We start from the raw sequence: 216,875 nt of genomic DNA, 5'->3' as shown, positions 1-216,875 counted from the left end.
CAACATAATTTAGTTCAAAGGGCGACTGTGGCTCAGGAGGCAGAGCAGTGTGGGCAGAGATCTGGTAAGATCTCATATTTCTAACTCCACATCTCCAGATTTTTTTTTTCCCATTTTCAAAAATGTTCCCTTCACCCCCCCACAGATGCTGACTCACTGTCGAACGTGACATCACTTGTTCGTCAAATTCCAGACAGCTGCCTCTGGAGGCACAAAAGGCTTCATACAACTTTTTGAGACCCCCCAGGTCATCTTTGAGTGATAAAAAAGCAAAATACTCACAGACACATATTTCATAGAGCTTGTAAAGACAAAACTGTGTCTGACACCACTTTAAGCTTGGTTCATCCATCCTAACAGACAGTGGTTTCAACCTTCTTTACCTGTCTCTAAATCGCTTTAATACAGCTCATCTTCTGTAACCGGATCATTTCCTTCCAGGCCATGCTTTCTAACTTTGGAAGATACCCGGTCTAGTTTATCTGCTCAGACTGCTGAAGATATTCACTGTGAAAAGCTCAGAATAAGGACAGTGAATTTTGGCTTCCCATCTCTGACACTGAAGTTGCCCGAAGAAGAGATTATTTTAGACAGGAGTAATGATTACAGCTACCAGTAATTCTATCAGCATACACATAGAATTTGAATTTGAATATTGTTCGGAGACAGACTTGAAAAATGTGAACCTATCCTTTAAGTGGGACCCTGCTTACTGTAGAAAATATATGGATGGATGGGTTGACTGAAAATGAACGTGTGATTTTGTTGTTTTTTTATTTTCAGCCTGAAGCCAATGAGAAGCAGAAATGTTCAAAGTGTAGGCCTTTTAATATCCACTATACAGCACATTTACCAGTCACACAGTTAGTCACACAGTCTGCTAACTGATTCCTGTTAGTAAAAGGTCAGACACTGTTGATGTGTAACAGAGATATTAGTGTGTGGGTGACTGACTCATCATCTACTGTACCTCATCAGCCAGCAGGGAAAGTTCACTGGCATCATGGGCATCATAGTCATACAGGACCTTGGCCTTCCTGGTACCTGTGACAGGGGGCTGTGTCTGGGCTGTGACTGTGGCCCCGGGAGATGAAGGTCCAGACAGGAAAGCGGAGGAGACAGGGTTGGGGCAAACAGCAGCAGAGGGGACGGTGGGGGCGACGGCATTAGCACATCTGTGTGAAGATCAGGAGACAAATGAAAGACGTGAGTTGTTAAAGTGGATTTCCTGCGTGCTTGTTTGAGGCTGTTACAGTTATCCTGCACAGAGACAACCGCTGCAGGCGCTCCATGCAAAAGAGTGAAAAAAGTCTGAAAGCTTCTGTGTCCTGATGCGTCCGTGGTCCTGCTGACAGAACAGCCTCCTCCAGCTCAAGTGAGAACAGATTTGGAAGCTTGACTCTGCAGCCTTTCAACAGATCTATCATTTGCACATGTTTGGATCGTTGTCTTTGTATTCGATTTTACTTTTTGCATTCAGTGTGATTTTATTGTCTACTGTAATGTGAAACATTTAGTATCTTTACTTAAGCACAGCTGTGCTTTGAGCTGATGTTTAGCAGACAATATTTACCATTATTGCTATCTTAATTTAGCTTGTTACCATGCCGACATTTGCTAACAATTGCTCATTAGCGCTGAACAGCAGCACTATGGTCTTAAAAACTGCAGCTATCTCTGCCGACAAACGATGCTACCAGTCACAATGTTTCTGTCGCAGCAGTAGTAGAACTTTACAGGGATCACTAAAGTAACTGGAACTCATTATCTGGGGATCAATGTCTGTAATTGTAAATCTGATGACAATCAGTTGTTGATAAATTTCTCTCTGAAGTTGTGGACCAACCAACTAGCCGACATTTCCATCTGGAGTCCAACAGCCAAAAGCAAACTGCATTGGTATAATTAGGAAAATAACCTTGTAGACAGGACTGCAACACAGTGTGGAAGAAAACATTTCCTATAACCCTGCATTAATCTTCCTTCTCCAAAACATTTTGTTAGCATTGCACCCTATTCATACTCTTGTACGCCGTCTTTCATTTCAGGAATGTTCAAGGATGAATTATCAATTCTAAATAAAGTTATGTTTTATTAGTTAAGCACAAAGTGTTGCACAGAATACCTGGGTCCACTGGTATTCTCCACTGAAACTCCACTGTAAACCCACCCATGGCAAAATTAGATGGAATCTAATGGGGGATCCAAATAAAGACTAGTTTCATGGAGGTTTATCAGAGCACACTGGGACACACAACACTAATAGCTTACACAATTACATAGCTTAGTCAAGCTCAAATGCTTTGTTTTATTAAATTTCCATATAAAGAACAAATATGTAGGCAGAATGACAGGTCCATTCCACTCCTTTGATCCAAAATAATGCTGTTTATTGTTCATTTTCTTCAATTTCAGTTTCCATAGCCAATAATCGTTTGCTTACCAATGCAGATGACCAAATCAGAATGAACTAAATACCAAAACGATGCGACATGCCACGGTCTAAAACTCATCAGCCACACCTGAGTGCCTCACCTGGCTGATTATATGACCTCTCACACTTCACAGCAGGGAGGCCCCCAGTGGTGGGAAGCTCACAGCAAAAATAACAGAACAGAAACAGAAATGAAACACATGCACAGAAATGGCTCTTACAGGACTTGTGTAACTACACCGATGAGTGAGAATATCTGTAGATACTGCCGTTGTGTTGTGATTACATTGCATTTAAGATTTGCATATCGGGGGGTTCATCAGACACAACAAGGCGGCATATGGTCAATCTCAGAATACAGTCACATTTGTGTGAGCATTAAATGACGTGAGCATACTACGCACTTCCAGCCTGAGCTGGAGTCTGTATCAAGCCTGTGTAACAGCTGCCAAACACTGACTGAGTCTGCAGTCAGCATTCCTTTAATGCCGGTTTGTGCATACCCAACATACACCTAGGAACCTTTGCAAGCACTGGTTTGATGAAATAAATGAATTTTAAATACACAAAAAGATGCTTTTACTGCATTTAAGCATTGAAAAAAGTGGACATATACTGTTTGTTTGAACCCTATTCTAGTTGGTGAACCTACCTACATTTATATCTATTGCATGTGATACAGAAAAATTAACAAACTCCTCTTAATTTAGGATCAATTTGAAAATAATTAATTCTTTGTGAAAAACACAAAGAATTAATTTTTTAATATAATTCTAAATAAATTCAGGCGTCAAGGAGTTAAATGCTGTGATTATCTCCAGCTGCGTCCGGAGGTGATCATGCATTTGGTCCTGTGTGTACGTGTCCATGTGTATCCACAGCTAAATTTGCATGCTACTGGACATTCTTTTTGCAATATCCAGATCCAATCTACCCCGTCATACAAATGTCACAGATGAAGCTACCCACAGCAGTGAATCCTCACCTGTTGAGCTCCCTCTGAAGGTCCTGCACGTAGTGATGACACTGAGCGTAGTAAGTGGCCTGGGCCTCTGCAAAATCATGCAGACAACGTAGGTGGTTGAGCTTGAGAAGGGGAGAAAGGACAAGATAAATTCAGTATATTTGCATTATTATCATCACATTATCACCAGAATACACTGATTTCCTCATTTCAGTTAAAAAACTCACTGTAAATTATACAACCCTGATTCCAAAAAGTTAAACCACTTTGTGAAATGTAAATAAAAACAGAATGTAATCAGTTGCAAACTGTCTGCCAACAATAGTTTTATAAAGTGTTCCCATGCCTGTGTGGTAATATTGTTTGACAAAGTGGTGAACCTCGCTCCATCCTCGCTGTGAACCACTGAGCCTTTCCAGGATGCTCCTTTCAGACCCAGTCATGATGCTATCACCTGTTACCAGTCAACCTGTTTACCTGTGGAATGATCCAAACAGGTGTTTTTGGAGCGTTCCACAACTTTCCCAGTCTGTTGTTTTGAGGTCATTGAGGTCAAACGTTAAATATATTGGTGTTGTACTGTTTCCAGTTGAATATGTCAAAAAGGACCCGCATATGATCACATGCTGCTTCTTTTATGTTTTCCACAGCATCTTATGGAATCAGAGCTGTACTAACACTGCTCTAATTGGAATTCATCATGTGTGTAATGGTGGTGTGTGCCTGATGCTGTATGTAAATGCGTAAAACATATTAATAAAATGGAAATATTCCTTCAAAAGTTATTTTCTTTTTCACATACGTATGTCACCTTTCATGTGTTTACTCTTAGAGGAATAGTTGAACATTTGGGGAAATACGTGAGAAGACCAAAGCCACTCTCACATCTGTTGAAAGACAACTGCAGCTGGTTAGCAAGTGGCTGGCCTGGCGCTGTCCAAAGAAACAAACTCTTGGCTCAGACCAAGGACATAGTCTGGCAGGATGTTATGTTGAAGTCCAAAGTACAATTTTTCCTCACCCCTGGGGAAATTTTGACCAGAAATTTTTCCATTGGTTTTGTTTCAAAGCGTTTTTTACAGTTCCAAGAATTCTGGTGGGGAAAAACTGAATCCTTCATCGATATATATTAGCTGGCCCCAAGTTCTCAAAATGACAAATATGTGGTCTAAAAATACTGGAACTTGGAAATTGGAAGTTTAATGTAATATGTTTTATTTCTTTAATTTTTATTTCTTACTTCTTTGTTAACTGTAGCATGTAACTCTCCTAGGTTGCTATAGCTCCTCTAAAAGTTCGTACACATCTGCAAAATGCATGGTGCTTGAGCTTTGATGACCAACAGGGTTTGATCGTGATCTACTGCAGCTGACGAGCTAACAGCTAACACTTTAGCGAGACAGGAGGATTGCTGGTTTGAGTAACATTAGCATTCACAACGCCAAGAAGTATTGATGCGCAACAGCTCTCCAGCTGTGCTGTATGCTCCAGATGGCATTTTGTTCTTTGGATTGTACACTACTTCATTCCATACAGAGTTACTGAGGATGGAGGGAAAAGCCTCAGTTAATGCTCATTAACTGGCGCTCTGCAATTCTCTGCAAACTATTCCTCTTCCGAAGTGCAGTTTGTACTCAACAAAGGAGAGTTAATTAAAGCAGACGGTGCAAGACCCTTACCCCGGCTATCTGAACAGGATGTTATGGGAATATGTGCGTCATGGGTTCTTTGAACCCTCATGCACATCCAGTGATTGCGCCAATCCACTGAAATGCATTATTTTCGCTGTAGTTTATTTATTTAGTCTGAGCTGGATACACACGTGCCAATGCAACTTGCAGCCACAGCTCCCTCCACCACCCTCACCTCCTTCTACACTAAGCTAGTTGCTGATTGAATTTAAATTTTCCGTTCATTTATATTTGTTATGTGTCTGTTGGTAAATGTTAGTTCTCATAGCAAAATTCTTGAGGTGAAAGTGTCTCTAAAGCTACAAGAAAGTTCACGAGTTCCCCCTTTTGTCAGCATTAATGTGCTCAGTAGTTCTCTATAATCCGGCAACTCTGTGCAATCAATGGGTTTTGCAAGAACGTAATACAATGATTCATGTTGAGCACTTCCTCTACATCACTCCTCTGGACAGGATGGTCTATGACTCTGAGTCACTGCTGGCTCACAGGAGGAGACACATGACAGGCGGGGTACACACATGTGTGCTGCTGATGCCCTCCAGCAGCAGCCTGGTGACCTCAGCTTGTCGGTCGAACTCTGTCTGAGCAACACGAAGCTCGAGCTCTGCCTGCAGGAGGTCATGAAAAGACAGAAGTGACGTGTTGAAAAGGCCGCACAAACACAGGTAATGCTTTTCATGAAGCACAGACACTAACACAGACGGACACACCCTCTCCTGTGGGGTTACTTACTTTGTCCACTTCTTCACTCAGCAGCTGAGCGATGCAGCATGAGAACAGAAAAAAAGCAGTCATGAACCATTACCAGACTCAAATATCACATTATGTGGACAACACAATTGGATAATCATAGAATTAGAAATGATGTCTGTTATGTTATTATACTCTGAAACTAATCAGCCTAATGGCAGGTCAACTTGATCTTAACCCTCTGATCAAGTTTATTTAACTGATTTGCTTTTAATGCTACAAAGATGTAGAGAGATGTACAGTTAGTAACTTAAATAAAAGCAACGTGCTTTTAATACTAGAATGTAGAGATTGCAACTGCAAGTCCAAGCCCCTTTTCTTCTAACAGAAGGAAGCAGCTCACATATTTACAGAATTTGGTTAATACGTGCCAGAGCGTCTACACTTAAACTGCTGACATTCTGTCAGAAATTCTCACAGCACTTTGAGTTGTTGCAGCAAGAAGACAAAACACTATTAATAATGATAGTAAGCCGGCACAAACATGCAGCAAGGGGAGCGGTTCAACCACTCGAGGCCCACAACAACAAGCCCTTCAGCTGCTGCTGAATGATGAAGCATGTAATAAACAAAAGTCAGTGAGCCATTCAGGTGTTACAGCTTAGGGTTTAGTCTGTGGCTGCTCCACTTTCACTCTTTCTAACTGCATCATCACTGTGTGCTGCTGTGACTGTGAGAGTCACAGCTGTAAATCTGGCTTCTTCATGTTGAACTGATGTGATCTGTGCTTGACACCTGCGGTAAGGGATGTTTCAACCAGACTCACAGGGGTTCATATTTTTACTCTGTAAAAACAGTGAACTAAGTAAATGGTGTTTTGTGGAAATGATATTGTGACCCTTACAAAGAGCATTTCAACCACAGAATGTGTGTGACTAGAGATGCCAAACAGAGACAGAACCTGATTTGACTTTGAGTGTACAGTAAGTATTTCAGTGACCTGTTTGTAAGTGACAGCTGCAGCCGTTGGCCAGCAGCCTAAACTGAACCTTGACTCTACGCCTTGTGAATGGTTGTGGTATTACGCCCCCCTGTGTTTAATGGGTGTTATTATGAGAAAGCATCTTCCCCACTGTATAGGTTTTACATGCTTTACCAGAACGTGAGTGTATGGTTTTTTTGAAATTGCATTTAGAAAATAATTATCTTTTTTTATGATTTACAAGGATGGTTAGAAAGTTAGAGTAATAATGAACTAATGACCTTTATGTAAGTCTATTTAGTCAAACTGTCTGGATAATAAAGAGTTACAAACAGCTAATCATACTGTCTGTCCTCATCACACAATTTCCTTTTGTGCATCACTTGAAAACTCATGATTGTTTTGGCCACATTAATATTGAACCTGTCCCTGTACCCAAAAAACACCAAAATAGCAAGGTGTCCATCAGACATTATCAGATAGCATAGAGGTGTATAAAAAAGTCTACCACAAAACATATACTAAATCACTGGAGACTGACTAAATCAATTCTTTCATTTCTCCTTTCACAGGGACAATGAGTACTAACTTACTCAATGAGAAACTTTCAGGACATTAACAGAAAAACACTTATGAAGTACTCATATATTTGAGTCAAGTTCATTATAGCCCAATATCACAAAGGGCTGTACATAAAATAAAACAATAATGAACAACATTAGAAAAACATATAAAAATGTGAAAAGTGAGATAAATCACATAAAAAACCTGCCAAACTGATTATTTGAAATATTTGAAAACGTCTAAAAAATTAGGTAAGCTACAGCAATATAAAACTCCTGTGCATTCACACCTGGATACAGATTAAAAATGCACACACGTGTAACATATAGCACAAAGTACGGCTCCATGCCTAAACACTGCAGTGACTAGAGAAGATGAGCAGGATGGTGTCGGCTGTGTAGAATCTTTATGACAGATCTAGCATGTACAGGGGGCCAATGTATTGAAATTAGAACAAAGGTGACATGGTCAAATTTTCTGGTTTTGGTTCATATTCTAGCAGCAGTGTTTTAGTGTGAGTGGTAATTTGCTTAAGGTTTGTCCATTCAAAATAAAGGCTATATATTACCATTTGTTAGTCAAATAAAATAGTAAGCATGACAATTCAGGAGATTCAAAACAATGACTAAAATGAAATGTGTGCAAACATGCTCATGTCATAAGTATCATATTTACGTTGCAAACAGCATGCAGCAGTGCTGTTATCACAGTCAGCCCTCTCACATCATTTACTTTCAACTATCAGTCATTCACAAACTTACAACATGTGCTTCTTACAGTGTTATTTACTAGCTGTCATCCCATGCCGCTTAAATATACAGGCACCACAGGTAGGCAACATTACAGTGCCACTGATGTGTTGTTGGAAACTGGTTCCAGGTGTTTCCTCTGTGTGTTTGATGCAGGGTTACATATGAAGGCAGGTCTAGATTCTCTGACTGACAGGAATCACTGTCCACTGTCCTCGACTTGGTCTCCCTCTATTCATTTCAATGGTTTGAGAAAGAGTGCTTAAGCGATATATTTAAAACTAACCTCCACAAAATGTCTAACTAAGAGGCTGGAGATTTGTCTCAGGCACATCTGGAATTTATCTTTATCAAATAAAGCCTATCTAACATTTACTGAACAGCAGCCACTGCAGCCACAACAGGCAATTATGGGACAATGCTAAATGTGCCATGTCCATGTGCCATTTGGTCTACTCGGGACTCTTACCGCTGATGCACTGGCAGAAAGAACATAATTTCGAGGCCTCGTCTCCTGAAAATCAGGTGCAGCCTACAAACAAGAGCAGGGAGGAGGAATCACATGTCGGCACAGTCATGCAGTCACACTCATGAAGCAGAAAAACAAAAAAAGTTAGCCGAAAGCATGCCAGCATAAAGAAAACAGATCAGCAGCAGCACAGTGCAGATCAGTGAGGACGAGTTCAATTGTGCAATTCAACATGATCTCTAACTTTTCCTGACCTCTTTAACAAAGAGCTCTGTCACCTTTTTAACAGGAATCCAAACTGATGATGAACTCAGTGTAAATGCAACATCACAGTGAGATAAACCTGAAGGGGCTTTCACCTCTTTTCTTCAGGACTGTTTGTTAACTGTTTGTATTTCAACTCTCTGCTTCGGCAGCAGAAAAACACTGACTTCTCTTCCTCAGTGGATGATCCCAACTGATTTTAGGATACTGAAAGCTTCTTACTCTGTTCTGGTTGTGTGATTACACTGTACAAACTTTGTGTTGCTGAATATAATTGTGTGCTGTTGCAGTAATGTCATTTCCCAACAGATATCACTGTTTCGTCTCACATCATATAAGGTACTCCGCTCATGGTTCTGATTAAGTTGCTTGTAATTAAGAAATCCTACTCTTTCCCCCAAAGGTAGCTGGAAAACCCACAGCCAGATGATAACAAGCTTCATGATAGATAAGCCAAAGAGAGCCAGCCTGAGCTGCACTTGCTTTGTGATAAAGGCCCTCCTGGTCTTGTCTGTATTAATCATGTTTGACATTCTGACCAATGAAATTTCAGCATGTGCCTCTTCTGTACCTGAGTGTTATTAGGACTTTTATCTGCTGTTAGTTATTATGGAGAGAGACAGGACAAAATTAACATCCACATTCACTTTCTGGCATGTTCTTAACAAGCATGTGTACCAACAAAACACTGCATCTAGTAGTCCTGTGAGCCCGCTGTCCTGGCATCAAGGTGTGATGGGACAAACCGTCTCACAGTCAGTGCAAGGCTTTAAGAGGCTTATCCTATTGAGGTTAAGATACTTGCAACAGGCACTGGCGGCAGCCAGCAGAGCATCTGAAAAGCTTTTTGAAAATGTGAAGTTATAGCTTGGACAGTGCAGCCATGCCATCTGAAGAAGCAATCAAGCAATGATTGATTGAGGAACAAAAGGACTGCAAATGTTAGTCTGCAGAAAGCAAAAATGTATATGTTAGTTGCTTCGTCAAAGCTGTGTGCCTCTTGTTATTCCAGCCAACATGTGATGCTGCTGTATTTCTTTGAGCATTTCCAGTTTTATAATGTACAGATGTGGAAGAGAACAGCTAGCACCAGATGCAACACGCCAACTGCATTGATTACTTAACACGAAACTACGAGCTGTGTCTTTAAACCTGTAATTATCCATTTTTGGTCACCTGGAGATGGAAAACACCAGTTACAGCCACTGTCATATACCTGGTATATAAAGTTGGGATGAGTACCTGTTAGCAAACAACTGCCTATTTCTACATCCAGCAGATCCAGAGTAACATCAGTGTTGTGTTTCTGGAGTCGCAATGAATTGGTTCTGACCTCTGCATGTGAGATGAACATTCACTCTCATTTCAGCTCTTCAGCTCTTTCAGTTCAGTTTTAAAGGTTGGCACATATGTGTTTTGGTCTGAGAGAGGTCAGTGAGACTGCTGAAGGGCTCTCTTGGCTGCTTTGAGGCAGGAAATTCAAAAACTTTGAGTCCTCCTGCTTAAATCAGGACTTTATCCAAAATAACTCCCACTGATAAGAGATTTCACACCGAATCTGAACATGACTAGATCAACTAGCCTTACTTCGGGACCTCATGTGATTTAGATTTTGTGTGCCACATTCACAGGAGATAAGGGAAGTCTGTAATTTACTCTTTATTTACAGACATCCTTGTCTGGATATGATGTTTGGCTTTGCATAAAACAGATTCAGAAGCACAACCTCTGCGCTTGGTGAAATATGGCAGGTCATTTACTTTACAAATCAATTACAGCATCAAGTGCTGAATGTGCTGTCTGGGTGGATACATGTAATATGAAAGGCGAGGAGAAATATCACAAACTCAGCAGTTCTCCTCGCCTCGATAAGAGTGTTTCAGCGTCTTCCAGCTCGCTGCTTTAGTTTATGGCCAGATGTAAACCACCTGAACTCTATCTGCTCTGCATCACGTACCAGACAGACACAGTTAGCAACTAGCTGAGCATAGTGGAGCATTTAGCAGCTAAAGAGTCAGATAATTCCCTTGAGAGTTGGTAGAGACCCAAACAGAGCTAAAAGAGAGTGAATAGTGGACACAAACACCACTCCAAATAAATGATAAAGTTGCTCTTTGTCTGCTGGATGCTCAAACATGCAGCTGTTTACAACACATTCCTGGAAAAAACAACAGTGACAACGTGACACGTCATCTCACCGCTGCTTTGGCTTCGGCCTGCTTGGCTTTTTTCAGCCGCGCTTTGCAGATGTCAAGATCCAGCCGTCGATTCTCCAGCAGTCGCTTCTCTTTCTGAGGAGGACAGGACGGATCTGTCAGAAACTGAAAATCTGCTTCAGGGAGCAAACCCTGTAACACGTTCATCAAACACAGTGAGGTAACAGCTCTGTGTAAGAAGATACCTGACAGAAAACACCTCACATGGGTGCTGTTAATGTGAACACAATGTCTCGAAGCACCAAAGACTTACTTATGGTTGTGATTAAGTAATGAAATGAGTCAGTGGGTCAGTCTTACTGCTATAGTCCTCCAGTCTCCTTCCAAGAAGTTGCGTAGAGGAGTGAGGAAAGTGGCGGCTGATGTATGGAGGAACTCGCGCTCAGCTCCTCCCAGTCTCTTCTGGTATTCTCCCACTGTGATCAGGGTACTGCCTACAATTGGCACAATACATGCACACTTGTATTAATGTCAAATCTAACTGAAACTGTCATTTGATCCTTCGTTAACCAAATTTCAGGTGTTGATGTTTTCCAGCAATGTCAGCTATTCGGCCATGGCAACGCCAACACAGAAGCATGCATTAGAGGCCTTTAGACATCGTGCCACCAAGAAATATCACTTTGATGCGATTCTGAAAGCTGAGCTGAGCTGAGGGCGAATCTGATGGCATATCACTGAAATTAGACTGAAGGCGAGTAAAAGAAAAAAGGCAAAGGCTGAGGACTGTAACTGAAAACATAATATTTGCTGGCCAAGGAAGTTGGAGTTATTTTCAGCATTGGGAAAAGGTGGAGACTAGTCGTAGTTAGAGGGTTTGTAGCAGTGTGTGTGTGGGAGTGTACAGCCCACCTATGTTTGAGTGCGGTGATATTAGCACATAAGAGTATGTGAGTTTCAACTATTTTAATTACCACTGCTAACAGGAAGGCAGCTGCCTCACGAAGCTATCTGCAGCCCTCTCTTACTTGATGAGTTCAAACCAGACAACAAGTCTCATCAGCTGCAGCAATATCAGTTTCAGCAACAGCTCCACTGACCGTATGGTGTCTCTGGACCAAATTCATTGGCAGCTTCCAGCATGTACTGGCCCAGCAGCTCTGCGTTGGTCACCTTGGAGGGAAGCTTCTTATCCAGCTTGTCGTAGATGAACTCCTCTATTCGAGCACCTGGATGAGTGATAAAGAGATGAAACTGAACAAAACATGGCTGTGCCTGTCTGATTCAGAGTTTTAGGCGTCTCAATCAAATAATAACATTTTAAAATGGCAGCTGTGAGAACTTTTGTATGAACACAAGAAGAAACAGGACTGACTCAGTGATTAATTATGAAAAAATAAAGCTCATGTGAAGCTGTCGCTGACCAATCCTGATATTTGAGAGTAGCTCCAATGTTACAAAGTTACAAATAATTTCTTTCCTGAGACATTTTTGGCAACAACAAAACTAGCTACATTTTATTTGCAATAATCTCACATGTATGTATTTCTTTATTTTCTTTACTACATACAGTACATGTTTACCCACATTAGCAGTCTCAAGTAATGAGCCTAACTGGATGAGTCACAAATATACAATTTAAACATTTAAAATAATCAAATGTATACCTTCCCTGTATTTCTGTAAGCTGCCTTATGTTACTGTGAACAACCTGACACTTCCTGCGTTTCTCATTAAAAACCTTCCAGTTGCTCAATGGAAGGCTTTTAATGTGCAGTGGAACCAATAGCCAACATGATTAATGAGTAAAAACAGAAAGATGACTGTGTTGTTGTGGTACTGATGGGATTATTGCAGTGGAAGACATTATGCTGAATGTATCATGTGAGTCATTACAGTGCAGGCTATTACCTCTCAATGTTTTTATCCTGCTTTTATAAGTAACCTGCTTTTAATGTTTGTGCTGCTGGCAATGACTCTGTCATTCTAGCCATTATTATTCCATCAGAAAAACAGCTTTTATTTGAGAATTTACCCATGAAGGCAGCATTTGGCTTTATCCAATCAAACAAGTGCTTACAGGTGTCTTCCTGAATGGAAGGTCATTAGTAATTCAACACCTGTTTGTGTCTACACATAGTCCATTCACTGTGCAGCAGGCTGTCTCTGTCTCAGTATGTCTTTATTCTTGTTTCAGGTTCAGCATGTGATATAATACATTTGTCTGTCTTGTTCAAACTGTAAATGAAGAAGTGGAGCCATACAGCAGGTCTGTAAACACAACACTCTGTATCATCTGTGCTCATCAGTGTAGAGGAGGCTCAAGTACAGCGAGTCCACTCAGACTTTCCCTGCTAGGACTCTGGGAAATGACTTACCAGTGTGGTCAACTGGAGCATGAGGGGTTAAAAAATAGACAGATCAAGGGTTAGGCATTGCTCCCACAATACATCTTCTATTCTATCCATTCTAAGTCTATTACAGATGAATGTGATCAGTGTTATATTAAAAGTTACTTGGTAACAAAATTGATTTGCTCTGAGGAAGCACAATTAAAATGTGACATGTTCAAAAGATAAAAAGTACTTTTAAGCTGCTGCAAGGAAGGCAGCCTTGAAATAACTCTTTCTTTGCCTCCCACTTGTTTGAAACACATCTTTTAAACAATATCTATGGATTCCCAGAGGGAACAAAAGCCATCTTTTGTTTCCTGGTTACCATATGGGTAAATCATTATAGAAATGGAAAATGCATTTCAGTTCTTTTATATCTAAATAGAATTATTTCAATTCAACTATTATGACTATTAATCATTTCTCACTTATTGAATTATGCTTTTGACTCTTCAGAGATCTATAAATGTAATTTGTTTCCTCAGGGACTCCATATGGCGTGATGGCGGGTTGTGAGGAGGTGTTTTTTTCTTCTCTTACTCGGGTTGGGCTGCAGAAGCACCTCTGTTTGTCTTAAGATCTTTTCGGTCCAGTTCCTGGTGCCATCAGCGCGAGTGATCAGGTTCTCTAAGTGAGGATCCAGCTCTGTCTTTTCAGCCTGGCCCAGCTTCTCCTCTGTGAACTGGGAGACAAAGTCAGGATCCTGAGTGTACAACACAGGCACTTCAATCACAGCTAATAAGATGCATACACAGTTTCTGATATACAGCATCTATCTATGTAAGTGAATAAAAGAGTAACACTTGAGCTTGAAGCGTTGGTGTGTGTGTATTGGTAGACATGTGTACACTTGTGCTGACATGTTATGAACGTATAAGATTTGCAATGTAGATGTAATTTATTTTTTATGGGTGCTGCATGAATGTGTTGGAATATAGATGCAGATCCTGGCCTGACAGACAGACACTTTTTATTAGAATATCTTCTGTTGTTTTGTTTTTAGCCATGCTAGCGGCTCCCAACATGCATTTATTAAAGTGAAATGTTTGAATTTGAGCAACATATCAGCCTCAGCTGTACTTTATGTTCAGTGCTATGCAACAAATATTGACATGCTAACACAATAAGTTAGGATGGTGAATCTTATGCCTGATCAGCATGATGGCATTGCCATTGTGAGCATGTTAGCACGATGACACTTTAGCTTAAAGCCCCACTGTGCCAAAATACAGCCCCACACAGCCGTGAGCCTGGCTACAGACTCTCTGCCCTGTTGAAAAATTGTTACTACAACAAGCACATCAGTGGAGCAGACAGTTTGTCCTTGGTCTCTGTTTGATTCAGATGATGCTGTTACATGTGCAGTATCAGCTGATGCAGTGCACCAGGCTGGGACCAGGACGGCGGCATGGAGCAGGATGGTCTGGGGCTGTAAAATGTCTGGATTTGTATTTACAGTATGCTGTATAAAGGTCTTTAATCTGTATCAAGTGAACAATGCCAACAACAACAACATCAAGCGTTGTATCACAGCCTGAGCTAGCAGTGATTATTCTTCGCTTTTATTCCATCCCAACCACACTACAGGAATCCTCTTTTCATGTGTCTTGGCAAGTCATCTCTGGACTGTCTACAAATGCTCCAGAATGCTGCTGCAAGGCTGTTGACCAGGTCTAAGTAGGACAACTCACATCACACTGATCATATGTTCCCTCCATTGGTAAGAAAAATAAGACTGAGGGGACTACAGGAGTCAGACTTAGTCTCAGTCAAAACAGAAGTCAATCCAAGGCTGGATTACCAGGTTCCAACCCAGACCCTCAGGGAACCCAAAGGCCCCAGGTTCACTGTGGGGTTTAGTTTGTGGGAATTTAATGAACCTTGTTGCTGAATTCTGGAGAACGTCACTGACTGTCAGTACCATGAGGTGTTTCATCAATATGAACAAGCAATGTGTCTTTAAATAGATTATATGCTTATAATCTTATGCTTTTTTATGTCACTGTGGTCATTTTTAAAATAGAAAATTTCTTCTGAGAGAATATTCCAAGTATAATGCATGGCAGAGTATACAACTGCATCATCAGTGATGGGTGTGGCTGCACATTTCAGGTGTAACGGACCACACCCTGCAGTGATGTCACGGTGTACTGACACACTCTGGAGTACACTTTACATCGCAGCAGCAAGGTGAGAAATGAAACCACTGGAGGTCAGCAAAAACAAGTCTGCTGCCTCTTTAAAGGCAACAGGATGTGTAAAACAAAAATGCAAAAAGGTTTCTGCTACTCTGTGTAATATACAGTATGGAGGAATATAAAATGGTAAATATACTAAATATCACTGGCTGCCTATGGATCGTTGAGTGCATTCAGGACATGTTTTGTGCAGCGCAGTCATCTGTTGCTATTGTCTCAGTATGTCGTGCCTACCTCCTCTGCAGTCAGTGGCTTCCTGTGTTTTCCACAGTGCCATTGGACAACCTCCAGAGAAGTGATGTGAACATTTGCATTCATGGATCAGTTCAATCAAACGCTGCAGAATGTGGTCAGACATGACGCCCCAGCAGCTAACACAGCTGTTAGTGAACACTGGGGCTGAAAGTCACTGTGTCTTATGGTTGTGTTGCACAGGATCTAATAATTAAAATGGATTGGCCCAGCACACTTTAACAGATGCATTTGAGTGCTACCATTTTCTTGATTAAACACACTCCTCTTGCATAACTGTCATTATTAATGATTCTATTTCATACCTATGCAGGTCTGGTTCAGATCAATACAGTTGCATCTCTCAAAATATTAGCCTACCACATTTATTTAATAGAGGCTGTCAGATACGCTATGCGCAGTCTGCCCGTGATAATGGAAATGTGTCGCATAGCCCTTGCAAGATTCCCTCGTAAAATCGTTTACTTTAACGCTTTCTTGATAATCTGCACATTTACATTAACGATGTAACATGACCTAAGACCGTTTACTTAACTATAGCACGTTTTGATTCGTTCGGCATACAAGCGGTCCACCGAGAACTTAATGTGAGGAGAAATGCTGATTTCTCTGTGATCCCCTGTTAACTTAGCGCTTCTTCGCTGTATTTAGAAAGGGAATACCAGGTATAGAACCAAGGGAGAACCAGTTTTCAATATGGTCAATTAATTCAAATAAATGCTACAAGTGTTTAACTTGGATGCTGAATTTGTCAATGAATCCTATTGATTCGTAGGTCGAAGGAAGTCTGCTTCTTGTAGTGATGTACAGTTGGTAATACAAAATGAATAACTAAATTGTCACTTTTTTGAAGGGGATTTGGTGTCAAGTTTTTTTCAATACAAATAATTGGCAGCTGTTGGGGCAGGTCGGCATGAGTACTTGAAGATATATTGTACAATAAAGAGCATACTGCTTCTGCCTCTGCTCCATTAACAAGCCCTTTCCTGTTGATGGCTTGCAGGGAGCAGGGATCCTGCTGCTGTCACAGGGGAGATCACTGACATCAATAATGGATCGAGGCTGGCCAAACCTTTATCGGCTTACAGCACTGACCGCGCGCATCCAAATACACGACAAAATATACCCGATTTCATCGTTGCAGCTGTAATTTACACCACCACGATCTGCTTTATGAGTACTGTGTAGATGGAGCAGCCCGGCCCACGGCGGGTTTTCATCCCCGCAGTGTGACAGTAAATTATCCTCGTCACAGAGGCTGCTCGGTCTGCTGCAAACGGCTTACCTGCACCGCCCGGGTGAAGAAGACCCCTGCATCGCAGGCCAGCTTTTTGACGTTGAAATCCATGGTGCCGTGCGGTGCCGTGCCGTGCCGAGCCGAGCCGAACCGAGCATACAGGCAGGGGCTTGTTTGTTTCCCTGCAGCGGGGATCTTCCGGATCAGCTGAGATGATGTAGCAACAGACGCAGGACTGTGGCGGTAATCCGCTTCACGGACGATCGGAAATCTGCTGTGCGCCCTGCGTTTAAAGAGACCACAGCAGCGGGCTCCCGGTGTCAGCCCGCGGCGGTGCGGTGCCTCCACGGCGGGTCCGGTGACACACCCACAGATAGCCTACATGCCCACGGAGTTAGTTCAGGAGGATCTCATGCAAAGTGTCGCCTGTGGATCACCCAGTGCAGGGTTTCCATTCAGAGATCTCCATGATATGCATTTTAACTGACCCCATCACTTACAGGGAGCACTACAAATGCAAAGTGTTGACATTAATGCAGTCACACATGAGTATGTGAAACAAGTGACGTTCATGAAAGTTGGACTGGATTCTATAGATTTGAGGGATTTTTTGACACTCGATCACAGAAGTTCAGTCTTGGCCTGTGTGGGAACACCAACACATTCATGAGTGGAGTTTTTAGTCAGATCTCATTCAGCCAGACGGGAAAAAACGTTCACAAAAGCTGGACTACTCACAGTATGGTTGATATTTATTCATGCTGGGTGGTATTTGTGGATAGAAGAAAAAAAGCTGTAAACTTGAGACTTGGCCTTAAATCAGATATTGAAGTCTAAAGTTTTGACCTAGTGATCTACTGGAACAATAAAAAGCCACATGTTAACCCGATTCTTTAGTTGGAAGCCCAAGAACAAGCCGAAGACATCTTCAGATCACAGATGTAGGATTTATTTAGGTCATGGGTGAAGTAAGGCAGCGCTGGACTCAGAGTGACAGAGCTCTGGCAGGATCTCTGTGGGGTTCAGTTATCTTCCTGGGCTGGTACTGCCATGTACAGAGGCTGGACCCGCACGGACAGAGTCTCATTGGCCAGTTATCTCTGACATGAACAGGCCAGCCACTGTTCATATGGACTTACTGAAGAGTGATATAAAAGATGGGTGAATGTTGTCATTGAGGCATGTATCTATTACAACAAACATAACATGACAGATTAGAGAGGCCTGCTTATCAAACTAAACTGTGACATTGTTGATTAAATGAGAACAACCAGTAAATATCATGAGTTCAGTGAAAAAGTGTAAACCTAAAGTGAACAAAATAAAGGTCAAGTGAATGCCACATTGTTGATTAAATGAGAACATCCAGGAAGTTTCATGAGCTCAGTGAAAAAGTGCAAATCCAGAGTGAACAGAGGTCAATTATAGCACAAATGGCAGCACACATGGCAGCACTGGGCAGCCGCACAGCTTGAATACTGTGTGATGGCCCTTAGCCATCTTGTGTGTTCTTGTTGGCCTGCTTGTGCTCCTTCCCCCCCAGGTTCTTCTTGTCTGGCTCCACCCACCTCATTGGGAGATTCACCTCACCTGCAGCCTCCTCTATATAGGCTTGGCCCTGCCAAAGATGGCTCTCTCTCATCAGGATGACGTGTGCTTTCCAGGCACCCCAGCGTAATGTTGTTTGGTTTTTGGTTGTGTTCTTGTGGCTCTTTTGCTTCTTTGTGATTTAGTTTCTTCTTTGTGTTGCTTGTGTAATAAATATTTGGTTAATTCAACTGGTTGCTGTGTAGTTCTCCCTCTTTTGTTATGCTCCTGAATGAGCTGGGCATAACAACTGAATTATTGGGTCTATGTGCTAACAAACACCAGACACAGTTCTGAAAGGAGAACACTGGAATGTCTTCTTATGGCAGCATTTACATACTTGCACACTCGCAATTTGCTCATGGAAACGCAGAACATAACTTGAAACTCTGACTTTAAATGAAGGAAACCTTCAAAAGAGCCCACTTTTAAAGCTTGAGTTTAAATTTAGGGCATTGCATAGGGGGGAGTGTGTCCAAATTAAGAAAATGGGAGGAAACTTCAGCACATGGACAGAGAGGATTGCAGTTCTGCTGTGTGGGTCAGTCTACATACCACAATACCTTTAGTTTTCACGTGTTATCAGTCTCATGAGAACAACTGAACCGTCTCCATATCAGCTGAGCACACTCCATTAGCTGAGGCTAAGAACTGTTTGCTAAACTACTATTTTCAAGGTCAATATTTAGCCTTTAAGCTCAACAGGACAGTGCGGTTTGTGAGAATCTGTCCTGAAGCCAGTCAGCAGGGGAGCAACTGGAAGCTGGGATGTCATTAATATGATGAATGTGCAGCTTTTTCATAGACGATGAATGCTTCTCACACTGACTACAGTGCAAAGCTTAGACCGCATTGAGGTCACAAGGAGCCTGACATGAGCACCCAGCCATCAATCATTTCTTTACTCAGAAAGCACCTCAGGATGAATTTATTACCACATGATGAGGAAACTGAATTTCAAAGAATTAATAGAAATGATATCATCATTGTTATTGTAACTGATGTTCACTGAAATAACGTGATGGATGACATTTCTATGCTTTTCTAGTTTTACCAACCATGATAAGTGTTTTTCAGCTCTCACACTCACACACACTTTCAATTGAGTCTCAATTTACAAAGTAACTAGAAGATATAGCTGGAGAAAAAAGTACACTACCAGAGTAAATGTACTAAGTTACCTTTCACCAAATTTAACTTTAGGTTTGAGATTTCTATCAAGTTCTGGGGATCTAGAAGTACATACTGAATTTTACTTCAACTGCATGAGGTGTCCAGTGTTACCCTGCTATCACCAATCAAGAATGTTATCAAGAATAATGGTTTTGCTCCTCACTAAGGCTACTTGTATCTCAGACAGAGATGGTCTCCTACGGTGGTGTCCTCTCGAATACAGGTGATGATCCTGTGCGATTGCTGAAGAAGCTGTTGATTAATCACAATTAAGGGCTCCCTGTGCGCGGCCTGCGAGGCAAAACCCGGGGGAAAGAGTCTTTCCAGTTTAATCACTCAAAGTGCATGTAAACGTGGGAGGGATGTCCCGCCCTGCAGTGGAACGACCCCTCGTGCTTGGAGCTATGCCTTCATCACAGTGCAGAGCTCCAGGCTCACCGCTGGTTCGTTAATTAGCTCTGACAGTTTAGTACCCTGCAGTGAAGAGAGAAAAACAACAAGCCGTTCTCATTTTTTTACCACTCCATCTTTATTGCTTATTAATATCTTTACACCAATTTTCTGGTACTATTTAGATCAGGAAAAACTGGAACTCCATAATGTTTGGATCAAATATTCTTCACTCCATTTTGGATTACACTTATCAGCAGTTACAAAAGACAGAGTGTCGACCGACTCCAGAAACATTCTGAAATTAGTAAATGAAATGAAACAGTATGTGACAGCAGTTCTCCTGAAGCAGTATTTCATGTTACTTTTTTTTAAGTTTCAGCACATCCATCTTTATAAATAAAAATCAAACCCCAACAGTTGCTACCTGCCGTCACTGACACCCTGCCCTCAGCTCAACACATTATTTTTTCTGGGAAGCATAAACTGAACAGTCAATGACTTCTTCACATTAGAGAAAGTAGTTGATGGAGACTTCAGATGTCCAACTGATCATCTGCTTTCTCTAGAAAGAAGTTCACACCTCTGCTATGACCTTTAATCAAACACTGTGATTCTTAATGGCTCGATATGACTTTTTCAGCCACTAGGTGGCGCACTACAGCACCAGCATCTCAGACCAAAAAAAATGTGTTTGGGACACACTTCCCTTTCCCCTTCACGTTCTATATTAATGTTCAAAATCAAGATTAGAACCTTTAAGAACAAAAAAAAGTCACAGGAGATTTTGTTTTGATCCTATATGAAAGCATGGTAAATCCTCTTCATCTCACTGGAATTCTAGAGAGAAACATTACGTGAGCCTCTAATAAAGCTTTTCATCTCACACCACTGCCTACCTGAACAGTGAAATAGCAATAGAAACAGAGCTGTACCAATCAGATTCTCATTAAATCACACTAAGAAAAACTGTACATGAGAACCAGGAAATCAAGTCAGTGGGTAAACCCTGCACAGCTGATATGGAATAGCTTAAAAACATCAGTTAGGCATCACCCATGAACATGATCTTAAACTGTGTAGGAGACTGAATGACACAGAAGCTTTAGCTCGAACTGCACACACTGAGGAGCCACAGTGCTATACGCCTGACCTGGCTCAGGGCTCGACATGAAGCCTCGCCTGCTTGTCCGGGACAAGTGGGATTTTTTTACAGGGCAAATAGGGGAGAAGTGTAACTGCCCTACTGGATCAGTTTAAAGAAAACCAAACCTCAGCCATTTAGTGAAATGAATACATTCACAATACCCATTTGAAACAAATGTACTTTTCTCCCACAAAACGTCCAACTGAGTGCCTTGATTGACCAATCACTGGTCCATCCAAGTATTCTGCAGCGCTGTTCCTTCAGGCTCCACCAGGGAACTAAAACTGCACGTATGAGTCAAAAAGAGAACAAAAATCCATAAACAGCTGGAGAAATTCATCGATGCAGTGAATTATGGCGATCTCCTGGCTGCAACACAACTTGTCTGACAACTAAGTGATGTTAGCTTGCTAGCGTTAGCAGCTGTGCAATTCACCAGAAAATAATGGCATTAGTTTAGCACCAGCACAGAGAACTGTCACCCGCTCTCACTGGATCATTTCTAAACGAAGATGGCCTCTTTATGGGGGTCCGACAGCAGAAAGCTTTTCAGGCCAGATGTTCCTGAACACCAACAGCAGAGTAAGAGAGAAACTTCGTCCCACTAATTCAGCCTGGTACTCCTGCTGATACTGCTGCAGAACAAACAGGAGGGGATCTGTCCTGCCTCTCACTGCAGAGGAAAGAGTCCACTGCGTTGGCTCCAGACGTAGTGGTGTGCTGTTTTTTACTTCCATGTGTTTGTTGGCTGTCGCTGCAGTGGAGGTTATGTTGTCCATACATGTGTGTGTGTCTGCTTCATTGTGTTGTGACAGTGGCAGGTGGTTTCATATCTACCCTGATAATGTTTACTGCACCGGCTGCTGTGCCCACAGACGCTCCATTTGCTGCTGCGTTGGGTTTCGTCCTGTTTTCTGGTTAACTGTAGTAAGGCTTTACTGAGAAAGGCAGTGGTGTATTTATAGATGATAATCAGTTATACGCACTGCTCCAAGTGTTCGTCTACAAATAAGGAATTTATTGTTGTTGGTTTGGACATCATGGCTCTGAGGTGTGATGTTGTTTCCCCAGTGTATACACTGACATGTTACTGGATTTTACTCATAGTGTAAGTGTGTTCCCAATTTAATAATTAATCTATTGGCTCTTTGAAAAAACACACAAACGTATAGCTTTAACATTTACTAACTGACCCAGTTCTTGCCTTTATTTAAGTTAAATTTTACACTGGTAATTTTACTCTTGAGTAAAATAGTGTATATATGTAACATATCATACAGAGTATACAACCTAAATGAACAGGAATGTGATTTCTTGAGGGGAAAATGTTAAGTACAGCCATTTTGATCAATTCTGAAATTGTATCATTTATATGTTGACAGTGATTGGATTTTTTCCACTATTTGTCTGAATTCTGTAAACAATATAACAAAAGTGAATTATTGTCATTGTTGTCTGGACAAGTTATGTTTTTGCCAGAAAAAGTCAAAAGTAAACTTACTACAACTTACTACCCTGAAGGACAAGTGCCTCAAAAAGTTAATGTCGAGCCCTGTGGTTGATCTAAGCCAACACAGTCTACAGGTGACGGAGAAAACGTTCTGGATGCTCACTGGCCATATATGTTCCTTCACTGGCATGGGTTTGAAGGTCCTGGCAGTCCCTGGTTTAGGAGTGCAATGAATGAAATCTTCTCGCTCCAACCCACCATCCAAATCTTATTATCGGCATCAGCACAAACAAAAATTTAAATCCTCAACAATTTGGGTAATAAAGGGTGGCTCAGCAGTCGGCACAGCAGAAAGGTCCTGGCTGCATGTGGGGGTCTTTCTGTGTACAGTTTGCATGTTGTCCCTGTGTTTGTGTGGGTGCCCTCTGCATGCTCCAGTTTCCCACCAACATCAAAACATGTATGTTAGATAAACTGTCATGTCTTAGAAAAGGTGTTGGTCCACAGGCGCTGCCCCGCAGCTGCCCACTGCTCCTGAGTGAGTTAACATGCAGAAAACAGATTTCACTATGTCGTACTGTGTTTAACTCTGTGTATGTGATGATAAGCTTGATTTGGTAAATCAATAGTTTATTAATGGTGGAGTTAGTTGAGGTTTTAGCCACACATTCAAAGATGAAATTACAAGTTAGTAGAATTAAACAGACTCAAATTTTTTAATATGGATGCAATTTAAAACTTCAATTTCAGCTTTTTCCCCCTAAATCAGTATTTCACTCACTAATACCACAAGGCAAGGAGACTTCAACAAGAAAGCTCTCCTATTTCTATCACATTACTGTGAGTCTACTTATGGGTACATAACTGTGATCTGTGTGTCAAATCTCCCGTTAAGGATAGAAAGGCAACTCCAATCAGAACGTTCAGTAACTGTCCAAATCTGCCCTGATGATGGTAAACAAAGGAAACATGTCACGCGTGCCTGTCTCACATCTGAACAAAATAAAATGCACGGTTTGTAATTACAGTATTGAAACACGGTCTTAAAAACAGGAAGAGTCTGTGTGTTCCTCATGCCTCACTGGTATGAAAATGAATATATGCCACAGGTAACCTACTCTCTAAACTAAAAGCAACTGCTCATCATTTCAGCTACTGTTGGGATTAGGTTTTTTTACCAATGAATTTAATACACTGCCTTTGACAGCCACGCACACACTTTCTCAAGAGGGTAACTCATTGTGAATGCTTTTTGCAGAACGTCCTGATTCAGCATTTAAATGATCTCAATGCCACGTTGTGAGAAATGTCAGTGAAGAAACCAGCGAGCTAGGGTCATTATAAAGGTACCCTCTGGAGTTTTTAACCACTAGTAGCAACAGCGCAATGTTCTGATGAGCGGGTCCTTGTTGTGTCTGGACCTTGAGCCCAAATAAAAGGAGCCACAGAGATAAAAATTTGGGCAGAGCTATACGTATTTGGGGTGACAGTTTTATGCTATTCTACTTATTGGCGGTTGGTGGTTGGTGTGCCATAAAAGGCAAATGAGAAGACTGTGAGCTAGCAAACATTTGCAGTTTGCAAATTATATAATAAATAAATAAATAAATAAAATTAGCTTTTAAAATATAAAATTAAAGAAAACTCCACAGGGCACCTTTAAGGTCATAAGAGCAAATGGAGTGAATAAAATCAGACTTTGATCCGGAGTGAGAAAAAGGAGCTTCTTTGCTTTCACAACATTGCAGTTTCAACTTTAAACAGACATGTCAATGCACTTGTTCTCCCATCACTTATTGCTTCATCTGCTGTTTAATGTTAGTATAGTACCATGGGACAACGCATACTAGAAGTGTTTGATTGAAGTGAAGCAGTCACTTAGCAGCATGTTGACCAACCAGTAAAAATGATGGGCCATCAGGTGTTGTTAAAGGATAACTGTTCCCTTCAGCCTCGTCCATTTCATTATCTGGCATCATACAAGACCACTGGAAGCACTGTTGAGCTTGAGGGCAAAACACTGGAGACAGCTTTAAGTTTCCAGACGGTGCCTGAACTGTCACCTGTCTATAATATTTATATATGTTCAACTACTTTGTCACAACAACAGTGTGAAATCCTGCCCTCGAGTGATGTCACTTGAGTCAGCGTCAGTCGGGGCTGAAGGCTGGTTGGGGGAACAAAAACTGTGGGGTGTGGAGTTACAAAGAAATGAACTCACCAGACCTCTGTAGCCAATTCCCCATTCCTGATAGAGGCCTGAGGCTCAAGATTACATTAGCCGCTACTAGCATAACATGCCAGAATCTCAAAATGAAGGCTTTCAACACATCATCACTACGTTAACCACGTGTTAGGAGGGCAAACTTCTCCCACAAGCCAGAATCTCCGACCTAACTGGCTGCGGCCCAGTTGCATTGTGGTTAATGTAGGCACCAGGTTTTGACATGGAAGAAGATTGCATGGTGCATTGGTTTTGATCCTTTAAAAACAAAACAAAAAAAAAAAAAAACTGTTCATGAGTCCAACAATGTTACTATATAGGATTGCAGTGCTGAATCAGACCTGGCTTTGTGTACTAGCTCCTGTAGTGTCCACATGTAATTGGCCATATAGTGTATTTTGAGTGTTTTGAGCTCCCTCATTCTTGAAGCTAACTACTGCTTCCAATAAGGAGAATCAACAGAGTCAAGTTAACATGCCAGATAATTAAAAACAGAGGCAAGGTTGAACTAAATCTAAATTATCCCTCAAAGACCAGCGTATCCAGGATTGCCAGACTACATTTGAATGATTGGGTATTCTGTGTATAGTTTCTTAACGCTGACCAAATGTCAGTCGAACCTAAACAAATTTAAATACAGAATAAAGTCATGAGTGTTGACAGTTATATTATAAAACATACACACAGTAAAAGGATGAGACGTACAGAATATTTACATATATAACAAAGAAGTCCATCATTGTACCACATGGTCTGGGAAGACTTCCCTCCCGTCAACATCAGCCTACACACATAATGGCTAATATTCACTGTACATGTGTCAACAGTTCAGTGGCCTCCACAAGCATGAGTGACTGTGAGAGAGCAGTGTGAGAGCTGAGACCTCTGAGGGCGGTGCAGGACACCACCTTCAGCCTTTTGTTCAATGTTACACTGTTAACGGTAGTGAGCTGGAGAGGGCTTGGTTTCCTTCCACTGGGAACCAAGCATCACTGCAGCCGTTTGTTATGCCGTTAAGTCTTTGAGACAGAGACTCACACACTCACATGCACGCGCGCACACATACACGCACACACACACAATCTGAGTGATAACAGTCACCCACCCCCATTAACCTGTCCCAACAGAAGAGATGCTTATGTGCAGCAAAGGTAAGCACCCTCACAACGAAAACCATGCACCACATCTTAAGTCCTATGTGTCATATATTAAGCTTTTGTCCAAATTGCTGTGAAGACGGTCAGAGACACACTTCTGCTCTACAAAATAATAAGGATGATAAGAATAAGAATAATGCACACAATTGACCCTTGTGGTGATGACAGTAGGAGGGGCCTTAGGTTGGTTTGCTTGATGTTTGCTGGGAATCATGGCTCCTGTGGTGTCAACCTCTTTGTCCATAGTTTACCTCCTGTCCATGATTTGTTTCCATGGGGTCTTCTTTGAAGTTTTCACACTGCTCCATTACTTTGCTGAAAAATGAAAACATTTTAGATGTTAGCCAAAGGTTAGATACTTCTTATAAGGTAAATTCTATACCCGTACTGAAATTATTTCACTCTTGATGCGACCCACTTAGGGATTTTTAGGTACAAATGCCATTCAGGGTGTTTTCATTCCTAACCTGTTTGATACTGTTCAGTCAAACTCTGCTTTAGTTCCCTTAGGTTCATGTGAAAGCTGATTGTTGAACTATGATGTGGACCAAAATCCAGACTGGGACCTTGTGGTAAGTAACAAAGCAAACCAGCCAAAGGATTTTGTGATGTAATATTAGCATGAATTCAAATGCTGAACCACTATTATAGCCATATCAAGGTTTCCCACAGCATTCAATAGCAAAGGCGCCCTGCCCCACCTGAAATGAGGTGTTCCTTCACTGACAAAGAAATCATTACATTGTATGAAATTTAGGCTTAGCAAGCAATGGTGCCACATCACACAGCAAAGGTAATGTGTGTGAGGAGTGAGGATTGTTCAAACTGTCATCTAGCACCGATAACTAGAACGCTCCCTCACTGCGTTCTCCAGTAACATACCTGCTTGATGCGATCACAAAATTCCCACACTGACAGAAATGTCAGGACCTCCACGTTTAACATTGCTTGAATGAATCAATACTTTGCACTTTGTCCCCAAAACCTGCAGCTGTATCCTAAAATCTGCCACTTTCTCAAACTCCCCGTTTTTTCTTTTGTCTTGTTGCTGGGAAGCCTGTCCCCTAGTTGTAATTAACAACCACACACTGAGAAGAAAGAACATGAAATGTGTGTGAGTGAGAGAGAGCGTGAGTATCAGAAATGTGACAGTGAATGTGAGTGAAGCAGAGGAAAATATCAGTATCAATCAGGCAGTAAATGTATATTATAGGTTACAGTGTGTCAGTAAATAAATACATGCTGCAGCTTCTCAAGATGAAGAAAAGTCTGTTGTTTCCAAACTGCTGGAGACTTAAAGAGGTTAGCCCTGAAGCCATGGTAACAACCCACCTACATTTAAGAGTGCTGTCTGCCCTGTAAATGCAAAACAGATCTAAAATTTAAATACATTTTTATATGTCTTAGGTAGAGGTTCCCACTATGCTGCTTAACTGCACCTTAACTCCTCCTGGTTACTGAAGCCATGTGCTGTGAGACATGTGCCAACACCAAATTCAGCTGGATGATACTGACCCATGATTTCAGACAAACAAACATCAGTTCATTTGGGACTGGCCAAATTATTATCCAGTGTAACACTGCCTGTGCTTGCTACTGTTTGTGTGGGACATAATTCAGTGTTTGCTGATTATGAACTATCATGGAAGTAATGTCATTAACTTATATAAGCTAAGGACCATATATATATTTAGACATGACCATTTTGTGGCCATGGTAACACATGTGTGCATCAACAAATGAGAACAGGGAGTTTCTGTGATGGAAAACAAAAATTAGTTGCACGATGTCAGTGTTGTGCTTGTGTCCTGCCCTGCATATTTAAAACATGAGTGAATGATGCTCCCATTCCAAGTATCCCCTCTGTAAAATGACAGCAAAAGACAGCTCTTTTTCATAGATTCAAGCATGCATGGTTAGTTGATGACCTGCGTTGTCCTGTTAATAATGGATTACTTCTTGGTGAGCTCTTTGTAACACCAGGGAAAATAAGTCAATGTAATCTGATTTTCCTCCTTTAATCCATGTAGTGTTGATTATGTTTCATGACCAAATCACCAAAATTGTCCATCAGTTCATGTGATTTCATGATTTGTATTGTCTATTGTTTTGTTTGTAAAAAGTCAGTTTGAACATAAAACAGACCATAACTGTAAGACAAGAATATCTCTTTCAATTATATGAACTTAAATACATGTGTGTAAAGTGGCTTTATGTGTTTCCATGTATTTAGGTTACTGCAGGGAATGACTGATGACTGTTAGCAACAGCATTAGTAAGTTTAAACAGGAAAACTAGTTCCTCTCTCTGCTGCTCAGCCTGCGACTGAATCTTTAGCTGTAGAATATATTTTGCTAGACAGAACCCTCCCACAAGCTATAGAGAGTTCTAACAAGTCTGCAGTGCACATTAGGTGCAACCACAGAGCTGTCAGTCTTACCTGGCCATGTCTTTGGTCTCTGGCTGTGAGCTCTCCAGTTCCAGAACTTTCTCTAGAAGACTTATCCCTCCTTCCTTAATCAACAGGGGACAATACTTGCTTGCTGCAGAGCAAAAATGAATGGAAAGATATTGATGAATGAATTATTCCTGCACATTGCTGTACTGTATCAGCACAATTTAGGCAAAAAAGAAAGGCGATGTGTCCTTGAATTCAAGAACAAGCAGTCAGGTGAGAAGTGAAAGAGAAAAGGTAATGTTGAAACACAGTTAAAAAGGAAGTTATATTTTAAATATGCCAAATTATCTCCTTTAAAATGACCATTTAGTCAGTACAGGAATATGTACCAGGATATCATTCTGTCCATTAGCTGGAACATGTAATATAAGATGGCTGTAAGTGAAGTTTCCAGTACCAGTGCACTGTTCAGAACACCTCTGACGACATTAACATGAAATGTTGAATGTGGTGTGAAACCCTGCAGAACAGCAGATACTCACGGTAAACTGACACCAGGTTATAGAGAGCCCATGTGGCCCAGTGCTGACTGACAGGGGAGATGCTCTGGGGCAGCAGTCGCAGGATGGGCTCGAATGACCTGGGACCAAACTCAATTTAAAAATTCAAACAGGAGAAAACCCACTGAGAGCTGGGCTGTACAGCTACACCACAGCTTCAACTCAGCAACCCATGCAACAAGCTGCAACTGTTTTTCTATCCAGGAAAATGACATATGTCCGTGCTGGTTTGGTAGTACACCAACACCAGCATAGATAAATATAACTGACAATCAGACTTTTCGCTTTTGTTTCACATCAAATTGTGCATGGACATGTGACATGTCATCCTTGTTATGATTAGGGAAAAGAGCTATGATATGTAATAAAAATATTTTTTCATCCAGATAGTTAGAAGGGTCTTAGAGGATTTTGGAAGTAGTTTCAGAACAGCACTAAGTGTTCTTGAACAACCTTTTTTCTCAAAGATAATGGCTTTATTTTTCAGGAAAAGAAATGCTTCGCTCTGTTATTATTCAGAAGCATCCATTTTTGACACTGGCATTTTTAGAGAAACATTTCATAATAAATTATTAGATTACATATGTCCATTTAAAAAAACGAAAAGATGGCATTAGTAAGGAAATAGTTCATCACCTGTAGTTGATGTTGCGGCGTGAGCTGACGTCCCAACTCTGGATAGCATCCCACATCTTGTCCATAACCGTGTCTCTTCGAGGCTCTTCCATCGACCAAACCTCCGGCCCATCAAACATGATGTGTGAAAGTACGCCACACGCGTTGTATGACACCTCAATGCCATCTGCCTTACTGTCCAGCAGGTTACTGTCAACACATCAAACAGTGAGGGGACAACACGTGAAATCAGCAAATATCCGATAAGAGGATTATATGAAATAATAACTCTTCCCCAAGGCTGACAAAAATTGTAAATAATCAAATTTAAGGCAGAAAGTTTATAAAATAACTATACATGGCCTCTAAGTCAAACAGCAGGGGATGTGAATATCTACTTGTAAGATATTTGAATGACCAAGCTTCTAATAAGTCATTCATGTTTAATTAATAATAGCTACTAAAATCATTTGAGAGTAAATTTAGTCTCCACTGATTTCAGCAGTCCTCTTACCTGAATACAGTGATGAACTGTGGGGTAAGCAGCTGTGGTCTCAGTGCTTTGACCTCAGCAACATTTCCCAAAAGCCCCAACATGTTGCGGTGAAGCTCCTGCTTGTCTGGAAACTCCTGGAGTAAGGTCATACAATGAGAGGAAAGGATGTCTTTGACAGTGGAAATATCAGGAGTCTATTGTTTGAATAGTCCAAAAGCATGACATGTAATCTATCAACATAATTCTAACATTTATGGAACAAATCCTGCAGACAGCTATGGGCTTCCTTAGGGTTACAGAAAAGACACAGGTGGAGGTGCAGTGTGAATGAGTGCAGACTTGCCTGCAGACACTCCAGAAAAAGATTCATGCCCTGACAGTTGAGAAACATCTGACAGTTGTCGGGTGTTTCATCAGTGATGTTCCACAGAGCGCTCCAAGAAAACTCCATCACCTGGTCACACTGAGAGAAAAAACAACCTTTTTAGTAGGAATCATTTACATTTGATTTTTTTGTCCTTATTTGACAATCAGCATGGAGAGACAGAGAGACAACACAGAGAGAGAGTATCGTATGACATGACACTGATCAGCAGTGAAATACAGTGTTCCCCAGTTACCAACTAATTCAATCTAAAGAGCAATATCATTTCAAGTTCAAAAGATGTGGGAGGAGTAAAACTGAGACTCACCATTCTGTCCTGTAACTTCTTCTGAATTAAATTCAACATTGTCTGTGAAAAATAAAAAAATAAACATAATCAGGTGACTGAATTACAAGTCATGAGTACAGTTTGAAGGCTTGTCAGGTAAGACACTACACATCAGTTTATTCTCTTGAGAAAGCGCTGTACAACTCTGGAAGGACACTATGGCAGCATTAAAAGTCTCCTCCATCCCAATGCTTGACAGTTGAACAGTAAGTACATGGTATAATAACTGGTATGTGTGCTTGCAAAGATCTGACTTAAACAGTGCATTGTAAGATTATGTTGTATCGCAAAAGCAGAGCCAGGAAAAACACAGACACACCACCACAGTGGTCACTGTTAAACAATGTTATACTACTTAATTAAATCAATGAAAACTGTAAACAAGATCAATCAACTGAAACCTAAGCAGTGAGATAGAGCAGGATACTATGCAGACATTCTTACAGTCTAATATCATATGAGGTATTTATGTGAGATCTTTCTGTATGACCAACGCATTCACCTATTTCTACCCATTTCCCGTTCCAACACACAACAAGCAACCCATATGTGTGGCCACGTCAAGCCACTGAGTATCTGTTCTTTGCTTGGGTGAGAGTGGGAGTTAAAGGTGTCTTTAAAATACGTTCGGTCAGGACTAGAGAGTGGTGTCACCTACAGTATCAGAGGGCTCAGCAGATTTGAGACAACATAGTCTGATACCCACTGCAGGCGGTCAAATGCCATTTAACATGAACACTGGGCTTCCACAGAAATGCTCACCCAACTTTTGCCATATTTTCATTCCCCTTTGCTTTTATGAATTCTATGTGTTGCTCAATTGTTGGTTGTCTGCTTTTATACTCTGTCGTTCTTGTATGTGTTTGACTATGAATGTTTCTTGTTCTCTGGTCTTTCTTGAAAGATAGATCTTGATATTAATGAGATTACTTGATTAAAATAAGTTCAATAAAAGCCTTCATTCAACATACTGACCCAAGACTCATCCTGTCCCACCTAACAACAATGACCAATCCCCTGAGGGACACCATGCAGATCGAGCTAACGGGTCTATGGTTGATGTGGTCAACGTAGGCCTGCACTTCATCGTCCAGCATCTGGACAGACAGGGAACCAACACCAGGATCCTGTTTGACAGTGCGTGGCATGGCTTACATCCTGGTGCAGCTGTGGTGTCATTTAAGTGACTTGGCACCGCCATCTCCAAGGATCATTAATGGGACATCAACGGAAGGCCCAACAGAGGATGTTGTTCATGAGGCTGCTGAGGATGCTCAACCTGGCACATGTAGCACTGATACATTCTACACTGGTGTCACTGAGTGTATCCCTTCATCATCCATCACTGTCTAATACAGTGCAGCAAACAAACAGGACATCCAGAAGCTGCAGCACATCATTTGCTCGGCCAAAAAGATCATCGACTGTTCTATGCCCCCCTTGATCAGTCCATCAGGGCCAAGCAGCATGCAGGCAAGATCATCTCCAACCCAACCCACCCTGGACATGAAGTCTTTGAACTTCTGGCCTCAGGCAAAAGACTGACATCCATAAAAATGTCCAGGAGCAGAAACAGGATCAGCTTCTTTCCAGACAAAGTTGCCTTGCTTAATAGCTGAACTGTCATCAACAAACTGGACCGCACTGCACATTACATTCCACCTCCACTGTTCATATTTCTGTCCCATTGGTTGCACATCCCTAATCTAATCCTTGTACTTGCCACTTTCATAATTCAAATTTAAACACTTTCTAATCGTATTTCACATTATACATTAGATTCTACCTCCACTGTTATCCAGTGCAATTATTGGTTGCACATGCCATACCATTTTTACACTCGTCACTTTCATGTATGTCATACATCCCACTTCTTTCTCCAAGGCATAGTCCATATACTCTAGGGGAATATTATTGCTATTATTACTATTGTGTACCATAATTGTCTGTAAACAGATTTTAGATTAGATTTTTTAATTCTACGCTTGTCAAATTTCATCACTGTATTTATTATATTATTACATACTTTTCTTCTTCTACTATTCTTCTTTGTTGTATTTGTGCAAATAGCAAATGCCAAGACATATTCTTGGTATGCTTGCATACTTAGTTAATAAAACAGATTGTGATACTGATTTTTCTAGTTTGTCACTGTTCCGCCTACATCCATGATTCCAAAAAAGTTGGAACACCGTGTAAAACACAAAACAGAATGTAATGACTTGCTCATCATTTGACATACTCAATTGAAAACAGTGCAATGATGATATATATACAAAGTTTTACCTCATCAATTTCATTGATTTTTGTGAACATCTGCTTATTCTGAAATTAATGTCCACAACACACTTCAAACAAGTTGGGCCAGAGCAACAAAAGACTGGGAAAGTTGTGGAATGTGGTAACAGGTGAGTATCATGATTCTGTGTGAATGGGGCACCCTCGAAAGGCTCAGCCGTTCACAAGCAAGGATGGAGCGAGGCTCACCACCTACAGGATGTTACTATATGGGCTCAGGAACACTGTAAAATTGTAAAGACAGTTTGTCTGCAAATGACTGCATTCTGTTGTTATTTATGATTCTTACAGCGTCTCAGTGTTTTTGGAATTGGGACTCTATGATTTTTCTTTCACATTTGCCTTTATTGAGAGGAAAAAGTGAGAGAGAGGGAACAACATTAAGAGAAGAGCCACGTGACAGGCCAATTTCAGCTCTGCAGAAGATATGGAAAAGAGACTTGAACCTGACCTTTAGTGATGAAGAGTGGAACAGAATTTGTAAAAATGTTAAAGTAGATTCAAGGGATGCAAGTACGTCTTATTCAATTCAAAATTATACATCGTTTTTTATTGGACTCCTTTTAGATTATTTAGATTAGGATTATTATCCACATCACACTGTTGGCGATGCAAATCTGAGGAAGGTAATTTAGTTCATGTACTGTGGTAGTGTGATAAAGTCCAACAATATTGGTCCAATATTTATGATAATTTGTGTGAGATTACAGAGATGCAAATACCATTTAACCCTAGATTTTTTATTTTGGGTGATCATTCAGTCCTTACAGGACAGGATAAACACATCAAAAGTTACATCCAAACCAGTATTATGATTGGAAGACAAATGCTCATCAGGGGATGGAAGAAGGAGGGGGTGCCCTCTCTTCAAGAGTGGGCTGTGGAGAAAGCTCAAGTTGCAGCATTTGAAAAAATGTCATATAAACAACTGGGTCAATTGGATCTGTATGAAGCAAAATGGGGCAAATATTTAAAAATTTTAAGGGGCTCCTGTTTGGAGTAATTTACTGTGTTTATTTTATTAGTTATTCTATGGTTGGTCTACATTGAGGCAGTTAGTAAAACTGGGATAGCTGTATATGAAAGAACACAGCGATTGATGTTGATAACCAGGAGGAGATCAGCAGCATGGAGGTTGGTGGCTTGGGGAGGGTTTGTATGTTGGCGTGGGGGTTTCTGTTATTATTGTATTGTTGAAATAATAAAAATAAAAATAAAAAATGTTAATCACAAAAAAAGAAAAGACCCACAGACTTGGCCTTGATCAAGCTGGAGTTGATCCCTGGACTCTGCACAGTGGCTAAATAGCTAGTATGGCTTGGCATGCGTTTTCAAAAGTGCCAGTCAAAATCAATACCACAAATTATGCCTTATCTCTTTTGGCCAAAAATCTAATTTCACAACAATGGAGGAAAGAGAACGTGTTTCATAACTGCTGTAACTGTCATAAAACTTTTATGGACATCTGTCAGATATACAAGAAAGTTCCAAAATGAAAAGCTGATCTTGATGTTACCTTGACAAATCCCATCTTTCCCACTGCTTCCTTGTGATAGTTGTCCACCTGACAGACCAAAGCATTGCAGAGATGCACAGCAATTCTCTGGATGGACTCATCCTGCCTGGCTGGCTCCAGGATTTTCAGCAGCAGCTGGTTGACCCGACTGTACTGGAACTCCAGCTCCTCTGGAATACTGAAGTTACACAGAGTCAAGCAGCAGTTCCTCTGGACCTGGTGTGGGATAAAGAGGGAGACACAGGAAGGTTCACAGAATCAAAACTGAAAACTCTACCACAAGTCTGAAAAGCAACATAATACAGATCAAAACACTGAACTGAATATCTACTTTATGAAAGACTTACAGTGACCTCCTGGTACTGTTCCATTCCATTTAGTACCACTTGAATGACCTCTCTACGCAACCTCACACTCTGGTCACTGCGGTACTCTGTGTTGGTCAGGTAGAACAGTGCAGCGCTGCCTGTTACCTGGATGCTCTTATCATATTTATGGCACTTCAATGCTGCTATGACGAGCTGAAAAGAAAGATGTTTATAGGAGAGGTATGAATGAGTGACAGGGCATAACATGCAGAATCATCTGGTAAGATAATAATATAACAATAACAATAATAATAATAAGTCACTGGTGTCAAAGCACAACCCAACTTAAACTCATCATACTTGCAAAGCTCGAAGGAGTTGGCTGCAGTGTTGTATCCTGGCGATGTCAAACAGCTGATTGATAGCTCTGTGGGCCAGCTCAGGGCGAAACTCTGTGTAAGCCTCAATGGCATTAAGAACCTGGTCTTCATTCTTGGATCCAGTCACCTGAAAAAGGCCAGCAACACAGATTCAACCCAATAAATAAACCATGCTAATAATCATTACTAATATATGCGAATGACCTATTAGAATGATTTTTTCCATACGACCAGTTAACATTGCACCTTGACGATACCAGTTGTGACCCCCTTAACATGAAACACTTTGACCATGGGTGCCTGGTTGTTTTAAAATGGGGAAGATTCAAAATTGTAATTTGGGGTAAGTTGAGAAACAGCCACCTACCCTACATTAGTTAGACTGAGGGTGCTATGAAAACCAGGAATGCCTCAAAGAAAGTATACAAATGGCTGGACCAGGACAGGAAATGGCTATTAGAAGAATGGCTATTTCGTCGTCGATTATATTTCTAAAACCTTATGTAGCCTAAAATGGCAGTAGGTTGCATGCTAGTAGGTTTCAAAGTCAAACAAGGACAAACAATCGATATAAATGAAACAGCCTTACGACACATCACAAAAGGATTTGGACAATTAAATTCTGAGGGTTGCTATTCTGAATACGCACAAGGCCATCTTCAGATTCAAACAATTACAACCAAGTAGAATCAATTTGAATGAATGAAACTACAACTATGTAATTCCAAACCCGTCTCTTTGTTTTACACACAGGTTCTAGTGGTAGCTGCTCTCAATAGCGACACTAGCTGTTGTAGTTGTGATGTTATACAGAAAAGAATAATTATCGATTTCTTCTCCTGCAGACATCAAGGGCCATTTTTGTTAATGACTAGACCTTACTACAAGAGCACCTCTAAGAGTAAACTTGCACCTCTCATTGACCCTGTATGAGAAAATGAGAGGGAGTCTGCTGTTGTGTGGTACAAGGAAGGGAGGGCAGGGTCACAGATAAGACTGAGATATTAACAGTAATTGGGCAAAATCTCATAGGGGATGTAGCAGTAAAAGAAAAGGTGGGTAAACTAAAAATGTCCGCTTGTTAAATTGTCCAATGTTAGGTAAGTAAAGTAAGTAAAACCTTATTTATATAGCACCTTCTTGAATACAGGATACAAAGGGCTTTACATCAACAAAAGTACAGAATAATAATAATAATAATAATAATAAAAAAACCCACAAAAAATCCCAGTGTCACCTTTCTCATGAACACAGTGTCACAGCAATGCCTTGAGGGGATTTCTTCTTGGTCAATGTGACCACACACAACACATTCTTGGCCATAACTCAAGAATGAATTTGCTAATTAGGACATAATTTCACACAAATGTCTCATGGGGTAAAATGAAGACATTTTATATCCAAAATGTCAAAAGGTCATCTCCACTGTAACATCACAGTGTTTTTCACCTTTCTGGCCATTATTCAATGCCATAACTCAGGAACAGAGGGGGAGATTGTGAGCATATTTCACGTTTGAAGAAATTTAAACAAACATTACTTAAAATACATCGGAATCATTTTCTGGTGTGAACTCACACAGTATGGCTGAATTAGTCCTTCCTACACTACCACTTGCCATCGCGTAGCATACAGTAGCTAGCAAAGACAAATCTAGCAGAAGATTGTGTGTTTGATGAGCAAGTCCACTTGAGCTGCAGGCAAGAGGAGGGGTGGGTGGAGACAGAGGCAGAGAATAGTGTGTGTGTGTGTGTGTGTGATCCATGTTACGTCTAAGCCATTTTAAGGCATGAATGGATCGTTTTCATGGAAAAAAACAAATATGCCATTCTGATGAATAGAGATGAGTTTTGAGGACAAGAACTTCAATAATGACTGATAACATCACACACCATACGATTTTATCCTCGGTCAGCAACCTGCCCAGATGAGAATGTACCCAAAATAACTATTATCAGCCCAAAACTGTAATGTGTGTCCAGCTCTTTAGATAACCAGTACCTTATAAGCAGGGATGTGTGTCACATTACAGAGGGTGGTGTCGTATAAGCCCAGAAACTGCAGGGGCCTCTTCAGCTCCTGGAAAGGATAGATGCTGCTCTTGCACGGCTCAATGCTGAAAGAGAGAGAGAGCTTGTTCAGACGTTCACTGTTCATCTGAAATTAAATGAAAATGCAAGAGCAATTTCCAAAAACTCTGGATTATACATATTTATATCCAGTGTACACTCTGGAGTTTACCCACCTTGGCCGACCCATAGCTTCTTCAAAGTGAGGAACTGTGCAGTTGTCCAGCATAATGTGACCAGAGATGTCCAGTGACACCAGATTGACCAGACACTGTACGATGGCTGTCAGGATTTTCCTGGTCATCTTAAACTTGGAGGTTCGCCTGCTCTCCCGTGAGATGTCAAGATGTCTAAAGTTTTATCAATGACAGTGACACATTATTGAAGATTAGTGGGGATATAAAAGGAACAACAGAAGGGACATTAAATGGATAGGAATTCAGTTTTGTCTGTTACAAATGTTGTAAATACTGATGGCAGGAAATATAATGTCAGGACAGACTTAAAAAAATCCAAACAAATCCTTTAATCCACTACAATTCAAAGACGCATATCAATAAAAATGAAAACGTGGTCGGTGAATAGATTTCACACTCAGAAAACTTGAGATAACACTATGCCTGCAAAACATCTCCTTCCATTAGTCAATCACTACAGGATGGCTGAATAACCTGACAAAGTTTTGTAGCACAACCTTAAGCGTGCACATGTAATGCCCGACAAAAGCTTTTTATCCTATGAACAGTTGTATTGCAAAATACTGTGTACATAAAATAATGAATCTCTTCATCGATCACTGCCACCAAACTCGAAATGTCCAATCATCAAATCCTATGGGAAATATTCGACTCTTTAGCTGATAAATGCGCCACTATTTTCACCAGCTACTCTCTGTGTCTGTCTGCTGTTTGGAGCTGAGCAGGTAGTGTACAGCTGGCTTTTAAAGGTTTTCACTGAAAAAGCTGCCTGTCGTCTGAAAACGAAGCTGTGAGAGCGGTGAGATTAAACCAAAATATTAAGTTGTCAGCCAAACAGCTAAACAAAGAGATGAAACTCTGTAAATCTCTGTACAGCTGAGAGCTGCAGATTCAGATGATCATTCTCTGAGGGTTCATCACTAACAATGTCCTGTCACATTGTTATCACATTGTTATTTGACAGATTATTCAACAGTTCAACCTTTAATATTGTGGCTTTCAATTTAAATGTAGCACAATACTTTGCAGGAGGGTAATATTGTACTTAATGCACAGCATCCAATGCTGTACCTCATGAAAAAAAGTTTGTGCAAAGTGAAAGACAGCTTAAAGGCAGTAGTAAATTCCACGAGAAGTGCTGTCTGGATTGGTAAAACAGCGTCGGAAACCCCCTCCATCTGCACCTTTCCATCATAGGAATTTTTAACGTAGCAGCGTACTTACTAAAAATACAGATGTAAATTACCACAGCTGCAGTTCATCTGATTTGCATAACGTGCTGTTAAATAACATCTGTTCCATATGTATATATATTGCATGACACAGTCTTAAGTGGTGCTGTTTTTCTTCCAATTTAAAATAGTATAAGCTTGGTCTAGCCCTTTAGAAAACAAAGACAAACTCAATTTGATTTCAGTCCAGTGGAAAATGGATTTGGATGTTGAGATGAAACTACACAGAATTTAAGTGAAATGCAGTTTTGCACCACCGGTGGCACATGTCAGTAACATTTATATTGTGTTTTATCACCTATATATATGAAGTGGGCATGATCAACTGCCAATATATACAAGAGCTGTGATATAAAGGTGTGTTAAGAGCATAATGACATAAAACCCCCCCTCCCACCTTACCTGAGATTAACAATCTCGACCACTGTGCTGACCAACTCCTCTGACAGGTCCACATTGTAGAGAACAAGAGACGCCAGTCTATCTTTCCACTGGGTGAGAAAAGCTGTTCCCAGCAACTGTACATTAGATAGATCTAGTGAGGTGAGTGACTTCAGAGGTTTGAGCAGGGTCTCAGCATCCACTTCGTCAGGCAGGCCACCTAAATTAAGCAACCTGAGGCGGTTGAACCCCTGGAAGTTAAAGTCTGTCTCTAATGCTTGCCTAGAAGCAGGGCTCTCCTCTTCCTCATCCTCTGTGTCTTCATTGCAGGCGAGCGGGGCGCCGCCCTTCCGATAGAAGATGTGGCTACAGCCGAAGAGACAAAGAGATACCAACGTCTCACGGAAGCAGGTCAGTGTTTTCAAGCTGCGGGATGACAGGCTGTTGCAGTAGGTGAGGTGGAGCCCAATCAGGTCCTAACAGAACACAAAAAGCCAGTAGTCATTTGATATTTCGATCATACTGAAGTATGCTGCAATCATGAATGAATGGGTTATCCTTTACAAATTGATGTACAAATGTGATCTTTCTTGGTATTTTTTCGAAAACAATACTCTTGACAATATGACAAAGTACTGAAAAATATTTCTAGTTTTGAACTCAAAATACCTGTATGATTTTTAAAAAATATTAGAAATTATACCGATATAATCATGAACAATACGATATAACAAACCCCTGACTAGAATACAGGCAATTCTGCAATATGTTCACCTATGCTCATCTAGACTTTATCATAATATCTGTGAAACTCGTGTAAACATAGCTTTGAAATGGGAAATGAAGTGTCATGCATGTGTGACAACACACTTGTTCTGCATGATTTTATAGAGAGCTAAGATGGTACGATTAGTACTACATTCATTTCTGGAGAAGAACAAAACCAACCTTTCAGCTTTTTGTAAGGTGACAGTGTAGGATAAAATTACCTAAAGTTTCTTGATTGTCACTTGACATAATTACTTTGAGTGGTAATTACTGGTAACAGAAAACCAAACAGCCACTTCTCCCAGTTCTTTGGTCTTGATGGTACTATTGCCACAAGAATCCACCATTACTATGAGGTGAGGTGTAGGGTATCAAACAATACTTCATAAGCATTTGTCCAAACAACTAAATGAAAATGAAATGAAGTTTTCTAATTGAGATGTTCCACTGAGGTGAACTGGAAAATGAAAACAGATTATTCTGAAAAACTGGTCTGTGACTAACTTGTGGCACCCCACCTGTTTTCTAATGGCTTCCAGATCTCTGTCACGTACAAAGTCTTCTCTCAGCTGTACCCTGGTCAGTCTGGTGCTGCGAGGGTCAGAGAATAGTTGGAAGAAGCTTTCCTCTGGTTCAAAGTTACTGTCTGTGTGGACCAACTCCATATATCTGTTAAAACAAGGAATTAAACAATAAATTAACTTAAATTAAAAGTAAACTTAATAAGTAATCAAGAGCCCCTTTCAGACATGGAATCTGTAACACTGTAAAAGCATGTGGCATTTTTCAGAAATTTGTTACATATCAAGTGATGTATCCTGTTACATACGTGTTGACCAGCTTGTCGCAGATTTCGCTGGGGAGGAAGATGTCTGAGCGCAGGCAGAGCTTGTTCCTGAATCCCTGGTAGCACATGGTTTTCCTGAGGTTTCTCAGGCAAAAGACCGTTGCCAGTGTCATGAGGCTGTCAGGGTTGTCTCCTGCTTTGGCTGCCATGTTAGCCTCTTCTTCTCCAGCTCAGATCAAAGACAGGGCAGTGCAGGGAACCTTGGAGGTGTGCATTGAACAAAGTAAAGGGCTACGGACTGTTTCTTTTCACAAAAGGCTGCTTCTGGTGGGAAACAGCAAAAAAACATTCTGAGCTGAATAATTCATACATCCAATGTGAGGACTAAATTAAGAGATAATGAAAAGTAGAGCCACTGTAATTAAAACCATAAGCTAATATCTGTTTCCTTTTCCACCATTTTTTATCATTAACTGCAACTACACATTAATGTCTTTGGTTAATATATATTGTGAAACCTGTTCTTTGTGGTACCCTAACAGAGGAACAGACTTAGCACCTACAGTAACGTCATGACATTTAATCCCAAATGAAGTCGTACATCAAATTTACGTTACCTTCTCTAAACGCTTTCTGTGTTTTCTGTGTCTGCTAACGCTAAATTAACTGGCAGGCACATTAATGTCAAAACGCGTTGCTGCCTCAAACTGACACCTTTGCATACTTAGCGAAGTCAGCCGTTGTGCCTATGGCTGGCAACTGTTAGCAACTACTGTTGGCTACTTTTCAACAACTTGTTTCAACATTACTTACAATATTATCTTACCTTATTTATATTACGATGAATGACTCCTGCCGACCAGCTGAAGCTACTAACCTCGTCTGCCCTGTCTTTTGGTTGGTACTACTAGCGTTAACTTAGTTTGTTAGTTAACCACACATAGCAATTCACAACTAAGATGGCTAGCTAGCTAGCCAGCTAGCTACAATGTAGAATAATTTACTTTAACAACACCAACGCTAGACAGCTACTAACAAGCAGACCACAAGTGGTAGGCTGCACACTCACAACAACCCAAACTACCAAAATACAACACTTGTTATTCTAAGTTAAACCTTAACTTGCCGATACGGTGTCACCAATGCATTTCAGCGTCTAAATTAGCTTGTGGCTAACGATGACTTTCCCAGCTATAATGTTAGCTAAATTAGCCTGTGGGGCTAGCGCTAGCAAAGAGTTCTGTGTAGAAATGCACGCTACAAACAGTGGTCAGCGGTGTTTGAGTGCATGGCTCATCAGGCAGTACTCTACCTTAGCTTTCGCCAAGGTTGTACGTCTCGATGAGGGCGAGAAATTGAGTTATTATCACCAGTCTTCACCCATCTGATTTTCGTTTTCGTCCGATGTCAACAAACAGACCCCTCCTCCTTTTCCCATCTCTTCCTTCTGTTCTTCCTCTTCCTCTTTTACTTCCATCATTCATCCTCTAGTTCCTTTTCTTATTCGCCTACATTACATGATTTCAATATTATTATGTTCTTTCTGTCATCAGTAAATATCTCGTTCTCTGGTTTTATTACCCTAATACAATATTATTATTTGTGGAAGTCGCCGTACTACTACTAGTCGTGGCAGTCGTAGTAGCAGCAGTAGTACTAGCAGCAATGGTTGTAGCAGCAGTAAGTACTCTATAATAAAAAAGGAAAAACAGACAGAACTAAAACTGCTTTAGTGCATTTTTACAGAATCCATCAATAGAACAAGTTGGTTACTGTGTAACCAAACTTAAACTGACTATATTTTATTTTTTTAATATAAACTATTGAAATAGTTGTACTCTCCTTGTCCTCCACACTTTATGCAAATTTACTGTGTGGGGCCAAGTAGGCAACTGTAATGGGGCCCCCAGACCTCCAGGAGCCCTACAAACCCCAGATTAACCATGTATAAATTTGGTTAATTGAAAATGTGTTACAAATATTACAAATTTGCGCCACTGAAGTATGGTATTAATTAAAGCATGGTCATGTAATATTACCTGTTCTTCTGGCTCTGTTTTAGAGGGGCCATGTGCTAAAATCTGTCAGGGACCCAGCAGCAAATTTGCCCTTTAGGGTCCCCTTAATCCAGCGATGTCTGTCTTCTGCAGAGCTTTGCATCCACAGTGAAGGGATATATGTAAATAATTGTTTCATTGAGGGTAACCTCTTTTTTGGTTATTTATTTATCTACTTCGTTTGTAAAAACCTTTAAACAAACAAATACTTATGTGTTGTCTTTTGTATAGGGGCACAGATATGCCCACCGTGCAGGCAAACATGGTACTAGACCTCTCACTAATTGCACTGCAATAAGAGAAACGTCAGACAGTCATGTCACACATAGTGTATGTATGTTCATCCACAAGGTGTTTTCAGGCAGCACGTTGTGCAGAGGCCCCGCAGCCGTTGAGGAGGGAAAGTGAGTGACTAACACTTGGTCCACTGCAAATGATCTCAACTACATCTACAGTCAGGATTTCCTTAACACTTAGCATCAAGAGTCATGCCCCCCAGAGGATGAATCTTATACCTTTTTAGTAATCTCCCGAACTTTCATCTAACACCACCATCATGCTGAAATGTCCACTTGTAAAATCTAACAGGGAGATTGAAATGAAATGTAGTTTCATTCATGCTTGCATGATGATAAACTTCCTCTTGATCCCATAACCTCACATCTAGCTCCACCCCGAGGTCAAATGTGATACTTTTGTCCCACTACTATCTTCAACAGTAGTGAGATTATCAGTTCGTTGTTTGTTTGTCTTGAAGAAAATTCCTGTGCCAACACACTACACAGACAGTGGGAGAAAATGGAAGCTTAATAGGGGCTCAGGGGCTCATTTATTCCACAGATCCCATAGCAGGTTAATTCAGCCATATTCATCTGACTTGCATGTCTTTGAAGTGTGGGGGGGCTCAAGAGAAAGAACCAATGCTGAAAATTGAGCATCTGTTAAATTTCAGGGCCAATCCTCCCTCCAGCTACTATAACATTGTTCCACACTGGTTGATATCACATACAGTACATATTCTGTCTCTTTATTCTAACACTTCATTAAAGCTGTATGAAGCTTATATAAAGTGGCATTGTCATTTAAAGCCAAGATTCAAGGATTTTATACCATAACATCAAATTATGCTCAATTTACATGAAATGCATTCATATCTTGTGTGTGTATATGATGAATAGCCTTCTCTCTGTTCACAGGCAGGGCCAGAGGCGAAGTTGCTTTAGCATGGATGGATAACTGAATGGGCCTACCGGGTACTAGCCCAGAGGCCCCTGGACCAGAACCTCTGTATGAAGTGAATGGTTCTTGTTTGAAAGTTAAACCACAACAAAGAGACACAAAATGACCAAGAAGACGGAATCAAAGTGATTATGTGTGCCGGGTAAAAGCCTTGAATCTTAATGCGCAACTAAATTACAGACAGTCGTCTAAATATGCACAACCTCAGATGCAAAGCAATGCATACATCCAGACAGTAACTCACTCATATATTATTTCCCTCCGTCCTTTCTTCATTCATTCATCATGCATGCTGTGTGTTTTTACTTGCAGAATGTCCTCATTGAAACACTCAGAGCCTTTCTACCCTCTAGTGGCTGTCAGAAGGTAGGTGGCTTTCTACAGACCACACCAAACCAAACCCTGCGGTGGAGCAACTCCGACAAACTACTGAAATTGCTGTTTTTGGTCACAATAATGTACCTCTAATTAATAAAATAATACTTATTTGCACGTTTATTAAACGTCTACCTAAAAGTTATTGCATCAATGTATGTTTAATTCTTGAAACGAGAGACATGAAATGAAACGCACGTAATTTGATGGTACAAGGGAACAAATAAGGAGCAGGGTGAGGGAGCAGTCCTAACATATGGACCCACTCCCTGACACGCAAGTTAACTGTGTATCCAACAGCAGCGTGGATGTGTCCTCGGTTCAGTGTTGTTGTGAAGACGGAAGTGACAGCAGGACCTCCCTCTGGCCAATAATTCAGTCCTTTTTGGAAACCGTTAAAGTAATACACCGCTGCCTGCTGAGACATGTCTACTGCGTACAGGAACAGGTGAGACACATTTACGTCTTTGTTGTTGCTTGGGATGCAGGTCCCACGGACAGTGAAACAGTGCTGGTACATCATCTGTTGTAGCAGCTAGCATCCACACGGCAAAACTGGTATTTATATCTGTGACGCTAGCAACAACAGCAGCTCAGCTAACCAAATAAGCTAAGTTTAGGTTTAAGGCAAGAGTTGCAAAAACATACAGTTCGTAGCCTTACAACATGCTCACATCGTTTTGCTGAGTTTAAAACATTACATTTAATTTCAGAAACGGCGAGCCTCTGGGGCGCTTTGCAAGTTAGCTAACGTTAATACAGCAACTTCATCGTTTTAAGTAGCTCCGCTAGCTCCCTGCTAGCACATCAGCTGACACATCATACTTCCTTAAGGCCAACCGACTAACAATTAGCTATCACCCATCGGGCTGTATGTGCTGACCGTGTGTTTCTGTCATTGCAGGGGTGAAAACAAATACGTCGTATTTCCAGTTTAACTGTCTCTGACGCTAAATAAGCTAATGACAAATTAGCTAGACCATGCTACCTTGGAAAAAAAAAACAATTTGGCTCAGTTTAGAAAGACTTGAATCAATTTTTTTCATGTAATTCCCATTTTCGCTGCTTTAATTTGTTACTTTAACCCACAGTCTTAATCTCAACTATTACATGTAAAAACCTCTTAACATAGGATGACTGCATATGTTTTACACATCTCATCTTATTTGTGAAGTGTTTTTCCTCAAGTATATACCATCTCATGTTATTTTCCACCTCAACTCGTGAGAAACAGGTTCGACGTTAACAGGATTTGTTCTGTCTGAAAATGAGGCAAAGGTGCTTTTTCGACCGTGATCTGTTGAGCACTAAAATACTGTTTAATTGGACCTCCATAGCACATGTGCCAAGTCCCATAGACATACATAGATAAATGTATAGTAGGGGGGAAAAAGACTGATTTGATGGTAAAGTATGTTTTAATGAAGATTAAGGTAGTTAAACAATAAGAACTTAAAAGAAAATGTTATACTGACCTCATCTTTATCAAACAAATGCCACCAAAAGGATATGTTATTACCATATGGTAGTGAAAATGTGCAGCATATTCAGTTTTTGTGTGTCAAAGAGGTGTAGATGCTCTGTAGTCATGGCTAGAGTTGACGTTATTAGATTGCATTATACTAATAGAGTTTCTCATATTCTGACCACAGAGAAAAATAGTGGCTGAACAAGTGGTCATATGCTTAGAATCCCAAAATGATCTACGTCAGTGAATAGAAGACACAGTTGTGGTTTGTGGTGCTGTTGGACATTTGGTTTGCATTATACAGTAGTAGTTACAAAGCAGCACAAAAACTGTTGTACCTAATGTGATCAATTCATCCAACTACTACAAGCAACTAAATCACTACTGCTGGACGGATGCCATGCTGTCTAACAGGGGAAAGCATGTAGTCTATGTTTAGAGCTTTATATTTCACATCCATAATTAAAAATGGTCGACACAGAGCTGGTTTTCAATTTAGAAACTAGTTGCAGCAGATGCTCATCCTTATAATAATATAATTTATATACTGTACCTAAATGCTCACATCATTTGACAGTGCTGATTGCAGTGCATGTAAAGTTAGAGGCAGCACTGATGGTAAGAACATGTTGAACTCTGGGTTTGGAAATATGATGATTTGTGTCCTGTAACATGGTAGAATTTGGTCTCTATAGGCATTTTCCCATCCATCAGTGTGATGGATTATTTTCATCACCCTGAATTAGTAAAAACTGACACACTTATCTGGTTATTTTATTACTAAACAGTGTCTCAATTGTATAACAAAATAATTGTAGTAGAAGAAGCGTTATTATGTGGTTTGAATAGTTTGTGATGCCTAAGGGAAGGGATGCCATTGACTTAGTAGTGTCCATGATGACTCCTGAGACAGCTCCATTTGTTGAAGATGACCATGACATGTAGTTAATAGCTACGAAAGATAGGAAGTGGACCTTTGAGCTTGGATTATTTTGTTACACTTACTGTTCCCAAAAGGCCAAGAATGAACTTCCATGATACAAGTTTCTAAGTCGAATTTCCCCAAAGTGACTACTTTATTCAGATCACAACCATACTTAAAGGATTAGTTTGGCATCTTGGGAAATACACTTATTCGCTTTCCCGTTGTGTGTGTGTGAGTTAAACAAACAAGAGACAGTGCGTTGCTTAGCCTTTCGCCCTGCTTCCAGTCTTCATGCCAAGATAAGCTAATCACCTCCTGGCTCTTGTTTCATACAATCCTGATTCCAAAGAAGTTGGGTTGTTATATAAATGAATAAAAGCAGAATGCAGTCATTTCCAAATGAACTGTTTGCCAACAACAGTTTGATTATGTGAACCTCACTCCATCCTTGCTTGTGAACGACTGACCCTTTTGAGGATGCCCTCACCAGTTAGGAATAGGTCATGATTTTTAATATTTGAACCATTTGAATAAAAAAAACCCCGAATATTGCTTTAATTTTATCTTAACTTAATATTTAGGACTTTATAACAGAGAAGGCATCTGTTTGTGTGGGACATGTATGTTAACAGTAATGAGTAACATTATGTTCATAATGTATAAGAGGTGTTTTGTCTTTTGTCTTCTTTCAGGATACAGGAATTCAAAGAAGCCTTAAGTGAAGAAAACATAAACTTGAAGACTTTGAGGGAGCTGTGCTTCAATGGTAATTTTCACGCTTTGTTATTGTGTTGATAACGTGAGTGTAGATATTTTATTGTTGTATATTTGACCATCCTTTTCTTTATTCAATTCAGGGATCCCATTTGAAGGAGGCATACGAGCACTTTGCTGGAAAGTAAGTTGCCCTGCCTCTGGTTACATGCAAAAACACTTTTGTATTGTCCTGTAACATTTTCTATTTTGAAATAATTTTTCTATTTGTCAATAAATTGTTAGTGACGTTGAATATTCAGCATAGCTGGAGATCATTCTCAGCCCTCCTGTCCGCAGATGAATGTGGTTTTAATGTGGCGTAAGTCCCTACGGTTGACATTGTTGTCATGGTGACGTTAACTGCTTGAGAGAGTTGTGTGTTGTTGCTGCAGAGTTCGGACATTAATATTAAGCTGGAGAATATTCTGTCATCTCCATAAAATTTTTGTCATTTTTTCTAGGACACAAATTGGTAGCTGGAAGAATCTGTCTGAGTTTTCATGCTGGTCCAGTCACAAGAGATTAGACATGAATTCATTGATTAAATATTGTTTTGTTATCACCAGTCATTCTGGATCTCTGATTTTGAATAAAAATCAGATGCAGAACTTTGAGTGACAAGTTTGATAAACCCTGAGTTGGACTGTCTATTTCTTACTGAAACCTGGTCAGGTGTGGTTGCTCTAGCAACATTTTGTGTGTTCTTCCATTCCTGTAGATATGGAAGGTGGGGAACAGCTTCAATAATGACTGAAACCCCCGAAGAGTAGAGATGACCTTGGAGTTTTTTCCTCTTTTGATGGGCATGCAGTAACCTTGAACTCTCAGCTGCCATTGTTAATCTTCCGACTGCCAAAAGTCTGTCTCTGTGCTTTTTTTTTCCACAAACATTCACATTAGATGCAGTAGTTCAATTCTGATTGGTGATTTTAATATACATGTTGATAATAAGGCAGGTAACAGAGTGAAGGACTTTCTATTTAAAAATAGATAAATAAATGAATTGTAAACAGCATGTTAAGGAGCAAATTCATAATCTCGGTCACACTTCTGACCTGGTAATTTCATATAGGCTGAAAATCTTTCTTCTGTTGTTGATTTGGCACACTCAGACTGCCACTTTGTATCTTCTTTTATTGTACACTGCCAACTTCTGTAGAAGAAGTAGTAAAAAATGCTGTCATCCTCCAGAGATGACCTCATATTCCTTTACATGTAACGGAAACCAGATTACATCTTCTCTCTTAGTGCAGCTAAAAATACATTTGCTACAGCCCTTGATGCTGATTCACCACTAAAAATGAGAAAAACAATTACAAAGAGGAGCATGCCATGGAAGAATCATGAAACCAACAAATTAAAGAGGACTGTCGGATCACAGAGTGCAGATGCCACAAAACTGTGTTTTGGGAACTGGTAGCAGCAAGTTTGAGAGTTTTTGATTACTTTTGACTGATCGACAAAAACAAAAAATGCAGCTCACTGCCTTCAAGTTCAGACAATGACAGGGCCATTGAATAACTTTGTTGGCACGTTTGACGGCAGACTGACCCTTGTGTGACGGCTGAGGAGAAAGCGAAAGTTGGCTTATTTGAAAGAGGCAGGCTGCACTACTGTAGTCCTCTCCTATCTCGTCTAACAAAAAGAGTTAGAAATCAGCTACAACTAATCCAGACCTCTGCAGCCCAAGTGGACCAGGACCAGAAGGAAAGAACACATTACATCTCTTTTTAAGGTCCTTTCTTTGTTTGCCTATCAGTTTCCGTATTGATTTTAATATTATTTTACTTGTTATTAAAGCACCTGTCTTGCACCGGCATTGAGTTTGTCTTACATGCTTAGAGCGTATGAGCCAGTCTGGCCTCTCACGTCCTCTGACACAAATCTGTTTGTAGTTCCACTGTACACGACTCCAAGCTGCGTCCCAGCTGAGGGGACAGACTGTCTGACGGCTTTTGATTAAGAAGGGTTCATAGACACTATTTTATTTGCTTATTTAATTTGTATTTATGTTGTGAAGTTTTATTCTATCCTATTTGTTATTTTATTGTTAATATTATGATGTGAAGTTTAGTGGGTTGGAACACCAGATTGCATGAGCTGGTAATGGTGGCCTTGCTGGTGGGTGCAGCAGGGTTGAAAATGTTTATAGGAAAATTTGTGCTCAAGTGTAATTTGCATCTTAACCCTTCAATAAAGGTCTCTTTGGCAAACTTTAGAAATTCCAAATTAGGTCTGTGACATTTCAAAATTTCCATACCTCTGACAAGGGACAGATCAGGTTGTTGCACAGTTGTATCTGAGCTTGGAAAATGTTGTGATCTGTGTGCCTGACTCGTGACTGTTTTTCTTTTTAGATCCTTCTCAATTACCTACCTCTCGATCAGACATTATGGGAGTCTTTCCTCAAAAAGCAGAGGTAAGGAGAACATGTTGAAGACTCCTTGTTGCTTTAAGGAGCTGTAATGGCTTTGCTAATTTGGAGATTCCTTTTTTTTGGTTATCAATCTATCTCTCAATCAATTAGCATAGCTGATTTTCACTGCAAGGATGAATGGAGTACCAGAGATTACTTGATTATTTACATATTTGGTGTGATGATGGTAAAACGTGACAACCAGTGCCAGATCATAAGCATGCATCCCCGAGGAGCCGTCGGGCCAGGAAAGAGGGGGCAGCTTTGAATGCTGAGTTTATAAACTGCCTTTAAGTTTTCACTTCTGTCTTCCATTTTGCCCCTTGTCTCTCATAGGGAGGTGTACTCCCAGTTCCTAAAAGAAATGATCATCCAGCCTGGTATTGCCAAAGCCAACTTGGGCCTTTCCAGAGAAGACGTGACAATGGAGGACCATGTGAGTCAAGTCTCCTTTTTCCTGGTGTTCTTTTTCCACAGCAGTGTTTAACTGAAAGGAGGCCATATGCAATGAAGCAGTGGCAGTCCTAACAGCTGCTATCATTCTCTACAGAAGTAAGCAGAAAGCAACAGGCCGTGTATGCAGGGGTATGCTTATTAGAGAAGTATATATATATATATATATATACACACACACACACGTATACACATGTGTGTCTATAAATATATACCTGTACACACACACACGCACATATGTATACATTGTGTGTTTGTTTGTGTGTGTACAGGTATATATTTATCGACATATGTGTGTGTGTGTGTGGTGTGTGTGCAGTATAAAAGTGAGCACCTCAAACTGGCAATAGACGAGTGTTTTTGCTTTAACATACTGTATCATTATGAAGTATATGTACTTCGATTGATTGAATGAATTAACTCGTGCTTTCCTCCTACTGATTTCTTGTACTCCCACCTCCACCCCAAAATTTGGAAACAAATGCAGTGTATTACCTGCATTGGTAGTTTCTGGGCTCTGAGGTAAACAGAGAGCGATCCGTTTGTCTTTGCAATAGAGGCACCAACTGTAGTACCACATGGAAACACTGTTTGTTTCCACTTTAAAAAAGTGTAAACGAGGACACAAACATGGAAATTAAAACTGTTACTATGGATAAATTAAAGACTAATATATGATCAACAGCTCACCTGCCTCTTTGCTCACAGGTGTAAGAAGTCACTAATAACTGGGGCAATAATGTAATGTGTCTTTGTTTGAATTTTTTTCAGCCTCTCAATCCAAACCCAGACAGCAGGTGGAACACCTACTTCAAAGATAATGAAATTCTACTACAAATTGACAAGGATGTAAGGTATGACTTTTAAATAGCTGTTCTAGATCTGTTAGTTTGCTCTTGCTGGTAAGACCACGGCCGGTCATTGTGTATACAGTATATAAGAAGTTCTCTTTTTAAAGGGATCAGAATAGCAAATGAAAAAACCAAACATATAAAGAAAGTTTTTATATGACAGGAGTGTTTGTCTTCATGGTTGCAGGCGGTTGTACCCAGACATGGCCTTCTTTCAGCGTCCTACAGAATACCCATGCCAACTTATCTTGGATCCTCAGAATGATTATGAGACGCTGCGTCGACGAGTTGAACAAACTACCCTGAAAGCACAAACTGTAAACCGCAACCGCAGTGGAGTCACAAATGTAAGTGACCAGGGATGTGTGTCTGCGTGGTCAGTACAGGTTGGGTTGTGGTTACATGGGTTTAGGGAAGAGGACTAAGGCTTAGCGTGCAGTCACATGTAGAGGGTATGTCCAGAGGATTCCAACGAGGAGCAGACAAAATGTTAACAAACTCCAAGCTCAAATGCCCACATGCTCGCAATGACAGTGTTAACATGATGTTTATAGTGTTAACGTGATGTTTACTGGTCGGCCTGTCACTCGGTCAGTCGGTTCACTTTGGTCCAGACTGAAATGTCTCAATATCTATTGACATTTGTGTCTCCCTCAATTGCAATAACTACTAATACAAATAAAATAATGTGATCCTCTGACTGGTTACATTCTCATCAGCCATAGATAAATTTTGTGCTCAGCGGTAATTAGCAAATGTTAGCAAGCTGATATTCTAAAATAAGAGTGAACATGGTAAACATTACACCTTCTACACCTCAGCATGCTAGCCTAATGTAGCATATGCCACATTACTTTCAGGTGTATCTAACATCCTTCTCTGCATTATGTAAAATAGAAGTTAGAAGCTCTTAACAGCACACACAGTCACTTACTCTCAAGCACTGCATTGGGGAACATTAAAGTGCATTATTGTTTTATATTGTTTTAAGTTTACTTTTTTCTTGAATTTGCATAAATTTTATAATAATAAATACATACAAACAAAAGCACCACTTTCTGATAAACTGAATCTGTTCTATCAGGTCAGCTCACCTGGAAAGGCGTTGAACCTGTATCCATCTAACGAATACGAGGTGTTGCCGAGTGGGAATGAAGCACACTGGGAGGTGGTGGAGCGGATCCTCTTCATCTATGCCAAACTCAACCCCGGGATCGCCTATGTACAGGGCATGAATGAGATTGTCGGGCCAATTTACTTCACCTTTGCCACAGACCCCAACAGCCAGTGGAAAGGTTGGTGACAATTTGATTGAAAATGTAAACACGTTTTACATATTGGAAATAAAAATATTCCTTTCTGCTTCATTGTTCAGAGCATGCTGAAGCAGATACATTCTTCTGTTTCACCAACCTGATGTCAGAGAACAGAGATAACTTCATCAAGAGCCTGGATGACTCTCAGTGCGGCATCACCTACAAGATGGAGAGTGTGTACTCCATGCTGAAGGACAAAGACCTGGAGCTCTATCTCAAACTGGTAAGACCAAGGGCTTATTCCCACTTCCTGTTCATTCTCTGTTCCTTTTTGGGAGCTATAGGGATGTTTAAACTGCTCTTTATGGCTGCCCTCTAAATGGCACAGATTCAGCAATGGAGGAGAAACTAGATTTTGTGTTTGTGAGACAGTTGCGAGGGAGGGAGACAATCTGAGGATCATATTTTTTCAAGTCTATTTAAAAAAACAGTGATATTGGCATTTCCTCTGTTTTTCCCTTTCTGTCCACACAGGGAGAGCAGAACATCAAACCACAGTATTTCACATTCCGGTGGCTGACCCTGTTGTTATCTCAGGAGTTCCTCCTACCAGACGTCATTCGTATCTGGGACACTCTGTTTTCCGACCAGGATCGATTCCACTTCCTCATCCTGGTCTGCTGCGCCATGCTCATGTGAGCTTTTCTCATTGTGCTCCCAGTTGTCCTAGCACTGATTCCTCTGACTCTTCATGTGAATCACGGTGTCTGTTGACTTCCTCTGTTCACAGACTCATCCGAGATAACCTGCTGGCTGGAGACTTCACAGTGAATATGAGATCACTACAGGTAAAGCTTTGTATAACACACAGAGAAAGATAAACACCCCAAGTTGATATTAGGACATGTAGCACAGCTGATGTTCTTAACAAAAGTAACTCATACAGAATGGATTTTTTTGACTTTTACTGATGGTCCTTTCAGGATTACCCCATCTCAGATGTCCACACCATCCTGACCAAGGCCAAAGAGCTGCAGGATAACTCCTAACCTGTTCACTCTTTCCTCCTGCCCTCTTTGCTCAGATGTGGTAGGTGGCAGTTTAAGCATTAAAAAACATTGTCATGTCAAACCTGTATCATGGGAGAACTTGATCAATGAGCAGCCTGGACAGATGTGTTGGGGAAAACCCAGCATACTGCTTTTTAACTCTACGTCTGATGTTCGGTCAGTGGGGACTGCCCTGAAACCGTTGGACACGCTCAAACTATTCCTTCCTGGAATGGAGGAGGAGATGCCACCTGTTTCTTGATGTATTATGGGAAAAGGCTCCTCTTGCAGCCATCTCTCCCATGGAGACCTGTTGTGCTCAGATGATGTTTGCACTGAACATCTGAGGGAGAGGGAGCCACATTAGTTCTACACTACCGATCTTAGTTTGTCATAAAAACATACCAGAGATGTTTTACAATAGAGCCAAAAAATTCACAAAAATTCCACGGTGACCACATATGTAGTCAGATTGAGCAATTGTGTAATTGGGTTGAACAATTGTGCATGTTTATTCTTTAAGGGTTTTCTATTTTTTATTTTTAGAAGTTGAACGTTTTTAATGTAAGAAACATGTACGCCTCTGTTTAATGATGTGAGACAGGAGGCAGTAGTTCTGGGTATATTTTCCATCTGAGTAAAATAAACATGAAGTGATGGGCCTTTGCCTATTGAATGTTGTATTAGAAACCTTCTGAAAAGCATTATTTCTTCGGCATTATGTCTCAACAATGTCTTTTGTCCCATTGAAAATGTGGATTAATTTCTCTGTCTAATATTACTTTGACACAACAAAATACTATTGAAAGATGGACAACAACCATCAAAGTAAATTGTGGTGCTTTTCACACTGAACATCATTTGCTGAATTTTTTCATCAACCTGGGTTTACACGTATCTCTAGCGTAGCTTCGTTACAGTACTTTATACTATGCCTATGGTGAATCAATCCTTGTGACTGGCTGGGGCGGATGCATTATTTTAAGATAATGCACAGCTCTGGCAGAGCACTATCATCTCTATTCATAAGTCATACTTGTGGTTGTTCTGCTGTTACCAGCCTGTAGTAGTTAAGCTTGCTATTGTTTGAAATGTACTGATAACAGTACAATATGATAGGGTACCAATACTTGTAACAAGTGACTTTTGGTCCAGACACCACAGTTCTACATTTTTTGAAACTTTGAAACATGTAACCATGTTTTTCTGCAGTAACAAAAGAAGCCATAATTCTAAAATGTTAAGTAATGTTCAAACAAGTAGCTGATGAATTGTGCCTAAATAAAAATTAATTAAAAGATTTAAATTGGAATTATATGAGTAGACGATAAGTAAAAAAGATCACCATCCTGACGAGACATTCCAGCTTTCTGCAGTTTTCATTTTCTGTGTTACTGATTTCGTCAGTAACAGAAAAAATGAGATTTGATAATTCTAGAGAGAATTATCTATTTCAGCTTTTATTACTTTTATCACATTCCCAGTGGGTCAGTTTACATAGTTTACATACACTTAAACCCCCTGTATACCTTGCACTAAAATGCATCTTGTAACCAGATTCTATCTATCTATCTAGATAAGTATGAAGATATGATTTTTGTGTATTATATCTTTTCTCCGCTGTCTACATAGAGATCCAATTGCTGTGTCCAGCTTCTCAACAACAAAAACAAAACATTACAAAAAAAGAAGGCAGCCGTCTGTGGAGCTGTGCTTGTATGGACTTTTGATTGCTTTTGGGAGTGGAGGAAGACACCATCTTCAGTAACTGGAATGTCAAAGACGAAGGCAGAGGAGAAAGCTGTTTTACACAGCTGCTTTTACTCCCCCTGTGGTCAATGCCACATCTGAATGTTGCACACAGTCATGACTGTTGGGAGAGGCAGTTGACTCGGTGTCAAACCTGTGTATGCACTGTCAAACTTTGGATTTTATTTGTGGACTGGGACCAGTGTTTTTCAGAAGTGACCATACAGTTGGAGAATACGGTGACAGTGACCATCTGGCACCTAGCAACAGGTTTTAATTCTGCCCATGTAGTTGTTATATGCAGATTGAAAACACAATTGCATTTACGCTTGTGTTCAATGTGTTCACAATGCGTCATTGACCACCTCCGGAGGTGGCTTGGCTCAATGTGTCTTGGGTGCATTTACACCTGGGCTTTTTACGTGGTCTAGCACTATCCAACTGCAATCCAGTCACCCAACACACCTTTTAATGCGCCAGTTAGTATCAAATCAAATCACTTAACTTGGGTCAGACATTTCAGGCAGCCTTCCACAAGCTTCTCATAATAAGCTGCTGGCATTTTGGCCCATTCCTCCAGACAGAGCTGGTGTAACTGAGTCAGCTTTCAAGACCCCTTGCTTGCACACACATATTCAGTTCTTTCCACCAATTTTCTGTTGGGTTGAGGTCAAGGTTTTGCCATGCCCACTCCAGTACCTTGACTTTGTTGTCCTTAAGCCATTTTGCCACAGCATTTCAATTATGCTTGGGGTCATTGTCCATTTGGATGACCCATTTGCAATCAAGCTTTAGCTTCCTGGCTCCTGTCTTGAGATGGTGCTTCAATATATCCACATCATTTTCCTTCCTCATGATGCTCTGATCTGTTTCCTGCAACAACAACAACAACAACATGATGCTGTGACCCCCATTTCACAATTGAGATGTTTTTTGTTTTTTTTTTTTATCAGCTTACAAGCCTTCCCCTTTTTCCTCCAAACATAACGATGGTCATTATGGCCAAACAGCTCAAATTTGTTTCATTAGACCAGAGGACATCCCTCCTAGATGTAAGATTCTTGTTCCGATGTGCAGTTGCAAACCGTAGTCTGGCTTTTTTTATGGCGGTTTTGGCGGCCTTTCAGGTTATTTCGATCGACTTCTTTTACTGCGCATATAGATGCTTTTGTACCCGTTTCCTCCAGCATCTTTATTATGTTCTTTGCTGTTGTTCTGGGATTGATCTCATCTCAAGGAGACAATTCAGGTCTCCTTCCTGAGTGGTATGATGGCTGTGTGGTGACATGGTGTTTGTACATGTGTACTGTTGTTTGTACAGATGAACAGGTTACCCTCAGGCATTTGGAAATTGCATCCAAGAATGAACCAGACCAGTGGAGAGCCGCACATTTTTTTATGAGAGCTTGGAAGATTTTCCATGATGTCAAGCAAAGAGGCACTAAGTTTGATGATAGGCCTTAAAGTACATCCACAGGTACACCTCTAATTAGCTCAAATGATGTCAGTTAGCCTGTCAGCCATAATATAATTTTCTGTTTAAAGGTCCAGTCAAGTTAGTGTATATAAACTTATGACCCACTGGAATTGTGATATAGTGATTTACAAGTGAAATAATCTGTGTAGACAATATTTGGGAAAATGACTTGTGTCATGCACAAAGAAGATATCCTAACCCACTTTCCTAAACTATACTTTTTTAACATGAAATCTGTGGAATGGTTACAAATTATTTTAATGACTTAAACCTGAGTGTACCTAAACTTATGACTACAACTTTAAGATAGAAAAATTATTGGGAATTTGGCACAAGACAGCACCCTGAAGTAGCTGATCTGTATGAGGACTAGAACAGGTTCCAGTTTGCTGTCCTCTGTAACATGCAGGTGGCTGAAAGGAAAAACAAATGTCTGTCTGAGGCTCTTGAGTTCAGCTGTTTTAATGATCAACTCAGCAGCATTTGATGGAACGTAAAGGACGTAAGCAATAACTTTAAGTTTTAAAAAGCTTCTTGACATGATGATTAGCTGTTTTCTCATTTCTCTTCTATCTGTTAGCTTACGTAGCAATCGCTTAGGATTTGAGTGAAAAGTTAGATGAAGTAGTATGACTGAACTGAACAAAACCTGAATCCTGTTCCACACTGGGAACAGGCCTGCAGTTGATTGTTTTTGAAGGAAACCCTTGCTAACTTGAGGTTAATACCTAAACTACCCCAAGTGTGATGGTGTAGATTAACCTTTGGTTAAGCCTGATAGTGTTCAGTGCGAACACCACCACAGCTCGACAGAGAGTGTTGATTACCATTTGTTATTATTTTATCCTGTGCACATACCATATGATGGCAGATGGGTCATGGCTTGATTAAATCTAGATTTAAAATTTGAATGTAAATGTGTATCTGTAAACTAAAATCTACCACTGCTGTAATATCCACTCGCAAGTGGGAACATGTTAATAGGGTTAATCAATGGGGAAAGAGAAAAGTGTCGGCATCATCTCATGTTATACAAAGTGTAGGATGTTCAAATATGGTATGAATCAAATCTTACTTGACCATCCAAGTCAAACCACACTACTGGAATGTAGTCTTTAATATTGTTGAGGGTTGTGTGTGGAAGGTCTATTTACTTTTAACAAACAGTATGTAAAGATACAGTGCTTTCAAAATGTGTTAATAATCTGATCAATAACAGGTTTATTTGTGCAGGTCTGTGTCAGAAGTGCTTTCTCGTGAGAACTGAAAAGGATAATCTTCTAAATTATGTCAAGTTAAAAATTTCTCAACATCACAGAACAGGTCTGAATTGGTGTCACTGTCTATTGGCAAAATGAGCCATCATTGGCTCTGATGTCACCTGTGGATGGAATGTGACCCATTTTTCTGACAAGTTAAAAGATAAATCAAATCACTGTTTGCTTTCGAATCTGAAACCAGTACATTCCTGTGCAGCTGGTCAGCCTTTTGGAAACAAAAACATAAAGCTCTTAAGTGCAATTTACCAATAAATTACACTTCAGGGAGCCACAGTATATGGATTATTTATCTTTTCATTGGTGTGTTCTATTGGTCCACCTTTTACCTTAAAACTTATTTGGATGTGCATGACGACAATGCATTATTCATCTTTTCGACAACATCTAACAACATCTGTTTTAATAACTTCTTTTATTATTTGAAAAAAGTTGGGACACTTTGTAAAATGGAATAAATACTAAATAATGATAATAAAAGCAGAATGCAGTCATTTGCACTCACCTCGCTCCATCCTTGCTTGTGATCGACTGAGCCTTTCCAGGATGCTCCTTTCATACCCAATCATGATACTATCAGCTGTTACCAATCAGCCTGTTTACCTGTGGAATGATCCAAACAGGTGTTTTTGGAGCGTTCCACATCTTTCCCAGTGTTTAGTTGCTCCTGTCCCAACTGGTTTGAAATGTGTTGCTGCATCAAATTCAGAATAAGCCGATATTTATAAAAATCAATGAAGCTGATGAGATCCAACATTAAATATACTGTCTTTGCTGTTTTCAGTTGAGTATATGTCAAAAAGGATTAGCAAATTGTCACATTCTGTTTATTATTTATTATTATTTGTTTTACACAGGGTCCCAACTTCTTTGGAATTGGGATTGTGTGTGTCTGTGTGTGGGCATATGTAATGACTGTACTTCATGATTCAGGACCATTACTAAAATAATAAATACTAAATATGTCTATGTAGATTCATAACATGAGAAAGCTATTACATTTACAGAAAATGAAAGGCTAAGTCTGGCTATGTTCTGTTTTCTTGTTATTAACAAATCCTATGAAAAGACCAAAACAAGGTGTTAGTTCATCTCTCAACACTTCTTGACTTTCTGTGGCTCTCAACCCGAAGCCCATTGGTTCCTACTAAAGATGAGAACCCTAAAAAACTTGTCACAAATATGTAGTTTCACTTTTTTTTTTTAAGCCTGAAAACCCTTTCCTAAAACAGCTAGGCCTGTAGTATTTGTTGGGAATTATTTTCAACGGTGGATCAATAGACATTCGGCACTCCTGTGAGCATTTACTGTAGCAGGATGGTGTTAGTAGTATCAGTTCAATATAAACCACCCTGGTGAGCAGACTTGTCATTCAAAATAAACAAAACAAGTTACTGTAGCTGCCTTTTGAACAAGTAAAGAAAAAAAAATCTGATTTTGCTTTATAAGTTAGCCATTTACACCTAATCCTGAGTTACTGAGACTTTTGGAGTACTTGCTAATTTTTTACAAACAGCATGGGAACACACTAGATAAACTGAGTCCAGGGCTTAAACAAGTCCATACAACTCTATGTAAAATTATTACATTTTCTGAACTTGATGCGCTCTTGAAGGACCCCTCGGTTTGGGCTGTCCTACACCCGTACAATGCAGTGAGATAGACCTAATGTCAGTAAGAGAGGGGGACAGATAAAACCCTTACTGTCACAAATAAGACATTTTCCTCTTGACATTGCCTGAGAAAAGGTAGTCCTAAACATCAACTATTTCAAGTGTACTTAAGATAGATATCTACATCCATCCACTTATTATCATCCAAAAAAGAGCAAGCATTCAAAGACCAAAACAAAAAGACACTTTGCATTTGAAAGTCTTTTTATTATGTGTTGCAGTGAAGGCTTTCAAGGGACTGTTACTAATTGATGGCATCCGCATATTCACATGGTCCTCTTTTTAATGTGTATTTATTTCTATCCTGATGGCTTTGTGTGTGTGTGTATGTGTGGGTGTGTGTGGGTGGGAGGTGATGTTCAGTGTATGTTTTATGTCATTTATTTGCATGGTTCCAATTTTGTAAGCACATTTTTGTAATGTCTCCAGTGTTAAGACTTGTATATGTTTTTACATGTTTTGCAGATGTGCATTAAAATGAATGATGGTATGAATCAAACATCTTTCTTTGTGAAAGTGGTGTAATGAAGCCAATTATGACTGAGAGGAAATACTCCTTTCTTAGCTGTTTTTATTGATGTTTGAAAAAAATGCCACATAAAACATACTGGGATAACTTGAATTAAATTGTGTATAAATATATCTACATAATCATTAAAATAATATCATAACTAGGGTTCAAGCACCAAAAGAACAATTGACGCTATTGTGGGTTTATTAGGATTCAAGCTCCAAATAGGCTGCTTTTATTTGTCTGCCACAATGGCTCAAATAGCCATAAACTGGAATGAGCTAGAAACATGAAGCCAGGTCCAATAACTGGAAATGATGTGGAAGTGCTTCCCAAGAAACGTGAGCCCAGTCGAACAGATGTACTGAAGGCCAGAAATGTTTAGGAACGCCACACCCGTCACACGTACAGTAAGTCTGACTGACTTGAAATAGGAGAAGGGTCTTGATGCAGTCTAGCAGACAACATGACAAACACCCCTGAGATCTTCTCCTACGGGTAGCAGCTGTGTCCTGTAGCTACTCTGCGGCTGCAGATAGACTTACTTGGTCTAGCTCAGTGTGTTCTACAAAAAAGTCTCTTTAACCATAAAAGTCCACCATGATGGATTTTCTGCTATTTTGAATTTTTTGGAGATCAGTAATATGAATAGAATTTATTGAATTTTGACTTCTTCAACAACCAAATGGGTACACAGGATTGCAGGACTGAAAGACATATTGCTATTATAAATGAGCGAGACTGGTTGAAAAACATTGCCGACATCAACCCATAAACTTCACAAGGGGCGGGGTTAGTAGAAAAATGGCCATACTCATTAACAATTTGTCCAGTCATTTTAAATCTTGGTACATCAAGTACCATCAAATACATCTTCAAGCTGAATTTGGAATAGACTCACTAAAGCATTTTGAGCCCAACCCAAAGGGAACATGCTCTGGGGTCAAGTATTAACCAAAATCTGAATCATTGATTGGCCCAATGGGCGTGGCCTATTTCATATTTCCTCATACCTCAAGATGCATTTGAATAATCCTGCTTCAACTCACTGGAGACAACCTGTACTACCTCCTGAACATTCCCACCAGGTTTTTCAAATCTGATGAAGGGGGGACAAATGGTAGAACTTTGATTGTTTGAAATGCTGCAAGCTTTGTGGTCATATCACAGCTGTGTGTGATTAGTCTCACTCCTTGTTTAAACAAAGTTTAAACTAGCTGAAGTGACTGTGCTCACCTTTGTGAAGCCACTTTCATTTCAGCCCACTGAGCTGCTTCCTTCAGTTGAACACACAGGGCGGCTTGCAGCTACATTTGATGTCCAGTGTGATGGCCTCATGGCCTCTGACCTGAACTCTGATTGGTTGTCTGGAATTTAGGAAGTGGCTCATCATGAGATGCATCAACACCTGAATTGGTGTGAATGCTCCGTTATAAATAGAGCTCATAACATTCACTCTCCCTCTCCTGATTGACAGCTGGGTTTGTTTATGCTTTGGTTATTTATATTTTTGTCTCATCTTACATTTACACATACACACAGACACACACACCCATACTTACAAACATTACTAATGAACTGACATACATGTTAAATTTAGTTTAATTAAAAAAATGTTCTTCTAGTTTAAAGAGCCAGGTTGTGATACCTGACGTCCATCCTGCTTCTCTCCCACTTCATGCCTCTCCTGTCCCCACCTGAAGCCCGCCCTGTCTTCCTTGTCCCCGAAGTCAGTGGTTGAGTTTATCCAGTAAGCTCACACTACAAACTCAGACATTCTTGCTAAGCAACAATACATCCCTCATCTATCATACCTAAAAATGATTCATTTGAGAATTTATCAACAGTCAGGTAAAAGTCTTAAAATCTGCAGGGAGGTCTGGTCCCTGGTGCAGCTGTACCAGTAGTACAAGGAGCAACAATATAAGTGTAACTTTGTGAATCAATGATAACACAAAAAAAAAACAAAAAAGAAAAAAAACAAAAGCGTGCGGTCTCCTGTAAATGCAATCCTGGTATTAGGGCAAAGGTTGGCTTAATAAACGTCTCATTTTGCGGTTTTACGAGCTTATCCAGTGACAACACTGCCTAATTAAAGCTGACGAGAGCACGCGCCAGGAACACAACACTCTTTGACGAGGACGTAAGCTACCGCCCCGGATGAAATACCAAGTTTCCAGAAAGACGCGCTGTGTGGACAGTTTGTGGGCCAGCGGGATTCACGAGATCACGCGAGAATCCATCTTGTCAGTCTTGGAGTGGCGCGTGCATGTAGGCGCGTGTGGCCGAGTATATTATTTGTTGCGATAAACGGAACTCAAGTCCCGCCCTCAACCCTTTGAACCAATGGCAGAGCAGGTCAGAGTCCCGTGCAGCTGATCATCTGAGGTAAGCTAAGCACTGTTAAAAATAAGAACAACTAAACGATCAGTGATATCGTAGCATTCTTTCTCTGACCAGAAGAGGCCGTGTAGCCGTTTGATTTTTCAGAGGGGTAATGAGTCGCAGAAGAGGCTCGAAGTTGTCCGAATCAGCCCACAAGTGATTTGCCTGAGCCCGTTAGAATTTGAGACTCCTCCGCCCATAGCCGCTTTTTTCTAGATCAGTCATTTATGTCAGTGGTTAAAGCAAAAATACGTCGTCGTGAAACGTTTCTTGTAACAGAATAATCACAACTGTCACCACAGAAGTGTTTGCAGTTTATAGCGTTATCAGGCATGACTCTTTTTGTGATTATAGGCAATCATATACCCGATGTTTGGTTTGGTGTTTGGTTTGTCTCCTGTATAATTGGAAACTACAGTGATTTTCGGATGGGTTACAGCCCAGGTTAAATAAGTAAATGGCCTCTTTTGCAATCAGCCTAATGACTGTGCATTGTTTTGCATGTACGCAATAGGCATAAAGTATAAAGTTTAAATATCTTTAAAGCGGCAATACAAACAGTAACACACAGTTTTCCACTTTCCAAAAAATGATTGGAGCATCTACCTTGTGACTGTAAGGTTATTTACGTCTTCAACTGTCTTGATTTCATTCATAATGGTTATATTTTAAAGATTATAGCTCATTTAGCCCTTTCTACCAGTTGAAATACAGTACCTTTACAGTGACAATACGTTGCGTAGCTACCACCTCTCACTGTGCGCAGGCCTGCAGGCAGGATAACTGATTTCTTTACAGTTATTTAGCGTAATCATGTCAAATGTGGAGAAGTGACGGGATATCCCAGTAGCTGGAGACAGAGTTTTGTGTTTTGTCCTCCACAAACAAGGAATAATGTACAGTGAGCAGGTTCGTATGGAGAAATAAACCCCTTCAGGATGGGGTCCCGTCTGGGTTTATTTCTCCAGAGGAACCTGCTCGGTCTACATTATGTCTTACTTTGGACGTGTGTTCCAAAGTCCTTGTGACCGTGAACAGCTTTTCAATAGATCACTGTCACGTTTCGGGGTTCAGAGGCTCAGGTGCAGACACAGACACGGCAGACGCAGGTTTGGCAAATAATGAGTTTTATTTATAACAGAAAACGCTATGCAGACAGGGCATAGGAAAACTAATGGACACAAACTACTAGCGCCCTCTAACGGGAAAAGACAATACTAAACCGAAAATTACAACAACTGAAAACCAACACAGACCTCTAACGGTCTAGTGGGGAAAACAATATGGAGGGATAACTAATGAGAAGTACTTTGTACAACAATAACCAAAACACTATAAACACTAATAGAAAATACCTAACCTAGGTTTATTGGCTGGACGAGCCAAGAACTGAACACAATACCAAGGGGTAATAGGTGGGGGCCGAAGAGTACAGGCTGGACGCAGGGCTTGAGGGTTCCTGGATGGCAGAGGGTGGAGGTGGATGATGTGGAAATGGAGCCAGGAAATGCAGCAGAACAGGTTGCAGCATGGCAGATGAGACCAGGCAGCGAGGAGGGAATCTAGAGCACAAAAACCAGAGTTAGAGCGTATTCCTTTTCAGCAAGATAATCTATGATTACTACCAACAGACAGACTAACTGATGAGCTTTTACGATCCGGCGTCGAGTCGTGGTCAGCAGGCTTCTTAAATAGAGGGGAGAATGATGAACAGGCCACTCGTCGCCGCAGCTGCAATCAGTTACTCCAGAATCAGGACCAGGTGTGTCTCCAGCCCATCAGAGTAGGCTGGAATAGAGTGATGAATGCTCCACTAGGCGGAGCCCGAGGTGGAGGGCATGACAATCACCTGTCTCAGTGTAGAAAGTGCAGCAGGGAGCAGGGAGACTGGGAACCAAGCCATCTGCAGGTGTTGAGTATTTAGTGTAAGTGAATGATGAATTTGTTTCTTTGAAAGAAATTGAAGAGGAAAGAGCAGTTTAAATCATCTTACTGCAGAGTGGTGAGTGTTGTGCATGCTGTGTGGTATAATAACAGGATTACATACAGTCTGCTGACTATGATAGCTGTCAGAAGTCATAGGCTCGACTAGAATGAAAATGTAACTGTTTATGTTTTGAGTTGTGACTGTTGACAGTGACTATCTAATGGCTGAACTATAAGTTCTGCATTTATACACTTTTGGAATTTATGAAACAGAGCAGAGCTACTCTGTGGCACAGTTCACTGTGGCTGCTCACTGTCAACAGCTCTGAGGACAAAGCAATCTGTATTAGCCTTTATCTACATTTCCTGCACTTTACCCCTTTGAATTCAGATTCTCACACCTGTTCAACACACAGACAGACAAACTAAATAGACAGCAGCATTCCGTGTTCCCCAAGTAATTAACATCCCACAAACACACTCTTACCTACACATTTTTGCTTAGAGACATTGAGCTGTAAATTACATAAAGCTGCTCTATTCAATATTTTTCGTGATCATGAATTAGCAGCAGGGGGATTTAGTGTCTTTCAGCTCATTGTTTCGGTTTAGTGGTAGTGCTCTCATCAGTGTTGTTTCCAGCAGGCAGCTGTTTTCTGTGTAAATGCTCTAATGGCCTGATTAGCCTTTTAGCCCCCTAGACAAAAAGTTATTGTTTGTAGAAGTATCACAGGCAAAGTGTACTTAGAATATCAAAAGTGAAAGTAGTGGTTGTGTAGTAAGATGTCCCTGGTGACTATATGTGACATTGTTAATACTCGTTCATCAATGTGCAAGTGCTGAAGGTGGAACACCAGTGGTTTTTAGTGCTTTGTACAGCTGGGTAGTTTTGTCTAGTGGTCGCACCTTAATGTATTTTTGGTGGAACTGCTAACAACTCATAGACTGAGATGTGACAAGAAGCAGCAGACACTGCTTTTGCATATGGTGTCACAAGCCCAAAACAAGTAAATGCTTACAGGCTCACCATAAACCACTCAAATATAACTAGTAGATAAAGCTGTAAATGAAATGTAGTGGAGTAGAAGGGAGTTGCATAAAATGAAATTATTAAAGTGAAGCACAAATACAGTACTTGAGTAAATGTACTTAGTTACATCCCCCACTGCCTACTGACCCCCCCACCTATTGCCCTCGGTGCAGTGTGTATGTCCCCAGTTACCGTCATGGTCCCACTAAGTCCAGTGCAACCAGTTATTATTTGTGTAGTCTGTGGTAATTTGATGAAATACAACTTTAATTTGAATAAGCATCAGGTTATTGAAGCTCTGCAGACTACATTTTAACAGAGGGCTCATGGTTACAAAATGACCCCCTAACCCTAACCCTGCTTTGATTTCTCTAATAAAATATCACTGATTCAAATTACAAATACCAGTTTAGTGAACCTGGGTCTTTTGTGGCAGCTATACCTTTCTGCACCATTGATTGTCTTGGCCTAACCCTTCAAAGAGCAGATTTGTGATGCAACATTTATGTGTTTTTTTCTGAGTAATTTAATGCCTTATTAGAGAGATGATAGCAGAGAGATGACAAGAAATGAGGGGAGACACCTGCTGAATGACACACAACGAAGGTCCTCGGCCAGGCTGACACCGGGGTTTGCACTATTAGAAACTATTTAAACATTTGCCTCAAAAATTCAGATACTGTACTCAGATCTCAGATTAAAGTCATCGTTAAAATGGTCTGTTTCATGCATTTACTTGTGTCGTGGGGTTTGTTAAAAATGTACTTTGGGAAATTATCGGCCAAGTATCTGTATACGTACAGTGGAATTGTTGTCATTGCTTGTTGTCATTGTGTACTCACACACAAATAGACAACTGTGAAGAACAAAGACAATAAAGCTGAGCAAATCTTAAAAGTAAAGAACTGATTGTCATGGTCCGTTTGTCACTTCCTGTTTTATGTTGAAGAGTTACCTTTTGTGTCATCTTTTCACCAGCTATTCCTCTTGTCTGCATTTGGGTTCAGTCTTTGTTCCCCTGTGACCCCAATCGCTGACACTGATATTATTATTATTATTATTATCTACACAAGTATGTTAAGAGGTGTATGTATAAAAGATGTGGATATTGGAGAGGTTACAGGCTGAGGGAGAACAGAGTATGGAGATTGTATGTGTATAAGGCTCTCGTCTCCATTCACAGGTTTCTGCGATGCAGTACTGTAGTACTCGGGGTGGAGTCCATGGATGGGATTTCCGGGATGTGCTGTTTTCAGGTTACGCTCCTGATGGGGGCATGTTCATGCCGGAGAGTGTGCCTGAGCTCAGCCCAGAGACCCTGAGGGGCTGGAGGGGGCTACCCTACACCAATCTGGTGGTGGAAGTTGCCTCACTGTTCATCCCCACTCAGCTGATCCCCAGAGAGGACCTGGAGGGTGAGCTGGCGTAATATTCACTGCTATCATTTGATGTTAAGGCATGTTAGGTTTCCACCTCAAGGAAATAAATGAAAGGAAAATATGTGAACTGCATTTCAAACTGCCCTGTACGAGTGTAAAGTACACATATTTAAAATGACTGAAGACTCACAGTAAAAGTTTAAGAAACACAAGTGTGGTCCTTTTAGATTGAAAGTTAACTTATGGCAGACACAAGATGAATAAAAGAAGACTTTTTAAACAAGAAATCAAGAAATTCTTTTAAAAACCTTGAAAACCTTTCTATTACAACAGAGCTGCAGACACCAAAACATGATTTTTCCTCTTCATCCCTTTTCTCTGTCCCAGTCCTAGTGGATGAGGCCCTGTCTGGTTTCTCAGTGCCAGAGGTGGTAAGAATCGCCAGGCTGAAGGAGGGTCTGTCAGTCCTGGAGCTCTTCCATGGAGACACACTGGCCTTTAAGGACCTGGCTATGACCTGCACTGTGCGCTTCCTCAACTACTTCCTGCGAAAAGAGGACCACAGAGCTACTGTTGTTGTAGGTAAGAGCTAAAATCTGAAATGACGTGATAAAACTAAGGAACTTTTTTTTTGCAGCTTTTTCATCTGGTCTCCAACATAAAGAGGTAAAGGGAATTATCTGACATAAATATGTGTGGTTTAATAGAGCTGAGTTGTCTTTACAAAGGTCTTCATTTGTGTGAGCCATGACCCCTCTTGCAATAACAGCTGGGAGTCTCACTGTAACTCTGGTGATACTTTCACTAAAATAACTGTGCAAGGTTTATTCAATTCAGTTCAATTTTATTTCTATAGCGCCAAATCAACACAGAAGTTGTCTCAGGACGCTTTCCATATAGAGCTGGTACAGACCAAACTCTTTATCTACAGAGACTCAACAATTCCCTCATGAGCGAGCACTTGGCGACAGTGGCGAGGAAAAACTTCCTTTTAGGAGGCAGAAACCTAATTCTATGTCAGCATAGCCAGGGGCTGGTCCAAGGCAAGCCTGAGCCAGCCCTAAATGTAAGCTGTATCAAAAAGGAAAGTTTTGAGCCAGCTCTTAAATGTAGAGAGGGTGTCTGTCTCCCAGACAGTGACTGGAAGATGGTTCCACAGGAGAGGAGCTTGATAACTAAAGGCTCTGGCTCCCATTCTGGTTTTAGAGACTTTAGGAACCACCAGTAAGCCTGCATTCTGGGATCGCAATGTTCTACTGGGGTAATAGGGTACTATGAGCCCTTTAAGATAAGATGGTGCCTTATCATTTAATGCTATCAGGAGCGCTCAGGCACAAGGTTCTGGACTCAAATGCACGACTCTTAACACCAAGGTGGGGAAAAACGCTCAAGGCTGTACTTAATAACAAAAGGCTCTCAAAAATACAATGTAGAACAAAAAGCTGCTTGGATGATCAAAAGTACTAACAAAAGACGCTAAGGATAAATTCTCTGTTCTCAAAAAACTCAGAAACAAAAACCCAGGAAAGGTCATGGGTCCCAGCCGGTTACATTGTCGACAAGACTTAAATTACAGATTTTAAGAAGCAGCACCCTGCTGCTGGACCCACTGAGACCTTTGGCACTCTGAATGTAGAATCACAACATATTTGCTAATTTAAGTTTCTCAGATATGAAGATTTAAAAAAAAAAACAGATTTTTTTGGACCATTGATCAGGCAACAGGCAAGAGTAAGGCTTTCATTTGAGCTTTATTTGGCATACGTTTTCATTATCACATTTTATCAAATAAAAATGTAAATTCCTAAATGAAAAAGAATTTAATTCATCAGAAGTCAGATTTTTGAAAAATGCAGAGAAAAATGCCCAATAATAATGCAGGAATTCATTGTACTTAAAAATCCCAAACCCAAAATCTTTTTTCCGAGCACCAAACCAAAAAAGTATGCCTGTAGATTTAAAAGGTGGCTCTGGGTCTGTAGTTGGCTCCTTTGGAGGACCTGGTAAGTCATGGGGGGGGGCACTATCATTTCTCGTTGTGTGTGTTAATGTGTTTTGTTCACTGGCATCATGTCTTGTTATGCACTTCCTGTTTTATTGTGAACCCTAGCTCTCCTCCCGTTTCAGACCCTTGACCCTCTGATTGTCTGCCCCGCCCTGATTGTTTCCACCTTTTCATTGTTACCTCATGTATATATAGTCAGCGTCTTCCTTTTGTCCTGTGCCAGATTGTCTTGTGATCCAGCCAGTTTTTGTCTTGCCCTAGAGAACGTTGTAATTTTTTGTAATTGCTCAAACTTTGTAATTGCTCAAACTTGAGTCTGAATCAGTCCACTTGTGGTTTTCCTCTCCAGGTACATCAGGAGACACAGGTGGCTCGGCCATTCAGAGTGCCAAAGGTCTCAGTGGGTTGGATGTGGTGGTGGTTTACCCCCGTGGACGCATTACTCCAGTCCAAGAGAAACACATGATCACCTGCCTGGAGGATAACATCCATGTGTTTGCAGGTGACCCTAAAGAAGCTTCAGGGACTAGTGCCCATAATTTTATTCATATAAAAATGTTCATAGTCAAATTGAGTGTTTTCACCTCTGTAGCGGACGGCAGCTCAGATGACATAGACCAGCCTCTGCGCCGCCTGTTTGCAGACCAGGAACTCGTCAGGTCTCACGGCCTCATGAGTCTCAACTCTGTCAACTGGTCTAGAGTCATGATCCAGCTTGCCCACTTTATCTATGTTTACCTGGAGCTCAGTGGTATGGAGCAGGCCAAGGCTGACGGAGACCTGCCTGAGCTGGAGGTGGTGGTTCCCACTGGAGGGGCAGGTAACATTGCAGGTGAGTTGATTACTGCTGGTGTTGGATTAATTTTAATTGTTTAACATTCCACAGGTAATTATGATTGATTGATTGGTAACAGGTGATAGTATCGTGATTGGGTATGAAAGGGGCATCCTGGAAAGACTCAGTCGTTCACAAACGAGGATGGAGCGAGGTTCACTACTTTGGGAATGCATGATATGATTACATGGTCTTGGGAACACTGTGGGAACACACATTTTCGAGGTGGTGATAGTACGACACAGAAGATGGTACGTTTTTGTGCCATGACTTACCAGGTCCTCCAAAGGAGCCAACTACAGACCCAGAGCCACCTTTTAAATCTACAGGCATACTTTTTTGGTTTGGTGCTTTTTCAAAAATCTGACTTCTGATGAATTAAATTCTTTTTCATTTAGGAATTTACATTTTTATTTGATAAGATGTGATAATGAAAACGTATGCCAAATAAAGCTCAAATGAAAGCCTTACTCTTGCCTGTTGCCTGATCAATGGTCCAAAAAAATCATTTTTTTTTTAAATCTTCATATCTGAGAAACTTAAATTAGCAAATATGTTGTGATTCTACTTGCTAAAGAATTAGATATACATATCTTATATATATACTTAGATTTGTTAAAAATTAGCCAAAACTAATATCAGTGTTTTAGAGTTGAATTGATCTGATAATGATGTATTGTTAACATAAATACATCATGAAAAACCGATTAGAGCCAGTTACATTTATTTGATAAGGAGTTGTGACTAAGGTGTTAGTACTCTGTGGTGGGCGTACTATGGAATGGAGACAGTGTTTCTGAATGACCTCAAACATTTTGAGCATTTCTTTACTGTAATTTATTTGTTACTTGCTTATTTTGTTCCTTTTGGTAACAAATGTATCATTTTTTTTTTCAAAAGTATCATAACCTTTGAAAACATGTGTTGACTTCCCTGTCTCTCACTCTGTCTGTCTGTCTCAGCTGGCTTCATTGTAAAGCAGATGGGCTTGCCCCTGAAGCTGGTTGCCATGGTGAACTCTAATGACATAGTGCACAGGGCGGTAACCACTGGTGACTTTTCCATGGCAGCTGATGTCACACAAACTCTGGCCCCTGCTATAGACATCCAGGTAGCACAGTCACACAGCAAGTAGTTACAACTGCTCATATCAATTAGACTGATAGAGATGAGAGATTTTTGATTAGATCATGGCAGTGTTCATCCACACATGGCTTAATGGCTATGTTCTGTTTTCTTGTTATTAACAAATCCTATGAAAAGACCAAAACAAGGTGTTAGTTCATCTCTCAACACTTCTTGACTTTCTGTGGCTCTCAACCCGAAGCCCATTGGTTCCTACTAAAGATGAGAACCCTAAAAAACTTGTCACAAATATGTAGTTTCACTTTTTTTTTTTAAGCCTGAAAACCCTTTCCTAAAACAGCTAGGCCTGTAGTATTTGTTGGGAATTATTTTCAACGGTGGATCAATAGACATTCGGCACTCCTGTGAGCATTTACTGTAGCAGGATGGTGTTAGTAGTATCAGTTCAATATAAACCACCCTGGTGAGCAGACTTGTCATTCAAAATAAACAAAACAAGTTACTGTAGCTGCCTTTTGAACAAGTAAAGAAAAAAAAATCTGATTTTGCTTTATAAGTTAGCCATTTACACCTAATCCTGAGTTACTGAGACTTTTGGAGTACTTGCTAATTTTTTACAAACAGCATGGGAACACACTAGATAAACTGAGTCCAGGGCTTAAACAAGTCCATACAACTCTATGTAAAATTATTACATTTTCTGAACTTGATGCGCTCTTGAAGGACCCCTCGGTTTGGGCTGTCCTACACCCGTACAATGCAGTGAGATAGACCTAATGTCAGTAAGAGAGGGGGACAGATAAAACCCTTACTGTCACAAATAAGACATTTTCCTCTTGACATTGCCTGAGAAAAGGTAGTCCTAAACATCAACTATTTCAAGTGTACTTAAGATAGATATCTACATCCATCCACTTATTATCATCCAAAAAAGAGCAAGCATTCAAAGACCAAAACAAAAAGACACTTTGCATTTGAAAGTCTTTTTATTATGTGTTGCAGTGAAGGCTTTCAAGGGACTGTTACTAATTGATGGCATCCGCATATTCACATGGTCCTCTTTTTAATGTGTATTTATTTCTATCCTGATGGCTTTGTGTGTGTGTGTATGTGTGGGTGTGTGTGGGTGGGAGGTGATGTTCAGTGTATGTTTTATGTCATTTATTTGCATGGTTCCAATTTTGTAAGCACATTTTTGTAATGTCTCCAGTGTTAAGACTTGTATATGTTTTTACATGTTTTGCAGATGTGCATTAAAATGAATGATGGTATGAATCAAACATCTTTCTTTGTGAAAGTGGTGTAATGAAGCCAATTATGACTGAGAGGAAATACTCCTTTCTTAGCTGTTTTTATTGATGTTTGAAAAAAATGCCACATAAAACATACTGGGATAACTTGAATTAAATTGTGTATAAATATATCTACATAATCATTAAAATAATATCATAACTAGGGTTCAAGCACCAAAAGAACAATTGACGCTATTGTGGGTTTATTAGGATTCAAGCTCCAAATAGGCTGCTTTTATTTGTCTGCCACAATGGCTCAAATAGCCATAAACTGGAATGAGCTAGAAACATGAAGCCAGGTCCAATAACTGGAAATGATGTGGAAGTGCTTCCCAAGAAACGTGAGCCCAGTCGAACAGATGTACTGAAGGCCAGAAATGTTTAGGAACGCCACACCCGTCACACGTACAGTAAGTCTGACTGACTTGAAATAGGAGAAGGGTCTTGATGCAGTCTAGCAGACAACATGACAAACACCCCTGAGATCTTCTCCTACGGGTAGCAGCTGTGTCCTGTAGCTACTCTGCGGCTGCAGATAGACTTACTTGGTCTAGCTCAGTGTGTTCTACAAAAAAGTCTCTTTAACCATAAAAGTCCACCATGATGGATTTTCTGCTATTTTGAATTTTTTGGAGATCAGTAATATGAATAGAATTTATTGAATTTTGACTTCTTCAACAACCAAATGGGTACACAGGATTGCAGGACTGAAAGACATATTGCTATTATAAATGAGCGAGACTGGTTGAAAAACATTGCCGACATCAACCCATAAACTTCACAAGGGGCGGGGTTAGTAGAAAAATGGCCATACTCATTAACAATTTGTCCAGTCATTTTAAATCTTGGTACATCAAGTACCATCAAATACATCTTCAAGCTGAATTTGGAATAGACTCACTAAAGCATTTTGAGCCCAACCCAAAGGGAACATGCTCTGGGGTCAAGTATTAACCAAAATCTGAATCATTGATTGGCCCAATGGGCGTGGCCTATTTCATATTTCCTCATACCTCAAGATGCATTTGAATAATCCTGCTTCAACTCACTGGAGACAACCTGTACTACCTCCTGAACATTCCCACCAGGTTTTTCAAATCTGATGAAGGGGGGACAAATGGTAGAACTTTGATTGTTTGAAATGCTGCAAGCTTTGTGGTCATATCACAGCTGTGTGTGATTAGTCTCACTCCTTGTTTAAACAAAGTTTAAACTAGCTGAAGTGACTGTGCTCACCTTTGTGAAGCCACTTTCATTTCAGCCCACTGAGCTGCTTCCTTCAGTTGAACACACAGGGCGGCTTGCAGCTACATTTGATGTCCAGTGTGATGGCCTCATGGCCTCTGACCTGAACTCTGATTGGTTGTCTGGAATTTAGGAAGTGGCTCATCATGAGATGCATCAACACCTGAATTGGTGTGAATGCTCCGTTATAAATAGAGCTCATAACATTCACTCTCCCTCTCCTGATTGACAGCTGGGTTTGTTTATGCTTTGGTTATTTATATTTTTGTCTCATCTTACATTTACACATACACACAGACACACACACCCATACTTACAAACATTACTAATGAACTGACATACATGTTAAATTTAGTTTAATTAAAAAAATGTTCTTCTAGTTTAAAGAGCCAGGTTGTGATACCTGACGTCCATCCTGCTTCTCTCCCACTTCATGCCTCTCCTGTCCCCACCTGAAGCCCGCCCTGTCTTCCTTGTCCCCGAAGTCAGTGGTTGAGTTTATCCAGTAAGCTCACACTACAAACTCAGACATTCTTGCTAAGCAACAATACATCCCTCATCTATCATACCTAAAAATGATTCATTTGAGAATTTATCAACAGTCAGGTAAAAGTCTTAAAATCTGCAGGGAGGTCTGGTCCCTGGTGCAGCTGTACCAGTAGTACAAGGAGCAACAATATAAGTGTAACTTTGTGAATCAATGATAACACAAAAAAAAACAAAAAAGAAAAAAAACAAAAGCGTGCGGTCTCCTGTAAATGCAATCCTGGTATTAGGGCAAAGGTTGGCTTAATAAACGTCTCATTTTGCGGTTTTACGAGCTTATCCAGTGACAACACTGCCTAATTAAAGCTGACGAGAGCACGCGCCAGGAACACAACACTCTTTGACGAGGACGTAAGCTACCGCCCCGGATGAAATACCAAGTTTCCAGAAAGACGCGCTGTGTGGACAGTTTGTGGGCCAGCGGGATTCACGAGATCACGCGAGAATCCATCTTGTCAGTCTTGGAGTGGCGCGTGCATGTAGGCGCGTGTGGCCGAGTATATTATTTGTTGCGATAAACGGAACTCAAGTCCCGCCCTCAACCCTTTGAACCAATGGCAGAGCAGGTCAGAGTCCCGTGCAGCTGATCATCTGAGGTAAGCTAAGCACTGTTAAAAATAAGAACAACTAAACGATCAGTGATATCGTAGCATTCTTTCTCTGACCAGAAGAGGCCGTGTAGCCGTTTGATTTTTCAGAGGGGTAATGAGTCGCAGAAGAGGCTCGAAGTTGTCCGAATCAGCCCACAAGTGATTTGCCTGAGCCCGTTAGAATTTGAGACTCCTCCGCCCATAGCCGCTTTTTTCTAGATCAGTCATTTATGTCAGTGGTTAAAGCAAAAATACGTCGTCGTGAAACGTTTCTTGTAACAGAATAATCACAACTGTCACCACAGAAGTGTTTGCAGTTTATAGCGTTATCAGGCATGACTCTTTTTGTGATTATAGGCAATCATATACCCGATGTTTGGTTTGGTGTTTGGTTTGTCTCCTGTATAATTGGAAACTACAGTGATTTTCGGATGGGTTACAGCCCAGGTTAAATAAGTAAATGGCCTCTTTTGCAATCAGCCTAATGACTGTGCATTGTTTTGCATGTACGCAATAGGCATAAAGTATAAAGTTTAAATATCTTTAAAGCGGCAATACAAACAGTAACACACAGTTTTCCACTTTCCAAAAAATGATTGGAGCATCTACCTTGTGACTGTAAGGTTATTTACGTCTTCAACTGTCTTGATTTCATTCATAATGGTTATATTTTAAAGATTATAGCTCATTTAGCCCTTTCTACCAGTTGAAATACAGTACCTTTACAGTGACAATACGTTGCGTAGCTACCACCTCTCACTGTGCGCAGGCCTGCAGGCAGGATAACTGATTTCTTTACAGTTATTTAGCGTAATCATGTCAAATGTGGAGAAGTGACGGGATATCCCAGTAGCTGGAGACAGAGTTTTGTGTTTTGTCCTCCACAAACAAGGAATAATGTACAGTGAGCAGGTTCGTATGGAGAAATAAACCCCTTCAGGATGGGGTCCCGTCTGGGTTTATTTCTCCAGAGGAACCTGCTCGGTCTACATTATGTCTTACTTTGGACGTGTGTTCCAAAGTCCTTGTGACCGTGAACAGCTTTTCAATAGATCACTGTCACGTTTCGGGGTTCAGAGGCTCAGGTGCAGACACAGACACGGCAGACGCAGGTTTGGCAAATAATGAGTTTTATTTATAACAGAAAACGCTATGCAGACAGGGCATAGGAAAACTAATGGACACAAACTACTAGCGCCCTCTAACGGGAAAAGACAATACTAAACCGAAAATTACAACAACTGAAAACCAACACAGACCTCTAACGGTCTAGTGGGGAAAACAATATGGAGGGATAACTAATGAGAAGTACTTTGTACAACAATAACCAAAACACTATAAACACTAATAGAAAATACCTAACCTAGGTTTATTGGCTGGACGAGCCAAGAACTGAACACAATACCAAGGGGTAATAGGTGGGGGCCGAAGAGTACAGGCTGGACGCAGGGCTTGAGGGTTCCTGGATGGCAGAGGGTGGAGGTGGATGATGTGGAAATGGAGCCAGGAAATGCAGCAGAACAGGTTGCAGCATGGCAGATGAGACCAGGCAGCGAGGAGGGAATCTAGAGCACAAAAACCAGAGTTAGAGCGTATTCCTTTTCAGCAAGATAATCTATGATTACTACCAACAGACAGACTAACTGATGAGCTTTTACGATCCGGCGTCGAGTCGTGGTCAGCAGGCTTCTTAAATAGAGGGGAGAATGATGAACAGGCCACTCGTCGCCGCAGCTGCAATCAGTTACTCCAGAATCAGGACCAGGTGTGTCTCCAGCCCATCAGAGTAGGCTGGAATAGAGTGATGAATGCTCCACTAGGCGGAGCCCGAGGTGGAGGGCATGACAATCACCTGTCTCAGTGTAGAAAGTGCAGCAGGGAGCAGGGAGACTGGGAACCAAGCCATCTGCAGGTGTTGAGTATTTAGTGTAAGTGAATGATGAATTTGTTTCTTTGAAAGAAATTGAAGAGGAAAGAGCAGTTTAAATCATCTTACTGCAGAGTGGTGAGTGTTGTGCATGCTGTGTGGTATAATAACAGGATTACATACAGTCTGCTGACTATGATAGCTGTCAGAAGTCATAGGCTCGACTAGAATGAAAATGTAACTGTTTATGTTTTGAGTTGTGACTGTTGACAGTGACTATCTAATGGCTGAACTATAAGTTCTGCATTTATACACTTTTGGAATTTATGAAACAGAGCAGAGCTACTCTGTGGCACAGTTCACTGTGGCTGCTCACTGTCAACAGCTCTGAGGACAAAGCAATCTGTATTAGCCTTTATCTACATTTCCTGCACTTTACCCCTTTGAATTCAGATTCTCACACCTGTTCAACACACAGACAGACAAACTAAATAGACAGCAGCATTCCGTGTTCCCCAAGTAATTAACATCCCACAAACACACTCTTACCTACACATTTTTGCTTAGAGACATTGAGCTGTAAATTACATAAAGCTGCTCTATTCAATATTTTTCGTGATCATGAATTAGCAGCAGGGGGATTTAGTGTCTTTCAGCTCATTGTTTCGGTTTAGTGGTAGTGCTCTCATCAGTGTTGTTTCCAGCAGGCAGCTGTTTTCTGTGTAAATGCTCTAATGGCCTGATTAGCCTTTTAGCCCCCTAGACAAAAAGTTATTGTTTGTAGAAGTATCACAGGCAAAGTGTACTTAGAATATCAAAAGTGAAAGTAGTGGTTGTGTAGTAAGATGTCCCTGGTGACTATATGTGACATTGTTAATACTCGTTCATCAATGTGCAAGTGCTGAAGGTGGAACACCAGTGGTTTTTAGTGCTTTGTACAGCTGGGTAGTTTTGTCTAGTGGTCGCACCTTAATGTATTTTTGGTGGAACTGCTAACAACTCATAGACTGAGATGTGACAAGAAGCAGCAGACACTGCTTTTGCATATGGTGTCACAAGCCCAAAACAAGTAAATGCTTACAGGCTCACCATAAACCACTCAAATATAACTAGTAGATAAAGCTGTAAATGAAATGTAGTGGAGTAGAAGGGAGTTGCATAAAATGAAATTATTAAAGTGAAGCACAAATACAGTACTTGAGTAAATGTACTTAGTTACATCCCCCACTGCCTACTGACCCCCCCACCTATTGCCCTCGGTGCAGTGTGTATGTCCCCAGTTACCGTCATGGTCCCACTAAGTCCAGTGCAACCAGTTATTATTTGTGTAGTCTGTGGTAATTTGATGAAATACAACTTTAATTTGAATAAGCATCAGGTTATTGAAGCTCTGCAGACTACATTTTAACAGAGGGCTCATGGTTACAAAATGACCCCCTAACCCTAACCCTGCTTTGATTTCTCTAATAAAATATCACTGATTCAAATTACAAATACCAGTTTAGTGAACCTGGGTCTTTTGTGGCAGCTATACCTTTCTGCACCATTGATTGTCTTGGCCTAACCCTTCAAAGAGCAGATTTGTGATGCAACATTTATGTGTTTTTTTCTGAGTAATTTAATGCCTTATTAGAGAGATGATAGCAGAGAGATGACAAGAAATGAGGGGAGACACCTGCTGAATGACACACAACGAAGGTCCTCGGCCAGGCTGACACCGGGGTTTGCACTATTAGAAACTATTTAAACATTTGCCTCAAAAATTCAGATACTGTACTCAGATCTCAGATTAAAGTCATCGTTAAAATGGTCTGTTTCATGCATTTACTTGTGTCGTGGGGTTTGTTAAAAATGTACTTTGGGAAATTATCGGCCAAGTATCTGTATACGTACAGTGGAATTGTTGTCATTGCTTGTTGTCATTGTGTACTCACACACAAATAGACAACTGTGAAGAACAAAGACAATAAAGCTGAGCAAATCTTAAAAGTAAAGAACTGATTGTCATGGTCCGTTTGTCACTTCCTGTTTTATGTTGAAGAGTTACCTTTTGTGTCATCTTTTCACCAGCTATTCCTCTTGTCTGCATTTGGGTTCAGTCTTTGTTCCCCTGTGACCCCAATCGCTGACACTGATATTATTATTATTATTATTATCTACACAAGTATGTTAAGAGGTGTATGTATAAAAGATGTGGATATTGGAGAGGTTACAGGCTGAGGGAGAACAGAGTATGGAGATTGTATGTGTATAAGGCTCTCGTCTCCATTCACAGGTTTCTGCGATGCAGTACTGTAGTACTCGGGGTGGAGTCCATGGATGGGATTTCCGGGATGTGCTGTTTTCAGGTTACGCTCCTGATGGGGGCATGTTCATGCCGGAGAGTGTGCCTGAGCTCAGCCCAGAGACCCTGAGGGGCTGGAGGGGGCTACCCTACACCAATCTGGTGGTGGAAGTTGCCTCACTGTTCATCCCCACTCAGCTGATCCCCAGAGAGGACCTGGAGGGTGAGCTGGCGTAATATTCACTGCTATCATTTGATGTTAAGGCATGTTAGGTTTCCACCTCAAGGAAATAAATGAAAGGAAAATATGTGAACTGCATTTCAAACTGCCCTGTACGAGTGTAAAGTACACATATTTAAAATGACTGAAGACTCACAGTAAAAGTTTAAGAAACACAAGTGTGGTCCTTTTAGATTGAAAGTTAACTTATGGCAGACACAAGATGAATAAAAGAAGACTTTTTAAACAAGAAATCAAGAAATTCTTTTAAAAACCTTGAAAACCTTTCTATTACAACAGAGCTGCAGACACCAAAACATGATTTTTCCTCTTCATCCCTTTTCTCTGTCCCAGTCCTAGTGGATGAGGCCCTGTCTGGTTTCTCAGTGCCAGAGGTGGTAAGAATCGCCAGGCTGAAGGAGGGTCTGTCAGTCCTGGAGCTCTTCCATGGAGACACACTGGCCTTTAAGGACCTGGCTATGACCTGCACTGTGCGCTTCCTCAACTACTTCCTGCGAAAAGAGGACCACAGAGCTACTGTTGTTGTAGGTAAGAGCTAAAATCTGAAATGACGTGATAAAACTAAGGAACTTTTTTTTTGCAGCTTTTTCATCTGGTCTCCAACATAAAGAGGTAAAGGGAATTATCTGACATAAATATGTGTGGTTTAATAGAGCTGAGTTGTCTTTACAAAGGTCTTCATTTGTGTGAGCCATGACCCCTCTTGCAATAACAGCTGGGAGTCTCACTGTAACTCTGGTGATACTTTCACTAAAATAACTGTGCAAGGTTTATTCAATTCAGTTCAATTTTATTTCTATAGCGCCAAATCAACACAGAAGTTGTCTCAGGACGCTTTCCATATAGAGCTGGTACAGACCAAACTCTTTATCTACAGAGACTCAACAATTCCCTCATGAGCGAGCACTTGGCGACAGTGGCGAGGAAAAACTTCCTTTTAGGAGGCAGAAACCTAATTCTATGTCAGCATAGCCAGGGGCTGGTCCAAGGCAAGCCTGAGCCAGCCCTAAATGTAAGCTGTATCAAAAAGGAAAGTTTTGAGCCAGCTCTTAAATGTAGAGAGGGTGTCTGTCTCCCAGACAGTGACTGGAAGATGGTTCCACAGGAGAGGAGCTTGATAACTAAAGGCTCTGGCTCCCATTCTGGTTTTAGAGACTTTAGGAACCACCAGTAAGCCTGCATTCTGGGATCGCAATGTTCTACTGGGGTAATAGGGTACTATGAGCCCTTTAAGATAAGATGGTGCCTTATCATTTAATGCTATCAGGAGCGCTCAGGCACAAGGTTCTGGACTCAAATGCACGACTCTTAACACCAAGGTGGGGAAAAACGCTCAAGGCTGTACTTAATAACAAAAGGCTCTCAAAAATACAATGTAGAACAAAAAGCTGCTTGGATGATCAAAAGTACTAACAAAAGACGCTAAGGATAAATTCTCTGTTCTCAAAAAACTCAGAAACAAAAACCCAGGAAAGGTCATGGGTCCCAGCCGGTTACATTGTCGACAAGACTTAAATTACAGATTTTAAGAAGCAGCACCCTGCTGCTGGACCCACTGAGACCTTTGGCACTCTGAATGTAGAATCACAACATATTTGCTAATTTAAGTTTCTCAGATATGAAGATTTAAAAAAAAAAACAGATTTTTTTGGACCATTGATCAGGCAACAGGCAAGAGTAAGGCTTTCATTTGAGCTTTATTTGGCATACGTTTTCATTATCACATTTTATCAAATAAAAATGTAAATTCCTAAATGAAAAAGAATTTAATTCATCAGAAGTCAGATTTTTGAAAAATGCAGAGAAAAATGCCCAATAATAATGCAGGAATTCATTGTACTTAAAAATCCCAAACCCAAAATCTTTTTTCCGAGCACCAAACCAAAAAAGTATGCCTGTAGATTTAAAAGGTGGCTCTGGGTCTGTAGTTGGCTCCTTTGGAGGACCTGGTAAGTCATGGGGGGGGGCACTATCATTTCTCGTTGTGTGTGTTAATGTGTTTTGTTCACTGGCATCATGTCTTGTTATGCACTTCCTGTTTTATTGTGAACCCTAGCTCTCCTCCCGTTTCAGACCCTTGACCCTCTGATTGTCTGCCCCGCCCTGATTGTTTCCACCTTTTCATTGTTACCTCATGTATATATAGTCAGCGTCTTCCTTTTGTCCTGTGCCAGATTGTCTTGTGATCCAGCCAGTTTTTGTCTTGCCCTAGAGAACGTTGTAATTTTTTGTAATTGCTCAAACTTTGTAATTGCTCAAACTTGAGTCTGAATCAGTCCACTTGTGGTTTTCCTCTCCAGGTACATCAGGAGACACAGGTGGCTCGGCCATTCAGAGTGCCAAAGGTCTCAGTGGGTTGGATGTGGTGGTGGTTTACCCCCGTGGACGCATTACTCCAGTCCAAGAGAAACACATGATCACCTGCCTGGAGGATAACATCCATGTGTTTGCAGGTGACCCTAAAGAAGCTTCAGGGACTAGTGCCCATAATTTTATTCATATAAAAATGTTCATAGTCAAATTGAGTGTTTTCACCTCTGTAGCGGACGGCAGCTCAGATGACATAGACCAGCCTCTGCGCCGCCTGTTTGCAGACCAGGAACTCGTCAGGTCTCACGGCCTCATGAGTCTCAACTCTGTCAACTGGTCTAGAGTCATGATCCAGCTTGCCCACTTTATCTATGTTTACCTGGAGCTCAGTGGTATGGAGCAGGCCAAGGCTGACGGAGACCTGCCTGAGCTGGAGGTGGTGGTTCCCACTGGAGGGGCAGGTAACATTGCAGGTGAGTTGATTACTGCTGGTGTTGGATTAATTTTAATTGTTTAACATTCCACAGGTAATTATGATTGATTGATTGGTAACAGGTGATAGTATCGTGATTGGGTATGAAAGGGGCATCCTGGAAAGACTCAGTCGTTCACAAACGAGGATGGAGCGAGGTTCACTACTTTGGGAATGCATGATATGATTACATGGTCTTGGGAACACTGTGGGAACACACATTTTCGAGGTGGTGATAGTACGACACAGAAGATGGTACGTTTTTGTGCCATGACTTACCAGGTCCTCCAAAGGAGCCAACTACAGACCCAGAGCCACCTTTTAAATCTACAGGCATACTTTTTTGGTTTGGTGCTTTTTCAAAAATCTGACTTCTGATGAATTAAATTCTTTTTCATTTAGGAATTTACATTTTTATTTGATAAGATGTGATAATGAAAACGTATGCCAAATAAAGCTCAAATGAAAGCCTTACTCTTGCCTGTTGCCTGATCAATGGTCCAAAAAAATCATTTTTTTTTTAAATCTTCATATCTGAGAAACTTAAATTAGCAAATATGTTGTGATTCTACTTGCTAAAGAATTAGATATACATATCTTATATATATACTTAGATTTGTTAAAAATTAGCCAAAACTAATATCAGTGTTTTAGAGTTGAATTGATCTGATAATGATGTATTGTTAACATAAATACATCATGAAAAACCGATTAGAGCCAGTTACATTTATTTGATAAGGAGTTGTGACTAAGGTGTTAGTACTCTGTGGTGGGCGTACTATGGAATGGAGACAGTGTTTCTGAATGACCTCAAACATTTTGAGCATTTCTTTACTGTAATTTATTTGTTACTTGCTTATTTTGTTCCTTTTGGTAACAAATGTATCATTTTTTTTTTCAAAAGTATCATAACCTTTGAAAACATGTGTTGACTTCCCTGTCTCTCACTCTGTCTGTCTGTCTCAGCTGGCTTCATTGTAAAGCAGATGGGCTTGCCCCTGAAGCTGGTTGCCATGGTGAACTCTAATGACATAGTGCACAGGGCGGTAACCACTGGTGACTTTTCCATGGCAGCTGATGTCACACAAACTCTGGCCCCTGCTATAGACATCCAGGTAGCACAGTCACACAGCAAGTAGTTACAACTGCTCATATCAATTAGACTGATAGAGATGAGAGATTTTTGATTAGATCATGGCAGTGTTCATCCACACATGGCTTAATAGTGTTTTTTTTGTACCCATTTTGAATACATTTTGTGTCTAACGTCCAGCTTACCAAACCTAAAGGTTCTCCATTCACTATACAATAATAGCACAGTCACACATTGATTTAGCTATTTTTAGCTTAATCATACAGAAAGACATGTAAGAAGACATTGGATAATGCTCTTCAGATGCAGAAGGGATTAGTTTATTTCATACTAGAGGAGTGGCCGTTGAAAACGTGTTCAGAACATGCTGATTGCTTGGCCTCCAGCATCGTAGCTTTCCTGAATCGCTCATCCAAACAAGCTGACGTGTTCATTTTCTAGCAAATACAAAAGAAAAAAGCAAATAAAAAACTTAATAGCAAACGTGAGATGTGCTAACAGTGTGGGACCAGACTATTTAGCTATTTGGGACCTGGCTATTTCTGGGAACAAAAACGTTTGTTCTGAAAGGTGCATCACTGATGCTCAAGTGAAAGTGACAAACTTACATGAGTTGTAACATCTGTGGTCTCGGTACACTACACAGTGTGTACTTCTGGCGGTGGTAACGCACTACCAGTAAGTATGTCCCATAGATCTCAAAAGGTCGGCAGTGGCACTAGATGAAAGGCCAGGGGCCACTCAAAACCATCCTCTGGGGACAATGGAATTTCCATACCAAGTTTTATGGTCTGTGGTTGTTAAGATATCTTTTTCTGGACCAAACTCTGGGACAGAATGACCGGCCCATCCATGCACATTTCCACCCATATGAAGTCACTAATTTAAATGTCCACCATGCATGTAAAGCCATAACAAATTAGCAGTTAAATTGACACGCTTGGCCGTGCGTGAAGATTTGTCACTGCTTGTTTTTTGGCCTGTAGGACCCGTACAACATGGAGCGAGTGTTCTGGCTGCTGCTGGGCAAAGACGGAGCTTCAGTGAAGACCATGATGGAGGAGTTTCAACAATCACATAGACACTCTCTGGCCGAAAACCACCGCAGACTGGTACCAATCTTTCACACATGCTTATCCTGCACATGTCTAGTAAGACCACACCCCAAATCTACTACCCAGATACTTTTTTGAGGTTTCCCTCTGTTTTACTTCTAGTTGTCACAAGGTTTATCGACTGGCACAGTGACTGATGATGGGATCCTGGAGACCATGAGGAGATGCTGGGAGGAAAACCAGTATGTGCTGTGTCCACACACAGCTGTGGCTGTATGGCATCACTACCACTGTCCCCCCCATCCCGGGATGAACAGGTCACACATATGCAGTCATGTATTTATTATCTGACCGCTTGTGCTTAGAACTAATTTTAGTAATGTCTCAGAGCTTGGTGATTGTTTTGGTGACTGCAATGTTATAACTGAAAAAAATGAAAAAACAGTGCAACTAAGACCCAAATCAACTCAAATAAACTGGAACCACCTTTTAAGTGTAAACCTGCTTTAACAATATAACCTGCCAGAGGATCTGACAGTTCCCTCAGCACTTACTGTAACTCCAAACATGTCTTTGGTTTCATATCCAATGGTCAGTTGCCATGCACATAGCAGAGTGGTGCAGCGGAAGCGTGCTGGTCCCATAACCCAGAGGTCGATGGATCGAAACCATCCTCTGCTATGAATGTGTGTCAATAAAGTAAAAATTGGGATCAATAAAGTAAAAAAATGAAAATATAGAGAACTCTAAGAACTTCCTTAATCAATTCTGGTTCTGGCACAGTTGTCAATATGAGTTAAAATGTATGAATTCTGAATCTTCATTTGTTGGGCAGAGACAAGATGCACTAACTCCTTATTATGACAAAATTGCTCTTTACTTGCCTGATTGTGGCAAGGCTTTTATCCTGTTTTCTAAGTAATAACTAAAACTGTTATTGCAGGTGTTACGTTGCAACAGCATCTCCAGCCAAGTTTCAGGCAGCAGTGCAGAGGGCTGGGCTGACCTTTGATCTACCTGAGGCGGTGCTGGCGTTGGACAAATTGGGCACCCGTTACCAGAACCTGGAGCGGAGCCTGAACTGGTGCAAAGACTGGGAAGACAAACTGAGAGAGACAATCCAGTCTGTGAGTTCAGTCAGGAAAAACAGAGCAACTTACTACATCTGATTATGAAAGATGTTAGTAAACTGTAAGATAGCATTTTACTCACATTCTGACTGGAGATGGAATCTATATAGGTAAGGTCAGGTGACTCTGGCAGTCTGCCCTTGATCTATGCACTCCCTTATCTGAAGGTAGTAAATGATGTTGATGTGAAAGGCCTCCTGTTGCCTCTTTGCTGAACTTTGGTCTGAAGTGTCATACGACTTGCCTTTGTATTTGTTCAGTGATGTCAAACACCACAAACCAACTCATCAACTATTTGCAATGTTAAACCTTTCACAACTTTTCACACAAATGTAAATGCATGTGAAAGAATACAATGAAGTAGTTTTCTATGAGTTTAACTGAGAAACAATAAAGTTTTAAATTTAAAACATGTTGGATTGTCTCAGTACAAATGTGACGCATACGTCTCAAAAACTTCTGTAACTGAGTTTTACCCTTCAGGAATACTGCAGATGTTTGTGTAGCTATGTTTGCAATGAGTGTGCCAGAACAAAAAGGTTTATATCCCTACATCTACCACCTGAAGCCATCATGGAAACACTAAATGGGTGCACAGTAAGGATATTTTTAGGCATTTCTGTTTATCCGTCTTATGTTAAAAGTCAGTAGATGGCCTTGTATGCAGTGCTAGTCTGTTTCATTTGTCATTTCAGCTATATTCATGTTAAAATACATGTTCAGCAGAATGAGCTAAGTCTCTCTCAGGAGCAGCACAGACAATACATGTCTTTGCCTGAGGAATTTAATACAAATTACTATTTGTGAACAGTCTTGTAACCTTCAGGGTTGTGTGTAAATAATTATGTAAATTATATTGTAAATTATGAAATGATAATGCATGTGAAGCAAGTCAATAAGTTTGAACAAATGCACTGTTTTAAAGGACAATTGCTGTTGGACTTTCACAGTTCTGTGTTGATGATTGGCTAGAATGATCTTCAGTTCTGTGATCACACTGCAAGCAGACCTTGAGATTTGACGGTTTAGGTGTCAGTCAAATGAGGCTCTGCTCAGAAGATAATCCTTGAACATAGCATTTAATGTTATTTATGCATTTACTTTACCTCAACATTACTTATGCTACAGACAAAGGTCCCTCATTAAACTTGTGTGGTAACAGATTTGTGCCTTGGGGTGGCACCAGAGCTCATGTAAGTCTCTGACATTATTACGTAAGACTGTAAATTGTACGGGATGTGCTGACTGGATGATCCTAATGCCAGACCAGCACCATGTCCAAGGTACCTGGAACTGATACTGATTCCACAGTAGCTACCCGAGAATCATTGAACTTTTTATTTAGATTGTAATGAGATGAATAAACGTCAACTATTGGAATGATACTTTTAGGTATTTTCTTCCTCTACAAACACGCGTCTTAGTTACACTAAAAGTAAATAATACACTTAAAAATGTAAAATGAAATGTATAATACGTTTTGAGAGATGAATAAACATATATAGAGAGCGTCTTGGCCGGCGCTTACGGGGTGAACATCAGGCTATTGACCATGGAGCCCAAATAACGTGTGTTTTCCGAGGAGAAGTGAATGCAGCACGAGAGTTGACAGCTAGACAGCCAAACATGGCGGCTGCTAGCTAAAACAACCAGTCAACACCTTCGTCTTTTATTGTCGTTGTCAGCAGTCAGAAAATAACCAGAGTCGAAAAAGATTAACGAAAAGAGACTGTGAAGAGCTGTCACCCATATCTCGCCTGTCCTGGTTTTTACCCAGCCGTAGTCCGGCATGTGTAGGCGGTTTGTGAGCCACAGACAAGAATGAACTGACACATCAGCGAGCTGAGGACGGACTGTTTGTGCTTGGGCTCTTCACCTGTCCACCGATATGCTTCACAGGTAAGAGCTGGTTTCGCTGTGTGACATGTTATTCCTGCTCTGGTCACTCCTGTGTTTCAGTGGTGTTTCATGTGTGCCTGTGTTACTTTTAGCTGACACGGTGCTCGGACCAGAATTAAAGTGGTATCCGGATAAAAGAAATGAGGAGAGTACCCAGGTGGGATAACAGATAAGAGCATAAGCGAGCAAATATCCTCTCTAGAAAGACTAGCTATCACATTTAACTCCGGTAAAGTTGGAAAGATATTTTCAGATTCAAACTGTCAGGATGCCCCAGGAGCGACACGGTGTTACAACACACACCACCCCTCTAACAACCGCAGCAGCGTGGACAACGAGCAGTAACTTACTTTAATCAGAGCGACCTGAAAAAGCATAAAAACAAAGCACTGGCTGTGAGGCAGTGAGCAGCTACAACACATAGATTGGAAAAATAAATTGCATAATATTATTTTTTTATTTTGCAAACTGGCAAAAATAAAAGCAGTAACACTGTCATACAGTAGTACCATCAGATTCAGCTGAACACACAATGCTCTCCTGCTGGCTACGTTTGGAAAAAAGGCTTTCGCATAATTTTGTGGAATTTTTATTGGAAAAAAGTGCAGTGACACCTAAATCATGTGACATATCAGTGGTGTCCTGTACTATACTACAACACTTATGTGGAAAATGTCTTTGCTTTTAATGATCTAAACATTTTCCTTTTTTTTTTTTAAAGATAAAGTGTAGAGTACGGCCAAATTAACAATTCAGTCAAACACCAGGACACCTCTGATGGTTATGTGACACCACTGAGTTTTAAAAGATTTTTTGTAATTTTGATTAATTTGAACCAGAATCTCTTAAGCATTGAAACCATACAAGAAGGTGTCCTGCTTGCTTTCCATGAACCAGAGCATTGGTTTATGCTGCGTAAATGAATTGACATGCAGACTGAAACACACCAGTGCTACCAAGTAGAAAACGTTAGTCTGGAGCCCTGTCTTGGATAGCAGGCTCTTCCATGCTGAGCAGTGCTCAGTAAGTAGATGTCTGTAGAGCATCTAGTGACACGCATCACGTTTTCAAAACCATGTGTCTGAAAAAGGCCGTGCTGAGATATCACTACTAACTGGACCCAATGTGTGTTGATAATTCTTTACAGTTAGTACTGTACATTGCTAATTTATTACTAATGTGAGGAAGTGACTGATACGCCTCCTGCACTCTGTTTTATATTTGCAGCAGTGAGCCTCTGCGTCTTTTTTTCTATGCATCTGTGTGAAAGGGGCCGTGATATACCCAGTGGAAGCATAAGCAGACTGGCTGAGAGGAAACTGCTCTTTAGACAAAAGTTTGCCCTGAAAAGGCCCATTGCATTTGCTTTGCTCAGATGGATTGAGACGTGCATTCCCTGCATCCCATTTTTGCTACTTACACCAGTGTTTGTGAGGTGGTTTGGTGGGCAGGTTGGACCAAGAGGGTGCTTGTCACTGGCTCATGTCACTGGCTCTTACTGCAACATAGCAAAACTTGTGGGGTTGCAGCCTCCATAGGATGATATCACAGCTGGGGAGGAGGAGGCACTGCAGGAGTTGCATGCATAGAGGCTGTAGCGGCCGCAGGGTGCTTCCTCTTGGAGCAAGCATCTCCCGGTTTTTCATGCTTTGCCCCATAGGGTCTCCAAAAAAGCTGTCTTTGGAAGCAACATGGTAACTAGGCTTTGTTTTTGAGGCGGGATGGCCAGAAACCCCTTTTCCTTATCACCATGGACTCTGGGAAAAGATTTGTAGCGGGATTCATGCTCTCAGTTTTCTGGGGTTGAAAAAGCTGCCTCCATGAAAGGCTGGAGCTCTGTGAAGTGAGAAGTGAGAATTTTCCGCCTACCTGGTGATGTCTGTCCTTTTGGCGGCTGGCATGTGGTTGGCAGACTGACGCAGAGAGGGAAAGAGCCACTGCAGTGGAACTCTTGGCCACAGTGGGGATGGGGAGAACTGCAGATGTTGGGTTTGATCTTCTGAAGGGACACCACCATCTCCAACCAAGCTACTGTCACCACCTCCCTCCACTTGGAGCACGTGGAGGGTGTCCACTCGTTGCTGCAGCTCCTCTGAAGGTGGGCATCCATGGAACTGACAGGTGGCCAGCTAAGTTAGCGCTAACCTGGTATGCTCAGCACCAAGGCATTCAGCAAGAGTAAAGATCGGACAGCCGGATGCAGTTGAGGTGACAGGTGGGGAACAAGCAGATGTCTTCAGAGCAAATGGTCTTCTTCATCTTCTCTTCTGTGCTTCACTTGTTGATATCTTGTTGTTGAAGAAAATGTGGGAGAAGAGCTCAGGTCATGTCAATGTTATATAATGCGAGAGCAGACCTGAGGAGGGCCCGTGCTATGCACAAGGGCATGAAAGAAAACCTTCACAACTGTGCTTACGTGTAGGGATGAATCGAATCGCAACAGCTTCTAGACGGTGAAGCCTATATGAAATAGAACAACAGCTGTCAAAAGTGATCGTATATTGTTTCACTTATTGGTCATAAAAACAAATGGAGGTTCTTTTTGATTTCCCCCAACATGAGTAAATCAGCACACCTGCCTCTCCAAACCAATCATGTCAAATGCAGCATACCAGCACACACTCAATGGCATCTGGGTGGGGACAAGCATTCCACAGTTAAATACCAAACATGCTACAGGTTCCTATGACGGGCCTGTTTGGGGGAAGGAGAACACGTTCAGTAGAGACAGGAAGCACTGTGGCCCCTGAGATCTACTTTACATTGATGTTTGTGGTCTTGTGCTTTTTGTCCTTGCACCTGTTGCTGTCTGACTTAGCACCTCCTCTGCCTGTACTATCAGCTGAGTGACTCAACTAATTGGCACTGCAGGCAGTGACAAAGTGATGTTAATGTGACCATCAATCGTTATCGTTTTGTTCTTTGCAGGTAATCTCATTGAACCAGGACCTCACTCCTTCCTCATCCCCACCCCCTGCTGATGATGTCATCACCACCACCAGCAAAGCACTCCGCCACTTCCCTCTCTCCTGGCTCCCGGCTGCCTCCCGGGACAGCCCTGGACTCCCTGTCCCTGTCCTCCGTCTTGTCTGGGGAATTAGACGATGACAGAGATGGAGAAAGAGGAGAAGGGGAGGAGGAAGGGCTGGGGGACCTAGAAGTGAACCCATATGATGGTTTGCCTTTTTCTTCGCGCTACTACTCCCTGCTGGAAGAGAGGCAGAAGTTTCCTATATGGAGGCTCAGGCAGAGTCTACTGGAGCACCTGGAGAGCCACAACATGGTGCTGCTCAGTGCACCCAGTGGAGCTGGAAAAAGCACCCAGGTAACCGGCAACCAATAAGGCCACGGGCAAATAGCATGTATTGCAATCACCCACACTTATTCAGGTCAAACCTGAATTTTTGATGTTCTTAAATGGACAGTGTCTGTTGCAACCACAAAAGCTGAAGTTAATACATGAGAAAGAAAAGATAAAAGTAATACCATTAAATATTTCTATTACACTGTTTCAGAGGGGTGGGTAATTGCTGAAAATATCATTTACCACTGCCAAGTCGCAGTTTCAATACTGATAGAAAATTGCACTTTATTCAGCACCTTAAATTACTGAGTATGACAATATCTGTTTTTACAAAACAAATCTTCATGAAAGGCAATAAGCCAAACGTCTTAAATGCAGCTACATTTAAGCAAACAGCTACAAGAACTTTACAGGGTGAAATATAATAAAAAGAGTATTTTCATTGGAGAACATCAGAGATCACTTTGGAGATCAGGTGATATTCTACTCACTTAAGTATTTACAGTAAGAAAAAATTTGACCAGGGGTGCCTAAACATCTTCCACTGTAGAAATAGCTTATATTTCAAGGTGTTATAATAAGATACCAAGCTGAAGCCTTGAGCACTGTACTGATAGCAGTTTCTAAGCCCATACACTGCCCTCTTTGTAGGAGGTGTGTCCTTTTGTGTTGAGCCTTTCCCTGCCATGGCCTGGTTATCATTACACCTGCGTCTCAGCTCCACTGCCCTGTCATAAATGAATGACAGCAGGAAAGCGTTACTCCAGTAGAGTTACACTGTTCTGCTATAACCTCGACACTCAAAAAGAAACATTCTGGGCTCCTCTTTCCACTGCTGCATCTTTATCATTCGGTGACACTTGTACTACTACTTATTACAGCTGTTATTAGGGCACTGCCACTTCGACCTTTGCACTTCTTACTTTTGGGTGCATGTAATGTCCATCATTTTTGCTACCGTCGCTCTTACTGATAGTTGAATAAGAACAACTGCTCAAAATGTAATTCAAATGTAATGTTTAAGAACAAAAATATAACATAGGACTGAATTATTTATGTTCTCTATTTTCAAATTTCTATTCTTAATTTGAATCTGCATTAGCTTCCACAAAGTGATGGCGAGCCGTCCTAGTTTTGTTTGTTGGCTATATCTTTCACTGTCCTCATCATTAGGCCTAATGCAGGCTCTGATTAAATATTTATTCAAGGCCCATTGTTGGGCTGTGTTTATTTGTTCTGTCTAGTCATCCATGGATGACAGCTCACTTGCTTGCCCATAAGTTGTCTGATATTGTTGTTTTCTTTCTGTTTTCCCTGTTTCTGTTTTTTCTTTTTGTTGGATTTAAAGGTACCCTGTGGAAGTTTTAATTACTACAGAAGTAGCACTATGGGGAAATGTTTTTGTGAGCAGGTCCCTAAATTGTTTGTTGCTTATGCACATGCACAAGGACGCACATCTATGGGCACGTGCACATGGTCAGGCAATGCACATTCCTGATGCATTTCCACGGATGTATAGAAGGTTGTGGTAATGTGCCAAGAAACTTTACAGTTTGCCAATAGATGTTTTGTCAATTTTAGCTTTCTACACCTGGCCACACTGACAGATCTAACTAACAGATCCAGCTTCCTTAAACTGTAGGAAAAGTATCGGTGAGGCAGTTTTTCCATCACTCCTTAATTCCGGTTATCTACAGACATGCTGCTGCTTCCTCTCTCAAACCCCTCAACTGAGTTTATCGTTATCCTCTCAGATTCATTACTGGAGAACGACACATACCGTTGCATTCTGTGTAACAAAGTTGGTCCTCTCTGGTGCAGAAGCATGATAAACACTCCATTATTGGACATTCACCACCCTGTATAACATCCACACTGAACTGGACCACAGGACCCAACCAAACTCACTCTACTAAGTGTCTCATGCTTCATGTCCCGCAGGTTTATCCTGAACTTGGAAATCTGCATTAAGCTTTTGTGCACCAAACACATTGAATTGCCTACAACACGTTCTCAGGATCCACTCTCTTACTTCCCCTGGACAATTTAAGACGATGATCTCAAAGTCCAGTATTGTCCTCTGTAGATTTTTTTTTTTTTTTTACAACTTATCTCTCTGTTTCATTGCCAGTCATTTTCAAGGCTTAAATAATGGTCTCATGTTCATAGTGATGTAATAATGTAATGTTCATAGTGATGGACACACAGAACACAGAACAATAAGAATAAAGGAGGGAAACCTTAATGATTTCTGATGTATTCTGTTACTACTTCCTCTTCTTGTTGACCTCAGTTTTTCCTCCCTTCTCCTTTTCTCCCTGCAGGTGCCACAGTGGTGTGTGGAGTATGCTTTGTCCTATGAATTTTCTCAGGGCTTGGTGTGCTGTTCCCAGCCCTATTCGGTGGCAGCAGTGGGTCTGGCCCTTCGCGTGGCTGACGAGATGGACCTCAGCCTGGGTCTGGAGGTGGGCTACAGGGTGTCTCATGATGACAGCTGTACACCCGACACCCTGCTCAGGTTAGGATAACGGACACTGGATGATACCATCTTATTATTTTCCCTCCTTACTTTACACTTTCTTTCAGCAAATGAAATCATTTACATTTTTTAAAAGATGAAAAACCTAAAGGTCATATGTATCACAGCAGTTTTTTGTGCAGTGGATCCTTTTCTTGTATTATTCTACAAACTGTTTCTGACTGGTATCCTAACAGAAGCAATGGAGAGTCCTTCCTCTGCACATTGATGTGGACATGTCCTTTGTTTGCACTGCCTTTCTGTAATCAGACTGAAGTCAATATTGACAACAGTTATTGAGCTTGGCTTTGCTGAATCATTACTGAAGTTTCCTCATTAGTGTCTATATTTTTAAAACTAAAAAATGTAAAAATAAATGAATAAATCATACTAATGTAGTAAAAGTTAGTATAATTTTTGTTTTGGTAATAGATTATTAGCAATAGATAGACAGCATAGATTTACCTCATTAGTGGCTCTATTTTACTGGAAAACTAAAACAATGTTCAAAAAAATAGTATGAACTAAATAATTTCTCTTTTAGTAAAAGATTAATGGAAGTTGGAAGGGAGCTGTGTCCCTGCATCCACACTTTTTGCTAAGCTAAGCTAATTAACTCCTGCCTCAAGTCCACATAATTGTATTGATCTTCTCATCTAACTCACAGCAAGAAAGCAAGTGAGTGTATTTCGCAAAATAAGATTCTTTCTGCTATAAATGCTTTTTTCAACGGCTGGTTCAGCATGGTTTTAAAAAATAAAAATAAAAATTAGACATTAGACTTTGAGGGGATATTTGTCCTTAAATAAATTACATCCAAAAAATATGATTGATCAGCCTTGAATAAACAGGCTGCATGCCCAGAGAGACTCGTCTGCCTCTAACTTCCTCCATGGAGACCATCTGAAAAGGTCTGGTTTTAAAAACTGCAGTGCCCCTGGGTATAACTTACTGCACCTGAGTGCTAGACATGGCTTAAACATGTTGACTACAAGAACAACAAATTATACATAGATAACACTACTCAAAATGTGTTCTACCAAACTGTAGGGAAATCCAACAAATGGGTCATTCATTGCTGTATTTTCTGAGCCCACTGCTGATGTGTATCATGTATAATCATCTTCTCCCCAGGGGACTTGTAGATGGCTTACACCATTGGATTACACCAGTTTTGTATGATAGTGTCATATGGTCTTTCCCTTGCTTACAGCCACACCTTGACTCTTTGCTCTCTGTTCCCTGCAGTCTGCTGTCCAAGGTGGCAGTAAAAGTGCTATAGCAGTTTATCCACTCAAATTTGATCCCTGTGTCCTTTCAAATGATAATGTAAATACATTTACAAAAGTCTCCACTTGTCTCTTAATTTTGAGTGAAAGGGTGCTTTGACAGAGCTCCTGGTCAGTGATGATGGTTTCTGTGGGGTTTAACCTAGTGGGCCATCCTAATGTCGACATCACACACATAAATATATCACATACGTATGTATAGACTATGCCTTATGTACTTCATACAGCTACAAATCTATTAGAGCTGTCAATACTGTGATTGCATTTTCTGTCCATCCCTCTCACTCTCTCTCTGTCTCTCTCTCCCTCTGTCTCTCTCTCCTCACCACTGTCGCCAAGTGTTTGCTCATGAGGGAATTGTTGGGTCTCTGTAGACAAAGAGTTTACTCTGTGCCTGCTCTATAAGTAAAGTGTCCTGAGACAACTTTGGTTGTGATTTGGCGCTATAGAAATAAAACTGATTGAACTAAAACTGATGAACTCATCTCTTCTTCCTTTTCCTGTCCCAGGTTTGTCAGTGACTCTCTTCTGCTGGAAGAAATGATGTCAGACCCTCTGCTCCATCAGTATGGCATTGTGGTGTTGGATGAGCTCCAGGAGCGTACCGTGCCCACTGATGTGTTGCTGGGCCTGCTCTGTGACGTCTGCCGGCAGAGGCCAGACAACTTCCGGGTGGTTCTCCTCACTCACCCGACGCTGGCACCTCGCCTCTCCACCTTCCTCGGACCATCAGTCCCTCACCTCTCCCTGGACAGCCTGCTCACTGACCCCCCTACCAGAGACCAGGAAGAGGGCCGTGAGGTAGAGGAGGACAGAAAGGCACTTGAAATGAACAGAGTGGAGATGCTATACCGGGAGCTTTCATCTGGGAAGGAACCAGCGGCTGCTGCCTGTCACATGGTGCTGGATCTTCACAGAAGAGGAGAAGAAGGAGATGTGATGGTGTTTTTGGCCAGTGCACAGGTACAAGTTTAATACAGTATATACCTCATGATAAGAGATTATTTCATCATGATTGAAAGTTAACTGTAACAACTGTATACACATTTAAACAGTTTTTGCTTGTAATGTAATCATTCCTCCTGTTAATGCACTTCCAGTGTAGGTCAAATGTTGTCTTCCACATTACATAAAATGTGTGCATGCACCAGCTGTATTCCTCCATGTCACATTCCGTATTTGCATGCTTCTTTTCCTGTGAGTCCCTTGTGCATGGATATGCAGTTTGAATCCAGTGAGAGACTGGGGCTAATAAGAATGTAAACTATTTCACAGAGCAACAATTACAGAATGCAAATACATTAAATGGCTATTAAAGACCATATATAGTTTCAAAGCTAGGATCGGATTAAACGTCAATATTAAGGATTATAACAAGGGAAAGAGAATGTTTTGTGACCTTGAAATGGTTGAACTTATTAATCCTGTTGGAAATTTCACCACATGGACCCTTTAATATGACCCCAGTGCCATTTTAGCCAGCTAAATGATGCAGCAGTCACCCAGGGTTTTATTTTGAGGCTGTATTATTGTTGCCCCTGTCAGTAGTGAGGAGCTCAGTATTTCTTTATGCCAAAATGCAACATAAAGCTAGTAGTGAAGACTAAAAGTAAAACAACAAGTCCAGCCATAGTAATAGATGAAGCTGTTTTGCTGTAGGAACCTTATTATTTCCTAGTGGATAGTCTGTCTTTTATTTGTAACAAAAGGAAAAACTGGTGAAACCACTGTTCACTCTGTGGTGTGATGCAGTTTCACCACCTTTGTCTTTCAGAGGAGTGAAATAAGGACACCTCAACCTGAGAGGCCTCTGGTGCAGTGCAGGTGTCTGGTGTCGTGGTTCACACACACTGTATTCAACATGCAGCAACAAGATATCAGTCATGTGTTCACTGTTCATGTGCACATGCAGCTGAACATATTGATCAACAGTATAACACACTCTCTCATGCACTTTTAACTCCCTCTGTGTCAACATCACCACACCTCTGCTCCTTGACTCACTGTCTGTCACTGATCTCCATTGAAGATAGAGTCTAGCATGTGTGCCAGTGGTAGGTGAGGTCCTCTCTGATGACACTGATCTCTTCTGGTTGTCTCTTGGTGAAGCACACTCACACACAGTGTACTAGCACAACAAACAAGAGAGAGAGAATCACTTCTCCGGTCTTGTATCAAGTGAAATAAACCCTCACCATTTATGTGGAGAGCTTGAGAGCGGATGTTTAAAGTTGATTTAAACAGGGACTGCTTTCTCTCTCTTCCCTGTTCTGTGTAGGAAACAGAGGAGTGTGTGGCCCTGCTGGAGAAGGAGTGTGTTGCTCTGAGTCCTCAGCTTGGTCCTCTTAGGATCCTCCCCCTCCATGGCGGACTGGGTGGGCTGACCCAACGGGTTTATGAATCCGATCCTGAAGCCTCAGCACTAAGTGAGAATGAGCGCTCCAAGGCCCTGGACAGCTCAGTGCTGGGACCTGGAGGTCCGGGCATCAAAAGGAAGGTTATCTTCACTGATACCCTCGCAGAGGCTTCCTTCTCACTGCCGGCTGTTCGCTATGTCATAGACACAGGCCTTCAACTTAAAACTGTGAGTGTGTGTTCACACATGACATCTTGTCATGATTCAATTGCAGATTGTTAAAACAAAATATTCCTGCTTATCTCTGCATCTTAAATTTTAAATATAGCTGCAAGAAGCGATTCCGGGTTGAAGCCCTTTTGTGCTCAACAGAAGGAAGCAAATCAATGGGCCAAACGTAAAGCAACAAGCAGCAATGAGCGAGTGTCAGCCTTCACAAAGCTGAGCAAAGTCACTTCAGCTAGTTAATTTCTGTTTGAAGAAGGAGCACAACCAGTCATATACTTGTTTCAGCATCACGAAGCCTGAAGCATTCCAATAATTTAACGCTCAAAGTTTGGCCGTGTGTCCCACCTTCATCGGAGTTGAGAATAACTCGGTGTGTATGTTCAGGAGGAACTAGAGGATGTCTCCATTGAGTTTGATCTGGATCGTTCAAAGGCATCTTGGGTAGTGATCAAATATGTCATAAGCCACCCTCATTTGCACCAATTAATATGGAATTTCAGATTTTGGTGGTGAACTTCTGTCCTCTGGGTTTCGAGGTACACATTTCTGAAGGGGGCGCCACATACTTGGTGGGAATGTTCGGGCGGAAGCGCTCATCTGGTGCTTCCTCCTGGAGTGTCCCATCTAGTTTGGTTCACATCTGATGAAGGTCGGACAAATGGCGGAACTTTGAGTGGTAATTATTGAAATGCTGCTGGCTTTGTGATGATGAACAAGTGTGTGATGGTTTCCCTACTTGTTTAAACAGAATTGACCTAGCTAATTTAATATTTTATTGACTTCATTGGTTCAAATTGCCATGAGATGGAAACATGAAACTCAGCCCAATAAGTGGAATTGATCTGCAGGTGCTTCCCAAGCAATATGAGCTCAGTTGACCACATGGTGGCGCTGTTGCTTAGGCCCAAAAATTTTTTAAAGTTTTGGAAAGGTAGTGCCTTGCACACTGTAAGTACAATTGGCTTGAAATAAGAAGACAAGTCAAGTAAGTGTGTACTACAAAAACAAACAAAAAAAACATTAGTGAGATTTCTCAAAAAACATGGCTGCCATCAACAAAAAGAATTGTAAGGGGCAGGGCTTTGTGAAAATAGCACAAGTCAGTCCAGTCATCATAAATGAGGGTAAATACGTATCGTCAGGCCAGCAACGCATTTTGAGCTTGACCTATAAGAGGCAAAAACATGTAACTCAAAACCAAGTGGACAGAATTTCACCATGTATAGTGTGCATGGTTTGGGGGCAAGTAGTTACCAAAAGTGCCACATTTGATAGGTGCAAGTGGATTGACCTATCACAGATTTGCTCAAGATGCCTTTAATCAGCAATCCTGATTAAACTCACTTGAGGCTTCTGGTGCTCCTGACAGTCCCACTGAGTTTTGCTCACCTTTGTGAAGCCTAAAACCTGAAACCATGCTGCATCGGCTCAGATTGCCGTACGATGGAATGACTCGGCCCTCAACTGGAGATGATGTGCAAGCACTTCCCAAGAAATAATCCTGCCTGAAAGACGCTTGTTGCTGCTTGCAAGTTTCATTTCCCCGACTGAGCTGCTTCTTTCTGTTGGAAGAAAAACCAAGAATTGTTACTTGTGACTATATTTCTATTTATTTTCTTGGATCATTGATTTTTTAAAAATATAAATGACGGATTGTTCTAATGTTATGCTCATTGTAAAGCGCTGTAAACAGAAGGTAAATCAACTAAATGCTAAAACTGAAAAAAATCATACTGTACTTTATTGTGGCAGACACAAAGTTGTTTATATGTGATGAAATCAAAATCAGCCTGTTTATGCTATCATGTAAAAAGCTGATATGTCCATCTCTGACATTTTTCTGACGACGATATTCTACCACAGGTTTACATCCCACAGATAAGAGCAAACTCGCAGGTCCTGAGAACGATCAGCAAGCACCAGGCCGACATGCGAACTCAGAGGGTGAACAGCCACCTTCCAGGTGGGTCAGAGGTCATTGCTGCTGTTCTCATTACCTGCTGATGCAGTTTAATGCATTGTTTCCTATCTTTTATTTTTAAAAGTGTTTGGCTTTGTCGACTTTTAGTTGTAGGATCTCAAACTACACTGTGGTAGAATTCAGATTTTGGTTTTGCACTTGTTTTCCGGATACTGAGGTTTACAAAAGCACAACTACAGTAATTTCCTGTATCATGACTGTTTATTACATGTGTTCTCCTTGTTGGTCTTCAGGGCTCTGTCTCCGTCTTTACCCCCAGTCTCTATATGAGGATGGAATGGGGGAAGCTCACTGTCCAGGAGTGATGGAGGAAAACCTCAGCCACTTGGTGCTGCTGCTCAAGAGGCTCGATATTGCTGACATGGGACAGTGCAAGTTCCTGGACAGACCGGGTAACTTTATGAATTACTTTGAATAACACTCAGGATTTTTTAAGTCTAGACAGAGTAGGCAGAGCAGAATGAATTGAGATGGACTAACACATTGTTGGTTTTGGTCTTTTTTGGGATTAGTTACAGTTAGAAAAATGTAAAACATCTGCAAAAATTAGATATATCAGGCACAGAGAAGGGTGTAGTTTTCCATCTGTGTGTGTCACATTTGTGGATGTTGTTAATGCTCAGCTTGGCTTCTCCCTCCCTCTCTCCTCTGTATTTATTTTTCATCCCCAGCCCCTGAGGCTCTGATGCAGGCCCTGGAGGACCTGGACTACCTGGCAGCACTGGATGATGATGGTAACCTGTCAGAGGTGGGCATCATAATGTCGGAACTGCCACTGGAGCCACCGCTGGCTAAAGCCCTGATCGCTGCCTGCGAGTACGACTGTGTTGACGAGCTGCTCACTATAGCTGCCATGCTCACAGGTACCTAAAAAAGTTAATCATTTTACTGGAAACAATAAAAGTTATAAGATCAACACAATCACAATCAAAGGCCTCGTCGTAGATGTGAAATAATGTGTAAGAACTTTTATAAATGGATATTGATTGTACACATACAACGTGTTTTAACATTTGATCTGATCTCTGTCTTGTGTCAGCTCCTTCCTGCTTTGTGACAACAGAAGCCAGCAGAGAGGAGGCTGCTATCACACACTGGCGACCTCTAATGCACACAGAGGGAGACCACATGACTCTCATTAATATTTATAACGCCTTCATAGAGCGTACGTACAATTCAGCCTTCTTTACGTAAATCCTTTCAAAGTGCAGGGTTCTCACTGATCGTGGAATCTCACCCTGATCTGGAACAAACTGAATGTGGACAGGTGTGTGTCGGACAGCCAAAGTTAGGGCATTTGTTCCATCCTCACTGGACAGATAATATCGGATGCTCTTACAAATGGCTTACTAACTGACAGGAATGTGGAATTTGTATCAGTAGCAGCATTAGCAAAAATGGAAGAAATACAGTGGTTTGGATTGGGCTAAGGAACATAATGGAACATTTTGCATAATGACCACAGTGAGAACCCTGCAGTGATGTCTATTCTAATGACTGTTGAGGTCTTCTTAACACACACACACACACATAAACATAGGTGCATGAATTTTGCATGAATTATTAAATGGTCTGTGTCTGTTAATTGCAGATAATCAGGATGAGGTGTGGTGCACAACAAACTTCCTTAGTCACGCCGCCTTACGATTGGCTGTGGTGATCAGGGCTGAGCTCCTGGAGGTGATGCAACGAATAGAGCTTCCTGTTTCTCCTCCTTCTTTTGGATGCCAAGACAACTGCACAAATATCAAGCGTGCTCTCATCTCAGGCTTCTTCCTCAAAGTAAACACCCTGTTCATATGAAATCGCTTCTTTTAAGAGGACAATGTGGAAACTCATATCGGAAAGCTAGTGTTCTGGTCAAACCTTACACACATCTTTCTTTCAATCCTTCACACCTCCCATATGTTCATACTTTGTTCCTCTTCCTCTTCAGGTGGCTCACGATGTGGATGGCTCAGGTAACTACCTCCTACTAACTCACCGCCACGTGGCTCACCTGCACCCCTTCTCCTCCTACCTGTGTCGCCAGCCGTGCCCCAAACCTCCTAGCTGGGTCCTCTACCACGAGTTCACCATCTCCCGTGATAACTGCATCCGCATCGCCTCCGAAGTCCACCCTCAGATGTGAGTCAAACCGTGATACTGATTGCAGGGATGGTTTTAGATGTGCAGGTTTTTGTGCATTGCATTTTACACAGCACCTTTTTAATGCATCTGTTCAGGTGATAGCTGCTGCCTGAAGCATTATGTTTTGGTTGTCTGTCCCTGCGTTTCATTCTTAAGAGCATGATATCTGAGGAACGCTTTGAGGGAATTTCATTCTAATCTTTTGTGTCCACCATGAAACTATGTAGATTGTACAGATCTTTGTATTTGAGTTTTTATTCGTTGGCAAAAATGTTAATTATTTCATCATAATTCGGGATTACTTTTTTTAGCGTTAGTCTTCATATTATCACGAAAAAAGGTTGTCAGTGGATATTTTTCACTATACTGTTTATTGACGAAATCAACACTGAGTCAGGCCAAGTGTTGGTTTTAGAGGGAGTTAGGTCGTTGAGCTTCATTGGAGCAGATAAGAGTATTTATGAACTTTGAACAGAGGCAGGCTAGTTGTTCCCCCCCTCTTCCAGTTTTTATGCTGTCCTCATGCTAAGCAAGGCTTATCACCTCCGAGCTCCAGAAAAGTTAATCAGTGTATTTTCCAAAATGTTAAATTATTCCTTTAATAAATATTGCACCCTCTGAGAATGGGACTTAAAGTTTTTTGTTTTGTTGATCTGTCTCTCTGCTGTAGGCTGGTGGAGCTGGCCCCTCAGTACTACCTGGGTAATCTGCCATCGAGTGACGGCAAAGAGCTGCTGATGGAGCTGAGGCAGAGTCTGGGGCCTCATTCATACGGACAGGACGGAGTGTCAGATGAGCACAGCAGGACTCACAGAGACACTGATGGGATGGGAGAGGCTCACAGTCAGTCCAGCACTGAGCTCTGTGTTGTCCAGTGAGACACACAAAGAGACAGAGCATCTCAGGAGAGGACACTAAACACACAGCTGTCACTTTACTGTTTGATCTGAGATTTGGTACTTGGCATGAATTAGTCTGTGTAATCTCTGTTGAGGTTTAATCCTGTGAGATTTCAAATGGACAAAATGGAAAACACTAATGTACAGTAATGTGCATGTGTGTGTGTGTATACACACACACACATGCATACGCAGACAACAAAACAAAAATTGGAAAAGACATGGATAGAATGCTTTATCGGTCACCTTTGGGGTTTCAGCTAAATGCAATACACACTACTTCAGCAAGCAGAGACTCTGTTATTGGGTGACCTCTGACCTCTATGCAGATGCCCATGAGCAGATGACTTAGGACTCACTGTGATGAGGTACTGTCGCATTGAGGCACAGAGCTTCTATTTTCAACTTTATGATGCTATTTGTACAATGTTCGGGTTTCCTGCTTAGATCTTCATTCTGCCTTTTTCTTTCCAACTTTGTATCAATTATAAAAAATATTTGTGTAGATTCTTATTGTTCTATTTAATATGGTATGTCTGTCAATACAGTACTTCAGTACTTTAAATAAAAGTGTGGTTTTTCATGTTTGAAATATCTCAGCTCAGTGATTTTTTTTACTTTATAGTTCTTTGACAGTAACTTCTCTGCAATGTCGCAGCTTCACTCTCTGCACAGATTTATTTCTCTGTATTTCTGGTTTTGTCTAAGCTGAACCAAATCACAACCAAAGTTGTCTCATGACACTTTCCATATGAGCAGGTACAGACCAAACTCTTTATCTACAGAGACCCAACAATTCCCTCATGAGCAAGCACTTGGGGACAGTGGTGAGGAAAAACTTCCTTTTAGCAGGCAGAAACCTCGAGCAGAACCAGGCTCTGGATGGGCAGCCATCTGCTTCGACTGGTTGGGTGACAGAGAGAGAGACTCATCATCAAGTAGTGTCATGTTGAGAATATCCAACTTATAAAAAGCAAAATGATGACATTTCTCTGGTGAAATTTGCCTTTAAACCAGTGCATTTCATGTGGATTGTTAAGGTGAAGGTCTGTTAAGGTTCAGTGTGCAAAAACATGTTCGTGTGCTTTAGAGCTGAACCTTCATCTTGTCAGAGGACATTGTGTTGTAAGTGGCAGAGGCTTAGATATCCTGGTTTTTAGTTTCTAATATGGATCAAGCTCCAGAAGACTGGATCCTACATTCCTATAATGGAACTCAACAGAGACTGACCGTGGTGGCATCATCAGGGTTAGTTTTTCAGACTTGACAAAGCTCCTCGAGAGCCTCAGAAGACATAATATCATTGCTTTCACAGGCTGAGTAGTGCACCACATGATGAGGAAACTGACTGTGTAATATCAGTGTTGTGGCCTTCTTGAATCCTAGACAACACCATCCCTTTTTCAGAAAGCAGTTTCATCTCTTTTCCAGACTGATTTGACCCATGGCAGAAACTAATAATTCCAATGCTGTTGTGCAGAAAACTGAAACTGAAATATTAATTAAGCTATGCAGTCTGAGCCTGTAGTATTTACATATTTCTACTTTGGAAGGACTTCAGCATAGAAAAAGTATTGCTGCACTTTCTTTCCACATGGGGGCAGCAGAACAAGCTGTAAAAGCAACACTTGCATACATCTCTTTATAAAGCTGGTATGGCAAATGTGTTAGTAAACCCCTCTGAACACAGCCAACTGGTTTGGTCTCTGGTGTCTATGAGAAACATATCTGGCTCTTTAGCTGCTGAATGCTCTTCGACCCTGCAAACACTTCATTGACCCTTGGGTTGACAGCAGGTCTATGGCACAACCCCTCGGTTGGGTTGCAATGAGTGCAGGTTGCACGTATTCAGACATGAGACCTTTTGCAGGACTGGGCTAGAAGCTTGACATCAACATTTTGAACCACTTGTAGGCAGTGATTGAACAGCTGCAATAATCAAGATGGGAGGAAATAAATCATCTCCATCTCAGCTCTGGGCACGATGGGCCAGAGTTTAGCAATGTTGGTAGAAATAGAAAAGAACCAAAGAACTTACATGTTTGTCAAAACTCAAAGCCTGGCCCATAGAGACGCCTAGATTACAGAGAGTAGGTTTAACAAAAGAGGACAAAGACAAGACTTCCCATCACCTTTAGGACAACGCCCAAACTTCTGCTTTGTCACTACTGAGCTCTCAGCTATCTGACATCCAATCCAAGCCCCAAGAGTCGAGGCAATTCAGTAGAGCAAATCTAAGGCTTAAATTCAAACAATAATTGAACATTGTCTGCATAACAATGGTAGGAAATACTTTTACAGTTGCTTATTATCAGTCCAGTGCAATGCAACCAGCATCAGGCCAAGGACAGAAATTTGGGGAACACCACAAAACAGAGACTCAGTTGATGGGGAATAACCAAGGTCCTGTCTGACAGGTATGAGGAGAACTAACCCACAGCGGGGGTTGTAGCTCTGGCATCTTTAACCATATTATTAAAATCAGTAAAAACAAGCTGTTTTACATACTGACAGTGAACTAGTAGATGAGTAGAGTTCCACAAATGCTCAATTTTATGACAGGTTGATCAGATTGAAGAAAACTTTGCTGCAGAGAAATTGTTATGTTTGTGAGAGCTAGCACAACAACAAGATAAAATATTAAAATGAAAAGAAAACAATTATCATCTGCAATAAAAACCTCTTCAGAAAACAAAAACAGAGGCCAAGAGTAAAAACAAGGTACAAAGATTGCCCTCTGATGTGTGTGATGACAAAACTAGAGGCAAATTTCATTTTAAAACTCACTAAATTCACTTCAAAAGGAGCTATGAGGAGCAGGTGGGCACTGAATTAAAACACTATAAAATTGATTAGTGTGTCCTCATTCACAATTCAAAAAGGGAAAACGACCCAGTGCTCACCAAGCGACTAAAAAAACAGGTTCTGAACACGACAGCCAGTACTCCACCCAGACCAACACCCAAACTAATAGAAGTGTAGTCCTTCAGGCACAGCACAATGGGAGTTGGGAGGCAGGATTCAAATTTCAGTCACAAACAAAAAGTCTAGCTTCTAGGACTGGATGATGTCTTTTGGCAAAAAAGTTAGTGGAATTGCATTATCTGGGCTCCTGAGATTATTCAGCTTGTGGGAGATCTGATAGATGATATCTGTCAGTGATGGTGAGTGGAATGACCATGGCTGTGGAAGGCTGAGTAATAGAGACAGATGCAGTGGTAAAAGGTGGCAGGCACTCCTACCCACAGCTAGTATCATTGGAGGGGGAGGGGAATGTTAGTTAGTGGTGATTGGATGGCCCAGGAGTGGACGATAACTTGTGATGAAGGATAGTCAGTGTGAGGGAGTGTTCCAGAATAAGTAGAATCGATTGTCAGTTGAAGTGCGTGAGCCTATTTGGGTGGATGACATAACGACAGATGAATGCTGACGTTTCCATAAAAGGCTAAAATTGTCAATTAAAGCCACATTGCAGGCTTTACAGGCGAACAGCAGCCATGTCTGGGAACTAGGAGCTAAAATGACCCACGCTGCCATTGAGTGGGTGGATGGGACTGGAAATTAAAATCAGTTTCCATTTGACCATGAGGGAGCCAAGAAGTCTACTGAGGTCATGTTTTATAATTCAGAGGACTGACTGGGAAAATCATTACAGCTGACATGGATGACAACATCATGGGCGAGTGTGTGTTCAATCAGGATGCTGGAATCTCTTCTAAGATATCGTTCATGTTAGCACCGGGAAACAAAATGTCCTGGTAGGAGGGGACACTGATTTCTGACAGCTGGACACAATGACCAGAGGGGGGCAGAATCAGCAGCAGGACAGAGACCATCAGCATTAGACCCTGTTGTCTTGGTTTGTGTTGGCTGAAGATGATGATGTTCGTGAACTTCTCTGCCTCTTCGATCTGCCTGAGCATGAAGATTCTTACAGCTCTGTAATCTCATTAGCGAGGCAGACACAGCTGACAGAGCTGGATGGGGAGGTGAATTCGGGCCATGGATTACAGATGAGGTGGCTGGAGAAACAGAAATAGAAAGGAGGCCAGGGGCCAGTGCATAAGCAGAGGTTAGCAACCAGTGATAGAGGGTAGCACTGGCTCCATCGCCGATAGGGTAAAATCAGAAGCGACCCACAGAAAGAACATCAAGCAGTCAAAAATACTGACATGGGCCCATCAAGTGGACCCGCTGCAGAAATTTTTTGGACTCTTTAGCTTGGAGGATATGACATCCATAATTTCTGAAAACAATTTGATATGTGGACTCTTCATACCACAGCACACTTCCACTGTGAATCAGTCCAGCTCAGGTACAGAGAAGTCAGCAGCATTTCTGGATGTTATCAATCGATAATGTGGTTTTCTCTTTGTATGGTCAAATCAAATAGTAATATTCTTCATACCAGGGGTGGGGAGCATCTGGCCTCCAGGCTCTATGTAGCCCCAAGGCAGTTCAGGAATACAAAAATAATTCTCCATACAGCAATTGCTATTGTCCTGCAATAAAATAACATAATAACATAAAATAGTGGACTAAAACTTCCTTCCCACTGGTCTCTGAATGCAACACACATAGCGGTTATGTCATATCAACGATAGGCGTCATGGCGACTGTCATGATTTTTTATTTGTTTGTTGAAGTGAAAGGCAAGCCAGTGTTCCTGTCAGTTGCAGTGATGAAAAAGGCGGATCTCAAGAGTCATTACAGCTCAAAACATGCTAACCTGAATGAGCTGCAAAGACAAAAGTGCTTGAATAAAGTTGATGCATGGCAGAGTTTGGGTGTCCAACGGGCTTTAACAAGACCACATTCTGACAGGGACAGTTCTATGCAGGCAGTTTTTATGGTGAGTCTTAAAAACTGAAACCTCATTCAGAAGGAAAACTTGTGAAGGAGATCCTTGTTGCCACTGTGGAGCTGCTGGCACCAGACAAAGTAAATTTGTTCAAAAGTGTCTGTTTGTCTGGAATAATTCACAAAGATGAAGGAAAAAACTGATGTGAAAACTCATTGTTCGCAGGTGTCTTTTGGCCTTCATGGTGGACATTACCAAGAACCTCTCAGAGCTGAACCTGGAGCTCCAGCAGCTTCTCAGCTCTCTGCTTTCAAATGTGAAATCATTGGAAGTGAAATGAAAGCTGTGGCAAATGTAACCGGAAAGAGGGAACACTGTGCATTTTCCTACTCTTTCTGTTTAATGTGGAACCAGCTGATGTGCCTGACCACCTTCACACAAAATCATTGAGCTATAAAGCAAAGACAAGTATAAACCTTGGTACAACCAGTTCCAGTCATATATGTGTTGGTAATATAGAATGGCCCTCGAGGAATGGAAAAATGGAAAATTTTTTCCTCAACTCTGTTTTCTACGATGACGTTGATATTCAATGCAGTGCAGCCTGAGGGCTCAACAGTCACAGGCATTCAGTGTTGGTTTTTGGCCATGCCTCTTTATGTGCAGACATTGATCATGATTCTCTGTATTGTTTGGTGATATTATGGATTGTAGATGGCGAATTCCATAAATTCCTTGCAATTGTGCATTGAAAAATGCTGTTCTTAAACTCAACAATTTGCCCACGCAGTTTTTCACAAAGTGGTGAACCTCGCTCCATTCTTGCTTGTGAGTGAGTTTTTCCAGGATGCCCCTTTCATACCCAATCATGATACTATCACCTGTTACCAACCAACCACAACTTTCCCAGTGTTTTGTTGCTCCTGTCCCAACGTGTTGCTGGCTGCTTGCAAAAATCAATGAAACTGATGGGGTAAAACATTTTTGTCTTTGTTCTGTTTCAGTTGAATATACAGTATGTCCAACGGAATGAGCAAATAATCACATTCTGTTTTATTCATGTTTTACTCAGTGACCTGAAATTGGGGTTGTATGTAGGGAAATAAAATGTACAGACAATATAATTGAGCTCTGCTTAATAGATAGCATATGAAGAATCAAAATAATATCCGGTTGGGTGGAGGAGGGCGTGGATGGACACATGTTGTATCTTCGTTTTTATTGCAGATACTGTGCATGCAGATACATGCGACATGTTGCGTTACATCTGCACATGTTGATATTAGCTGAATCATCAGACAGACTGGCAATTCAGAGACCCAACACAGGGGCTGGGGGCAGTGCTTTAGAGGACATAAGGTGTGTGCACATGGCGGTGCACAGTAAGACGTGTCAGAACATCAGCAGGTTTTTCAATCTTCGGTGATGGAGGTGATTATTGCTTGTGGAAAAGGCCTTTGATCCTTTCATTTCTTCAGAGCAGCATCTCTCATGGTTTGGTACACATGCTCATTCTGCTTAAACATCTTCAGCTCCATCTCAGTCTGCCTGCGCATGGACTAAAGGCAGACAAATTTGCCGATTAGTATAGTATAACAATATTACTAGCAGAGAAACTTGGGTGCAGTGGAGTATCCCCTCCCCACTCCATTAGCCGGCTGATGTGCCCTTGAGCAAGGCACTTAACCCCCCCATATGCTCCCCGGGCACCTGATGCGGCAGCCCACTGCTCCTGTGTGTTCACTGCATGTTGCATGTGCATGTGTGTGTTTACAGTGATGGGTGAAAAGCAGAGAACAATTTCCCAGTTTAGGATCAGTAAAGTGAATAAAAAATTAAAATTAAAATTAATAAAAAATATCTTGAACATCACTGAACATAAAAGTAAACTGCATAGCCTACCTCCAGGTCTCTGGTGATGGCATGGTTGGGTCCATGGGTGACCATGAGGATGCTGTAGGCCTGGCAGATCATACTGTGACCCGCCTCTATCTGCCCTGCTTGCCAGTGGGTGATGCCCACTCGCATGATGGCCATGCCCAACTGGGCGTTGTTGGGGTGGTACAACTTCCTGTTCAAGAGGGGGGAAAAGTTACACTGTTCAGAGGATCTAGTGAAGGATCAGCATGTATAAGCGTGTATAACACACACCTGGATAAGTTCACTATTTCAAAGTACCACATCCTACAGAACCACGGGGCTAAACAAACACCGGGGCTCGAAGAGCACGAGTGGAAGCTTAACAACATAATGAGGCGAAGGCTGCAAGAGTTGGCACAACTGTTCAGCTGCATTCATTTTTGAGGCATCTGTAATGGAACATGACAACGGCTGCACGACCGAACTGAGGATGGGCACAGTAACTGAAAACAGATTCAATTTTTCTGGAAAGTATCAAATAAAACACAAACTACAAAGAATTTTGTTCAGCTACTGCAATAAATATTTTAAACATAAGTTCATGTCACATTTTCATTATTAAGATGATGTATGAATGCATAGTATCTTAATGACTCAGAATATAAGGTGACCAAAAATGGCAACTATATTATTAGTTTTGGCAATGCAAAGCTGGTGCCTGGTTGCCAGCCTGGCAACCACTTCTAAAAGTTAGTGTTGAGCCCCGACTGATGATCTCAGGCAGGATACCTTGTGTCTTCAGTGCAACATGCATAGCTATGTGGAGTTACTGAGCCCCTCAGGAACAAAGTACTCTGTCAGCACTCACATGTATCCCTCCAGCATCCTGCGGGAGTGGTCTGCAGCCTCAGAGAACAACTGCAGGTATGAAAGCACCTCACTAGCAACGCTGAGCACACGCAGTCTATACAGGTGAGTGTCAGCCAGGACGTTTTCCTGCTTCTCCAGACACTCAAGACACAACTTCTGCACCTGAGAGAGGACAGACAAAACACAGGGGAAAGACTTGCTGGAATGAAGAAGGTGAGGCATATACAGTGAAAGACACGGGGAGAGAAGAAAATGAAGATGAAAGCACTGTTGTGTACCTCGTGGTAATCCCTCTCAGTCCGGGACCTTTCAATCTTCTCCAGACACTCTTTACTGAAGGCAGTCACCTCTTTCACCTTCTCAGCAGAGGGCTTGGAGGGAGACACAAGGACAAAACAGATAATTGGAATATACAGTATTATTACCAGGATGGAATAAAAAAATGAGATTCTGGTCTGGTGTCTTCTATCATATGTAGACCCTCGTGTCCCCTCGCTCACTTTCTTCCCCTCACTCTCTGCAGCAGCCATCATCAGGTCGTCCTTAATGTGCTGGCTACAATGTTCGCAGGTACAGTCAAAGTAGAAATGCTCCTTCAGCTTCTTCTGGCGGTCAGCAGACAGGTTGAGGAAGTCCACATAGCTGACAGTCAACTCCTCACCCTCGGGGATTCTCCCCATAGCTCGCAGCTCAATCCTGGGACAAAGAAGGACAGGACTGGGTCTGGTTTTCTGGATTTAATGATACATGTATATGTTTTACGGTACCGCTCTGCACTATCTGGATGCAACAAATCCCAATACTGTATCAGTGCATGTCGGCTTGTACTGTTAAAATCAGTTGTCGAAAGTTGAAACCAAATACAACGTCTATGTGATAATTTTGACATTTTCATACAAGGTTTAGATGGTCTGTGAGTTGAAAAAAGATCCTGTCACATAAAACCATGTCAGACCCTGCTCGGTTAGGTAAAATGCTCTGTCACCACATTTAAAACAAGCATTTTTTGCCAAGTATGCAGTCAGGACTTCACTGAATATTCACTTACTGGTGTGGATCTTTATATTTGGAAATATGCTCATTGGTTTCCTTGCAGAGAGCTAGATGAGAACAGTTATACCCCTCAGTTCATGAAATATGAAGCTACATTCAGCAGCCGGCTAACTACAGCATAGCGCAAAGACTGAAAATGGGGAAACAACTAAATCTATCAACTAGCATCACTAATTACTACATTATACGTATTTTGCTTAATTTGCACAAAAATGTGCATTCTGGAGTATTTTTCAAGTGACGACAAGATTCCAGGAAGTAACTGTAGTGTAGCTCCCCTTAAAACCACTGATTAATTTTATTAAACTATTTTTCCTTTTTGCCCTTTGGCTTTTGCCCCTGTGTTAAGATATAGCATTCTACATATTTAACTTTAGAGGTGCTGGTGGGTGAAATTTGATAACCTCCTGCTCGCCTCTAGCTTTACCTTATGACCCTCTCAGGTAGAAGGTGAATAAACGTATATCCCAAAATGTCAAACTGTTCCTTTAATTCATACACTAATTAATGTTGACTCGTGCACTTCTTAAAGGAATACTTTATTTACTTTAGCTTTTAATTTATCAGGGATAGTACACATTAAATGAAATCAATATCTGTGTTTATTACATTAATGACTTAGAGATGATAACATCAATTGCGTAGTCATGTACAATTACTGTAAATGTAGTTTGAGTGGTCATGAAACAAATGTTGCTACACAGTAGGTCAATGTAGGTACTTTGTTTTGAAATTCTGTTCAGTTTGATGGATAAAATGAATTGAAGTGGTGGGTTAGGAATGATCCTGTGTGTTTCTGTGCCAAGTGGCCACTTTACTGCCCATTATATGACAGACGTTGATGGCTAAACAGCAGAAACACATACCTCCTCTGAGAGTGGAGAGTGGAATTCACAGCTGACTGGCTGCAAAAGAAAGTGATGATCAGTGTCAATTCATTTAAAGAACTGAATTAGTCTGGCTACAGATTCCACAAACCAACCATAACCACAAAATGTCAGCTATTCTCAACTCCAGTTGACAGTGATATGCACAGTATACACTTTACATATCTAAGGATGGTTACACAGAGCTCTCTCGCTGGGATTGCTGGGATACCTACTTGCCGTGGTTGAGGATGACGGTGCAGTTGGGCCAGCAGTTGTGGTTGACCAGGCACAGGTTGGGGAAAAGACCCACACCAACAGCCTGCAGGCCTCTTTGGTCACTCAGTGTGAATCCATTACACTTGATCTACAGAGACAGACAGACAGAGGAGGGGGCATGGGAGAAACAAAGCGCCTAGCTTTATTTCTGAGGCTTCAGATTCAATGTGCAATTTGAAATATAACTCATGAAGTGCTGGTGAATGAAAATGCATAATGAGACATTCATTCTTACAATGCCAAAGATGTGTGAGATTTCATCGACGGAGTGCTGCTTCCTTCCATAAGACCAGTATTCCAGGAAGTTGTGCACGTCAGTCTTGAGCTGTTTGAGGTCTTGTTCAGACAGGTCAGCCACGTGGTCCTCCAGCTGGTCCACTGAGATCAGCTGACTGTCAGACACAATGCCTGTGTCCTTGTGTATACGCCACAGGACACGAGCAGCCAGACTGTGCAGGGGACATGTGGGTAGGAGAGAGAAATCACTGCCAATTTCCAAATCAGATAGGAGGCAGTGTGTCCACAACTGAATGCTATATTAATCACACAAGCCCATTTTCCTGTTGTCATTCAACATCTGCATAGATCCTCTGTTGATCGCTTGATAATAAACAGAATTTCATATGAAAAAGGCTAAATAAATATCTTCGAATGACAACAGACTAACATAGTTAGCCATATCAAATATTGAGAACAATATTAATAAATGTAACAGTTCAAAGAACCTGTCTGTCACCTTGCATCAAAGATCAGCCAAAGCTGAGCCCTGCCATTCCTCAAGTCCCATCAGCCTGATATTCAGAGGTAGGCTGCTCCACAGTAGGGCCTTAGTATGACAGGATCTCAAGTCCAAAGCCCCAATAATGGCCCTGAGAGGTAGCAATACACTACAAAGTACTGTGAAATGTTTGACATGGACCAAATAGCATACTGACAAATTTTCTGTTCTAGCGTAACAAACATGGTGCCATGATCGTGGATTAGTTTTCAATACATGGCATTTTGGCACTCAAAGAAGGCAATGATGTCATTAATATAATATATAATATATATAGAAATGCTTCATCCTCTGGTGACTATGAATGTGTTTAGGCAGTCTGTGGAGATTTTAGCCTGATGGTAGAATTACAGTTGGAATTCTTCCAACTGTAAGACAAGGAGTCTACAACCATTCCATCAGCTGTGCTAAATGCTGCATCAGCGTTAGCATGCTTAACATCAGCATGTTAACATGCTCTCATTAACAATGTTGACTTTACTGATGTAAAGCAGGCATAATTAACATGATTACTATCTTAGTTAGCTGTGCTAGCATTTGCTAATTTGCACTAAAAACAGAGCACACTAATGACACTTTTGCTGATGTCAAAATCTTAAGCATTGGACAAACTGAACTGGTAGCTTTTCACCAAATGTATTAATCCTGAGGGGGAGATAAAGTGTGTGTGTGTGCCAAATATCATTACAATCTGTCCATCAATTGTACATTATAGATGTTTCATTATAAACAAATTATATTGTCACAGTGGCACTAGTGGAAAAGTCAAGGGATCACCAAAGTCACTAGGAATCATCCTCCAGGCTGTCCCTGCAGTCCACAGACCATAAAAAGTCATAAAAATGGTAGAATTCATCTCCTTAAAAACAGGAGGAAAGTCCAGCCCTCTACCTCCTCCTTGTTTTGGACCGAAGTGTCGATGGGAAATCTAAGTCTGATTGGTTTAGGAGAGGAACTGTCAGGAGTTCACTATAATGACTGGAAATCATTATCTGGGCACCATGAACATCCATATCAAATGTCTTACCAATCTGGCTAGTAGTTACTGAGATATTGTGACATCATGGTCCATGAGAGCACACTGACCCCTCATGATGTGGTCTGATGTTTGTTGTTCTGGACTGTGTTGGAAACTGTCCCATCCTTAAATTCACCCCTTGAAGATAAATATTACATTTTGGATGATATCACCTTGCGTAGGCTAACCTTCTCTTTGTTCCTAACAAAAACCATGAAGCTGAACAGGCAGAAACAAAGTAACAGTGTCAGGTAGAGACGCACTTTGTTCTCCAAACCTGTTTTTTCAGTTTCTATGATTTTTCCCCTGTAGTAAAATGAGTGGCGACTGTAATGGCGAGGTACTGTCTGGATCGAGTTTCAAACAGCTTTCACTTCATTTGTGTCTTGCAGTGTCCTCTCGGGGCCATGCAGTGTGGGCTCAGTTTTCTTTACCGAACGTTCTCGCTAGGCGCCTTGCCGATCTTCTTTATGGCTCCACACTCCTGCTTGTGTTCCTTCCAGCACGCAGTCTGGCAGGTGCGGTCGCAGTAATGGGCAAACTTACACTGGGCGCAGCGGTGCAGTTTGGCCTGCTGCCGGAAACAGCTGTGGCAGACCTGAGTGGCCAAACTGAGAGTGAAACAGACAAAACAGAGAAACATTACAGCTGCTCAAAAACATTGTTTCATCCTCTCAAAAAGCTGCAAAGAGAGGTGATTTTCAACTAGAAGACTAAAGTGAGAGGCCAAAGGTTCGTCAGCTCAGCTTGAAAAATCAAAACCCAAAATATTTGCCACAGATGGAAGCTGCTCCAGTTTGGCAGGAACACCTTGTCAAAGAATGTAAAAGTAATGTGAAAGAACACAAACTGGAGCCTCAAAAATGACCAGGAAGAGAATCAACATCTCTCAGAAACTTTGTGGACAAAAGTGAACATCATCATCTTCAAAAAGGGGAAGGAGTGTTTCAGATTTGCTCTACTGCATTGCTTCAGACTGTCCAGGTGTACATACTAGCTTTGTTAAAACACATAAGAGAGTTGTTTTCTTTAGCTCCCTGTTTGAAGAATGAAAAGATACCCAGACATATCTATCAATGAAGCCAGAGGAAACCAATCAATTGACTAAACTCCAAGTGTGTGTTAGGAAATAAAACCTGGATGACCTGCAATTTTGTTTACTGTATTCAGACAAAACTGATGTTATCGTATTTGGGCCTAAACACGTTAGAAACTCACTATCCGATGAGATAGTAACTATGGATGGCCCCCAGTACAACCATAAGGAATCTGGGAGTCATCTTTGATCAGGATATGTCATTTAACTCCCAAAAACAAATTTCAAGGACTGCCTTTTTCCACTTACGTGACATTGTAAAAATCAGGCCCTTCCTGTCTCAAAATGATGCAGAAAAACTAGTCCACACATTTGTTACTTCCAGGCTGGATTATTGCAATTCCTTGCTATCAGGCTATCCCAATTGCTAAATACTCTCCAACTAATCCAGAATGCTGCGGCACATGTTCTGACAAAAAAAACAGGAAAAGAGATCATATTTCTCTGATATTAGACGTGCTGCACTGGCTTCCTGTAAAATCTCGAATAGAATTTAAAATCCTTCTCCTTACCTACAAAGCATTAAATGGTCAGGCACCATCTTGTCTTAAAGAGATCATAGTACCCTACTACCCCAGTAGAACACTGTGATCCCAGAATGCAGGCCTACTGGTGGTTCCTAAAGTCTCTAAAACCAGAATGGGAGCCAGAGCCTTTAGTTATCAATCTCCTCTCCTGTGGAACCATCTTCCAGTCATTGTCTGGGAGGCAGACACCCTCTCTACATTTAAGAGCAGGCTTTAAACTTTCCTTTTGATAAAGCTTACATTAAGGGCTGGCTCAGGCTTGCCTGGGAGCAGCCCCTAGCTATGCTGACATAGCTACTTCTCTCGAACCTCTCTCTCTGTCTCTCTCTCTCCCACCCAGATCCTGGTTCTGCTCGAGGTTTCTGCCTCCTAAAAGTAAGTTTTTCCTCGCCACTGTCACCAAGTGTTTGCTCATGAGGGAAATGTTGGGTCTCTGTAGATAAAGAGTTTGGTCTGTACCTGCTCTATATGGAAAGTGTCCTTGAATTGAAAAAGACTGTGCATATTTCATGCACATAAATCAGCACTATCAGACTTTCAGCTCCTGCTGTCATATTTGTGTCAGATAAGAAAGTTGAGCATCTCTGAGGTCATTTTGTGGCTAATGATTCTTTACTCTTCTAGCTCGTTGAACTTTCGTTTAGGTGTTAGATGTTCTAAAATGTTTCTGTCGCTCTTTTAACACTTGGAAAATAATTGACTGTTGTTCCAGTTGGATGCAGTTGTTTGGCTCAGTGATCATTTACTCTGTGAGAACGTCATGATGTTAATATATGATAAACTAAGAGACTTCATTTTCCATTAAATGAAAGCCTGAAATTTTCTGGTGTACAGATAGTCAGTATTCAACATTGATGTGTTTAATTTGCTAACTTTGCCTCAAAAGCCTGGAAAAGACTTTAATTTGTATTGATTTCTCCTCTAATACCTACCAAGTGTCTTTTTTTTATCCTGAATTTTATTATAGACAACTAAAGTATGATTTTTTTAATCGTTTGAAAGTGTACACGCTGCACTGGCCTCTATGAATCTGTAGTGTCTTGGGCAAAGTTGTATACATGACACAATAATACATTTTTAATTCACTCATCCATTCATTCATTCATTGTTCTTGTTCTTCCTATTGTTCTTATTTGCACCTCCATTTGCTGTTCGCACCCCCCCCCTTGTGTTCTGAAGAGCTTCTGTAAGAGTGAATTTCTCCATTGTGAGATTAAAAAAGTCGTACCTAATCTACTCTATATATTCTACAGCTATATAATGTTGTTAAATATGTAGCATGCATGAATACAACGTATATGCACATGCACGTAAATATTAGAAATAAAATTTCATCACAACTCCATCAGTATGTTCTTAAGACAGTTAAGGAAAGTGCATTAAGATTTGGAAACATGATTACATTTTCTATCCTAATCTTTCAGCTGCTTGATGGCCAGAAGCTGCCCTGTTGGACTGAATACACAGGTCCCAGCTGACAGCAGCATGTGTGTGTGTGTGTGTGTGTGTGTGTGTGTGTGTGTGTGTGTGTAAACAGTTTGTTCAGCAGAGTCCTCTTTGCCTGTCCAACAGGACAGTGAACAGACTTGTTAATGCTTTTGATGACTGTTGGAATGCAGCGAAGCCACACACACACACACCCACACACACACACACACACACACACACACACACACATTCAGTCACTAGCAGCTCTTTTCTCACTGTAGTTTTGGACAGCTCCTGTCTTACATTAGGCAGATCCTCTCAGTGCATGCCTGCTTTGTTGGATGCCCTCAGTGAGCCAACATCCTGCAGCTACTGGCTTTTATATGGCTCAAACACTATGCTACCAGATCTGTGCCTGGCATTCCCGCACATAGACAAACTAGGCTGCACTCAGCTTTCATACGAACACAACTATTTACAGAGCAGGCGGATACTGAGTGCACTGTATACTGTATGTTGCTGAATGCAAAATGCAGCTACAATACACTGGTTGATTACTTGCTCCAGCTTTGAGAAAGAAATACAAGTTTTCTGAAGACATGAAAGCCAATATAAGACAGGAGTCTGGGTGAGACGTTCCACATGAAAAGAACAAAATGAGCTGCTGCTAGAGTCCTCACTATGGAAGACCACATCAGTCCAGGGCTAAGATCTATATCTATATCTTTATGTATTTCTGATCAGCTGCTACATAATGAAGCAAACTGAGCTCTTAGGTCTGCCAGCTGTCCCCAGCATCAAAACTAAACATGGACAAGCAGCATTCAGTTTGTTTGCATCGCTGGAACAAACAGCTACATAACTTGCCCTTTTATTAAGAACACTTTTATTGTTGAAAGGTGATATACAAATAAACGTTTAGCAGCTGTAACAGCACTATGTTTCAAGAGTAGCATGTAGCATATAAACAATGCCTAAAAATGAGATGTAGACAGAAAATGTCATCTCTCTAATCACAGCAGTGCTGAGATTTCCACTCCTCTGGCTCAGACCTGATGGAAGGCCACTGCAATATATAATCAGTTCGAGAAATTCATTTCAATGCTTGCAAGAAGTCATAGTCCTTTTGTTGAAGCCCTCCCTGTTCCTGAAAACTGAACCCAAAAGTACGTCATGCTCAAGTTCCTTACAGCTTTCTTGTTGCTGGTGTCATGAGAATTTGGGTGTCTAGAAATGAGGTCACAGGCCTGAGAAGGCTGAGGAAGCCTGACCTAATGCCACACCTGCAGTGTGTCGGCCAGATCAGTAAAGACATGCTCAGTGAGAACAGATCAGTCCTACCTGTCCAGCTAGTCTGAAAAGTACAACCAGCAGGCTCGTACCTGTCGAAGACCACAGCAGAGAAACTGGGCTCTGCGAAGACCACTTCCCCGGTGTTGAGCTCTTTGGTAGCCCTTAGACCTCGACCTTTCTTCCCTGCATCAAACAGCTCAGCGCTCTCCATGTTCCCCACAGTCATTGTACTGGCAAACAAAACAAAGAGGAGACAGAGAAGGAGAAAGTGGCCACAGGTGGGACGGGCCAAAGGATAAGGGACTACACGAGTGGCAGGGAGTGCAGAGTTCTCAGGAAATTCTCCCTAACATTCAGGCGCACTTGTCCTCTCTCTCCTTAGCCCGACCCCTGCTCCAGCCAAAAATAAATGTGCCCCCTGTAGAGGTTGTACCACCTCCCCAGAATGGGAGCGGGGTGGGCAGTGAGAAAAGAGAGGGGCAGGGGAGACCAGAGGGAGGCAGTGGATGTAGAGGTAGTCGATGGGTGTAGCGGTGGATGTCGTCCCCTTCTTTGGGTTGGTTCCTCGTGTGGTATTTTGGTCTGGGGCAGCTGTGGCTGTCTGTCAGAGGCACATGACAGGAAATGGAGCTGCTCAGATTCAGTTGCAGCCTCTCTGCTGGATCTTTTTTGAAAAATACTTCTGCAGAGTACAGTGTAGGTGGTCACAGCCTGGCTCTGTCACCCAGCCAGTAAGCCTTCACAGCAGTCTTTTACACAGCAGACGTGGCCCGACATTAGCAGTTATTTTGTGCTGTGTTTGTGGACATCTGATGACTGGAAGTTCAATATTCACACTCCCTTTAGCTCTGTTTTGTTCTCCACCAACTGCTGAGAAAACTATCTGGCTCTTCAGCTGCTAAGTGCTTCACAATCTGTTTCCTCAAGCACTGGCAAGGCACTGAGAAGTACAGTATATATAATTTAAAGTATGTACACACAAGGGATTTTTTTTTTAATTTATACTTTATTATGGGAATAATTAGAATCAGTTTTGTGTTTCTATAATATTCAGTATAGTGTAAGTAAGGCACCTTTAAACTACGGCCTCCTGACTTCACTATAGTTTGAGTTTATAGGACATAGACTGGAGCACAACATGAACAGCATGTATCAAAATGTGAAATCAACTGATAAGGATAAAGGATAAAGGATAAAACACACAGTAAACACAGTTCTGACAATACCAGCACTTCATTAAAAAAATCCCAAAGTGAGCCACCTGTACAACACACATACAGTAAGCTGTTACACAGATCAGGCTGAAGGTCCTGTAACACCAAAGCAGAACAATGAAATTCATATTTGTGGAATAGGTGGTGCTAGAAGCCCGGTCATGAATTACAGCGCCTCGCAAACTAACATGCCAACAAATGGAGAACATGCCGGTAGACAGTCTCAGACATGGTTCTTTCTGTCTCTCTCAAATGATCAAAACATACAACCAAAGTTAAAGGTGGTACAGCTGGTAAAATAATCAAAGTGACGATGTACATCCATGGTTCAGCCATATACTACGTTTTGACCTTGTTTTATTGTCTGATGTACCGCTACAGATGGGGTTACCCCTTCACTGTCCTGTATCACTTGAATGAATGGAATGAGTCTGAAGAATATTTAGTCTATTACCAACTTATTACCAACTCAAAGGCTTGTTTGTTAGGACACATGAGCAAAGACAAAGGATAACAAAGGATACCAACTAAGACATCATAATCACTCATTTCAATAATCCAACAAAGGTCATTTAAACACAACTGCTGTGTAAATGTAGGAATGAAGAAATAAATTCACCACTACTGAAACTTGATCAGTACAGCAAATGAATGATAAATTACAAAAATCCTATAATGCGTTTAAAACCAAAGGAAACTTTCACTTCATACACACAGTTCAAACTGCTGCAGGGATGAGGCACCCACATGAGGCCAGCCAGCGTCTTTGTTCTCAAAGTCCTTCTCTTCTGCACCTGAAGTGAAAACTGGATGTGCCACTACAGCAAGAAACCTACTGAAGGTCTCAACTGAGCTGACTGTGAAGTGTAATGGATGTTTCCAGGAGACAGCTTAGGTAATCATTTTCAGATTCACTTTGGATCGAGATGAGTTTGACTAACCTGGAGGTTCTCTGGGGGTCACACTTTTAACGCTCTGTGAAACACTCTGTGGAATACTGGCCTTTACAAATACACTTGATGTGACTACATCTAACATAATTCTGGTCATGAACTTTGGTCCAGTTTTGAATGAAGTGGTCTTAATGAGTGATAGAAATGACTGATACACAGCTGAACTCCACCCAAACTGTGTGGTTCTTTGATTCATGTAAATGGAGGCAGGTTGTGGAGAAACAAAAGCCTGGTGTAGGTAAATGTTGTTTTTTTTGGTTTCTCTCATGTTTTCTGTTGCTATTTTTTTGTTTACATGTGTTTTTTGTGTCTTCATTCCTCATTTTTGTCTTACAATTCTTTACAGTTTTGTGTTTTTAATTTACATTTTGTTAACTTTTAGTTTCTGCATTACAATTCTTGTATGTCATAAAGCATGTATTCATCACAGGGGTCTAGTGGGTAGGACACATGTGACGAGGTGTTTCCTCTCCCTGCATTTCCTGTCTGTTGCTCTATCAAAATTTCATGGACAAAAATCCAAAAAGGCTTTCACCTAAGTATTTCCTCACTACGCTAATGACTGCGGCTTTACCGCCCTTCAGTTCTGGAATGTTGTGAAGGTAAAATTGCTGAAAATCAGTGAGATACTTCATATTGGTCTTTTTAACCATAGAAAGCTACATCCTACAGAGTTAAGACTGACATAGTTCATAGAGTTTCAATCCAATCAAGGCACATGTATGAATAATCTGGCCCACTGCTGACTGGCTGTGAGCACTCATACTAGAGGTCAAAGACGTCAATGTGAGCTCCCGATGTGTAGGTGTCCTCCAGCAGCAGCTTCATCAGCTTGGCACAGGACGTCTCGCAGGTGAGCAGCTGGCCCTGAGCAAACATGTCTGAAAAAGACTTCTTGATGCTCGGATCAGCTGTTCTGGATCTGGCCACTGTCTGCATGGCTGTGTCCAGAGGCCCTGGTTCAATATAAAGGACAGAAATGAATGGAGTTCAAGGGTGAAAGACATAAAATCATTTCTTACTGTTCTGCTTTAGTGTCACACTGAATTCTAATAAAAGTGTCACACTTTAGTGTCACACTGAATTCTAATAAAATTTAACATAAGATTTTAATATTGTGATGGAAATATTGAAAAATGTCCATAACAAATTCCCACATAGAGAGATCAAAATTAAATCAGTAAAAATTAAATGAAATCAAATCATAAATAAAATCATTATAAATTATCATATGTATACATTCAGAAGAAATACACAATATAAGCTTGCATAAGAAGTTTGAAACTCAGCTCTGTATTATAACACGTCATATCATTTTGTGACTGGCTGTTGGCTGACAACCAATCACATGACTGGCACTGTCCTGTTTGCCCACAAGGCAATTATTAAACCCCTTTCACTGCCCAAATAAATATCAAGTTATAAACAGGTTTTTAACTTGATTTCTTTGTAACCTCTTTGATGGCTCTTTAGGTCCTTTGTAGGACCTTTTCTCAGCCTTTGAAAGTCTCTGAATGAGATTTTGGAGTGAGGCAACTTTAAAATGTAGAAAATAACAAAAAATGGCACATGTGAAAACTGGCTTTATTTGTCTGTTCTAATCCAACATCACGACTCCTTTAGGAAGAACCCCTTCAATTCCTCCACTTCAGCTTTGCTCTCAGGCTGACTGGCTGGACTTGAATGTTCCTCACCTGGGGAGTAGTTGAGTACCCGCAGGTCCGGCTCCTCTTCCGCCAGGACCCTGAACATCATCTCTCGGGCAGCCTTGCCGGTGCAGTACAGCACCCAGGAGCGGAAAGGCTGCAGGGCGCACAGAGAGGTGATGTTGATCACAGTCCGCTTCACACCTGGACGCTGTGGGAAAGCCTGCAGGATGCCAGCGGTGAGGCACAGGGAGGAGCTCACATTGAGAGACAGGTAAGAGTCCACCTCTGCTGTGTGGGTGAAACTCTTGGCGTAGCGGGACACGTCACCCAGAGAGGCTGAGATGAGAGGGAAGCAGGTGTTACTGGTGTGTGTCTCTATCCTCCTGCTGTACATACCTAATGAGTGTGTCCATCAACCACTGTAATGCAAATATTCTGAAGAGGAAGCAACAAGATTGTGTAACTAAGATTCAGCTTGGGGCCCCAAAGAGCTGTGGTCTGTTTAAGGATAAGGGAATGATAAGACAGGCAGCTGTGCAAATAAGCAGGTCACATCTGGATATTAACAGACAGGCTTCAAAGGGTAGATTCATTTAAATTTAAGAAAAATAAACACATTTTTCTCATTTAACTCATCCAAAACTCTTTAAATCTATTTCATACACTGCTGTGTTATATCATTAGAAGCAATCATACTTTATGAGCTTGTCCGCAAAGTGCAAGTACATCAGATGAGTACAGTGTACAAAGTGCATTAACTGATTTGAATAAATATACTTTATTAATTTCACCACGTGATTTGTTTTCAGACTGACCGGATCAATGAAATGAGCTGTTAAACTGTGGACAAGCGGCCGTTCACTGATCCTGGAACAGTAATGAGCTCCACAGGTTTCCTCTTACCAGCGTTGTTGACCAGTATAACGTGATCTATATCCTCAGAAAAGGCTTCTTTAGACGCTCTGACGACGCTCTCCGGTCCCTCCGCCTGTCCCAGGTCTGCCACCACACACTCGACTATCAGGCCCGCTTTGCCCGACCAGAGCAGCTCCTCCTGCAGAGCCCGCAGCTCGTCGGCGGAGCGCGCCGTCAGGACGAGCACCGAGCCCGGCTTCACCAACCGACACATCTCCCTCGCTACGGTGCGGCCAAAGCCTCTGGAGGCCCCGGTGATGATACAGAGCGCCCGGCCCAAGTCCGCACGGCTCGGCTCGGCGGACGACATGGTGCTGAAGTGCGGCAGAGGGACCGGGACAGGGCCAGCGTTCAGAGAAAATATACCGTGAAGCGCACAGCGGAGCGATGTTCAGGCTCTGCCTACCGCTGTTCTTCTTCACAGGCTTCACCAGCGGTGGAAATCCATTTGTTGCGTTGTCGCCATCCTTTGGCTGCACGCTAAATCACACGCTTCACCTTTAGAGCCAACCTTCAAAGATTAGAGATATTCTTCTAGATCAATATGTAGATAGATATAGTGTAGTATATGTAGAATGAATTGTCAGATTTTTAATCCAGCATCTGCCTTTCACATCTTGTAATCACGAGGAATGTAATGCTGATGAAAAACATGCTGGATGGTAGTGATGATGATGATGATGCTACTCTCACCTGGGTCTGTTTTTGCAAGTAACAGTCAGGTTGTTGCTTTGCAGGTCAGTGATTTCATGTTGTCGTTGTCAGGGACATCAGCTGGTTCCACAGTAAACTGCATGTTCGATTCCTATTTGTTTACTTTTCATGTCCTGAAACCTCTCGGCAAGGGCCTGAAGGAGTTTTCACACTCAGAATATTCAGATGTCAGAGCAGCTGTAGTTCTCGCAGAACAGGAAAATGCAGTGTTTCCTCTTTCCAGTTGCACTTGCCACAGCTTTAATTTCACTTCCAATGACTTCACATTTGAAAGCAGAGAGCTGAGAAGCTGCTGGGGCTTGAGGTTCAGCTCTGAGAGGGATGTGGCTCAGGATGGAGTATACTGTATATGTGCAACCGTGTCATCAATGGACATCTCAAGCTGTCAGATAGATATTTCTCAAGATATCCACATGCCCAAACACTAGTAAAAGCATTCTTTCTCTATTGGAGTATATCTGGTCTCTGCAGCCTTGAGTCTCCTGGAGCAGCAGGCCACAGGTTTCCAGTCCTTGCCATGCTGCTGCATCACAACTTCCCTGAGCCCATAACTGCTAAGTCAGTCGACTCCACAGTGGGCCTGGTAGTGATGGATATTTGGGTCATATTCCTATACTTTGATAAGTTTGATTACACACAAATATTCTGCTAATAGATTACATGCATATGCTTACATTAATGATAGTTGGATCCTGATATGTTGATCTCATTCATATTTTCTGCTGATGGATTGCGTGACTGAATAATCAACAGAAATTCTACCTCTCCTGGTTAAGTTTTTCCTTTATTATTCATAGAAGTGATTTAGACGAGGAATGATTCTTTGTGTGCAAAATATATCTAAGGCCAGTGTGACCTAGAACAGGAGGTTTTGAGATAGAGGCCTGGCATGGGAGACATCTTGGGGCCCCGACTTAAGATAGAACAGGTTGGCGTCAGGGATAAGATTGTCTCTCTAGATTTGTCCTTGCAAACAGGTTGCTGCGGTGACGTTGGATTCTCGAAGTTGAGCAAGCAGAGGAGAGAGAGCGCCGACGGCAACGAGGAGGAGCCGACGACTGTTTCAGCATTTCCTCATGTTCTGTCTATAAAATACTGGGTCAGCGAGAGGTAGTGTGTCAGACTTCGTGCACTGACCCAACTCTGTTGTGGATCAGGGAAAGGTTAAGTCGAGACCCGGAGCTCTGTAATGTTGCACATTCTACTGATGTTAGAATAAAACTGATTTTTTGGACTCAACATCTTCTATTGCTTCATTAAAAGAACTCAGAGGACCAGAGAGATTTTTGAGACATGTCCTCGACAGTAGCCACATAGAAGGAGAACAGAGGTGCAGATGCTAGGGCAGATTTTATTAAATCAGCCTCCAGAAGGTGGTCTGCTGTGCAGGTCTCCATAGCCATTTCACTATCACCATCAGCAGTTCACAGAGGGGTTGTCCCGCTCTACAGATCTGTGGGATGAATTAGGCCCTGCAGGTAACCATTCAAAGACACCGCTTGCACTCCGATACATTTTGAGGTTGGGGAAAATGTTCTATCCCAGCCACTTTCTCTGGGTTGGACCTCACACCACTCTCATCAAGTGCCCCAGGAAGTGAATCTGCTGCAGTTTAAACTTACAGTTAGTTCTGTTCAATTTGAGGCCAGCTGTCTTACTTTCAGTACCTGTTCCAGATACTGTATCTATTGTTGCTCTCCTTGGTAGTCGTATGTCATCCATAAAGACCCCTATAAGCTTTTTCTACTTCTGTTTTCTACTGGGCTATTTCTAGTGCCCTTGTTATTCTCTATGATGCCCCACTCTTCCAGATGATGCAGTTGAAACTGTGTAAATCCCCATCTTTTGAGAAAAATATAGCCCATTGAGCAAGCAATGTCCATGTACGTCCAAAAGAAGTTGTTATCCCTTTGGTCCGTCCAGAACACAATCTGAACGTCAATATGACATTCAGATTATGTTCTGATATGGATTTGAGTTTTGTATTCATGTACATTTCCTTATGGTTATACCATTAACAGCCTCAACGACTGAATCACAAAACATATATTCAAGAACTGAACATAAAACAACATTTTCCACACCTCCACACAGTGCTCCTTTCATAAAAGCAAATGAAGGCGACCTTTAGGCCTACAAGTTTTACTGGATGGAACATGAAGAAACAGGAATTCAGACAAGGGCCATGGGTTAGTGTATGTGAACTAACCAGAAGTCAGTCATAATTTTAAAACCCATTTGAACCATATCCAGAACAAAGACAAAGGCAAGCATCCAATTGCTAATTACTAATACTAAAAGACAAAAGCAAAACAAAACAAGGGAATGCTAAACCAGACATACATGGAGGGAGTGCACCATGTTCAACTCAACTCAGTTAGTCAGTGTCCTCAGAGAAACAGTCATCCAAGACTGTGGAGTGTTTGAATGGAGAAAAATATCAATGGGATGCCGCTCTTCAAGTGTCCACTCTCTGATCACTAGTTTACTTTTGAGACTCTGGACCACCTTGAGTAGCTTTGCTCCTTCAAGCTCCAAAAAGTTTCAGATCAGTTCAAAAGTGTGCTTGAGTTTCTTGGGCTGCTCAAGATTGAGGGCATAGATCAATGCCATCAACAGCACACACGCCTTGATTTGGTTTCGATTATGTGTGTTTGTATGTGTCCTAAATATAGTGTCCCATAGTCCTAGAACATTATGAATACATTAGTTCACAATGAATGCCCCCCAGCAGACTATATATGTGGTCTTTAAAGAAAGTGTTACCAGAGTGTTACTTTCTCATATGAACTTAACCCACTGAAATGACCCCTGACCTTTCAAATTAAAGGGCAACAGACAGACAGGCTTTTTTCCGTTTAATTCACTTAAGTTATAATAAACAAAATGTAAGACAACTGTTTTCACAAAAAGTTGTTGAATTTCAGCCAAGACTTGAATATCTGTTTCACACCATCATAATGAAATCAGAGGCTTTAACATTAACTTCACTTCGCCCAAGGTATTCATCTGTCTCATATATATATAGTACATTAATGTTGGTAAAAAAAAATCAGTAAGTCAGTTAAAATGTGAATACATGCATTTGCAATTCTAGGTGTGGGAGAAAGAGTCTGTACCACTGAAACATAAAAATAATCAAATGTATGTAACAGCTTGTAATAACCACAATATTTATCGCCTAATGTTCAGACAATGTAGATAGAATTTGAATTTAAGTTGAGTTAGTCATGTCCTGCTGACACAATGGTAAAAGTCTGAATATATAGGTTCTTCACATAATATCTTTAAAAGCAATCACTCTCCTCATGCATCCATGGCTCAGTGTTTTTAAACCTTTCATTCAGCACCAATCAAAACCTGCTTTCACCCCAACTTCTACATGAGGGTAAAACAAAGGGAAAATATTCATTTAAGTAATAAACATACACAATACAAACTGCCAGTCCTATTGGAGACAAATGACAGGTGCATATATTAAAAGTTATCATGTTTGGAATTTTCAGATTGAATAGGAATGTAAGAAATTCAGTTCTGGGACACGACAATAAAGGAATGTTACCAAATCCAAAGTGTGAAAAAATGACAGTAAAACTATGGTCGACTACACCGTCTCACAATTAGGTCCCTACTCCCCAAAACAGAACCAGCTGTAAGTGTTTGTGTGTGTTAACAGATTCAACTACATGTTTGATTCACTGTGAGCGCGTTTGTCATTTTCAAAATCACTGTCCTGGGAGATGAGCTTGTATGGTTTCTTCCTCTCCTTCTCCTCCAGCACCGAGTTTCCCATCTCCACGTCTTTGCTGCGGAGCTCGTGTCGAGACAGGAACTCCACGATGCCGGCGCCAATCGAATCGCCCAGAACATTGGTCGTGGTGCGCAGACGGTCCCTACACCACAGCAAAAAGCAGAGAATAGAAGAGCGAATAAGTGGGAAAACATGCAGGGTACACAGCTAAGTCCAGCAGTATTTGAGCAGAACAGCAGAAATAAAGCAGAAAAAAATGAAAATATGTCCCTGGGGTTTACAAATATTACTTTCTGTATGAACAACCAAGTGCCACGCTCTAAATGTCTTTGAGTAGAGATTGTCTGAATATGTGAGCTGTATTCAGGCAGGATAATGTATTTATCTGTTACACTTGTTATGCTATGAAATCTTCTAAAAGACATTTTGTTTAACTTTTGGGAAAAGTGCTTTTTGGCTTTCTTGGCAAATAGATGGCGTGTGTAGTTTGTGCTTTTAACTACAGCCAGGAGCCTGTCAATGTTAGCATAAAGACTAGAAATAAAACAAAAAAAGACTGGAAACAGCTAGCTGGCTCTGTCCAAGGGTAAAAAAAAAACATCCACCGGCACCTCTGAAGCTCACTAATGGAGATCTTGGTCATTTAATTTGTGAAACGAAAAGTGTAAAAAGATGTTCTTGTTTTGTAGGAGCTTATGTGCATGTGTGTATGTTTCCTGGGTGCGCTGACGTCGTGAATTGGCAGGCAACTGGTGGTCTTTAATGCACCAACTATCTTCTTTCAATGAGAACTGTGTCCACACTTATTTAAGCCTCCGTCATAGGACTGAAGGGAAAAACACTGTTTCTGCCTGTCAGATTGATTCTAACACTGGTTAAGCCTGAAAACTAGCCTGACTGAGCCAGACTAGTCTTGGTGGAAATTTCAGGTGTAATTTAGGCCAGACTTATTCAAACTTCAATTATGAAACATAATTTTGTGAAAAATAAGCCTGAATCAGTGGCGTGAGCCTGGTTTAACAGCCCTCAGCTTTAGAGCACACAGGCTGAAGGCTGTTATTCATTAGACGCGCTCCTTATTTCTCTTCAGTGTGACAAAGGTTTTCTCCAGGAAGGTAGGCTTTAACAGACATTCACATTTGGTCCATCCTAGTTAAAGAAGAGAAGGGTTTTTTTTCTTATTACCCCAGTTAGCTGAGTAATTTCTGGGAAGGGTATTCTAATTGAAATGATTAATTTGGGAAACCTAATTATGTTTCTATGTTAAAACTCATTGCAAAAAATATTCAATACAAAAGGGAAGATGTAGAGCAAGACTCCAGGGAGGCAGGAGAAGTGTGTCACTCAGTGGTAGTAGATAGAGAGCTGCTTTTGACCTTTAGGATGACATAGATGACTGATGTAAGGAAGCGAGTTGCAGTGACAGCGTTTCACAGAGCAACATGCCAAACACACTTGTTTTTGAATGGATGCTATTCTGGATTCCTGTTCATCTTCGTGATAAAGGAAGCTACTTACAAGAACCAATCAACCGCAATGATGAGAGTGATGTCATCAGTAGGAAGTCCAACTGAGGTCAGTACAATCACCATGGTGACCAGGCCTGCCTGAGGGATGCCAGCAGCTCCAATACTGGCTGCAGTTGCTGTAATGCTTGAAAACACACAGATGAAACAGTGCCTTAGATTATTTAGATGCATTTGTCTTCCTGAACAAGCCTCAGCTTTATTATCTTCTTCTGTTTAGTTTTACCTGATGGTGATGATCTGACCAAAGTTCATCTCCATATTGTTGACCTGGGCAATGAAGATAGCTGCCAGTGCCTCATACAGTGCCGTTCCATCCATGTTGATGGTGGCACCCACAGGCAGCACGAAACGAGTGATTCGCTTGTCAATTTTGTTGTTCTCCTCCAGACATTTAAAGGTGACGGGGAGGGTGGCAGAGCTGGGGAGGAAGGAAACAGATACGCAGTTGCATCTTGTTTAAATGTACTTCAATAGGTACTGTATCAGTAAGCAGTCATATTACTGTTCATAACAGCATTGTTCTGAGTATTGTCTGTCACTACTGTCACTTCAGTAGTTCAAGTAGAAGAACATGTACAAACAAATCTTTAACAACACTTCCTTATAGTGAACTGACTTTTCTGAACCACCAGTGTCACTGATGGAGTCAGTAGCTTTTAGCAGTGGAGCTCCTCACTCGTGACTGAGAGTGCCTTTGTCAGTTCAGTTGTGTACTTGCTTGTGTGTAAGAACTGTTTATAAGGTAAATACTTGCTGTGGCTTTCACTGTCTTCTGTAAGCGTTTAACCAGGAGGTAAGTCATTGCTGACTGTACTTCACTCACCAGTGAGGAGCTCCGCTGCTAGCACATATAACATATACAGGCAACATATACAAATGTATATGCTGCCAGGTTTGCTCATAATCCAGGTGAGTCATAGGGAGGGGTGTAAAGATTAGCCAATACATATCTGAAATTCCAATGCAAGAATCACAGATTTCGTTAATTCAGTACACAACCGAAATTTTGCAAGAAACAAACGAGAAAATCAATCTGGCTCTAAAAATCTACTCTCTCACTACCTTAATCTACTTCAAGCCATTCATGACATTCACACACTGAAAGACATGTGGGGAACACCATAAACCAACACTGGATGAGTAAAGCTAACTCTAGCAGCTAACACTACCTCTGGCCCCAGCTCTTCCAGTTCCATATGCTGTTGTATTTACAGCCACATGCGCCAATACAGCGTTATTGAGAAGTGTCTTAAGTGTCGTAGTGTTAGACATGACTTACCTGGAGGAGGTGCCCAGGGCTGTTACCAGAGCTTGCAGCAGCCCAGCAATGAAGATAAAGGGGTTTTGCCGAGTGATAGCAAAGTAAAGAGTGGGCAGAATAAGAATGGCATGGATCATTAAGCCAATGATAACTGTGATTGTATACATGCCCAGCTGGCCACCCATCTGTGTCAGATCATCCATCTCCACAATCTTTCCGGCAATCAGGAACAGGATACCAATAGGAGCATACCTGACAAGAGGAGAGGAGCAGCGACTGTTTGAAGATCAGAGTGATGGCAACGTTGTTCCACAAGAAGCACCTCCCAATGAAAGAGAAGTCTTACCACATGATGATGGCAACCAGGCGCATGATAGCTTCATTGAGGCTGTCGAAGAAGTCCCTCAAGAGCTGGCCCTGCTCCTTCATGTTGCCAATTATTAGACCAAAGCACATGGAGAAGACCACCAGCCCGAGCGCGTTGACCCCGTTCACCTGACCCGGCACCGGGATCACTTCCTCGCGGGCAATCTCCATGACCTCCTGGGTGCCGTTGGTTGAGTTGAAGAGGGTGTCGTTCACTGTCAGCGTCGCGTGGACCACTCGCTTTCCATATTTGGTTTTGAACTGGAGAATGAGAGGATCAAAATCACACCAGTGGAGCTGAAGCAGACCGAATGTGACCGAGTGTGAATGTCCTATGAGTTCAATGACTGTTTCATGCCCTCCTGGCTCATCCAGGAGAATCTTCTGGTAGGTTTAATGGTCACGTGACCTTTTCACCAGTGGCACAATCATTTGCTACAATGTGTTGGTCACATTATTAGGACAACTCATGGTCTTAAATCTTATCTGCATTCTCAGAAGTTTTGCTTCAGTTATTCATGGTTCCAAGAAAATGAATTTCAGTGCTTTAATGAAGCAATGATCTCTCATGTAGGACCGCTCTCAGGTAAACTTCTCCCTTTTGTTCATTAGAGATTGAAAACTTGCTGGATTTTGACATTTGCTGTGGATCTTCATGGCCCTCCGAGGATTTATCCTCTGGGAATCATTCATTTGTGCTCAACAAAAAGGAATAAATTGAAGACCCTGACATATTCGTGTTGGGCTTGTGCTTATCTTCAAGCCATACTGAGGCTCATGCAGATTTGGTTCAGTATGAATGTTACTACACTCTTATTTGTTTAATAGAGTCTACATCTGGCCAATTAGGCAAAATAAATTCTATCTTGAAAATCTGAAGCCAGTGATGATTGGCTTGACTGGAGTGACTGACTCCCTGTATGTTTGACCAAATGGATCAAATGACTATAAAGGAGAATGCTGCTCTTTGTCTGCTGGATGTGTAAATACATTGTTTGCTAACATATTCCCTGTGTAACAACTTTATTCAACTACTGCTACAACCGCTTCAGTTGTGTTTTCAGCTAGTTATGCTGTGCAGCTTTAAGATTTAGCTTTCTTTGCTAAGCTACAAACTCATCAAAGGAAGTGCCAAGAAACACAGTATTGATGAGAGAAATGGTTTACTGTTTGGTTTAGGTTAAACCCCTATTAATAACTATTTTGTTATTATTGTGTCTCTCAGTGAGGCCAGGCTGGGAATACAGAGGCTGGAATGGGTGGGTTGGATTTTTACATCCAGTTTGTCAGGAACTCTGTGGTGAACACAGAGGGGTAGATTTGGCAAGCCCCTCCACCACAGTGTCTGAGTGCATGTAGGTCAGAGGGGATTAGCTCTTTGAAGAGTTCATGGATACAAAGCACTGCAGTTTCAGTGAGTGTTGACTGGAAAGCTTACCTGCTGTGTGCACGCTTGGACCAGGTTTGGTGGAAACATGTTTCTGCAATGAGAAATTATACAGTGATTAATAGATAATGTTGGACTGTTGCTGTCAAACTTTGGGAATATTGTTGTTCCTCTATGCAGGCTACCTGATCAGATCTAAGAAGGCATCAGCAGGACTGACTTGCTCTATTGTCTGCTGCTTTCCAAACTCATCTTTTGATCCTTTTCCTGGGTGGATGATGAGGACGATTATGATGCCGATGAAGACTGCGATAAAAGTCGTGGTCATGTAGTAAATCACGGCTCTCATGCCCATCTTTCCTGAGGCTTTGCTGTCCAAAGCTGCCATTCCTAACAGACAGGTGGAAATGCATTTGATTATGAAGACCTCCAGAAATATTCTTTAGAAACAGAAAGTCCTATCAGCATCAAGTCATGGGGTCAGGTTTTCTCTGTCCAGTGTGTTTATTCTAACCAGTGGACAGATTAAGATTTAGTGTTATCAACAGCTCCTCGTACACAAATCTATACGGAACTGAAATCTCAACATTCCTCAAAGCTTCTGTTCAGCCTCTGTAACCTAATGTTGTTTCTCCATGGTTGAAACACGTTCTGATTTTACAGTGCAGGTCTATTTAAGGGCTAATTTAGACATTAGAATAGTCCAGTTCCAGCTTTTAAGAAAGACCTCTTTTACATAAATACACAAACACAAAGTGGCCAGTGGTGAAGAATAGAACCTGGAATGGAGAACTCTCTCTACCACTCAGTCAGCCAGAGGCCACAGAGACAAAGCACCTTCTGTAAGTGATCTGAACCAAGTCTTGTCTTTAACTGAACCAGTCTCATCACCACCAAACCGGGAATCAGCGATTACTGGGTGGTAAAGACGACCTCCCTGTGAACTGCCGAGCTGTCATTCCATCCAAAGACCATTGCACCCATCTGAGACACTGACTGATCTTTTCACTATTTGAAAAAATGCTCAGGGTTTAAAAAAAAAAATCATTACCCTGTGACCTTTGGACATTGCAGAGGGTTATCACTGTTTGGAAGGTATTTTCCAAATCTTCAAAGACTCTTCTAACCATCTAGATGAAATTTGATTCTGTCTGTTGCACAATAAAAAAAGTTGCACCACCGTTTATGAAAATGATATTGCCTTGATGAATTTATGCAACATCATCCAAATTTTAAAAAGCATTATCAGTACTATTGGTGCATTTAAAGTTACTGTCTGATATTTTATATTTTCATAAAAAATAACATGTTAAAGGTTTGCAGGTATTGTCAGTTACTCTTGGATGCATGCTGACAAGAGGAGAGGAGCAGCGACCCTTTGACTGCTTTTGGCACCTGGCACCTGGTCACTACCTTTTTAGACTCCTGACCTCACCTGTGCTCAGTTATTGGCAGGGGGCTACAGCCGAGAAACATCCCAACCACAGCAAAATGAGAAAAAAAGAAAACACAGGCAGAGGACGGGGTCTCTGCAGACACTGACATACAAACTTTACTGGGTCACAAGTAACTACTGAGAGGGATTATGTTTGTATGAGTCTATACATTGTTCTTAAGGAAAATCATGAGTAGTATATCTGTAATATTTGGCTTGTGTTTTACAAAAAGTGTAAGGACATGCGTCATTTCTTGCTACCTGCATTCGCATACAGTCACAACTGTGTGGAGATTAAACCATGTAGCCTACATGTAGTGTGTTCACTTTCACACCGTCACCTGTTCATAGCGTGAACAGCCGAACAAAAAGAAACGAATCATAAATCTGAATAAATCTGTTAAAGCTTGTTGTGTGAGTTTAGCTGAAGCCAGATCACAGCAGTTGAGCTGCTTTGTCAGACTGCTTTCCTTCTGACTGCTCAGTCACCATTTAATGTCTGATTGATTTAAACAGCAGAGCTGCAGGGGGGGTGGCTGACAAAGACGTGACATGAAAGCAACAACTGACCAAAAAGTGATGAGGGATCGTATGATATCCATCATGTTCATATCACACAAACATGGGCGTAGATGTTAACAAGTCCTATGTCCATTGACATGTGTGACATAATGCGAGTGTGTGTTGTACCTGTTATGAGACTGGAGATGAGTAAGGGCAGAACAAGCATCTGAAGCATTCTCATTAAAAGCTCTCCGGGGAAAGAGAAGTACTTCACTTCTCGATAGGTCATCTTATAAGGGCGGAGCGTGAATCCCAGAACAATACCTGCAGAGAGGACGGCAGCGTGGGCCTGTGTGTTACATGCATGTGTGTCTCTACTGCGTTGACAACACTCTGACTGAATGAAGTCTGAGACATTTCCATGTAGCTTCCAAGAGCATACACACCTACAATAACTGCCCCAACTGTGAAGAGCACAAAGGCGTTCTTCTTGAGGAAAGCCTGGACGTCCTCTTTGGAGATCTCTTCCACTTTCCTCTTCGCCTTCATGGTGCGTATGTGAATGCCTTCCCTGATACGCTGCATCCTGCTGTAGTAAACCCAAATATGTCCATTAGTGCAAATAGAGTGTGTGCAGACTTGGCAACAGGCTGGTAAATTAAAGTCTGGATCTGACACAAGACAGGGGACAAAATCCACAGTCCTCATTCTGTGCAAGAAACTGTGCAATCTATAGGACAGTTTCTGATTCAGACAAATCAATGTGTGTCTCCCAATGATACAATCTCTTTAGGACAAAATGATTGAGAGAGTGTTTCTTTGTTGAGCCAGCAGGGGTAGACTTCATGGTGGTTTATTGCTTTTTTCCCAGATGACCACACATTTCTTTTGGTGGAGCACTCTGTGGGGCCTCCTTTAAATGAATGAGTGGGCTGCATTCAGCTTTTTAACACAACTCCTGCCTCTGGAGCACCGCAGCAGAGCTCTTTGCTTGACAGACCAGGACAGCATTGCCAAAGCTATATAAAGGAAAGGCTGGAAAAGTTGGTTTGCATAGCTAAGTGTCATGACATGGTCCAGTAATGGCAAATATCAAGTATTTATGTGATCATGAGCACCACAAAAGGCATGTTAGATTCTAAACATCATCAACAAAAGTAGTCAATGATTAAACTTTATGTTGTGGAAAAATTCTAATTGTTTGATTTTATCTAATGGGCACCAACATATTCAGTTTACAGCAGGACCCCCCCCCCTCATCCTGGAGGGGGGGAGGATGGGGAATACTGGCTTTCCATGGAGTTTGGAAAGCCAGTATTCATAATCTGATGACCAGTGGATCTGACCACCAGAGGGGGGCAGTGGTCCTTTGCTGTCCATCATTCACTCTCACATGAAGATGGACATAGATAGATTGTCAGTAGCAAAACACTCGCTCTGACTCTGTGTGTGGGGACTCTGATATCATTGTGTTGGTGCTGTTCCCACATCTTCATAATGACGTTGCTCCAGGAGAGTCATTGCAACTGATGTCAAAGCAACTCAGAAAAAAAAGACACACAAGACAAGAAGTTACCCTTTCTAACAGGTGTTTAACATTGAGAAAGTGTCTATTTTAACCCAAATCAAGAACTTTTCCAAAGCTACACCTAAACATCTTTGTTTTATTGCCTAAAGGTAACAAAACTGTGAAGTTCCACTTGACATCTCTGGAACCGTGTGTAACGTGTCTGTGTGGGGTTTGTCTGATAACGTTCCTACAACACTATAATTAATGTTGCTGCAGGACCGTCACTGCAACTGATCAGAGAGTGAGGAAATCCACAGAGGGAGCAGGTCATGGTGGAGGAATGGGTCCAGCACAGGACTTTCATCTGGGAGGGTGACCTTCATGTCCTGTGTGGAACGTATTGTTGATATTGATGACCTGTTATTTTTAGAATTAGTTTTAGTTTAGTTAGAATTAGTTTTTTTTTAGTTTAATTTCTTTTTATTTTCAGTTTTCTGTCACAGTTTCGTTAAGTTCAGGCAACAAAACTACTTAGTTAAAGATGTTTCTCTCCTGACCGTCTTATTTTTGCTCTGGCCAGATGAGAAAATGGTTTATGTCTTGCTTTTCCAGCAACAAGCAGATACTTTTCACTGATTTCTTTTGAGTCATCAAGAACGGACCAAGGTGAGACATGTACAGCAGCTGTCCACATGACATCAATTCAAAGCTAGAACCGCTCAGAGTTACCTGTACAGAGGTATTTCAGCAGTGGATTTTGTACTAAAATGGCCAGAACCTGGAGAGATGCCCTCTGACTCAAACTGCTGAAGCTCCATATTAACTTCAACAGAACTTTCAAATGCATTTATGCTCAGAATAAACGCTGCAGTCCCCCAATGTGTAACACTGCAGTGGCATTAGGCAGGGATCTCTTCACCACCAGTATGAACAGGAAAAGGGAACGACTGTGCTCAATAACTCTTTAAACATACAAACAGGCATGTGAAAAAAATCAGAAATTAGCTTTTAACATGCATGTGATCTGCCCAGATTTCACACTTCAATTCATGTGCCAACGGCCGAAAACTGATCGAATTAACCTAATGTGTATTTTGACAGTAAATCTCAAGTAGATCATTGTGAGACATTAAGATGATGACATTATAAACTCACTGCAGGTCTAGATTGTCTTGATCTATGTCTAGTATAACAGTGTACAGCATTCACTCTGCTATTTAAACAGTAAATTAAGCTAAACCAAAAACACATTTTCTCGCTTACCTTTCATGATTTCTAGCCATGCCAATAGATTTGGTGTTATTTGTCCACATTATGAAATATTTGAATCAGAGATTTTCACTGTTTTCAGTGTTTTGTTCCATTCATTTCCACTGTATTCGGGTGGAGGCAGAGGTTTCAGAAATGAAAGCATCTGCATTTGTTTGTGATCAGCTGAACTGATGCGTTTAATATCAGTGTTTTCACCTTCTTTTACCTTCTGATACTCATATTTTCTTTCTCCGTTCTGTTGGAAAAGTCTAAGAAGTGATCAAAATTAGATGAACAGACTTCATAGCTGCAGGTAAACTTTGTCACCTCTCACCACCCTCTCAAATAAAACCAGTACCCGCCCACACAAAAAACAGAGGTTGTGTGTCACGTACCTCCTTGGACCGGTATTTGTTCTTCAGTTCTCCGTGCAGAGTGCTTCAGCGGTGTAGTTCGTCCAGCTGTCTTACTGGAGCTTCTGGGAACCAGCAGAACAGAGCGACTGGGAGATCGAGCTCTAATGTGAAGCACTCCCAGCGTGTGGGAAAGAGTGCTCTCCTGTACCTGCTGGAAACAAGGGAGGGGGGACGTCCAGAGGAGAGACAGGCAGAGGGAGGGAGGGAGAGTAAGAGGACAAATTAGAAAATGGTCCTCCCATAATAACACTGATAGCCCTGTGACACAGTTTCAGGTAAAGCCCAGATGTATGAAAAACTTTGTTGAGCTGCTATAAAATCACTATAGAGTTATTTGCTTGGGGGGCTGATCCATCTAATTTGACAGGTTCTCCTCACCTCTTATCTCATCCTCAGTTGTTTTCTTTCCATCATCGCCTCCTCCTTCCTTTGGGCTTTGAACATTTTCCACTCATTTTAATGCAGTTCGTACACTGTAGACACACATGTGGAATTGTTTCTGGCATAAAACAATAACCAGGTTTAACTGATACTCATCATCTCACTCGGGACGTGTTATAGTTCAAGGTAATTCCGCAGAGTAAATGACACACCACAATTAGCTGAAAAAAGTAGAGCTTGTGCTGTAATGAGTGACCTCACTGTATGGAAAAATATTCCCTGGTGAAGTTGAACATAATTAGTGAAGAATACCCCTAAAATCAGGTCACAGCCTTTTACAAACACTGTTCCCTGGTCACCGTCACACAAATGAAGGAAATATTTCTGTGGATGTTTGTTAGTGATCCAAACAACCTCAGAAGTGTTCTTGTGTCAGTACTTTTAAGTTCAGTGAATCTTAGTGGAGCTTAGCTATATCTTTCAGCCTGCCTATTTATACCTAAAAAAGATGAGCTGTCTGTTAACATCATGTCATATTTTATCACATCAGATCTGAGGCAGAAATATGCTCTATTTGGGAACACACTGTACATGAACAGTGAACATGAGTGTTGAAAGGTGAAATACTTTAAGATCCAGTCAGGGATTTCTTGGCAGAAATGTAATATAATATTCATAGTTATGTTTTCATTAGTAAACTAAGAGCCACTGTGTTTTTGATACCTTACAATGAGTTCTTTTATCCACAGAGGAAGCAGGTCCTCTTCAGGCCTCTCTACAGTTGCCCAGAATGGACAAACCAAACGCTGCTTTAGAGGTTTAATACACATGTGAATGCCAAATAACATTTGTCTTAAAACAAAACATGGAAAAGGTTCTTTATAATTGGCCCAAGTGTCCATGTCCGAAACAAACACGGACAGACTAAGTTTCCTCATCGACTCCACAAATATCACACCTGTAATACACAGATATTTGAAATCTTTCACATACATTTTTCACTGGATCAATTCTACGTAGACTCTTCTCCTCGATCTTATTTGTAACATAGAGCTTATCAGGAACACTCCAAACCTCATGTCATTGTCTTCCCCTGAAGAGAAAATAGACCAAACCACTTTAATGATGATGTTTGAGTTTGTCACTCATAAATCTATGATCATATTTTTCTTTTAATAATATAATTTTGATCTGAAATATATGATCAAGAAATGTATTTAAATCAGCACAAAGTCCCATGTGTACATATGCCTTTACTGTACTGTGTAGAACTGTGTGGAAAATCCTCTCAGGATGGAAGAGGTCCATTCAGAAGGGACTTGCTTCTGAACATGAAGTGTTAGTTGTTCCTCAGAAGGTATTTGTTGGGTGAAAATTGCAATAGTTTTCAAGCAACCTCACTGATTGTGTTTGCCTTTGGAACTCTGAAAGGATTAATCATTTCATTCTGGCCAAATGAAATGATTGGATGGCCTACCTGCCAGTCTACCTGCGTACCTGCCGACCCACAAGGACTGGGTAGGCAGAAGACTGGGGCACACGAATAACAGAGAGGGTGCAGCCAACATTTCTCAATATTAACTTGACAGCTGTGAGTTCTAACAATAGCCATGTTTGCTCTTTACATTCATTATGATCATGGTTGGCGTTTTCTTACATGTGAAGGACACATGTCGTAGCACAGTACACACACACCTCTGAGCTGAAGTAAGAGTGAGCACAGTGACAGTGTCGTTCAGCAAACTGCATACTGCTCATACTGTTCCCAACCGTGGGGGGTCAGGCACTGCATGCTCATGTGTTTCGGGGTGGAGGCTTTGCAGGGAGGCCTGTAGGGAGGGGATTTTAGTTGGATGAGTTTACTTTACTGTTGCGGGTTTCTCCAACATTACCAACCCCAGCTTCAAATATAGTACAGTGTATGACGTGTATGATGTGGATGTATATTTCAGTGTGACACATGAGAACTGGACCCTGCCAGCTCAAGGTGCACATTCTGATATTTCAATAACAGACCTTCCTCAGAAAAGACAGTAAGAGTGGACAGGTTTAAGTCATCAACACCAGCCTCAAATTTGCAGCCACTTTTGTCAGCCATTATTCAGACTGTAAACTCTGAGCACAAGGCATCACAAAATAACAAAGATGAAACCAGAGCGCTGATGGGCTGGTTGCCCCTCCAGAGCCGCCGAAGAACACAGTTGCAACAATTTGTGCCGCCGTACTGTCACGTGGTCACAGTTTCAGCTTGTTTGAATGGTTTCAGGCGGGACAAACAGCAGCTGGGACTACAGATGTTACTTTACAGATTTAGATAGTTAATACAAAATATAATCACAAATACATTATGATGTAATTCACAAGCTACCCAGCAGTATATATAGTAAAAAAACGAAAAACATCAGTAATTATAATTCAGTAATATAATATAGATTATTCTGAAATGGGCCATTATGCATAATGAGTACGTCTACATTTTGTACTGTAAGTATATTTGGATGATAATACTTTTGTACTTTTACTTCAGTAAACTTTGGAATACAGGACATTTACTTGTAACAGAGTATTTCTACACTGTGGTGTTGTTACTCTGTCTTAAGTAAAACATCAGGGTACTTCTTCCACCACTGATTTACAGTATGTATGCATTAATACTTTTCTCCTGCTTCCATGGTCGTAATTACTCCCATCCTAATGTTAAGACATTCACATCAACACGCACAGCAAGTGAATATCAATGACTCTTTAATTTTAGAATATATGCAGGGAGAGGGCAGACTCCACTCCACTACTCTTAAAATACACAAGTCTATCAGCATATACACAGTTGCCAGTTTATTAGGAACACTGAGCTAACCCTAATGCAGTCTAACAGTCCTAATAAATCCTCCCTTCATGAAGCTTCTTTGTTCAGTTCTGTTGTTTAGAGGTGTTGATTGAGCGAACCTACACACAGAGAGCTGTTTCTGACTATTACACACTTTGTTGCTTTTTGGATCCTTTCTAGATGACAGGCATCAAAGTCTGCAATCAGACTCTGTTTGTTCCCCAGTGAACGTGCTTGATAAACACTGAAAATGAATGGGGTTCAGTGCTGGAACTATCGAGTGCCCCACGGCATGCATCACTTCCGCATTTTAAGTGTCGCAACTCTTTTTTTCAACGGCCCTGGTCCCTTCGACTTGACAGCCAATCAGACGAAATGCTACGTAGCGTACGTAACACAGGAGTGCACGCCAGGTTGCATGTTACGTGCAGAATCGCTAGTCTTGTGTTGTCGATTATTTTAAACCTGCCCATGTGTATTATCGTGTGTCTAAACATGTTTTGGACCTGAGGACTGCGACACATCGTTTGAACAGTTTGTGATGAACTTAGTCGCAGTCGGAATAAGCGATACCACGGAGAACTCGCTTACGCTTTGTGAGTAAAATGCTAGCTACTTTTAGCTTTTTTAAGATCAGCTGGTAACCTTACCAAATACGGTTATTAGGATAACAAACTGTTAGTTAAATGGCGATTTAACTGTTGTTCTTGCTGTTTAGTTACTTGCTCGAGGAAACACTGGACTTGGAGAGTAGTATTAAGTTAGAAGGGTCACCTAACAGCTCGGTACACCTGGTGACCTTCCTGACAGCAGGGTGTGTGTGACTGACTTCTTGACTCTCTGTCGGCATGTGGCCGGAGGACTGACGTGTGAACCAGCATGTCAGCTCCTTGCAGGGCCGTCAGTGAACGCCTCTAATCGGACATGTCATTGAGCTTCTGGTCGTGCGTTCGCCTACAAGCATGGCTCGCCGCTCGGTGGTGAACTTGGTGCGCTTTGGGAATCGAGCTGTCAGTCTGCTGTATGGGAGCTCTGTTCGCCCCCTCCACACTTCAACATGTAGCAGCTCATCTCAGCCAAAAGCTGGATTCAAACCGGGAAGGGTCGCAGTGGTGACGAAGACTACGCGCTATGAGTTTGAGCAGCAGCGGTATCGCTACGCAGGGCTGTCTGAGGAGGACTTGAAGCAGCTGGTGAGGCCTGCCTTTCACTTTCCCTTGTGATCTCCCAGGCAAAACAAACAATTTCTTTGAGCTTTGCTGTGTCCCTGTTTTGCAGCTTGCTATGAAGGGCTCCAGCTACAGCGGCCTGCTGGAAAGACACAACATCCACACCAATAATGTGGAGCACATCGTGAACAGCCTGCAGTAAGATTGGCCACATTCCTACCAGCCAAACACTGAAGGTTTGTCTTCTGTTTGTAAAAGCTCATTTCTGACTCTGTGTTTGCAGGAGAGAAGGTATTGAAGTCCAAGTGGTGAAGAGAGGAGAATACGATGAAGAAGTGGTGCGATGGGCAGATGCCATTATCTCTGCTGGGGGTAGGTGTTTTTGATCATTTGTTTTTGCAGTGTCCTGATCTCCAGCCTCCAGTGCTGTCACATTCCTTCATTACAAATACAGAATACACAGACTACACGTTCCATCAATTCCACAAGAATTTATAGTATAGTATTTATAGTAATTATCTTAACTATTTGTGTGAATAAGTGAACTCTGAATAAAAGAATCTTCCTTGAACACCGACTGTTGTGTCCAGGCATGATGGACAGAATGGGCAGGACTTTAACTTATTCAACCCAGAGGGCAAAAAGTCACGTGAACAAAGGCTTCAAACACACAATACAAGTTCTCTAACTGCAGTTTGTTTTGTCAGGTGATGGGACAATGCTACTTGTTGCCAGTAAGGTTTTAAGCAAGGACAAACCAGTTGTTGGAGTAAACACAGACCCCGAGAGGTAAAACACTTTTCAGGAAGGGCTCGGATTGTTAAATGTGTGCAACAATTAGAAGAAGAAGCACTTGAGAGAAGCTTAATATACCTTCACATTGTGCCTATTTAACAGTGCTCTTATATTCAGCTGACTTCATTACATTTCTGTCTTTCAACTAAAGGTCAGAAGGTCACCTGTGCCTGCCTGTGCGCTACACTCGTGCCTTCCCAGAGGCTCTGGAGAAACTCTGTCGTGGGGAGTTCAGGTGTGTAGCTACCCACACCTGACTTACTGACATTTTCTACATTCTTGAGCAAAAAAGAGCATAATAAGTCATTTAATGTTTTGTCTTTTATTATTTATTGATCACGATACATCATATTATGACCAACTAAGACAAACTGAAGAGGCACTCCACAGATTTTACACATTACATTCAGTTGAATGATGTTTTCTTTAGCTCTGGTGGAGCTTTGCAAAGTCTGAAAAAAAAAAAACATCCTCTGATAATGTCATCAGGATTATCTCAGCTTTGGCTCAGAGGCTACAACTTTTAATGGGAGAGACTGTTAGAAACTGGGACCAGGAGTTTGAAAGACACGAACATTTGCCAGGCAGCGAAGGACTGTGGACTAAAAGTCAGGATATCTCGGCCGTTCTTTTTTTAATCTGTCTCTCGTGAGTCCTCTGATTTCTGGAAGTGCCATACTAAATCACTGGTGTGCTCCTTCAATAACCCTGAAGTGTGCTGAACACCTCACAGCCTCTTTGGTGCTTTCAGATGTTTAGGCGTGTGTTTTAAACTTGTTTATTCCATTAAAAGGAAAAACCTGTCACGCTGTTCTCACTGCATTCACGATAGGCTTCAGAGTGTAACTGTACATACTTAAAAGATGGTCCTCAGGTTTAGATTAGCCTGACAGTCCTCTGTACAGCAGATCTTGTCCCCTCACCTCTCCTGTGCTGCGTTCAGGTGGCTGTGGCGTCAGAGGATCCGTGTACACTTAGAGGGCACAGGAATCAATCCCACCCCCGTGGACCTGCATGAACAGCAGCTGAGCCTGGAGCAGCACAGTCAAGCTCACCGCATCACCACCATGGATCTCCAGCGGAGTACGACTCCAGCACTCATCATGTGTACCTGTCCCTGTCCTCCTGTCTGCTCTCCCGTCTGACTCGCTGTTGATTTTGTACAAGATAAAAGATGTAGATCTGGGTTAGACTGTGTCTGTAACGGGCTGAGGGTGACCTAGGAACTTGATCATTATGTCTGTTGATGTCTTTGTTCTCCTGCTAATCTACTAATTCAATGACATCTGATTTCCCAGAGACAGGAACACTCCATGAGAGCTTCTTCAAGCCCAGTCTCCTCCCTATCAGGAGCCTCAACGAAATCTTCATCGGAGAATCTCTGTCCTCCAGGTACCGCTGTCATCCAAACTGATGCACAAAACTCCTTCTAAACACGGTGGACCTGTGACTGTGTGCATGTTGTAACCCTCATTAAGCTCTAGCACCTTCATCCCCATCGGGATCGGGAATCTCAGTCCACCGCAGGGTGACGTTGAAACGCCTCAAACCCCATGTTTCCACAGGGCTTCCTACTACGAGATCTCTGTGGATGACGGCCCCTGGGAAAAGCAGAAGAGTTCTGGACTCAGTATTTGCACAGGAACAGGATCCAAAGCCTGGTAAATTTTATACGACTCAACTTTCATCTTCACATTAAGTGTTTCACTTGTGCCTCATCCTCATCTACTTTGCATTTAAGAGCTAGTAAGTTTTTATTGTTTTTCCCAAAGTTTAAATTGCAAATCTAAAAATGAGACATTAAGGCATAGATAAGAAAGAGTCAGAGAGAAGCTGTGAGCAGATATTACTCCTGTATGTTTGTATTGTAGAACAAACACAATGTCGTTAATAAGAGTAGCTTCCAGTTAAAACCAGTGCTCCAAAATAATAATAATAAACTGTGAATTGGCAATCCAATGGCAAACAGCGTGTTCAACTCATGATGATGAGCACTAAAAGCTTATGGAAACAGGTAATGAGTGGATTAACTCAAATCTCTGAAAACGTGGTTGAATATAATCACTAGGAATGGCTTGTTTGAAGACATAAAGATTCTGAGATGGCGCTCTCATGATCTTCATTTTACCCCAAACAAATTGGATATGAGCTATAAGAGATGGCCTAATCAGGGCCTCTCGTCATACTGGACCTTGTTTAGTCAGGGGACACAGCAAAGACCACACAGGTTAAATAATAGTGACCTTTTTAGATTTGCTCAGGTACGCCATCACATCAACAGCTCTGTCAGAGAGTCAAAAGGCTTTCAAAAATAACCTATTCAAATCTTTATTAATGGAACAGACTCAGGCTTAAAGGAATTATAGAAGAGACTTCAAGGAGAATAAAGTGGGAAGTTCCACTTATATAAAACAGAAATGGAAAAGGGAAACAAACAAACAAAGGAAAATACTTAATTTTCAGTGGAGGACGTCAAACTCAGCCTCACAGAAAACGTTTGGCTGGAAGAGTTATCACACCTGTTCAGAAGTCTCACCTTTCAGGCTCTTCCAGTGCAGCAGCAGCTCCCAGGAGGCTAACAGCTACCATTTGTTTTGGTCTGTCCAAACCTAAACACATTTTGGACAAAAATCACTGATACTTGAGATGAACTCTGAACTTTTTGGACTTCTGCATTCAACACCTATTAATATAAAACAAATATTTATGTGGAATATTGTGTCTAGCTGGTAGAAAAGCTATTACCAAGAAATGGCTTAAGCCAGACTCCCCATCTATAGGTCTATAGGAACCACCTTCTCTGTGTGGCTTCAGAAATCTAACTTTAAGTAATTTGGGAACATGTATACAGTATTTCTCATCTTTACACATCTACTTCAAATGACAAACACGCTCATGAACACGAGCCCATGTTCTATTTTTGTGTTCTGTAACAAGTTGAAAAGATAAATCAGCCTGTAGAAGTACCTCACTGACTGTGTGAACAGCTGCTGGTATTCCAAATAAAAGAAAAAAGAGTAGAAATACCAGTGTGAGCTCACCAGTACACAGTAATCTGACATCCCATGTGTTAATCCACCTGTCTGCTGTGTGATGGTGTTTCTCTCTCGGTGACCACAGGTCATACAACATCAACAAACTTGCTGAACAAGCTGTGGAGGAGGTGCTGAGAATCGGTATGTGTGTGTGTGTGTGTGTGTGTGGGGGGGGGGTTGTGATGCTAAAATCTTTGTGAAACTGAAAGTCTAAAGTAAACCAGGCTTTTCTCTGAATGCGTCACCTGACCTGAAACAACATGTGTGTTTCAGGAAAGTCCCAAACAGGTCTTGATATCCCACTTAATCACGACTTCATTGAAAAAGGTGAGTTGATAATCGTCTATTATTGTTGTGCATTTTTGTGCATTTGGTTTTATTTGAGGATGGCGTCTGTGTGCGTTCAGTTACCGATGAATACAACGAGTCTCTGGTGTTCAGTCCGGACGACAGACGTCTGTTCTACAGCATCAGGGAGCCCATCGTCAACAGAGTGTTCTCCAGCAGTCGGCAGAGAGGCTTCGCCAGCAAGTCAGTGCACGTTGCTCAGTCTCAGATCAGCAGCTAAGAGTTCACGCTGTAAAGATGTACCCGTTGAACGCTGTGATGCCTCTGCCGCTTCAGGGTGTGCGTCCGCTCGCGCTGTTGGGACGCCTGCATGGTGGTCGACGGCGGGACTTCATTCGAGTTCAACGACGGCGCCATCGCAACGATCGGCATGAGTGAGGAGGATCAGCTCCGCACAGTCCTGCTCGAAAACTGAGCCGAGCCCAGAGACACAACACTAGACTGTTTCTGTCCAGGGCTCGAAGAGACCACCAGGCTCCACATGTTTTTATACCTGGGGGGAAAAAGGTATTACTGTTTGTTTTATTAAGTATGTGCATTGTGAATTTTTCCAAATGATTTCCAAATCACTCACGCTTTTTAATCCCCCCCCCCACACACTATCTGAAGATTATAACAGGTTAGAATCCATGTTGTAGATATTGAGTCAAACAGTATTTAAAGTATGTTTCTATTGACTGTCTCTGAGCAGAAACAGATGAGAGATCAGGTGTAATGAGGGCTCGTGTTAATGAATTGTTAAGATATATTAACATATATATCTGTTCTGATTGGGTGTTGGTCCATGTTGGTTGGAACACTGAGTTACTCTGTCAGTAAAGCTGACGCCTAGCCTTGATGATGTTGCATGTCTATGTGGGGATCAAATGCAAATGGACAGATATTGTGATGTGCTTTCACACCTTTGTAGCCATGGTTAATGACTTCTGAAGGACAAGAATGAAGGTATTCTGTTTTTTTACTGTCAGCAAACCCCAATCAGTCGACTCTCGCCGCTTTCTGACTTCTCTGAATTTCCCCAAGTCCATTGGTTCCTACTGAAGACGTAAATCTTCAGTAGAAAAAGCTCACAAATATATAGTTTCACTTAAAAATGGGGCTCAGTAATTTCTTTAAACTTTATTCATTGTAGTTTTTAACAAGCATTACTCAAATGTATGAAGTAGTGTTTTTGTTGGGGACTGTTTTCAAAGGTGGATTAATGCACATTTGGGGCAGCAAGTGGGACTGAGTCAGAATAAACTACAGTGTGTGTGTGAGTGTGTTCGTGGTCATGAACATACACACTGAAGTGCACCGCTGTGGCTCATTGGTGTGTTTTTAATAGTTTATGCTTTTGATACACACACAACACTTGTTAGCAGCATGCATTCTTTGTTATATGGGATTTGTTGACAAGAAAAAAAACTGAATATCAGCAGACTTACCCTTCGTGCTGAAAGCATATAAAAGCGTATCTATACGGTGAACTGAAAGCACAGGGCTGCTTGTTACGGCTTGTTTGTTGACTAGAGATATTTTTGGAACATAGCTTATATTTTTTTCTAGCTGTTTGAGCCACTTGGGTCCTGAAAATGAAATTGGAGAGGAAACAGTGAAGTGCACCAAAAACAGAACTCCATGCGTAAAAGGGATATTTTGCTCCATGTTTTAGGTCAAAAACCTGCCCTGTAACATCTCACAAAGCAGGAAAATTAGCTTTGGAAGTGTTACTTTAACCGTGGCATGTGCCCCTGGTGGACAGGACTAATATTTCCAACAAAAGCTTCATTATTGAAACTGATCTCATCTGATAGAAAGTGAGACTAACAAAACTGAAACCACTTGACGCTAAATGCTTGAAAGATACTGTTCTGTGATGTCGAAATATAAAGAGGACACAGTGTAGTCGTGGTCATTTTTGATATGAATTAAAACCGACAAGTCTCTTGTGCTCACTTTGAGTTCTACTCGATGTGAAAAGCATCTCTGGCGCACCTTGTCACACCTCCCTGCCCTGGACCGTGGGACCAGAGGGGGGCTTTTTGAGGATTAGTTTATGATCAGGACATTGTGATCCGTGTGCCAAAGGCAGGACTCTTTATTAAAGTGTTGTCAGTATGTTAGGATGTGTATTGTTTTTGAATCAGATAAAGTGGTATGAAAACCAACTGCTTGTGTACTTCTTTCAACTCATTATTGCCTCTGTTATCTACAGGACATTTACTACCAATGAGCTGCTAACTGTTTGTCTTTGGACAAACACGTGCAGACTGATGGCGACTCTAAATTGCCCTTACTGCCCCTACTAACTGCCTGTGAATGTGAGTGAAAATGGTTGCTTGTCTATGTGTCAGCCCTGTGATGAAGGGGTCACCTGTCCAGGATGTATCCAGGATGTATCCCGCCCCCACCCAGTGTCAGCGTGGATCATCGACAACATCCCCTCCCTGCAGCGCTCTGTAGGATGAATGCTTATGGATCACGCATGTTCACTGTGTGTGAGCGGGTTGACTGAAAGGGTCAACAAACCAGAAAACATTCCTCTTGTCTCCATGCAGAAAGTTGTGGTTCTCTTCAGGTCTTGGACACCACAACTATTTTCACTGAGACTATTGGTGGAAAGCACTTCCAGTCACAGTAGTGACAGACACACTGATTCTGTAAACATGTTAACATTAAATCTTTGATATGAAATTCCATTCACCTACATTGTGTCTTCAACACAACAGTGAGTGAACAAACCCTTTCCACTGAGACACTGAACATGACAGTAGCACACGAGCAGTTACTAAAATGAAATGAATGATGCTGCTTCAGTTTCAGGATCCTGCTTTGTTCATAGCTGCCGTGGATTGCTGAGACCAGAGACATTGTTAATGTTATTAGTAAAACCTAAGTCCAAACGTCTGCTGTGAGACAGGCTGTGATTGAGCAGATGATGTTGATGTTGGGGGGTGTGTGTGGGCACTTTCTGAACAGTTGATGCCCCTTACTTCTTCCAACTCAGTCACTTGTGATGTCAACACTATTATCTTTGATTTAATTTCCACTACACAGCCTTTGTCTCTTGCTAATAGTGTGCTCTGCATCGTGGGTATATTTTTTTCTATTTTTAGTATTATTGTAAGATGTGGTTATTCTAATGCAGCCTGCGAAAGCAACTTGATGTACTCACCTGTAATTTAGTAAAATCTTGAGCTACTCCACATTTATCTGACAGATACGGTTGCTCGTTACTTCACAGAATACACACATTTTTCATAAAAACATAAGCTTATAAAATACAACACATTGTTAAAGATGAAACCAGTGAAGCCCAGTATTTTTGTCCTGTGGCCCCTGACAAAAAAAAAAAAAAGGGTGTAGTCTTGGGTTGTTAGCAGTTCCACCACAGAAACAGTCCCAGGTGGTCTAATTAACTAACTGCTCAGGGGTTTAAGTCATCCAGTATTTTATAAAACAGGCTAGAGACATGAATATGAATTTTTGTGACAGACCCGTCTGTCCTCTTAATCACAACCCAAAATGTATCTGGGGACCCTGCGGAGGGCCTGACCCCTGCGTTCTGAACCACTAAACGAGACACACACACAGACACATTAAAACTCGTGTTCCATTAAAGTTCAGTCTGTATGACAGTTTATTGAGACAGAGCACTGAGCATACAGCACATGTACACTGACATACTGAGCACATTATAAAAAGCAGCTGGACAGAAGTCACACGTACAATATTGATAGCCTGGTCCAGTGGTTACAGCAGCACACAGCGAGATGTGTGAGCCTGCATATCAACGCATTGTCTGTTCAGCAACCAAGTGAATCGACAGCTACGTCCACAGCTGGTTTGACATTCAACATCCTGATTCATCGTTTCATTAAAACCTCTTCGACTGATCTTTCATTACAGTTGAGAACAGCCTAAGAGGTCAACGTTTCAATCAAGCCTTTTAAACCATGTTTCCCTTACAAAGTACTTTAAATTAACACATTATTAGAACCTAAAACAGATTCAAAAATCCACAAAAAGTTTCTATTAACACATTCAAACAAGAACTGGATTCAACATCCAAATGTGTCCTTCTCAAATAAAGTATTACATTTGTCTAAAAGCGTGCATGTGCAGTACTTAAAGGCTACTGTTAGTGCCAGCCAACACTAAAAGCATCTTCTGTAGGAGCAACAAACAGTAAAACATGGCTCCATCGCTGCACGATGGGCCGGACTCTCTGTGTGTGCTGGAACACTGCAGGATCAAACACTCAGAAACAGAATCCTACTCAGCTTAAAAACATGAGGGAGGTGTGGCGGCTACAGTTTGAACCTCAGCTGACACTTCCTGTTCCACATGGTGCGGTCGCCGAGGCAGCCGGCGAGCCTGCTGGCAGGCGTGGGCCGGGCGATGCTGGAGAACGGCCTGGAGTTGATGGAGACGTGAGGCATCTCCTTCTTTAGAGAGGGCAGGTGGCTGTTCTGTACGACGCCGAACACGTCCAGCAGGCACAGCATGGGGAACATCTTACCCAGGTCCCTGGAAACACGACGCAAGTTCAACTGTAAACTTCCAAACTCAGTCACTCAAAAAGCGAGAGAAGCAGGGACAGCAGCGGGGGGGGGACTCACGTGAGAGCAGCGAGGTGAATGTGATAGCAGCGACTCAGGGACAGATGCAGCAGATACTTCAGCTGTTTAAGGACAGGGAAGCAGTCGGCCACCAGCAGAGTGCTGTCACTGTAACACAGAGGAACCAGGGTGAATACTGAACGACAGACGTGCAGAAACTTTAAGCTGCATCCATCTGCTGTTGGATTCTGATTCCTGAAGACTGTGGAACAATCAGAAACCGCATCTGACATAGCATCCCCCCGTAAAGTTGGTCAGATGTGTTCGTTGACAGGCGCCTATTTACACAATCGCATCAGATCATATGAGAGAGCATTCAGGAGTAGCTGTGTTACTGCTCAGCATATACAGGACATACAGTAGTACTATCGTAGTATACAGGATGAATAGAAGAAAAAGGCTCTCACTAACATGAAAGAGCCTCTAAAAACAGACTTGACCTGTAAGCTATTAATCATTAAACATCATGAAGAACTCCATGTTCTTACCTCAAATCTAGAGTTTGAATCAGGGGGCATCTCGCCACCAGCACCTTCACATCTGTGAACACACACACACACACACACACAGAGACACAGAGAGAGAGACACTGTGATGGCAGCTAACAATTAAAAACATTTATGTATTAGATATTATTTTCAATGTGCATTTAAGAAATGTGGTAGAAAGTTAGACTGATTGTCAACATTGTTAAAATCACTGCTGTAAAAAGAGCCACAAAAAGGCTAACTAGCTGGAAATGAAACTGCTCTGCTGGTACAGAGATACATTATGTTGAGAGACAGAGAGAGCGTGGTAGCATGGACAGAAAGTAGTTTTAGATTTGCATTTGAAAAGATTGGAAGCAACTTGCTTTGAAGCCAAAATATATCAATATTTTAGATACCGAACATCTGGAAGAGCACAAAACAAAAAAAAGAGTGGCCATGTTCTCATGTTCAACCCACTGCCACACCAAAAAAACTCAACAATGCTGTGATGATGGCGATGACATGATCGGGCAGACGGGCACCCTCTCTTACCATCTAGCGTGAGGCTCTCTCTGTAACCGCTGAGGTTGAGGTGAGTGACACCGGAGCTCAGATTACTGACAACACTCTTCACGTGATTATTGTTGAAGTCACACCATGATATGTTCAGCTGCTCTATACTGCACAGGGGGAAAACAAAGCAAAACACACACAAGGCATTAGGAAATGGCAGAGACAGAGGATGAGCTGCTGTCTTCGGTTATAACAGGGTTTGATGGAACAGACGGAGCGGCTGACCTGGAGCACGATTTGAGCATGTCAGCCAGAGCGGGAGCAGAGAAGCCAGAGCAGCCGCTCAGGTTGAGCTGCAGCAGGTTTGGGTTTTTGGACAACGAGCTGAGAGAGAGAGACAGAGGACCAAATAATCAAACATCATCCAACTGGATCAGTTACTGAGGGAGGACCACAGGTGCACACAGGAAGCAACAGTCAACACACAAACGAAACGAAAATTATCCTTTAATATTCATTCATTATGTTTTAATGTAAAGAGCAGATTTCTAGAAAAGTCAGTGATGTAGAATTATTATTGAGGATTCCGAGGAGACTGAATCAGCAACATGTTTCACACCTCTGATGAAACAAAGCAGGAAAGGCTGTGGTTCAGTGGTGGCAGCGGGAAGACAGAGTGAGATGGACACTAACCTGATGATCATGTCTGAGAGCTGCAGACCCTCCAGGCTCAGATACTCCAACTCCCTACAGCGACAGATGATGCTCTCCAGAGCCGAGGTGGGGATGATGGAGCTGGACAGATCCATCTGAACCATCTGCAGTGGGCTGAACAACAGAAAAGACAAAAGAAGGGCAAGACCATCAAGTAGTTTCTTCTTTGAAAAACATCACTTCAGATGTTTATTTTGCTTTTTCAAACGAGGGCTGTGAGATGTTTCATGTGGGAAGTAAGAAAGTGACCCATGGAACCACAGCGTGCATTAGCTCTGTTTAGCACCACACACATTTGTATTTTTAGAAATACTGGCAAAAGGCAGATACGATCACATCCATCCATCCATCCTTTTAGCATAAACAGCTGCTGGACTCACCCTTCGCCTGTGAAATCCAACTCTTCTACAAAGGAGCGAGGGCAGCGCAGCCTGTGGACTCCGGTCTTCAGCACCTGCTGCAGAGCTGGACCAATGTGGGTCAGACCCTCCAAATCCACACTGCGCCACAGAGAATCATCAAACCTGGAACAGACACGCAGGCAGATCCCATCTGTAATGTCTCAGACAATCTGCAGACTGAACTGCTTCTGATCCTGTCGCACTGTTAAACACACACTGTTCCTTGCTGTCAAGAGAACGTACAGCTAAATATAAATACAAGCAACCTTGAATTCAATTATCTTGAAGACAAGGATGCATCACTACATGTAATTTTTATTTCTATGAAATAGGATAATGACAGAAAGTTGAAAGTAACACAGTGACTGAAGCACCTGGAAACACACTAGGTTTCACATTTCCCAGAATACATGTGAAAAAGCTACAGAGAAGATGCTAATGGACAAATACAAGTACATTTGGAGAGGACTTTAAATCCCTAGAAGCTGACCTTAGATCAGAAATCCTGTTTCACAGGCAAGCTTGTGATTTTGGTGAAAATAAATCTATATTTGACACATTGTTCCTGCAAGAAGAGAACTTTCTTTTTGCTTGTCCCTCGTACTGTGGGTGCTTTGTATGCAGGTGTGGCATCAACGTATTGCTTTTAAAACTTTCCCTACACAAAACAAGTGCCCGTCATTGTTTTTAGTGCTCTGATAAAACCACTAAAAATTTAAAACATTTACATTTTGACATAAATTTGGTTTGGGCTGACATTTACAATGATGTTTGGGTTTAAGCTCTGTGCTAAATCAATGACTTTGGTGACTGCAAGAGCATCAAGAACTAAAGTGACAAGAGTGATACTGGGTCAAAAGTACGGGAAACAGCTCGTCAGGACCGAGCTGGGTGGAAGAACCTTTCATTCCTGTGTCACCTTCTCAAAATCACTGGTGCAATCTACTCGAGAGAGAGAGACTCACGCTAGGCGATGCCAACGCTTGCAAACTATAGACATCCTGAGGAGGTCCTGCAGAGGGAGGTAGAAAAGGATCCTAAGCAGCAGCTCGTCAGGTAGGTGATCCCATGAAAAACCTGCTGAGGGAAATAATGTTGGAAAAAGAGCAAGTGTGACAGTTTATCATAGCTACAACCAATGCACTGCAGCTGGAGGTTTTAAAGGAGGTCAGAACATAGCTTCCTACCTGACGTGGCTTCTTCTTTCCTCCTCGATCTCCTGGCGAGGACAAAGTGGTTGCAGTCATTCTCTTTCCCCTTGCTGATGAGCCGCTGTTGCTTGTGGCTCGGGGACCACTGCTGGATGAGCTCAGTGGGGGTGCATTCAGTGTCCAGGCCTTCGCTCAGAATGCCTCTCGACTTGCGTTTGTTGATCCTCTTGGACTGAGACAACATGGAGCCCTGAAGAGTGAGGCAGGGCAGAGCCTGCAGGGGCATGCTGGGTGGAAGGACAAACTAATCAAACACGTTCATATTCAAATGGAGGGGTTACACAACACTTTGGACAGTCCTGTTGTATGAACATCTCAGCGAACGATCCGCTGATGAACTAACACTTCGCTTCCTCCAGAGACGAACCTCTGCCTGCCCGCCATATTGATGCAGCTACCCAGCGGAGTGACCGCGCAAATTGTAATTGTAAAAGAAAACACAAATGCTTTGTCACTTCCATTTCAAGCGACGTATACATGCAGAGTTACACTGGATACTGATTTTCTTATTCCGTAGGTACTCTGCAGTTTGTTAGTCCAGGAAAGACGCATGGATAAACCTGGAGGGAGGCCTGCCTGACATGAAGGCGCGGTAACGTTATCGATTATTAGCTTCGGTTTAACACTAACCTGCGACTCAAAAACACACATTATTTCATTTTTATCGTTTATCAAGTGTGATTTGCAATACCATTAACGTGAGTTGAGAGAAAAATGGTATTTCTGGAACTGGAACACAACAGAAATAAACTTGCGTTTGCTCATTTTCACAAGGATGGCTCGTTGAAAATTAACTACGGTATCACTCGTACAACTACTTCACAGAACAAAGAATAAATACATGCGTAACAATACCCTTCTCTTGGCATCTCCTCTAGGTCAGATAAGATGTTGGTTAAGAAGAAAAGTGCACATGAAGAAGCTGGCTGTCTCCACCCTCCTGACGGGACTCTTTAAACTCACCGCCAGCAGCATGGCGCCCTGTGTTTACTACGTCACTGGCGTGTTGACGTCGACCATCTACGTCGTGCGTCTCACTGAGTGGCCCATGTGGCGTTTCGTATTGCTCGTTTTTTCCGCGTTTTTTAAAGTTATGCTGAAAGAAGCGTCTGTTTTTTGCAGTTTTTGTTTTCCAAATTGAAGTTAATAGAAAACCATGACACCAAATGTCTTCTCCGCAAGCACACTATTCATCTGTTAATGAGCACAAAGGCGTGGGGTTTAATGAGGGGATAAGAATAAAGAGGACAATGTTCATAATGTTTCAGATGGACATGGAATGGCCTAAAGGTCCTCAGTACATGCTCCTTCCACCTCCCTGCTTTTTTATTTCACAATGACAGGTGTGTGTTTGTCCTCTTTTATTCACTTTTATTCATCACCTCTCATCAGAGCTCAAATTCTTGTGGCACAGACAATATTGCACAAGTTCCTGAAAATCAGTAAGTTACAGTTACTAGTTATTTCTCATAAAATTAATTGATTTACTGTCCATTATCAGTGTAATGATAGGCGTTATTAATACACCCAACCACAAAAGGACAGCAACGACAAGTGTTCCAATTTGTAAGCTTTCATATATTGTTGGTCTGGTCAATAGGATTCAACTAGAATTACTCAGAATTAAGCACAGTGAGAAGAATGCTGATTTAACCATTGGATACTGTAGTTATAGGGACCAGAATTATAAAGACAGCATTCAGATTTCTACAGATGCATCAAATGATCCTCAAACAAACACATCAGGGTCTGCAGTAGCTGTGTCGTTACCAAGCGGGCCTTAACAGGAGAACATCAGACTGTTTGAATGTATATACTCTGGAATTGTATGCTATGTTGATCGTGATAGTGATTCTGCGGCAGCCTTTACAAGCATCAAATCAGGCAAAGCCTGAAGTCATCAGGATCTGTTATATGAAATCTTGTGTGCTAACTCCAGAATAGTGAGGCCAGGGAAAAATGTAACATTCATGTTTGTCCCAGCACAAAACTAGAGAGCAGACAAACTGGCAAAGGAAGCAGTCAAAAAAGGAATGGTTTAATATCCAATGATCAAAATTTGAGAGGAAAGGCATAGGACAAAGACTTCTCAACAGTGGCAACAGCATTAGGATAATCCAATAAAGGGAGACATTTACATTCAGGGTATTAAGAAGTAGAGGAAATAAGAGGAAAGTCACATGAAGCAGGCTGAGAACTGGGCACAACAGCCTTAACAGCATGCTTTTCATCACAGGAAAACACCCAACAGGCCTTTGCAATCAGTGTCATCAGAGACTGAGACAGCTGAGCATATTCTTATATCATGCAGTAAATTTTTACATGACAGACAAGAACTGATGACACAGTTATGGAAAACAGGGCGGGTGAAGAAGTCCGCAGGATTTGGTAGAAGAAAACCAACACAGTGCTGGATGTACACAGATAAATACATACATATGAGAACCATAATAATCACTATGATGAAAAGCAAGCTCACATTGCCTTCACTGTCTTGCGCCACTGTGAAGTCCAGGAGCGTTTGATCATAAACAGGAAAATCTTGGGAATCACTGACAGGTCATCTTTGAGTCCAAGTGAACATTCATGTCAAATTTGAAGAAATTCCTGAGATATTGCGTTCAGGCAAATGTCATGGCTATCACTGGTGTGGATGATGAAGATAAAAATAATGATAATGACAAATAAAAAGCAGAAAAAGGACAAAAGGAAAAGTTTTTCAGGGCATGTTTGATTGATACTGCAAATGTTTAGAACTGATCACTGCATGTGTATGTGTTAAGTTTAAAAAGTGGAGATGTGTTGTAAGCCTGCCTCATCTGACAGGCTCGTCTCTCCTCACTCCTCCATTCCTCCTTTATCCAATTGAGCGACTGTTAACAATAGAACACTACAACAATTGAAGCTGTTGTATCTTTAGAAAACCTATGTTATTCTGCCCAGTTTCAAAAACAACATGTGTGCCAGATGTCATTTATCCCCGGAGGCCTAGATTCCATAACCTAGGTTGCACTGTCGGCCAAGTTGCTGGTTTTACATTAGATTGCTTGATTCCATCTGCAATGAGTTACATTTATTTTCCAATTGAGTTCAATTAAAGGAGTATTATTCTGTCCTCCGACAACACTTTTTGTTTGTATTATGGGATCTTAACTTTTGTTACCCTTCGATGAATGATGGTCTCTAACTGGATCTCTCTCACAGCTTACCATTTCTGTCTGACTCCTAAGTCACTATTCATGGCAAGATCATCTGCTGTAAAGTCTGACAGTGCTGCATCCCCTTTCATGGTATGCTCTAATCCACAGACACAAATACAGACACAACACTTGTCACTTATTTTTCAATCAGAGACCTCTGGCACAGCAGGAGCAGCACTGGACGACTTCAACATTACCTGATTGCAGCAGGTCCCTCAGTTCTACCACTGACTCTGTTAGAGGTTTGATCTCATCTCGTCAGCCTCTGAGTACCCTGATACTTCAACATGTAGATTACGAGGCCAGGGATCCAACCACCGTGGACCGCTCTACCTCCTGAGCCTCACATACAGCTCCCATTCATCATTGTGACATCCCATTCATTATTATCCAGCTCTCTCAACAATGCTGAGCATGCATTTAAAACCATTGCTCTGACCCAGAGCTGAATCACAAACCTTAAACCTTCACAGGCAAAACAAGAACGTCAAGTTTAGCACCTGAACCGAACATGCAAATGAGTTTAACTTGGTTCACCTGTTTAAAACAAGCTGGGAAGAAAGAAACCTAATAAAACTATCACAGTTATCAGTCAGCAGGGACTAATATATTTACCCATGAAGGATAATGTCATTTACATTATTTGGAGTTTGGAGCAGTGCTATCATGTGATGTGATTTGTTTCCACGACCCAACTGAGAGCAGCCTATTCGAAGTACTCTGGTCCATAAACTACCATTAGAACATTAACATGATCCCGAACATAACTATAACTTATCCCTTTCAAATGACAATGTAATCCATTTTGGGGAGCTCTGATATATAGCTTTGTACTTCATACTCAGATACAGGAAAATAGGAGGATGTTAAAATAGTTTTCCAGGACAACAGTTTTTTCCAGGACATTTTACTTTTTCTGTCATTTTCCATGTGTCTTCCATGACTGGAAAACTGGTCAGCTGTTTTCCAGGATTTCCAGGAGACGTGGGAACCCTGGCTAGGTGCAGTATATCCAGCTGGGTTTTGGTGGGCTGGTCTGAATTACAAGTACCTATGCAAATGTTATCTATGGCCTACCCCTGGAGGGGGTTTAGAACTGTAACAGTGTGTCCCTATTCCTGTAGATCGGCTCCCTCCTACATTCCTATACAGATGCAAGTATCATGATCTTCAGAGTGTCCACTGCTGTGGATCTGGATTGGAGCAGGAGCGCTCCCTGTCTGACTCCCTCCGCCACTGATGAAGATGATGATGATGGCCTGTGCTGGGGCTGTGCTGAAGGGAGGTCCTACGAGTCACTCGAATGGGTAGTAAACAAGACAGTTAATAGGTTACATTTTTATTGTCAATTACAATGAATAAACAAGGATTGTGTCTATACTCATGAAAGACATTCTATTCAGTTTTAGGGTCACAGAGACCAAGAAATATTCAAAACTATGGTGGACACGATTTCCATATCGATATTCTTAAACTGACTCAATTAAAATGTGAGCAGATTTCATCTTCACTACTTACAAGTGACAAGTTCCATTTAGGTGCATTTTGTTGGGTTCGGGGGAACTTTTGAGTGGGGTCAGTGGTAACTCACTTGAAGCTTCAGGGTGAATGAATGTGGGTGTACCAACTGTGACGCTGTGACCTCTGTTAGCTTTAATGGATGGATCACCATGACAACATGATAAGCATATTTTCAATATCCTTTACCATTATACAGACATAAAATAACTTTATGTATTGCGGTCAGATAATACAAATTTAAATTAAGGACCATTTAAATATTATCACAATTCCAGTGTAAAACTGACCACAGAATTTGACTGACAGTTACATGAATTTATCTGATGCAAACACTAGCGTTAGAGTATTTAGACATCTACATCAAAGATGAGTAGGCCTTGTGTATGAAGCAAAGACACAAATCCTGACAAAATAAAAGAAGAAACCGTGCAAAATGACTTTCATTTTAAAATGACTGTGAAAGGTAATAGTCAGGCGTTCCAAATACAGAAGTAAAAAAAAAACAGAAAATGTAGAACTCCATGTAGTCCATGTTGCACTTGTTGGTGCCTGTTAATCTGCAGTTTTTGTATAAAGGTAATATAACACATTGCTGTGTAAATGAATGTAGCATCTGCAGTTCATGTAAACATATTTGGCTTCAAGTTAAGACTAAAGACATGAGCTCCACATGTTTGTGTGGTCGTCTGTAAGGCTCTGGGTGAAGTTGAGGCTGCTGTGAGACCTTAGCTGCCTTGGTCCAAACTAGTGGGCTCACAGCATCAGCCACTGTAGGGAAGCTACCAAGACAACAGCAATACCTGTGTGCAGCGAATCCCATTCAGGTAAACACCTGAAGTTATTGTCCAAAAAAGCTAGTTTCACAAAAGCCTCATCTGTAGACAGAAACTGTTTTACACATTTATACAAAGGTAAATGTGTATAAAAGCAACCATGTCCTGGATGACTTAGAGTCACTGGACATAAGCAGAGCACCCATACATTATTTAAACTGTATTTAAATTAAATCATTTAAGTTTCACATGGTCCATTTAATTGGAGGAAGCTGGGTCAAGGTGTTTGAGCACTCCTCCCACCAGGTGGAGGCTTCCGGTGATGAGGACGTGGATCTCGGCTGCGTCGCAGAGCGGAGCAGCTTTGGCCATGATGCTGGGTTTAACTGGAAAGACCGTCTTGGCTGGGTCTGCCACGACTGAATCCCTGCCCTGAGTGATCCACTGGAGGGCGCTGAGGATGCAAGGGAAGACCAGGGTGTCCGCTCTCTTTCCAGGAGCCAGGGGCAGGCTGTCCTCGATGAGCAGCTGTGTACCTTTGTTATCCCCCAGGCTGTTGTGGAGACGCCAGCTCCTTTCGTTATCCAAGCAGCGAGTCAACATGTTCTCCACTGAGACGTTGAAGTTCTGCTGGTCTGAGAGGATTACACGACGAATGATTAAAGTTCATAGCTGTTCTTTTCTTAACACAAAAGCACTTAAATCTTTCACACTGTCAAGATGCAGTATCACAGAGAGGACTGGTAGCAGGTTCAATTTTTAAGTTTCTTCCTTGTATAAAAGCAGCAGTTCAACACTTTGCTTTCTTCATTCTTACACAAACAAAAATGTAAAAAATGACAATTTGTGTTTTTTGCGTGCTTCAACTATTTCTTGCAGAACAACAGTTGGGTGCAATGACTGTGAGCAGCTTCCTGACATCTTGACTCACAGTGAGGTTGCCAGGGTTAGTGCCAATGTGCAGAAACGTATACCAAAACCTGTGCTTACTGACTGGCTGGACATCCCCGCTGTAGCCAGAGAAATTGTTCCAACGCACAACCCAATAAAGAAAAAACTGTCATTTTTACATGTCTGAGTATGGATTAAATGAATGAGTCAGGCTAGCTATTTCCCCTGCTTCCAGTGTTTATGCTACACTAGGCTAACCAAGTCCTGTTTTGTGTTAAATGACAGACAAGAGATTGATATAGAAATAAAGGCATACATGCATTTTTTCCAAATTGTTCCACTATTCCTTTCAATCAACCCCTGGCTGTACAGAGTTAGGAAATCAATCTCAAACCTATAGAATCTTCTGGAAAAATAGCAGTTGTGAAAAATACATGTGATTTATAGTTTAAGGGGCTAAAGAACACCGGTGCAGTGGTCCATGGTTGTTTAATTCTTTTAGGTAGAGCTTAATATCAGCAAATCTCACCTGCATTACAAGAAGACATGGCTTCAGTGATGTTTGGGCAGAACACAGCAAAATCAAACTGACATGGCTGAAAAGAAACACAAGTTTAAAAAAAAAAAAGACATAAGTGTTTGCTCATAACTTTGAAGATGAGCTCTCAAATGATCAGCAGTATTCACATCTGCCCCATTCTTCATTCTTTCAAAAAAATCCTTCCATTTTACTCATTCAGAAAACACTATGTGATTACTTACTTACTCCTGTGAAATCCTTATTTACAGTAGCAATTAACATGGGAAATTAACTACAATCTAATATATTTTTAAAATATCAATATATACAATATGAAAAAATGGGAAAGTACCTGAAGTGGAAAAAAGAAAACAAAGCTACAGTATAGGTTCTACAGTTTACAGTCAAATACATGACATCCATATAGACACAACAACTTTCTGTTAATGGCCATAAATTATTTGCTGTATTGTGGAAGGCAGCTGTACTCACCACCAGTAGTTTGAGCATGGCTGCTGAGTCTCTGTCTCCTGTGGCATTGAACAGCAAAACTCTGGCCACAGGTCCACTATGACACAAATATTTTACATCAGTATTGTTCTGCTGTTTTAACAAAAAGAGGTTGTACAGTAAAAACAAAGATCAGTTATTACTTTCCCAGGCTCATTTCACATCTTAAAAACCAATATGGATTATGAGCAAGCTGGACTACAGCTTCATGTAAGAACAATTGAGACGTTGTCCACAGCTGACAATTAAAACATGTGGTCCTATGGGGGAAAGGTCCTACTGCTTAAATCAACTGTTTTTGGAGTGCTTCTCTTGGCTGTTTGGTTAATCTGTATTCACTGAACAATGCACAGCCAGTGTCTTTTTACACACAGTTGTTAAAGGAGGTGCAGTGAATAGTACTCAGTGACTCTCCTGAACACTGTTTCATCATGCTACTTAATGAGAGATGTTCACCTTGCATTCCTTTCATGCTGGGCTGCAGTCTCTCTGAACCAGTCTACACAGGCATGCATACTGCGCATGGTGTGAGCTCCATCCAAGAAGTAGGTGACTGTTCCGTGTTTCAGAGTCTGATTCCTTCCCGGCCACTCTGTGTCTGCCAGCCCTGAGACCAAACACACACAACTATGCAGGATGATGTCACATTTAGCTGGGGGACTGTTCAATGTATTCCTGTAATTTGTGATTCACAAATATCAAAACTACCTGTAACATTATGGCTTCCTAATTCATTATCTTGGTGAAAGAGAAATAGGACATGATATTTCTATATATTTCAGTCTTTGTCAGCTCTGTGTATTTAAGAAGGAAATAGTTCAAGTCACAGGTGCTAATGTTGCAGAATCATGCAACAGAAACAATCATGTTTTGCTGACGTCCTAATGTGCTCGATAATGACTGTCACTGTTCAGTCCAGCATGTTGAATTAGCTTAGTCAGAGATCCAAAAAGCAAATTTCGTAATTTTGCTCTTATCAACAGTGATTGTTTGTTCTTGAGCACTCACCTTTGACCATGATGGGGCTGGGCTTGAAGGAATTCACCTGAAGTACACCTGTGTTCTCAACACTGGGTGTGGAAAAGCTTTTATCTGTTGAATGAGGACATGCTGTTATGAAACAACACTGAAACCTTTTCAGAGATGGAATACACAACATTGCTGTCTGTTAATGTAAAGGATTTTTTGCCTATTCAGACATAAGTGTCAGTTATAGCTTCATTCAGACAAGACATTTGTGGAAAGAGCCACGATGCTCCTCAACAACTTCAAATCGGTTCATTATTAATTTTCCGTTGTTTTACTAAACCATGACAACTGAACAATACATTCATTAGAGTTTTTTCAAGGAGGAACAAGACCTGCATTTCATCTCTTTGTGTTTTACCGTGCGCTGCTGTGGACTTGTGTCGTCTAACCTGGCCAGATTGCTGTTGTGACTCTTACAAGAAAGTGGGCTGGGTGCTTATTCAGACATGATGTAAAATGTGAAACTGTTGCCAAATTTGCGCACATGTCCTGTCTCAAACAGAGATAACTACACTCTGTTATGAAGACAAACGCTTTTAAGGTCCTTCTTGCCACTGACATATAGTTCAAATGTTAGTTAACAAACCGACCCACCTGGTAACCATCTTTTCTGCAGCCAAGTGTGACTCAGCTGCAGGGCCAGGGAGGCATTGGAGCGCTGGTGCTTCCCTGCCAGGCCCAGATGAAAAGGTCCACAGTCTGCCTGGTAGTCCTCCAGCTCTGGACACACCCACAGAGGACACTACAACAACAACAGGTTAGACTGTACATCATCCTCAGCAGCTGGAGGAGAGATACATTTCACTGAGCAATCTCTATGGTGGCTGACAAGGGCAAAGGTAAAAAAAAAAACAAACCATTACCTCTTTACACTGTCTTGTCTGGTCTCTTTCTGTTCCACTAGAGGCCTGGAGAAGTTCCGTTTTGTTAACTAGATATGAGGTTTTTCTGTTGCATTTCGGAGTTTGCATGTTTTAGACTTTCTATCGCTTATGTATTTGCAGCGTGTATTTGCCCTTGTCAGACACCGGAAATCTCATGTCAGTCTGAATGGTCACTTACTCTCATCTCTTTGGCCCTGTCCCTGAGCACAGCCATCGCATCTTCTGGCTGTTTGACTGTGAAGGCATCAACCCCTGGCTGAAAACACATTACATGATTAACAGCCAGTGAGATGATAAAGCAGTGAAGAAGTACAAAAATACTGCGCAACGAGTGTTTCAAACAACTTCACTGTCTCTCCACCAACTTGGAACTCAAGTATGAAGACTTCATTACTTCAATGTACGTACTTCACCTTGAAAAGAAAAAGTCTGACAAAAAACAAATGACTCAAGGTTGTTCCAGGTGCTTTCATACACATCTCACGATCTTCATCGGTGGATGACAGAGCATGAGGGTGGAGCGGAGTGGTGACAATTTCTTCTCCCTACGGAGCTGTTCTTCCCCCCGCTGCCCCACTCAGAGCCACTCCAGGCCACTCCACACCGCTCTGTGCTCAACTCAGATTTCACCTTTCTCTTCTCAAATCAGTCAATGGACCCCCCCCCCCCCCCCCCCCCCCCCCCCCACCCAGAAAAAAAGCTGTTTTCTAGTTGAATTTAAGCAGGTTCTCTCTCTCTTCTCAGTATTAGACCCTACCACAAACTGAAAAATAAATAATAAAAAAAATGATTCAACAAAATATTACCCTACAACCCACACAGGCTCAGCTGGAAACAAACTGCCCACATGGTCAACAACATGAGCATTTTCATGGAGATGTGGAATTTGATCAGCTTGGCCTTACTTAAAATTCTGGCTACAGCAAAACCTACTCAATTTCCATCTCCATGACAACACAGCAAACTCCATCTGCTGATGAAGACGGTGAGATGAACTTGAAAGCGCCAGAAAGCTAGTAAGGAGACCCTGAGTAACTTCCTGGATTTTCTTACTTATGTTTTCATATTTAATCCAATCACAATGGTGCATTACTGATGTGTTCAGCCAACACACCTTGAAGATGCCTCCTTTTTGCCAGGCAATCTTTTCAATGGTGTCGCCAAGAATCTGAGTGTGGTCTATACCCAGAGAGGAGATACCACAAACCCACGGTCTCCTGAAGACACAGAACCACAGAGGTGAAAAACATCGGTAACAATTTATAACAACACTGATAAAGTTGTAAACAAAAATCTTTATGATGACAGTTTATCAGTAAAGGAACAAGGACAAGAACATCTGACAGAACACAGATGGAAATATGTAGATTTTGGAAATTTATTCAGCCCTCATCGGGCTCTTGATCAGAAAACACATGAGATGTGTAAAGTAAAGGTGCCTACAACAATGAAGGTTCTGTACCAACACTCAGCTACAGGTTAGTGCTCTCACCTTTGATAAAGCTGTCCTTTATTGAGTCCAAAATGTATCATAAAGTATATTACAGCTTTTGTGTGTCTGTGTATCAAAGTGACACGTCAATCGAGCACAACCAAAGCTCAAGGTTCATTCTCTAATATAAATATAAAGCTTTGTGTCTGATCTGGAGTCTGTTCTGAAACTTCATTTAACTACAAAATGATATCAAGCCTGATTTAAATTTGTGATGAAAAAAGTTAAAATAATCAAGGTTTACTTCACTATTCCCATCCTGAAAGAGTTGAGCCAGTCACAATCAACAGCAGCTGTATAAACAGAAAGTCTTACCTTATAATATTGGTGCAGTCGTATGCTCCACCAATCCCAACTTCGATTACAGCTAAATCCACCTGGACAAAGAACCAAGTTTTTAGATTCAAGGAAAGTTCTGCAATAAAACTTTTTCCCCTCTCGTGATCAGTCCATACAGCCAATATACTGATCCAGCAAGACATCTCAAAAACAAGACTGCCAGGAAATCTTCCCCAAACAATGAACTTTTCCATTAACAACCTTCGAGCTTTCATGATCTTGCACAAACAAATATGTGGCAATAATGACTAGTTTCTGAAGAGAGATTTTCTACAGGCTACAAAGCAGCAGAAGCTTATCGGATTTAAATTCAACGTCTGGAACTTTGCTGTGTATGACCAGCTGCACAAGTGTTTAATGTCAGTGCCAAATGATAAGTATTTAAGTTACGTATAATGCTCAAGAAAGGCCTGCAAGCGTACCTTCTCCTGAAGAAACACATGGAAGGCCAAGATGGTGAGGAAACGGAAGTATGCTGGCATCGTCCCTCCATGGGCATCCTGAAGAGAAGGGAAAAAATGATTGCTTAAATATTAAAGAAGTCTCATCTTTAACTTTGTGCAGTTTGGAAACATCAGGTCATCTTTTACTCGCTTAGCTGTTCACAGAAAAATAAATTGTGTCCTGCTTGTATGAAATTTCACTGCATGCCACATTGGTATGTGTCTGTTGCTGCTGTATGTAAACTTACCTCATAGACATGTCATAGACGTGTTACACCAGTAAATTTCTCCACTGTGAGAATAATAAGTCTTATCTAATCTAATAATAAAGTCTTATCTATCTAATTGTTGCACTTACATAAAATACTTTGGTTTCTCTGCCAAATAAATGCTGTTGAGAAGCCTTATCCCAGCTCTTGTCTAACTATGAGAATGGATCACTTTACATTTACATTTATTTAATAAACCTGTTTGGCAGGCTGCTTATAAAATGTCGTGAGCTAAGCTACTACTTATTCTACAGTAGAGAAAGCTTCACTACACTGAAGACTGCAGACAGAAATGTAACAAGCTAAGTGAGCTACAGCAACAGGGCAAGGGCAGTTTACTACATCAAAGCTACTTCAATTTTTTTACTTTGAACCAACTTCAATTGAGATCAATAAAACTGTCAGTCAAACAGTTCAGTTGTTTATTAAGAGTGGTGCGCTCTGCTCCCACTGCTCCAAAACCAATTTTCTCCATGTAATAACAAGGCTGTCGAGAGTGTGTGCATGTTCATCTATGTTTATGTGTGTGTGTGTGTGTGTGTGTGTGTGTGTGAGTGTGTGTGCGTGTCATACGGAACTGCTTCTCTCAGTTACACATCCACGTCTGTGTATGGCGGTGGTGTCACTTACCGACCCTTAACAGTTATATTTCAGACTGCAGCAGAAAGCTCCAATGCAATTGTAAATGCTTGGGGAAATGTAGCTTGTGCAGACCCTCAGTACAAGACCTAAGCCACTTCTGCCTGGGGCAGGTTATTCCTTCCAAAACACAAGTAGGCCGATAAAAATGTTGCATATACCGACTTCAATAAAATTCCTAAATTGAATCATGTATTTTGCACTCTGCACTGGCAAGCAAAATGATAAAAGTAAAGTACTGTCATTTTTACCTGGACAGGCGTCGCCTAACACAGCTACTTTTGAGCCCTGCACTTGTGCTGTATCAGTATGCAAACAGTACGCTACCGGCCCTATGTAGAGAATATTTCTCACTACAGCATCTTTCAAATGATAACAATCAAATAGGTCTTTGCTTGAAGAAAAACAGACAATCCTGGTGAAAATTGGTAGTCTCCGAGTTCCCTTTCAGCCCATTTATCTCTGTGCCAGTGTCATTTTTTGATAGCACAGTGAATACTGAACCTACATTCATCAGGTGGACACAAACACATTTCTAAATGAATGGTTTAGTTCCGTTGTGTCTGATGGATGGTAACGGTGTGCTATCGCATTCACCATATCAACTTCACAGATTGATCATGTGTCACGTTTTTACAGCTTTGTGCGCTGTCCCACATGGCTGAGAAAAAAAATCCTAAAAACCAATGTTCAATTTATTTCAACTTCAATGCCCTGTTCAGAGTTGCACTAAATACAACGATTTATCCCAATTCTTTGATTGTGTCCAAGTGGCATCACTTCTCTACATCAAACAGTAAAAAACGAGTCTAAAAGATTTGAGGAGTCAAACTGCACATTTAAATGTGGAAAATGTGACCTTAGTGTGCTGTCACATGAGGGTCATGCTCATCCTCACATGAGGGGTCTTATTTTCTTGATTACATCCTGTGACACCGATAATGTATACAGGAGCTGAGGCTGAAGCTCTACTCAGGCTGGCAATACAAGCAGGACACACAGCTTGGTGAAATGCCACAGAAATCACTGCTTGAAATGCCAGATGGTTACTTTTAGATGGTTAAAGGTTAATCTGTTGAATCATTTCACTAACTGAAGTGAATAAGTAGCCATGCTCAGTTAAAACAACAGATATCTGTCTTGCTACATGACCTACCTTAGTTTCATCTAGCCGTCCGTAAACCTGCCAAAAGTATTTAGTGAAGAGCTCTTTCCCAATAGGCTGTCCGTTGATCCGAATCCTCTCCCTGACTTGGACCAAATGTGGGGAACTGCAACCAAAAAGGAAATGTTTAGCACTTTTCTCTAGCTTAGTACAAGGAAAAAATACCACGGCAAAGTGCATAAATACAAATCTCAACATTGTTATTTCCCTCTTTTTCCCTCTAATAACAGATGATATTACAAGAGTACATTCCTGCGCACTAACTGGCCTTATGTCTCACTTCAGGGGACACATGCTAGCACAACACACCATGTTCTGAACAGATGCATGACAGACACTAACAAAAAGTAACATTAGTATTTTGGAGTATAAAACAACAAATAGTCGAACTAGTCAGTTCAGCATTCCTAGTGCATGATGGGAAATATGGGCTTTTGCTAACAATGTACTGCACGATATGCACGTCTGTCCTGGAGATGCTGACCATGTCTCTGCTGCCCTACTATCTCCCCTGGGAATTTCCTACTTTTGTCGTCACACCACCACCAAAGCAGCAACAGATCTGGTAGCCGAGGATGTCAACGCTAGACTGACTTATTAAGTATTCCAGAACTCTGTTCTGTCATCATTTCAACAGTATGTGGAATCACACGAGGGAAAATATCTTGGATTTGTGCTAAGTGACATTACTGTCACATTTTGTGCCTGTTCATGGTCACCATAGAGACTGAAAGATTTTCTCTCATGTTATTGTGTTCAACGGACACGACAAGTTTTTCCAGCATTTAGTGGGAACGTTACAGCCACAAATGATTATATTAATACTGTTTCGCATTAAAATAAACTCGACAAAAAAAAATACAACTCACCAAAACCGTCTTGGTTTCTCCTTCCACTGTTCCAACTGTTTAGTCTAAATAAACTGTTAATAAACCAAATCCGGAACCACTGACGTCCCTGGATGCAAACAATGCAAAGTTGGCCAATCACGATCTATGGCACTGCCACTATTGTTCCAGTACCTGGAACTTTATTGATGATTTAGCATCACCTCCAGAACAGTGGCCAAATTCCTCTTCTGGAAAAGTGGTGGACAACAGTCGAAACATAACCAGAAACCCATTCAGTGGATGCACTCAAATGGCTGCACTGCAGCGGTTGGTTTCCACTTCCTTTTCAATTCAGCAAACAATGCTAATTCTGACATGAATCAATGGTTCTGAGTAGCAAGTCAGTTATGTCAGCTATGTTGTTAAAAACAGCAATACTGCATTCTTACCTGTAAAATCCTGTGCGGAAGCCATAACCTCTCAAAATTTGCTCAGTGAAAGCACATGTTGAGCCCTGAAAGATAAACACAAATACTAAGAGGTCACCCTCATAAAGCTGTACAGAGTTTCTTGCCTTCAGTGAGTGAACGCACGTTTGAAAACATGTTTGCATGACCTTTGGTCAAAGCTTGCATAATGAGAGTTCAGAGCTCAATATCAAAGGAACATTCTGAGTGTAAACAAAAGCGAGCCACATCATTATACGTCTAGAACTTCAGGGAATTATGTGAATGTGTGTAGCTTGTATGGTTATTAGTGACTGGCCTTTAAAATACAACATACAACACCCACAAGCAGCTTGTGTGTCTAGTCAGCTCACCTTGCCCTTTGTTCCCGTCACATGAATGATATTGAGATGGTCCAGATCCTCCACCTTTCTCACGCACGTGCACACACACACACACACATACACACACATACACACACATACACACACATACACACACATACACACAACATACACACAACATACACACACACACACACACACACACACACACACACACACACACACACAAAGATTAGATATGACAAAAGGAAAGAATTTCTCTATCACTTAGATAACAACAATACTATTTGTTATTCTTGAAGTCGTCACTGTTATGTGACTGTAAATGTGCTGTGTGTTCAATATTAGCTGGTATATCTGACTCACTGTGAGATTGGCTCGTTCCAGGAAGCCCCTCATGGCCTGGAGCTGCAGCTGAGGGTGGCTCCGCTCTTGTCGTACCTGTTCCAGAGCACTGGCATTGGTCTGTAGTGTGTTCAGAGTGCAAATGGCATCCTGCAGCAAAGGCAGAGAGTGAAATATTTACAACTTAAAACAATGTACACAGCACAGAAGACTCTGTATGTAAAACACAAGTCAACAGTAGAATTAACCTAACAGGCACATTTTTCATTTTACATGCCTATGTTCAATGAAAGCAACAACTTAATGGAAATCCATGTCTCTGACTGTCTGAATGTAGCTTGTATTTAACTCCAGCTCTTATCCATCAGTTGAAGAGATGACTCCACTGGCTTAACCATCCTACAGCTCAACTCATAATGTAAAAGGAAGACTTTGGAAATGTTTAGTGCTGGGATGATCTTACTCATTTAGTCTATCTACAGAAAAAAACTGATTCAAATATTTTCTGTTTTTATATTTTCTAGTATTGCCATCTGCCTGGATTTTGGACTGTTGGTCGGACAAAACAATCATATACATATTTCACCATTTTCTGAGATGAAAATAATAAATGGCCCGGGATCAGTTTGCGTTTGTATAGGGCAGAATTCATCAGTGAGTGATCGTCGCGGTCAGAACATCAGAGCGAGCCAGCCCTTTACGCTCACTACACAAATTATGTAGGCCCCCACTAATTATCCAAGGTCCCCACCTCCTGCTTGTGAATTGTGGGAATGACAATTGTCTCAACTTGTGTTCTCTCCTCTCCAATTTTAATGTCAGCAAATAACAATTCTCTCTCTAGTCTGTCTTGCTAACATAGCAGGGCATTTCATCTCCTGGAGCCTGTTTACACATGGTATTAACATGATTCCTGGGTGATCTGATGACAAGTGGACAGCTCCATGTACAGGTCTCAATACACCCAAGACACATTGAGGACACATATGGCCAGATTCTTTTACTTTTGTGTTCACTAATGTGTCCCAGGCCACCATGAAGAACTGCCTACTCAACAACAGTCCTCTGCGTTGATTTTCATTTGGTTTACTGTCATGCAAATTACTTGTTTAGGCTCTGCGAATTCGCATCACACCGCTTTAATACACATTGCAGCTGAATCGCGCATGCATTTCTCTAATGCCTCTATTTTTTAAAATATAATTCTATATAAATTCAGGCGTCAAAAGGGTTAATACCAGCGAACAGGCTCTTGGTCTGTCTGTGTCTTACTTGCCAGCCGTGATGGAGTGATACTTCTTACAGGTGCAGACAAGGTTTAGTTTCAACTCTGGACAAATAGATGGAAAGCAATGCTTTGAAATGTATTATTATTGATTAAATATTGAATTTAAAATAATGATAAGCTAGGCATACTGGGCAATATGGGTATCTCTCAGTAAATAACTATCAAGTATTCAGCCAAGCCATGGTATACGCTTTCTGTGGACAGTTGGTTGACAAAATAAGACACCTGAATATGTCAACATGGGCTCTGGGAACCTGGATATGGACATCTGTTACTACTTTCTGATATTTTAAGGACCAAACTATGAATGGAGAAAATAACAGTCAGATCAGTCAGTAATGAAAATTATTCCAGACCAAACTAGCTGGGTGAGAAAAGCCATCAATGATTGCTGAATGAAATTTTGAAATGCGAGACATCAAGCAGACATTGGCAGTGTTATGGCATTTACTGCCATAATACTGCCTTCATCTACATTAGAGTTTAGCTGCAGCAAGTGAGGATACGTCAGTGCCTTTGTTGTGGCTGTCTTGTCAGTTCTATGCTTATACAGCACTTAAAATACAGTATTGTGAGCTCGCTTAAGTTCAAACGAAACTCAGCGCCCAGAAGAAGAAAAAGGGTTACTTAAACTTATACAACTGTCCGAAACGCTCAAATATGGCATCAGAGAAGAGATTTATCCCACGTGTTAGCACATTCGTGGAACTCTGACGTCGAGGCAGTGTGGCAAATAACCGATCATACAGCTGACAGTACTCCGCGTGCTCTGTCCATACTGTAACTTTTCATAGCAAAGTCATTCAGCCACCAACAGCTAATGTCAAGCTAATGGTCACTTGGCTCAGCTGACAACGCCACCTAAAGTTTCTGTAGTTTTGTGTGGTTCTGTCAGCCATGTTTCTATCCGTCTCAAAACTGGACAGTCACTCTGAGTTGTGCTACAAACTTGTCAAACTAGCACAGGTGGCTAGCTAGCTGGCTAGGAGCCGCTGCAATGACGGGTAGAAATGACGGTATAGCTTACCTGGTACTCCATGCCTGGTATCTGAGGTGCCGTCTTGGTGCTATAGTGTCTAAATGAAAGGCCCGCCAAGGTGCACACCCAGTCCTTCTTTCCCAGCCGCGCGGCAAACGCGGAACCCCGCTGCCACACGCGCGACATGCACACCATCATGAGGTCTCGTGCTGTCACAGGAAGCTGGAGCCAAATATGGGAGGGTCTTTTGCGTTATGCGATGGCGCCACGACACGCCCCGTTTTTACAAATTATCTTAGGATATAATCGTGTACTTAAACATACTTGTATTTTGTATTTGGTATCTAAGTTAATGCGGGCTGAGCATTTGTATGTGCTATACACCCAACTAACTACCTGTATTATTTTCTATATTGCTTGAATACTGAATATTATTAAAATATTTTATACATGGAATGTTGCTCATAGTATTTTACATGGCCAACATTAACATTTACTTTTACTGAGCAAAGAAAATAAAAAAACTGCCAGGTCATTATGCAATATAAAGGAAGTTCAACTTGCTTTGAATAATTAGAAATGTCATGTTCTTAACATGCATGTTAATTTTACAGCTAATGTAATATCCGCAAAATATAAACTAAACTATATAGTCACACTCACATGGAGGATGAGCAAACAAATGATCATGATTTACATACATGCCAGTGTAACTACTAATCTAATGTGCATTTTTGCCGGTGATTTTATTACTCCTCCGGGTCGCCGGGTGTCGCTCTCAGTTAGTTCCACTTGTGGTGTCCAATATTGGTGCCTTCAGGTGCTGCCCGAATAATCAGTCTTACTACAATCGGTAAAACTTCCAAGTAAAAGTGTATGTGAGAGCCAACAAAGTCTTAAATACAACAGAAACCCATTAAAATCCCGCGATAATTATGAAAAAGAACAATTTTCTGATAATGAATACACACCAAATGACGACTCGGACAACATGAAAACTGTCAAAACCCGACAGATACCAAGAAATGAAATCATTTTTATTTTCGAGTTTATTTCTCATATGTGTTATTGCATTGCATTCTGTGTAATCAAAGTGAATGGGATGTCTTTTGATTGGGTTTTTTGGAGTTTATTTTTTGATGAATGAATGAAGCAGTTCATCATCCTGCGATGTCCAGGACCCTGAGTTGAAATTAAACGCAGCATACGTAGCAGGGTCGTAGACTCGGAAAGGGACAGGGATGCAGCGAGACAAAACTAGCAACGCCGGCGGGGCTGAAAAGTAAGAATATGTCTATTTACAACTCTACTTATAAGACAATAGTATTGTCATCAATTAAATACCTTCGGATATGTTCTATTTAGCTCACATTTTTACTGTAAACGCCCTAATATCGAATGAAATGCTTCCTCAGGCCCGACCGGGAGGCCGCCATAATGTCGAAATACTACGATGGAGTTGAATTTCCTTTTTGTGACGAGTTCTCCAAATATGAAAAAATGGCAAAAATAGGACAAGGGACCTTTGGGTGAGTAGGACAAAAACATTTTATCGTTTGATTGAATCTGTGAATGCGTTTTGACCCTCTTTACACCTGACTTTAAATGCGTCTTCGGTGATCCGGTCACAAGTAACGTTACCATTTTTAGTGTATCAATGAAGAGAAGTTCCATAGTAAAAGTACAGCATTTGTACGTTGAAATGCGACATTTCTAAATATTGAGGGTCTATTAAAGCACATTTCTCCAAGATTTCTGACAATGGCTGATGAGTTTGAGTTCAGGACAATTCTGACAACATACAGACTCAAAATCGGGTATTTTTACTGTGTCAGTCTCAACCAATTACAAAGTTAAAAACCCAAATGATTTTATTTGTGGAACTTGAAGTGCAGTAAAAATACACTGCACTTGAGAATTTGATTCCAGCAAACACGTTAGAAAAAAATGCTGGGACAGGTCGTGGTTACCTCTTTGTTAGATCACTTCTTTTAACAACATCCTGTACGCGTTTGGGAAGTGAGGAGACCAGCTGTTGTCATTTTGAATGAGGATTGTTGTCCCAGGTTTGCTTGATGTACGATTTTAACTGCTCAACAGTTCGGGTCTGCTTTATTGTATTTAACTTTTCATAATGCGCCACACTTTTTCACTGGGTGACAGGTCAGGACTTCAGGCAGGCCATTTCAGCACCCAGACTGTTTTACTATGGAGTCATGCTGTTGGAATATGTGCAGAATTTGATTTGGCATTCTCTTGCTGAAATAAGCAAGACCTTCCCTGAAAAAGACATTTTCTGCTTGGCAGCATACATTGCTCCAAAACCTGAATGTATCGTTCAGCATTAAAGGTGTTTCACAAATGGGTTATCCATGCCATGTGCACTAATGCACTCCCATACCATTATGGATGTTGGCCTTTGAAAGGTGCACTGATAACAAGCTGGATGGTCCCTCTCCTCTTTAGCCCAGAGGAGGTGGTGTCCCTGATTTCCAAAAAAAATGTCAAATTTTGACTCATGAAACCACAAGACAGTTTTCCACTTCACCTCAGTACATCTTAAATGAGCTTGGTACCAGAGAAGGTGGTGGCATTTCTGGGTCTGGATTATATGTGGTTTCCTCTTTGCATGGTACAGTTAAAACTTGCATTTGTAGTTGTAGGGATGAATTGTGTTCACAGATGATGGTTTTTGCAAGTGTTCCTAAACCCAGTGATCCAGAATCATTTTCGCGGGCAGTGCCATCTGATAGCCCGAAGATCAAGGCCATCCAATTTTGGTTTTTGGCCTTGTCCCTTGCATACAGAGAGTTTTGCCTGTTTGTTTGTTTGTATGTTTGTTTTAAGTCAGTATGATGCATCACTTCAGACAGCATATAGCTAAAATGGTTGTGGTATTAGCAATCATATTTTTCTGTGGAAAGGCACATATGAAACTAGTTTACCAAGAAGAAAAGCTTGCCTAAAAAGTTTGGTTACTTAGCTGGTGCTGCCACACTACAAGAGTCAGCTACTGCTAGCAGTTTTGTTGATTCTAGTAAGGAAACAGAATGGAGCATTTCCACCAAGCAAACAACCAGGGCAGGGAAAAGTGTAGCCACTACTGTGCTATCTCTCCCACCATCTCTTCTCCTCTCTCCACCACTGCCACGGCCTGGTGTTTTCACCACCAGCCGCCACCTCAGAGTCAGATGGCAGTTTTGCATCTGTTAGCAGCTCGGGGTAGATAAGCCCAAAACATGTACCCAAAACCAAATACCTGGACAGTTACTTTCTTCTAGCGCCAGGACTGAAAACTGAAATTGGGTTCCTATACCAGCGAGGGATCTAACCGCTGGTGGGTTAGATCCCTCGCGGGTATAGGAACCTAATTGTTTGTCGTTCACTTTGAGCTAAAAGCAATGGACACAGACACAACAGCCACATCCTCACTGTGCAATAGCATGATGTGAGGCGTGGGGAAAGCAGCCAAGCCTAATGGTGTAACAAGAAGGGTGCCGAAGGAATGTGCAAAGGTCTTCGTAAAAACGTCTTTTGTGTCACAAAGATCTGTTTTAGATGTTAAACCTGTCCCTGTCTAAATCCATTATCTCACCTGCCTGAAGTCTGCCACAATCATTCCGCTGCCAAAAAAAGACTATCATCATCGGCTTCAAAAACTACCATCTGGTAGCACTCACACCAATCATTATGAAGTGCTTTGAGAGGCTGATCCTTCAGCACATCAAAACCGGCCTCACATCCACCTTTGACCCATGCCTACAGAGCAAATAGGTCTACAGACGATGCCATCACCACTGCTCTTCACACTGCATCGACCCACGATGAGCACCAGAACTATGTGAGGATTCTTTTCATAGACTGCCCACAGGCCACTGGATCAGGGATTTTTTGACCAACTGCCTGCAGGGTGGTGGACTGGGCCACTCTCTTCCACCCTCACACTCAGTACTGGGTCCCTCCAGGGCTGTGTGATGAGTCTCATCTCCTTCCTTTACACTCATGACTAAATTATAAAGTTCGCGTATAGTGGTTCGACTTATCTTAGGAAGAGACAAGACAGCCTATAAGGATAAAGTCCAAAGACTGACAGCATGGTGTTCAGAGAACCATCGCGTCCAGAACTCCTCAAAAACAAAATAACTCATTATGGACTTCTGGTAGACCACTGCAGACCCTAAGCCACTATACATCACCAGAGACTGTGTGGAAAGGGTCCCTGCACAGGAGCAACTCGACACACCTGAGGATCCTCAGGTAAACCAACCTGCAGAAGAAGCTGCTGGTGTCCTTGTACCGCTGCTCCATCAAGAGTGTGCTGATTTACTGTATGCCAGCTGTTCAGCGGCGGACAGGAGAGTCTTTCAGAGGGTCATCAGTACTGTCCAGAAGATCATTGACTGCTCACTGCCCTCTTTGGGGGACTTATTCAGCTTATCACAGCAATCAAAATACTGAAAGACCCATCCCATCATTGACATCATCTGACCTGCTGCCCTCGTTACATGAAATGACGGACAAACAATACTGGCTGTCCGGGACAACAACACTACAGTTACACTTACTGTATATTATACAGTACACTTGTAGAACACTTCACAGTACCACATACTGCTGCTCATTTTGTATACTTTTACAGCTGCTCCTTTGTATGTATATTCCTGCACTGCTTGAACATTGTGGCACTACCAGTCCATATACACTGTATAAGTTCCCAAATTACCATAGAAAATAGAAAAGTATTTAGAATAGTGGCATAGTAAAGATCAGAGTGAAAATGAGCATAGTATGTTCAGAAATGTTTTACCAGTGTAGTGTATATGGTCCGCTTGGTAAAAGTGCTTTATTTGTAGCTGTATCTTGTATTGAAATACTCTTTTCACAGGGAGGTGTTCAAAGCAAAGCACAGACAGACCGGGAAGAAGGTCGCACTGAAGAAAGTTTTGATGGAAAATGAGAAAGAAGGGGTAAGACGCTGTTCAGAGTCTACTGTAATACTTAACACGTGTTACACTGTGAGCAATTGTTGATGTGCACTCAGAACGAGGGTTTTTTATATGATTCAAAAGACACATTAAAGGATAACTGGTTTATTACAAGACAGGTCTCAGTTTTTAATTAATTATCAATTGCTGAGGTCTGGAAACAATCCAGCTATATGACGTTACTAAAAAGAAGTCAGATGGAATAAGAAACATGAAGCCAATCAGACACAATTTAAACAGACCACCAGGCTCAGGAGGTAGACTGGGCCATCCATAAATCACAGCGTATAATCCCATCCAAATGTTGAAGTGTCTGTGGGCAAGACACTGAATAGTAGCTCGCTGCCTTTGTGTCTCTGTATGTGAATGGGTGAAGGAGAGGCAAACTGTAAAGTACTCTTGATAAAAGTGCTATATAGCCATTTACCATTTAAAGTGTTTGTTTGTTTGCAACAATGAACATAGAATTCAAGATGTAATAAACCAGAATGATCCTTTAAAAAGTGTTGCTTATCTCAATGATGTGTTGTGTTGAAGGTAGTTTATCCAAATTGCAATAACTGCCTTTTCACTGGGCCTCCCCCTGTAGCTTTTTTAATGTGGCTGCTGCATTTCTTTACTTGAAAACTGAAATCTCCACCAACAAAAATCTGGCTGACTGACCTGTCAGTAAAAGCCTCTTGAACTCTAAACTCCTGGCATTTACTCTTCATCCTGAACTCATCATACTGCTTGTCTCTGCTCTGCTTTGGCTGCTTAATTATTGACAGAATGCTGAATTAATTTTAGTGCATTAGTGTTTCATTGTAGAGGTTATTATTGAAGTTTCCTCTGCCTGTTTCAGTTCCCAATCACAGCTCTGAGAGAGATTAAGATCCTGCAGCTGCTCAAACATGAGAATGTGGTCAATCTGATTGAGATCTGCAGAACCAAAGGTTGGTGTCACAACTCAGTAGATAGAGTGGATGGATATAGATTTTTGTCTTCATGTAGGCTTGTGTGGTTTTATTTTTAGACAACTGTTTTTCCTACTATATGTCCAATCATAGGAAGATAGAATGTGTTGTGTAAAATTGGTTTGTTGGTAGATGTTTTCCTTTTCCTTACTTTTCTCTCATTGTTCTTGAAGCTACTCAGTTCAACAGATACAAAGGCAGCATCTACCTGGTGTTTGACTTCTGTGAGCACGACCTGGCCGGGCTGCTGAGCAATGCCAATGTAAAGTTCACCCTGGCAGAGATCAAGAAGGTCATGCAGATGCTGCTCAATGGATTGTACTACATCCATAGAAACAAGGTGAGGCATTGACAAAGATGACCAATATGTTCCCATTTATACTCAGTTATTAAACAACATGTTGGCATCTTACAGAATGGTGTCGTAAATAAATAAAATCAGTTTTCCATTCATTCATTCATCCATTCTCATCAATCTACACAGTATACTTCTCAATGACAAAGCAAAAACAGGTTTTTAGAGGGTTTTGTTAATTTATTCAAAATGAAAGACTGAAACATCCAGTTTCTAGAAGTGTTCAGAGCCTTCACTTAGTACTTGTTTAAGTACCTTTGGCTGTTAACTCATCCAGGCCGAATGGTTCCAGAAATGTTCTACTGGGTTCAGGTCTAGATTCTTGCTGAGCCACTTCAGGACTCACACAGTTTTCCTGAAGCCACTCCTGCATTTTCTCAGTGGTATGTTTAGGGTCTTCGTCTTGTTGAAATGTAAACCTTCACCCCAGCCTGAGATCCTGAGCGATCTGGAAATGTTTATCTTCAGGATTGCTCTATATTTTTTCTGCATCCATCTTTCTCTATATGCTGACTAGTTTCCCATCCCACCGCATGATGCTGCCACCACCATGTTGGACTGTGGGGATGCTATTAATGAGGTGATGCTCAGTGCCTGGTTTCCTCTGCGTAAGCAGCTGGAAGTTGTGACCAAGTAGTTCAATCTTCATTTCATCAGACCAGAGGACTTTGCTACTCATGGTCTGAGAGTCATTCGGATGCCATTCGGCTGTCATGTGCCTTTTAATGAGGAGTGAGTTTGGCCAGTCTATCATAAAGGTCTGATTGGGGTCATACTGTGCTGATGGTTGTCCTGTGAAGTTCATCCATCTCCACAAAGGAACTCTGGATCTCATTCATAGTGACTTTTGACTTCTTGGTTTCCTCTCTGATAGAAGCCCTTCATCCCCAACTGCTCTGTTTGAGCGTCCAGATCTAAGAAGACTGAGTGATGGAGGTTGTCGTGCTCTTAGGCATTTTAAACGCTGCAGATTCTTTTGTATCCTTCCCCACATCTGTGCCTTGACACAATCCTGTCTCACAGGTCTATGGGGAATTCTCTTAACCTCTGAATTCTTACAGTATGTACATGGGGTATTCCAGTCTTTTAGTTTTGATAAATTAACAAAACACTCAGAAACCCTGTTTTTGCTTTGTCTGTGTGGAGTGTTGTGTGTAGATTGATGAAAAAAAGAAATGAATACACTGTAGTAATCCCACTGTTAAAACGTCTTGATCAAAACATCACCTTGTCTTGGATCAGATTCTTCACCGAGACATGAAAGCAGCCAACGTGCTCATCACCAGAGACGGTGTCCTGAAGCTGGCTGACTTTGGCTTGGCTCGAGCCTTCAGCCTGGCCAAAAACAGCCAGGGCAACCGCTACACCAACCGTGTGGTCACACTCTGGTACAGACCTCCAGAGCTGCTGCTGGGTAAGAAGCGAACATGAAACTCAACACAACTCACAAAGGCAGAAATATGCATATGCACTCCCTCATCTTGCTGTTCCTGCTGTGAATGGATGCAGGTCAATGCACTGATTTCTATTGACTGTGTATTGGAACACACCATTACACATGCAACTATTATATTGCCTACTGTCCATTGCATTACACATGCACCTGTAAACCATCATTGGCAGTGATGCTGTATCTCATCAAACTTCACTGAGGCATTTAATAATGATTTAGAGCACTTATTGATGCTGAGTTTCCAAAGTGCTTCACAAATGACAACATCTTCCTTTGATAAGCATGATGTGAATTGCTGCAATAAATCTGTCACACTCAGTAAGATGGACTAGCAGCCAATTGCACTGCAGATCAGTTTAAAGGTATTTATTGCTTTGTTTATTTTATTGGTAGGCGAGCGAGACTACGGCCCCCCCATTGACCTGTGGGGAGGGGGATGTATCATGGCAGAGATGTGGACCAGAAGTCCCATAATGCAAGGCAACACTGAACAACACCAGCTCACTCTCATCAGCCAGCTTTGTGGCTCCATCACTGCGGAGGTAAGATTCCATCATAACAACCAGTTAGCTTGAAGTTGCATTACTTGGCGACATACTTAATGTCTTTGTCAACCAAATCCTGAACCGTTTTCTCTTTCTGTAAGGTGTGGCCTGGCGTGGATAAATATGAACTTTACCAGAAAATGGAGCTGCCTAAAGGCCAAAAGAGGAAAGTGAAGGATCGTCTAAAAGCCTACGTCAAAGACCCATATGCCCTGGATCTGATAGATAAACTCCTGGTCCTGGATCCGGCACAGCGCATAGACAGCGACGACGCACTCAACCACGACTTCTTCTGGTCCGACCCCATGCCGTCAGACTTGAAGAACATGCTCTCCACCCACAACACTTCCATGTTCGAATATCTGGCCCCACCCAGGCGGAGAGGCCACATGCCGCAGCAGCAGCCCAATCAGAACAGAAACCCTGCCACCACGAGTCAGACCGAGTTTGATCGAGTCTTTTAGTGGTTAAAGAAGTTTATGGACAACTTCCTGTTCTATAATGAATGGCATCTTTATTTCCAACCAGCCTGATATTGAGGAAAGCTACACATTCCTTTTTTGGTGTTGGTTTGGCAGACATTACCTGGAGATCTCTACAGTCTTTTGTATGATGATTGTTCTGTGTGAGTTTACGGCAGAGGATGCACGTTGTTAGGGCTGAGCAGGCACAGGGCTGGAATGTTATGGCGAGCCCTTTGTAAGTCAAGTTTTGTTCCAACTTTTTCAGGATGGTAATGAAGAAATGGATGTACAACTCTGTGGACATGGCTTGGGTGTGTTCACATAGCCCCTTGGTTAAACAAGGACCCTGTTAGTTTTAATTTTGATAGTCTGAGTCTGGCATTTTATTTTTTTGCATCTTCACACTTTTATCATTGTTTGTACAAAAATAGTTGTGTCTTTACAGGCTGTGCAGGTTTTTTATGTATGATAAGAAAGTGAGAAACTTTTATTTAAACCACCCAATTTTCTGAACACATGTCCAGAAGTAACATACCGAAAATAAAATAGTTATTTTCCCTTAATTTGTGTGACTCTGTGTGATCATGGTGTTTCCTGGGAGTTGCACTCAAACACTGAAAATGTACTCTGTGTGTGAGCTGGTGTGTCTGTAAATTTGTTTCAAAGAAAGCTGAAGTTTTAACAGCAGCCTGGGCTTTGTCTGGTCAGTTTATCAAGTCAAGGCAGCTAGAGTAACTCATTACAGCTTGTTGGGGTTCAAGCCTCGAAGTGGCAGAACCCTTTTGTGTCTGTGCTGGTTTTTAAAGGCAGCAGCTCAAATTGCAGTGAGCAGGAAGGAGCTAGAAACATGAAACTCGGCCCCATAACTGGAATGATATGCAAGTGCTTCCCAAGACATATGAACCCCATCAGCCAGATGGTGGAGCTGTAATCTTAGAAAGGCCACCAGAGCAAGTCAGAGCAAGCTATGGTTTTTACACCACCGAACTCTCAGATGTTCATTCCTTTTTGTAATGAGGGGCTTGTGCACTGCAGCCCTACTCTAATATCCTACAGTGTTACTGTCAACAGACTGTTCCTGCTGACACAGTCTGACAGTGTCCTACATTAACTTTCTCAGTCACCTGAGGAAGAGTTTCTCTTCTGTTTTTTTTCTATTATATCAAGCATCACAGTCATCAAATATAAACTGCAGTGTCTGACCGTATTTACTGATGTCTTTCCTTTCTATCTAAATGCAGATGTCACTTCAGTCACTGTTCCCATTGGAAAAACTAGCCAGCTGAGCAGTCTGTGTGACTGAAGCTTCTGGCATCAAGGCCCTAACAACAAACCTTTTTTCAAAGTCATTTAGATCTCTGCCTCTTGTCATCTTAATAAAAAAAGCATTGTATACATGCCACAGTGTATGATTGCATGTTAATTGCTTAATTACAGCAGTGCACCTGTGTTGAATCATCTTTATCTTTTATTTTTCTCCACTCATTCATTCAGGTTTTTCCTTTAATTTGTCACATGTTGTAATTTGTCACGTTCTTACGTTGAAGTAATGGCATACACTCTCAATCATTTTTCTAGGCTTCTCATGGTAGCTGTTCCTGAAACGCTGAAATAGCTCTAAAATGTCTGTAAATATGCCATAAATTAAACTTTACACACTGTTTTAGACTGCCAGACGAATACACAACACCTCAAATTACAGTTACATCAAAAACCCTCAGAAGTATTCAGGCACATGTTGCAAAGGTTGTATTTTCTAGCTCTGAAATATGTGCAGCTGTGGAGGTTGCACCTATGTTCTTCTGGAAATAGAAGAGTAGAGTTTCTTCCAATGGTGGAAGTAAGTACATTTACAGAAGCACACATGAGGTGCTTAGACTTTGCTGAAGTTTTTCCATGTTCTGTTACTTTATAATTGACTTCACTATATTTCACAGGGAGATTCTACCTTTTGCTCCACTACAGACAGCTGTAGTTACTTTGAAAACCACACAGGTTTTTCTGTTATTTTGGCTAAAGAGACCTTTGGTCAGGTGTATTCTGAGTGGAGCTATGCTTGAATTCAAAATGTCACTAAATCCCATGTACTAGTAAGAATGACAACAAGGAAATCTGTCCCACTCAGACAGGTGCAACAAAGCGAACTGAGTGAGAGGGAGGTTTGTACATACCCATACTGTACTGAGAAGAAGCACTGTTCATTTTGATATTTAAAGCAGTTTTTCTGAAAATACTTCAATACTTTTAGTCATGTAATATTTGCAAAACCTGTGAGATTTGCCAGTTCAGTTTGTCAGTTCTTAAGAGACGTATTCATGAGGACAAAACAAATCCTGATTTCAGCTCAAATTGGGACTCAAAATTTGCTCAGATTCCAGGCTTGACTGAATTTAAATCATGCATTTATTCCCTTTTTCTACTTAAGCAGGACATTTCAGACACATGTGGACAGTAGGAGCCAGGATCCAACCCAACCCTGTGATTCATGACCAGCGGCTCTGAGCCAGGCCACTCCATCTGACAGTTACACAGCACAGAGCGGAGGATGCTGTCTTTACAGGTTAGGAGTATTTTACACTCTCAGATGTCAAACCTCATGAATCTTTTTGTAGATAAAACATGTAGACTGCAATCGAGTGTAATGATGAACTGCGTCCAGTAGGTGGCACCATCATATTACTGTATCATAAAATAGTAGCAATACATATTTTGTATGCTTGCAACAGAGCCTTGAAGAGCTTCATTACTCTACATCCAACAATAATAAAACCAAAAGAACAGTCTACCGTGTCTTTCTCCTTTGTCCTGCCAGAGTGGCAGATGTTGGGAACATTTTTAGGTTCTTCTGCTTGTCCCGTAGAAGAACTATAGTGCTTTCTGGAGGTTATAACTGTAACCCCGCCTGAGTGTTTTTCAAACCTACTAAATGGATTTCATGTATTAACAGGTGCCATTTACAGTTGCCTCTAGAACCTTCTGAGGGTCCAGGAAGAGCCATCTGTTGATTTTAAAGCTGCAATCATCAATATTTGACCCCAAGAATATCTGTGTAAAGGTACCCTGCGTTTATTATTAGCCTAAATAAATCTCACCTCTGTGTTGCTTGTTTAGGTTTGTTTCTGAGTGCAGAATCGGCTCATGTTTCCCCTGTGTTTGCTGGGGGAAAAACGCCAACTACTGCAGTGATTCTCACCAACCATGATACACCAGTAGTGTTTTCTGCCCTCTGGCCTCAGGGGGCAGGAATGAGCCTCAGCTTGGTGCAACACACTGAGGCAAGACGACACACTAGAAAACTTACTTTGCCGAGCAAAAGTGAAATTTAAGCTTTTTCTGGTATTTAGTATGTAATTTATTTAACAGCTATCTAATGAGTTTCCCTCTCAAACTATACCATTTAGATAATGGTTCTATTAACACAACGAAGGATTTTCTCCTTTCTCAAAATAGTCCTTTAAGTAGAACTTACACTCTCTGTAGACATGATTTCATATTTTTTGTTAATAAAATCCCCTCACTTTTTTGTTGTGGCCCACATGATGAGCATGATGTAAGTGAGTGCATCATGCACTGTATATTTCCTGCACTTCTGTATACGCATGTCGCTGGCTTTATTGTCCGAATGAGGGTGGCAGATGCTACAGAAAAGTCTGCATACCTCAACAGAGAATTGCTGTAGAGCTGAGAGTAGCCACAGTCAGGTGATAATTCTCTGTGGTTTCATCACTACATTATATATAGTCATTTGTTCCAATGTGATTATAAAATTATTGAATATAGCCAATTTAATATGTATTTTATGTATTTTATGCAAGTGAAACAGCAAGTTGTGCATTTCATTATATGTAGTCTTGATCAGGCTCAGAATATGTACCGAGAAGTTTTCGGAACATAATTATATTCATGTCATTTTACATAATAACATAAATACTTTTGAAATCATTTGTTTCAATGCTATGTTCAAGCTCATATAAAAAATACTGTTATGTCAGAGTTCAAATCGTTTCCTTTGTATTGACTGCATGAAGGTCAATCTAACAATAAAACTAAAAAAGTATTATCAGAGAATATCAAATGCTTTTTTTTAGCATATCCACATTATATCCAGACTGATGTTACAAAGTCTGAACAGCAATAACACACATTTCATGTGTGCATGAAATATGTGGATCCAAACCATGTTTGGAGGTGGTTTGAAATGCAGTTCCAATTCGATTTCTACAGATGTGTCTCAGTCCAGATACTCTGTGTCCTTTTCATCACTTGCAAGGCGACACACAACGACATCAAATCCAGAGTGATGGAAGGGCATCGAAGCGGCTGAGCAGAATCCATACTGCTTCTAGTGGAGCACCTTTGGCCATCGTCACTGGCACCTTTGCTAGGTATGACACATACTTTTAAAATGTGTGATTGGTTGACAAAAAGACACTCTTAGTGTTAATGGACAGTGAAATCAACAGGCCTAATCATAGAATTTAGTCTGTTAAGACATGGTGTAATTATGAATACTGCTTTATGAATACATATAAATGGTAAGCCATACCTGAAAAGTAGCCCACAAATATTTGAAAACACGGGCCTACTTGTGTAGTAACCTGTTCACATGCCTGTTTGTGTGATCACTCTGCTGATGGTAGGGTGCCACAGACCCAAGTCATTACTGCTGCACCTACTCAGTTGGGTGGGAGATGTGAGGGCATCTCAAATGAGGTCGAACACAAACATTAGCCCTGCACGATCTAATCTGTGGCATCTCATTATCTCACTGTCATTCAGCCTTTGGAGAATATTTCTCCTGCCTACTGCTAACAGTTTTTCACCTCTGTTACGGGCTAAGATGCTTTGTGAATAACTTTCATCCTTATCAGGATCTAGTCTTAGAAAACATCATCATTCTTAGAATTTCATCACTAAGAGCAACTCTTTGTACTGCGAATCTTTATGAATATCTTTATGATCTGAAAAACGAGTCTGATTTTCTTGCAGTTTGAACAAAGCCTTAATAAAATTTTAGGACCCTTTTTTCTGTCTGCTATACATACAGTAGGCAAAACATAAATGACTGTATATGGAGAGAAAAAAGTGCTTGGAGAAGGCGTTTATGAATATGTATGGATTTTCCCTGTGCATGTATTTGTCAAGAATCACCTCAGGCTCATAGTTTCACTCTCCTCAGCCTAATAACAGTCTGTGGGTGGTGTCAAACTGGAGCTTTACTCAGATGATGTATTGCTCTTTTAGTTCCAGAGCTTCTCTGCTGTCTCTTCTACTGATGATAAGGGTGTGTGTGAGTGGGGGTGGGGAGTGACGAGGGGGGCTGCTGTGTGTTGACAAGGATGACAACAACAACTAACATAAATTAGAAAGCGCTCCAATGGACAGATGGGCCTCTGACTGCAGCCGGCTGCATGCAAATCGGCTCCCGACTCTTTTCCATAGAAACAGCAGTGTTGTTTATCTGTATGGATGAGAGGCCAAGAAGCAAAATGACGCTCTGAACTGTGCCAGGTTTGGGCCACAGTAGGGCATACTGTGAACTGGCTCCAAAGGGCCAATTATGGTGTTTCTTGTGACTGATGTGATGACACTCAGCTTCAGGGTTTGTTTGGGGCAAATGCCATGTCAGATTAGGATAAATGTCATTTCAGATTCACAGGGTTTTCCTCCTGAGTGCTAGAAAAACATTGCTGCTATATTTGGTGAGGCTCTGCGGACGGAATTTAATCTGAACAGCCTGATACATACTAAGCATTCCAGCAGTCTACATGTCATGATGTCTTTGGAGGAATAAGAAGCAAACTCCATCCCAAGAAAAGTATACACAGATACAAACCTTCATCTATTTCCTCTCTCCCAAAACCTCCTCAAAAATCTCCAGGCAAACAAGGGACCTCATCAAGTGAAGTTCTGTACTACTGTTGGCCTTTTGACAGTCTGTTCTCTTGTGTGAGTTGTGGTTACACAGTGGATGTAATGCTGACACAGGAGGCATACTTTTGAAACCTATAGATGTGAGGCCCCTTTCTCCCAGATTGAAATATCCCATCAACTGTTAATCTAACAGTTGTCATGATTTTCTTCCTAAATTCAAGTGACACACATTTGGTGACTGTAGAGAAAAGAAAAATAGATGCACTCTGGCACTTTGCAAAAGAATATTTTTTTGTTATGTCTCGTTGTGTCTGTTAAGCTGTTTGTTTCACTAGCGTCTAGTCTGGTCTTGCACTTCCTGCTTTATTGTGAAACCCTAACTCTCCTCTCGTTTCAGACCCTGACTTCCTGGTGTGTTTTCCCACCTGTCTGATTGAAAAAACAAGCCAGTGTACCTGAGGTACATTGGGGGGGACGCGCTCACAGTGATGAAACAGGCTAATCTCAACATTCATTACAGTAGATACATGTAAAACTGGATGAGCTGCCAGGACAAATGCACTTGATAAGTTAACATGCGGCGGAGTTCAGGTGCCAAACAAGCAGCTTTAATTAGTGATCAAGGTAGTGCCGAAGATAAAATGGGGACACATTGTAGCAAATTAAGCGGTAATATGTTGAAGACTAAGTTCACCAGTTTATCAAGTGTTTTCCTCTCCTCTGAGTTACATGAATGAATGAAACCAAAGTAAGTGTATATTTGATCTGTCTTTAACTAATGCCTATCGTTATGACCACATGTCTAAGCTAAGCTAAGCATATTAAGTTCCTACAGTTAATGTAGACATTATTGTTTTAAGAGGTCACGCAGCTACATCTTCACAGTTCATACATACTATAATAGACATCCTAGGTGAAATTTAACAGAGACTTCTGCATTTGCCCAGTTAAATGGCCGCTCATTAAAGGGTAAACTGGGGCCACAACTATTCTGCGATGTTGTAGGGCAGAGCTATACAGGCTAATTCCAGGTGTTTATGTGGTTGTAATGTTAATTCAGTTCAGTGTAATACTAATGTTTTCCATATATTCAAGATATACGAGTGTGTACTTAGCACTCTCCAGCCTGATATTATGAATATTGTAAATGTGTGTGTGTGTGACAGAGTGTGTCCTATGCACCTGATCTGGTGTTAACAAGGCATGTAGTTTATCTAGTCGCAGAGTAGCCTAGACACTACTTCAACACAGCAGGACAAACTGACACAATATGTTTTATGCAAAGGAAGAATAACTTGTAATGTGCTACATTTGCTGAATTTATAAGAGGGGACAAATGATTAAGAATTTGTCGCAGACAGCACTTCACAATGTTTATAAAGTTTCACCTTATTTAGCAACTTACAGTGTGGAGCTGATCAAATTGCTCACCAACAGATTTTGCTCGGGAGGACAGAGATCTGATCTCAATGAGTATAACAAGAACACTTTAGAAATACCACAAAGTCAAGATTGGATAATTTATTATCTGGATAGCATTTTATTACCAGGTGTAAATGATATGTCAGTGATCGCAAGTGTCTGTGTGTCTGTTTCCTGAAGGGTCTGCAAAGATTAGTTGAATGCTCCAGGAAGGTTACTTGAATGTTTCCCCTTTATGTTCTCTAGATGTTAGAACAACAAGTAAAAAAAAGTAAAACGTTCAACTAACCTTCCCAGAACATTCAGGGAACAAGTTTTACATCACTCTGTCTTTGCGACACACAAACCAGTGTTTCTCTGTTAGTGTGCCTGTGATGACCTGAACTCAAAGGGAGTCAGATGCACAAAAATCACAGTCCAAAAATCTCAAAAGTTTAATTATGTTGAGGTAATTGATAAAACAGAAAGTCAGCTGGACACTCTAAATTCAAACAGCAGGCGGAGGTAAAACACAACTAAACAAAAATGGGAATAATGAGGGCTGGAATGTTTGTTTGCAGGGAGCACACAGACAACCTGGCAAACAGGTGGTGAATAGCTGTAAGACTGTAAGTCCTGGGAGGAATGATTGGATAATCAAGAACAGGTGATGATAAAACTGGTGGGAAACTGAACAATGACAGGAAGTAAAAGGAATGCATGAAGGAGAGCTATTACAACATAAAACAGGAAATGAAGTTAACTAGAGTTAGGCTTGCATTTCCCCGTCTTTCCCATATTTATGCTATGCTAAGCTAACTGGCTGTGCATCAAAAGTGGGCAGATACAATGCTAACCAACTTGACTTTAAAAATTCTTAGCTCTTCTAACTCTTCTTCAAGTCAATCTGATGATGTCTACTTTCAGATGGAAACGCCATTCAAACCTTAAAATGTTCCACATTTCGCACATTATGGGATTGATTCAACTTTTCAGTCCGATTCATCCTAACTAAACCTTTCTTCAAATGCAGTCTTATCTAATCTAATCTTGGAACATTATGGGAACATTACCAAATAGAAACCTTAAGGAGTGCTCCCTGAATGTTATTGGAATGTTTTCTGTTAGCTCAGAAGGTCCAATCCAGCCAGTCCATCATGACTACCATCTGACACTGGATGCCCCGCAAAGAGAAGCCGTTCCTGCCATCACATTGGAAGTTAGTGTGATATATGTGTTCAGTAATTTAGTAAGGCCCTCAAAGGATGTTACCACTTCTTTATTATAGGTTACCCGCCAAAAATCAGGATGCTCTCCTTGTCACTGTGAGCATGTGAGCACACTGATGTCTGCATTAAGCTCAAAGCACCACGTGGCTGTAGACTCTTCATCTTGTTGAGGACTTCTTTCCTGATTTTCCTGATCTGCAACATACTGCTAAAAGTAACCTATAGATGTAGAACACACGTAGCTATAACAGATGTGTAATTGTTGTCGTAGGTTCAGCCATGGCTCCTTTGATCAGAGCCAGAGATATGTGATGTGTCCAACCAAAGCCTGATGACCATGACAGATAAATTAGACGCATTCCTAAATCACACATATTACACAGTATGTTCCATTAAGATCCAGGCAGGCATTGGTGTCTATTAATTTCAACTGCACCTCACAGTCATCACCTGTGGATAGAGTTTATTCAGTTGTCATGGAGTTTGGTCAGTTGTAATGATGTGATCAAAACGCAGAACTTTGGTGAAAGACATCACAGCTGTGGGGAACACTACGCACATGAAATAACAAGGATCACTTAATGAACACCAAAACCACACCATCAGCTGTCTGTGGACACCAGACCAAAACGGCATTCATGGGGAAGGGGCCAAAGAACGTTGACCAGAAGTCACTGGATGGCTGGAGAAAGATCAAGGCGGACTTAACTTCTGAAACTGAAGACCACCTTTAAACAGAGGTTACAGTCCACTCCAGAGGAATTTAAAATGCACTCCACAACAAGCTAGTAAAAGAAGTCAGTTTTTTATGTGCATTGAACAACTTTCCCAGTCTTTCGTTGCCCCTGTCCCAACTTGCCATTAAATTCAGAGTAAGCATATATTCAGAAAAACAAATGAAGTTGATGGGGTAAAACATTAAATATATTGTCTTTATACTGTATTCAAGTGTAAATATATATCAAAATTAGCCAAAGCCACAATCTGTTTCATTTATGTTTTGCACAGCATCCAAATGTGAACTCTTCAAACTAGTTATCAGATGTACTTTAGTGCAAACTACTGGGCAAGTATTTTATGATTCATCAGTGTTCATTTCAGCCTTCCTCAAATGTTAATTTCACACAGTTATTGGAGGTGTTGCCAGCACAGAAGCTGGGAGTAGCACTTTCCTCACTTATCATGTTGCATTGTTTTTGACAGTTTACTTTTTGGAGGCAGGGAGAGCGAGCCAATCAGGTGGGGCACAGTCATTTTCTTCTACTCCCTCTATCACTTTCTTCTTCTCTTTCTCTTTTCTCATTTTTCCCCCTCCACCGCCATTTCAGTCCTAGCCAGCGGCGGCTGTATGTGGCTGATGGCATCCGGTGTGCAGGGCAGCACACATGAAAGGGGTCCTGTCACTCACTTGAGGCGACCATATGTGAGCCTGCATGAGCTCTGTGCCAGCGGCGAGCTGCCTCTGCCAGAAGACATTAGGGAAGCAGCAGGGTGTCATTAAGGCGGCACGATGATTGATTAACCGTAAATCGTGAGCATGAGACCTAGCAGTCCCAGCTTCTACCTCTCCCTCCACATCACACACACACACGTACACACACACATCCACACACCTTCCCACCTACACACACAAAGCCACAAAGAGAGCAGTGGGCTGAGGTAGAGACGGAGACAGAGGGAGCCCCCTGCAGATGTGAGGGTGTAATTGCATTAGCTGCCCAGTAGGGAGAGGATGAGCTTGGGTTGCTCTGAAATGAACACAGACAGGGGGCCACATCAAGCCATTAGTAGCACTCCAGCCCTCTGCTTCACTCCTGAGGCGGATTTCATATGCAGTTTTTCTTCAGCGGCTCGCAGAGCTGTGGGGAGTTAATGGCAGCTCCCGGTTGCTTATCCTGTGTTACTGGATGTATTTCAGTGGAGGCCGAGAGACTGATTTTAAAGTTGAGTTTTTACACTAAACCTCCATCAGTGTCTTTACCTCTAATGGAAGAAAAAACATTACACACTGGAAATCATGAAATTCAACACCATTATCAGTGATATTTTAGATGCTACTAAACTTTGGGCTTTTAGTGCTTCACCAGATAGTGTCATAATTCACAGGTTTTGGTGGAAACAAAATAGGTTTATTTTTACATGTGGCTGCAGGTGGAAAAGTTGATGTATTGACAAGAACAAAATCTAACAAAGTGCATAAATCATGACATATACTGTATGAGGCACATGACTTAAACATCCACTGAAGCTTCCACATCTGATCTGTGTTGAGCAATGAGGAGACTGTAGCCCCCCTCACATTAATTCATAAACAGAAACCCATATTTCCATTATGTTTCCGATGTTCTCCGGTTCAACTGGAGCTCTGTTAATTACTCATTGCCTCCTCTTCTGCAATGGTTTAATGGTGCCTGGCTGGACAATTAGGTCCACTTTTTTTTCTGGAAATGCAGTTAAAATGTGAGGCTGCCTAGCTTTTCTAAACTGGCGTTTATATCAGGGATGGACATGTAATTACTGATGCAATGTTTCAATGCCATTTAACCAAGCCCCTGGCAAGAAAGAAAGATATAAGGGAAAAGAGGAAAATCTAAAGTGAGTAATGTTAATTTGGTGGTTGTTAATTTTGGTGTCATTCTGTGTAATTCTCAGCTTTATCGGTGAAGTGTCTGGACTACACTGCAGACTGGAGTCTCTGCTAACAGTGAAAGCCAAACTAACAGCTGTCTTATATGAATGAGTCCAGCATTAGCCCAAAGCATGTTGAGCAGACTAGCGTCATATGTGCATCTATGTATGAAAGAGGTATTGGTTTCTTGTGTTGGCCTACATCCTGTTAAAAACATGGAGATGATGTTAAGGACTACAAAGCTCAGTCACTGTCATCCATCATCACCTATTCGGTCAATAGATGACCAGGCCTTCATGTTTGACTAACAAATGTTCACTGAATAAATGCAACATAAAATGTGAAAGACACATCCCGAGTTACTGACCAACAGCAGACAGATTCCATAAAAGTTGTGTAAATGTCACAGCAGCATGTGTGTAAAATTGCCAGCCTCTAATGGTGTCTGCCCTCCACTCCTCCCTCCATGTCTACCCCTCTGTGTCCTGGAGTCATGTGGAGCCACGGAAAGATGAGTGATGAAATCAGCAGAGAGGGAGTTAGCAATGGGACCGCTCCGGCTAATGTTTTGTTTGGTATTAACATGCAGGAGGCACTTAAACTCCCACTGATTTGGATGAAAAAACATTTGGAATAGGGCTCATCAATCAAAGGGTACACACACAGGAGCTGTCAAAATCCTGGGGTGCTCTGTATGTTCGTGTGTGTTGCATCAGTCAGAGGAGTTGGTATTATAAAGGAGAAGCTGTCTCTCTCCACTACAACTGTAATGATCCATTTTATTCTCTTCTTTCATGTTTGAGACCAGAGGAGGGCCGTGAGCACATGCCGTGCACCTGAGCAACCTCACACCCCTGGTTTAGATAACCACACCAACCCTTTATTCTCTTTTTTAGCCTTAACCCTAACCCACCCCACATATCCACCATACTATAATGTTTGTGCTTATGGATTTGGAAGAGTGGAGGACACAAATGGGTGAATAAATGGCAAGTAGGTCCTCTATACCTTTTTGTCTCAGGCCCATGTTCACACCTGTTCATGTCTTAACTGGAAGAAGTACTCAGATCCTTTACTTAAGTAAAAGTACCAATACTACAATGTAAAACTACTCTAGTCCTTTCAAGTAAAAGTACAGGAGTATTACCAAAAAATATACTTTATGTATCAAAAATACTCACTCTGCAGAAAAATGGCTCATATGACTCATATATCATTGCATATTACATTATTATCTTATTACTGCCACCTCTGCTTTGAAATCATCGGATGCTGTCTACCACTCAGCACAAAGGTTTCTAACTGGTGATCAGCACCCACTACTGCCATCTTTACCAAAAAGCTGGCTGGCTTGGCAGTGAGGCGGGACCAGCATTGGCTTCCATGGAGTTATCAAGCTTTAATACAGATGCTTCCACACAATATCCCATCCCTGTTAACTCTGAGCTCACAGAATCCTGGTACTCCCTGAAAGAATAACTTGTTGCTGCATATGCCATTAATCAGAACTGAATTACGAAATGTCATTCTCTTACATGGGATCATCTGCAAAAAGTCTTAAACCATGGACAAGCATCATTTCAGACCTTCTTTTAATTGATTGTAAATGTTTATTGTACACACATACTGTAATCTTATCTTTTTTATGACTCCAGTCATTGCTAAATGGGTTCATCAGCAAGTTGAGGGCCTCTCAAAAGACAAACAACAACAACAACCATTCCTATCCTGCCCACTACACACCCACCTCTCTCAAACTCCACAGCCCCACTTTGTAACACAGGATTTTTCTTAGAAATTGTTAAATTATATAAATTGTTGCCACCATTACCAAGCCGAGATAATCAGGAAAATCATCATCAGGGCTGTTTTTTGAAACTCTGGGAAACTCCTCCAGCCCAGAAGACAGGATGCAGCTGTTCTCAGTCTGCGGTAGTGATGCCTCATCTTTCTCACCAAGATGTATGTGTGTGGATCATGCCAGATTCTCAGTGATGGATCAATACTCTGTCACCATGTGACTCATTCTAACTGGGACTTTTCATGTAGAACGTAACTTAGTAAGATTAAATGGAAGCTACACCTACACTAAACCGAACTTAGAACCTGGTTGGAAGGATTTTGCAGACTTTGCCTTTTTAAGATCAAATATAAACCTGAACCTGTAGCCAGCATCACTTTCAAGCTGTGAGCCCCAGTGAAAAGTAGTGGGGGTCAGAAGTGCTGGACTGCTGTTCCATTTTGGAGATATCCTGCCATATCTGAAGAACACTGATTCTGCAAAAAGAAATTAAAGAATTACAGAGTACAAACTGGGGATCAACATGAAATGTAGGAAAAAACAGGGTCACAATATTGATATTTGAAGAATTTATAAGGTTAAGGTAGAATGTTACAACAAGCACACATACAGAAGTGTTTAAGCCATTTGTCCCTTTAAAAAAGTCAAAACATCTGGGAAGGTCCTTTGCATTATTAAGGTTGTGTTCCACTTGGTACCTTGAAGGCATCAGTGCACATCTCAGGATACTTGATAAATGTTTTTTCTGTGTGTTGCCAGTGCATGCTATTGCAACACCTGCTGAGTCACTGACACCTCTCACCCGCTCGAGCTTGTATCGGCTGTCATGGGTCAAGATTAAAAATAACCAGACTGTCAGAGTTTACAGAATTTGTAAGCTCAGCACTCCATGTGTCACCCAGTGATTGCAATCACAACATGGAATAACAAAGAGAGTGTTCAAATCACAGTTTGTGCTGTAATTTAATGTATATAACCTGCTGATAACATCAACATGGATTTAGGCTGGGTGTAGTTCAGGGTTACTGCTGCTTCTGCATGCCCCATGCTGTTAATATAGACTAGCTGTCCCTGTCCTTTAACTAAACAGTCTGAGCATTAAGCCAAAGTCATTCTTATCATAAACATTTGCCCCAGCTGTAAATTCAGTTTTACTATAAAATCACAGCTTCGTCAGCTTCACAGCAGAACGTCTCTGCTTTGTTAAAAGATAATGTAGCATCACATCACAGGCTTCTTTGATGGCTTCCTATAATATTTTCTGTTGGCCCAAAATTTGTCAGCCTGTGACTTTCTGTGGATAAAAATGTGTCCTCATTTGGCAATCACCTCATTTTGAATTACACATTTTTCTCTCCTCAGCATGAACACCCACATCCCATAACAACACTTTCCGTAAAGTTCATGCCTCACCTGAAATCTTTCAAATCCATCACAGCTGGATATTTTGGACTTTTTCAATCGGACACATGCGATTATTGAGTTCATAAAGTTCACAGAGGTCTTGTATTTTGGTCACAGTGCTTCTATATTGCAGCTTCTTCCCTGCTTTGCTGAAAAGTGTCTCGCTCTTAGATACTCCTTGTCATCTCTCCTTTTATATGATTCCCCATGCCACAGGTCCCCAGAAGGCTGGCCTGACTGAATATCAAAAAGAGCAATTTGACTGGGCCTTTGAAATGCTTAGCTGTAATGTCAGTCCTGGGCTCTTTCAGATAGAAAGGAGAAGGAAATGTCAGTGCAGATTTCTATCAGCCAAGTCAATAGAGTGCCCTCTTGGTGGCCAGCTGGGCCTACCAACAGGACAACTGCCCTTTTATTGCCCATGGTTTTAGAGCTTTTTGCCAGGATTTGGAGATGCATTTTAAAATTCACTGTGCACACATTTCCTCCTCAGGGGAAAGACTCGAGAGACCACCAAAACAAAAACTTGCGTTTCCATGATAACATTTAGTTGTTGGAAAGGTAAACTTCTTATCTTTGGTTTATGTCCGTCACTGCGAGGTTACGGCCGACATAGTAGGAATTATGCTTCAGCTGTCATCTTAAATGTTTGGCTCAGCTCAACTGTGCAAATCTGACTTGAACTACAAGTAATAGCAGTAGCTAGAAAACCTTCTTTTGCAAAAAGTGATTTAAAAATGAGTGACGCCATCAATTGCATTGTCTCCCTTGACCTATGACACACCATGTTTCATGACCAACCCACTAACCTCACTTTAATAATTAACATATCGATATCTGATCATAATGTTGGCAGATTCAAAATAATGAGAATGCTTATTACTGCCCATGGACAATGTATCCAGAAACACATCACATGTAAATATAAAGTGTAAACAGGGCCTAAAAGTTCAGTTCAATTCAAATGAAAAATGAACAAACAAAACAAACATGTAACACTTTCAATTACAGCCCACAAATTACAGTGTAATTATGTAGTACATATGGAGTATTAATAAAATACTTAGTGGGTACAAGGGAACAAGTGGTCTGTGAATAAGAGAGTGACAAATATGTGTTCAGGAGGAATTACAATGCAAGTATTTTTTTTTTAAATTACTGAGTCTCCTATGTGATAATTACTAGTAATATTATTACCATACTTCATGCTACAGCATGGGAAAAGTTCTGGATACAGGATAATATTGCAGATTTCGTAATGAAATTAATTAAATTCATTTCCTAAAAAATAAAGAACTTTTCATATATAACACATATTGTAATATGTTGCACATAATTATTTTTGCTGTAGAGCAAAACCTTAGGCTATGATCAGGAAGAAGATTGCACCACTATAGCAACATATGTGTAACTACGAAATAGTTACACATATGTTTCTTAAAAGATGATTAAATACACAGGAGCAGGAATACAGCTTTTAAGTCCATTATATGTTGTCAGATCGAAATTAAAAACTGATGTGAGCAAAAAGGCTATACCAGATATGTCCTTCATCAGAGCAGAAACAATAAAGGAGACAAACAGATGTACTTTCACTCAGAAACAGACTCTGTTGAGGCTTATTGGAAAATATGCATGTATAAAGAGTAGTGTGGCAAGCTGCATGACTCACAAAAAGGCTGATGATCTTCTCTCTGTTTTTATTCAGTTGTTTTGAAAAGCACGAAGCCAAAATCACTCCTGCTGAGGGAATGACCGTTATACTTTAGCATCATGACAATGTGTTTAAACTGTGGGACAAAGCTCCCTACAGTGTAAGCACAGGGTATGTGGGCTGTACAAAAAAGCAATGCTGTTCACCCTGAACAGGGTAGGCAGACTTTAATATGTATCATTATTTATTTCAGTGTTATTGCACAGTACACTAATGTTAATTATATTAAGGAGACAAAGTGAATGCAAACATTTTTTTAACTTTATGAGCTAGTGAGTCAAAATTGTCTGAAAAAAAAAAACTGGCTGAAATGGGCGGCAGTAAGCCATCTGTCAGTAAAATGGTGAGTGCATACACTGTGCATCACGATGTTAGGGAACTGTTGTACTGTAGTAAGTGAGGTCAGTTGTGTGTTAATCCACACATGCTGTTCATGCAACCGCCAGAGTACAGATATGAAAAATTAGTGTTAGAAATGATGCACTGCAACAGAAGTCAGGAGTGTTCATGCCAGCAGAGTTTCTTAGAATCGAATTGGATTTGGTGAAGAAAAAAACCTGAATGAAATTTGCTTTCATGAAGAGACTGAAGGTAGCTTTGAGAGTGTGGAGTGTTTGTGTGTGTGTGTTTGTGTGTGTGTGTGTGTGTGTGCATGCATGTGTGGCATGAACGAGGGGACGGCAGGAGAATTTGTATTACTGTTGTCGACAACGCCACCTAGGGTAGGCCTAGGACACTGCACAAGGCAGACACAGGTTCGTTTACCACCTTCAAGTACGGGGCAGAGACAGTACTTTTAAACCTTTAAAATACAGATTTTATTTAATACAATTCTTTTAAAATTAGGCTTCAATAAATGACCAATATAACATGAATATGATAAGTGATGCAAACAACAACAACAAAAAAAGAAATCTCAAACCAAAAATACACACAACATGCAAAGAATATAAACACAAAATTCACATTAACAAACCACCAGTTATTTACAGTTAAAATTTACAATATATACATCAATCCTGACTGCTTCTAACACCACGGGACCTAAGTTCTTTTTGTGCAGTACCAGTCAAATAAAGAAACAGTTTTTACCAGAAGTCCGGAACCCACGACTGAACTGGGAGGAGGGACATCCAGAATGGACCAACCCCACACTTGCCAGTGCAATCCAGAACACCGCAATCCAGAACACCGCAATCCAGAACAGCGGAGGTGGGAGGAGTTGTGCCAGCCGTAGCCGGCGCTTTCAGGAGATGCAGCTTAACCCTGCAAGCAAAAGAAACACCGGTCTCCAGACCCCCACGGAGGCGTACTCTCAGCCTCCGAATAAACGTGTGTGTTACCACGCACTAGAAACCACCACACTACACAAAGAAGAGAGAGCATTAGACTGGCTGGGCACAGCCCAATGGGTCAAAGAGAGAGACATGCCACTTACCCGAACATCAAATGCCACAAGACCACGCAAACGGCGGCCTTTACGCACAGCGGAGACACTGTAAGAAGGGAGCGCATACATAAGTGCCAAATACGCGCCGCACAAAACCATGAAAGGAGGCAACGCGTACACACTCACCCACAGAGCAGCGCGAGGTTCCCAACGGCAGCTGTAATTTGTTACCGCTGACCAGGTGTCCACACACGCCACCAGTGCACTAAAACAAAGTGGCGTTAAGTGCCAAGTAATCGCAAGGATGGTGCGTAAAAGCAAAACAAAACTCACCCACGGAGAGCGGAGTGCTATTTATGCGGAGTAAATCCAACGCAGCTGGACACACCAAGCGCCGCCACAGGCACAACTCCCACGAGAAAGCAGCAAGGATCCACGCACAGGAGAGGCAAAAGAGAATCTGAGCCACTTCAGACCTGGGTTTAAATCCCCTCGGTCCTGCCCCGCAATCAGCGTGAGAGCCAGGTGCGCACACAGGTGCACTCCAAGAAACGGGTGGGGGAGGGCGCACGCTCTCCACACTGCCACATCTACCCCCCTCCTTTGTATCGTCGTCCCGACGATAGATCAAGACCAAGGCCTAAAGATGGCAGCCTGAAGGTTGGAAGTTGGGTTCGGAGGCCTCCCCATCTGCCCACCAGCCTGACTACCAGCAGACTGGGGGAGCCGATACACATTTGAATGCTGGCCAGCCGTGGAACGGGTGGTCCGCCGTGGTACCTGAACGCTTGTACTGGGTTGGTCAAGGTCAGGCAAGGATGGTAGTCCCTGAGACGGTGTTGCAGCTGGGAAGCTGGTCTGACCATGACCTGGTAAACTCAAGGTGGAGGCTCCAGATGGAACATGGGGGGCACAAAGAGAGGCTACAGGTTGGTGAGATTCTGAGACCAAAAGCCACACATCACTGTCTGAGGAATCATCAAGTGGAGCCACGTTTAGCGAAGGTGAAGAGTGGCGTGTCTGATGGTCAACCTCAATAGGCCTCACCACAGCTTTCAGCATGTTACGATGTACATTCCTGACTTTATGCAAGTCACCCACAGGAGCCACTGCGTAAACTACACCCTCCTCAGGCGGAGCACTCACTACCTGATGGACAACTGAGCTCCAAAGATCTTGAATTTTATGGCGCCCTCGGGCACCATGATTCCTCACATACACCAGCTGACCCACCATCAGGGGTGCATGTTGTACATGCTGATCGTGCTGCTCTTTCCTACGATTTGCGGCAGCCAAGAGCCTCTCACGAGCACAGCCAAATGCAGACCTCAACCTCTCTTGGTGTTCAGCCACCCATCCTTGCACCTCACCTGGCCTTGGCTCTTCAATCCTCCCCAGGAGGAAATCGATCGGAAGCCTCGGCTCTTGGCCAAACATCAAGTAATATGGCGACTCGCCTGTACTCTGATGTGGCGTAGTGTTGTAACAAAAGATGACTTGGGGCAGGTAAGAGGCCCAACCCCGCTTCTGTGGCAATGGCAATGTTCGGAGAAGGTTATGAAGTGTGCGGTTGAACCGCTCGCATTGCCCATTACCAGCAGGATGATACGGTGTTGTACGAGACTTTTCCACACCATACAACAAGCAGAATTGCTGAATCAACGCACTCTCAAAGCTCCTCCCTTGGTCGGAGTGCAAGCGACTTGGAACGCCGAACTTGTAGAACCACTCATCAACAAGCACTTGGGCCACAGTAGAGGCTGTTTGGTCACGTGTTGGAACCGCCACAGTAAATTTACTGAACACATCAGTCATAACCATGACGTTTTCATAGCCGTTGCGTGAAGGCTCAAGCAGCGTAAAGTCTATTGCCAGGATCTCATTGGGACGGGAGGCGAGTAGGTGACCCATGTAACTATGTGGCACCTGCCCAGCATCCTTTGCCACTTGGCACTGTTCACACTCCTGAACCCAGTTCCGGATGTCATGGAACATTCCCGGCCAATAGCACCGCTGGCGAACCAACTCTGCTGTCCTTTCCATACCCTGATGGCCATGTTGCTGATGAAGCAGCCTCAAGGTTTCTTCCCTAAGAGAAGCTGGCAGAAGAAGCTGAAGAATTTCTTCCCCACCATCAGAACGGTAGGCCCGGCGAAACAGGACCCCATCCTGTTCCACTAAGCGGTTACTTTGGCGTAACAAGGCCAGAGCAGGCTTGGAAAGACTGCGCCGCTCGCTAGCAGAGGGTCGAGTCTTCTGCCGCAAAAACACAAGGACTTCCTTCAACAGGGGATCATTCTCTTGTAACATTCTGACATCAGAAGCAGAGTGGCCTGAGAAAACTGAGACCAAAGACTGGGTGGCTGCCACCACAGGATTCAAGAGTGGAACACGCTGCAGCTCGAGAGGGGCTTGAGTGCCAGGCAGACATTGGGCCAGAGCCTCTGAGCCTGAAGAATGCTGCCTTGATAAGGCATCCGCATTCCGGTTGCTTCGACCTGAACGGTACTTTATTTGGAAATCAAAAGCAGCAAGTTGAGCAGCCCATCTATGCTCCGTAGCACCCAGTTTCGCAGTCTGGAGATGGCTAAGCGGATTATTGTCGGTGTACACTGTGCACTTGTGACCCAACAAGTATTCGCGAAACTTCTCCGTCATAGCCCACTTGAGTGCCAAGAATTCCAACTTCATGGAACTGTAAGTTGCTGCGTTGCGCTCAGTGGGCCGCAACCCCCTGCTGGCGTAGGCCACCGGTCTCACCCCACTGTCTGTCTCCTGGGAGAGAACAGCTCCCAGGCCACTATAACTAGCATCCACCTCCAAAATAAACGGCTTGGAGAAGTCTGCGTATGCCAGAACTGGTGCAGACACTAGCTTCACCTTCAATTCCTGGAATGCCTGCTCACACTGCGGAGTCCAAGCAGCCTCTAGAGCTTTGCCCGAGCCCTTCTTGGACTTCTTGCCCGCCAGCTCAGCCACCAGCCGGTGCAGGGGGCCCGCCAACTTGGCAAACCCCTCTACAAACCGGCGATAGTAGCTGGCGAAGCCCAAGAACGAGCGCAGCTCTGAGGTGCTCTGCGGACGCTTCCATTTGGCTACAGCCTCAATCTTTTTGGGATCTGTGGACACCCCCTGGCCAGAGATGACATGGCCCAAGTAACCCACCTCACGCTGAAAAAATGAGCACTTTTCGAGCCGCGCCTTCAGGCCTTCTGTTTTCAGCCGACCGAGCACCAATTCCAGCCGCTGAAGATGTTGTTGGACAGAGGATGAAAAGATGATGATGTCATCAAGATAGAGCAAAAGGGACTGGCCCTGCTGATCACCAAACATCCTCTGCATCAGCCGCTGAAAGGTGCTCGGGGCGTTACACAGGCCAAAAGGCATGCGGTTGAACTCGAAAAGGCCAAAGGGGGTACAAAAGGCCGTTTTGGGCCTGTCTGCCTCGGTCACAGGGACCTGGTTGTAGCCACTGGCCAGATCGAGCGTTGAGAACCAAATGGCCCCAGACAACGCGTCCAGTGTCTCCTCGATCCGAGGCAAAGGGAAGGCGTCTTTTCGCATTTTACTGTTGAGCAAGCGGTAGTCTACACAGAGGCGCAGACTAGCATCTTTCTTTCGCACTAATACGATCGGTGAAGCGTAAGGACTGCTGCTTTCCCGGATGACTTGGGACTCAAGCAACTGATTTATGTGCGTCTTCACTGCTTCGTACTCTGAGGGCGGAATGCGACGGTATCTCTGGCGAACAGGGACCTCATCGACCAGAGGTATATCGTGTGAAAGAAGGTTTGTACACCCCAAGTCATTTTTGTGAGTAGCAAAGACTGATCCATAGCTTTGCAATAAAGACCTCACCTCCTCCCTATCCTGATCTAGCAGCGCAGGCAACTCCAATGACGCTATCCTATCAGATGGAGAAGGGGAAACTGTCTGGGAGCTCATGGACGCGAAGGTGGTTTGGTCCTCAGTGACACCGACTGGCAGACTGACAATCTGTGCTTCACTAAGGCTACCAAGGGTGGTTCGTGGATAAAGTAGGACAGATTCAGTCCCCACATTGACCACCGGAACATACGCTGTCCCCCGAACCACCCGCACCAGACATGATGAAACAAGCAGGCCAGCTGGTAGCCCAGTCTCTGGCGGCTCAAGCAAGATGTTACCTCCTGCCAACCTCTCAGAACAAGTACTAGCTACCAATTTCATGGTTCCTCCAGGCACTCGCACTGCTCGTCTGCCTCGAACTTTCACTGTGCTCGTCGCCAAGTCCTCATCTGGGTCAGCCCCGTGACATTTCTGCAACGCAACCATGACAGGCTGAGGTGCCTTCAAAACAGCAGGGGCTTCAAAAAGAGAAGAGCCAAGCTCATTGAAAAGTTCAGCATAGCACCGACGGATGACGTTCATCCCCAAGATACCAGGGACAGAAGAAACAGCACCAGGAGGGTCCTTCACCACCAGAACTCCACAGCGCGGAACCACCTTACCACACAACTCAACATCAAGTTCCAGGTAGCCAATGTAAGGGATAGCTAATCCATTAGCTGCCCTAAGATGGAGCCAATTGCAGGCGCGAAGGCGATCCTGACCCCACTGTGCAAACTGTTCAGTGAAAAGAGACTCAGTAATGGTAGAAACCATGGAACCAGTATCCACCAAACACGAGACAATAACACCTCCAATGGAGACATCTAAACTTGGACATGGTGCAACCAGTCCGCAAGCTGTGTTTAACTGTGAGCCCAAGGACTCCCCACCTGAGCTGTGGCTCAACGGCTCAGTGGGTTCTAGTTTCCCGACTGCCAGTTGGAATGAGCCGGCCCAGAGTTCCCTGACCCCTGACCATCACGCCTATTTGGTCGCTGTTGATTGGAGACGCGGGGACCTGTACAGTCTCGGGCATAATGCCCTGGTTGTTGGCACCTCCGACAAATGAATGGAAGTGGATGTAAATTATTGACTTGGGGATGAGGAGCCTGTAATGAGACAACAGTCTGAGTTAGTTTATTCAGTTGCTCTTGTTGCTGCTTCAGTAGATCCATGAGTTCACTTAAGGCAGGCCCGGACGGCTCAACCTGGGGGTTAGACTGAATGCGACCTTGCACACCACATTGGAGCCCAAAGGCCGAAGGGAGAGAATAACTACGGCCCCTAGCACCGCCTGGTAGGCCCTCGCGCTCCCACCTCATAGCCTCAGCACGAAGCTCCATCAAAGTCATAGTTGGTTGCCTACGAACAAGCTGTTTAAGTTCACGACGTAAAGCGCAATCAAGCACATGCTCCATGAATTGATCCCTTAGCAACACCTCTGCATTAGGCATCCCATCTGGTGCCCGCTGCTTAACCTGTGCCATCAAGGACATTAAAGCAAGTGAAAATTCCTGAAGACTCTCACCCTCCATTTGTCGCCGATCAAAGAAATCTTGCTGCAAGATAATGTAAGATTGTTGGCAACCATAAAGCTCTTTAAGAATCGAAATAATTTTAACAGGGTCTCCACGTTCTGCAATGGGCCTGAACTTTATCTCCTGTTTGGCCTCTCCGTCCAAATGGTCAAAGATAAAGAGAGCCTGGTCTGCAGCAGTCAGATGACGAGAACGCATACATGCCTCAACCTCTTCAACCCATTCAGCGATCCCCAGACCAGTCCTCCCATTAAAGATGGGGCACCTGCGGTCCCTAGATGCAACCACCAACCGCTCTGCCACAGCGGGGGCAGGGGACGGTGCATAACTAAATGAAGCAGAGGACTGAGAGGTACCTGCACGGGAGTCCAAAGAAACAGCGCGCTCCTGACGGAGTTGCTCATTATCAGCCTGAAGCTGTGAAACAAGATCTTTTAACTGCTGCATTTCGTCCTCCATGGCGGCTGAGAAAGAAAATCCGTCAAAAGGCTCCAAAGAAGAAAAAGCCCCTAATAATTTGAGTCCTAACACCACAACCGCTGTTCTGGATTTCTGATATACTGAATAACGTCTGAATATACACAAACAAAATTAAAAGATAAAAATGTCTCTGCCCCTTTAAAACAATGGTATCCTGCCGACAACGCCACTATGTGGCATGAACGAGGGGACGGCAGGAGAATTTGTATTACTGTTGTCGACAATGCCACCTAGGGTAGGCCTAGGACACTGCACAAGGCAGACACAGGTTCGTTTACCACCTTCAAGTACGGGGCAGAGACAGTACTTTTAAACCTTTAAAATACAGATTTTATTTAATACAATTCTTTTAAAATTAGGCTTCAATAAATGACCAATATAACATGAATATGATAAGTGATGCAAACAACAACAACAAAAAAAGAAATCTCAAACCAAAAATACACACAACATGCAAAGAATATAAACACAAAATTCACATTAACAAACCACCAGTTATTTACAGTTAAAATTTACAATATATACATCAATCCTGACTGCTTCTAACACCACGGGACCTAAGTTCTTTTTGTGCAGTACCAGTCAAATAAAGAAACAGTTTTTACCAGAAGTCCGGAACCCACGACTGAACTGGGAGGAGGGACATCCAGAATGGACCAACCCCACACTTGCCAGTGCAATCCAGAACACCGCAATCCAGAACACCGCAATCCAGAACAGCGGAGGTGGGAGGAGTTGTGCCAGCCGTAGCCGGCGCTTTCAGGAGATGCAGCTTAACCCTGCAAGCAAAAGAAGCACCGGTCTCCAGACCCCCACGGAGGCATACTCTCAGCCTCCGAATAAACGTGTGTGTTACCACGCACTAGAAACCACCACACTACACAAAGAAGAGAGAGCATTAGACTGGCTGGGCACAGCCCAATGGGTCAAAGAGAGAGACATGCCACTTACCCGAACATCAAATGCCACAAGACCACGCAAACGGCGGCCTTTACGCACAGCGGAGACACTGTAAGAAGGGAGCGCATACATAAGTGCCAAATACGCGCCGCACAAAACCATGAAAGGAGGCAACGCGTACACACTCACCCACAGAGCAGCGCGAGGTTCCCAACGGCAGCTGTAATTTGTTACCGCTGACCAGGTGTCCACACACGCCACCAGTGCACTAAAACAAAGTGGCGTTAAGTGCCAAGTAATCGCAAGGATGGTGCGTAAAAGCAAAACAAAACTCACCCACGGAGAGCGGAGTGCTATTTATGCGGAGTAAATCCAACGCAGCTGGACACACCAAGCGCCGCCACAGGCACAACTCCCACGAGAAAGCAGCAAGGATCCACGCACAGGAGAGGCAAAAGAGAATCTGAGCCACTTCAGACCTGGGTTTAAATCCCCTCGGTCCTGCCCCGCAATCAGCGTGAGAGCCAGGTGCGCACACAGGTGCACTCCAAGAAACGGGTGGGGGAGGGCGCACGCTCTCCACACTGCCACACATGCGCATGCACGTGTGTGGGTGAACATGTATTACTCATGTTGCCGAGACATAAATCTGTTGACACAGTCACACTGTGGAAACTCGCCTTCTTTACCCAAGTGCCCATAACATAAATCATTAAATCTTAGGGTGAAGACTTGGGTAAAGGTTAGGATACGGTCTGGCAAGTAGTGGTTATGGTTATGATTGTGATTGTGTGTGTGTGTGTGTGCAGGTGTGTGTGTACAAACCTCGAAGAGAACCAGGACTTGGGTGGGCGGCAGTGTGTCTTGACCAATTGTGTTTAGAGAGAGAGATAGAGAGAGATGCACAGCAATGACAATAATAACAATAACAGCTATATTAATGATAGAAATATGATTAATAATACAATAATATATGATAGTACAAGTATGGTATGTGTATATATTGTTATGATAGTATATGTAAATAATAACAATAGTATGTACATAAACAAATAGAAAGATGACTAACAGCAGCAGTTGGCAGTAAGCTCAATCATGACAGTCCAGACACAGCCACAATGCGAACCTGCGAGATGAGAGCAAAAGGCCTGTGGGGAAGAAGCCAAATTTGTAAAAGTCATGAGTGGAACATGAATACATACAGACGGAGAGGAAGAGGGGGCAGAGAGGAGCTCAGTGTGTCATGGGAAGCCCTCCAGCAGTCTAGGCCTATAGCAGCATAACAAGGGGCTGGTCCAAGGCAAGCCTGAGCCAGCCCTAACCGTAAGCTTTATCAAAAAGGAAAGTTTTAAGCCTGCTCTTAAACATAGAGATGATGCCTGCCTCCTCTGTATTTAACCTCTGTAGAGATACCACTTGGGTCGTAAGTCTGCCAGGAGCCACTGGAGTCACCTGAGGCCAAGTGCAGACAACCTCAATCGTTGGAGTTGTCACGTAACGCCAGCTGTGAATGGTTGTTAAAGGAATGACAGGACAGTACTGTAGGAAGGGGATAAGTGGTGTCATAGAACACCAGCCTTCTTCACTCCTCTTTCAAACCATCGGAGTCTTGATGAGGCTCTCCTGTGTTGAACCATGCGTTTGTTCGGTGTTTGTATATTTTCCCTGATATAAAAGTCTGCAGATGTAGTTGCATTTAACAAAAAGTGTATGTCACTGTTATTGATTACAAATTGCTTTACATAAACTATGTCACTGACAAGACAGAAATAACAACAGTAAAGAAACAACATTTTGACTTTAGGATGATTTACTTTCACTTCAGGATGGTTAAACATTGTTTTTGGGACAGACAACAAAGTTAGTCTGCAGCGCTGCACACACTTTAGTCCTCGTCCTAAAAACGAATGAACAAGAAAAACACATTTCATTCATGCAACGTGGGTGTTATGATGTGCTTGGAAAAGCAACATATTTACAATTTTTTTCGTTTTTTGTACACAGGATTCAACACAGTCCAACCACGCTTTCAAAGAAACAACAGATGATCCGTGTGATTTATGATCTTGAACTAATTTTACACATTTGTTTGGACTTTTTCTCAGTTTTTTTTTTTAAATTCAATTTCATAAATATTTTTCAAAACATTTGGGAAATAAAAAAAATTAAGTGAGTTAATTGCTCTGTTACAGGATGTCTCATTCATTAGTGAGGACATGCTACTGAGCAATCAATGCAGCAAATATAAGGTTTGTGTTACTTGCTATAGAGTCTCTCTGCACACAGCTATTACTGGCATAGGTTCATTCTGCACCTGTAGTATTGCTTGAACTTAACTTGTTATAATAGTATATATTGTACATAATATTTCCATTACACTTAAGTTTGTTTGTTTAATGGCAGTATGGTTATTGCTGTAATTTAAAAAAGTTAGTTAGTCTAATGCAGGAGTTGTCATCCCAAAACTAATCTGTCCCTGCTACTTCTGTTTGCACAACAGAGAGCTTCGTTGTATGCATTCATCTATTGCAGTAACACTGAAGGAAACTGTATTAATGAGCATATTTTCATCAAAAGCAAGCAAAATCAGTCACAATTATTGCTCATTATTGCACAGTCCACCCTGACATCCAGCAGTCTGTTTGCTTCTTTGGAACTGGGTCTCTGCAGCTCGCTTTGAAGGTCTGGGCATCGATGCAGAGTTGGCTGGCAGTGCAGGCTGCATGGGGCAGGGCAAGTGATGATGCTGGTGGGGTCTGGTCTGGAAGCTCTGGTCAAGCCTATCCAATCGGGGCAACCTGGGACTGACCTTGGAAGGCAAAAATAAGGCAAAATAGCAGAGCCCTTTTCTCTGTTTTCTCTGGTTACGCAGCACCAATTTAAAAATATTTGTGCCAGTCTACTGCATACACAGTTTTATGACAAACCATCTTTCCTGTGGCGAAATTCCCTTTTAATGCAGTGTTTTCATTTCCAGCTGCACATATACAGACAAGAAAGGTGACACTTGCTTTGACAACCAGGAGAGATGACCTGCGATCAGGGCAGGCTGAATGACCGAGTGGTTCACCACACCTTTACTGTTCATTCACTCCTCTGTGGCTCCACTTCCCTCTGATGAAAAACAACCTGGCTGCGTCCTGCCCAGCACACTGCAGCTACATGGAGAGTCTGCATACTTTGACATCTCAACAGCATTTATTAAAAGAGAGAGAGAGATAGACTGACTATAGTGGAAAAGAAAATTAAACCTCTCAAATAAGTTTCACTCTCTTGCATTAGAATCTCTTGAAGAGGTTTAGAATATATAAAATTACTCTGCTGATGTCTGATATGTTTTTACCAAAAACCTCATAAACCATCAACTTGTAGCTCATAAACACATTCCCTCCTTCTCCCTTATTGAAAGATCAATCATCTATGAATGTATGTGTTCTGAATATTTCCGCATCACAGTTGTCTACTGGACTGCTGTTGGCTTCTTAGAGAAACTTTCCCCCGTCAGCACATGAATGTGAAAACAGTTTTCTAGAAAATTAGTGTAATTTCATCTTTATTTGCTTTTTTGATTGGAACCATGCAATGTTTGATTTAGTAAGATTAAAAACTTGTCCTAAACATGGATGATGCACAAAGACTGGGTTGGCTATTTACATAAAAAACATTTAGAGGTGCTTCTTCTTCTTCTTAAAAAACAGACGTGTTTACATCCATTATTTCACACCAGAAGACATGGTGTGTTTCTTTCAAGCCACACTCTCTTTCTTTCTTTCTTTCTTTGCAATATATTTAATCCTATGTCATTTATATCCATGTTTACAAGCAAGCACCCCTCTTCCTCGCTGTTGCTGGCACATCAGCATAATAATAACATGTTTGCATATGTGATTGTGCATCCGTGTTCAAGGGCACAATACAGTAAAAAAAATCAGAAAAACAAAACAGCCATCCATTCAAAAAACCTCAATAGTGCAACTAGTGAATAAAAACTCCACAGGGTGCCTTTAAGTCATCCACTGGAGAAAGCCTGGGCGATGAGGGAAGGAGGCTTCTGTCAGGATACACTTACGGCTTCTTCTTAGCAGCAGAAGAAGTAGAACTGACATCCAGAATACAGAGTTATAATTGAATTTTTATTATTTTCATTGTTGCTGCCAGATGTACAGCTCATACTTCTATTGATCCCACTGCTACAACACTGCTACATGCTGTATACACTGCGAGGGTTGCAGATGCTGCCAGATTTAGAAGTGGTGCAAACCAAACTCTGTGCCACTCACATACTTAATCATTCTCAGTGGCCTCAAGGATGAAAGCTGCACAAACCTACAAAGACAGCACAGGGCCCGTTTAAGCCTCATAATAAACACATTAAATTCAGTGTTAGTGGTGAAATGGGATTTGGTAAGACTTGGTATTTGGGGTCAATTAAGCCTGGAGAAGCAGCTTGTTGAGACATTCTCGTAAAATGTGATCATTCACAACTTGTTAAGCCTGCTACATTTAGAAAGTGAGGTATGCGTTTCTCCAACCTGAACTCCAGGGTTTACGGTGCTTTAGAAAATGAAGATTAGAAGAATAAACTTTACTGGATCCCTTTAAAGCCACAATAGGGAATTCAGTCTATGACTAACACTACAAAACAAGAACAACCGGTGCAGCCATGTTTTTGACTGCATTGCTGTTTTGTTATTCAGATTTCTTAATTTCTGTCTTCATTTCTCAGCCATGATTGATGTGACTGTGACATATGTATTTCACTTTTCTTGATACCCTCAGTCGCACAAAGAGACAGTTCAGGGGTTTAGCTTTTATTTGATATTTTTCTTATCAATAAATCATATGAACAGACCAAAACAACATGTTAGTCCAGTCTGAACTGGTCGTGAATGGGATGACTTTGACACTGTAAATAGTGTGCACTGTGAAGCTGCTACAATCCAGCAGATGGTGGTAATGCAACACTTATGGATGACAACCACCAGAAAGCTCATAGAAGAAGAAGGCAGCAACTGCAATTGGTCATCAATACACGTTTCTCATCTACAGGCGGTGCATGTCAACACATTTGACCCAATGAAGTAAAGTTTTATTTTTCTCTTGCTTTGTGTTTTCTGATATGAGTGCAGACATTTCTATATGACAGTGAATTCTGTGTTAAGACAAGCTCTCTTACACTGATTAACAGCTCCGTGAATGAGACCTTTTGTTATATCATGAGGCGATTCCAGGCCAGTCCCACCTGAACCATCACAGGAACCCAACTTGTTCCAGAATCTCAGCCGCTCTCCCTTTTGGTCTTTTGTCATTACAACAGCAATCTTAATTCTGAAGTTTAGCCGGTTTTATCCAGGAAGCCCACGATTAAATTAAACTTTTGCTTGGTTATACAAACGTGTAATGAACGTAAATCTACTCAGACGAACTTATGAGTTGAGTCTCTCCCATCCCCCTGGATCTGACACAGAATACACTTCCTGGGTGCTGGTAGTCTCAATATCTTATTTCCTTCCTCAGAGAATTACCTTAGCCCAGCTCACGCCATTTGTTTAGACTGTTTATAGGAACTCTGTATATAATCCTGGCCAGAGCTCACTCTGGTCAGAGGGAATTCTACAGCTTCGGTGTGAACTTCTCCACTACACAGTGAAACAAACTGATCCGAACCAGCCGCAGAACTGGACCTGGAAGAATGGTTTTCCTCAACATAACCTACTGTGACAGACAACAGATATTAAGTGGCTACTTTGGCGTTCAAAACACAAACAACTACAAAGAGACCTCTAAACCAGGGGTGTCAAACTGATTGCATAAAGAGCCGTGTGGCTGCAGGTTTTCGTTCCAACCAAGGAGGAGCACACCAGGCTGGACTCATTTAATTAGCAATTTATTACAAGAAGCTGGTCAAGATGAAGAGTCCAGTTTCCCACTCGCTACAAGTTGAATGAAGAACAATGACAAACTCTGTGTAACATTTTTCTCCCAGCATTTCAGAAGGCTAAACACAACACAAACATGTCAGAGGTGCATATTGATGTGAAGGGGGAACACAGATAATGCAGAGCACTGCACAAACTAACAGCTGGGAGTTACAAGTAAAGCTGCAGTCTGCTGAATTTTGGGGGCCGCTCTTTGATGGATCAGAGGACATCACAAACACCACCCTGCAAACTGACTGAGACCCCACTATGACAGAATGGATACACTTAAAGCTGGGTGAGTAGTGCGATGTTGCTATAGACCCTCAACACCAGGACTTGGTGAATTGGCTGGTCAGAGTGTCAGTTTGACAAGGGAGATGATATTTTCCATTTCCTACCAATTTTCATCATTTGTTGGAAACCATGATCTTTTGAACCAAGGTGTAGATTTGAGGATGGTTGGTAGGGACATGACCCCGTGCCAAGGCACTCCTGAACTGTCCCCATAAAAATAAGTTTAATGATTTCAAATAATCTTCATTTTAACTCCATACAGGGTTAACCCGTGTGACCCAAAGCAACTCTTTTGCAGACTATGAAAGTCAAGACGATGAAACGCACTCTCCCTGGCTCAAGTCAAGCTGGGCACCTTTGTTTCATCTCCCTCTATCTCACCTTCCCTCATTTCCCACCATCTATCAACTACCATAAACTCATAAATCATAAAATGATCTAATAAAGGCACAAAATTACCCCCAAAATAGAAAGATGATCCTACCAATGTTCATACTATATGTGCATCCTTGCTTTCAGACCACAATCTTCCCAAACACTTCCTTAAACCCTGGTTCACCAACCTAAACAAAGTAGTTATTTCAACCCAACAAAGTCATTTTAAGCCTTAAAGCTTTACCATAGTGGTAGCAGATCAGAAACGTGCATGAGTCTTTTTCTACCAGTGATTTGTAGCAGTATTTTCAGGCACTGACAGTGTTATTCTGCCAATAGCGGCAACATATCAGCAAATGCTGATATGGGTAGTTTTTAAAGGGAATGACAAACAACACGTTTTGCCAAGATTGAAAGTTCTGGTTTTTGATACACTAGTTGGCACCACAATGTCCCTTTAGCAGTTTTTTTTGAGATGTGAGAGATGAGATGGATGAGGATAAAAAAAAAAAAATACAGTTATACAATACAGTCCAACTGCAGTTTTTGTAATATAATCAAAAGCTTCTAAATGGAGCTTTTGAGTTTTCTCAAAGAAACAGTTAGTCATTTGGAGGACTTTTCTTGAACAGTTATAGGTGGGAACATTGAAACAGGGAGTTTCTGAGGGGGTAAAGGGATCTTCAGCGTTATGCAGGACGTATTTCTACTCCAGTTTCATGGCCTACATCTTCGGACTGGGCCTCACCACCTTCATCATGCAAACCTTTAAACACCGGCAGCACTGTTGAACATTGAAATTTTATAAAATGATCATGGGGCATATCATCTTAGGTACCCACATCACCTTCAAGCTTGCTATTTTGCAGCCTTGATTACATCCCACCTGCTAATCAGTAAAGACCTGTGACAGGAAACATGATAGAAACTGAATGCTCTTCCTGAGCTGCAGACTCATCTGCTCGCCCAGCTGCTTTCTCTCATAATGCTTCAATGGCTTTTGATGTTCACAAGCAATTTCCTACAGATGACTATCGCATTACATCAAATTAAACTGCATTACCTCACACCCAATGAAGAGGTTTATTTACTCAACAGATGGTGGCCTTATCCTGGGAAAATATGAAACGTGCCTCTTTGGATCCTGCAGGTTTGCTCATTTGTGGTTGTTTCATAGAGTCAGGTCAGGTCACATGGCTTTGGGTTAACACACAGAGTCTGAAGGTTAAGCAATAATAATTATATGTTGTGGTTAAAAATACAGCATTGGAGCATCTCAGGGGATTTATTAAGAAAAATAGCTGTGATGCAGTGTGGTATAAGGCTATTTCCTGTCTGTGTTGGGCTGTATCACCATCACTACTAAATCTAATCAATTGGGGATAATTGGGGAAACGTCACCTTAACCAAAGATAGTACAATGAATAATAACTTCGTACAGTTAACCTAATATGGACTACCTAAAAGTGATCTGTTGTGTGAGAAAAACAAGGTTCAATAATATCTCCCCAGGCTGAAGTCCTGAATATGTAGCAGAACTGGGATCAAAACATGTTCCATGAGGAAGCATGATGTATGGCTGCTTCCTGTTTTGCTCTGGTGAATGGGCTCTTTGTGCCCTGCGCTCTGTTGCAGTTGCACTGAACATGTCTCTGAAGTATCCAGAGCCGAGACCTGGACTGTGTCTGAGAGGCTGCTGACAGTGGAGCAGATAAAGACAGAGGTGGTCAGTGTTAAAGAGGGGAATGGAAATAATGACCTCTGTTTGGCAGAGATATCACCTTATCATTTGCCCTTTAGCTCTCTGACTCTGTCATTAGTCACATCAGAAATGAGTGAAGCAGCTGTGCAGGGCAGGAAGAGCCAAATAACATCACGTTTCCATGAAAGTAAATTCACCGTCTACAATTAGCTGAAGAGTTGCAGTCACTTTTACACATACGACTGTGTGAAAAGTACTCTGCTAAAAAAAAAATGTATTTTTAAATATTAAAATGAAAGTGCTTATTATACAAAGTGAACTCTATCAGTGTATTTTCATTCTGTATATGATGAATAGTGATGTATCAAGGTATAAGCAGCCTGTTAATGATGTAGCTAGTTGATGTGGTGAATATCCTTCCTACTTCTTATTTTGTTTATTGGTTTAATGAATAATAATACATTATATTTTGTTAAGTGACCATTTTTTTGCAATAAAAGTCTTAAAATGCATTCACATGTACTCCACCTTCACATTCAGAGTGTTGGCATGTACAAACTGCTTGACTGATCCTCTCCTTTAGTTTTGTTGCACCTGTTGGGGTGGGACAGCTTACCCTGCTATCATTCTTATTTCCTCCTGGGCACTGCCTCAGTGTAAGGCAACAACCCCCTAACGGCTCAGGAGGTGCCTGACGATGTGGCGGCCAGTCATCTCTACACAACAGCAGCATGTCCATGGGTCTTCTGTGTGTGTGTGTGTATTTCAGGCTTATCTGTGTGTCTGTGAATAACTAAGAACAACTTACTTTCTGTTTTGATATATTTAGGGTATGTGGGCGAGTGCAATATAATGATAAAACACTTCTTGAAAAAACTTGTGAAAGCAAAGCTTTAAAGCTAGCATTAAACTTGGCAGTATGTGAGGGTGCCCAACAGATCACTAGCTACAACGTTATGCAAGAAAATTTAACATAGCTACATTTGTACCTGCAGCATGTACAGCTTAGTTCACTGGGTCTGTGGAGGTTTGAGTTTAAGCATTCATCATGTAACCGTTGTCTTTGTTTAGATTTTGGGATGAAAAGTGTGCCAGATGTGGGCAGGGATTGTGACTGGACGCTGCCTCTTGTTCTGGGTTTTGCTGTGTTATCATCACGTCATGGTCTGTAGACAAGTGGTGCATCTTTTTCTTCAGACTCGGTGTAAATGGCAAATGTGTGGGAGAAATGGCGAAAGTAAAAAGTAGATTACTGGCTCAAAAATATACTTGAGTAAAGAATAAAAGTACGTTTAAAAAAAGGAACATGAAAAGTTCTTGTTCCTTTTTACTCATGTGTGTTACTTGTAGCACATGACTACCCACCCTGACTGTGATCAGCCCGTTGTGGGACTTCATGGGATCTAGGCAAAGTGTCTGTGACCTGCTCTTTACTGTAGGAGGTGACTTAACCTGATGTACCCTGGTCAAATCAACCAGCTAGTCCTCATCTTCAAGCCTCTTCTCTTGTAACCAAAACATGCTGCTTGAAACAGAGCAGAAGAAATGCTGAGCTTTGTGTGATTTAGATCATCCTGAAATGTTGCTGATGATATCATCAGAGTTATCCTGGACTGGACACTTTAATTTTACAGAAACTGCGAGAAGAGTTTGAACAACAGACTACTAAATTACATTATCACAAATTTGGCATATACTTGGGACTTGGGAGTCTTTACACACACTCTCAGCCTCTGCTCCTTCAATGCTCATTTTCATTCATTCATTTTTGAAATGATTTATCTCTGATAAAACCCCTAACTTTATGGAAATGTAGTATTAAATCAACGGGAAGGAAGTAAGCCATTAGAACAATCATGCTCCTCAGAGGATAAACGTTTTGGCTTTTAATGACCCATAGTGTTGTCTTCCTATGCCCCTCTCAAGACAAACAATTACAATTTTACTCAAATAAATGCAAAGAAAGGAAAATATTTTCACTTGTAGTTTGCTCCATTCATCACTTTAGACTTCAGGTTTTGTCTTTATCTTACTCTGTGTGTGTGTGTGTGTGTGTGTGTGTGTGTGTGTGTGTGTGTGAGTGTGTGTGTGCCTGAATAAGGTTAGGGAGTGCTGGCCACCGGGTGCAGCTCCTGCGTCAACAAATGACTCTAAAGCTATTCTCAGCACCATGTCCTCATTAAAACATTCCCCAAAGTGCCCCTCCATAAAACGCCCTTGGCTTCATATTTAGGTGTCTAATTAGGGTCCTTGCTTCAACCTTGGTCCTGGCTTGTGTGTCAATTTAATGAGGCAATTAGGGATATTAGTGATATTGTATCTGGACTATCTGGACTATCAGGAGATTTGAGGGGAACTGGGAAGTGTAGTGCCAGCTGTGGGGGCAGTGGGAGGACAGGGGTGTAGGGTTGCAGACATGTTTGTGCAGGCTCCAGGAATGACCAGCTGTAAAAAAGAAAAATAAATAATGTTAATTCTAAAAGTGGAAAACACCAGCCTGTCTGAGGTCCGTGGAAAATCATGTCAGTGTACAGTACACTGCTGCAAATATGAGACTTTAAAGATTAAAAAGGTTATTAGCTACTTTTTTGATATTTACTTTCTTATCCAGAATCAAATATTTACTCTCCTTTCCCCTCTGGCTTGTTTTTATTTTTTTTAATTATTACTCATTTATGTATTTGGTTGGATGCAGCGGCTCTGAGGAGTGATGAGACTGAAGCACACAATAAATGTGCTTTTAAACCAAATCAGTCAGCTCAACAGACTAAAAAGTTCCACAGAGTGGCAAAAAACTACGGCTTCAACATTACAAGTGATCACTTCCACAAGTGGTTTCCTTCAACGCCATGAAAAATATTGATTAATGCAGACTTAAGTTTTGTAACATTGCTCTTGAAACAAATGTGCTGATTTCCTCTCGGGGATCAGAGAAAGTCATGTTCCAAAATGAACAAAAAGCTCACAAAACACTGATCACTGTGATTTGAATGGCCCTTTCTGTATGCTGGGAAGTTTTGTTGAGGTGAAACAGGGCGCAGGTCTGTGTCAGTGATTAAAGTACAGCATGTGCCAGTGGAATTCCATATGTGTAGCTTTCTGTGTGAGCCACTGTGTGAGCCGAGCGCCGTGCTGCAAATTGCATCTGTTCCTAATTACAGAGTGCTAATGAAAGCCTGTACTCCTGGTGGGCCTACTGAGGACTGGCTTGGCATCTCGCCTGTGCCGCTCAGAGACGGGAAGAGAGTGATGACACACACAGAGTCATAAACAAAATGAAATGCGAACAGCACACACAGAAGACTGATACAGACAGAGGTGACGGGCAGCAGCTGATTGTTGGAGCCATGGAACCATGGCAGGACTGGACTCTGCACACTGCAGTCCTCTGGTTGTCATTGCACAGCTTGTCTCCATCATCCCAGGCTGCTGGCACGTCTCCATTATAACTCCAAAATAGATCAGCGTTTAGAGTGAGGCTGACACAGCCATATGGATTTCAGGCCGTCTAGAAAACATGCTTTGGGTTTTTGTATAGTCGGACTACCTCTCTTGATATTAAAAGCAAACCCCCAAGGCTTTTATTGTGAAGCACATAATGGAAGTTATTCACCATGATTTGAACCAAGTGACAACTCTTCCACAAAACCCACAGTTCAACTAGCAATGAATGGCAGTTGACCAACAAAAGTAAACCCAAGTGATGACTCATAGACAAGCTCGGTGATTCTCCCACAGCTCAGGAGGTACTCGCTGTAGTTCGGCCTGTGTGCCGCTGTCGGCTCCAGGGAATAGCCAGCCTGGGACCCGAGTGGTCTGATGGTGGGTCCATGAAGTAGACAGGATGGAATCTGATTCTTTTCTGTTCTGACTGAACAGGTGAACAATGATTTACTGACATTTCTTGACTGGGGGATGGCAATCATTCTCAGGACAGACTTGGTCTCTTCCACTGTGAGTAAAGTTCGAGGTGTGTGTTTTCTGAACTCATTAATACTCTGCGGGCTGGATGGGAAGCCAGATACAATCTAATTCCTCATCTGTTTCATCTAATTCCTGCCTGTGTGATCTCTTTATGTCATTTCTGAAACTTGCTGACTGAGGGTGGATGTGAGGGATGATGGATGGGTGGATGAACGGAAATGTATTTTGCTTTACATTGTACTCATTTTCTATCCTGCGTTTGTCTTCAGCAAACAAAATTATAAACATAAACCTCTTTTAATGGAGAACTGGGACCTGAGTAAAGACTGATTGAATAAGTAAATTGATTATTTTCACACATTCATAGCTGGGCTCTAACAGATATTAAAGATATTTGGATTCTGATACATTTTAGGGCTATGAATGAATCAGAATTTCACAGTTTGACTCGAATTCTCTTCATGGTTTCTCCATCTGATTCAAAATTTAGTCTCAATTCAACAAATAGAAAGGGGCATTACCTTCAGCCTCTTGCTCCATGTGTTCCAAACCATTCACTTCTGTTTTTAGTCCAGTGAAATGCAACATGAACACGGGCTGAATGAGATCGCTGTCAGACTGGAAAAAAGGGAGAAGTGTGTGAGAGTATGTAGCTGTATCTTTTAAAGAAATAATGGAGGAGCTGTTTCACCATTCCTCCATTCCTTTGGCTAACTCTTTAGCCTTCTCTGCTTGTTTGCTATAGTTCTTACACACTCAGTCTCAACGTGTGGTTC

At 41.6% G+C, this 216,875-nt stretch overlaps 13 protein-coding genes across 22 annotated transcripts in view; 6 read left to right on the top strand and 7 right to left on the bottom strand.

The window, feature by feature from the left end:
• The window catches only part of LOC121622897 (endophilin-B2-like), a 19,733-nt gene extending 2,496 nt beyond the window's left edge, over positions 1-17,237 (bottom strand). Inside the window, exons 1-11 of one of the 4 annotated variants that reach the window (XM_041959955.1) lie at positions 17,092-17,237; positions 13,897-14,038; positions 13,342-13,353; positions 12,064-12,192; positions 11,324-11,457; positions 11,006-11,098; positions 8,544-8,606; positions 5,822-5,845; positions 5,608-5,697; positions 3,420-3,520; positions 971-1,175 (exon numbers count right to left, since the gene is read on the bottom strand). In XM_041959955.1, the coding sequence (XP_041815889.1) occupies positions 971-1,175; positions 3,420-3,520; positions 5,608-5,697; positions 5,822-5,845; positions 8,544-8,606; positions 11,006-11,098; positions 11,324-11,457; positions 12,064-12,192; positions 13,342-13,353; positions 13,897-14,038; positions 17,092-17,154 (1,056 nt within the window). In that variant the 5' untranslated portion in view covers positions 17,155-17,237. The remainder of the gene's footprint in view (positions 1-970; positions 1,176-3,419; positions 3,521-5,607; positions 5,698-5,821; positions 5,846-8,543; positions 8,607-11,005; positions 11,099-11,323; positions 11,458-12,063; positions 12,193-13,341; positions 13,354-13,896; positions 14,039-17,091) is intronic. The other 3 variants (XM_041959957.1, XM_041959956.1, XM_041959958.1) reach the window with 3 other exon arrangements.
• Positions 17,238-20,330: 3,093 nt separating this feature from the next.
• Positions 20,331-42,312, bottom strand: zer1 (zyg-11 related, cell cycle regulator). Of its 2 annotated transcripts, none has more exons than XM_041960342.1 (16): positions 42,202-42,312; positions 40,932-41,149; positions 40,621-40,771; positions 39,356-39,810; positions 37,701-37,874; positions 37,457-37,571; positions 35,436-35,582; positions 35,115-35,288; positions 34,768-34,983; positions 30,933-30,974; positions 30,584-30,703; positions 30,259-30,374; positions 29,766-29,954; positions 29,112-29,209; positions 28,612-28,714; positions 20,331-26,486 (listed from the first exon to the last, which is right to left on the bottom strand). In XM_041960342.1, the coding sequence occupies exons 2-16, from the start codon at positions 41,096-41,098 to the stop codon at positions 26,399-26,401; spliced, it is 2,355 nt and encodes a 784-aa protein (XP_041816276.1). In that variant the 5' UTR covers positions 41,099-41,149; positions 42,202-42,312; the 3' UTR covers positions 20,331-26,398. The 2 variants fall into 2 exon arrangements, with proteins under 2 accessions (XP_041816276.1, XP_041816277.1); XM_041960343.1 differs by lacking the exon at positions 42,202-42,312 and adding an exon at positions 41,716-42,144.
• Positions 42,313-44,893: 2,581 nt separating this feature from the next.
• tbc1d13 (TBC1 domain family, member 13) lies at positions 44,894-58,769 on the top strand. Of its 2 annotated transcripts, XM_041960891.1 has the most exons (13): positions 44,894-45,008; positions 47,646-47,719; positions 47,811-47,851; positions 50,067-50,128; positions 50,462-50,561; positions 51,350-51,432; positions 51,617-51,776; positions 52,514-52,724; positions 52,805-52,968; positions 53,220-53,380; positions 53,476-53,533; positions 53,669-53,774; positions 55,367-58,769. In XM_041960891.1, the coding sequence occupies exons 1-12, from the start codon at positions 44,986-44,988 to the stop codon at positions 53,732-53,734; spliced, it is 1,203 nt and encodes a 400-aa protein (XP_041816825.1). In that variant the 5' UTR covers positions 44,894-44,985; the 3' UTR covers positions 53,735-53,774; positions 55,367-58,769. The 2 variants fall into 2 exon arrangements, with proteins under 2 accessions (XP_041816825.1, XP_041816824.1); XM_041960890.1 differs by having other exon boundaries at positions 53,669-58,769.
• A 3,988-nt stretch (positions 58,770-62,757) lies between these two features.
• LOC121623366 (threonine synthase-like 2) lies at positions 62,758-71,116 on the top strand. The gene is made up of 6 exons (XM_041960634.1): positions 62,758-62,809; positions 66,946-67,177; positions 67,529-67,723; positions 69,496-69,648; positions 69,739-69,978; positions 70,944-71,116. The coding sequence occupies exons 2-6, from the start codon at positions 66,955-66,957 to the stop codon at positions 71,114-71,116; spliced, it is 984 nt and encodes a 327-aa protein (XP_041816568.1). The 5' UTR covers positions 62,758-62,809; positions 66,946-66,954.
• Positions 71,117-74,694: 3,578 nt separating this feature from the next.
• On the top strand, positions 74,695-85,457 carry LOC121623412 (threonine synthase-like 2). Its single transcript, XM_041960686.1, has 9 exons — positions 74,695-74,746; positions 78,883-79,114; positions 79,466-79,660; positions 81,433-81,585; positions 81,676-81,915; positions 82,881-83,029; positions 83,994-84,119; positions 84,225-84,379; positions 85,006-85,457. The coding sequence occupies exons 2-9, from the start codon at positions 78,892-78,894 to the stop codon at positions 85,229-85,231; spliced, it is 1,467 nt and encodes a 488-aa protein (XP_041816620.1). The 5' UTR covers positions 74,695-74,746; positions 78,883-78,891; the 3' UTR covers positions 85,232-85,457.
• A 1,354-nt stretch (positions 85,458-86,811) lies between these two features.
• Positions 86,812-102,382, top strand: dqx1 (DEAQ box RNA-dependent ATPase 1). The gene is made up of 12 exons (XM_041960128.1): positions 86,812-87,091; positions 90,020-90,416; positions 92,720-92,913; positions 94,712-95,165; positions 96,481-96,786; positions 98,650-98,749; positions 99,001-99,159; positions 99,439-99,630; positions 99,807-99,932; positions 100,359-100,549; positions 100,704-100,894; positions 101,568-102,382. The coding sequence occupies exons 2-12, from the start codon at positions 90,072-90,074 to the stop codon at positions 101,773-101,775; spliced, it is 2,466 nt and encodes an 821-aa protein (XP_041816062.1). The 5' UTR covers positions 86,812-87,091; positions 90,020-90,071; the 3' UTR covers positions 101,776-102,382.
• A 5,315-nt stretch (positions 102,383-107,697) lies between these two features.
• LOC121623173 (histone-lysine N-methyltransferase Smyd1-like) lies at positions 107,698-118,052 on the bottom strand. The gene is made up of 10 exons (XM_041960366.1): positions 117,755-118,052; positions 113,756-113,932; positions 111,761-111,974; positions 111,483-111,613; positions 111,247-111,285; positions 109,828-110,023; positions 109,606-109,698; positions 109,326-109,489; positions 108,500-108,668; positions 107,698-108,156 (listed from the first exon to the last, which is right to left on the bottom strand). The coding sequence occupies exons 1-10, from the start codon at positions 117,889-117,891 to the stop codon at positions 108,064-108,066; spliced, it is 1,413 nt and encodes a 470-aa protein (XP_041816300.1). The 5' UTR covers positions 117,892-118,052; the 3' UTR covers positions 107,698-108,063.
• A 2,060-nt stretch (positions 118,053-120,112) lies between these two features.
• LOC121623181 (sepiapterin reductase-like) lies at positions 120,113-122,788 on the bottom strand. The gene is made up of 3 exons (XM_041960376.1): positions 122,385-122,788; positions 121,527-121,817; positions 120,113-120,788 (listed from the first exon to the last, which is right to left on the bottom strand). Exons 1-3 carry the CDS (start codon positions 122,704-122,706, stop codon positions 120,598-120,600), a joined length of 804 nt encoding a protein of 267 aa, XP_041816310.1. The 5' UTR covers positions 122,707-122,788; the 3' UTR covers positions 120,113-120,597.
• Positions 122,789-126,792: 4,004 nt separating this feature from the next.
• LOC121622784 (excitatory amino acid transporter 1-like) lies at positions 126,793-133,928 on the bottom strand. Its single transcript, XM_041959771.1, has 9 exons — positions 133,790-133,928; positions 133,530-133,667; positions 131,590-131,794; positions 131,456-131,498; positions 129,998-130,278; positions 129,670-129,903; positions 128,614-128,808; positions 128,380-128,514; positions 126,793-127,003 (listed from the first exon to the last, which is right to left on the bottom strand). The coding sequence occupies exons 1-9, from the start codon at positions 133,926-133,928 to the stop codon at positions 126,793-126,795; spliced, it is 1,581 nt and encodes a 526-aa protein (XP_041815705.1).
• A 6,201-nt stretch (positions 133,929-140,129) lies between these two features.
• Positions 140,130-147,225, top strand: nadk2 (NAD kinase 2, mitochondrial). Of its 4 annotated transcripts, none has more exons than XM_041960766.1 (13): positions 140,130-140,324; positions 140,589-140,921; positions 141,007-141,095; positions 141,181-141,269; positions 141,605-141,686; positions 141,844-141,927; positions 142,636-142,775; positions 142,991-143,084; positions 143,171-143,353; positions 144,813-144,868; positions 145,001-145,054; positions 145,135-145,258; positions 145,352-147,225. In XM_041960766.1, the coding sequence occupies exons 2-13, from the start codon at positions 140,691-140,693 to the stop codon at positions 145,488-145,490; spliced, it is 1,365 nt and encodes a 454-aa protein (XP_041816700.1). In that variant the 5' UTR covers positions 140,130-140,324; positions 140,589-140,690; the 3' UTR covers positions 145,491-147,225. The 4 variants fall into 4 exon arrangements, with proteins under 4 accessions (XP_041816700.1, XP_041816699.1, XP_041816701.1 ...); XM_041960765.1 differs by having other exon boundaries at positions 140,447-140,921; XM_041960767.1 differs by having other exon boundaries at positions 140,130-140,921; positions 143,258-143,353.
• Positions 147,226-148,679: 1,454 nt separating this feature from the next.
• skp2 (S-phase kinase-associated protein 2, E3 ubiquitin protein ligase) lies at positions 148,680-153,941 on the bottom strand. 2 transcript variants are annotated; one of them, XM_041960466.1, is made up of 10 exons: positions 153,844-153,941; positions 152,965-153,215; positions 152,743-152,857; positions 151,757-151,900; positions 151,356-151,490; positions 150,948-151,046; positions 150,702-150,829; positions 150,168-150,219; positions 149,680-149,787; positions 148,680-149,587 (listed from the first exon to the last, which is right to left on the bottom strand). In XM_041960466.1, the coding sequence occupies exons 1-10, from the start codon at positions 153,855-153,857 to the stop codon at positions 149,368-149,370; spliced, it is 1,266 nt and encodes a 421-aa protein (XP_041816400.1). In that variant the 5' UTR covers positions 153,858-153,941; the 3' UTR covers positions 148,680-149,367. The 2 variants fall into 2 exon arrangements, with proteins under 2 accessions (XP_041816400.1, XP_041816401.1); XM_041960467.1 differs by having other exon boundaries at positions 152,743-152,854.
• Positions 153,942-157,514: 3,573 nt separating this feature from the next.
• Positions 157,515-171,099, bottom strand: fpgs (folylpolyglutamate synthase). The gene is made up of 15 exons (XM_041960121.1): positions 170,944-171,099; positions 168,650-168,778; positions 168,314-168,367; positions 167,943-168,007; positions 166,655-166,769; positions 164,570-164,647; positions 164,124-164,185; positions 163,431-163,533; positions 162,495-162,572; positions 162,027-162,174; positions 161,412-161,495; positions 160,860-161,010; positions 160,386-160,461; positions 159,903-159,969; positions 157,515-159,117 (listed from the first exon to the last, which is right to left on the bottom strand). The coding sequence occupies exons 1-15, from the start codon at positions 171,091-171,093 to the stop codon at positions 158,741-158,743; spliced, it is 1,737 nt and encodes a 578-aa protein (XP_041816055.1). The 5' UTR covers positions 171,094-171,099; the 3' UTR covers positions 157,515-158,740.
• Positions 171,100-172,103: 1,004 nt separating this feature from the next.
• cdk9 (cyclin-dependent kinase 9 (CDC2-related kinase)) lies at positions 172,104-180,216 on the top strand. Its single transcript, XM_041960022.1, has 8 exons — positions 172,104-172,177; positions 172,311-172,424; positions 175,781-175,862; positions 176,725-176,815; positions 177,010-177,176; positions 178,434-178,605; positions 179,038-179,186; positions 179,291-180,216. Exons 1-8 carry the CDS (start codon positions 172,137-172,139, stop codon positions 179,651-179,653), a joined length of 1,179 nt encoding a protein of 392 aa, XP_041815956.1. The 5' UTR covers positions 172,104-172,136; the 3' UTR covers positions 179,654-180,216.
• The last annotated feature ends 36,659 nt before the right edge of the window (positions 180,217-216,875 follow it).

This window comes from Chelmon rostratus, chromosome 19 (assembly GCF_017976325.1).
Source record: "Chelmon rostratus isolate fCheRos1 chromosome 19, fCheRos1.pri, whole genome shotgun sequence".
NCBI classification, from domain to species: Eukaryota; Metazoa; Chordata; class Actinopteri; order Chaetodontiformes; family Chaetodontidae; genus Chelmon; species Chelmon rostratus.
The sequence above is the reverse complement of the archived record's forward strand: the minus strand, read 5'-3'. Positions and strand labels throughout refer to the sequence as shown.

What these genes read in the sequence shown, in the direction of transcription:
- zer1 (XM_041960342.1), bottom strand. Translation starts at nt 41,098, where the DNA reads ATGGCAGCCAAAGCAGGAGACAACCCTGACAGCCTCATGACACTGGCA. An exon ending in GAAAGATGGGATTTGTCAAG is followed by an intron (nt 30,975 to 34,767) that starts GTAACATCAAGA and finishes TATTTTTCACAG; the next exon opens with ACAATGTTGAATTTAATTCA. An exon ending in TTTTTCTGGAGTGTCTGCAG is followed by an intron (nt 30,375 to 30,583) that starts GCAAGTCTGCAC and finishes ACCTTACTCCAG; the next exon opens with GAGTTTCCAGACAAGCAGGA.
- tbc1d13 (XM_041960891.1), top strand. Translation starts at nt 44,986, where the DNA reads ATGTCTACTGCGTACAGGAACAG. An exon ending in ACGTGACAATGGAGGACCAT is followed by an intron (nt 50,562 to 51,349) that starts GTGAGTCAAGTC and finishes AATTTTTTTCAG; the next exon opens with CCTCTCAATCCAAACCCAGA. An exon ending in TGAATATGAGATCACTACAG is followed by an intron (nt 53,534 to 53,668) that starts GTAAAGCTTTGT and finishes TGGTCCTTTCAG; the next exon opens with GATTACCCCATCTCAGATGT.
- LOC121623366 (XM_041960634.1), top strand. Translation starts at nt 66,955, where the DNA reads ATGCAGTACTGTAGTACTCGGGGTGGAGTCCATGGATGGGATTTCCGG. An exon ending in CCCCAGAGAGGACCTGGAGG is followed by an intron (nt 67,178 to 67,528) that starts GTGAGCTGGCGT and finishes TCTCTGTCCCAG; the next exon opens with TCCTAGTGGATGAGGCCCTG. An exon ending in TAACATCCATGTGTTTGCAG is followed by an intron (nt 69,649 to 69,738) that starts GTGACCCTAAAG and finishes TCACCTCTGTAG; the next exon opens with CGGACGGCAGCTCAGATGAC.
- LOC121623412 (XM_041960686.1), top strand. Translation starts at nt 78,892, where the DNA reads ATGCAGTACTGTAGTACTCGGGGTGGAGTCCATGGATGGGATTTCCGG. An exon ending in AGGGGCAGGTAACATTGCAG is followed by an intron (nt 81,916 to 82,880) that starts GTGAGTTGATTA and finishes TGTCTGTCTCAG; the next exon opens with CTGGCTTCATTGTAAAGCAG. An exon ending in CCCCATCCCGGGATGAACAG is followed by an intron (nt 84,380 to 85,005) that starts GTCACACATATG and finishes CTGTTATTGCAG; the next exon opens with GTGTTACGTTGCAACAGCAT.
- dqx1 (XM_041960128.1), top strand. Translation starts at nt 90,072, where the DNA reads ATGATGTCATCACCACCACCAGCAAAGCACTCCGCCACTTCCCTCTCT. An exon ending in GAGCTGGAAAAAGCACCCAG is followed by an intron (nt 90,417 to 92,719) that starts GTAACCGGCAAC and finishes TTCTCCCTGCAG; the next exon opens with GTGCCACAGTGGTGTGTGGA. An exon ending in ACACCCGACACCCTGCTCAG is followed by an intron (nt 92,914 to 94,711) that starts GTTAGGATAACG and finishes TTCCTGTCCCAG; the next exon opens with GTTTGTCAGTGACTCTCTTC.
- LOC121623173 (XM_041960366.1), bottom strand. Translation starts at nt 117,891, where the DNA reads ATGACTGTGGGGAACATGGAGAGCGCTGAGCTGTTTGATGCAGGGAAG. An exon ending in TCTGCTGTGGTCTTCGACAG is followed by an intron (nt 113,933 to 117,754) that starts GTACGAGCCTGC and finishes TTTCACTCTCAG; the next exon opens with TTTGGCCACTCAGGTCTGCC. An exon ending in ACTCTCCACTCTCAGAGGAG is followed by an intron (nt 110,024 to 111,246) that starts GTATGTGTTTCT and finishes TCTTTGTCCCAG; the next exon opens with GATTGAGCTGCGAGCTATGG.
- LOC121623181 (XM_041960376.1), bottom strand. Translation starts at nt 122,706, where the DNA reads ATGTCGTCCGCCGAGCCGAGCCGTGCGGACTTGGGCCGGGCGCTCTGT. An exon ending in TATACTGGTCAACAACGCTG is followed by an intron (nt 121,818 to 122,384) that starts GTAAGAGGAAAC and finishes CTCTCATCTCAG; the next exon opens with CCTCTCTGGGTGACGTGTCC. An exon ending in GGTACTCAACTACTCCCCAG is followed by an intron (nt 120,789 to 121,526) that starts GTGAGGAACATT and finishes ATATTGAACCAG; the next exon opens with GGCCTCTGGACACAGCCATG.
- LOC121622784 (XM_041959771.1), bottom strand. Translation starts at nt 133,928, where the DNA reads ATGCAGCGTATCAGGGAAGGCATTCACATACGCACCATGAAGGCGAAG. An exon ending in AGTTGGGGCAGTTATTGTAG is followed by an intron (nt 133,668 to 133,789) that starts GTGTGTATGCTC and finishes TCCTCTCTGCAG; the next exon opens with GTATTGTTCTGGGATTCACG. An exon ending in GGTCAGATCATCACCATCAG is followed by an intron (nt 128,515 to 128,613) that starts GTAAAACTAAAC and finishes TGTGTTTTCAAG; the next exon opens with CATTACAGCAACTGCAGCCA.
- nadk2 (XM_041960766.1), top strand. Translation starts at nt 140,691, where the DNA reads ATGGCTCGCCGCTCGGTGGTGAACTTGGTGCGCTTTGGGAATCGAGCT. An exon ending in AGGAGGACTTGAAGCAGCTG is followed by an intron (nt 140,922 to 141,006) that starts GTGAGGCCTGCC and finishes CCTGTTTTGCAG; the next exon opens with CTTGCTATGAAGGGCTCCAG. An exon ending in GGAGAATCTCTGTCCTCCAG is followed by an intron (nt 143,085 to 143,170) that starts GTACCGCTGTCA and finishes ACCCTCATTAAG; the next exon opens with CTCTAGCACCTTCATCCCCA.
- skp2 (XM_041960466.1), bottom strand. An exon ending in GAAAGAAGAAGCCACGTCAG is followed by an intron (nt 152,858 to 152,964) that starts GTAGGAAGCTAT and finishes TATTTCCCTCAG; the next exon opens with CAGGTTTTTCATGGGATCAC. An exon ending in ATGCTCAAATCGTGCTCCAG is followed by an intron (nt 150,830 to 150,947) that starts GTCAGCCGCTCC and finishes CCCCCTGTGCAG; the next exon opens with TATAGAGCAGCTGAACATAT.
- fpgs (XM_041960121.1), bottom strand. Translation starts at nt 171,093, where the DNA reads ATGATGGTGTGCATGTCGCGCGTGTGGCAGCGGGGTTCCGCGTTTGCC. An exon ending in TGGAACGAGCCAATCTCACA is followed by an intron (nt 168,368 to 168,649) that starts GTGAGTCAGATA and finishes TGCGTGAGAAAG; the next exon opens with GTGGAGGATCTGGACCATCT. An exon ending in CATGTCTTCTTGTAATGCAG is followed by an intron (nt 159,118 to 159,902) that starts GTGAGATTTGCT and finishes TAATCCTCTCAG; the next exon opens with ACCAGCAGAACTTCAACGTC.
- cdk9 (XM_041960022.1), top strand. Translation starts at nt 172,137, where the DNA reads ATGCAGCGAGACAAAACTAGCAACGCCGGCGGGGCTGAAAA. An exon ending in ACTACATCCATAGAAACAAG is followed by an intron (nt 177,177 to 178,433) that starts GTGAGGCATTGA and finishes GTCTTGGATCAG; the next exon opens with ATTCTTCACCGAGACATGAA. An exon ending in GTGGCTCCATCACTGCGGAG is followed by an intron (nt 179,187 to 179,290) that starts GTAAGATTCCAT and finishes TCTTTCTGTAAG; the next exon opens with GTGTGGCCTGGCGTGGATAA.